The sequence below is a fragment of the Falco rusticolus genome, chromosome 2 (genome assembly GCF_015220075.1).
Source record: "Falco rusticolus isolate bFalRus1 chromosome 2, bFalRus1.pri, whole genome shotgun sequence".
NCBI lineage: Eukaryota > Metazoa > Chordata > Aves > Falconiformes > Falconidae > Falco > Falco rusticolus.
The window spans coordinates 27,383,141-27,671,498 of NC_051188.1; the positions used below are offsets into that span (position 1 = coordinate 27,383,141).

The 288,358-nt window shown below is 39.2% G+C and overlaps 1 protein-coding gene across 1 annotated transcript; it reads right to left on the reverse strand.

Annotated features, from left to right (window-relative positions):
• Positions 1-10,996: 10,996 nt before the first annotated feature.
• Positions 10,997-173,100, reverse strand: TRPC4 (transient receptor potential cation channel subfamily C member 4). The gene is made up of 11 exons (XM_037378463.1): positions 172,603-173,100; positions 111,686-112,090; positions 86,846-87,364; positions 53,009-53,345; positions 36,975-37,114; positions 28,244-28,557; positions 26,223-26,418; positions 24,329-24,523; positions 16,351-16,392; positions 14,462-14,551; positions 10,997-13,588 (listed from the first exon to the last, which is right to left on the reverse strand). Exons 2-11 carry the CDS (start codon positions 112,061-112,063, stop codon positions 12,872-12,874), a joined length of 2,928 nt encoding a protein of 975 aa, XP_037234360.1. The 5' UTR covers positions 112,064-112,090; positions 172,603-173,100; the 3' UTR covers positions 10,997-12,871.
• Positions 173,101-288,358: the final 115,258 nt, after the last annotated feature.

The window sequence follows — 288,358 nt, forward strand, 5'->3', positions numbered from 1 at the left end:
GAAATACTTATTCCAGAAGAAGTAGATGCTGAGCTCAAATCTATAGTCATCTTTACTATTGTCTCACCACTGGTGTCTCAGATAATCTGTTTGTAAGCTGAAAGTAAAGTATAAACAGAGAAGAAGGAAATGGGCAAAAAAATTAGTGTTTCTAAAAGCTGAAATATTGGTTCTGTGCATTTGCAGAACAGAGCAGTACAGGGCATTCACACTGTTGATATTATTTTTGATGCACAGCATATTGGATCTAAAGATGAAATCCAAGCAGGGTCTGTGCATGTATCTTGGTTTACTTTAATAGCTACCTAAAAGTAGGCCCTGAGGAAGGAGCAGAATTCTGTGCAATGCAACATAAACTAAAAACAGCCCCAATCACCGTCATTACAGACTCCTATATGTCCTTAGGGATGTGAGATGTAATACATTGCAAAGAATTTCATTATAAAGGTAGAATTAAGTCCTGTTAGTCAGAAAGTACAAATAGAACAATATTTAGAAATTTCTAGAGCCTATTCTGTAAAGACAGACTATATTTCACATTTCTGGCTTTCCCCAGAGGCCTAGGGAGCTCTTTGTGCTAAAGGAAAAAAACCACAGAAACATCACAACAAACTATTTAGCACAAGTCCATGAGAGCCTCTGAGTGTCAGAGCTGAAGCCTGCAGCTTTCTACCAAAACTGGACAATTTTTGAGTTTCATAACGAAAATTATTTTTGAGATTTAAATTGTACTGTGATGATTACAGGAGGCTAAATTATGTTGGTCATTTGACATGAAGAGAAAGTAATAATAATGTACTGCTCTTTCCCTGAAGTTTCTAGTATTTTTCAACCCCATCAGCTGTGCAGTTGATAGCACCTTGCATTACAGTGCAGAGAGACTGCTGTGGCTTTGTTGACTGATTAGTGTCAACATAGCAATACAAAACTGAAAGGCAGTCATTTTGCCAGGGGAAGCTGCATGTGTACGTTCAATCCAGCTGCAGTTGCAGCGGGAGTAGTTGTATGTGCAAACCTAAGCAAATGGTGTTGTAGATTAAGGACTGTTTGCTCTTGGTAAAAGTAAGTTCCTTTCAAGAGGTGAAAAATATTTTTTTTCCAATAGTTTTCTGAAACAACAGAGTTCTCCAAAATAAATACAAGTCAGTAAGAGTAGAATTTACAAATCATAATTATTATTTTTTTAAAAAAGGGATAAAACATGTTTTCCAGGTTAACTTATTTCACGTATGGAAAGTCAAGCTCACTCATCTGTTTGTGTCCTAAAACCATTTTGGAAATAGGTCTTCCAGGTGTTTTGGCCTCAAACCTATAAAGCTACTCCAATGTTTCAGTTTTTGTTTTTTTTGGTTGTTTTTTTCCCCTGGAATCTGCCACTGTAGTCTTGTATAAAAAGTCTATTTTATTTTACAATCTTTTTGTCCTATCTAATTTTAAAAAAAATATTATATTGTGGACATATTCAGGATTGTTAGACGTTCTGAAAGGTTTCCTTAATATCATAATGTTACCTGGGATCTGTACATTCTCTGTAAAGGTCTGAAAATTCAGTTTCAGTTTTTACAACACAGAAGTGATAAAAATAGGTAAGAAGTAGTTCTAGATAAGCATCAAGGCTAAGCCATCAAAAACTAATGGACAATTTGAAAATGAATGCAGCAATAGGTAGTCACCAAAATCTCTTCCTAGATTCGTTTTTTTCAAAGGCAAGGTCAAACCAATAATACAATGCTGCAAACACCAGCTCCTTGTATCTCACTGAATATTAGACATCAATCTCCTGGATTTGTTCAAGACAGAAACAAGGACAAGGGAGAAATTATTTTAAGCCACCTCTCAGCTTTTTTTGTTGTTATGGGATTCAAATGAATGTGTAACATTCGATGTATTTGTGTTCCCAGGGATTTAGTGGGTGGGGTGGGATGCTTCCAGAAATACTTGTGGGCTCAAGTTTATGGTGGAGGTCCTGCTGACAAAGTCACAGCAGCTGCTTGGTGGGCTGCTTTTCTTTGCAAATGAAGTACCCTCTGCAGCCTGGGCTAAGGTGCAGCTTCTAGTTCATTGTGGCAGAGGGATACAAACTCTTGGCAAGCCAAGCATTTTCCAGCTAAGATTGAGTTGTGCTTAGCTTTTCATACCAGAATAGGCTAATGCTGAGAAAATTCCAGTAGTCATGGGGGAAGACCTAGCTACTTGCTGATGATGATACCATGATAAAGTCCCATCAGAGACAGTGCGCTGTAGCCAGGATGAATGCCAAATCCACCAGATTATTCTATATTAATAAGTATCTTAGTTTTTCCTGTTAGATTTGCTCTATTTTTTATTTTTTTTTTTAATATAAGAAATGCAGAAGCTGTTCAGGGTGCTTAGCTGGGGTTTGGAACTTCTAGACTTCCTTGACAGTATATGTTTCACATAAGAGTGGGAAGCTTCCTCCAGGCTACCCAAGATCCTTGAGCTATGGACAAACTTTTTGGAGATATGCACCTCAGAGAGAGAAAGAATTGGAACCTGTTCTTCTGAGCCAAGTGTACTTCACAACAGGTCTAACAATATTCTGGAAAGAGGACCAGTCCTCACCTGGGAGTCTAAGCCAGAGGGAAACATCTCCTTTCCCTTTGCCTCTTCAGGTTTTTCCCAGAGTAACTGAAATAACTTGATAGTCAGGGTGTTTGTTTTTTCTAATCCTCAAAAGCTCTGAAGGAAGCTTAGGTGCTAAACAAAGAGATAGCAAAGGACCTTTTTTTTGACAAGGTACACATTATTCTTTAATAGCTTAGGTTTTTAATAGAAATGCCTAAGTCTGCTTCTGGGTAGATCAGTGAAGTATTTCATTTTCAATGTTTAGTTAAAAAAGTCATACTGCAATAAAGCAAACATCAGCTTCTCTCCTGTTGTCATCATTTAAACATATCATGTGAAAAGAGATGATCTAGGCGTTAGAAAGCATGCCTGGATATTAAAAAATATATGCTTGTTCACTGCCTTGATGCCAAATCAAAAGAGCATCCTAAAAGTGTCCAAGTCATTTACTGGAAAAATACAAAGATTGCAAGGTTGCTATTAGCAAACAAAATATGATTAAGAGCAGAAAATACACTATTAAAATACAAGATATTCCCAAGGAGTAGAAGGATAGAACATTTCTGGGAAAGAACTGAAAAGCAAAAGCGTTGTTTCATAGCCAATAAACAAAGTATGAAACTAAAAATAAATAAAAGAATAATAGGTTATTTCAATTAATTTAAAAAAAATCATTTATATTTAAAAAGGTTGAAAAAGGAACAAAGATCAGTTAGTAAATTTTCCTGCAAATGGTAGGAATGCTTTAGTCGTCTTCATGTTCACTTCCCTCTTCCATTAACTGAAATGGTTCTGTCTGAAAGCATCAGTATGAACCTCAGATGGGAAGGTGTAAAACACAAAATAGGCCAAGCTGGAAATTAGAATGAGGAAATATAATCTTAAATCCTCACTGCTTGTCACCATTAAAAGCCAGATGTCCCTATTACGCGAGTAGGTGTATTAGGCTAAATGTCTTCACCAAACTGTATTTGAGCTAAATTCCAACTGTAATTTCAGCTGGATATAATTTTTTTCACTCTCAGTGTAAGCTTTTAGAGTACTCTTCAGTATTTGTAGTGTCTGTTTATTGCATCATGACCCAAAGTCAGGTGAAGAAAGGTCATGTAGTATGATGACTCCCTGACACAGAAAGTGTTCTTTGGTGTTCTGCCTTTTGCTTAGTATTGACAAATGTTTAAAAATATTTTTTTGGAGTCACACAACACATAAGATGAAGAAAAGATTGATCAGACTGAAAGACTGATTGCATTCTTTTGTAATATATGAAGAGTGAATATACTAGTGCAGAAGTTGTCTTTGAGTGAATGACATAACTGAGTGAACATTGAGGGCAGAGATGGGAAAGGAAGTATGCAAAAAGACAAGGAGATGTGAGAACAGGGAAAAGAATGGTGGAAGAAGAAGAGATGAATTTAGAAGTCAATAGTAAAAACAGATAGAAACAGAAGGGAGAAGAATTTGGAATACCAGGGCGAAGCCTGGAAAAGAAAGAACCGAAGTGAACACAGAGGTGTGTATGTTTTTCATCTATGTCACTTACTAATTGAATTGATTTCAAAGAACCATTGATTGAATGATTTGGTGTGGTTCCTGAAGCAGGTGCTGAGGGCATGACTTGGCATGCTGCGTTTTCCTAACAGACTCTGTTCGCTATGGCTATTCCCACTCAGTTGGCATGGGAAAGGAGGCATAGCCCTCCTGTTCATACCATGCAGCTCAGCCTTGAGTCAACCTGCAGCAGCTGCAGGTATAAATATTTCCAATAGGCAGCAGTCTTGGCCTGGAGATGCAGCAATTATACACTGTAATATTGTTATAATTTACTTCTAAAGTTCTAGCACATCTATTACCTTACACCTATATCTACCAGATGTAGAATGAGGAGTTATTCCATCTTGCTCTGCAATGCACCTATGCCTGGGATGAATCGTTATGTCTGTTTAATAGGATAGTTATTCTCGTCTGAAGTATAAGGGTATCAACTAAATAAAGCCTGTCTTCCAGTTCTATTCCTTCTCTGGTTTTCAAACTGAGAAATAAACAGGCGAGGAAAATAAGTCAAAATAAAGCCTGGAATGTTGCTCCTAGTTCGAAGAATCACTTTGACACAGTCAGAAGATAACGTAAGTCAATGTCATCATGCTTCCTTTAACACTGATGACAGTGTCATAGATAAGTAAGCAAATCTCAGGTGATTTCAGAAGTTAATGTGAATCCTTCAAATGAGATTTTCATATGTCTTTATGTGGAAAATTTAATTCCCAGGGAAATCATGTTTTTCCTAGTTTCTTATAAAAACTTTTGTATTTTGCAGTACTAACAGCCAGTTTCAGGTTTATAATTGCTTTCACTTGGTCTTTCATCACTTGTTTATCCTGACCATGCTGGATAAATCTTGGCTCAGTATCATACATCTGGTTCTCTCTTCATCAGCTCCAGGGTGTGAGTCTGTGGGAATATTTCAGGTTTCAGAGGTTATTTGTGTTCAGCAAATAGAAAACAAACCAACAAACAAAGAAGTAGCTCCCAAAATGAAGTGCTCTTTCCCCACCATACATGGTCCTTAGTGAATAAACTTTTTCAGTATTCATTTCTCTGGGGAACTTTGGGCCAGATTTGGGGTTGAGTGTGACCTTCTAAAGGTCTGGATGTTTGGACTTATGTTTTGGGTTGGCATGTTTTAGATAGAAGTCTGTTACTTAAATACTGAAATATGGATTATCCTCTCTGTTTTTCCAACATACAATGTGCATTTCTGTTTTTTGTATTATTAATATTATTATTATTCTTTAGACATGACTGGTAAATGACTATAAATCATACCCATACCCCCTCTCCTAAGAGAAAATTGTTGTAGACTCTTAAAATGAGCAGAGCACATTTCTCCGAGGCTGAAATCCTGATGTTTCTTCCATATGGATCTGATTTCAGATCAGAGCCACATAATTCAAGGACTGTAAATTAATCTTGGAAATGGTCAGGGAGTTTTATTTCTTGGGAAATTACAATCCTGCAAAAAAAAAAAAAAAAAGAAAAGAAAAAGAGAACCAGTTCTCAGATGAGGTCTCCCTTAATGGTCTCCTGGTTTACAATCTCTCAGTTAATGACATTCTTATTAATTATTGAATACAAAGTCTGGGTGTCTTGCAAAGCAAACCAAAGAAGCAACTCTGTCATTTTAAAAATTAATGTTGAAAAAGCAAACCCTTTAATTTTACTTAATAAAAGTGAAGGGAACTAAGGATAGTAATAAACACTAAACTAAGTTTAATTTCATAAAAAAGTATCTCTTTCAATTTTCTTTTTTTTGCTTACTTCTTTTTCTTGGCATAGAACTGGATTCAGTTAAATTAGTCACAGAGAAAGAATAATTCCATGCTTTGGTAGCTGGATATCGGTACTCATGTTTGTAATATGGCTGAATGATATCCCTCAATACCACATGTAATTAATCCAAACAAAACAATTGCCTAGTAAACAATCCTGTGATCCTATGGACACAAGGTCTCAGGTTATACTCCAGGTGATGCAACATAAAATATTGCATTATTAGGTCTTACTGTCTACTTTTAGAAACATGTAGTGGGAAAGTGTAAGATATCTATCTTTTTTAGGGAAGCAACACATTCTCTGTAAAAAAAAATAATCATCAGGCAAGTAAGATGAGAGGAAGAAAAAGGAATAAAAATGATTGCAGAAATGAGCATTTGTGTAGAACTTACTGAATTTCTCTGTTTGTGTATGAATACTTACTGCATTTATTTTAAAACATACTTGACACTTTCAGAAAATGGTGATGTATGCATCTCCCATCTTGTTAATTGCATTTTGCATACTAAAAACATTAGTCATTAACTAGAATGGGTTAATTTGCAGTTACTGTCCTCACTTGGCCACATTTAAGGAGCATTCTATGCTGTCCATTAAATTTATGAAAGGTTAGCTCAATGTTTTAAGATGTTCTTACTAAGGAAACCCATGAATCTCTGAAGTCTGAGAAATCTGTGTATTTTTGTTTGGGGTTTGGGGTTTGGGATTTTTTTTTTTGTTTGTTTGTTTGTTTTTAATGGGCACTGGAGTTTTGGGATACAGTATTTCAATCTGTAAAGATTTTCTATTACAGGAAAAAAGTCTTTTCATTAACCTGCTAAATTGAAACACATGGATTTCTAGAAGGTTATTTTATTTTAACTTATTATTACTAACCATGGACTTATTGCCTGTTTAAACATTCATGGAATAATTTTATTGTGAAAGCCTTGGGTTTTTTTAAAGTTGAGCATACAAAACAAATATAGACTGGGTTATTCTTGCTTTTGCAGTTCCATTGAATAAAAAGTATGCAAGCTCTTATGAATTAACTCTTGATTCTATGCAGTGGAAGAATTTCCCATGAGTTCTGCATGTGTGAGCTTCCATTATTAATTTCCAGACTAGGAAGCATTAGTAATGGTAATTAGCAATTAGAATGCATTAGCGTTTTTTAGAGGCTCAGTCTTTCTGGAAGCTCCTATTTTACATCTTGGATACTTCCTTTGTCCCTATTCCAGCACAGCTGTGATACTTTTAAAATGCAATAATGAGTATGTTGCCTTAAAGAGACTGCATTATCAACAAGGTCATCATCAATTGCACTGTCAAAGAAGAGAGGTAAGAGAAAAGATACTGAAGAACCATGTGGAACTGGTATTCATTTCACTTATCAGCTATTGGAAAGCTATGTTACTAGACATAGATAGCTATCTAAATTCCTTCTAAATGGTACAAATAAGGCAAAGATCTCTGTCAAAGACAATTAATCTGTTGCTAAGGACAGTGTTTGAAACGGAAAGGTGTCTTTGCCTGTGAATGTACTAATTTAGTTCCACAGTAGATGTGTATTGGATTATGAAGAACTAAAGGCCAGGCTGAAAAGGCCACAGCAGTACTTACTAAGGATGAGTAGCACTTGACTGTAATTCTGACAGTCAACTAAAGAGAGCAGGAAGTTTTAGTTAAAATGAAAATAGCATAACTGATTTAGACTACACTCAAGGAAACCCAAGACTGAAAGGTAAAGAGTACAGCGAGAACATACATTAGTCAGAGAAAAGCTATAGAGTTAAAAGATAGTGATCGGCCAAAGGGTACAAATATAAACATTGAAATGATTCATGTGTATAAACATTTCACAACTATATTTAACAACAGCAGAGGATTTGACTGATTTAGGAAGAGAATTACATGATGGACAGACCTGTAATAAAATCAACTGAGTTCTCTCACAGTCTTATGTTTATGAAAGTTGAAGGCTGCAACTTTTTTTTGGTTGTTTTAATCATAACAAGGAGCCATCACTGCTCCATTCTTTTACACTTAAACAAATAAAGCAACTTCTCAAGTACTACATCGGTGGTTAGTGAACTTTATTTGATCTAGTTCAATGGATTCAATTCTTCTTCATATCTGGAGGGTTCAAACTCATCATTAACCACAGCAGTTTATTTTGGAGCATGTCCAGCTACTTAACCATAAACTTTCTCAAAGGCTTGCTAATCTGTTCCTGCTGTAGTGAATGTAGGGTCCATAACTAAAGCTTCAACTAGGTAAAGAGATGAAACACAGATAAGTAAGATTATTAGTTTTGGGATTAGAGTACTTATGTTGGAGGACATCTGTCCTCAAGGACAGCTTACTGGTGTTACCAAATGGTTGCTTGACAAGGAAAACAGGCAAACCTTAGAGCAGGAATTAGAACTGAGGAGTTCTATTTCCCAGGCGTGATTGCATAGGTTTGCTATTATTACACTGATATGTACTACTACTATTATCATTACTACTATTACTACTGCAATCACTAACACTACCATTACTATTTCCAGTACTTTTTTTTTTTTTTGAGGCTGTGCTACTCACTAAAGCTGTTAGTATCTTTTAAGAGACTTCAAATTGAAGATGGATTGTGCTGTCGTCCAACTTGTACCTCTACATTTCCAGGAGAAAACATGATAGCAAATGTTTTGAACTGTATTCAAAGTTCATTGCCTCATCACAATCTTTAAGCATGATCTGCTTCTTCTCTTGTTCATGCTGTTTCCCAGAATATGATTAAATATCCATCTGAAGTTTAGAGAGGAAATGGGATGTTATAGCCTGCAATACATATATAGTAAAATTTGAGATTGTCGTATAATAATTTATGTCTTTTGTCTATGGTGTATTCTGGTGCAAAATTCTAAAAAAAATAAATAAAAATAAAAATAATAATAATAATAAAAAAAGCTATGCAAAAATTCTCCTGAAAGACTGGTCCAAGGATGTTGTTAAGGAACACATTCTTCTTTCAAACATGCTGTTGAAGAACTTTTGGGTCCAAAAATACCAGAAATGTCCTCACATTTTATAGCTCTCAACAGTTACAGCTATGATAAACATTCTCCTGGAACTAGATACTACTTATTCACAGGAAAAACTCAGATTAGGAAAGTTGTAGAATTTCTAATTAAATCCCAACCTATTAAAAAAAAAAAAAAAGTAAAAAACTCCTGTGTGTCAAGTGCCTCATACAAACACAACATGTGAAGTGTTTGGCCCACACCAGTCAAAATATAATGGTCTCAATCTGTGGATCAAGAAAACAAGAATAAAACCAGCCACTGAGCCATGGTTCCTCCCTGAAAGGCATCTACCTGGCTAGCTCTCCGATGATATTGTACAATATACAGGTAGCGCAGTGGCCTCTGGCAGCTCACAGGGACTCTCATTCTGAACCCTCTGATGCATGGCACTCACTTCTGCAGTGCCCTTGAGATCCAGCAAAGCACGCAGAGTCAGAAGCAGCTTTTGCAACTCTGTTTTGAAGGTATAGCATGCAGTCCTTGCATCACTGACCTCTGACTGTGACTCAAGGTGTGCTCTGGGGAGAGTGGAAGTCAAAACAACCTTGATAAAGACACCCACTACCCGGTCTGGTTTGACTCAGACCTGCTGTGCTTGTAAGGGCTGGGTTGCAAGAATTCAAACTAACTCCTGCCCAGCTATGCCAGGGTACAAGAGCTCTGTGGTGCTGTCTGTGCACTCTCTCTTTCTCCAGAAGCTGATGAAAATGCAAAGTACAGTTAGATTTTGTCCTTACAAAAAATAAAAATAAATAAATAAATATAATAATAATAAAAAAATTAACCATTCTGAACAGCCTAATATTGGGATTAAACCCCTTTGTATCCAGTCAGTTTTCTAACTCCTCAAAACATTTCATTATTTTCAGCTCTGCTTCAAAAGGCAGTCTTTTATAGGGGTTTATATCCTGTTTTTATTGATTTCCTCTCATATTGATGCTAATGGAAGCTGCAGGCAGGGATGGGTGGGTTTGAACTTTTTATTTCTCTTGAGGAGAAAGTATGCTTAGCTTTGCAAAGCTTAATAATGCCTCTGCTGCAGCACTACAAACCTTGCTTTGTGCACCTCTAAAACTTTCTTGGCACAGATGTCCTCTTGGTGGCATCCAATAAGAAAGGTGGTTTTTTTTATTTTATTTTTGGGCTGTCTGCAAAGCAATAAAAGTCCACCACCGTGTTAAATTTGGACATATTTTGGGCCCTTATCTGTTCTCACAGAATGAGGTACTTATTTGCCATCAAATTTGAATGGAATGGGATCAGATCCTTATTGGTGTCAGGCTTCGATACCTAAGAATCACATAAAAATAGAGTAAATGTTGATTTGAAGTATGCTTTTTTTTTTTTAATAGACCTTCATTTCAATATCTGGCTGTAAAAGAAAGAAAAGACAGTGAAAGACTGACCACCTAATGATATGCAATGTAATGTCACGGCCCTGTTCCTAATTATCTTGCTCACCTGTGCTGTATTTGCTGTTCTGTCTTGTACCTACTCCAAGACTTGGACCAACTCCATGCACAGTGGAGTTGTGATGACATGGCTGATGTTTGAGGTTAACTGTCCTGTGGTTTTGCCCTGTTGGGAACTTTATGTGCTGGAGAAACTGCATCTTACTAAGGCATAATAATATGCAGAGCTCTTAGGCCTGTGGTAGTTAACTTGTTCCGATAAGGGTGCTGGTGGCATTATAAATACCCCACTCTGGAACATTTTGTCTGGAATGAAACCATGTGGCTGGAATGCCTTGAAAGCTCTTTGGAGCAAGGACTATTTTGAATTCGGCTAGTGAAAGAAAAGTAAGCTTAGGACTCCGAGGTGTTGCCAACCACGACGAAGAATGAGAAAGTAGAATCAGTGGTGGAGAAGGACTGTTAACTGGAATATAGAGAACTTTGTGACCACACTGAAACATTGGCTTCATGTCATTCTTAGCACAGATTCTACAGTAGAAAAGAGAACTCTCTAAAAGAGTTGACCTAGTAAAAATGATATGAAGGTATTCCACCATTATTATTATTATTTATTTCTTGTTATGCTTGTAATAATTCAGGTGCTTTCCAAACAGAAAAGCTACAGGCCCTGCCCCAAGGAGCTCACAATCTAAAGGTGGACAAGGAGAGAGACGTGAAAGAGCGGAGGTCCACAAAGTCAAGCGGCCAAGACGGAAATCAACCATACCTTAGCAATCAAATGTGGTTTGAATGCATTGTTGCAAAGCTATACAAAACTATTTTCCCATTACTGCTCATATTTTCCATTTTGGTTCAACTGATCCACTCTTAGGTGCCATGGCACAGATAGAAGTGTGGGAAGGAAGCTTTCAGTATGTGAGCTCAGGGAGAGTAGCATGTGTAAACTAGTGCTGGAAAACACACCTAAACGTGTAGAGGGGTTTGAAACTGAACTGAGTTTCAAAATTCAGTTCAGTACCAGGGTAGTTTAGACCCAGAATGGTATAGCTTTAGGTCAGGTCCTACCAGGTGGGAGTTACATGTGATGGATTCCATCTGGAATGTAAGTGTACTCTATGCACCTGGAGGTTCCTCAACACAAGCTAATATGAACTACAAAATCTATCATGGCAGTGCTAGCAAAGTTAAGAATGAAATGACCCCACTGACATGGTATAATCATTCATGTGTTTCCAAGGTTAGAGAAGGATGGTGCTGATCATTAGAGGGTGGTCATTCTTAGGTCAGTTGTAAAATTATTTTTTTAATAATGTAGGACACCAGTCACTGCTTAAAAAGAAACAGACTGTTTAATTTTAAAAATACTGGTTTTGACTAAGACAGTAAGTCACTCATCAGTTATGAAAAATACTATTACGTTTTCTTTATACATTAAAATGTCTATGTATTTTTTATAAAACCTCCAATCAGGTTCCCCCAAACTCTGAAATTGTCAAAGAACCTCTCTTAAGGCTTGCCTTTAAAAAAATCTTTGACAAACTGCCTTATTTTTCCAAGAACTCAGGGGATCATTGTATGTTTATTCCTGAAGTATCTTTCCCTTAGCAAATATGAGTGTATTGTGAAGGCAAAAGCTAATAAGCAGCTGAATATTAAAGTGCATAGGTTGTCCACATTTGAAAACATAAATGGTTGAAGAAGCAGTAGCTGTTATGATTACAGATTTCTGGGGAACAATCCGTCATCAGTTTTTAGCAAGCCACAGATATTTCTTTTACTATAAGAAACATTTTTTTATAGTCTTCAAGTCCTGCAAATGCATTTCTAACAATGGTATCAGGACAGTGATAATCCTCTTGCTGGGAAGGAAAAGCTGTAATTAAATAATCAAATAAACTGATCTTTCATAATTTACAGCTTTCCTTCAATAAATAAAATAATATACTTTATCTTTGATTCTGTATAGCTTTTGAAACAAATCAGGTTTCTAGCAATTTAAATAATGATTCTAAAAACTTGACATGAATTATGCTGACAGGAGCCGCTTATGATTATCAGGGTGCCCAGAATATTTTTAAGAACCTGCAAAGTTAAATAAAGGCTTACAAGTCTCTTAAGCTACTTTTTATTTGCATAGAAAAATATTTATCATAGGAGTCAACTATCATATGAGAGAAATTGCATTTGTTGTAATTGAAAAAGATAGCTAAAAAGTTTCTGTGGGTTATTGCAACAGTACAAGAATACAAGATGCTTCCATTTATTAAAAAATGTAAAACGAATTGTGAAAGCTAAAGCAGGCTACAAAACAGAAGGTCCCCATATTATCTTTCTCTTGACTACTATGTTACAAGATCATGTGCCACAGTTGAGTACTATAAAGTGTAACTCTGCATTTGCTAATATAATTCTTAAAACATCCCCCTCCCCCCCCCCGAAAAAAGCACTATGCAAAATATATATATTTCTAAATGCTTCCTCCTGTAAGCATCACAACCTTGTTATCACATAATCACCCTGATCAATTGTTTCTTGTTTCCCATCACAGTCAATGCTAATGTCCAACTCCTTGTCCAGCTGTTCCTGTGGTGTGGCTGGTTCTGAGTTCTGCAACTCCATTTTCTCTGCTTCTGAAGCACAAATACTTCCCTCTTCCAGTGAATCTGGAGAGTCACTACCATTTTGTGACTCAGTTAACACGCATTTTTTGTCAGGACTTTGGATGTTTAATTCACAGTTCATGGTCAGTTCTCCCTCTTCCAGTTCAGCAGTTTTCTCACATTGTTCTTCTGCCTGTTGACGGGAAACTTCTTCAGAAACAGTGTATATTTTATTTGTATTCTGCTCCACAGAGTTTGTTTTTGATCGTCTGTGAAATAACCCAAAATTTTTTATGTCTGTTACAAAATTTACACGCTTCTGTTTTTCCTTAGTGGACTCTGAAACCATCATTGCTGAGCCATTGCTTACGCTATGTGCTTCAGAAGCAATAGTGGCTGATCTTGGGTGAATCATCGTTGTTATGTCAAAAAGGCTGAAGGTCTTTTTCTTTCCTTTCTTGTTTCCATCACTCTCACTAGTTTCTTCATTTTCTGACAGAGAGGCAGTGTCTTTGTTCATCTTTACAGTCTGCAAATTAGACAGCTTGCTTCCTTTTAACAAACCCAGAACTTCAAAACGAAAGCTTGAAATATCTTGTTTTAACTCCTGAAAATTAGGAAGATGAAACATCAGAGCATGAAATCTAATTTGACTTTTTCTCTTGTAATTAAAAAAAACCAACCAAACAAAAAAAACCCAAAAAAGGCTTATTCTATGTATCAGTAATAAACTACCATCTGAATAATACCTGGCATCTTCAAGGTGCTTTGCAGACTGTCTAATCCATCTTCCAGGTGAGACAGAAAAGTGATCAGCAGTTTTATTAGAGAAAACTTGAGAAGAAATGTGTCTTAGCCTAGACTACTCATAGAAATCGCTGACAGTGGTGAAGGAAGGAGCATGGACAACTTGAAGACCTACAGCCAACCTGCTAGACAGTGTTATCCCATCATAATAACAGCATTTTGATCAGCTCTTAACGCCACCCCTTTACAAACACACACACACGGGGACACACGCATGCATAAGCGTTTCCCTGTGAGCAGCAGTGCAGGCAGGGCTTCGTGCATTTCCACTACGTTTGGCAGCAAGTAGCTAAGTCAGAGCTAATCACTGCAGGCTACTTTCAGCCACCGCAACTCCTGTCTTTTAAAAATTTTATTTGATAAGGTGCTGAAACTATTTGAATCTTGTTTCAGCAAATAGGTTGTTACACACACTTAGTCCCACTTTGGTGCCCCTCTCACATGGGCACAATTCAAATTAGCTGATAAAACTGATTATTGCTCCGGCTAAAGCAAGGAGACGACTTGCTGGCATCCATGTACAATATTATCTGTGTGTGGTCCATCAGGACACCGACACTACTCTAGGAATGAAGTTATATGCTACCTGAACAACTGAGGAGTGTAAGAAATATACTTCACATTCTTATAATATCTTATTAAACCACCTATAAACATATAAATAAATGCATACCTTAAAATTTTCCTCTGTCAGTCCTTCCTCAGTTTTGGCATCTCTTATCATTGCTGCAACATATCTCTTAACCAGATTTCTCATAACTTCCTAAAAATATAAAATATTGTGTTAGCTTTCTTGGTATTAGTTACTAAACCTACATTCACTGGGCCTGCTTGGACTTCTTTGTGCTTCAGGTACATGACAAAAAATATACAAACTTTAGGTCTGCTTGAAAATTTGTTCTGCTTTTCAATGGGAAGTGCTGATATTTACTGTCCTGAGAAGGGCTGTATTGGGTCTGACCAAAGGTATGTCTCATGCCAGTAACATGCAGTCTGACAGTGAGCAGCTGCTGATGCCTCATGAGGGGCGTAAGTCTAGTGCAGTTGTCTAATGTTATTTCCAGCTACACTCTCCCAAGCCTCCCGTGATGTGAGATTCAAAGACTTTCTGAATCAGAAATGATAGCTCTAGGTTTAATGGGCTGTGACAGGTTTTCCTATGTGTTTTGGAACTCTGTAAACTTTCAGCATCCACAAATCCTCTGCCAACAAATTCCACAGTATAGCTGGAATAAAAGTCCATTGGGGTTTTATTTTTAACCTGCTCTCTTATAGTTTCCATTGTTATCTTCTACTTCTAAGAATTCTAAAATTATTTAGTTTGAAAGAGATGCCTGGACACATGCTCAGGGCCATGTGCAGTCCAGTGCTGAATATCTCCGAGGGTGAAGATGCTGCAGCCTCTCTGAGCAACTTCTTCCAATTCTTTACTACCCTCACTGTGATGACAATTTTCCTAACAGAATTTCCCTTTCTGCAAATTGTGTCCATTGACTCCTGTTCTTTTGCTGTGCACCTCCAAGAAAAATCTGGCTCCTTCTTATTAACCACACACTATGTTATTGAAGACAGCAATTAGATCCCCTTAACCTACTCCAAGCTGAAATCTGAGCTTCTAATTTTATATCAGCCCTCTAACCATCTTGGTGGCCCTTTTCTGGATTCCTTCCAGGTTGTTAACATCTTCCTTGTAGTGGGGGGCCCAAAACAGGACACGCTGCTCCAGATACAGTCTTACAAGTGTGGGCTGGAGGAGAATAATCACTTCCTTCAAAGTGCTGCCTACAGCCTTATTAATGCAGTGTAGTACGTGTATCGTATTCAGTTTGTGGATAGATGGTAAACAGCTGCTCTGTGTTCACCTTCTCCATGATTTTATAGATCCCTGTTGTACTTCCCACAGCTGTCTCCTTTTCTAGTTGGAAAAGTCCTAGTTTACCTAGTCATTTCCAATATGGAATCCATTAATTACCAAACCTACAAGTGTACACCCATCTTGTTTAAGTAACAGCCCTTTTAACACGACAAAAATTCAAAATAAATCTGAAAATTATTCCTTGTGCTAGAATAATCTCAATAAATCAGAGGCCGACACAGGATAGATGGAGAAGAACAGCTTACAGGGGATCTGGGCAGAGGAGTTGTTAAGGGATGGGAAGTTCTCATTGGGAGACCAGAGCTGGAGGTATGGAGAGCAGGTTCTGATGGAGCATGTCAGTGACCTGCACATATGATCCTGATGAATCCCAGCAGGGAGCTGGGACTATGTGTTTGCCTTTTTATAGGCAATCCATGTATACAGTGGGCAAAATACTGGTTAGTATATTATTGCTGTTGGAAATATCCTTTTGTACCCCAAAAGCAGACAACTCTACTTCTCAAATGCTGTTTTTTGAACACCAAAAATACTACGCTCACTTGCTGATAATGAAATAAGTATGTATTTTGTGTGTGTGTTCCATTTTTTTTTCTTTCTCATTAAATCCTTTTTTTTTTCCCCTCATGAAGACCTTTTAGAGGTATAGAAAAATAATTACCCAAAAAATAAACACGGGCCTGTACCTGGTATTGATGATGTCTTCTGAGATTGTCAGCTGCTCTCCTCTGAAAAAAAGAAAAGAACAAAAATAATGCATCCCTGTCTGGTAGTAAAATACAGCACGGCAAAACAGCAGGTCTGTGCAATATGTGGTATCTAGCAAGCTAAAAGAGATGGTTCAAAGTCCCTTGAAAAATGGCACTGTTGGAGCAAAGCCTGTCATTAACTTTATAGAAGGGAGAATGCTGTTACTGCAAAGGCAAAATGGATTTTCTAGATTTCGTCAATGTGCTGCTATTGCAGCATTGGCATGGCTGTGGTGGCGCAGTCAGGTCTCTGCTTGCAGAACCCCAAAGTCACTGATCTAAAAAAGAAGGTGAATGTGATGATGTCACTCACTTGCACAGGCTGAACCGTATTTTACTGAATTGAGAAAAGCTTGGCATAAGTATGGTGTAAGCAAGACACTTGCTATGGCTCCTTATGTCTCGTTTAAAACAGAGCTAACCAAAACCTGCGCTATAAAACCATACTGAAGAGAAAATTTCCTTCTTACAGTATGGAAGAAAGAAACTTAGCTTGCAATACAGAGTTTGGCGTTGATAAGGAGAGAGGGTAAGAAGGCTAGTAACTGAAGAACAGCAAAAAGAAATGTGGTAGGACAAAAGCATGGTACAGGCTTTAAGCAAGTGTTGCATTAGCTCATACTGCCAGTCTAAGGGCTCTCCAGAAGATGATGGGGGGAAAAAAGACCTGACTTAGTCCTCAGATTACTGTTGTCCTCAATAGCATACCGAGTTACATCTCCCTATTCTCTACCTTAAGTATCCCTGACTGGTGGAAGAAACAGAAATACTTAACAGTTTAACTTGGCTTCTTATGTCTGCTGTTGTCGAGAAAAGGTGTCTGACCACTGATTGTATTTATACAAAACGGAACACTTACAGCATCTTAAAACAGCATAAAAGCACATCCAAGGGACTTGTTAAAATTGACCTCCGTTGCGTAATGAGGCAGGCACAGTAGGGTATTCTGTCATCTTTTACTTGAAACTGATTGGCAATTTATGATTATCGATTTCCCTGTACTCGGAATCGGTTTACACTTTAGGGTTGATTTCTTATTTGTAATTAACTTGAGGGATGTGGTAGCTGTGTGGTTGGGCTGGGTAAAAAATAACAGAAAGGGGAAAGTCACTCATTCCTAGTCACTCTGAACAGCCACTGTGGGGTAGGGCTTTATACATAAGCATCTTATCTGCAGGATTTCTCCAGATTGTGTTTCTGTAGCTATGCCTCATCCAAAGGGAAGATGGAAATTCCTGGTGTTTAAGGGTGGAGGGCCTGGGAAGGCTGATACCCTCCCACCACCGTCTTTAGCCGGTTTCTAGGAGAAAAGGAAAAATAAAAAAATCTGATTTTTCACAACTGACCGCACGATGGAGATGTTTCATTCCCGCTGAGAGAGCACTGGGGGAGCCCGTGGCTAAAAGAGCTCTCAACAACAGATCTGACTCACAGGTAAAGGGAAAAACACTTAAAGAGGTAATTGAAATGCAATTCAGTACAGCTAAAGCAAATAACACCTATAAATAAAACAAATGCTGGTTCTTGTCTAGCAGAATACTTTCTGCTGTTGCTGTCTGCTTTATTTTACAGTGAAACACAAAATAAATGCCTAGGTTTAATTCTGTACTCATAACAAGAAATGGCTGGCGGGTTTTTTTGCAACCGATTCTGAAACTCCTAGAAATGGAGGCTGTGGCTTTTCCAGTGCAATGTCAACAAGTGCAATCTGGGATGACTATACATTTCTTTGTGTAGTAATGTGTCCAGAACAGTTCTACTGCACTTAACTATTTTCAATCCATACCACTGAGAAGCTGAAAGAGAATGCATTTAATGGTGTGTTTTCATACACAGAAACACACATACTGCACAGGGAATTATGTGTACACATAACCTATCAAAGTTATTGCCCCCAGAAGTTCTCTATCTCCTGTTCAGATTTAGTCTCCAGTTCGTAATTGCATTTTGATTCCTTCTGAAAGCAGAATGAATTTTTTTCTTAAATACAACTGAAAATCAAGTTATTCACTATAAATAAAATCACATTAACACTCATATCATCCTTATTTAGTTCTCAGCCAGCCTGTTTTTCTTTACCTGTTCAACCTAATTTGTGCTTGTTCAAAATTTGTTTCAAGTAACCACAGTGTTACGTGCATGAACAAGTGTTGAATGCTATGGCTGACAAAGGGATAAAAGTAAAATCTGACTAAAATTAGCAACAGGGGAAGAAACACTCATCTGATGACAACATTGTATGAGATCATGAAATTGGAAAGGGATACTTTTATTGCTTTCCAAAGGGGGCACTAATACCCTTTAGGAAGCTTTAATAGTACTTCTGCTAGTAGTGATAATTACTTTGGTTTTTCTGCTTATGCCATGCCTAGTAATTTGCATTGCTTGGAAGAAAAATCTCTTTAGCAGTCAGAAATTTGAGAGTTCCTTTTGAAATGTTTTATCAAATTATATATTTTATAAAGCAGGAATTCAAATTTAATGTCTGCATTTGACCCCAAACTGCTTAGTGATAAAGGTCCAGAAAATGTAAAGATTGTTTGAAGTCATGGGATATACTCCTCGTCTTGAATAAAAGCATCCCATAAAAAGGGTAAGACCTCATGTGTGTTGACAAAGAGGTTTCCCCATGAGATGGTCCTTGGCTATACAACAAACACTTCAGATTAGTGTTTTCCATTCCAGATTAAAAGTTTATTTCTTTGCTCAACTTTCAATAACACACATTACAGAGAAAATACAAGACTTATACTGACTTAGGAGTTGCATCATTTTCCACTTGGAGAGCAAAGAATAGGAGAAGGCGAACGGAGGCTTGCTTTGCAAATGGTAATAATTATCATTCACGTTGCTTGGAAAAATGGCATAAAAATCTGAATGTCTAAAAAAGAGTTAACTGTTTATCTAGACATCAGAAGCACACACATGAAAAAAAAATTACTGAAGATATCCTTGACAATCCTTTCCATTTTCTTCTCTGAAATACTTAAAATTACAAGTAAAACACTTTTTGGTGACTGATCAGACACAAAGTAGAATGTAATTTTAGGAAATTAGTACAATTGGGGTTTCTTTTCTTACATCCCTTCTTTTTTGAAATAGCAATGGATTTCAGGTGGCTCACAGGAGTAGCTTTAAAACACCCAATGGCAAACTTCAGATTAATCAACAGAATTACACCACTAATCTGGCTTTTGCAAAAGTGAGCTGACAAAATTAACAGAACTGCTATACATATATATATATAAAGAGCAGCACACGCTGTTATTTCAGGGTTTTAAGTGTAGGAGATACTTTGTGATAATAGTTAACGAGCATGCTGCATACCTGGGATCTGTCAAAATGACAGAAAATAAAAATGTGCTGAAATCTGAAAGGTAGAAGATTTCTGTCTGATTAATAGTAGAGCTGAACTACTAGCAGATCACATGCAAGCATCACGCCCTTCCTTCAGCTGTAGCTGTGGCGAGAGAAGCTGCCACCAGCACGGCTGGGCAGCACGTTGCTTTGGATTAAAAACCTGTCCCTTGAAAAATTGCTCCTTGATTCCACCACACACTGCTTCAGCTGTCCCACTATAACAAAGGATAGCGGAACCACAGAACTGACTTCCAAGAAGTGAATTAATCAGCTGTCTGCAGAGGCACCTCACTTCCCTGCAGACACTGTTCTTTCCCATGGTAGCTTTGTTATAAGAAGCACTGTAGATGGTCCTCCCAAGTACCCATGCCACACTTCTTTCTACTGACATTTTTCTTCTTTATGTGAGCCAGATAAATCCTTTCACTAGCATGTCTGATGTAAACTACCCTGACCCTGACCCTTGCTTTACAAGTTCTGCCTGCATACAGTGAACTTTCAAGTGTACACTATTTATATTTTTACAGTGGATTGTTGGTGACATGTTTAAAACATCCTTGATTCATTCTTAGCTTATGATTCCTGGCTTTTTGGTACTAAGGTTTCTTACGCAGATATCATCCCTGATCCTTGAAAAATGCTGGCTTTAACAAGTCAGCTCCATTCTGTCTATCGTCTGTTCTGCATCCTCCAGCACTGACTCAGCCTTTGGATGCACACTATTGCTTTTTCTACTGGAAAACACCATAGTACGTCACCACTGATTAGAGCTTCCTAACATGAAAGATAGCATTTAGAGGTTTCAGAACAAAATGTTTTGAAATCTGAGTTCTGCCTTACAGAAAACACGGCATCCATACATCCATATAGCCAATGTCAGAAAATGAGCCTGAAACTGAGTCTACAGTGTTTTTTCCCCAGTACTGGTCACAGGGAATTATCAGAGTTTATAATGCAGGACTCAATGGAAAGAAGTAAGTCTCCCCAAAGCTTATCTTTGCTGTAGCTCTGAGGCCAGAGTTATTACAGGGGAGATTCCAGTGAGCTGGAATCAGGGAGCTGTCTTCTAAGATCCCCAAACAAAAGACAGAGAAAACTCTTCATTTCCCTTTGATTGACAGGGCACAGAGGTTCTAAATTTAATTTGTGATGTAATTGGCTGGGACAGTTGAAAAAGTTCTGGGAAGCCAAGGCTGAGCTGTGGGTGATGTGAATAAGTCTTTCAAAACCAGAAAGCAGCACACTCCCCCAGAACAAACTGTGAGATCACCATGGTGTGCCCATTGGTTCTCCAACCACTTAACCTCTTCAGGAAAATCCAGTTAACAGTGTCTGGTTTACATCTACCCAAACTGTGTGTAGAACTGACCACCAGAGCAAACAGAGGCTCTCACACTCTGATGTGTGATTGGGTATGGACAGGTTTTACCAATGTGGAAACAAGAGCACATAGGGCATACCCACACCTTAATCCATGTTGGAGCTTGGGTGCATTACTGGGCCTGGATATTGCACAATGTTCCAAATTCAGATAGCCCTAATGGGGCTGCTGTTATAGCTGAGGAACTAGCTGAAGAACTTTGTAGCTTTATGAGATGCCCAGATGTGTGGACTGAATATGCCTGGTCAGCCACAGCCACTCATTTTTTCCAGGCAGCTGGAAGTCTTGTTGCCATGATAGCTGCTGGATGGATCCCTCACAGGGGTTCCAGCTGCACTTGCAGCTAAGTACCTACTCTGCAGTGGAAACTAGCAATGGATATGGCACTATTGTCTCACAGTTGTTTTGGATTTCCAGTGTCTCTCATCAAACTCTTTTTTTTTTTTTTTTTTTAAATTTATTCTACAGAAATTAACCAAAACCATCCTACATCTCTCACTCACCTGTGTCCTCCGCTGCCAAATAGTTCTGTAATTAGTGGTTCACACTCAAATCGTAAGGAAGTCAGGTTCAGCTACTTCTCTTATGTTGTCCCAAGAGAGTACCTTTCCCCCCCAGGGTCTTAATGATTTTGAGATGGAAATCTCTCCTGTCAGAGCTGTTCTGCTTGGGGTAAATAATTAAATATCCACTGGAGAATAGAAATGAACCTGGGTCTCCCTTAGCCCAAGCTATTTTCTTTACTTGGTACCTGCTTCTTCTCTTTCCAAACAGAAATTCCATCCTGAAGCTGAAGAGTCTTGAAAAAGGTTTTTGTATTTCTTCCATTAAAAAAAAAATAATTAAAAAAATCTATTTGGAAATATTCCTAACCAGCTCAGTGAGAGAGACTCCCTGCCCTTTGACCCTTTGCTGCACCAGTTTTTCAAAACCCAAGATGCTCATATCTAGATGGTGGTATTTATGTACCCCATCAAGATGTAGCCACAGGACCTGGGGGGTGATCTTTCTGAACCAGCTTCCTCATCATGCCATTCAGCATAGGGCTGAGAGCACCCTGTCTCTTCCTTTATTATTCCACAAAGCCAAGAATGAGTTTAGTCCCAGAGCTGCAGTTTGAAAGAAAAAAAAAAAAAAAAAAAGAAGAAAAAGAAAAAAAATCCCTTACCGTGGATGGGAAGTCTGATAGAAAATATTGTCCAGAATTTTTTCTGGAATGTATAAGGGTATTCTGGATCTGATTCAGTCAAACAGGGCTATTGTGTTAACCAGCCCTAGATCCTCAGCTCTACATTGGCATCATACCATTAATTTTAATATCACTCTATCAGTTTACACTAGCTAATCATCCCTACTAAATGTTTAACAAATGCCATGAAGCATTGCCTACTTTCCTCCCCACACACATACATCACTCTCTTGATTTTTCTCTTCTAACAAAATCTCAGTTTTCCTTCTGTTGGTCTCTGCATTTTCTTCTTTCCCTTGCTAGGTTACACAGGGATGTTTGAGTCTTGAACTTCTTCACCATTCATGCTAGTTCATGTCTTTTGTTTTTATTTCTATCTAAATCACTGTCTCTCTTCACTTCTTTTCTAATATTAATTCCAATGGGTTTTTTTCAGTGTTTCTTCCTTCTTTGCATTACTGGTTTGTTTCTATGCCATCCTTATGCTTATAAGCTTTCTTTTCTGTCTGTTTCTTTCCTGTCTACAAGTATGACAGTTAAGTGAAGCATATTTTGCTTTCACAATATAGATACTGGCCAACAAGATCAGAATACTGCAATAAGCCCGATTAGAAGCTTTCCACAAAGAGGACAAAATCCACTCATCAGCTTAGGAACTGTGTATTAGTTTTATATGTCACTTGTCCTCTTTATCATATATCTGTACACCCATGTGAACTTGTTCCTCCAAGTATATCTGGTGATTAAACCAAATGCCAGGATACGACAGGAGAAAATGTAGGAAAAGCCTATCCTTACTACTCGCTTCCCAAGAAACTGGGGAGAAATGCAAAGAAAAGGTTGATAGAATAATGAATCAGCAAAGAATTGTATCATATCCCCTGGCTTCTTTGAAATGAATGGAAGTTTTGCTACCAGGGTCAACAGCATGAGAACTATAAGGCTTTCCTCTTCCCCTTCCCCACGACACTCCCACACTCTCACTTAATGCTTTGCTACCTGCATTCCTAAAAGGCTTGAAAACATTTATATTCACCAAATCCCTAAGGTATAGGGAAAGCGCCATTATACACATTTTACCCTCAATAGTTTTCTTTATGTTGGAGTTGGCTAATTGCAGTCTAGTTACTGAGGTACTGCTTTGCTCACTATGAGAAATGCATAAATCATAACTAGAGAGATTTCGTTGTTGGTGAGTTAGCTTGTTGCCCAGGTATTTGCTCTGACAATGCAGAAAAACTGCTGCTGACAGGTATGTCAACTGGATAAAGCTAGGTGGGACAAATTCAAATCTGCTTTACCCACTGCAGCTACCAGAGAAAGTCTATGGCCGAGGTATTACACAGGCATCTGCTGAAGCCAGGTGCAGGACTATTCTTGCTCCCCTTGGGTGTCTTATCCCCTCTTTTTTCCTAGAAATTTCTCTGCTAATCAACACTGTTAGAACAGGGTACCGATGTGATTCTGAAATGACTTGTAAGCAATTCCAAGTAAATGCTGTTACCTTTCAACAGGTTTTCTTTAATGGGAACAGCTTTTGGTAAGAATGCTTTTAGGGTAAACCCATTTCATTACATGTAGAGAGAGAGACAGAGAGACAGAATATCTCATGATGAATGCTTTATACACAAGCTTGTGGTTCACGATATGTCATTGTGACACTTGAGCTAGAGATCATCAACCACACCTCTGGGACTGGTAGACAAGTATACACATTTGATCTCTTGTATTTGTAATGCTTTTAATCTTTCTTGCATTACTAGTAGATGAAGCACAGTCACAGTGTATATTTTCATTGCACAGGAGTACAATGATGCCTTCTCTTCAGTCAAATACATTGAAAGGAAAGTAAAAAATAAACACTGCTAGAATTATTCTCTAATTCACGTGCACATTATTTGCCACTTCAGATGCTCTGTAAGGCTGAGAGATTCATCTGTTTAGCGAAGTGGAGGACTACAGGCAGAGCAAAACACAGGACTTACCCCTATTGTTCCAAAGCTCTCAGGCTTTCTTCTAATTTTTTTCTTGCAAAGGTGTCTCCATAACCATCTGATCAGATACCACAGAGATTTTGGGCTTGGTATGACATTAAAAGGAGTGGGCAGAGTTCCTCCTTCTTCAAAGTAACTCATCCAAAGTTTTGTTCGAGCAAACTTCCACTCAATGTCTGCATGATCCTGCACACAAGAAACAACATCAGCACAGATGTTGCTGTAATTAAGAAGGTGAAACAAAACTCTACAAAAATCTGAAAACCTAAAACTAGAACAAGCTTGAAATACTAATGAATTTTCTTGTTAAAATACTGGCATCTTCTTTTGACAGAAGGTCTGTATGTAACAAAACAAACCAAAGCAAAGCTGCTTTACTTAGTAAAGAGATGTTAGATACGTACTGTATATATCTACTTTCAACCTTTCTTTCCTTGCTACAGGTTTTTAAATAATTAAAAGTATCTCAAACAACAAAGGATAATTACAAGCAGAAAAATGCTACTGTTCTGGAAGAGTTGTTTTGTTATAATAGCAGCTCATCATTATTCCACACAGATCACATTAATTACTCTGCTCTGTCGCAGCTTCAACAAGTCTGTAGGTCTCATGCACTCTCTCAGTAATTGCCATCCCCAAAAACTCACAGACAGTTTATCCAACAAATCATGAGGCTACTTAAAATTGTTGAGTCAAGTATCTTGTTTTTCCTACTACTTCAGAATTATGTATTTGGAATAGGTTGTAGTGGGTTTTGTGTGGGCTATTTTGTTTGTTTGGTTGGGGGGTTTTTATTTATTTCTTTTGGATTCTATATAATATTGTATAAATTTGAAAAGTTTTGGGGAAAAAAATCAAAACTAAAGTCCATGGAAAGATTGCTGAATCCTAGCAGTTGAAAAGTTTAAATCACTAATATTAGATTTGGACAACAAATATAGTAGCCAAGAATTTAAACTACAGGTCTAGCCCTAGCCTTTAATATTCAGTCAGATATACAGTAATCGAACCAGTTATTTAGAAGTTGTAGTAGGAAAAGTATTCTACCTGCAGTATTTTTGATGAATGCTAGTATGTTGTGATATTTGTGTACTAGACTTGGCCAGCTAGCGTTGTCATGTAGTCAGTATTTCTTTTGTGGGAAAACTTGTAACTTCTAGATTAGAAAAAAGGTACATTTTAAAGTCTTAAGGCTGTGACGCTTTCTTTGGTTTGTTTGCTTTCTGCATGATCATATTTGAATTATCATATGATGAATCAGTGTTTATTTTCATTAGCCTCCTTAATAGACAGATGAGAAATAAAAATAACCCAATAGCTCTTATAAGGATAAAGACAGTTTTCATTAAAGGAGAAAACACTACACTGCTGAATGAGAAGCCATAACCTTTTGTTGGAACTGCTAATGAGTCCAAAATTGTCCATGAAACATGGGCATCCAATTTCTATTAACTGTATATTCACACTACACAAAAATCTAAAAGTAACAGCCTTTTGAAGGTTAATAATTATAATTATTAAAAATAAAGCAGAGGCAGAACAATCTTTGGCAGAGTCTCTTTCTCAGAAGAGGTCCTGGAACAGTGCAGCTTGGGAAGGACTGTGGCCCATACCACTTTCCAGCAGCTTCAGGACACCCTTCCCAACCCACAAGCCGGCTTCTGCAGCAGAGTCCTCATTCAAAGCTGTGGGGAAATTCCCCTTTGCCCAGTACAGCTGGGCCTGATTTCTGGGTCCTTCCAGAAAAGTGCAAAAAAATTAGAACGAATCACAGAATTTGTCCCAATATCCTGTCTGTAAAAAATATTTACTGCCAGAAAAATGGGATATAGGAACAGACAGAACGTATGTATAATAAATTATTTAAGGATAAGCAACAACTTACAGCAATGAGTTGGTAAGAATTATTCATCATGGCTATTAGCATGTTGAGTAGAACAACCAGAGATATTACATTATAGGTACCAAACATGGTGGCCCCAACAAATTCAGTAAATTCATGCCTTGCTTTCACATTGGTCACATAGAGATTGATGAGTCCAAATATAGACCAGAATAATGATTGCAGCGTTTCAAATAATCTGAAAGACAGAACCCAAAGGGAATAGCTGTATAATAACAATACATGTACTTTTCAGATTGTTGGTTTTTTTCCCCAAACACACAAAAGCGCTTGACTTGATTGAGATGAATGATACTTACCACAATATAGGCAACAAATATGGAATATATTTCTAGGGAAACAGTAGCTTAATGTTTCAGATCTGAGGCTCTAGATATAGAATACTGAATCTATAAATAAGCCTGAGAATAAAAGGCCAGTTTTGTTTAAACTTCTGCAGCATAAATATAGTTTTAGAGATTTTATTTCAGACACCTTCCTTTGAAGTATTTTGACCCTTTGTCTTGACTGTAGAAGGTAGAATAAGGATCCAAATGTAACTCAGTGATGGTGTTTCAACCGAAGAGTTTCTTGACAATAATTGCAGTGAGTTTCCTCCATGGCCTCTCTCCTACTCCTTCACCCTGACACCAGAAACAGGTTACCCCGACAAGATGAGTGGGCCACCAGTGCTGTCCCCCCTGCACCTGGAGCAGGGAAGCTGCTGAACTGTGGGGACTTGTACCACTATGGGCAGTCCTGCACTCTGGGGCCTGTTGTTCAGAACTGGACCAAACTTAACCCTTCAGACCCTTTCCTACCATGCAGCATCACCTGTGAAACAGAACTGTGACACAGAATCCAGTACAGTGCTGTCCTGCAGAGATACCTGGGAGGGCAGTGTGTTTGGACTTATGGAAATTCTAGATCCTGAATCCCTGCTTCCGTAATAGAGTGTATACGAGTGGTAAAGGGTCTGGAGTCTCTTGCATGGTTTACACTTGTCTGAGCAAAAATTGAACAACCACTATTCTCCCCTGCTCACAGTTGCAGAACAAACTCACAAGGCACCACAGTTTGCCTTGACACCATCTTCTGGCACTAGTACTAGTAGACGAATAACATCGCTTCCCTCGATGTTCCACTCAGAAAAATTTCCCTATGCTTTTCTGTTCAGATCACACAAAGTTTAGACCTGCATAAGATGCCATTAATATGCAAGATAAATATGCTGTGTCTGAGCAAAGTTACTTGATTAAGATGATATAAAAGGTGTTGTTTATTTACGTTAAGAAGGAAGCCATTGGTAATAAATGTGTTTTAAAAACAGCCTAGATACGATTCATAGAAGGTAATATGGAACAGGTATTTATAGCAGACGTTTGGTTCAGAATGCAAGTTGAAAGATGAAAGAATTAGTATTCCTTTGGTAGTGTTTTGGTACGATAGAGGAACTACAGAACAGAGTGAAGTAAAACTGATTTTTAAGTGAAAGAAAAAAAAAACAACTTTAAAACAGAAATTAGAATATATTCTTTGATTGTGTAAAGTAGACTCAGGGTCAGTAGAAGCTTGGACTGAATGTTTTTTCCTGCCTCAGCTATCACATTTACAAGGATTCTTCATGCTTTAGAACATCAAACTTAATGCCCACAAGTAGACATGGAAGAAATGCAGAGCAACAGCTGCCTGCATAAGCAAGCTCTGATCTGGTGACCTTTTTCCCCTTAATTCTAAATATGTACTTTCTAATGTCGTACTATCTCCCCCTCCTCTTTATCTTTTGATCTTTTGAGTTATCTTGAATTGTACAGACTTCACTGTGGCATGGGTTGAACATTATTACAGAGTGATGTAATGGTGGGGGGGTTTGTTTTTTTCTTATTAGGGTAACTTTAGATGTGTCTGTCAGGACACCACCATAATACCAATAGAAAATAGGCAGTCTTTCCCCTGTAAACAACATCTAAGTGATTAAAATACTGTGGGCAGAAGGGGAAGATAGAAATAGATCAGCCACTTACGTTGAAAATGCATTATTCTGCTTTTCACATCGTATTCCTTTGCAGTTGCCGGGTTCGTTTGTCTCATAGTAGAAGTACAGCTGGTTCAATCCATTTGCAAAAGCTAGCAGCACAAGGCAGTATATGAAGAGAAACTTCAAAATATCCAGCAACATTCTTCCTAGAGATATCTGCAGAGGTCCCAGGTGAGAATTTGCAGTGAATAATGAGATCAAGCGTAGGGAGCTAAAGATGTTTGCAATTGCAAACAGGGCCTCAGCCACCAGGGTTGGATGCCACATGTCCCAGCTCTCCCGTGGAACTAACCCACTATACTGAAAACAAGCAGAAGGGAAGAAATTACTTCTCTATCTTTATGCACAAAAAAGTATGTCAGTTTTTTATAAGCTGTTCAATTAATTTTCTGATAATACAATGAAACTAAATACCTTTCAGAAAGCAACATGTCTTCAAAAGAGCTTCTTATTTTAGGAAAACAAAAAATGACCAACACCCATGTACTTGTCCTTCATTTTTATCTGCAGGATGGTCTACACTTTCCAGGTTTTCGCCTGTTTTTTTTATTTGCCTTTAATTTTCACAGTAGCAAAAGCAAGTCTAAAAATTCTGACAGAGGAAAAGGAACAGTTTTGAACACCTGGGTTCTTAGAATTATAGAAACTTTCAGCTGTAAAATCAGGTAAGTTATTTCTTTGGAGAACAGTGTGGATATGACAATGATGGACAGAAACACACAAGAACTTTGGCAAGTTGGAAGAAAACATTTAATTAACGAATAAGTATATTACTTAATCACTAACATAGGACCAATGATGAAAAAGCTGTTTATGAATGAACCATGGCAAACTGCTTGTGTGTCTCATTATTAAAGTCTGATCCATGGAACTGTGACTCTCCACTGTTTCAGCTCTACCAAAAAATTCCTTGAAGATGAAAGATGTTACTTTGAACTAAGGTTTAACTACCGTGGCAGACTCTACTATTTCTTTGGTCTCATTTATCTGTTTTACAGAATTTATTAGAGGACAGAATGTATGCTATGAGGCACTCTAAAATGATGGGGTAATATAATATGAAGCAGATTTCAAAGAGGGACTATGGTGCAGTCTGTATTTACCTACTGTGGGACACCCAGATGCATCCTTCAGAGCTGCTGATCACACCCTCAATAGTCAGGAAAGGGGCTTTTCTGTGTTGCTGGGGCCAGATGAAACACCATAGCCAGGCACCACAACATTTCCACATGACTCTCATGCTCAAAAGATGACTGCTCTCAGAGTGGCTTGAGACCACCTGAGGAATCTGAATTGACACAAGCCTATGGGACCCAATGAGCTATTCCCAGAGTTGTGAGGGAAATGGCTGATGTAGTTGCCAAGCCAGTCTCCATGCTAATTGAAAAGTCATGGCAGTCAGGTGAAGTCCCCAGTGAGTGGAAAAAGGGAAACACTGCACCCATTTGTAAAAAGGGTAGAAGGGAGGAACCTGGGAATTGCCAACCTGTCAGCCTCACCCCTGTGCCTGGGAAGCTCATGGAACAGCTCCTCCTAGAAGCTATTCTAAGGCACATGGAGGACAAGGAGGTGATTTGAGACAATCAATATGGTTCCACCAAGGGCAATTCCTGCGTGACCCAACGTAGTGGCCTTCTATGATAGAGTGACTACACCAGTGGAACAGGGAAGAGCTATAGATGTCATCTATCTGGACTTCTGTAAGGCCTATGACATGGCCCCCCACAAATGGAATTGGCTGGATGGTTGAATCCAGAGTAGTGGTCCCCAGCTCAATGTCTGGATGAAGATCAGTGACAAGCGGTGTCCCTCAGTGTAGAGGAATGAAGGCAGTGGAATGATTGGCATTGATGGTATACAGCTGTGGCCTTGCTGTGGAGGCAGTGGGTTGATTGACATGGACAATGTGCAGCTGTAGCTCATTCCCACTAAGTAGTTAAATAGCCCTAAGGATTGTTGGAGGGGGGAGGAGCAGTGTGATGTGACCTCTGGAGGAAGGAGATGCAGATGGGCAGTAGGCTCTCACTGATGGTAAAGGCCTTGTTACAGCCTAGTAGTTTGTTTGTGTGTGCTGCAACACCTCAGGGGTCTACATTGGGGCCAGTACTGTTTAATATCTTCATCAATGACATAGACAGTGGGATCAAGTTTACCTTTAGCAAGTTTGTAGATGGCACCGAGCTGACTGGTGTGGTTGACACATCTGAGGAATGAGATGCCATACAGAGGGACCTGGACAACCTTGAGAAGTGTGTCCATGTGACCTTCAACAAGGCCAAGCACCTGGGTCAGGGCAACCCCCAATATCAGTACAGGTTGGGGCGTGAAGGGATTGACAGAAGTCTTGCTGAGGAGGACTTGGGGATGTTGGTGGATCAAAAGCTGGACGTGACCTGGCAATGTGCGCTTGTAGCCCAGAAGGCCAACTGTATCCTGGGCTGCATCAAAAGAAGCATGGCCAGCAGGCCCAAGGATGTGATTCTGCACCTCTACTCCACTCCAGTGAGACCCCACCCGGAGTACTGCTTTTGGCTTTGGAGTCCTCAGCACAGGAAAGACATGGACCTGAGGGCCACAAAAATCATCAGAGAGATGGAAGACTTCTCCTGTGAAGAAAGGCTGAGAGGGTTGAAGTTCTTCAGCCTGAAGAAGAGAAAGCTCTGGGGAGACTTTATTACAGCCTTTCAGTACCTAAAGGGGGCTTATAAGAAAGATGAGGATAGACTTTCAAATAGAGCTTGCTGCAATAGGACAGGGTGTGATGGCTCTAAACTAAAAGAGAGTTGATTTAGACTAGCTATAAGGAAGAAATTTTTTTATGATGAGGGTGGTGAAAAACTAGCACAGGTTGCCCAGAGAGGTGGTAGATGCCCCATCCCTGGAAACACTTAAGGTCAGGTTGGACAGGGCTCTGAGCAACCTGATCTAGTTGGAGATGTCCTTTCTTGTTGCAGGGGGGTTGGAATAGATGAGAATTAAAGGTCCCTTCCAACCCAAATCATTCTATGATTCAAATTGCAGATGGGAACTGAGTATTGTCTTGGACAGTGCTAGTTGGCACAGGACCCCACAATCCTACAGCTGCTCTAACTGACTGGTAGTGTAAGTCAGACAGTCCCAGTGCCTGACTGCCATCCCTGCCACAGTTTTATTTACTTATGTACAAGCAACAATAGCATCTGACAGTCTTGTGGATTTGGGGATGAGAACTGCAAAACTGGAGAGCAGTAGTCCGTTGCAGAGTTAAGAATTACTCAGCCTTACATTTCAACCACCACTGATATTTGCTGTTTAGAGTAGGGACCTGAATCCAGACCTGCTGGAGTCATAGCTCAGTACTCTTTTCATTAGACTATCCTCTCCCTAATGATCATGCTGTAAAATCAAGTCTTACTGCATTTGACATTGTAGCTCCAAGATAGTTGCTATTCTGCTTCATCCACTACTACCCTTCAGTCCAGTTCTGACTGATTCAAGATCGGTGATGAAGTAACAGGCAGTAGAAAACAGAACTGAGTTACTAGAGGCATCAGCTAAGAGATAAAAGCAAGAAGAAAATGAAGCAGAATTTTCAATTTTTATTGAGAAAAGAGAGATGAGAACTCAGCATGTTTTCTATAATGCCTCTCTTTGAATAATATGACACAGGATTTGACTGAATTCTGATGGAACTGTAAAACCCTGGTATGTAAAAACTTGCACCTGTTAAATAACTAGGGACAATTGTCAGTACAAGCAAAGACTAGGTGCTGAACAGTGCACTAGATGCTCAGATTACAGAAAAATACACAAGGTGTGTTGGAGGAATAAGGGAAAAATATTAATGAAAAAAATTTAAAGAAGATATTTGAAACCAGGAATAGATTGAGTTTTTGTTAGAGAATCAAAAGCATCCAACTGCAGATATATTTTAGATGAACCAAGTAGTGGCAGATTCCAAGGAAGTTAAACAAGCAGGAGAGGAAAACACGGAACTAGAGGACACTGAATAAGGATAGCAAATGATAAAGTAAAAGAGCAAGAATAAAGTTAAACCAGCCAGGTGTGGACAGCCACATCTGTGCTCTGTCCCCTCCTCTCACAGTCCACAAAGAAAAATGGGCATTTCTAGTGTATTAGGGAAGCAGATATCCCAAACAGGTCAGATGAGTTGCTCTTTAACTTTCTCTGTTTCTTCTCATTGATTACTGGGGTAGGGAAGAGGCTATCTTATAGTTGTAGTCTGACAAGATGTATACAATGTCACCTTTTCTAGAAGAGATGAGGTTAAGGAGAAAGGTGAGAAGAAAGGAATTTATCTATGATGTTCTGGACTGAGACACAAAACTGGTGCATTAAAACAGTCAGAAAAGATAAATGACCCCTTATTTATAAAAGGGAAATCAAAGGCACACGGTATTTCAGCTTAACTGACTGTGCCTTTCTGGGGCCCAAGTGCTTGCTGCATGTTTAGATACAATGCAAAAAAAAGTCATGACTGTAAGTAGAAATTGATTGCTGTTATTTCAGTTTTGAAGAGATGTGATTTAAGAGACTGGAAATACTTGGCTTAAAAATTGTGAGAAAGGTGAAGGCCAGAGAAGCAATTTTGGAAATTATCTGTGAAACATAATAGCTGAAAGAAGGCAGCAAGTTATATATATATATATATATATAATATATATATATATATATATAAGAGTTTAAGAGGGTTCTGACAACAAAACTGCTTCCACTAACTAGAGGATGCTGAAAAAGAAATCTAGAAATATTGAAGAACAACCAGCAGAACAAAGAAGCTTACGTGTTAGAAGGAGAAGAAAGCAGAGGCACAAAAAGACTAAGCATATTAAAAACAGAAACATTGAGAATATGAAAAAAAGAAAAACTGTATTTTAGGACAAAACAACCCCAAACATGCAGAACTGAAGCATTTGTTCTCTCACTCATTCTTGTTGATGTTCTTACGTTCTATACAGAATAAATAAATGGTTATTGTTCTAGGGAATGGAAAACGGTAAGAGCAAATATAGCAACACTGAGCTTTTTGTAAACCATGATGTTGATACTTAGTACTTCTTTTATTATTTTGTGACCCTGAGGAATTTCTCTCCCCACTTCAAATGCAAACACAACCTCTTGACTTGTAACAAGCCAGCCATCACTCAACATGATTAAATGATACCTATCATTGGCTTGTCAGTTGAATGAAATGTACATGGCACATCAATGGGAAGTTAAGAAGATCAGAAAACAAACTGAGCAGCATATAAACAGTAGAGTTTCAAGGCAAATATATGATGATTGTGTGATATCACCCAGGGAATACAAGATAATAATTCTTGATCCTTACTCAAAGGAATTAAAATGCAAATCTAGTATCAGAACCATTTGTGAGGAAAAAAGCTGAGCGATCAGTTTTCCCATGAAAACAAAAGTCACTAACTGTAGAACTCATGAAAGCAACAAGAAAGATCAAACAGACATGTAGATCAGGCTACCTGAATGTTCAATGGACTGCTGGACCTTGGTCAAATGTGACCCTCTTTTTTTCTGATAACAAAAGAAAGGTTAAATAATACCCATTTCAGCAAAAGTACTTTAAATCCTTTCCTGAAAGGTCATATGCAAATGTGAACTCCTCCTATTTTAAAATGTATGTCCCAATCTTTGCATACATTATGCTGAATTTCGGAACAGCAGTAGGAAAAGGGTGGGGGGCTGATCTAGCAAAGAGCTTTAAAACAGTAATTACACTTAGGAATTGAGTCCATAATTTTGGGGGGAGGGTTGTGCATTAATACTCCTACGTAAATGGACATTTTGTCTGTAAATCTGGTGAAACATTAATCAAAAACACTTTACAATGTACAAAGTCAATGTTTGCTCCTGCAGAATTGGTGCCAGAAGAGAAATATAAACTTATTTACTACTGAACAGAGTAGATCTGACACAGTGATCACTAAGGCAGTAAATATTGAGACAAACAATGTATTTTTAGTTATTTTTCAGAGTTCTTGCCTTGAATAGGAACCTTTTTACTAGCTTTTCATGTCAGTGGCTGAGACACATAATCAGTAATATGAACTTCCATGCAGTTTCTAGCAGAACTGGGAACAAGCTGCACTAGGTCAAATGCTCAGGTTTAAGAAATATTTAAGATAAAGCAAGCAGGGTCTGCATATAAGTTGGCACTTCACCTAACTTTATGCAATAGTACAAATTAAATTATCTTCCAAAACCATAAAAAGAACCATTTCTCTTAGAGCACGAGATGTCTATCTATATCTACAACCCTCCATCAAAACAGATGTGTTGCTTAAAATCTGTTATCTTGTACTCTCATTAAACGTGTCAATGCACTATTTATAATATTATTTATTGGGGAGAAAGTATTTTCAGTGGATATACTGGATAATTTAAAAAGACCTCACAAGTTGATATAAAATCAGAGACAAAAAGCATAGCCCTTTGAAAAACACGAGATGTACTCATTTTGTTTGAATACTGGCAATGAAACAGGTAACTGAATTATCTTAGCAGTTCTCGCATCCTGAAATTACACTTTTTTGGTGTATTTTACATTATTCCACCAGCTGCTGCAAATAATATCCATCTGCTCAACCACTGTGTCAGTCGGAGAGCCTTGAATGGGCAATATACACTATGTTTTTCTCTGGGAACATTTATCACACAAGAGAGTAGTATGAGGGCACTCTCATAATTTTATTCAAGGGAGTTGGTAAAAATGTTTAATTAGGTAGATTTAGCTGTTTTATAGGAGGTAGAATACCTCTAAGAAGTGCATTTATATATTTGAATTAATAAATAACAGAAAAGCTCTTTCAGAAAAAAATCGTCTTGCAAGGTTTAGAAAACAAAAATAAAAGCTTTACATCAAAACACTGGTTACATTTGGCATTCTCTCAATCTCCTCTGGGATAGAGGTGGGGAATTCTGTTGTAGGTATTTGAAGAAAATGTGGCTGGATATTAAATGACACTTGTATTAGTCTCTTTATTACCTCATCATGTGTTTCAATTGACTACCAGAACTGAGGCTCTTTTAAGGAACAAAAAGGTATTTGGGTGCAACATTGCACACACAGTAAAAATATAATATCTGCAGAACCAAAGATAGTGCTTTATGCACTGTGTTGATTATGATTGGCATGCAAGCACTAATTCAGAGAGTAATGGATGCATATTATCCCAGATACTGTCACCTTGGAATCTAATTACCATAAGCAGAAGCTGTCTGGGAGATGAAATGTCTTCTAACAAATATTATTCTAAAGTGAATAATTGGCCATCACAAATGCTTTGGAAACATGCCTTTTCCATGAACTGTTTGCTTTGATACATGGGATGCTGAAATGACAATTTTCTGGTCACTTTATGATAAGGCGCCCTTGTGTGTAAAAAGGCATTTCATCAGCTTTAAATGACAGCTCTCCTCACGCTTGTGAGCAGCTTGCTCTTTCAGGCAACAGCTTCTAATTTCTTTGAGTGAGAACACTTCCAAAGGATTGCAGCCAGAGAACCAGCACGCCAGAAAACTTTTGTCACAGGAGGACGCTGATGTCAACAGATCACAGGTCTTTGGTCACCCCTGCCCCTGACTGGCTGACATGTAGGCACTTGTGAAGAGACACAAGATGATATAAATCAGAGATTCCTATGTTCCTCTATGCTTATGGCAGGGCTGCAGCAGGAACAGCTGCTGTTTGAGGGTAAGGGAGCTGTAACCAGCTACTTGATGGCTGTATCCTCTTCTTTCTCCAGCCAAAAGATCCTTGGCTGGGGAGAGACTTCTTCCATACACGCAGAGTAGCTGGTGGCAGGGAATTTGAAACAGCTGAAATACAGTGCTGATCACAATGGCCAGTAAAAATGGGCTTGTTAACTTTACTTGGATGTGATAAGATCCATGACAGATGCTAAGATGCTTTAGTTTCCTTTCAGATGTGGTTTCCTTGTCCTTGAGACCATTGTTATGATTAAAATCTTTCATTTTATAAGGAATTTCTATCATGTTATGGATTGATGTTGAATACATACAAAAATGCAATATGTTCCATAGCTTTGGAAAGGAGGGCTATTTTTCTGGAAGATACTTCAAACAGTGAGAATATAAAATCATTCATAAGAAGTCCATGAAAAGGATGAGAAAATGAACATAACCAGCCTCAAGTGACTATCTTATTCCTTCCAGCTTTACTTGTTCATGTTGCACTTATCAGAAATTTTCAACACAAATTAAAACTTTGCTCTTTACACACATACACCACCACCACCACCACCACTACCACCCCCAATTTTAAGTATATGTATTTTTTTGTAGTCCTGTCTGGAAGTTTTGCATGGTGTGTAAACTTGTCTTAGAGGTAATAATTTCTTACTGATAAATACACAAAGACTAATTCAAAACATAATTTTGTGCAAACATTATTAAATATTACAAGTGATCTCCCTTTTCCAAGAAAATGACATTATGACTATTCATGATCAAATAACAAAAGATTGTGTAGTCCCAGAACAAAAAAAAAAATTATAAATCACAATGTTTTGTTCATTCTTATCCTGGTCTAGTTTCTTGTCATATCTGGAGAAGATTCAATGAGCACATCATACATCTCTTGCATTGCTAAGCCTGAGAACCTCCAAATACAGAAGAAAGTTTGAAGAAGCCTGATTTGTCTTAAATATTCTACTGATTTTTTTTTTTTTAAAGTTTACCTTTGAAAATGCAACAATTTTCAAAGAGATTGTTGCTAAGTACAAGGAGTTCATTACAAAATCCATGAGGTTCCACCAATCATGAATGTAGTCCTGTAGTCCACCATCCCACATCTGTTTAATTTCACCCCAGATAAAACCTGTAAATAGAACATAATTCATTAAGCATGTATATTAAATAAAAAAGGCTGTGAGTATTCTAGACACTTATCTCACAACAGATTGATTCTCCTGACATTAATTATAAAGGGAAGGTGGGTAAGTGCTCGAAATTACACATCTAGTTAGGTGAAATTCTATCTTCCCATTAATGTTTCCAGAATTAATTTGTCAGGCAAAACAAAACAAAAAAATCATCTGCTTGTACAAGGGCAATTTCTTGCGCTTTCTCCAATCTCTTTCCCCATTGTATTCTAATAAGTACAAAAAGGGTCCTAAACCCAGTCACCACTGCCAGCTCTGTCCTTGGTATCTGCTGCAATATAATTAAAACTGGAAAATCTATGACAGCAGGAGTCAATCCAACACATTAATTTATTTCAGTTGGAACCCATACAATACGGAAGAGAATTTCTATTGTTATTGTCCATGCTGAACTGAAGTGTCCCTTTTCCATCAGAAAGAGTAGTGTCTCCAGCAGAATATTTTCCTTTGGGACATGAAGGAATGAAAACTATTTTCAAGTGTGCAGAGCACACATTGCACTGGACACAAAGTGTTTACAGAAGTATTCAGTCCCAGTGGGAAATTTTGCAAGTTGTCTGACATGAACTTGGTGCAACAGCTCCAGAGACAACTGTGTGGAGACTGTGATGCTATAAACATTAATAGTTCTCTGAAGAAGATACTCCACACTATTGTATAATATGGTATCATAAAACAATATGGAACACTTAGATGCATATTTCATATTATTCCCTACAGAGCTTTTTTGATCACAATATGAACAGAGCTTTTAATTTTTTACAGTTAATTATTTTCTTAAAGGAATTTTTTACTGTTGTGCTCATTAAAGGGACAAAATTCACCACAACAACCCAGTCTCTCACATAGAGTTGTTGAGATACATTTAATTCAACATTGCTTTTCTCCACCTGCTTATCACATGCTCCTTTAGAAAATGTTGAACAGATTTTGTGCAGGGGTCTATAGAGGGTCCCTATAGGGACCTGCATTACTCTAGTCAGGGCTAAATTCACCTTGAACCTTAACATTTTGTCTCAATGGTCTTCTAGTTGACTGCAGGAAAACCTGTGTCTTCTCTCAAACATGATCCCTGAAAAGTGATTCCTGGTCTATTTTTGTTCAAGCCAGGTAGGTTTTTGAGTTATTTGGAAGGCAGGAGGGGTATAGATGGGAGGAGTACAATTTCATTTTGTAGTGGTTTGGCTTGAGTCTTTCTGTCTCCTGATTGCTTTCAAAAGGAAAGGTTCCCTTTCTCACTACCTTCTCCCCATCAAATCTCAGCCACAAGTTCCTGTCTTGTTTCTGTGTGTCATCATCAGTAATCACAAGCCTTAGGAGTACCTGAATCATCTGATCGGTCCAGCAACTTATTTTCATAGGGTTCATTTTCAACTATGCCCCCATCACTATTTCAGCATTCTGCAGAGCTCGGGGAACACATTCTGAGAAAGGACCATGATGCGAACATGTAGACAGGAAAGTGATATACACCCATTTTAGTATCTACAATAGCCTAGACAGGCTGACTGCAACTCTGTGTTTAGGTTATCAGATGAAACTAATACACAAAATATAGCACTGTTAAGAAACTAACATGTATTTTCAAGCTGCAATCAATTCTGATGAGAAACAGTAAGAAAATCGTGGAACATTATTGCGTGGCAGGGGTCAATATCCACTAACAGCACCCACTGCTGCTGCTAACTGCCCAAGCACCACCACAAAGGGAACACAGCTTCACAGGGCTACTAGGCAAGCTCCTAAAAGCCTGCCCATTTCAGCCTGTGAAATGACTCATCTACTTACTCTTCAAGAGCTGGTTGCTCCTAACACACAGTATGAACATGATGACAGCAGTCTGGCTCCCACTTCCCACCACAGTCCCATCCAACCTTCAACACACAGCCCGTGTACTTGCAAATATCCCTGCTTGCTCTTCCGCTATGTTTTAGGCATAACATGTTAAACATCACCAGGTTATAAAAGCAGCTGGTTTGGGGGCTGCAATATACCCCTCACGTTTCAGACACTGCTCTGAGTCACCCTTGCTCCACTTGCAGAACAGCACACACAAATCACTATTGTGCTGCAGGAGCCTGAGGAGACATGGCTCCAGGCTCAGAGGAGACCTGGAGCCAACGGCTGTGTAATATGGATATGGCCCCTAAGCCTCAGTGTTAGAGAACAATTCCTTGTTGGTTTTTTTTTTGTTTATTTAATAATACAGATGTAGCCCCAGGATCCTGACATTGGGAATGCTGCTGTGGCACAGAAAGCAGGCAGTTGCATTGATGGAAGATGCTCGAAGAAAAAGGCTTAAATATAAATTATTTTGTAATTCACCAAGTTAAGCATTTGCTTTAAAATATGCTTTAAAAACAGAGCAGAAATAGGTTGGGATGATTATTAAGATGAAGGTTTAAGTGAGAGCGTGCAGGTTCAGTAAAGTCTTCTGCTGAGATATTCTCCATGATTCACAACCAGGCAAAGATGTGAACTGACACAAACACAACAGGGCTGTTCTCTGTAAGACTGTTCCTCAGCATCATATGCTTTGATAGCATTACCTAAAATACAATAGAACTATGCACAGATTTAAAAAGAAATGCTGACTAATGCTGCTGCATTTGATCTGTTTTGTGACTGAAAAGCTAGACTGTTTTTCCAAGTATTTCCTGGGCTTTAGAAGATGAAGTGTGATTGTAAAGTTGACACTAACAGAAATACCGACCTATTATAGAATAGTGGAAAAGAGTATATAGCCTTTGTAAATTTGATCATTTTGAATTAGAAACACAACTAATCCAAACTACCAACAAAGTTGAAGTCATTTGGCTGCTGAAAGTTCTGAGTATACTTTGACGTCATAACGATGGTGTTTCTAAATTTTTTCTTGGTTCAAGACAACTTTTATGTTCAGCCTGATGCAGGACTTAATCTTTTCGAGCAAATGATAATGGAAAACTGGAAGTACTACATGTTTTTTTGGCTGGAGATGTGACAGTTCAATCTTTTTTTGCCAGCCAAAGAATCTAAGTGCTAACTCTCTATACAAATACAGTTACTGAGATCTGATGGGGCTCCAGGAAACTTGAAACTAGGCTGACTGATGGATGCTATGTTTATGACAGACACAGAGTCCATGTATGCTACACAGGCTTTCCAGACATGTCTTTTTGAAGGCAGATCTTTGAAGGTACAAAGTCCTAATGTTGATAGCTATAAACCACAACTTCAGGGCAATCTCACCATGAAAGCTGAGATCAGAGTCTTTGCAGGCACCAGATCTCTATGGCTAGGTTTACTGAGGGGTGCTCAATTGGAGCAGCGAATGCTGGAAGAACAGGGATCTCTGGAGTTCTGTAAATCCTCCCAAGTGTGCCTGAAGGGTTATCCTATAAAAGTGTACTCTGAATCCCAGAGCCTTTCTGCAAAGCTGAAGACTCCTCTAAGGCCTGGTCAGTTTACTTGATGGAGCTATTCTGAGCCATGAGAGATTCCCAGTTGTTCTGTTTAGAATTAACTTATGGTCACTCATCCAGAGGTCTTAAAATCTTGTTGTAGATCATAATTATATCTTTTTGCAAGAAGGAAGGGTCAGGGGGGGAAGAAGTCAGTCAGCTTTTATCTTCACAGGGTCTGGTACCATATGCCAATTTTGTTCTGTTACATTCACTGGGAGAATGAGGAAAAGACTAAGAAAATCTCTTTATATGCATACTTTTTTAAAAACATTTTCTCTGTGACCTTGCACACTTCCCTGTTCTATTTAGAAGATTTATGGATAGCTGGACACAACCTGGCTTTATTGTCTAAGGAGACTTTTGGGCAATTCCAAAACAGAACCTGACATAGAAGACATGCAGCAATAAGACCGTCTAATAGTTGCGTTATTACAGGTAGGAAAGAGATCTAGAGTCCAGGTATTGCGTGTTATTAATGTGCCAAAGCAGTAACGTTATCACATGGTGACAGAGCTCATGTCAGAGCTATGTGCTCAGCAGCAAGAAAGATGATGTCTCAGCAAAGCAGAAGGGACACCACCAGCCTGCACACAGGTGCTAGGGAAAAACTGCTAAGAGGAGCCAGCTAAATAGAAAGAGTAGATCTAAAAGCAAGAGTAGACAGTCAGATTGCAGATAATTGTCTAAAGCTCTCTTTTAACTTCCAGAGAGACAACAAGCATCTCCAAGGCAATAATCCTGTCATCTGCAGGTGGGTCAATCTTCCCATTGACTGCAAAGTGAGCCATGGAGGATTAGGCTGATTTAAAACAGATCTCTAATTTCCAGGTGCCTGTATTTAGCTGAAATAGTTCCACCCAGAGCAGATGTCACTGTTTTACCTGGATAATCTTTGTTATATTCTGGTTGTCTGTTTGTTCCAACTGTGTCTTTCCTATCTCTCCACACCAGTTAGATTTTTATACCTGCCTCTTATACCTGTTCCTCATCAACCTGCTTTTATGATTTATTGCCACTTACAAGGAGATTATCAACGTTATGCAGCTTTTCCATCTCATTAATCAAGGACTTAAATTGGAAAGTTGAAGGTAAGACTTTCAAGCATTTGTTGCATTGTTTATAACTAGATACTGGAGCAGTAAAAGAAAATAGCACGGATATTTTTAAACAGGCTGAGATGATAGAAACAAATTTCATTAAACACCCTGTGGTTTTAATGGAATGAAACAAGATGTAAATTCAGGGCAGGAATCCCACAGACCACATGAGGCCCTGGGAATAACAGACACCATGGAGAGGTTTCACACAGCACTGTGAAGTATTATACATGCAAGCTGATCAATGCAACCATTTGACTGAAGTCAAGTTTGCCTGATGGAAAAAAGGGACTAAAATATATCAGATAAATATGGGGGGTGGGGGGGGTGGGGGTGGGGGGGTGGAATAATCTGTATGGTAAATATATTTTCTTTCTTGCAGTAAACAGTTCTGAACATTGATGAAAAAAGTTCTTTCTTCTAAAATAAACCCTACATATTGTAACAATAAATTTTACCCAAGCAAGAAAACAGACAGAAACTAAAATGCTTCTTATTGAAGAACAAAAGGTGCTGAAATAAAATAAGAATTTTCTTAGAAAAAAAACATCTTTCATTAAAGTTACCTCATAACACTTTTAAAAAATCCTTAAGAACTGAGTAATGGGTATCACATACTACATATGATCAATGTGTAGATTTTTATATCTGTAGATAAATCAATACATATGCACTGATAGGACTAGCTTTTATTTTATGTACTTACCTATAGACTTAGATTTTGAAGCTGTACTTCTAGTCTTGAAATCTTTGGATATTAGACATTGAGATACTGTTTAAAAAATGTGGACATACTTATTCTGTTCATAAAGACTCCACTGGCAAACATTGGAAACATTGGGACTTTGACAAGGTCCAGCAGCTCAATACTCTTATGAGTTTTCTGTCCCTTTGGATAAAGCCTTGGGATAGATACAGTATCTTTTTGTGCAGGTTGGCAGGTAACTTTAAGATGTAAAAATCTTGGACTGACCCTTTACCAATTTGCAGCTACCTAGATCTGTAATTTTATTCCTAAGCAACGTCTCTCATTTCCATGCAAAAGAAACAAACAATAAATAAATAAATCCCTTATAAATTCCATTTAAAGGTGTATAAATCTTTCAGAGAAAAAAAAAAAAAGAGACACATCTTGCCTAAATTTGGATGTTGTACTGAATCTTGAGCAACCACAAAAATAATTTTCCAGAAACTTTGGAACTTCACAAAAACATTATGCCATCTCCACAACACTGCCTTTTGTTGTTTATAATTATGGTTAAAGTCTCACTGTAAATAATAATTTTGAGATTTGTCAAAGAAAGATATGAAAGTCAGTACCCTGAGCTATTTTTGTTTTTTAAAAGATTTGTGGATCCCTAGCTAATTTTGGCCTTACCTTTCCCACAAAAGGTTAGTTCCCCTGTGCTATTTTTGTTCCTTACCACTAAGTGATGGGAAGCAAGAGGTTCCTCAGGGCAAATCTCTGCATGCCAAGTTAAACAACAACCTTTTAGTATGTTTCTTGGAGAACATATTTTCACTGGACTGTGAAACCATTTAACTGACAAACTCAGCTTTGCTCTACTATGCTATCTAGAGTTCTTCACAGATCCAACAAGAAGTGAGACAAGCTGCTAATACAGCTCTCTGAGGCAAAGTTAAGTCATTCCAGGGAATTCAGTAAGCATTGATAAAGCCTGAAATATCTCTTTTGTTTTACACCTGGGCTGATGAACTGATCTCTGCTGAAGGTATATGAAGGTAACAAGAAGAACAAAGAGGCATCCTGGCATAAATCAGGGGCTCCGAATCTCTGGGGCATATTTTGTTAACAGAAGACAGCCATTTCAAAGGAACATGGACAAAACCAAACACACGCCTTCTGCTTTCCCATGGAGACAGGGAAATATCTGTTTGGGAAAGGAACTGTGCACAGTGTCCGCGTCCTGTGTCAGGTCAGGCAAAGAGTTGGGAATGACATGGCCAAGGGCACAATCTATGTCCCAGCTCTCTTCCCAATATGGTTATACTCAAGCAAGCTGAGTCTGGGAATTGCTGGTTTGAATTATCTGTGCACACAACTTAACACTGAGACTACTTAGTATTTAACCTCAATTCACTCTTTATCTTCACTTTCTTATCTGTACAATTGAACTTAACTCCTTCCCTCACAGAAGCAGTGAAGATGAGTTTAGTAATGCCTCTGAAGTGCAGTGAAAAGGTAATGAACAATGCAAGGATTATAGAGCATGTGAGTCTTTTGGATGAACTATACTCTATCAGAACTCAGAGTATTCAGGACCAGAAGTGAATTCACTCTTGTGTTCAAGGAAAAGCATAATTTCTAAGAAACAGTGACCATCAGCAATGAAACTGGTCTAGGCGTAGCATTATGAACTATGGCGTTATATATGTATTTCACCCGCTGTGGAATGTCAGGTGCAAACAGTTTGGACAGTCAGCATTGAATAGTCCCTCAAATATTTATGGCTTAGTTTCATCACCTAGTCCAATAGCATCAGATTGTTCAGTTCCTTCAGAATTTATGCAGTAAGGCATCCACGTAAGTGGGATAGCTGTTCCCTTAACCCAGTATCTTTAGAAGGGACAGTAGCCAGTATTCTTAGACCACACACTTTCTTTCATAACTTGAACAGCAAGAAGTCTGACTTGCATAGTACTCCTATAAATGCTAAAAGCTAATATATTTAAATAGTAGTTAATTATATTTTTTTTTAAGCACTCTTTTGAATTTCCTTTGGAAAATGTCCTGAAATGCAAATGAATTGCAGTTCATTGTCATAGTGGAAGATTAAAGGAGACTTAATTTACTACATCTATATTAACATTATGGGCCCTTTTTCTTCTATTTTATTGCCTCTGTAAAATAGGGTTTGGGTAATGAATAGGAGTATAAGCCAAGAAAAAATGTTTACTGTCCTGGAGTGTATGCAAAAATAAATTGTAACCCTGGATTGACTGTTATATTCAATATGAGTTGGCTAGTAGGGTTGATAAAGTTCAAATTAATCAAAGATGCTCATCCAAACCATTTCAGGTTTGTGCATTTAAGTCTTCCACACCAATGGACTGTAGACAGCGATGTGTAGTTGTCATGATCTAGAGAAACAAGAAAGATATTGTATTTTTTTAATGTATCATGTGCTTAAACAGAAGTTTCTAGCATCATTTTAGACACCCTATGTATCCAAGCTGGCCACCTCATGCATTGCCAAAAGAGGTACAGGTTTCCTTTAGAGTATTTATCATAGGAAAACAACCTCTCTGTAAGTATATACTACTTAAAAAATAGGACAAGGTGTCTCTTTGTAGGCACCTGAGTTGCTTTCGTTATGTTTACTTTGATTTAACCTCCTAATTCATAAAACCAAACCTGCTAAATGCCTGAGTTTTGTGTAAGGAGCTATGTACAGGTACCTATATATTGGAGGCAGAGTACAGAAATTCTGCACATTTCTGCTTTTGAACTCTGCTCTACAGTAATGACAATGCACTAAAGTAGACAGAAATTTAGCCAGCCAAAAGTATTGGTCTATTCTCTCAGGTACTTTTGCATAAGAGCCTATAAATCTTTTTAAAGAAAAAGTATATCCTCATGTACTGCTTGTAAATCCCTATTAAGCTCAAGAGGTTAACATGAGGAGTGGAGCATACATAATTTTACTCATTATCCTTTAATCCCCACAGCTTCATTGGAACTCTTTGTGGCATATATTTATCAAAATTGATCTAATACATAAAACAGTTTCTTGCTTTCACAAAAATATTGTGGAGAGGGTAAGGAGCAAGGCTTATACCCTATCTATTACCACAGTCAGTCTTAATTTATAAAGTAATATGTATCCAACATGTACGGGACTGCAATCTAATATTAAAGTGTTGTATCTCCAAACATCTGCATGGCCCTTATCTTTGCCAGCACTTACAATATTGTCTCAGTGTTGCTAGAATAATATAGTGAAGACAGTCTTACCAGGTAGTTAATAGTATAAAATACAGTTTTCAAGCATGCACGGCTTAGATCCATAAAGGGATACAAGACTTGCAGGCACAATAAATTAATGTAGAGCTTGTCTATGAAACACAGAAAGGTCTTTACAGCATTGCTCAAAAGCTCCAAGTCCTGCACAGACCAGCTTGGCACCATACATACAGCAATAGGCAAGGGCAGAAGTGGATATTTAGGGATGTAGAAAACTGCTCATCCCCTTCTCTCCTATTAACATAAGGAGTTGAGCATCTTAATACTGAGGATTTAAACTTCATATTTGGGAGCCCAGTCCTGTAAAGGGGTTTAGTCATTGAAATATTCAGTGACTCAATGTCTAAATTAAGTATGCAGTACTGAAAGTAAAATTCACCATGCAAGAGACCTGAATACCCCATAAATTGTATTTTATGCTCACTTTGAGTTTCAAGTGCCTAGCTGAGGTGCACAGCCTATGAATACTGAGTACTAAGACCACCCAGACAAGAGGAACTGCAGGAACTGGAAAGAGGAACGAGTCTCAAACACCGCGTATCACCAGCACTAAGATGCGTATCTCAGGGCTTCAGTTAGCTATGAAACTGAGTTTCAGTGTCCAAAACACCTTCCTTTCCTGAAATGCTTAAACTATACCCCCTAAGAGTAGTGTGAATGTTTGGCACTGCAGCTTTACGGATAGAATTCTTGCACAGGGAACAGGAAACCTGCCTTTTATCATCCTGAGGGAAGACTGAACCTCTGTCCCAGGTCAGTACTAGGGTAGGGACAACAGTGTGGGGGTGAAACATTCACCACTCCTGCTAAAAACGGAAGAAAGGGAAACTTAAGGAGGGAGAATTAAAGAAGACAAAAAACCCAACAGGTATCTTTAGCCTCCTTAATCAGGGTGCCTGCCAGGAAGCTAGGCTTTGCACGCCCACTGCAGTCCTTTTCTCTATCCTCAAGCTATATGATTGTAAAATTAAAATTTTACATTTTATTTGAAACGTTTGTTTATGTGAAATATTTGAAAGCTGGAGGAGCAAGCACAATGGTACTCAACTAAAAACAGAACCGAAGTCCAAAGAGTCAGGATCCTGCCAAAACCTGCTTCCATCAGCAAACTATTGTGACTGCAGGAAAACATCTAATTGCATTGGATACTTGTCTATATATATGATTATTTTATATTATCTTGTAAAAGCAGAGTCCTTGTTTGCAGTTTTAAGGCATTGCCTGTGGGAGGGAAGTTTTCCATACCTAATGTAAGTGTAAGTAAAATGAACATTCAGGCAGTCATTGTTAAGGAAGAGAACTCCCTTTATTTTCTGTACTCTATTTAAACACTGTAAAAGGCCAGTAAGGATAGGCAGAGCACTGCTCCACCTAGTCTAAACTGCATCTCATCCTGAATGACTAAGGAAAGGATTTGAAGACAAGATAAATCAAAAGCTTCTAGGTTTGCTAAATTCAAGGGTATCCTTGTCCAGGGTTCACACCTCTGCCCCTGTGACTAGGAGCCACTCGTTAAGGCTGATTGTGACACTGGATGGGATTTAGGAACCAAAGCACAGTCTGTAGCTCCATTTTTGATGGAGACACATTTACAGATTTTTTTTTCAAATTTAGTATAGATTTTTACTAGAATACCCAATAATACATATGGCTACTCATATTTAACTGGAGATTGTGGCACCATTTAAAATGTTTTCACAAAGGAAAAGTCTACTGACTTTTTTATCATACTGACAATAAGATATTTTTCATCTGCTCAGTTTTGCAAATGGCAAGACGATTCTATATTAAATCTTACATTAAAAAAAAGCCACATATCAGCCAACACCACAAATAAGCAAAGAATAAAATACAATCATCTACACAGAAAATGTTCATCTTAAAATATGTAAAACCTGGTAAACCTACAAGTAACTGAGTAAAAGGTCCTATTGCGTCAAGATTCATGCAGTCCTGACAAGAAGTGGCTCTTCTGATGTTTAGATAAATAATTTCATTAATGGGTCCAGTTTTGGGATCCCCAACAGAAAATAGATATTAGCTGACTGAAGTGAAACCGGTGGAAGGCCATCAAGCTGACTGGGGGCTGGACCACATGACGTACAAGAAGAGGCTGAGGGAGCTGAATCTGTTCAGCCTCGAAAAGAGAACATTAATGGGGGGATATTACTGCTGTAATTCACTAACAAAATCGTTGCTGACAAATAATTGGAGTCAGACTTGTCCTAGAGGTGCACATTGGAAGGACAAGAGGTAATGTTGTGGCATGGGATATTACAGCTTATACCAGGAAAAATGTTTACCAGTTGCTAGACACAGGCACAGGTTGATGAGAGGTGGTGGAATATTGGTCCCTGGAGAAAATTCAAGATTTGACTGGACAAGAATCTTAGCAATCTGATCTGTCTTTGCAGTTAGCCCATGTAGAGAAGTTGTTTGGACTAGATGGCGTTGACTGGTCATGATGTGCACTATCCTTCTTTATGACTGAAGTTGTGTTCCAGCTTTGTCTGGGATAATTTTTCTCTTCCGCACTTTATTTGTCACTACTGGTTATGTACTGGTTCAGCTCAATGGCCATAATATCCTTTATATCTGCTCCCTGGAACATGTTGATTTGTACCAACTGTTTCGTATTTTACACAACGCTTTCTTGACCAAATTTAGAAGATGATGCACAGTGTACTTGCCACCTCTAAGTTCACTTCATCTGAAGTGTCATGCTGTACCATTGGTTTGGATATACATTGTGCTAAGTACCGACAAGACTGTACACTCCCATACCTCCCACCAGCAGTTTGCTGACCACAAATGCCTGCAGTTTGCACAGTTCCCAAACACCCACATTCTCTATAGATTCACGTACTCCAATAGCATAAACCACCCTGACAGAAAGGATGAGGAACACATTGTTAAAGAGATCCAGTAAGGCTGCATTCCTGCTCCAGGCAGTATTCTGAACAACATAATTACGATGAACATTTAAAGATGTCCATAAAAGAGCAAAAAACTCATCAAAACAAATTTGCCTAAAAATGTTATTTTTGCTGCAGCCACCCTGAAAAACTGGCAGGGAGCTTTTTAACAACATCTACTAAGCACTAAGTTTGTCTGGTTGTTGGCTTTCTACTCTGAATTTCATAGCGTTCCTGGTGAGCCAAATGCCCACCATGAGGACAGTTATCATGGTCGCTGCTAGGTTTTAAGCTAGGGTTTAGGGCAGAACAGGTATGACAAGTCTGTAGGGATCAATATGATCCTTAGGTGAGCTGCAGCCAAAACACACAGAGGGTGAGGCTGGGTCTGATCTGATTTCCCCTTTGCATCACTGTTATGCTCAGAGGGAGGCCACTCAGCAGCTGGATGGGGAATTTGATGATGGAAAATATTGTTCTTCCTCACTTTTTTCCACAAGATGGGATTCTTGTTTTTCCTGTCCTTTTTTTCAGTGGTGATGGATTCTCAAGTTTAGGAAACAGGCCTGTTTCTGCAGTGTGAAGTATCTGGCATGCCTGGGAGACCTGAATCAATAGCTAACAAGAACAAAATTAATTTTTCCTACCAGTAAAAGCTTGTTCTTATTTGCTTAAATGAAAAGAAAGGAGGTTCTGACTCTTCTTACCAAAAGATTTCTCCACAATTGCTTCTTAAAGCTGTAACATTAGCCTTGTTATACTGACTTCTTGTTCCACAGATAATCACCGCATACTGTAACACCACTTGTGTAATCATCTAATCATGTAAAAGACAAAATTAATACAGAAGTTTCCTTAAGAGACTTTTTAAATGTAAAATCGATAGTCTCCATGGAAATGTAGCCCAATACAGTTTTTTCCTCTGAGCCTCCTACTCTAGTGACACTTTTAATATGTTCTAATTATGCACATTCAGCCTTCTATTACGTAGTAGTAGGCAAATGCTAATTACTATTTGATCGTTGGAGCACCTAGATTGTTACAGACCATGTTGAAACTTTTAAAGTTTTATGAAATTCATGTTGATGAGAAGCCTGGAAAGGAAAGCTGCTCTTCCTGCCTTCATTTTAAGGGAGATAACTCTTAAATTGAAAACCGACTGCAGAGCTATTTGAATTAAGAGGATGACAAATAATAAATTCTATTGTTTAAAATGTTAATAGTTTTGACATGCTCCTCCAGGATAACCTTTGCTCTGGGGAAAGGGTTTACTTGGTCATGTTTCCAATTTCAGAGAAAAATTACAACACTAAAGCCACAGTAGTTTTGTCTCAGATATCCATGTTTTTCATCGACATCCAGAAAATGCAAAGATATACCTATGTACTTCAGATTTAGGCTCACCTGTGTAATTCAAGAGTGAAGCATTTACTCTTTTTAAGGATACTGCATAAGTGTATAGTTTGAAGAGATGAGATGACAGACTAAATTGTCACCTGGAAACTAACTTTCCTTATAGACAAGGACTAAATAAAATTGTTTAGTTTATTAAAAGATTACTAGGCCACAGTTTGTATGTATATGAATATGAAAACTAGGTTCTGCCTTGGAATAACTTCATTTTAGAAAAAAAAAAAAGTGGGAATAGACGTGTTCATCATATGCTGTGAGGCGTTATGTCCTGTGGAGATGTGTGTCTGTATCCTTCAATGACAGGCAGAACTTGGGTCCCTAATGAATTGCTTGAGATTACGATGAGTGAATCTGGGGCCTTACTATTTGGATGGGCTAAGGCACTGCAGCAACCACAGTCCTGAAAGCTGAATCCAGCAAGCCTGAAACTGGAACTAGAGGAAACCACTAGTTACGAACTACTTAGACATTAGTGTATAAAATACATAGGTTTAGATGCAAGAGATTTTGGAAGGCACAGTTTCTCTGAAGATTACAGTCTAGATTAACCATAACCTATTTGACCACATGGTGTCTAACTACTGATCTCTATTCATGCTCATGAATACCTGTTTATGCAAGCAGTTCCCTTGACTTAAGCTGTACTGCTTGCAGAAGTAGGGTTTATTCAGCACAGACAGTACTGGCATTATCTGGCCATATACTTCAAATATTAATGCTGCTTTTAAAAATTATAGTCATCTTGACAGTCATAATTATCAGGGTCAATGGCTTCTTCAAACAAGTATTTTGGGATGATGAGTTACTTAACCCCTTTCCTAAGTAAACAACAGTGTCAGAGGTTGAGGGAAATGGAGATTCTTCCTCTTCCCACTGCATGTTTTCTGGAGAGGAGTTAGTCACCACAATTTTAGAACTGCCTTTAGCTGAAACTGTTATCTCTTGCCCCTCTCAAATTGTGCCTTTTTCTCTGGGCTTTAATTTCTTTCTTCAAAAAGACAGGTTAATAATAAACCCCACTTTGGCATGTCAAGGTCTATGTGACAGCTATGCATTTGTTCTTGGCATCCTTCAGCCTCATGATACTGTGAAAACTGGACAGACACTGAACACCTGCTATTTTGGAAGGCCAGACAGAAAATGTACTAATATCTCCTTTGGGCATGGGACAGCACAGAAGAGCCCCTTGCTTCCCTTCAGCATTGCAGCATTTATTTCTAAGGAACTAATGTATCAAAGTAATCAGTTTTATATTGGTTTCTGATTTCTTGAGGGTACAAAACTGGGAAAATTTACTGGAGGAAATTTTTTTAAATATTTATATGTGAATCTCACCCACTGAAGTTAGTCTGACTCGTCTGTAGGAAATGTCGTTTTAAGCAGCCCACCAGATTGATTACTTCCTTTGCAATAACACTAGGTATTGGCTTTTTCATAACAGTAGCAATATCTACCCAGCAAAGGATAGCACATCTTACAGTGAAGGCTGATGATGAGGTCTCTTTTATGCTGTGCTATCATGGGGGAAATCTCAGAAAGCAGTTAATCTGTGGAAGCCAGGTCCTTCTGAGAGGTTCCCAACAAGTGAGTGTACACAGGGTTTTCAGTCACGCATGCTTGTTTTCTTAAGTGAAAGGCAGATGTAACCATGCCTCCTGCTTCCCCCAGTGCTCTACCAAGGAACATACAGAGGAAAAGCCACTGACTCATTCTTCTCTGGAGTATTAGGCACTGCTAATTAGTGTACTATAAATTCAACACTGCATTGTAAATTGTACACGATCGATTATACCAAAAGCCTTGTTAGTTTGGTTGCTCTAAAAAAAGCCAGGTGTTTGGGAAAAGTTGAAAAAGCAAAGAGAAACAGAATCTTAACAGAGAAGTAACAGTATCAAAGCCTGACCAAAACATTTCAGAAAAGTTTGTGCATTAACTTGTCTAGGTGGTGACAATTTAAATTATCAAACTTAAATTCTTGCAGTTAAGGCTACTAAGTCCCTCCTCCTACAATTTCATTTCAGTCAAGACCAAGTATATTTGGCTTGACTTGGTCCAACTTGTATTGGTTCCTAAAACAGGAGACAGGAAAGAGACCATGGCACACCAAGAGACACACCATCTAGCAGGGTAGATGTGCAAAGGCAGGGAGCACCTAGGATGGTCCACTATGACCAGCCTGAGCAATCACACAGGAAGACATTCAAGGCCAACATGGCCCACACAAAGTAGGCTTTCAGTAATCCCAGACTGAAATTTTTGTTAACTATCAGGACAGAATGTTAATCTTTTCTTCCATTTTAAAAGTGCTGGGGGATTTTCCTGCATCCGTACTTACATCCATATTCTGATGTAAAATATTTTGTTTGAAGTTGACTGAAAAGTTCACATCAATGGTTTTGCATCGAAAAAATACTCTGCGTGTGTATTTTAATGAAAATACTCAAAAATCCTGGTCAGCTCTATTTGCAATAGGTGGATCTGTCATATTAGAAAGAAGCATACTTTAGGTAACTAAGGTTAGTGATAACGCTCCAGAAATGACACTTTGTTTCATTCTAATACATGAAAAATCATTATTGTGGCAAAGGGACCCTTTTTTAGAAGTAGACTAACAAACAGAAAAAATGGACTCTTAGAAGAACCAGAACAATTTCTGGCCTGGAGAAAATAGATATCAAAAAGAATATCAACATATATGTTTCAAGGCACTGCTTACTCAAAGGAAGGAACCCCCAATTGCTTTTTTTTTTGGCTCACTGTAATACAACAGGTGGTGACACTTTGGATTTTTAAACTCTTCCCAAGTTGTGTACTACTCTTGCTAGGTATTGCAGAAGATGGACTATTTGCCTGTTTTGGTAGGTCAGTGACTCATGACAGAACTCTCTACTGTATCTTCCTGATCCAGGAATGCTTGGCAAAACTGCAGGGGTCAAAACACTTTTGACTGTATTTTCTTTAGTAATACATTTACCCAGGACCCACGGTAATATCATCCACTCGACGATGGTTGGTGGTGGTCCCTGCATGCTCAAGTCTGACCTGTCAATGTGCTGAGAGGCAAGCAACAGCAGGAACAGAAAAGTCAAGTAGGATGCAGTGTGGCAGATAAATTTGATAAATGGCTTTCTGATGAACAGCCCTAATGGGCTTTTGGGAGCTATCAGGTAGCACACAGAGAACACCGGGAAAAGGAGTCCTATCACAACACATGTCAACATTTTCACAGCCCAGTGTCGCCTTCTCCATCCAGGGAACTCGTCGTACCAGCGGGATGCGAGCAGCTGCTGGCAGTTGGGCTGAGCAACAAACTACAGAGAGAAGAAGAAAGGAAGACAGTTAGTTTCTTGTTATCTCTGTAAAGTCATTTCCATGCTATTTAAGTTATGGTAAGTAACTTTTGGCTAGAAATTAAAAAGAAAAATCCACAGCCTGTGCAAGCCCACTCATACTGATAATACCAGTAAGACAGGGCTGGGTCAGCCTGCCCTTCCTTCAATGCAAAAAGTATAGCACAAAGCCATCAAAATTCTCTTTTCACAATAAAGACTGACTTCCCTGTTGGTCGAGTAAACAAGGAGCCAACAGACTGTAAAACACATGCACCTCAAAAGCTGATTTCAAACTGAAAAACAAGTTCACAAATACTTCCATTATTCAACCAGCAACATTTGTGGGGAATTCACAGAACAAGAGATGGAAGTAACTATGAAAAGGAGAAGCATGACTGAGCTCTGTAAACAATGAAAGAACTCCACAGCCATGAAAAGCTATTCTCAGTATGTTCCCTGCTAATTCCCTAAAAATCAGGCTCACGTGCTTTTATACTGACAAAACTCTTACAGATACATTACATAATGCTTGCACAATATGAGCTATGCACGAGCATTCTCCAGTGTTTCACTAATCCTTGTTGGGATATATTCCTATACCGTGCAATATTTTATGGTCTGTCTGTTCTCCATGCTGGTATTTGAGTTTTTAAAATATTATTCTAAATATTGAATTGGCACAGCCCCCCCCCCCAATCCAGTAAAATTTAATATTTTTCAGATAGCTTTCTAAAGAAGCTTTAAGTATATTCCAGGGGTTTATGTCCTATTTTTATTTGATCACTTCCCAATGTTTTCTTTTATAAAGGGGACACAGATTAGCAACATGCTAGAATTGATGTAAGAGATAAGGAATAGAAGCAACATATGCATCAAAGAGAACCAGAATTGTTGCATTTTGTTTTAAAAAAAAAAAAAAAAAGAAAAAGAAAAAAATAGAGGAGCATTTTCCTTATGTTGTTGTGGTGGGTTGACCTTGGCGTGCCAGGTGCCCATCAAGCCACTTTATCACTCCCTGACATCAGATGGACAGTGGAAAGATAATATAACAAAAGGCTCATGGACTGAGATAAGGATGGGGAGATTACTCGGCTATTACTGTTATAGGCAAAAGATACAAGACTTGGAAAAAAATTATTACCAGAGTAGGCTAATGAGAAATAAAAGCAAATATTAAAATGCCTTCCCCCCCACCCTTCCCTTCTTCTCAGGCTTAACCTCACTCCTCGATTTCTCTATCTCCTTCCCCTTAGTGGTGCAGGGGACAGGCAATGGGCCTGCAGTCAGTCCATCACACACTATCTCTGCTGCTCCTTCCTCCTCAGGGGGAGGCTCCTCACATTCCCCCGCTGCCCCAGCGTAGGATCCCTCCCACAGGAGAAGTCCTCCTCAAACTTCTCCAACATGGGTCCTTCCCATGGGCTGCAGTTCTTCATGAGCTGCTCTGGTGTGGTCCCCAGCCCCACCAACAAACCTGCCCCAGCCCGGGCTCCTCTCCCCGCGGGGCCACAGGCCCTGCCAGGAGTTGCTCCAGCGAGGGCTGCCCACGGGTCACAGCCTCCTTGGGGCATCTGCCTGCTCCAGTGCTGGGTCCTCCATGGGCTACAGTGCACAGCCTGCCTGCCGTGGGCTTCACCATGGGCTGCCAGTGAACCTCTGCTGTGGTGCCTGGAGTGCCCCTGCCCCTGCTGTACTAGCCTGGGGGGCTGCAGCGATGTTGCTCTCACGTATTCTCACTCCTCTGTTCTGGCTGAAGATGTTGGGGTTCTTCCCCCCCCCCCCCTTCTTAAATACACTATCCCAGAGGCACTACCACCACCACAGATGGGCTCAGTCTTGGCCAGCGGTGGGTCTGTCTTGGAGCTGGCAGGCATTGGCTCTGTGGGACATGGGGGAAGCTTCTAGCAGCTTCTCACAGAAGCTACCTCCACCAAAACATCGCCAGGCAAACCAAATACAGGTACACATATGCATATATAAATACATTGGATTAAATCATTAGCTGAAGACTTAAGAAAGCTATGCAGAAACTTCTTTACTTATTAAATAATAACATTTTTAATTTACACCAAGTAATTTCAGATTTGAACTGTAATCACATGCACCTAGTTTGAGATTTTACTTTAGTTTGATAATACTTATAAATACAGGTGCCAAGTTCCCTTGGGGATGAATAATATGTACCTTCTCAAATAGTTTCCTAAATCATAGGGATTACTACTGGTAAAAAAAAAGAAATACTTAGTTTGGAATGAAACAAGAGTCAGTACACATCTTTCTATATATGTCTGGATCTTGTCAGAAATGTTAACCTGAGCCAACTTCAAACCTGGTGTTTGTTAATGAAATGCCAATGTCCTTAGCAGAGACGTATTTGCTACCATACACCAGTGCTGAAGCTGTCTCTGACTGTTGTGAAAGACAAGAAAATTTACTCATACCATAAGCATCTTGAAAATAGCCTTCAAGAAGAGTAACAGACTGTTCTCTTCCGTTAGGAAAAATGCATTTGCAAGGTTTCAGGGTGTTTGTTTCAAGATAGAAATGTCTGGAATAATACTGTATGCGGTCAGAGCAGATGGTTTCAAAGTTATGTTTTTGCCAGGTTTTTAACAGGGGTCTTCCCACAAAATTTTTCACCTCAGTTTGCTTGGGTAGGCACAGATTAGTGCTTTACTTGACTAGTGAAAAAGTATAACTCATGGACTAATTCCTGAATAAAATATTTTCCTTTCTTTGCCCCAGAGTGTGCCAGATCCATGTTTGTTTCCTCTTCTTCACAATATCTTCCCATTACATACCCTCTCACTTAAAAGTAATCGGTTCCCAAGTCTTTCCTGTGTCCTGTTTCTCAAGACCTTTGGGCTGCTCGCACGGTGTGGAGGACCCAGGTGAAGGAACAATTTCCAGCGGCTAGCAAAGGCTGGGGGTAGATGTAGGGGGCCTACTCCTTGCCAAGCATGGATAAAAAAGAATGAATTTCCCTTGCTGTAATGTGGAGGAAATTAGGTAAAAAAAAGGGGTTTTTTTCCAATGTCCATCACATACTGGGCTGTCCTGGGGCTAGGCAGACCAGAACTAACACAGAGTTACCTCATGCCATGAGCTGATGCTTGTTGACTGCACAATGTGGAGGATGCTCCACAACGGGTGGGCAGTAGCTGCTCAGTTCTAAACCTTAAACAGATAAATATGCAAAACTTTCAGTGTTAATACAGAAAGCGTTTCTGAGCAGGCTTGAAAAATTGTTTCTTGTCTCCTAATACCCATGTAGATTTTGTTGTGTTGTAACTGCATCGCTACGGTACGATGTGTTAAAAGATAAGGATTGCTTTCTGAGGCACAGGAAGTTTTTCAGTAAGTGCAGAAAATCTTCAAATCCCAGGCACCAAAGAGTCAATTTTATAAATTATAATTTTTGAAGAAATTACCTAATACTTTTCTTCAAATTATGACTGTGACAGAACAGTTTTAGCACTGATTAGATCCTCTGACTATAGGAGAAAGCTAATATAGACTATACATTTGATGTGGTTAGAGTTAGGGGGAGCGTGATCAGTAATGTACTTTCAATTACTTACTAGACATAAAACATAAGCAGCAACTAATAGTATAGTATGGAGCAAGCATATAAATACTACGTCTGCATTTTAAGAGCTGCATGCATAATGAAGCAGTTCTAGCACTGCAGGCAAAGGTCTAACAGAAACCACAGCACAGTGTCTACAGATGATATAATGCACTTCTGAGAGGTCCAGATACCCAGTTTCATGATGCCATTTTTATCTAACACCACTGTTGGTAGGGTTATTTAACAATGTCCTGAAGCAACAAAAATATCCATCTCTACTCCAGCCTTTTTTTTTTTTTTTTCAAATGTTCTGAGCTCCATTGGCCATATAACATACAATATGAACCACTCCCTAGTGTCTTCTTCAGACAGCTGTAAAACTACCCTAAATCTCTTGCTGACACTTCTGTTACAGTTACACTTCTCTGCTTCGTTTATCAAGGAATTGTATGACTATTAAAAATGTCCAAATTAGTTTTCACAAATTTGACTACTTGCTCCATTTTTGTGGCTGAGAGATTGTCATCATATGCTGCAAAATACGTTCAGTAATGATACCTACTTTTATTACATTACCTGAATAATGAAGGAATTTCTTGAATGGGGAACAGTTGGGGTACCCTGATGGAAGAATAGTATACTCATTGATGAACATCACAGTCTTGTTCCTTAGTTACCTAGAGAACGGGAGCTTGTTACTACACACTGCATCTCCCTTCTTGTCCTTGTGGACCCATGTCCTCCAGAGGAAATGAGGGGAAGATGTTGTGTACCCACACATCTTGTCTTCACATGGAATAAGTATTTGAGTGCATACAGGAACCGTGAGCAAGGAAATCTTCCTGGGATGCACAGTGTAAATGCCACCTGTGTAGGCTGTCTCAGAGACACTACTCATATGACACATATGGTTACACAGGTCAGGTAAGTTTCATTAATATATTTTATTACTGATCTTGAATTATTACACTTCTTTTTGATTTATCCACTAAAATGTCCTTTGCTCCAGAAAATAAATAAATAAATATCTGGTCATAAGAGATTTATACTCTGTTATAAACCCTTCTATTAGAAAGGAACAGTAGAGGTGGATGGAAAAAAGACATGCATAAAGCCCCAAGAGACTTCCTGTATAAAAAGATGGGATCACATCTGGGATGATCACATAGTAAAGCTAAGTAGACTTACAAGTCCTCTGCTGAACTGGGAGCTAAAAAACATTTTTTAAAAATATATTTTTCACAAATATTTTATGACTATCAGAAATAGAAATACTCTGTGACATTAATTCACTAGTTTTGTATTGTCTATGCCAACATATTTTCACTGCAGTATATTTTTTCTTCCATATTTGGAGATACTACATTCTGAGGTATTCAAAGTATCTTTTTTACTGTCAGTATTATGTTGTATGTTATTTGACTTTGACATTGTCTTCATATAATTAGCAATCAGCAAGTTTATATTTTCACATTACAATGGCTTCCAATAGCTTCCAGCAGTTTGTAATTATGTGAGGGATTTTGCTGTAATGATTATTCATGGTTGCACATCTTTAGCTCCTTCATAGTCTGCCCATCTGAAAATGTTTTGGTATTCATTCTCTTAGCTGTCATGCTGGGAATTGGCTCTTCCCTGAGACTGGTGAAAATCAGAAATTATTCATAGTGCCAGCAAAAATAATCTGGTGTAAGTAATAGCAGAGCCTGATTCTAGTGATATCCAAACATATACATAGCCAGATTTTTGTTTTTACTGCTGATCAAATCTGGTCTTTAGTTTTTCTGTAATACATATCCTTCAGTCAATGGAAACGATGAAGAAATAACACAAGTGATTCTATTGACTATATAAGGTCTTTATAGAAATAATACTTTTATAAAAATAATTCTTTTTATAAATAGTATATCTTCACAATAAGTCAATAGCACAATATTACCTTGAAGTATTTATTTCATTGTATTAGGAAATATGCAGATATCAAAAAAAAGAAACCCCAACCCACTTGTAATAGAGTGCTGTTTTTTATACTCAAAGTAGTTTAACAAAATCTGAGAACCAAATTAAATTCTCATTCTGAGATCAGTGGGTGGTTTAGTCTATGTTACATAGGAAAATAACGTGATTTGTCATCTAGAAAAGAAAGCTGTCAAAGGAAAGTGAATTCCTTTTAGACTTGTGTAGAAGTGTGTTATGCTGTAACACAAAGAACTACCCCTAATACCATTGTCTAACAGATGAATATAAAAGATCTTGGGGGGGGGTGGGTGGGGAGGAAATGTTTATCATCATCTTTCCTGGTAATACTTTTTTAAAGTCATGGCCAGATTCTCTGTTGTGCCACTTTGTACTGCCATTACAGCCAAGCTGGTAGGAAATGTTAGCTCTGAGGTCTGCTGCTTTGTCACACACATTTTCCAATGATCATGTTCCAATTCAATGAGAATTAAACCCAATTACTTTTTCTTTCTCTAGAACATTTTACTTCTTGTATTCAAAGTATTTTCCCAGATATTTAATGAAACCCCAAGCTCTTCTAGTTATTTTAACTTCAAATTTAGATGTCAAAATTCTCTATCTACTGGTTGTGAAAAGTATATTTGCTTGGCACTAATGACAGATTCAAGTCCCAACCTCATTAAGTAGACTCCTAAATTTGGTAGATTGTTTCTCCCTCTGGAGACATCACTGCATATTCTTTTCTCTATCTTCCCCCAAAGATTATATATGTGGATTATGGCACTTACTTTGTGAGGACTGATTTGTTAAGACAAATAACATTTAATTGCAATTTAAATGCCTTAATGTTATTGACTGGATCAGCACTACATTTTCCTTTCTAAAAACTAGGGACTATGTTCTGGACTCCATTGGGTATGGTTATACTATCTGTTTTCTACCTCGGGCCTGAAGCCCTGATTCCTGTGCCAATTCCTGCAAATCTTCTCATAGAATCATTTAGGATGGAAAAGACCTTTAAGATCATCAAGTCCAACCATTAACCCATGTCCACCCAGTCTAAGCCTAGTGCCAACTGGAGCAGACTATCACCATAATCATGATTCTTGCTGGACCTAAACCACTGAGCCTACTTTTCCTCTGCTTTGTCTGCAGCTGCGTCATTAAAGGAACTAGCCAGCTCACTCAGGATCAGAGCACACAGCTTGTGTAACACCAGGGCAGCTTGCTTCAGCTCAGTCCTGTAGCAAAACAAATAAGTAGCATAGAAGCCTTCACCATGAACTCCAGAGTTTACACTGCTCTCACCCAGAACAGACGAGAATGCCAGGCTTTTTTTATTGTAATTATTCTATTGTTAAACTTCAAATATGAGGAGGAAGAAGACAAAAGAAAAGGAAAACATAAAAGTGAAGACTGAAATGTTTCACTAAAAGGATTAATGAACATTATTATACAAACAATGACACTGCATTTTTAAAATTTCAAATTTCTTTTTTTGCTGCATCAACACAAGCTGAAGCTCATTTGTTTCATTGCTCCTTCTCAGTAAAATGAATACACACAGAGAAAACTATTACATATCTATTTAATAAGTCAAGACTTATCTATAATTGCAGTGATTCTGATTAATTGCTTAGAAAAGGCAAGGGCAAGTGAAACTAGAATGTAGTCCTTGGGAACCAGCTATGCATGAATAGCCTTGTTAGACTTCCCAGTTGTAAAGAAAAGGGAACCAGTTTTGGGGCTTTGGGATGAGTGTGTAAAATAGCTCCAAATATCAGAGCTGGGATGCTGGTACAATACTTCTGGTTCCCATTCTGGGCAAGTGTTTGACTCACTTTAATTCAAAACATTTTTGTAGGGAAAAACAATTAAAGAACCCCTGTAAGTTTCTGCAGATAGAATGCAATATGAACTTGCTTCTGTTAGACTGAATCCCTGTTTTTACACACCTAGCTGGTGTATTTTGATGCACAGCAAACACAAAATAAGACCGGTATTTATATGCAAAGTCCTACACTTGGGAGAGAATAACCTGTGCAACAGCACAGGTTGGAATTCACTGTCTAGGGAGTAGCTTTGCAGACAAGACCTGTGGACGCCGTTAAGCAAGAAGCTGAATATGACTGGGCCCACGCAGTGCAAAAAGTATATCCTGAGCTTCAGTAGCTGAAGTATAGCCAGCATGTGAACAAGGGTGGTAATTCTCAACTCTTTGGCACTCGTGAGACTACACGTGGAGCACTGTGTCCTGTTTTCGGTCCCTCACTACAACAGAGACATGAGCAAACTGAAGCGACTCCAACAGGACACCTCAAAGAGGCTATGGGGCTGGCTCCCATAACGTACAGGGACAGACGGAAGGACCTGGGTGTGCTCAGCCTCAAAAAGAGATTAATGGTGGGAACTCACTTGCTGTCTTACAAAATAAAAGGGAGGTTATGGATAGAAGCATGCTTTTCTCAGGAGCACAATGAAAGGATGACGATGATCATAAGCTGCACCAAAGGAAATTCTAGTTTGATCTAAGGAAAATATTTTGCCCTATGACAGTAGTTAAGCACTGGCACAGGTTGTCCAGGAAAGATGCAGAATCTCCATCCTTATAAATATTCAAAACTTGTAGAGCAAGTTCCTTAGCAACCTGATTAACCTTCAGCGTTAGCCTGGTTTTGATCAGGAGGTTGGACCACACGATCCTGAGAGATATCTTTCAGCCAAGTATGTTTTATAATCCTACAAACTTAGTATATTAAGCCAAGCAGTGTTTTCTACGGCAACAAAATTCTTAGTAAGAGCCATAGTAATTGCATTTACAGATTTGAATTTATTTATTTAGGTTTTAATTACTTTTCTAGGAATAGAAAGTGTTACTAAGATCTTTTTCACCATTGGTATTCCCTTTGAAAAGAAGCAGAGCCTGTCTCACATATCATTGAACCATATTATTGCAAAAAATATATGTAAAACCATTTCAGCTGTTCCAAACACTCGTGGTATAATAATCTGTGCATCATGTGTGGGGGGAAAAAAGACATAATAGTATAAGTATTTGCTTAGGTCTCTGTCACTTCAATCCTATTATTTCCAAAGCAGTCTTCAGATACCTCTCACACCAAGTTTCTTGTCTGTACCAATAGTTTCTATCAAATAAATTAACTGATAAAAGAATAGAGATTAGTGGCTGATCATTCTTACAGTATTCATTCTAACGCTGAATAAACTGAAACTACAAACACATTTTGTTTATCAGCACAAAAGTCCAAGGTCATTTTAGGTGACCAAAATCAATACATATTTGTTGCAGCACTCTCCAAACTATCAAGCTGCAACAAGGTCTTTTACCATCTCATACCAACATACTCTTCATGCCAGTCCCTCTGCTGCCTTCTCGTCTCATCTCACCTAATCCAGGGCCTGCTCTCCCTTCTCTTGCTTCTTCCTCTCTCCCTTCCTCAGCTGCTCTCCCTTCCTTTCTTGGCTGCCCAACCCCTTAACGGAACCAGCCACAGCTGCACCTTATCCACATCAGCCAACCCACCGCCCCTGAAGCCAGCCCACAGCTGTATATTAATCAGTGACAATTAACCCAGCTTCATCCCTCTACACATATTCTAAGCAACTTCATATATTAACACAGGTAGAAATCACACGCACTGTTCATAGCATACAGTTCATGTAAGTCATGCTATCAACTGAAACTGGAAACAAATAGCCACTTGTATAAAGAACAGTCTGTTTACCCCAGGTTCACTGGGCTCTGGACCAACGAGCAAACACTATAGCAAGTTTCTTACATCCAATTTGGTTTTGTGTCCTGTATTGGTAAAGCTTCTAAGCATTAACTGATCAACCAGAAGGGCTTAGAATTTAAGTTAGTTATACTCCTGTTCTATGACAGAATCAACAAGTTTCCGCACATCCAGTTTATTGTACCACTTTGTCTACTTTTGTAGTTGCCATGTCACCAGAAGGAAAAGTTACAAATTAATAAACCAACCTTTCAAAATTCATGAGGGATCTGCAAATATGTTGAAAGCAACTGAAGCACAGAACACAGTGTGAGTTTAATTGGAGAAAAATTAGCCGGGAAAAGCTCTGAGTGAGGGAAGGGTAGGAAAGTGACTAGAAAAGCTAGATTCTTCCTCTGGGCATTACTTGCTCATCTGAAAATTTCTATTGGCATCGTTGGAGACCACCCTGTTCTTCATTTGTGCAGTTTTTTGCAGAGGCCGAGGCAAGGCAGAGGGACATTCTTAGTGCCATTTTCTCTTTTTGAATGTCCTTTCAAATTTGGGCAGGGTATTGAGCTATTTGGAAAAAAAACTGACTACAAAATTTTCTTCTTCCTTCTTTTCTCCATTTTCAGGCTTTTTGCCTGTTTCTGTGAGAGAAACTTTCTTGGATTAGTGATATTTTAACACATTATTTGATTTTTTTCTGTAAAAACAATGGTAATCATCAACCATTAGCACCAGGCAAATTTAGGTTTCACTCTGTTAGCTCAGCTTTATGAGGTGCTATCCTGTACCCTCATGTGAAATATGAATATAAGCGTAACTGTTCTTGACTCCAAAATTATGCTGTTCTAGCCAAGTGATAAGAGAGCAAACAACAGAGTCATGCTGAACTCCAAGGTTTCCCACTTTCTTTAGAAGTGATTTTTTATTATGTGAAACTTGTGTGAAACTGAAGATGCCAAAGTTCCCCAAGACCAGTATGAATCCATTTTCTGGAAAGCATAACACTCATTTGAAGGCTGACTGAATACAAAATTAGAGGGCTGAGGGGAAATAAAAACACAGACTGATTACAAAGGCACTCAAACTGAATAAAACAATATACTGCATATTTTTCTCTTGAAAGTTTTGTATTAACATATTGTAGGGAGGTCTGGCTTTGTAGTTTCATTAATACTTAGGAACAGAATGTATATAGTCACTCAATCTGCTTCTCTTTCTTTTCAAGTATTTTAATGTTTTTCATCTTTAAGTTCCTCTTGTTTAACTTGGCTGTGTGTTTATCTGAGAATGTTAAATGCTGAGAAATCAGATTAATCACCCAGTTCCTGCATAAAGACTAAGCTGAAATGATAGGTCTTTGGCAATGATGCTCAGTGAGCATTATTCTGAGACCATCTGCAGGAGAAATGCGCTTGAGTCTGTAGCAGATACATCAATTAGATCAGTCAAGTGTGGCCTTCATGAATGATACTTCTGGCCTTCAGAGATTATGTTTTCCAATTTTTTCATTATCTGTACAATTCACCTTTCTTCCCGGTTTTGCCTTAGATGATTTCAGAGGCACTGCTCTTGAACGGCTGGTTGACAGCCACCATGTGCAGCTTCTGTGGTTTAAACACAGAACACGAATCTTGGAAAGAATAGCACTGAGCAGAATTTCTTGTTCAAAAGCCTTGCTCTCCAAAATCTCCAGTACACTTAAGAATAGGTTGTGGTTGGAGAAAATGACCTCTCATGAACTGACCAAAGAAATATTGTGCTTTCCCATAATGTGAAGATACCTACAACAGCTGTTAATGAAATTCTGTGTACCGAGCATCTGCCAGCCTGCAGACAATCCTTGGGTAGGGTTTTTTCCTCCTTATGAAGCTCTGCTGTTTGTGGCAAAACATTTGAGTTTGGGATCTCTAATGAAAACCTGAAGCTACTCTCACTGCTCTTGTACAGACAGATGTCTGAACACTTGGTTTCTTTCATGGTGAAGAACCAGAGCAAGGAAGCAATCAACAAAGATCCAGGTTTACTTGAGTTTTACATATGTGTCACTTTTAGGGATGTTCAGGCTACACCTAGTCTGAAGAAATCAAACAGTGACTGAGTTTGAGCACTGGACCTCAGTCACATCCACTACCTATCTGCTCTTGCCTGGCTGAAGTTTTGACCTCTCCAGCCAGCTCTGTGCAAGGCAAATCTGCAACTTGCTGTAGCCTGTTGGCATAGAAATCCCTTAGTATCACTTGGTCATAGGGTCAGGCTATGGTCTACTTTCATTTAGCAGTATGGACAACATCCCAAAGACCAGTTCCTTACACATTTTAGTGATTTACATCATATGTTTCTGTGTGAGACTGGTGTTTCTAAAATTCATTGCATGCTCCTAGAAACTAATTAAATCGGGACATGTTTTTGTTTGCCCAACTTCCGTAGCTATTTCTTATGGAGATGGAATAGAAAACATTGGCTTATAGTTCCAGGTAAAGGAATATATTTAATTTTAAAATGTGGAGGAAAATGATAATTTGCAAAAAGCTAAAGGTGGAACTGACATATGTGTAATAACATATGCAAAGGTTGTGTTTCAGTCCTTGAAACATTCTTCCTCAACAAATAACAGAGATTTTTTTCCCTGACAGAAATACACTCCACAGGCTGTTGTCCCTGCCTGCATGACATGAATGCTCTAGCTTCTGCTCCAACAAGTCAGAAAGGGTACACTTCTTAGAAAGCTGCTCTTTAATCCTTGTGAAAGATAACTCACTGGTACTCTGAAGGAGTATTTTTTTTTGCTTTCTTTACACTCTTCTGTGATATTAAACAGATGTATCCTGATCATATGCATGAAATCATGATTCCCTAAACTGAAATTGATTCACGAATCAGACACATGTTATAATTAAGAATAAAGCTTATAGTATAGTAAGAGTTAAGCGAATACAGAAAATATCCCAGACAATTCTAAAAAAACACTGAAGTTCCTATGTGATATGCAATTTAAATTTAGATTGCACATGTACCTTTCCCCCCCCCCCCCCCCCCCCCCCGCACTTATACATAACATACAGGCTTTAATGAAATCAGCCAGCTGGAGGACTTCTGCCTTGACCCACAGGCAGGCTGGGTGATGCCTCCTGCACTACAGTCATGTTCAGTATCTATTTTTCTCCACAACATCCAGCCTGCAGCTGTAAATGTCTCACGCTAATACTATCAAATATTGTAACTGGGGAAGCAAGGCCTCTTCTTTACCAAATAACCTTCTCAAATTTACTACTGAAATTCCCCCTTGCTGAGGTGATGGTGGCAAGACTCCTTATTCCTCTCTGTTACTTACTGCTGCCTAATCTAGTGCATGTCTAATAATTTCCACCTAAATGTTTTGAGAGTTTATCATATTTGTTGAAATATTAGTACAGGAAGAATTATATACAATTGTTAAATAGTACACTGTTCAATTTTTTTTTTGTTGTTGTTGCTTTTACTACTAATACCAAGTTAAGTTTCCTTCCTGGGGAAAAAAAAAAGAAAAAGCTGTAAACTGAACACTTTCATGTTCTATCTTCTGAAGTAATAAATAATATTATACTGATCCACCCTTTTCCTTCCTTAATCATTTGAAAAGTCATATTACTTGGTTATTTCAAACTCATTAAAGTTAAATATCCCTGGAATACTGTTATAATCTTAGTAACAGTGGCAATATTCTTTCTGTACCCTTAAAAGGTGTCAAGGGTTAAGAGGATAAAACAAAAATATAGAATCAAAGAATGGTTTGGGTTGGAAGGGACCTTAAAGATCATCTAGTTCCAACACCCTGCCATGGGCAGGGACACCTTCCACTAGACCAGGCTGCTCAAAGCCCCATCCAGCCTGGCCTTGAGCACTGCCAGGGATGGGGCAGCCACAGCTTCTCTGGGCAGCCTGTGCCAGTGCCTCACCACCCTCACAGGAAAGACTTTCTTCCTAACATCTAATCTAAATCCACCCTTTCCAGTTTAAAGCCATTCCCCCTTGTCGTGTCCCTACATGCCCTTGTAAAAAGCCCCTCTCCAGCTTTCCTGTAGGCCCCCTTTAGGCACTGGAAGGCTGCTATAAGGTCTCACCAGTGGTTTCTCTTCTCTAGGCTGAACAACCCCAACTCTCTCAGCCTGACTTCATAGGACATTCATCTCTTTACATTTTCAGCTGAAATTCCAGGCCTATACCAGCAAACACAAACAAGAAAGACTAATGTGGCCAGATTTCTTAATACCACAGAAGAGAGAGGCAAGTATCTGTCATCCACTGTACACCTGATGACAGCTTCATGGAGACTTCCCAGCACACTGGCTACAATGCATATGGCTCCTCAGCTCCTGTCATCAGATCACAGATACTTCAAGCTAGAAGGAACCTGAGGAGGTCTTTTGTCCAACCTCCTGCTCAAACCAGGATCACGTATGAGATCAGATTAGGCTGCTCAGGGCTTTATCCAATTAAATCTTGAAAATCTCCAAGAAAAGAGACAGCATCACCTGTCTGGGAAACCTGTTCCACTGCCTGACTGTCTTCATGGGGAAAGCTTTTTTTTCCCCTCATATTCAGTCAGAAATTTTCTTCTTGCAATGGATGCTCATTCTTTATAGTGCTTCCAATGTGAACCGCTGCAAAAAGCCTTGCTCCATATCCTCCGATGACGTCCCCGTAGTCATTGAGGGGCAATGTTCATCTCCCCTAAAGCCATCCCTGCTTCAGGCTAAACAGGCCCTGCTCCTTCGGTTCATCCTTGGTGGGCAAGTGCTCCAGCCCCCACCATCTCAGTGGCCCTTCACTGAACTTGCCCCAGTTTATTGATGTATCTTCTGTATTGAGGGACCCAAAGTTGAATGTAGTATCAAGATGTGATTGAATGAGTGCTGATTAGAGTGGGACAATTGCTTACATCAATACACTACTTATGTTCCTCTTAACACAGCCCAAGATATTGTTAATCTTCTTTGCTGCTGGCCCTTGTTCAGCCAGAGGTGTTCACACCTCCAGCTCCTTTTCTGCATTGCAGCTGGGCAGTCAGCCCCCAACCTGTGTCACTGCAGGGGCTTCTACTTTCCCAGGTTCAGGACTTAGTATTTGTCCTTTTTGAATTTCACTAGGGTCCTGTTAGCCTGTCTTGGTCTCTCTAAAAGGTAGCTCTGCCTTGAGCATATCAGCTGGTTTCTCTCACTTGGTATCATCTGCAAACTTTTCAAGAATGAATCTTCTCCTGGTTACTGATAAATACGGGCCAGTACATATCCTTCCAGCACTGCAGAGTTTTTACTTATCTTTAAGTAGAGTATGACCCAATAAACACTACCCTTTGAGTTTGACCATCCAACCAGTTTTTGACCCATCTTCCTCTTCTATCCAGACTATAACATTCTAACTTGGATAGAATCATAGAATCATTTAGGTTGGAAAAGTCCTTTAAGATCAAGTCCAACCGTTAAGCAAGGAGTACCAAGTCCATCACTAAATAATCAATGCATCTACACATCTGTAAAAGACGTGTACAAATGGTGATATCACCACCTCCTTGGGCAGTCAGCTTCTATACTTGACCATCCTTTCAGTGAAGAATGTTTTCCTAACAGTCAATCTAAACCTCCCATGGCACAACTTGAGACCATTTCCTCTCATCCTAATCCTTGTTATCTGGGAAAAGAGACCACCCACCCTGTCTACATCTCCTTTCAAATAGTTGCAATGAGCCATAAAGTCCCCCCTGAGTCTCCTACTCTCCAGCCTAGACCATCCCAGTTCCCTCAGCCACTCCTCATCAGACTTGTGCTCCAGACCCTTCACCAGCTTTGATGCTCTTCTCTGGACAGGCTCCAGCACCTCTACATCTTTCTGGTAATGAGGGGTCCAAAGCTGAACACAGGATTCGAGGTGCAGCCTCACCAGTGTCAATACAGGGGACGATCACTTCCTTAGTCCTGCTGACCACACTGTTTCTGATACAAGCCAGGATGCTGTTGGCCTTCTTGGCCACCTGGGCACACTGCTGGCTCCTGTCCAGTGTCTGTCAACCAGCACCCCCAGGTCCTTTCCCACCGGGCAGCTTCCCAGCCACTCTGCCAAAGCCTGTAGCACTGTGTGGGGTTGTTGTGACCCAGGTGTAGGACCCGGCACTGAGCCTTGTGGAACCTCATACAATTGGTCTTGGTCCATCGGTCCAGCAGGTCCAGATCCATCTTCAGAGCCTTCATGCCCACAAGCACATCAACATTCCCCGTCGTCATCGTCCCCCCTGCAACTTGGTATCATCTGCCAACTTACTCAGGGTATGCTCAATTCCCCTGTCCAGGTCATCAATAAAGACATTAGCAAAACTGGCCCCAGTACTGAGCCCTGGGGAAAACCATTTGTAACTGGTCACTAGTGGGACGTAACTCCATTCACCACCACTCTCTGGGCTTGGCTGTCCAGCCAGCTTTTACCCAGTGCAGGGTACACCCATCCAAGCCACGAGTATCCAGTTTCCCCAGGAGAATGCTGTGGCAGACAGTGTCAAAGGCTTTACTAAGGTCCAGGCAGACAACATCCACAGCCTTCCCCTCACCCACTACATGCAGGTCACCTTGTCACAGAAGGAGGTCACGTTCATCAGGCAAGACCTGCCTTTCATAAACACATGGTAGCTGGGCCTGATCTCCTGGTTGTCCTGCATGTGCCACGTGATGGCACTCACTTCCCTGGCACCAAAATCAGGCTGACAGGCCTGACCGTTTTCCAGATCATCCTTCCTGCCTTTCTTGTAGATGGGCATCACACTGGCTAACCTCCAGCCTTCTGGGACCTCCCCAGTTAGCCAGGACCACTAATAAATGATGGAGAGTGGCCCGTAGAGCTCCTCTGCCAGCTCCTTAGTACCCTTGGGTGGGTCCCATGCAGTCCCATAAACTTGTATGTGTCTAAGCGGAGCAGCAGATCACTAATTGTTTCCTCCCAGGCTGTAGGGACTTCATACTGCTCCTCATCCCTGTCTTCCAGCTCAGGGCACTCAATACTCTAAGGATAACTGGTAATAACAATATAGTGAGAAATGGTGTGAAAGGTCTTGCTAAATTCAAGGTAAATGACATCTCTTTGGCAACAAATCTAGTTAGTGTCCAAGCAGTGTTTCTCTGGTCAGGTATGTATACTCTTAACTGAAAACGTTGCAACAAAAAAGCAAGCCAATTTCAAACCAATATAGTCCTAAGTATTAACAAGGTTTTGTTTAACCATCATTTATACACCATAATTTGCAATGATTATACCTGGAAGTATCTGTCACTGAAAACAAAAAGTGCTCCTACTGCCACACTACTTTTGCCAAGGTTAGGTATAGAGTAAAGGACAATTTTTCATAGCCAGGTTAGGAAAACCTAACCTTAATTTATGGTAATGAAAATTATGAACGTTCTTCATTCAAATGTGATTGTGGTATTCACCTTTAATGTGATTTGATTAATGTATTTGTATGAGAATGCAGTGAAAGAAAGCTTTTTTTCAGTGCATATAGCAGCTTTGTCTTACATGTGAAGATTTTGATTGATTTTGAGTTCACTACAGGTTTCCAGCTTTGGAAATAATGATGAAAAAATGACTAAGCACAGCTGGACTCTTACAGGCTGTCATAGGTCTAACAACAGTTCTCTTGCATAACTTTTCTTGAGATTCTTTGTGTAAAATTGAGGATTTTTCTCTCAGACCAAATCTCTGAAATGCAGATTTGCATGATGCTTAGTCCTCCAGGTGAAATCTGAAATCATCACTCAGTCTCTGTATGTTGGTGAAAAAAGTCCCAGCACGACATGATGGCAGCTCCCAAATACTTGGTTTTACTTGGAGGAAGCTGCTGCCGGGGGAAACAGTACAAGTTCGATAAAACTATTATCTAGGGACACATTTCCAGCTCTTCTGTAAGGTGATACATGGATAATGATGGTCAAAGAGAAGTTATATTTCATTGAAAGGTGAAGAGCAGGTTCAAGAACATTAGTTCTTGACGTTAGTCCAGTGAACTCGGAGGCTAGTGTACTTCTGTTCAAATTGCTGGCTCTTAATTTTAACCAGCTCAGGTCTGGAAAGATTAAACTGCTTAGGAAGAGCTGATCTGAGACTGTTTGACCATTTCTATAACTCAAACATGACCTCTCCAGATTGCACAAGTGAGGCTTTGTCCCTAAACCAAGACAGACTTTTAGTATAGAATGGTTTGTGTTGAAAGGGAACTTAAAGATCCTCTGTTTAGGCTTTTCCCCCTCTAATGAACTCTAGAGTGAGTCTAAGCCCAATAACCCTAAATATATAACCGCATATTAACAATATAGATAAGTCTTTGTGGGAAATGCGGTTTCTCTCTGAATTTACCTGCTAAGGCAGACCCTTAAATCACGTAATGCATTATAATGGATTCCTGTAAACAGGTTCATCTATTTCAGCTTAGCAGGCATTTCTAGTTCTCAGAGCAACAGAATATGAAGACTTCAAAAAATTAGCTTTTTCCCACTGTTACCTACCTTCCAGAAATTACATGCTATTCTTCTCAAAGACTTTTACCTTCTTTTTAGTCTGTACAACAAATCTAGTTATCCCGTGTCACCTCTGCAATAAGTGTAAGTAACATAGGTAGTGACGAAAATTATTTAGTTCTTAGACTGTCTGAGCTGCTGTCTGGAGACATGTCTCTTCCCATCAACTATGAATGGACCCCAGCCCAGACTGCTGGCATAGGTACCTTAGTTAAATACCTGAGGTTATGCAGAATGAGTCAGGGACTCACAGCACAAACACACTACAGGAATGGCTATTTCTAGTTACTTTCTGCATGCCGTTAAGAAGACAGAAGAAAAAAAAAAAAGTCTAAGCTTTGAATTAATTGTATTAATAATATATCAAACCTTTCTTTACTTCCTGTGACACCTTCAACTTGTCTTAATGTCAAATACTGCATCACTGAGTCATGTCTTTTTGTGAACCAAAACAGGGCTGCTAACGAAGCCCTTAAGGTCAGCTATTTAGAACAACCTCTAATTTAAATGACTACATTACCCTGCTAATTAAATATTATTATCTTTTCTGCTCAGCAGGCAGAGTAAAACATTTTCTTTTCCTGTTCATCCACCTAAAAAATAATGAGCCAGGTCCTGTACTTGAGCAACAGAGCACAGGTATGTTGTACTTTGTAGACCTTCAGCAATTTCTACTTGCTGAAGATCTGCATTGGTCTTTCTCTCCCACAAATGTTAGGGACCCTCACATTTCTCCAATATTATTCAGGAATTAAACACAGTCAAAGCATAAAAGCCATGATTTGATGTAACAAAGCATATGCCAGAGGATGTTTAGCTCTGGATTTCTTTCTTTCTTCTTCATATGCATTCCCATTTGACTTTCCCCTGTTCTTCAAAACATTCTGTAAAATCCTTCCTTATCAAGTCCTTGCTTGTTTGCAAGTGCCCACCAGCAACTGAGCCTATTCTCTCCCTAGCAAGTTTTCACTTTCTTAAGTGAAAACATTTCCTCAAAATGTCTTATTTTTGCAAAATACCTCAACAACTATTTCTTTAGCTTTTTGCCTTGCTAAAACTTTGCATCTTTTGCTAGAGGAGTATTTGGTATGAGCACAATAATGGAAACAGTAAATATCAAATTAGAATGGCAGGACTTGAATTAAAGCAGAAAGATTAAAAAGAATAATTATGAAACACCTATTTGGGGATGCCATAGAGATCACAGGATTCAAGCAAAGAATGAATCTAAAAGTTCAGTGGAAATACTGATGGATTCATTGTATCAGGGGAGAATAAAGATGAAGTAAAGAAACACAGCAACCTATCTAATTGGTCAAGATGCTGTTCACTCACATATGCAGAGGACAGGCAAATCCACCCCTCCAGAATGGACACATAGCTGTATGGAACTGGTTAAGGATAGCAATAAATCACTGGGCAGTAAAGAAAAGAAACAGTCCTTAGCAAACCACAGCTGTGTGATCTATGTTCTCTAAGAAACACTGCCAGTTGCTGTTGTACATGGTGTTGAGGGGCAAGTGACAGTATAAAATAGTGATATCAGAAAGCATTTTCCTTCCTGTGCTATGACTAGTAGATGACAGCATTCCAAAGAAACTCTGAATATTGCAAAACTGGACACCCAAGTTGAAATAAATTCCACTATAACTTTAGCTATAGAAAATAGAGCTCTCAGTTATCAGAACCCCTCTTCACCATCCAAAGGTAGCTGCAAAGGGTAAATAATCTCATTTTAGATTAGAGAGGAATAGACACTTCCACAATATTATTTTATTCATCTATGAATGCCTACTACAGGTTAGGGATCCAGTGTGAGTTTGAAACACCTAAATTTAGGCATATGTAAGCAGCGTGCCTTAGTCACTGATGATGGGAGCTTATCTAGTTAATACAGTCAATGGATCCTAGGAGAGAATCTGCCTTACATCTGGAGATCCAAAGTTACCTGCATACAAACTTCTCGTGCTCTTTCAGATGTCTTGAAGTATTCTGGCCTGTGGTTCCTGGTCTGAAAGGGCACATAACCCCTGTAGGCATTGTGCCATATCTACCAGCTCTGTTTATTCACCATTGATAACTTGGGTTATCTCAAATAACACTAGACAGCTGTGCTTAGGAAATTAAGTTGATTGTTAGTACCTGTTAAGCTGAATCATGCTCTAAGACCCACTGACTGTAAATTAGTGAATTTAACAGGCATTTACCCACTTAGCTCATCTGTAAACAACAGGTAGGTCCTAACAAGGTTTCAGTTCCTACATATCTCCCACCATTTGACGTGCACAAGTATATCCAAGGCATCTGCACAAGACTGAGACACATGACACAGGAAATATGGGTTATTGTAAAAAGGAAAACTGTTGAACTGTGGAATCCCTGAAACACCTTCTAATGTGGAGTGTACAGCATGCGATGTGCACAGGAAAAGCCTGCAATCTCCAGTCTCTGGGACTTGCTAAGCATTTGCCTAAGCAGGAAAAAAAAAAAAAAACCAAAAAAAAAAAAAACTGAAAGCAGTTACATATCAGATAAGCAGACCAGTCCGCAAAGCATGAAATGCAGCACATACAACCTACTTAATGGTCTACTTCCATTATTGAGAGACCAAATTTGATAAAAATACCATTGAAAAAAACCCATGTGCTTTCAGTTCATTCCTCTGTTTACTGTGTTTCAGTGTGCCTTTAGACTGGTTTTAAGTTGTGTCAGGTCCTGTAAATTTAGCACCATATAAATAAATGTAAGTGAAATTACCAGGACAGTTAACCAACACAGAAGTAGAAAAAAAGACTGGTTATATTCTACATTCATTAATGATACTGATGAAATAAAACTGATTTCTTTAAGCAACAGAACTAGCAAGCTTTTCACAGTCTTTCAGTAAAAACTCAACATTTTTTCCCCCCCAGTCCTTCCTTCAATCCCCACAACAGTACTTAGCAGATATTTATGTGTTGTTTTCCAGGCAACTGAAGCTGTAACTAACAATAACAATTTCTTTTGGAGTTTTGCCTATGTTCTGTTGCAATGTTTTAAAAGAAAGAAGAATTTATTTTAAGTTGACAAAATGGATGATACTGTATTCACAGAAGCAAACAAAGAAAAAATTCCTTTCTTATCCCAAGAAGACATTCTCTTAGGTAGATACAAACTTTAAAAAACCCTCAAAATTTAATTGAAGGGTAAGAAACAGAGCAGTTCTGTGGCAGGTCTAAGCAGGAACTTTATCAAGTAATACAAAAGCAGAAGCTGTCAATGAGTACCATGGGCTGCTCTAGCCATACCCTCTTTCTGCTGAGATAGGTTAAATTAGTTTAATTCATTAAGCAGAAATGAAGCATTAGATTATTTGTTTTGTGATTGTCATAAGTGAGTGCACTATCCACAAAACAAGTAACATACAAGCCTTAAGAAATGAAAAAAAACCAAAAAACAACTTCACTTTCATCATCAGGAGCTGCAACCAGCCTTACAATGTAACTATTGCTCTGAAGGTATTACAATGGCACAAAGGGGCCCTTATCTATAACTATGGCCTGATTGTGCTGAGCATAACACAAACCACATCAACAACAGGCAAAACTTATCCACAATCCCAGTTCATGATAGATAGTGGTAAGTGGCTGAAAGCACACTGCTCCGTACAGATCAAAGCACTAAGTTCTTGTGGAAAGAAAAGTGACTGAAGATTTGCTCAGTGGGACAGATATGGAAACTGATGTTGAAGGTGTATGTATAGACTGTGAGGTAGCTGTGCCCCAAAGTCCACCTTGCAATCTGATCTGAAGCACACTTGTCAGCTTCATCAGAAAGGGCTGAGACAATCTCAAGGCAGGGCAGCCTGGGGGAACTCTCCATGGTTATGGCATTCTCAAGGAGCACACATTCAGACTTAGGAAGCCTGGGGTATGAATAATGCACCAGGAAAACTCAACACACAATACTCAAAATCCAGTGACTGGATGAATAGCCAAGAGGCACAGGTTGTGACCCAAGTGATTATTCCATAAATCTTTAGGTGATTAGGGAGTTTACATACTTACAAAGTTAGACAGACACTGCTGATAACTATATTTGATTTGTGAATCTAACAAACAATCAGCTTCCCAAAATTACTGAGCAAGCTGGTGACAAAAGGACTAAAAGTAACTGTTCTGTCTACTTAACCATACTGTTTCTTGTGTAACTGAGTATGTGAAATAAGTTTCCTTTCATGACTGACCCGTGTGTATTTACAAGAGGTTTCAGTCCTACGATTCCTGTTTGATCTGCCCTGTGTCCCAGGATGGAGTCATCAAGTTAGGCAAAACAAGGTTCAACAGAAATGCATGAGGCTGCATGGGTGTGAGACGCTGTTCTCCGGGTGTTCTGCCTAGGGAATGTTTGTATCTTAATCTCAGGTTCTTTCTACCTCCTGCTGTCTGTAGCTTCCCTCTTTGGGAGGCAAAAGCAGCAGCAGCAGTGGATGGGACCCAGGAGTATTTGCAGTAGTATCGGCCCTGTGGGTAGGGCAATAGAGCACAGCCAAGGGATAATGGTGTCTGTAACTCAGTAACAAAAGAGGAGTGTTAGGGGAAAAAAAGGAGACAAAGACTGACAAAGAAATAAACATGGATCTTGAGATTCCTAGGGTGTGCCAATAAAAAGGAGAAAGTATGTTTAAACGTATCACAAAGGAAAGCTATTGAGACAGTAAAATAAGAATACAGAGTCTCCTGTGTCCAAATAACCACCAGGGAAGTTCCCAGTTTTCCCAGCTGTCTCATTCAATCCAAATTATTAACTGAAAGCTATTCTAGTATTTGGACTAACCATGAAATGACAGATTGTGAAAACTCAAAGTTCAAATGAACTTTATCAGATTGCTGGCAATGAAACCTCCACTGTGCATCAGATTTTATCAAGTCTTGGGCTAGAAGGAAGGGGGACAAAGGAGAGTGGGAGACACTGCTAGACCATGCCAAAGGAGATGCCTTGATGATGATCTGATAAAGAGGGAATGGAGTGGGGAAGAATGTCATCCTATTATTTACAGAAGAAAGCCAAGTGTCTCTGTAAGGAGGACTTTTGAGTAGTCTAGTATGAATATTTTCTTTTCAGTATTAAAAACTACCCTAGAAGTTCAAATGCCAACAGTGAAACTTGAGAGCTATATGACTTCCACAAACAGAAGCTCCTGTTCATCATACCAGCACTATACTCAACACCTCTCTTTATTTTTCTACTTTAACTCCTGGAATTTTAAGTTTAGAAAATTTTATTCTTTATTCAAAAATTTGAATAAAGATCTGATCTCTTTGGAGGCACAAGAGTGAGTTCATATAACAAGAGTTTGTTTTTCTCATAATTTTTTTTTTACATAACGGATGTACATATTGATGGAGGCAATGGATGAAGAAATCCTTTATTATATTCATCTTGATAACTAAGACCTGCAGAAAAAACATGGGGTAAGGAGGGAAGAGAAGAATGGTCTGTGGAGATCTGGTGGAACAAAGAGGAGGTAGGTTGAAAGTACTAGCAGACAGGCCTAAAACAAATTTAATTTAGCTGTCTTCTTTTATTGTTCAATAAACATCATCTTGATGGAGAGAGTCCTGCCAAGCAGGGGAAAAATTCGCACTGCAACACCATGCAAAAGTTTCAGCCAGCATGTTCAAATGTGCCTTGGTTAAGCAGTCACTCTACCTTAGGCCAACTGCACCTAGCACAGGCATGGAAAGGTTAGATCTTGGACAGGAAAACAGATGGCTTTGTGTAAGAGATGCCTACAAGATGCGTGAGGAAGGAGGGGTTGCTTAAGAGTGTCCTAGGAGCTTAGAAACAAAAAATAGAAAGGAGTCAAATACTCTTCTATGAAGTCAGGTGCCTGTATGAGGTCTTCATGCTACAAGGGCATTTACTAGAGCTGAAATAATACAAATTATTTGAAGCCTTTGGGCTTTGCCAAAATGACTTGCCATGAGTAGTGAAGCATAGCTGCTGGTGCAGCTGTGGCAGGAGGCGTGGGGAGCACAAAGGAGGAGCTGCACAAGGGAGGGGGTGGCAGCAGTTAGGAATGGCTGATGGAGGCCATGGGAGGAATGGAGGCAGCTGGCAGATGTAAATCCCTCCACAGCTCAGTCTGGGGCTCATCATCCAGCAAAACCATGTAACCTGAGCAGTGGGTTAGGCGCTGTTGCAGTGGTGGGAGGAAGAACAGCCAGATCCCCAACAAGTATATGGAGGGAGAAAAGAGGTCTGTAAATTCCTACAGTTATAGGTTTACATTCAAAATTAAATCCTGTGCACTATCTTATTTATTCACCTTGTTCAAGATTGTTTTTCTCTAAAATTTGGTTTGTTAAGCAATTTTATTTTTGTTATTGTAAGTAAACAAAAAAATACCTCATGGTGCTAAATTACCCCAGGTTTGTAGGGAAGTTGTATGTGCATTATTAGTGACTCCTTCCAACCAAAAGCCAACTTCTGTTGCTGCCAGTCATATCGTAACAGAAGGGTGTGCACTGCTGATTAGGGATATGCACTACTGGTTGATCCTGCTCGAGGCAGACATCACAGCAACATTTCTTTTAAGGAAGATGCAGAAAAGGAACTGAAATGAAAGATTTTCACTGTACTTCATTAACAGCAAGTCTCCTCCTCTTTGAGTTAATTACTTCTAGCAAGTGTTCAAAATAAAAAAGATGTTGGTGCCAGTTCATGAATAGTTTAACTAGAACTGTGATGACAGGACTGCAACTTGTGTGCAGCACATAGCATTCAAAGTTATCAGTGCCTTCTGAGACATCATTAAAAAGTTAGTGATGAGATTCATTTCCCCTTATGTGGGCTCTTGAGCCTTCAGAATCTGGTATCTCTGTTACCACAGGGTAGAAATTGCAGCTGACGCAGTAAGTTGTCAAACTTGCATCTACATTTTCTATGCCTAGTGAAGTAATTCGTCTAATTGAAGCACTCTCTTTCCTTACCCAGCCAAGGGAGCAGAGACAGATGTCTCTGGAGTTAACTTATATGTCTTATCTTGAGCAGACAGGACCTCCCTCAGTGCATACCTCTGTCTTTTGACTGTATAAGGACTTCGCTTACATACTGTAGGAGGATTGCTTCACCACAATTAAATGCTGTATTAAGCAGATGTGCTTAATGTGCTAACCACCCTGTAATTAAAGCACATTTTTCTCTAGCAGCAGTAAGTACAGCTTCTGCAAGGACACTTACACTTCATTCTGTTTTGAGGTCCCACTTGACAAACGTGATCTCCTTCTATGACAAGGTGACCCACGTGTAGTGGATGAGAGAAAAGCTGTGGATATTGTCTGCCTAGACTTTACTAAAGCCTTTGACACTGTTTCTCACAGCATTCTCGGGGAGAGACTGCAGGCTTATTGCTTGGGCAGGCATACAGTTTGCTAGGTAAAAAAACTAGCTGGATGGCTGAGCCCAAAGAGCTGTGGTGAATGCAGTTACATCCAGCTGGTGAACAGTCACAAGTGGTGTTCCCCAGGGCTCAGTATTGGGGCCAGTTCTGTTTAATGTCTTTATCAATGATCTGGATAAGGGGATTGAGTGCATCCTCAGTAAGCTGGCAGATGATACAAGTTGGGCAGGACTCTTGAGGGCAGGAAGGCTCTGTAGAGGGGTCTGGACAGGCTAGATCAATGGGCTGAGGCCAGTTGGATGAGGTTCCACAAGGCTCAATGCCAGGTCCTGCACTTGGGTCACAACAGCCCCACGCAGCGCTACAGGCTTGGGGCAGGGTGGCTGGGAAGCTGCCTGGTGGGAAAGGACCTGGGGGTGCTGGTTGACAGACACTGAACAGGAGCCAGCAGTGTGCCCAGGTGGCCAAGAAGGCCAACAGCATCCTGGCTTGTATCAGGAACAGTGTGGCCAGCAGGACAAGGGCAGTGATTGTCCCTTGTGCTTGGCACTGGTGAGGACGCACCTCAAATCCTGTGTTCAGCTTTGGTCCCCTCACTACCAGAAAGACGTGTCCAGAGAAGGGAATCGAAGCTGGTGAAGGGTCTGGAGCACAAGTCTGATGAGGAGCAGCTGAGGGAACTGATGTTTAGCCTGGACAGGAGAAGATTCAGGGAAGACCTTATGGTTCTCTCCAGCTACCTGAAAGGAGGTTGTAGCAAGGTGGGTGTCAGTCTCTTCTCCAAAGTAACAGCGACAGGACAAGAGGAAATGGCCTCAAGTTGTGCCACAGAAGGTTTAGATTGGATATTAGGAAAATTATTTTCACGAAAGGGTGGTCAAGCACTGGAACAGCCTGCCCAGGGTTGTGGTTGAGTCACCATCCCTGGAGGTATGTGGCACTTAGGGTTTAGTGGTGGACTTGGCAGCGCTGGGTTGGTATTAGACTTGATGACCTTAAAGGTCTTTTCCAAACTTAAGGATTCTATGATTGTGCAAATCTGTAACCAAGTACAGTATAACTTTAAGTATGTATAACAAAGAAGCTACTTCTATGATTTATGCTATTTAGCAATCTGTGGAGACTTTAGCTATAAACACAGAGACTTTTACACAATTTATGAAGCAAATATATTACCTGTTTTAAAGTACCTCGCTCTTGCCTGGAAAAATGTTTATCAAACTTTTTGAATACTATGGCTGAGAGTCTGCAGAAATGGGTCTTTTGCAGACGTGCACCCAAACGTGCATCCATCACTCCTCTCAGTTATGCAATTCATAGACTAAACACATCTTCCTTTGGTGTTAAAAATGTCTAAATATTATCAGAGCCAGTTTTTGTGGGGTTTTGTTATTTTTTACATGAAGACTTTTGACTGCACCTTTCCAGTCTTTTGAGAAATATTCACACATGGTGACTTGCTAACACATGGCTGCTGTGGTTTTGTTTATCTTTCAGGTGTGTTTTATTGTGTTGTTTTTTGGTTTTTTAAAAAAAGTCATTCCTGCTTGCAGAGTCAATAATTCAGGTTTATGCATTTGAAAGACTTTAATGATAATGGCTACTAAAATTACTCAAAATCAATCTATTATTCCAAAGGAAAATTCTACTCTCTTTCAGAGTCACAAAGCTTGACTTAGACTCTTGAACTATATTGCCGTCAGAGGAGCTATACAAACATCTCCAGCATATTTCATATACCATATCTGAACAAAAAGCCAACATTCCCAACAGAACGGCAGTTTAAACTTTAAAAAACATTACTAAGAACATGGCAACTTTTCATTTCAGTACTTTAAAATTATTTTCTCTAGGCATTATTGACATATTTAATTTTGATAATGAATAATTTTTGCTTTCTACCATGTTTATCCTGCTTTGTATAATATGATATGGATGATACTAGGTATAAGCATCGCATTGTCAAAAATGTTAATGTCTGAGTGAAGTAAGAAGAAACTGCAAACAAAATGTTTTACTTCATTGGAATGAAGTGTTTAGCATGGACGTGAAATGACAAATTTGAAATGATTTGACATGTTTTCACCGAAAATTTCACTGAATTTGTGACATTATTATGAAACATTTCCATTTCACTGAGGCTGTATTTTGCAAAGAAAACTAGTGAAGAACTGATGATTCCATTTGGAAAAGTTGTCTTTTGAGCAGAAGCAAACAGATGGCTTTTATTATCAATAACAAACAACTTTTTTTTTTTTTTTTATCCTGCAGCACCATTTTCCTAGAACACAGGAAATTATCTATGAAATGTGAGTATCATACTATTGTATTTAAGATTTAATTAATCAATTAATAATTTAGTGATATTGCTTGTATCAGTAATGATTGCTGTGTGTTTTACAGGAACATACAGGTTTATTTTAAAAACAGTTGATCCATGATGTGTGTTTCATATGTAGGGGAGCCCTATCTCACTTCCTTTCTGCCTGCAAATATGTGAGCAAGCTAATACGAAACTGATTTCCCTGAAATAATTTCCTTGAGATTCTTATTAATAAAGCCTGTACTCTTGTTAAAGCCAAGCATGTTTAACTGTGTTAAACTGTTAAATCCACTCCCTCTCTCGCACTTTCTCTGCCCCTTGGCCAGTTCAGGCTCTGCAGGTGCTAACATCTCAGAAACCCAGCGCCTGCTGCTAGAAGACCAACTAGAGGTATTTGGGAGATTTTTAGTAATTAAGCAGCTGAATTTTTGGTAAACATTGATTATTCAGCTCTACAGAAATTTACTGAAAAGAGAAATGAACATGTAGAAATGGTTCTATGATTTAAATCAAACCTCTAAAGTTAATTCAGGATCAGGAAAAGTGTCCTTCTTGAATGTACCTTTTAGCAAATTTAGTTCTTGCTTCTTTATCCACACCTCAACTTAATACATAATCATGCATGAATGATAGATGAACGATTTATTTACTTCAGTTTTTAAAGACAGAGGCAGATAAAAGCTTATTAAAACGTTTCCAGAGTGACAAACTGAAATGTGCAGAATGTAACCCACTTAACATTCAGCTAATATCAAGTATTCCAATTTTTCCAATAATCTTGTATTTACAGAGGAAGGGAAAGATGAAAATAAAAATAAATTAAAAAAACCCCAAACAACTACACCAAACCAAACCAAACCAAAAGCAGCTAGTCTTTATTTACTTGAAAAGTGAAAGAAAATCTTAACAAATACTTAAAAATTCATGTTTCTTCTGTGTTGATATCCCAGTATCTTATATCAAAGCAAAATGAGATAGTACTGCCAATAATTATAACCTCATCCTGCTCCTATGCTTCAGTTTATACAGCTACAGCTTAAATGACATGGGCCAGTTAGTATGAGGCAAAATGAACCAGAGATATAAACTTCTAGTATGAGGCAAAATGAGACAGAGATATAAACTTCTAGTATAAGTATTTAAATTGCAGTGATTAAACTTACTGAGAAACCAGAGGATATTGGTTCAGTCTATTAATCTTCCCTCTTTCTTTATTTCACTAAAATTAGTAAGCATTTCAGTAAGCACTTTTTCACATACGTGCAGATACGTGCATAATGCCTAAACAGAACCAAAGCTAAACCACAGCTAACTGAAGAGTGAGACAATGGGGTTTTGATGTGATTTTTCTATTAAAAATTCTCTCTATATATGGCACAGAGCATGCATTTTGCAATTAGTGGCAAAGACGACTGTCTACTAATTATCAGTTGTGCATTGTTCAACCAGGGGTTTGTAATTTTCTTGAACTCAGAATGCCACATTATTATTATTATTACAGGTAGGATAATTTTTGCTTGTGAATCATATACAGAATTGGGGATTTCCCTTCTATATCCTTGAATGAAAGTGCAGTTGAATCAGGTAACATCTTTATTTGGTTCAGGAAAACAGGAAACTATTTCCCCATGATCACTGCATGCTTAGAGTCTAGCACAATAAAATTGTAAGTAACAGCCTTCATAAAACCAGTCTCCCTTAGCTGAGATAATATTATACAGTAGATAATTAGACAACAAAATGTTTGTGCCCAATGCAGAGTGGCTGCACGACTTCAAGGAACCTGTCTGCTGTTAGTTGCAGCCCACGCAATGGTAGGTGTCAGAAACAGGCACCTGAAGCATCAGCAATGTGTGTTTGCTTATAATCAAACATCATCAGTGGTACAAAAGGATCAGAAAAAAACGGTACCCTGAGTGTTCTGTCCCATATGCTATGCTAAAGAAATTGTGGGCAAGAACACAAAACATTAATGCTTGCCCATACCCTCTGGTTCTGCCACTTGACTCGGAACAGATATTACCCACAGTCTTGCCAGACATTACTCTGCAGCGTAAACTTGAAACTATAAACCTCTTTTAACCTCACTAGTTAGTAATGAAAGAAGGTGGATGGGTTTATTAGTGAAGTTTCTTCCTTGGTAATACATCGTAGACTCCCTCTGACGTGAATTCACGGACTAAGAATCGACACCACTGAGATGCCTTTACACAGTACAGGAACGAGGATCACAGTTTTATGGCAAGTGCGAAAGGAATCGAAATGCAGAAGATAAACATCTTTCACTGTGGAGAACCTCCAATCCAATTGGCATAAACTATCTGGGGTTTTGGAGAAGGTCCAATTCAGGGGCAATCAGGTGACCATGAACAATCCAGACAGCTCTGAGAATGAATGTGCTTTCTTCATTTCCAGAGACGATGATAATACAGAGGTGGTACCAGGGCCTGGCAGACCCCTATACCAAGCATGGCTTAATCACTTCACTTCTAAGAGCCTTTCTCTGTTATAAGGTATTTCTACATATACATTGGATCAAACACTATGTAATTTTAGAAGCTCCTCAACAACTTCCAGCTTGTTTAATTATCTTTTTTCATGTCTGTCCATTTTCCTTTATTCACACAAAGAAAATACTTAACCATCCACTTGTCTGCTTCTACAAGTACCCTCAACTGCTGTTCCTACCCATTCTTGTGTCTGAGATTTAACCAAATTATCTAAAGCCTACTCTGATCCTTTACAAGGTTTAGTTTTAATGTGTTTCATACCTGCTTATCAATGCCAAGAGGAATTACTGCTAATAACATTCAGTGTTATTTTCAACTTGAAATAATAATAATAATAATAAAGTAATCTTTAACTCCTGAGCAATTAATTGTAGAAGCAATGTAAAAGGATATATGTTCCTATTTTACTTGTCCTCATTCTTCATTATTTTGTTACTTTAGCTGTGATTTCTGGACTTAGACTGGATGTTCTGAACAACCAGACCTCATTGCTTACTCATGGAGCTCTGACCTCAGCTCCAATATATTATTGCAACGTCCTTTGGTAATAGTGTGGATAAAGGTTGAAATGTTAGGGATGGGAGCTAAGGAGGGAAGACAATGCATTGCTATCTGTTTTGCTGATTTGTTGGGGGGGTTGGGTTGTGGTTGTTTTACTATTATTGTTTTGCAGGATACCAGGCAAGTTACAAGGAAGACAAACAATAACTAGAACTGAATAGCATCAAAAAACCTTGCAAATCCATGTTTGCTCCTGTCATAATAGAATAGTCTTTGGTAGAGAACTGGCTCTTGGTGATTGAGACACATAGGGTAAAGGAAGCAGACGTATCACCCTAAACCAGTATTTTTAAATAGGTTAATTTCAAAATAATATATTCATGGGCTAGTTAAAATCCAGTCCACATTTTTTCCCTGACATTTTTAAAATGAAATTTGTAAGCTGTTTCTGCTGCTTGCCATCAAGCTTACCTTGGATAGTTGTAGTGTAAGGGTATATGAAATGTGAGAGCATCTGGTTCATTAAATTATTTGTTCATTTATTTATCTGGTTAATGTTTACTTGTGTAACAGAAATAGAAAATATCAAGAAAAGTGTTACATTCTACACAGAAGCCAGGGTATAACAGAGACAATGATGAAGACCAAGACTCTTCATGCTCTGATGAACAGGCCACTGAAACACTGGCTGCAACTGCCTGAAGGAGGGCCAACCTCAACTTTGTATCTGATCATAAGGAGGGGGAAACATCTTTACTGCAAGTGTTATGGATTGTTTGAGGTTGTTCATGAGACTCATGGGAAATTCAAAGTAATTATCAGAGGGGTCTTGTGGGACTATGTAAAATTTATTATGGTATGATTAGGGGAAAGGTAAAGGGTGGGGAAGGATTAGGAAGGAATAAGCATGGCAAAATGGAGAGGAGAAGGCAGTCAAGGGGCTGGATATGTGTAAGCAGGGCCAGTCAGTATGCTTGTGCCTGGGATGGAGAACCTGCTCTTGGCTGGGCTCCAGTGACCGGGCTGAAAGAATCCCTTGGAGGCTGCTGGATTCAGTGGCTCCTGCAACATCCTTATCACAAGAAACAGAAAGATCCATCTGATCTATTTTCATCATGATCCATGTGCACCAGGACAGGCAGAATCCAAGCATTTATTATGCTTGAGGTAAGTGTCTTGACCTTGGACCTGTACCTACCAGAACACTGTTATAATAATCAGAAATAAAATGACTGATCAGTTACAGTGGCTACTATTTGCTCCAGCATCTAGTAGGGACTACATTTAGGAACACAGCAAAAGTATTTAATAAAGCTTGATTTTACTTCAGGGAGACTCAAATGGTAGGGGTAGTGGGAAATATTTATAGAAATGAAAAATATATGTAAACTATAAAAGATGCACTGATTTGGAATTGTTGTGCTAAGTAAGTATTGCTTTAATGTTTGCTATTACAAAGAATCAATGAAGTGTAATCAGCTGTATTACTGCAGTTTAATGAGGTACAGGAATCAGATGCAACTATAAAAAACATTGCATCCTACAGAAGTCTTTCACTGTCTTTATCTCAAGTTAAGAAAATTCAAGCTTTGTATTTACATTTTAAAAAAACAAACAAGAAGTTAGAATTTCATTTTAATGCATGAATCCTTTGGAAAACAGAAGTCCAAGCTAGAATCTCTTAAATGTCTGTAGGACAGGACTGGCAATTCAATAAATAGAAATAGTAGTTGTTAAGTCTGGAATAGTACCATCTGAAAATAATTTAAGGCAGTGAATATGTTGCCTAAAACATTATACTATCACATATAAAATTATTCAATACATTTCCTGACGGAAAAAATGCTTATTAGAGACTTATGAAATCAGAGACTAATTGAGATATTTTCCCAGCAGTACTTCACGATAACTTCCTAGCGTTACTAAATTGTATTTCAAATGGACAACAGAATCATTACATGTTTGGTTATTGTTCCTGCAAACCTTTCTAACATACTTAATATATTAATCCATTTAATATTATATTTTGCAGAAAAGAGATTTAGCAGTGATAGATAGACTGGTTCAATGTAACACATAATTTTCTTGAGAATTTGCTGTATTTTGTATGAACAAATAACATTAAATTACTAACAGCACCTGTCTTGCCTACACGCTTCCACAGTTCAGATGATTTTGGATGTACACGTTCCAAATGAGATGATAAAACACCTTCTGACATGATGATGAGCAGGGATCAAGTGAAGTTTTGTAAATATCAGGGGAACTGTCTTCCTAACTCATTTTACTGTCTTGATTTCTTTGCCTTTGCATGCACATAAGAACTTCAGTATTTTTAAAAGAAATGCAGACTTCTTCTAACTCCCATTGAATATTTGTATCAGTGAAGCAAACTCATGAATTTTTAACTGTCATGGAAACCAATACCCAGGTATCTCTACTTTGGGTTCTTTATGAAAAAGAATCTGAATGTCAAAATTTTGAGGAGTCATGCATTGCTATTAATCTTATGTTTCAGTATCTATTCATAATAGCTAGTTTTTAAAGAAACCTCTCTATAGAGGTACCTGTAGTAATTTATAGGTATTTAAACACATAGTCTCTTTTTTCTGTCAGACACAATTAAAGCTAATTTGAAGTATGCTATATATATTTCTCATCCTATTATTGAAGAGCTCTTCAAAACACAACTACCAGAGACTATGTCTATTCAGGTGCAAAAGGAGAAGAGTTTCTTTGGTTCTGTGCTATAACAGAAGATTTTAAGTTCTAGTAATATCAAATTATAACAGCTCCTCAAATCCATCTAATTAAAACTATAAAAAAGAAGAAACCTTGTAAAACAAAAAAAGATAAGCATCAATTTGTCTCAGTTAAAAGGATGTATTTCAGGCTATTATCTACCACATTACTACTACTAAATATGCTTGATTATTCTCCAGCACACTCACCTCTTTTTGACGGTACTTAATTGCCAGTTTCAATCTTGCAAGATCATTACCACTTTGTTCTTCTATCAAGCTATTATCATCTCTGTAATTAAGAATAATTTCCAATTCCCTGGAACTCCGTGTCTGATCCAGGAGATCTTTTGCAAATTGCTTGCATTGCCGTGACAGTTCCTCATACTCCGACTTAAATTCATTTTCAACTTTACTTAGTTCCTGCAGCTCCCAGCTCAGCTGAAAAGCAGTAAGGAAAGGATCCTCACTGGACAAAGCAATCAAGGATGGGCTTGCCAGAGCCTTGTAGATATTGAGTCTGGATCGAGAGTGGCGGAGGCTGTCCACGTCTGAACTTGAGACACACTCGACGCAGTTACAGCGGACCTCGTGTGGCCTGGGCACGGAGACCCCCTTCTGCACAAGGAGCTTTATGATTTCGTAATTGTTGGTGTGGGCTGCCAGAATAATGGGTGTGATATCTGGCGTAAATTCTGAAAACTGCTTGTCCAGAAGCACTGGTGGCACCTGTGAAAAAAGTCAAAAACAATTACAGGCCTCTTAATTGAACAAGAGCCATAGAAAATTAAGCTATGAATAGTTCACCAGGTAGTACACTTATTGACAGGTCTTTGCTTCTGGCCAGAGTTGAAGGAAACGCTTTAAACATAACAATTCAATTAGCTAAAATAGGCTCTTTCCAGTTAATAAATTGCTATAAACAGGGTGTGATTTTTCATAAAACCTGTTTGTATGTAAACAGCTCATGGGCAATGACTCATCGGAGCAAATGATTAGATAAACAAGGAAGAGTCAGACACAAATCCTCCTGTTGTGTCCCTTGAAGTGCCAGCTGTGAGCAAGGTGGAAAAGCTTGTCCATCTCTCACGGGTTAATCTCAGTTTTATAAGGAAGAGAATCAGGGTGGCATAATTGTGATTCTCTGAAGGACTCGGACAAGTTAGTTATAAAATGCAAGTAAATGAGAAAGTTTTCTGACAGAGAAGTTTGGAAATATGACAGTGTAGAGCAACAAAGATACCTGCTGCAAAGAGTGTGACCTCTTAAGGCTCAGTTCTAAACTCACGTGCACAAACATACTCTCTGTTGGAAAATGGGGGAGTTGGTAGAACAAGGGCCCCAAGAAAGCATTTTTAAAGCCTCTTCTGGTGTGCATTTCTGTATTTTCAGTCCTTTTTATCAGAAGACTGTAAGGTCTTTCATTTTAAGCTTGTTTGTTTATTTTACAATACCAGACTCTAAAGTCTTTCCCAGATCAAGACAGCTGATTAGACTAGTATAATGAAACTATATAAGTGTAATTAGCCAATGTCTATCAAAAATGTTATTGGCATCATCATTACGGACTGCCTTTGGTCCATAGTTCAATAACTAAGTATAAACTCAGTCCACATCAGTGAGGTGCTATGAGTGATGCTCCTTTAGGAGGAAGAAAACCAGAAAACTTTTGACTCAAGTTGTCTGGAAGCTAGGGAAATAGATGGCCATTGCAGGGAGGAAAAAATGTTTGATAGAAGTATTATGACGGCAGAATGACCTTGTTGTTGCCAGGTGGAAAAAACACAGATAACTAAGAGGATAAGTTAATAGGAAACACATAAAGCATGTGAGAACAGTGTTTATATTTAGAGCTATGTTTAGAGCCTTGGGAGGGAAAGAAGTAGAAATGCACAAAATCAGACAGAAACTCAGCAGAAAAGAGAACTAGAATGAAATTAAGCTGAAAAGAAATGTTGGTCCATGGATCTAAATCCATAAATAAAATACATAGATCATGGATATTTTTTTCCCTCTTTCTAATGAAGACACTGTGTATTTTGTACATTTTTTTAGCTGTTCTGTGTGTAAAACAGCTCATGTTTGTTCAGTGGAACTGTGTCCATGCATAAGAGCTGCTATGTGTGTGGGCTGTAAAACAGAGGCCTGAAGCACTAATTAGCTGCATGAGAGAATTACTTTGGGAGGTGGCCACTTACTCATGTAAAATGGGGTGGAAAGTCAAGACTAGAGATCTGGCATTCAGGACTGTAATCGCACATCCCTAGGGAAACAATCCCCACCTGGCCATAATGAATTGCTGACCTCGAGTAGCTGTGCTGGATTCTGAGAAGGTATGTGGAGGCAAGGGGCAGAAATCCCTTTTCTCCCTTCCCACACACTCAAACACGCACACTTGGCTTGGCACTGGGTAAGGCTGGCTCAGAGTCTGTTCTAGAGCAGGACTGTGGGATGCCTGAGCTAGCCCACCCACCCCCACGACACCATGCAAAGGGAGCAGCTGTTGTCACAGTCCTCCCCGCAGGCTTACAGGAGATGTTTACAACCAGTAGTTGTGAGCCGAGCAGCTCCTGAGCAAGTTCTCTTCTGCTTTCTTTATTCTGAGGTGCAAACAAAACAGTGCAGTGTGTGCAGGCATACAGAAAAATACGGGTTTAAAATTACTCGGGAGGTAAAGAATCCAGTTGAGAATATTCTGAAGGTAAGGATGGATGGGGGAGACACTTGGGTACAAGAATAAGCAGAAGGTCTGTGTGCTGTGCCCAGTCTCAGGGCAGGACAAGAAACACGATTTGGGCATATGTTTTCTCAGAGGACTCTGGCTATGTCCACACTGCTCTGTCAGGTCTCTTCCAGAGCACCTCTGGGTCATGTCACAGCCAGCCTGAACACTGCGCAGAGCCCCTCTGGGGATGCCCACATGCCCGGATCGCTTCATTCTTCCTGTCCAGTTAGTTAAGCCGGGGCTCGGAATCCGTATCTGTTTCTACACCTGTCTGTGGTGTCAGTGGGGAAAATGAGACCCATTTCCAACCCCAAACCTCACTGATTATTTCAGTCTTAGATTTATCTTCTCTTTTACTTACATATCATATAGGGAAAAAAGAGACCATATGCATACACACACTATTCCTGCTCTCTCCAATTGCAACTGTGGCCAACGTTTCTGAGGCTAGAAAGAGATGTAAATGGCAGAAGAGTCCCAAACTGTGCATTAGCAGAAGCATTTTGGGCTATCAGGTCTAAAAAGGGTTTACAGGGAGGGATATGCTGTGCTCTGACAGCATCCACCACCACTAATGAGACTCCGTCTTGGCCCCAGGGTCAGGCGACCAGGGAGCAGAGGAGAGAGTTGCAAGGGCAGAAAACTGAAGGATACAAAGCTGTAACTCCAAACTCACCAACTGCTCAGAGTATTCTTCTGTCACTTAGCATGTCATTATCTTTGTAGTTTGTGTCAGGACTAAACTAATACTTGCTTCAAGCCCTGACAGAACTGAAGGCTATCTTAACATGTCATTAACTGCAATCTTCTCTAAAAATTTAACAGAGACAGCTTCAAACAACATGGCATTACAATGATTGACTTATACATGGGGTCCATTAACTCAAAAGCTGTTTGTTTTTCTCATAGTTTATCAAAACCTTTCATCTTAAGCTATAAGGCTAATGCACACCTTTTGGAATTCATACCATCATAATTGACCCAAATATAGAAGTGTGTATTAAATCATTTCAGCCTTAACTTACAGAAACATTTAAACTAAGGGCAAACCCTAAGACTGCAACTTTAATTACATCATGAATTTAACCTCTGACCCTCTACCTTCTATTTTAAGACTTCCTACTCATTTAAACCAAAGATATACAGAATGCCAAAGCAATAAGGTCAAATTATTCCCTCATCTGGAGCATAATGAAGTACTTCTCCTTTGAAATTCTGAGTGGTCTCATGGCACTCAATATTTCAGCGTTTAACTGATGACCCAGAGTACTTGCTCTGAAGTCACCAGACTTATGATGAATTTTACTTTCAAACTGCTGAAAAATAATTCTCTTTAGAGAAGCCAAAACAAATAACCAGTACACATTGATATTAGCCACACAATCTAAAGCTTTGACAGAACATTCACAGGCAGCATATGATCCTTAAATCCTGGGAGAACAGGAAGCTAACTAGGTCTTAGAGTGACTGACTGTGACTTTCCAAGGCTTAGCAGTGGTGTAACTGTATCATACACTTTGGAGTTAGTATGTCAAGTGTGAGGCTGCTTAAACTTAGAAAGGCCAAGTGATTTTTGCCTTCTTATATTTTGCTGATAATTTTCTACTTCAGCACTATTTATAGGGCTGAGGCAAAGCAGTCTGATGATTGTGTGTAATTGTGCGCGTATCTGTATGGGAATGAGTAGGCAAAAAGAAAAAAAAAAACGAAAAGAAAGTGTAGCTGAAAGTCTGTACACTTCAGTGCTCAAGGACATTGGATTTTCTTTGTTGCGTTCATTTTCTCTGCACTTATTTTAAGTGGGAATGAGTGAGTCCAACTTAGATATCTAACAATTCTTTTTAGATTTTAAGTGGAACAGCCCTCTTCAATATGTGTTTAACTTCCGTGTACAGTCGGTGTGAAGAGAAGCCCCTTTGCTATGACAAGAAAGAGAAATCCAGTCTAAATTAATGCCAGTTAGATCTGGCATTTCTGTCCCTATAACATCAAAGTAGAGTCTTTGATTTTCTGACTTTTCTGACTATTGATTGCTGACGATCTCTGAGATATCCAGGAAATAGGAAAAGGTAATAGTCAGTTTGGAAGAGGAAAAATGGAAACCCTAGGTGTGTCCATTTCTCCACCCAGATTTCTCATAATGGTTCTCATTCCTGCAGTATCTTAACAGAGAGATTCTGAGCTCTTGCACTTAAAAAGTAGGTCCTACTTTTTAAGTGCAAGAGCTCAAAATCTATGTAAAGCAACCTATTTCCTTGGGCAAACAGATAGCTTTTCTGGTTCTTGTCTTGGTTTATTTATTTACTATTATTTTGCCTTTTGCTTGTAAAAGAGAGGAAATCTGCAATGGCTGAAAGTAGTTAGGTAAATAAATTTCTGAGTCACATCAATCATGACAGCATGATTGAAGGAAAAGTCCGAAGCAAAATAAAAAATGTATATATAACAGGTAACAAGATGAATACATATGTCATCTCTTGCAGCACCACATTATATAAGAAAATTGATATTATAAAGCTGTGTCATCAAGCTCACCAGTTGCTTCAGCGCTACTGCTCTATAGCTGTCATCAGCCAAACACCTTGAAAATGCTGAACTCTACATTTCAGTACAGCCCACTGCACACAAGTTACCCTTATGCATATATAGTTTTCTGACTTACATTCTGGTTTGTTCAATTCTTCTCTTTGTTTTCATATTATTATATCAGCTGCAATACATCCCGGTTATGATGATGGAAGTATCTCCAACCAGGAAGGACTCAAAATTTCCTCCTACCCCAACTCCTTTCACACGCACTGTCACTGATAAACTATCAGACAATTTGAAGATAGAACTTCAAGATAACTTGAATTCACTTGTCACACCACTGAAGGGGTCTGTACACAGTCTATCCTGAAAGCTGTGCTGAAACTATCCTCACAAGACTGCAGAAACTGCAGGCTTGCAACCACGGCCCCAGATTTGGCGGAAAGTCGTTTTCCTCGTCCCCGGTGCTTGCTGTGCATTGCACAGCTGGTATGTTGTTGGGCCATGGAGCATGTAAGGCAGGCAAGTGGATGGAAGTTGCCAAGCTGAGCTCAGGGACAGCATCATTTCTGAGCAGCGTGTGTGATCCTAAGCCATGCAACACCCATCTGGTATGCTATCATCTTCTGCTTTCCATAGGCAGCTTCCCTGGCCTCCCTGGAAAAGGTTCAACTTTTTTATTGTCCTTGGCCTCACTACATTTCCTAACGGTAAAGTGCCACACTTCTAATGTGCTACTTAAAGTATTTTCTTTCCTTTTATAACATTCTGCCTCCATGTCTGTTTTTTTTTTTAGGAAGCAGATGTACCCCGCCAAACCTCACCCTTGCTTTAAGGCACTGAAAGTTAATCGACAATAGTCTGAGGACTAAATGTGCATGAAATAAACATTTCATTTCATGTATGAATGTGCAATTAAATTTTTTAGATATTGTAACTTCTTAAGAATGCATACTTTGAATACTTATTAAACATCTGAAATGGAGCCTGTTTAAGTTCAGCAGATAAGATTTCATTACAAATTGTGTCTTTTAACATTTCCATGCCCACAGTTCAGCTCAATGCTGTCAAGGTGTTTAATGCTCATCTTCCAGATTTCTTTCCTCTGGAGTCTAACCACAAGCAAGAGAGATGACAAAAATGGGGCAGTACATATTTTGAGGTTAAGTGATGCGCACCCTGTTGGGTCTTAAATAAAATATTGTGTCTTAAATTGTGCTTAAAAAATTAAAATATTGGTTCTTATATAAAACATATTAAGACCTCCAATTAAAATTCTGAATGCCAGATGCATAAGGCCATAAAACCTCACTCTTGTGCTAATTATAGGTTGTGGTTCATAGCAAAATGAAAGGGCTGACTAGCCAAAATGAAATCCTAACCACAAGTTGAGACTTTATGGTGGGAAGGTTTCTTTGGGCTGCAGCTTTGAGATGGAAGTATCTTTTGTCAGCTTCCAAATGATGTTATGAATGAGAAAAGTGGAGGATTCCTGGAGACAAAGAAAAAACATAAATCTGACTCAAGGCAATAACAGCTGGACAACCTATCTGGACCTCAGGACATGGGTTTTGTTAAAAGTTCTGCCAGTAACTCCAGGTTGCCAAGGCAGACCAACTCTTTCTGCTTCTTTTCCCAGTTGGATACACTTTTTTGAGCACATGTTTTATCAACCCAGGATGTAAATCCAGTTATGAATTGATGCCAGGAAGATATAGGGAAAAATCAATAATTAAAAAATAAAATATTTTTTGCGTGGACATTTTTAATGGAAGATTCTGGATTACTTTATTTATTTTGAAACCTTACTTTGCTCCAAAATTTGCCTATAATTTAACAATAAGAAGGTTATTTTATTTCAGATTTGCTTATTGTGATTATAATATTTTCTTATGACAATTCTAACCCTTAATTTTAAAAAATGTCCCAAATATTTTCTTACAAAGATATTATATTTCAAGTCAGCCAAGAAAGGTGTCTAGGAGAGAGAATTTTTGAAAAGCAACCCAAAACAGAGATCTAATTTTAGATAGCTAAAGTTGGGTAAGGTAAACACTCCCCTTAGCATACAGCCCCCAAAAAATTTATTCAGCAGACACAAACCGTATGCTGAACTAGCTCAAAACTTGATGGGCTATGCTATCTCATCCTAATACTAACCCACAGCTAACCACAGCTCATGCTTCCTAACTTGCACTACTGGGATACAAGACACGTATTTTTCAAAAGTACTGGATTCATCATTCTGGCCATTCTTCCAGGGTTTTTAAGAGGAAGGTATGAACAGCTAATGCAGATTGTGTTACCTTTAGGAGCTGCTTTTGTCTGTCTCCTATTGGCAGGGTAGAGAGCTGCCATTTTTGCTTCCTTGCAAGCCCTTCTCAGTGTATATATCCCATGTGTGATAAAATATTTCCAAGGATCAGGACTAATTGTCCTAATATGCATTATTGTTAGCAAAGGATAACTTCCCCCCAGTTAGAATATCATGTCTATTTATTTTGCTGAAAATTTATTTTCAGCTTTGCTGGGACATGACTGGCAACAGGGATGTTGCCACAGCTAATACAAAATCCCTGTCACATTTAAGGAGGCTTCAGTGCTTGCCTTTTTGTGTATATGGGAATTTTGCACAGTTAAATTTACAAGGTTGAGTTATTTTCATTCTATTTTTTTCCAAGTACAAGCTGAGTTTTCAAAACCTCAAAGTTTTTTGGTTTTTTTGTTTTTATTTTTGGGTTGGGTTTTTTTTTCAGTTACACTTAACCTACCTGATGTCAGCCTATAGTTTTCTAATGTTTTTTCATGCTCATCCTATTACAGCTGAATCAATTTGTGTGTCACAATAGTCACAGCATGGACTGATGACTTCTAGTCTGTGCCAGCCACATTGCACAAAAGGCATTAATGTCACATATTAAGAAAAAGAATTACAATAGCATTTAGTAACCCACTGAAACCAACATCACTTTTGGAAACAACGAGGATGACATGCATAACCACATTATACAAACAACAGTATATACTTAACACATCTGCAGAACATTTGAGCCAAACAGTGTAAGAAGAATTCAGCAATAGGAGCACTGGGCAGTAGGAAGGAACTTGTCAGAAGGTCTTGTTTGCTCCCTTGAACCAAATGTATGGTATCTATACCTAGATCAAACCCCACAGGTATTTGACCAATGTATTCTTAAAGCCCTGCAGTCCTGGGTTAATACGTTGCACCATTTCCTGACAATGTTTCTGACTTTGTTTTACCTTTGTCCAGTTTGAGCCTATAATGTCTTGCTCTACAAAACGTGGATACAGAAGACACGTTATTTCTTTACTATAGTTTCAGTTTTTTCTTCTAAACACTCATTCCTTCAGACTCTCCTTATGGGGAAGACTTTCTAATTTTCTGAACCTTCTTAATTCTTTCTGCATGTTCCTTACCACTTCTGAGTATAACAGAGGACAAATTCATGTATAGCTTACAATCTGTGCCCATTCTGATGTGACCAAATACGATGTTGACTTTTGCACAGTAATATTATATTGTCCAGTCTTTTCCTGTTAGTCTTATTTTAAGCCCCCTCGCAGAACTGTTATCTTAATCATTTTCAATTCCAATATATACTTGATTACTTCTTCTCTACTTAGAAGCTTACACATTTTCTTACTGAACTGTTTTATTTATTACAGAAATAATTTTTCTTTTTTTGCCAAAACCATCCCTAATTGTGCCCTGCAACAGCCTTGTGATCCCCCCCAGCTTTGTGATGTCTACAGATTTAAGATGACCTCTATTTCATCCTAAATGCCAGGAATTAATATATTGATTGAGACAGACCCCTGCAGAACTGCTCATTTCACCCCTCCGTTTGAGTCACTCAGCCTGTGTCACCAGGTACTACTGGCAACTGTTCTACAAGTGGTTTTCGTAGACTGTGTTTTGAGTGACAGTTTATGAAATCTTACAAAACTCAAGCTATATATGATATGTACTGCTTTTCCCCAACATCCAGAGCTTGCTATCTGGTGATGAAAGAAAACTATACTGTTATGAAAAGATTTCTTCTTGATAAATCCTGGTAGGCTGCTATTCATGTCCATGTTTTCTTTTAGGTGCTTACAAGTAGAATGTTGGATTATTTTCTTCAGGAAACTCCCTGGTGTGTAAAAGTATAGATTTTTTTTTTTTACTTGAAAAAGGAGAATAAAGAATGGAGAGGAAATGCAGCAAAATGAATTGGTGACAATTTCCAGATAGAATCAGAGGAAAAAATAATTGATTTCAAAGATGTGGGACATGCATTTGTTAGGTGTGACTGATGACACAAGACTTCAGTACTTAAATTCTCTTTTTTATCCTCCTCCTTGTATCTCTGGCAGCTAATCCAAAATACAGCCCCTACATAAGAGCGGTCATTTTCAATTAATGTTTTCCTATGAGCATTATTAGTGGATGGATATACCCTTCCTTCAATGTCAGTAGCGTGAGCAAGGATGGGAAATGACTTAAAAGTAGATACTCAGTAAAAGGCTGTCAGGATATTCTGAATTTATTTCCAGCTCTGAAACTCATACTTGCTCTCTCAGCGCGTATCTTTTTGAAACTAGGTGGAGGAGTTTTTCAAGGAAGAATTCGGGGCATTGCTCAAGTGCTCATAATGAAAAATGACAGGCAAACTGTGTTTTTACTCAGGGACAGTGCAAGAAGAAACTGGAAATGGTTTGGAAAAACATGACAACTAAGAAAGCAAAATAATCTTATTATGGAAATGATTAAAGGGGAACTCAAGTTATTTCTGCTGCTTCATAATAAAGGTCATATATGCCTTTCTCAAAGTTTGCATGATGAGTGAAGCCAATATTGCAACTTCCTGAATGATTAAAGTAGACCTAGTGTGGTCCTTCACCAAGTCATGGTTTTAAATGCATGCACAGATACTTTTCTCAAACACAGAATGTTTCATAAAGGCAAAATAATTTTAGTGAAGTTTATGTCTGACCTTCCATTTCCTGACACCCCATGTTTTCAGTCTGATCAGGAAAATGTGGAAGAGCTCTGGCTTATCCCTGTTTTTTGCTTTCTCCCAAAATGGCTCAAATATTCAACTGGGGAGGCAGGAGAAAATTAGCTTGCTTATCCAGTGAGGTCTTGAGAGAAATGTTAGAAAAAATGAGTTCTTAGAATCTGAGATGGATCCTTTGTTTTGTCCTGAGCTTCATGAATTAGAAACAAGAAAAGACGTCCCACTGGCTAACAAAGACTGTTCTTGAAGAAGAGCTTTTGCAGCAAGAACAATAACAGATTAGTAGCCTCTCTAGGTATCAATAAACTGTTTAGGAGATAGGAGTGTCTCAGAGGGAAGGTTGGGAATTAGCTAAACTTCTTTACAGCTGATTGCAATTATTTAGCATTGCAAAGTAATTTGAGATAGCTTCATGGCTGGAAAGTAAATTTTGTGTCTGAGAAAATTAAAAGGGTTATATTCTTAAAGAAAAAAGTAGGAATCAGGCAAATTTGCAAAACACTAAGTAAAATGTTCCATATTTTTTCAAAATAGTATGAGGAAGGAATACAAAAGAGTATGGCAGGGACACAGAAACTCCATAAACCCGCAGAGGATGCAGAAAAATGACATAGAAATCTGTTACATAAGTATATTATTCCTGGTATGTTATTCAGTGGTTTGTTATTTAGCAGCAGTTCTAGTTTTTAATCATACTATAAGTTTTCTATGTTTCATAGATACAAACAGAACTTTTTTCTGAAGTAAAAAGAGGAGACCAAGGCTCAGGCAACTAAGCTAGGAATGAAAAATGAAAGTTTTTTTGACAGGCAAAGGTTTGGCAATTGATTTTTATTACAGGTTAATGATATTCTCAGCTGTGTTCAATTCCTTAATGACAGATGCTTTAAGATCCTCCCTGCATGCAAGAATCAATTGAACAATCCTACTGCTTATGAGGTTTCAGAAAAAATAGAAAAGCGCCAGAAATAAAAAAAAAAAAATCCTTTTGAATTTTCACTGCAAAGAGATCAAAGAGGAAGTGGGAGAGGCGTGCATTATTATAACCTGCCCTATGTGGTGAGAGACCAGGGGCAGAATAAGTAGTTAGAGTTATTTAAGGGTAGATTTCTAGAAAGAAGCCTTTGAAACTGGCGCCAAGGGGAATGGATTGGCGCAAACTCTTCAATACTGTGACTTCCCCTTGTTTCAAGTTAGTCTTAGTGTTGTGTTTGAGTTTACTCACTGACTGTGGATCTTGATCTGTACATTATCTCATACACATGCATCCTAGTAATCAAATGGGTAAAGAGGTATTCCTAATGTGCTTTACGATAGGGAAATTGTTTTTCTTTGAGCTTATGTAAGTACACTTTTACTCAATTGAGTGCATGGTAGTAACAGAGGATTAAATGATCAGGGAAGAGAAATTCCATCTTGTCAGCCAGCTTGTTTGTACTTACAGTTGATGTCATAAAGCTGGTTGGTAGCACATAAAATGGTGGCAGAATTCTTTGTATTTTATGCACATATTCAGCTGCATCTCAGCAGTATGTAATATGAAATATAAGGCTCTGAGGGTAGATATTTCAGGTTTCCTTTTTTTCTGCCAGAAGGCCTCACATATTGTGACAAGCCTGCAAACTTTGATAATATTTTATTACTAATCATCAGCAATATTTTAGTAGCTGAATTAAAAGGGGAAATAACTTTGCCTCCTGCCATTCTGGGGTGAAGACGTGGAAGAAATAGATCCTGGCACTGCCTTAAAGGACAATTAGAACACTTCTGTCAGCACAGTATGTGACATGTATCCTCTATCCAGAAAACAGTTGGTAAATTGACAGGCTAAATTGGCAGTCTCTTAGGAAGAGTAAGCCTCTGCAATCATGTTAATGGACTCTATCAGTCACTTCATTGTGACTTTAGAATTTGTTGGGCTGTTTCAGCTGGATGTTAACAGGAAGGAATATTAGAATAGAATCATTTATGTTGGAAAAGACATTTAAGATCATTAAGCCCAACTGTAAACCTAACACTCCCATGTCCACCAGTAAACCATGTCCCGAGGCACCACATCTACGCATTTTTTTGAAATACTTCCAGGGATGGTGATTCAACCACATCCCTGAGCAGTCTCTTCCTATGTCCAACAACCCTTTCAGTGAAATTTTTTTCCTAATATCCAATCTAAACCTCCCACAGCACAACTTGAGGCCATTTCCTCTCATCCTAATCCTTGTTATCTGGGAAAAGAGACCTACCCTCACTTGCCTACAACCTCCTTTCAGGTGGTTTTAGGGAGCAATGAGGTCTCCCCTCAGCTTCCTCTTCTCCAGGCTAAACAACCCCAGTTCCCTCAGCCACTCCTCATCAGACTTGTGCTCCAGACCCTTCACCAGCTTCGATGCTCTTCTCTGGACAGGCTCCAGCACCTCTACATCTTTCTGGTAATGAGGGGTCCAAAGCTGAACACAGGATTCGAGGTGCAGCCTCACCAGTGTCAATACAGGGGGACGATCACTTCCTTAGTCCTGCTGACCACACTGTTCCTGATACAAGCCAGGATGCTGTTGGCCTTCTTGGCCACCTGGGCACACTGCTGGCTCCTGTCCAGTGTCTGTCAACCAGCACCCCCAGGTCCTTTCCCACCGGGCAGCTTCCCAGCCACTCTGCCCCAAGCCTGTAGCGCTGCGTGGGGCTGTTGTGACCCAAGTGCAGGACCCGGCACTGAGCCTTGTGGAACCTCATACAATTGGTCTTGGTCCATTGGTCCAGCAGGTCCAGATCCATCTTCAGAGCCTTCATGCCCACAAGCACATCAACACTCTTTCCCAGCTTGGTGTCATCTGCAAACTGACTGAGGATGCACTCAGTCCTCTTGTCCAGATCAATGACAAAGACATTAAACAGAACTGGCCCCAGTACTGAGCCCTGGGGAAAACCATTTGTAACTGGTCACTAGTGGGACGTAACTCCATTCACCACCACTCTCTGGGCTTGGCTGTCCAGCCAGCTTTTACCCAGTGCAGGGTACACCCATCCAAGCCACGAGTATCCAGTTTCCCCAGGAGAATGCTGTGGCAGACAGTGTCAAAGGCTTTACTAAGGTCCAGGCAGACAACATCCACAGCCTTCCCCTCACCCACTACATGCAGGTCACCTTGTCACAGAAGGAGGTCACGTTCGTCAGGCAGGACCTGCCTTTCATAAACGCATGGTAGCTGGGCCTGATTGTCCTGCATGTGCCACGTGATGGCACTCACTTCCCCAGCACCAAAGTCAGGCTGACAGGCCTGACCGTTTTCCAGATCATCCTTCCTGCCTTTCTGGTAGATGGGCATCACACAGGCTAACCTCCAGCCTTCTGGGACCTCCCCAGTTAGCCAGGACTGTTGACAAATGATGACAATTTGACAATGGATGGACTATGACAAAAGCAAAGTTGATGATGGAGGGCCATAAATAAGCAAGTTTCTTGATAGTGGCATGTTTCTGTTTTGTGAATTTTCATATGGTTTTCCAATGGCTGAATGTTTGGAAAGTGATTAATTTTAAAGATCATTAGGTATGATTGCATGTTTGATTCTCAAAGACTAATGTTCACTTTGAACAGTCTTTTGAGTTCTACTCTTTGTTGAATACAACTTGTTTAAGAGGTATCTCCACAGGCAAATTCGAGGTGACTCCATTTCAGCACAGTGGTTCACAGACAAGGAAGAAGTCTGGAATGGCTCCGAAAATATTTTTCAGTGGACCATTTTGCAGCATTGGGATTACCTGGAAGTTTATGTCCATCAGAAAGTGCTGTGCCTTTGAAATAGTTTCTTTCAACAATAGGACTTCAGTGGTCTTGTTCCTAAAGTCTTTCCTGGGTTTCTGCATTGGACACTGTCAGAGAGGAGGTCTGTTGTAGCTGAACCCACAGGATAGCATTTATCCCTAGATTTAAACACCTAATTATAGACTTGTTATGTGAATTAGATTTTTAAGCTCCTGTGATAGTGAGCGCAAATCTGAGGCTCATCTCAATTGCCCCCATGTAGGTGTCTAGTGCTATTTCAAATACATCCAGGTGTCCTGTATGACCTCCATCCAGTTCACCACAAAGGCACAGGTCTTGTACAGGTCCTGTGTCATAACTGCCAGGCCCATACACATCTCAGACATACTAGGATGCCTCACATTACACTTATCCACTACAGGTGATCCTTCCAGCTGGTCCCCTGGCTGATGTAGTCAGCAGCATCCAGAGAACTGTTTTTCTTAGCCTACAGTAGACACGTGCATTTCATCAGCAGACCATCGAGCTCTTCACTGACCTTACTGGGAGCTCAGATACCTGACTTATATGCAAGCACTAAAGGAGTGATTCAGGTATCTAGACACACCATGTAGAATGTAGAACCATTTAAAATACCCTGGAGAATCAGAGCTCTACGTAGACATGACACAAGACCTACTGGAGGGTCCCACCCCTTTGCAGCACAGGTGGAGGGCAGACGGCTACCCTGATGCAGGGGACATCTCTGCATAGACCCCTGGCTCTACTGCTACTATCTATCTATCGCATTCAGCTTCAGATACCTGAATCAGGAGCTGACTTCCACCCCTTACATACAACTGTATACTTCTATTTATATATAGTGCAGATCTTCTCAATCTGTTTTATCAAGGGCAAAGTCATTAACTGTCCCCTGAGAGGCTGCTCCAGGCATAGAAGATACTGGTTTGTTTATATTACTGCTTTAATGTTTATAAATTTGTTAACTTCATAAGTTACATTGCACAGCCAAATGTAAAGATAATTGACTCTATGGGGATTTCTAGACCTTAGACGACAAGACTACCTCAAAGTTTCTACTTGTTGAACCTCTTGGTCTTAATAGATTTGTACTATACTACTGGCCTCAGAGCTGATACTTAACCTGTTTTCAAGCACTGAAAGGCTGTTAAAATCTTTAGTTGAAACTATCTTTGCAGTTGTTGAGTTGTCAGGTAGTAAAAGCAGGTAGGTTTGGCAAAAATTATTCCAGGCAGGGAGGCTTATAAAGAGGACAGTAGAGCACTGCTAATTGTAGAAGGCAGAGATTTTTGACATTTTCTTTTGTTAATTGTATGCTGTCCTTATTCTGATTGCAAACTTGGGTGAGTGCTGTAAAGTGAGACTCAACAAATATAAAAAGAAGGGAAAATGTGGAGGAGAATTCTTGAGGAGAAATCTGACTTTCCCACAGAACTATTTTTTGCATTAAGCTTCTAAAGATTTTTATTTCTTTTAGATTTTCAAATGTGTATTGCTTATCTGCACTCATCTTCTTGTGGTAGAAAACTGTTTTCATTTCCAGCATGAGCTGAAAACAAGAAGTATGAAAAAAACAGCAAATAATGACAGAAAAGCACTTAATCTTTCTGAATCTGCAACACTTAAACTTTAGGTATAGGTTTGGTTCACTAGTCTTTGAACTAAATCTGTATTCGTCATCATCATTATCTTCTGAACTTCAGCAAACTGCTAAAATGGAGGATTATATTCACAGCATGTGCAAGCCATCATCAAGAATATACACCTGCCAGGATTTATCTGTAAGGATCCTGCTAGTAAGTTGTTTTTTTTTGGTTTGGGTTTGTTTTATTTTTTATGTTGCCAACAAAAAAATGGTTCATTTTTTACAGGTCAAGAAACTATCACTTTTCTCCATATTTTGCCATAGTTCTTTTGCCACTGCTTCAATTTTGGAATATTATGATTTACCATTCATTACAAGGTGATGGGGGCATATTGTGGAACACATTGCCTACCTCAGTATCGAACCTGCTAGCAGCCCTATTGGATGGCACCAGCATACCAGCTTCTGGAATCTTTCTTCAGTAATTGTGACAGGTTTTTCTACACAGCCACCCACCCTACCTCTGATGCATATAAACACAGACAGCTTGAGTTTATTGCCAACACGTAATGACACCTAAGCACAGCATTTTTTGAACTTGAAAACAGCCAGCATCCCTCTAAAAAATCAAAGAACAATACTTTTGTAAATCCGTATCTCCACCTCATATGCAATTACTCATCTCCACCTTTACAGTACACCTCTCCTTAAAAGCTACCTGTTTTTTTCATGTGCTTTTCATGTGTGGTTTTTTTTTTCACGATTATATGAAAGAATGAACATGTGGATAGGCTACTACATCTATTTCATCAGTAAACTGAAACATCTCCCTACACAGCTTCTCCCATTCATTTCTGTCTATCAATATGTTAAAACCTGTCAGAAAATTCTAATTAATCACATGCCACTGGGAAAAAAAAATATCCAGCTACCCACTCAGGCAGCTAGGAGTGGGAAGAACCAACTTTGTGCCCTCACATTGCACTTCAAGACTGTGTACTTCAAGCCCGACAAAATAGCTTTGCATTGCCTCCTCCATACTCATTACTAGCTAGACTGTCATTAATCAGAACACTCAAAAAAGGCACTTAGTTCATGAACTTCTGTGGGAGACATTTTCAAAACATTAATGATGCTTTAATCTCAACAGATGAAGAACATTACACAAGTGATTGCAACTGATATTTTCCAAAGTTACTGTAGAAAGGGTTTAGATAAGAAAAACCACAAGGCATCATGCGGTGCTCATAAAATCTTTCTCCTTCTTCCTGCCCCTGCCTCACCAATATAAGTCCCAGTTCAGTAAATAGGTGAAAATTCAAAATAACATCTTAAAATAACAGGTCCAACACCTTTGCAGTTAAAGCCTGGTGTGTAGGTGTGCTGGACCTACAGCTTGTATGTATTCCCTGGTCGTCTCTGTGACGACCCACACTGTTACCGGGGAAGGTACAACTCTGACATAGCAACTTCCCCATGTATGCCACTGGGTTGTGGAGCAGTGCAGGGCTGGGAAAACAGTACCATCCCACAGGGCTTGGGAGGAAAATAATGGGCCAAAGCTCTGCACATGCTAAGAGGAGCCTGAGCCTGAGACTGTAGCTGGGCTATGAGCAGCTTGAGAAGAGCACTGGCTTCATCAGAGGACCCTGGGACTCCTCAAAGGGCAGTTTCAAGTCCAAAGATACTAAGAGACATGAAAGGAACAGAGTGGGTAATGAAGCACATACGGGGAATTTCCTAGGAGATAGGAACTCTGTCAGAAGAGCAGAATCTACACTGCCAGCATTTCAGGAATGGAAGATGACCCTTCAGGCTCTGTACTGCTTTCATGCTGGTTCCTGACTTTTCACCTTTAGAATTCTTATATTTCTGGGAATACTGCCAGACTGAAGACACATTGCCTGCAAAGCTATCTGGCCTTGCTTCTGTAACCCCTTTCAGATAGTTTAGGTGAGTGCCTGAACATCCACGTAGCAGCCTGCCCCAGTGGTCTGGAAACTATACTGTACAACATCCTTGACACATCCTCACACAGGACCCTCCCCTCCTCCTGGCTGTTCTCTTACGCCCTTTTATTCTCTCCAAAAGTACATGGCAACACTGCTAAAAATAAAGAGACACATTTTGACATAAGATCAATCATTGTTTATTCTGATAACTACACGCAGTAGATCCAAGTGAAAGACAACTTGTATTGTCAACACCTCCTCTTATACCTTCCCACACTCCAAATAATTATCAATCAGCTAAATGCATCAAGATTTATAAAATATAACTTTAGCCTGTAACAGTAAAATAATGCCCCTTCTTTCCCCACTTCTCAAAAAGTCCCAGGATAGCAAGCTTTCCTACTGGTCCACCTGGATAACGCTTCCTAACATTCTGGATCCTCTTGTTCACACATGGCTAAAATGTCCCTGGCAGGCACTGTGCATGTGGCATACACCAGAATTAGGTTGTGTTTGCCTCAGATTCCTGGATTCACATCTGGTTTGCAAAGTATCAGAGCTGCTATCTTCTTACATATGACTTCTCACCTCACCCATCTCTCCCAGATGCCATTTTCCTTGGAAAATAAAAGCATATAATCACAGCTTGCTGTCCTTACCCTCTACACAAAAGTTTTGTCTCTTTCATTTCAGTCCTTTCCCTCAGAGATAAAGGCTGGAACATGCCATACCTTTCACCCAGCTGCTCAGGAATATCCCAGTTGTAAAGCCTACCATGACCAGAAAGACTACTGAAGAGGTCCTTAAATGTGATGAAGAAGGATTGCTCACGGTCTGAGAGAGTCTCTCTGGAGAGAAAATGGTAACTATCCTTATGCTCTTCCTGAGGGAGACTCAGAATGTGGTAGTGAAATCAGAAACTTGAATCCATAGTTCTGAGTGCAACCCGAACAGTAGCTAACCATGTTTGTAGAATGCATGGGAACCATGGGAAGAATTGGGATGGTGGAAGAGGATTTTTCAGAGTGACTACATGTTACTTCAGGGTAGATGGACATTTCCAGGTCCACTGTAACCAGGTGGCATTGACAATCCCTGCTGTGGTCACCTCTGTCTTAACTACTAGCATTGGAAAGGCAATAAGAGCGCAGGAAGGTGCTGAGACGCTAATTCAGGTATCAGTATCTTCTACCACTTCCTAACCACATGCCAGACTCTTGCACCCTGTCTCTGGTACCCGTATGCAATACACTCTTCACCAAGGAATACGCTGCATCTTTCAGTCCTTCAGAAATGCCTGTCTGTAAATTTTAAGTTTTGGCGGCTTAGGTTTTGCCTCTTTGAATAATTTTTTTTTTTCCTCCCCATACTTAGATAACACATTGAACTTATACTTTTGGCCCTTTGGGACACTTCCAGGAAAATCCATGAAATCCAATGAAAACACGTCTATACCATGGACTTGCATTTTTAGAGGCCAGTCCATTGAAGCAGCTGATGCCTGGCTCCCTGGTTCAACTTTGACTGGTAGGAACCATGACTGATTCTGCGGGAGTGAGCAAGCAGCAGAAACACAGGTTGCAAGTATGAGATGGAGAAATTCAACATGTATAACATTTCTTAGCACAGTAAGTAGAAGGCAGCAATTTTGCATAAAGCAGTTTACGATGTGATTTTACTGCTGTCCCAGGAAAGCAAAAAGGCCATGAAAGTTGTAGGAGGTGGATATAGTCTCTTTTCAGCTTCCTACTTCCAGCATTATGCCAGCAATTTCTTCTTTTCTCTGCACATAGTGTAAGAACACAGCACACAGAAGGAGAGAGGAGTCAAGCTGATCCAAAAGACCTTCAGGAAATGAAATGCACATTTCACAGCATTCTTGCAGAGCGAGAGTTAATTGAAGCAATTCTTACAAAGGTTTCCTAAGCTAGTGCATCTGAAAGTATGCACTGACTGTTACACATTGACTGTTCTGTTAATGTTGACCAAACAAGAGATGGAAATTTTAGATATTGTGTCCCTTGCTGGGACAACCTGGAAATGCAGAGGTGATGTACAAGGAGCTGATGCACTACAGGCAGAAAGATCTTCCTGTTAATAGAGAAACCTGTCTGGCCAGTGGACAGGAGACCGGGACAGAAGTCTCACTAAGGACACCAGCAGCTCTGGGAAAGACTGTGTGTGACCTTTCTTCTGTACATCCAAAGCACCCACAGAGTAATCTGCTATATAGGAGATTTACCTCCCAAACTGCCTTGATGACTAAAAAATTTGCAGTTCCAAACTAACTGGAAGAAAGCTGCAGGGGCTGGAGTTGGCCAGCTTCCACTTTCTTACCACAACCCTCCCTTTGTGCCCAACAGTGTTTTCACATTAATTGACTTCCACACCAGAGGAGTGAACCAAGGACATATCAGCACAATCAGCTCCCTCCCTGTCCTAAAGTTCTCCCTCCTCTACCAATTCCCTTATGTCTGTAAACGCTAGTCTGCCATTAGCATGGTATTTTTTTCACACATCTGCAGAAAGCTGTCCCCAGGGTATCCACCTATAAAAATACCCACAGTATCATGAGACTGACATCTAACAGTGAACAGGAAGGCATAAAAGCACCACCGTGTGCTTTTGCTAGCCAGGCAATGCCTGCAAACATTGCCGTCAGGTTCCCATGCCCTAAATCTAGACTGTTAGCAAATACATAGATTCAAGTTTAATAACCGACTCTTCAGCTTCATTTACGTGCTTTGTAGCATCCTTAGAAGACAGCCACACCTCTGCTTCAGTCTTCGCTGAGTATACATGCATACCTAGGTGGTCAGCACCCAGTCAGATATCGATGCCTGGGTTCCTCAAGCAGTAGAGCACACTGCGATTTAAATAAAGGTATTCTACGCATTTTTTTATTCTACCTATCCCCCATCCCATATGTGGATGCTGCATGCAATTTAACACGATAAAAACATTTTCTGCAGATACCAAATTTTAAAGAACAGCTTTTTTTCCCCTCTTAATTCGGCATTCAACTATCCATCCGGGTAAGCAACAAGTGACTTGGCAGATAAATAAGGACATATGGCTTTGAGGAACTGGTAATTTAAAAGTACTTGGACAAGTTTCCTCAACTCATTCACCTTAATTTGTGTTATTCTCTTTCACGTGTACTTTAGCAACTGCTACAGCTAAAGAAGTGTAGAAAATATAATGCAAACAACATGATTTTCCTGAGTTCCATAAATGTGTACCACAAAATACTCACAAACTGCCTAACAGGGGTCAGATACAATTCAAAGCTGTTAAAGGTACATGCCCCATCTGTAGTCACCAGGTGGCACCAGATGTACCCATATATTGATAATCAGCTCAAGGCCACTGTAACCGATAAGGACTTTGAAATGCAAAGCACAAAACATATAGGTATTAGCTAGAGCCAAACAGCTGAGTGGTTAGTAGACTAGAGACTTTAGATATACCTTTAATGAGATCTGACTTTTGCTTGTTGTTGTTTGGGTTTTGGTGGTGGTTTGGTTTGGGGTTTTTGTTTTGGTTTGGTTTTTTGAGGAAGAAGTATTAAAGAGTAAGATTCAGTGGCATCTCCTAATTTTGAAGATATTGATTGAAAAACTTCTCAAAAAATGCAAAAATATATTATTTTAACTAAATGCACTGATTCTTGGTCAGAATTAACATCTTTCATTTTTCCTCCTTTTCTATTTAGACATTTAATTGTTTAAAGAATTAAATTTTGGAGAAAAATCACTTATTTCAAAAGATACATTTCAGAAGTCCTGCAGAATTGTACCTTTCTGCTGATACAAGAAGATACATTTTCTGGCTTTCTGACATTGTCAATGAGGTCTTGAATTATGTAGGAAAACCTATGCGTAAAAATTATTTTGGTTTACAAATACAATTACATTATTGTATGAAGGTGAAATTAGCTATGCATCATACATAGTATATTAACTCATGATTGTAAAGAAATAGTGAGAACTAATTCATTGACTTGTAAATCATGAGTCATATTGGGGTTTTTCTGCATTTGAATGTTCATAACTTTCATCAGTAATTTAATATTTGGGAATCTAAACTGTTTCTTGAACTTGGCAGTATTTAGCACACGTATCTTTCTTACTATTATCTGTCTCCTCCGTGAATAACTCCATCAGGGGCAAAAAAACCCCAGCAAAATGATGAAATCTTGACCTCACTGAATCAATGGCAAAACTCCCACTAACTTCAAAGGGCCACGACTTTACCACACATGACTAGCTTTATACAACAAAGGAAAACCAAACAGGCAAAGATATCATGTCATTAAAAGTACAGAGTCTGAAAATGAATCATCATCTAAACAATATGTCAGATGTTTACAAATAAAAGTAAACAAAAAGTCAAGTTGCAATTTGAAATAGTTTCACAAGAATTTGATTCTCCAGGGAAAAAAGACATATCTCATATCTCTGTCTAAACAGCGAAAATGTAAATTTTAGTATAAAATTATAAGCATCCAGATTTTATATCTTTAGCCTACTGTAATGATTTTTCAGCCAGCAGGTACTTTTGATTATTAAATAATATATTAAATATGCACACTTTTATCTGCTTCATTGCAGCATTACTGTAAAAATGTAATCCACTTTTACATTCTTCATACATACTTCAGCATGTCCTGTTTCTAGAAAAGAACCAACATGACTATCTACACAGATGGCATCCACAGATGCTTAATGGTTGTTGGGGTCTCCAGTGCAAACAACACCATGAGCATGCAAATAATCTATTTGTTTAGAGAACATTTTTTTTTAAAGCACTGGCTTGCAAGCAATATTAGCATTTGCAATGGGCAAGCGTAGCCTGGTACAGACGCAAAAGATGTCTCTGTTCAAATAATTCATGATTATTTGTCATGCTTTATAGTAATGGGAAGACCCTCAGCAAGTACAACCAGGGAAAAAAGGACGAGAAGGAGAAGCAGCACTCTCACCAGCCAGCAGTGCAGTCCAGCACTGAAACTATGCACTTAAACTCCGGCCCAGAGAGCTAACCTCTAGTTTGGAGCAAAGCAGTTTGTGGCTAATTTAACACTGTAGAATGCACCCAAACAGTACACCTATCTTTCGTCTGCTACAGCATGAAGCTCACCTAAACCAAGGTTTTGTATTCAAGCGTTTCCATTACAGTAGCTGCGGCACATACCAAAAAGTCTAAACAACAGCCTGAAATGTAGGAAACTAGTGTAAGGAAGTTTGTAGACTCTCTCTCCAGCTAGTCCAAAAAGTGTTTTATGCCATCTTAAGTAACTGACAAAGACAGCAAGAGCTGCTTTCCAGGGATCTCCCCTTTCGTCCATTGGTAAGGGAAGCCCAGGCAGCCAGGTCAGAGATGAGACACAGCCTTAGATGGCTAACATCAACTGAGATGAACTCCACTCTGCACATGGCAACTTCCACTATCGAGGCTGGAGAATGGAGACACAGGTGGTTTAACTGTTTTGACACAGGGCTGTGCACTGATCCTTCCAGGTCCTGGTCCACTGCATTGAGAAATTCCTGTAAGTTGTATTCTCATCTGCACTATCAGTTGAGAAATAATCTAATGTGAATCTAGTTTTCTTCCCTTTCTGTGATGTAAACCTGTTGCCATTACAAAGGAGCTCTGCTTTTACTGTCTAGAAGACAAAGCAGACACACATTTGTACAAAGACCGACTTACTGTATTTCTTTCTTTCCATAAGAAAAAAAGCATAGAATTCATGTTATTTTATCAGCAAAAATTACACTCTTTACCTATTATCTGCAATTCTATCCATAGTGAGTGCATTATACTGTAATTAAAGTATATTGCATGTATTATCTGTGAAAGGGCTGTAATCATCTCAACATACTATTCATTGAAATACATTAATACAGTACCTGTAATACATGAAAATTGAAATAGATGAAAATATAATACAATATTGTAACTATTTTCAAGTTTTTTCTTCCTGCAAGAATCCTAGGAATATCAGAATTTATGGGCTATGTTATCCTGTCCCCAGTATTTTCTTAAAATGAGAAGGATACGCAAGAGTCTAGCTCCCTCCTAGAGATGTCTCAAAGCAGTGCAAGGGGAAGCAGAGCAGGCATTGAATTTATCATGAATGAGACTGTATATAATGATTTTTTCCTTTGAGAGAAGACAGGGAGAAAGGGAGAGGAGTTTGTACCTTTCTAGCTGTACTTGATAGGATGGATGACTACTGGAGGAGACAGGGCTGAAAGACCGATCAATTGGGTCATGTCTCCCAGTGTTGCCTTGCTGAGTTAAGAGACAGGGACCTCCACACGGAGGGGTTGAAACCTTCATCAGCTTTAAAGGGAATTTAATAATTAATTTAAATGGACCACATCTTACCACTAATATTCTCTTTGGAATTATTATGATCTTTGAATCATTAAAGATTTCCCACAATATCTGCAGGAATAATGTTACCATGTCAGAGGTGTCATGGGCAAAACCTGTTTATCAACTTCAAGATTCTTCTGAGTGAGTTTATAATGGGTGCAAAGCTCTGGCTTGAAAAAGCTTGACTTTTCTTACTGCACAGTCTTCCAGGAAGGAAGTTTTGTGCATGATCAGTTAAATGTAAGCCCGATTCTGGCTTTATATAGAAGGCAGTTAACAATTCACTCAGCTCTAAGTGGAAAACCTTATTCAGGCTGCAGGTAGGAAGGATGCAGGACATGTTTGCCCTTTCTCACTGGAACCTAGATCTCATGTGACTTAACTACATTAAACTGATAAGCCTTGTGGATCTGTGCAGATTTGATTCCATGTCAAGAGATGACCTTGAGAGTCTTGAGAAGTGGGCACCACATGAACCTCATGAAGACCACCAAGGCCCAGTGAAAGGCCCTGCACCTGCATTGGGGATATCCCCAATATCAATACAGACTGGGGGATGAAGGGCTTGAGCACAGTCCTGCTGAGAAGGACTTGAACATACTGGTGGATGAAAAACTGAGCATAAGCAAGCAACGTGCACTCACAGCCCAGAATGCCAACCATATCCTGGGCTGAACAAGCAACATGGCCAGCAGGTTGAGGCAGGTGAGTCTCCCCCTCTGCTCTGCTCTGGTGAGACCCCACCTGCAGTACTGCTTCCAGATCTGGGGGCCCCAGCACAAGACAGACATGGACCTGTTGAAATGGGTCCAGAAGAGGGCTACAAAAATGGTCAGAGGGCTGGAACAGCTCTCCTATGAGGAAAGGCTGGGAGACTTGGGGTAAAGGCTCTAGAGACACCTTATGGTATGAGTAAAATGCACACAGTATCAGTCATTAATTTTCTGATTTTAAATACTTGTGTGCAAGGATGATGGTTAGGTTTGGTTTTCTTTTTGCTTACTCCCTTTGCACAATTATTCTCTTTTCATTAGAGTAGATTACAGACCTAGAGAAAATCCTGCACATACCTGTTTCTCCCCACTGGGCTTCTTGTGATTTAACAGCAGCTCCACAGCACCAACTACCTCCTTCCGTATGGCATGTAACAGAGCGTCTCCCACATAAACATTAAAACTTAAGAGCAGCTCAATGAGCTCAAGGTTCTCATTTTCAATTGCAATAAGGAGTGCAGTTCTTCCAAGGGGATCAATGCAATTAATATTGATCTTGAAATAAATTTCTGCTTCCTCCAAAGCTTTCTTTACACTGGCATAATCTCCTTTCTCCACGGCGTTCAGATAGGCTTTCTCTGCATTAGACAGTTCAGATTCTGCCCGTACAATACGAAGAGGGATACGATCTCTGTAAGGAGCATTGACACTTCTTTTGTAGTAGAACTGGGCCATATTTTATGCCATTCTAATACTTTGTCTCTGCAATATAAAAAGAAAGGTTAAATTAATAATATGTTTTGGGGGTACACCGCACCAAAATAATATTTGCAATATATAAGCATTTAAAACTCATAGTAAAAACCTGATGCTGAAACAAGTACAAATGGCCTCTATCAACAGAACTTGTAAGATCACCAGCAAAATGTGGAAACCAAAACATACAACCAAGTGGTTGCAACTTACCAAGTCAAAGCGTATCTGCCAGCACACCGTTTGCTCATATGTATTCCCTAAAACTGTAGCAAGCATGAGGTGATACAATACAATGTAGTTTGCACCAAATGTGTAGCTCCACTTCCTCCTTAATTTCTTCATTAAGTGCCACTACCTCATGTTGCCAACAGTTTGAGAGCATGCTTATACCCAGTTGCTGCTGCCCAGTAGACTACAGGGCACTACACCTTTTAAGCTTGACTGTGGTAGTGGTTTTGTCATTTGGAGATTGGTTTAGTTGCCCATCTAAGGTACCTAGACTTCTTTGAGATGAACTAGTTATCTCATCTGCACTCCACCATGGCTTGGGTCTTTCATAAGGCCAGTGGCACATATGGTACCTCCATACAAATGTCTCTGATATCCTACACAATCCAGATGTCATTGATGCTTGTGTGTGGACAACTAAATACAGCCCTTCTTATCTGTTTCTTTAGCCTAGGCAGAAAGAACATGTTAGTGTTGGAATAGTTACCAGTATTTACGTCTTCCTAGTACTGTTGAAATACTCTGACTTATGTGTGGCAGGCACAATTCAGCAGTGAGCTCTTGTATTAAGATTTTGATTCAATCTCATAAGCTATCAGAAAAAACATTCCTATAAAATACTTTTCCAACCAGCACTTACTATCGTATAAATTAGAATTCAGAACCTAAAAGGACAAACAAAATCCATATGAGATAAATTCCCAAGGACTGATAGATAGTAATCATGGTTGTGATTCTGAACTACTTATTTCTAAACTAGAACTAATACTGAAACACTACAACTATAAAACAACTCTAAAGGCTTACATATAATAAAGCATCTAATGTTTCTGCTTTTACTCTTCATACTTTGTTCAAAGACTTTGCAAAAATAACTCCCTCTAACAAGATTATTTTCTCCTGGCTCTATCTTCTACCTGACAAAAGAGGGAAGAGAAAAATTTTACTTCAAAGAACAAAGTACACAATAAATATTTTCTTCAGCTGTTCAATTAGATACTGAACAACATACTAGTCAACTCGAGTTTCTTGTCATTCCCTCAACTGACAATGCAAGTTACAGTAACCCACTGCCTTGTCCTCCATTTCCTTCAGGCATTAAAAACCAAAATACCTCTATTGAGATCCTAGTTTAGAAAAGATAATATGTATTTTTATTATTGTGAAGTTTTGATTCATCAAAAATTTCACTAAACACTGTGAGGAACGTAGTAATCCATAGGTTTCAGTCTCCTTATGCAGTGTATTGAGAGGTAAGCACAAAAGCTTTTACTGTTTCCTTTGTTTTTCAGAGCATATCAACAGAGCTTGAGGCAGGCAGGAGACAGCAAAGGAGACACATCAGAAAGAATCTCCCTCTAGATCCATATATAGGGGCTAAGCAAATTGCAATCCTTTTCAAGATGTTTCCCAATTATCCCTCCAAGATGGTATTAGTCTGCAGTGGGCTGCTAGAGGTTGCACAGTTTGTGGATCATATTCTTTTAATCTCAAAGTAAAATCAAGTACATATACATTGCACAGTTTTGTACCCCTGGAACAGAGGTATCACATTCTTACTGTTAGTGTACTGTATTTTACCAGTTTGCTTTTCATTCCTGCTTTTCAAAATTGCAAGTTGGATTCAAGAAGAAAAAAAGTATTGTATATCTTCAGCTCCAAATTAAAAGACTTAAACGTAGATGTTCAACAGGTATCTACAAGAAAGGTGGGTTGCTGTATTCCTGTTACAGCCATGGAGATCTAGGGCTTCATTCCACTGCTCACAAATTGTCATCTGGTGCTGGATGCTAAAGGGCATCCTGCCTGCCTCCAGCTGCCACCTCAGAATGACTTGGGTTTCATAGGCGGTCTATTTCACATCTGTCAGGCAGATGTTGTGTTAACCCACAATGCACAAACATGTTAACCCACAACAATGCACAAACATTATTCAGTTTTTTTAATATCTACAAAGTGTTCCTCAAGACCCCTGGAAAAAAATGAATGACTGCAACTGGAAAGTTATTGCTAAAAGCTCCGCTCTCTTGAAAGCACAGTTAACAAATAAATGGATCATTTCCTAATAGGGAGTTAAAGCAGCAATTAAATTGTATTAGTCAAATTTGGCATCATAAAGATGCTTATGGTAGAAGAAGAGTACAGCAATTTACAGACAGGATTTATGATGATATCATGAGGATGATTTTAGAGGGTTTTATTTCTTTGTTTTTATGGTAAGTCTGAGGACTTATTTTTATTGCTTTCCTATAAGCCCTAAGGAAAATACTTGCTGGAACCTCATGTGTTTACCTTTTTGTGATTCTTGAATGGGGAAAATTAGATCTAAGCTTAGTTTGTCTCTTTCAGAAGAGACACATTAAACACACATTGTTATTCTTCTAAATAACTGTCCTCAGCTAGTCTTTCTCTTTTGCCTGTACCATTTCCTGAAAACAATCAGCCATAAATTAAGTTTTATCATAACCAGAAATATGTTTACATGCAGTTAGAAAGTAGAGATTGATTGCTGATACAGTACACTCCTGGAAGATGATATATACATCAAAGATAACAGTTCAGGGGTTCATGGTGTTTACAAAAATAAAACATTTATTTTTTGTATTATCTACTGCTAGATAGTGTTATGCAACGACTGATACTGTGCTGTCACATGTAAATATGCGCGTATGACAGATTTACATGGGCACACCATGAGAGCTGTAAGAGCTAGGAGTAGCCAGCAACAGTAAGGACGCCTCCATTTGCTTTGAGTTCCTCTGCAGGAACAAGAGTCTACGGAAAAAAAGAGGTCCAGTACACTAGACCAGTATGAGAGGAACGAAGGAAAATAAACAATTTACGGTACAAAACTTAGTAAAAGTGGAATTACAGTTTGCACAGAGTCCATACACCTGACACACAACAAAAATACTTCAGAGGAGAGATAAAGACAAAATAACTTGCCCTGAAAACAGGAATGTAATCACCTATCAGACTCTCATTATAACCAGAAGCCAATAAACACCATGTGATACATTGTACCTGAGTCATCCAAATATTCAGACTCATGGGGCTCAAATTCATATCCTGGAGGAATTATTTTTGTCTCTTTGTTGAAGTTGGTGAGGAGAATTAGGGACTGGGAAAGAAGTTCGAGACAAAGGGAAGAACTGATCTTCAGCATTGTTCTGCTCTTGCCTGTCATCCCAATAATCCTAACTGGGTGTATTTAAAACATAACATATCTAATACAATTTATTCAATTTGGAGGAACCTTCTCTGACTTGAGGAAGAACATATAATGGACTTGGTAAAGCAAAACAAATACTTTGATCAGTTTGGAGAAGTATTACAATATCCTTTCTCTACATAAGCTGTGGATTGGTTTGTACTTTTGAAAGGAAAACAAACCATCACACCTGGCTTTGCAAGACATTTGGTGATTCCTCTGACTCAACTGATAGCACTGAAAAATACTACTGCTTTAGGAAGTGACAGAACATTGATCAGTATTCTGATCTACTAATCCATGCTCTACTAATCCAGATAAGGAACTTAGGTAAAGCACTTATAATAAAAGAGCAAAAACTTAATAATATCAAGCCGTGCAAGGATGAACCTTACTCTTTAAGGCACTTTACATGAAGATATTACACAACATACTGTGTCTCTGGAATACCTGAGTAACTAGACCACTATATGCACAGAATATTTTGAAATTGTGGTGACTAACTCTAAACCCAGCTGTGAAATGTTTTAGGATTAAAATTTGTGCTAGAAACAAAGCCTCACTATATCAAAACAAAGAGGTATTAATTTCAAAAGAATATTTACTAGATAATTATGTCATAGCTGCAAATGTATCTGTTATGAAAGTGCATGTTTCTCTAAATACAGGTAAAACCCAATAAAACACCTGCCTAAACTTTCCCACAACTAGAAAAACAAGCCAGCATCAAACAGGGTCAGAGAGTTGGGCTATGAATGGATTGAGAGCAGCCCTGTGGAGGACCTGGGGATGCTGGTGAATGAAAAGCTGGACATGACCCAGCAATGTGTGCCCGCAGCCCTGAAATCCAGCTGTATCTTGGGCTGCATAAACAGAAGCATGACTGGCAGGTTGAGGGAGGTGAGTCTCCTCCCTTACTCTGCTCTGGTGAGACCCCACCTGCAGTACTGCATCCAGCTCTGGGGTCCCCAGCACAAGACAGACATCAACCTGGTGAAGCAAGTCCAGAGGAGGGCCATGAAAATGGTCAGAGGGCTGGAATACCTCTCCTATGAGGAAGGGCTGAGAGACTTGGGATTGTTCAGCATGGAGAAAAGAAGGTGCTGGGGAGACCTTAGGGCAGCCCCATTATATAGAGGGGGCTTATGAGAAAGATGAAGAGAGACCAGAGGCTGTAGTGACAGGAGAAGGGGCAAGAGTTTTAAACTGGAAGAGAGCACGTCTAGATCAGACACAAGGAAGAAAGTTTTTACAATGAAGGTACTGGCACAGGCTGCCCAGAGAAGCTGTGGATGCCCCATCCCTGGCAGTGCTCAAGGCCAGGCTGGATGGGGCTTTGAGCAACCTGGTGTGGTGGAAGGTGTCCCTGCCCATGGCAGGGGGGCTGGAGCTAGGTGATCTTTAAGGTCCTTTCCAACCCAAATCGTTCCATGATTCTGTGTTTTCTTTATGATTTTCTTTATCAGTATTTGCAAATATGCTATTCATCACCAAGCCAGCCGTAGAAATCGTGGAACAAATATTAACAAAAATATTGAATAATGTTATATACATTATTATTAAAAATATTCAATTAATTTCATGCCATTAGTCTGACCATGTTATATACTATATACTTTAAGAACTTAAGGGAAGGTTTTGGAAATACAATACTAAATCTAAAATACAATGCAACTTGGCATTGGTAAAGCTTTTAGCTATTAGGTAAGTAATTATAACACATGAAATATAATGGATCTATTGACCCCTAGAGTCAAGCCATCTGCAATGACAGAAAACCAGGCAGAATGTTTTAGTGCTTCTCTAATGGCATGAGATGTGTCCAAATGGGGTACGCAAGGAAAATTCATCTCACTTAATTTTAGGAGCATAGTTGATTTATTTTAATGTTGACATCTATTATCATATATTCACATTGCCTATGGTATCTCAACCTACCTTCCACTGTTTCTACAGAAGGGCACGGGTTTCCTTGGCAGGTCCCTTGTCATACCTGCTACCCCTGGGACAATGCAAGCCCTGTGCTCATACCCTGGACATCTCAAATGGCCCAAACACACAGATTCTGCTTTAGCAACTGACTCCCGCCCTTATTGTTTACAGCTGAGAGCAAGGCACTTTCCAAGTGTAATTTGCCTGGCTTGTTTTAGACAGCTACACTATGATGAGAAAAGCCATACACGTCTATTAACATGGTTAAAAACTAATTTGGTTTTAATTTTCCTTTCAAGGGCCTCCTCAGCTTGATTTATGGCTACTCTCACATTACCGGACTTTGTGACCTCTAAAACCTAGCTTACTGTATTGATCAGTCCTTTCTCCCTTGTTTGTAGGCTCCTGGTTACTCTAATTTCCTTTCTAAACTCAAGACTCAGTCAATTAGGTTTAGAATCCTTTCCCCTACGCTTTTTTTTTTTTAAAATCTTTGTGGCAGCAAAAGTCACAATTACATTTTGTGCTAAAAAAAAGTCTAAGACACACCTGCATTAATCTTTATTCCAAATTAAATGTGGGGTGGATTTTAGATGAAAGTAAGCAAACCAGTATCAGAGAGCATACTGAGATTCTGAAAGCTTGTATTTTCATTTACACTGGTAACTATAAATAGTGAATAGACTCAAAAACAGAGCCAGTTTTTCAGCAGTTCTTTCATCAGAAAATTTCCACAGACCTGGGACAGCCAGTAACTTAGAGTTCAGAACAGTTGCTTAAAATGAGGGGAAATCTTAGTTAAATCTTTTCTCAGGAGGGTCTGGTAATTACGAAGTTACTGGATTTTCTAGCATCTCTCCCTCTCTGATATACGGAATTAAAAGAAAGAAAAAGAAATAGCTATGATAGTTGAAGATAGTCAGCTATCATCAGCCTACAGCAGCTGCACCCATCAAAATGCACACACACACTCACACTCTCTATACAGTGCTTCCTGCCTGCTGCAGATGTCAGGGAAACATCATCAGCACCTGAGCAGGAGAAAAAAAGAAGAAAACCGTCATACTTTGACAGAAAATAGATCCTTATGAGGTTAAGATTCCTTTCTTAACAGGCAGCTTAACTTACAGTGGCCACAGACCACTATTTCAAATGATATAGGACTGTATTTTCCATATTTTTTTTTCAGGGACGAATGGCAATATTCCACCTTCTTTGCAAACCTTTGACATTTCCACTCTATTTATCATTATTTGATAATTTGGTATTTCTTAAGAAAAGCCGATACAATTAATTTTACTGATGGTAAAATAAATTATCTTCTGCTGCTACTCATGTATATATATGCACATATTATAACCACAGGTACACAGTTGTTTCCCCATCAAAGTCAAAGCTCAAAAAAAATGCAATCAGAATTCCTTGGCTTTTATTTAACCTCTGCTTCTGCCTTATTTGCTTCTCCTACATGTACGATCATATCCTCACTATTTTTCTGGAGGACCCTGACTCACATTTCCCTTGCCTGCTTTTCCTTATCCCAAAACATTATCATAGCCAGGTGAAAGAGGAGTATCAGAGTGACCCACCAACAAGCACCAAGGGCCTCTGTGACAAGACACTTCTATTGCCAGCCACAGTACCTGTGCTTATTCATCACAACCCTTTCAGAGACAGGAAAAGACACCCAATGACCACATACCTCCTTCAGCAGATGGGCAGCTGGATGGACACAGATGCACTCCATAGTATCCACACATGCAAATTCTGAAATCCTCCTCATTGACATTACCTTTCTAAAGAGACTTTATTTCCATTGCTGATCACTAAGCTAGGCTTATTATAGCATTATTATACTATATAGCTTCTTCTGATGTCATCCAAAGTAAACTTTGATTTTGCTCATGAGTTTGCTTTTCAGGCTATTTGCATAAAAAAAAAAAAAAAAAAAAAGTGAAACTTCCTAAGAAGTAACTATGGAATCATCCTGCGCAGGAAACAGGAACATTTATGACAAGTGAGTAGCATGCAGATTTCTCTGTGATCTGAAACTATTTTATACACACTTTTAATGGTAAAGGAAAGTTTCTGACGTTTGTTATATTCATGAAAGTATTAAATTTTCTTTCTAAAATAGAACTGTGACATACCAGCTTTGATCTGACAGATAATACTATTTGATACACAGTAACAATTATGTTCAAAGGGAATTTTTGAAAGCAAGATTCTAGCTCTGATAAATCACTCACTGAAAGAAGTATGAAGTTCTTTCACTTTCAGTCACCAGGACAGACTGTTTCATTTGAACAAGAACAAAAGAAATGCACATAAACCTTTGATTTTCGAACCCAGCATCAGTCCAGATACTGCTGTATAACCAAATATCTAGACAAGTAATTTAAACATGCCTCTAGCACTGAGGTTGACTGGGTAGGCTGTGCCCGTACTGTTAAACTCTCTTGGTCCCAAAATAAGACAGCTGGATGAGAACTGCCTATTGGGAATAACTTGGGGTCCATGCTAACTTCTAAAATGTGCCTGCAAATTGTGTAGGAAGATGTTGGCTTCTAACAACTTCAGCTGCAGGTGATGGAGTTCCACTACCCATGTGTGCCTGCTAGCACTGTGTAATTTACAATTGTTATAGCTGGCAATACAGTATATGGGGTCCTCACCCGAAAGTAATTTTTCACTGTTAGGACTATGATCCGCTTCAGACTTAAAAGCTAACAATAGCACAAGTCCAAAACACTGAGTCATGCAAGCAGAATAGTGCAATAAGGTGTAAGTTCTCTATGAGGCTGTTGATTAATTTGAAATAGAGGTAAATGTCTTGTTTGTGCTTGGGTTTAAAGTACCCCATAATCCAAGCTGCAGTAAAGCAAAAAAAGTGACATAGTATATTGCTGTCAGTGGATGATGAGAGGCAGGCTGTCATGTTGCTTGCTTATATGTGTTCTGGCTCCACAATCAACAAGGCAGGACATCAGCTAGAAAGAATAACTTAGGGGCCAAGACACAATGGATGTATGACAGCTTAAACTCTCCCACTGTCTTACACTAGCAGTTTAAGAGATCAAGTCCCAGAAGAGTGTAAATGCTGACACTGAATGCGATAAACCTTCAGTGCAGTGACACAGACTAGATGGGTTTTTGTCAGTTTTAAGACAGGATGCAATTTCATAGCAATTTTGGGGGTTTATAGCATAGTGCTATGTATATAGTGTAAGGATGTTCTGTGAGTTCACTTAGGCTACACGGAATGGGAGGAAAATTTCATCTTCTAGGGCTGACATCACATCAGATGTTAGTTGAGAATGACAGGTTCTTATAACAGTGACCTTTAAGGTCAGGACTGGTATCAGTTTGAGGTTTGAGAAATATAAAAAGATCTGTTTTAGAACATTATGGAAAAATCATCGTTGAGAGATATAATAAATTAACAGATCATATAGGGCTAGGATGATTTGGGGCCAGGCATACATTTTATGCATTGTTAATGTAAACAAATATTAAAGAACTTGCTTCTTCAAAATACAGCCAAAACTGAGCCTAATTTGACTTACCTTATGGGCCAAAAATCAGATAGCTCCACACATGAAAAAAAATGAGCACCACAAGCTCACAGAAGTATCTGATAATAGCTCTCTAGCACATGCTAAATTAGTTCATCTTCCCAGTTTTATTTAAACTAGACAGAAGCATCCTTTGAAAAAATCAGGATGTATGGTTACCTCTTGCTGATGGGTAGCAGTATGCAAATATCCTTGGGAAAGTGGGGGAATGACCCTGAAGCCTGAACCACTTGTTCTTGCTCAGAGGGGAACACTGAAGCATTTAAGCTTGATACCAGAGCAAAGGAAGGACTGCTTTCCACTCGCTGAGGTGAACTTGCTCTTTGAAATGAGGGAGCTTGAATGACAACGTCAGCCCAGCCTATATGCAGTAGGCAGCCAGTTTGGGGTGGGAATGACAGAGAAGGCAATGACACAGGTAATGATCTTAATGAGTGACTGCACCATCCAGCTGAGCTGACCTCCCTGTCTCCTTGGCTGGTGTTATTCTCCTGGGTAAATTCAAGCAGCTCTCCAATAATTTTCAAGAGAAAGTACTTCAGTGTCATCTGGCTACACAGGAGGCCTTCTTCCAGCATTTCCAACAGTAGTGCTGACCTTATGCTATGTGGATGTAATCCTGCAGCATTCATACAGCACCGCAACACTTCTCAGGAGACGTGGGGATCGGGCTGCCCCCTGCTCACGGAGAGGGCGGGCAGCCTTCCTACAAATGAGGAAAGCATGGGAAAAGAAAAAGTACACAATTTTGAGAAATCAAACTATGGTTGGGCAGAAATGGTCTGACTGTACAAGTTCACTTGAGGAGGAATGGGGAGAGGAGGCAGGGTAGTTTGAGAAATAGAAGACAGGAGCATTACTTGCTGGAGTTATGCTACAAGTGGCAGTGACTTTTTGAAGCTTCAGTATATGTTTATGTGCAGATCCACATGTCTATCCATGCTTCGTAGGATGAAGGTCCAGCCAGCATGCAGTTTGGCCCAAAAAAGGAGGTTTTAGGCAGATTGCCCAATTACCTTTATTAGCAAGTCTTCAATAAAAACACTCAATGTGTGTCCCTTTTCAGATATACCAGCTAAGCCACCCTGAGGGTACGTTAAAACACTTTCTAGCATTTAGGACAAATGGAGAGCCAGCTGTGAAGAGCTCTGTGTACAAATATATATGCTCATGTAAACATTTATTACTGGCTGCTGCTCTCAGGGTGGTATGTGTATTTTGTGGGGAGCCTCGAAAGAGGCTGAACTAAAATAAAAAATACAGCTGGCAAGAAATAAAGACTAGTTAGGGAAAATTGTTCGGTCTTTGGAATTTATTGGCCTGTTTCCACCCAGATCTTTAATGATCCTGCCCTCACACTGCTTAGAGACACGTGAGTCAGTGCATTTTAATATATTTCATTAAAAGACCTCGTAAGACAATAAAATCAAGAAAACTTATTACCTAAGTTCAGCTACCAATAACAACACACTAACTCAAGTAAAAAGAATTATAATGATCAGTCAAATAAAAATCAAATTGACAGCAAAGCAAAAGAATTAGACTCAATAGTAGACAATATTCCACAATCTAATTAGGTAACATAAAATGTAGTTATAGAAGTCTGGAAAAGATGGTTGCCCATTGGCTATAAACCTCAACAAAAGAATTTGATTGAAATCAATCAAATATGGAATTCAGTTAGTTAACTAGCTTAATACCAAAACCTAATAAATATCTGAACCAAAGTCTGACAATAATAATTTTTTTTTTCAATAAATTCTATTCTTATGTGATGACTAACCCCTTCCTGCCCTTGTAGCAATAGACTTCAAAGAACAGAAGAGAAAGCCAGAAGCCTGACAACTCCTATTTAACATAACTCATTAAATGCCAGCTTCATGTCATTCAGGACCTTTAAATGTATAGCACAGAACATACACTAATGAATAGCTTGATGAGGTATTACATAAGGCTGCTTAAATCCAGGGGAACATTGCTTCCCACAAATTTCCCTGCATGGCCAAATTGTTATTGATGCATATGCCCAAATCACAATTCAAGATTAAAAGTCTCCTGCAATATGAGAACAGGAATGAAAATTAAAAATAGTTACAATAAGAGAATTCTCATTGCTAGGAAGTGGTGAAACCAGAAAGCTGTCATGTGGACTCCCTGGCTTACAAAGGCATGTCTACCATAGGGCTCTATAATCCCTGACCCAGCAGTAATTATGTGAGCTTGGTTATAGCTGCAAAAATTTGAGCACCCTTCATGAAGTTTGTATTTTCTTCCTTGGGTAGAAAAAGGTCAAAAGAACGTACATCACCATATTACAACACATAACCTATAAAAACAGATCATCTGAAAATCCTAACAACAAATCTAGCTCAACACTCATTTATGAGCTCCTTTATTAAGTATTATGTAAAGACTTTTCACCTAAATAATGACTCCTCTCCCAAACATACAATTAATCCAGCATGTTATTCACAGGAAAAATATATTTGATAGAGATAAAAGTAGGAAATAATTGATATAGAAAACTTTCACTGTGGAAAATGGATCTTGTCATGATTTCCAACTAGCAGAGGATTAATTCTGCACTCTTTTAGGCCAGGTTTTCACTCATCTAGCTTAAAAAGTAAACATTCAATTCCCTCTAGAACTAGAAAGTAAGCAACGCTTCTGTGTTATGTTTCCTGCACCAGAGGGGACAAGTTCATCTAAAGACAAACTTGCCTAACTCAGAGCTGCAACCAGTTCTCAGTTTGAGCATACCTGCTTAGCAAGACAATCAAATAAAAGCTGAAGAGAACAGGGAATGCTATTAAAATTTCAGCAAAATGCAATTTGGTTACCAGAATCTCTGTGAAACATTACTTTAGCTATCAAGAAACTTAGATGTTATGAGAGATTCACAGATTGCAAGATTACTACAAACACCTCATCTGAACTCTGTCATAAGGCAAGTCAAGAGAAAATCAGCGCTGCTTCCTGATCCTGAGAAGCCAGAACTGGAAGATGCTTCCTGGGTCATCAAACCCAGCCTCTTTATCACGGGAAGCTCTCCCAGAAAATCTTCCCTTGAACAGATCAGACTCCCTGTTAGAAGCTGTTAGGATCCCCCTGCTTGACCTACCTTCCCCTCGGCTGCTTCTGTGAGTAGCGGTGGACAAAGCCTCATTTCTCTGGCAAGATAATTTCCTCAATCCTAAATTAGGTTCAGCTGTTGAGGACTCCTGACAGGATTATCCTTCCTTCAGAATATTTGGAGAAAACACCGTCCTTCCTTTAGACTTCACTTTGCCAGTCTGCACAAACCTGGGTCCTTTTGAGCTCCAGCCTATTCCTTGCACATTGATGCCACCTGAAATGCCCCACGGTGCCCTACCTGTCACCCAGCTGCTGCCCTGAAAGGTCAAGGGTCCCCTCCAGCTCTTGTGTCACACCCCAAACCCCTGGTACCCTCAGGCACTCAACCGGTAACAGGTGCCTACAAGCAGGCAGCTGAATTGAATCTTCAGTCTCCTTCCATGTTTGCACTATTTCTTTGCCATATCATTTTCTCTGAGTGATCTGAAGTGTACATGTTATTCCAAGACACACTTCTCTGCCTTCTTGTTCAATTATTTTAATATGTCCCTATCTGATGCTTAGATATTTTGCTTGATCAGGTTCTAGACCTACAATCACCTTGTTCAAGGCTGTATCATAGTCATCAACCTTTAATCTGCTCCATGTTCTTTTCTTCCTCAGATGTTTTCCATGAATAAGCTTTCAGCAGTATGCAAAAAAATCAAATTAAAAAAATCATGGTTTTTATTATTCTATAAATGCTTAATATTGTAATTTGCACTCCTGGACAGATTAGACTAATGTTTCATACTCTGCTTCCTGCAATAGTGAAGTAACTGGTCTCAAAGGCAAAGCAAAAGAAACCTCATGATGCATGTACTTAATTCTGCAATGATGCATATATATCAGAATTCTTTTCTTCCAGCCTTGCAGCAATCGGCTTCCTCCCCAGTGTTTGAGTTCTAGTAATTTTTCTCTTTATTTACATATATCTCTGCCTCTGTTAGTAATCAGTAAGTCTTTGACCCTGCGACCTCTTGTAGTTATGAATGTCAAAGGATCCTTGTGAACTGCCTGAACTTTGTTCCTGAAAACTTTGTTCTAACTATATCTGCCACCATTTTATTTTATTGGTATGATAGGTGGAACATAAATATGAGCCATTATTTTGTTCTTTCTTCATTTTATTTCATTTATCAGATTTGCCAGTAAGGCAAAACAAAGGCCATCATCAAGTGGCTAAAAAGGTAAGTTTAAAGTGTTTACTGGTAGAGTTTTTTTCCAAGTAAATAGCATGACATCCGTATTATATCAGTGAATGCAAGAGGGAAATACTGTAGACATTAACCACATTCAGTGGTGCTGTACCTAGATTCAAGCTACCTAAATTTAGACAGCTTGCTAAGGTTTCTAAGTTGGAATATATTTGTCTTGGAATCTTTCTACAGTTATTAGAGAAAGAGAAGTTAAGTCCTGCTGCAAGCAATTCAGTCAAATCTCCATTTCTTTCTTTTTACTGGCATAGGTGGATATAAATCTAGGCCTAAACGTCTATCTGCAGTTGAATAAGCTTCTGAACCAAAGATGTTCAAAAAGTTCATTTTGAAATGAATGGCAAATACGAAATTGCATTTGGTCAAAACCAAAGGAAGACAAATATATAAAGGAAGACATGCCCCTACCTTGATTAGGAATACCTCCTGATATGCGGGATATGCAGGTTCCTGTCACTATTGTAAATCAGATAATGCAATAGCATAACTGCAGGCTATAGACCAATCTTGTTTTGAAAGATTTTCCTTCTCAGGAAACCTGTATTTCTTACTCTAACTCCCTTCTAAATATGAATACTTATAGCAGCAGGTGATGGACTGCACCATGAGTTGTGGCACATGTCCTCTTTCAGATACTGTGCTAAACCAACATACCAAACCATTGGTGACTACTACAAATCTCATTAAATGTCCTCAAAGATAAAAGAAGCTCACCCATATTCAAGGGATATATATGTGCAATCCACTATACCTGGTAAGGGAAGTAATAGCTACTTTTCCTTTAAATTAGTTTTCTAAAAGGTGAAATTGACCCTAAGCTACTTAAAGAAGATGGTCTTCAAATACACATGTGCAAGCTATTGCAATTAATCATCGTTGTGAATGTATCCTACATTCTCCATAGTCCCTTTCTTGATAATGTTGCACAGCTATGTACTGAGTGTATGAATTTCTTTCAAACTCAGCTGCTAGTGATGGAGATTCCATTTGCAAATTTATTTTTTCTAAAGATAAGAGCTTAATATATGAGGCTGAGCACAACCCACATAAACCAAAAGTAAACCCAGCTATTAGTAACACTGGTAGATACTTCTACTAAGTAATCTTCATAATGTCTTGAAAATAATTTGTTTCTTGACTCCATGCACCTACTAGAATATCATTGCAAAATACCCTTTTTTTAAATCCTGATTTTCAATCTGAAGTTACTCATAGACAATGCATACTTATTTTTTGTAGTTCTAGCACCTGCTCACAGAATAACTTTTCAAACTCCCCAACATATGCCTTCATATTACATTTGTAGAATACAGTCACACTGGGATTCACCTTAAATGGATTAAAGGTATCTTTAGTGGAAATAGATAGACTACCTGCACTTTCGTTTTCCCTTTAAGAAGGAATTCAGCTTTCTTTCTGAACTTCAGGGAACAGGAAGAAATTGAAAATAATGTACTTTGATACCAAACTTCTGAAATAAAATTTTTCCTGGGAGCAAGGAATAAAGTAACATTACTGATATGAATGAGAACAGTTTGGTGTAGCTATAAAAACCAATGAGTTTGTAAAGACAATGTAAGTCTACATATTAATAGCTGCAGCATTCTGTATTTCATCTTCTCGCTTATTACACTGCCATGTTCTGAGATCAGGCCAGTGTTTTGATTTATCAGCAAATTTTTCTAAAGCATCACAGTTCTAAACATGATTTTAAAAAAATACTATCAGGTTCCATCCGAGTCGGTGCAGGTTCTCAGAAGATTGTATTTCATAAAATCAGAACAAATGTTGAAGTGTTTACACATAGATTTTGGAACATAGGAGATCGACACCAAATAAACTGGTTTAAGACTCCAAGTAAGTGCAAGATGGAAGACAAAGATCCAGGCCAAGATGAATTCTAGCTGCCAGGGAAACTTGCTGGAGTAAAAGAGTGAGGCAAAGCAAGAGATAAAATTGTCTATGAAGTAGATAAGAGTGGACATATTAAGAAGTGATGAAAGAAAAACAAGTATCCGAGGCAGATATATAGGGAGAACAGCAGGTCACAAATGAAATGGCAAAGAAAATGCTGGAAAACTAACAATGACTCTGTTAGGAATTCGATGTGCAGGACGTGCATTAACTAAGTAAGAAACAAATTATTTTGGCCTGACAGTAACATCTTCACTGAAAGCACATCTCATTATAGCAACATGCCCTCCAGCCATTGCTTCCCTACAACCAAACTGGTATCCTTGGCAGGAGTCTCCATCAGACCCTGCTGGGCTGTGCTGCCCCACATGACATACATCACCACCCATCCAGCCACAACCAGCTATAGTGAACACTGCACACTGATGATGTTCTGGCCAACACCAGTCGTTTCTATTCAAGGAAATCTAAAATTACATAATAACATTCTTTCCATCAAGAGCTACAGCTCTAGACATGCAACAGCCCTTAACAAATAATCAGGAACTGTTAACATCACATCATCCACCATAAAAACAGTTGGTACTATTTTACCAGAGCTTTGAGGAGAAAAGCAGACAAACAAATTAAAATCATGCCATTTAAAGTTAAGGCTTATGAATAGAACGAAGATTCCCTTTGGGAAACATGAAGAGTCAAAATATTCAAAGTAATATTTTTACAGCAGCAAAAAATTAAGACTATCAGATGCCTGGGACAGCATGTTACTGAAGCACACATCCCTCAGCCCTCTGCACTCACTGCTTGGAACAAGGGGGGAAATGAAATTGCAATTGGTAGGTGTTCTACTTGAATGCTTACTCAACTCTGGTTGAGTAAGGACACACTGGAAGAGGTTTTAATGTCATTTGCAGTAACCATTCTCATGGTAAAAAAAGAGCAACTTTGTTTTTCAGAGGTCAAACTGTTTCTACACTAATCACACTTATCAGCTTAGTGAAACAAGTGGGACTAATTAAAGGTAGTATAATTCAGACATCACCTTTGCAGAGTCATTCCACTGCTCATTGCACAGTAGCATGGTCAGGAAGAACTTCATCAAGCTAATTGTCTGAAAGCATGAGGCCAACCTCAAGATAAAAAAAAAAACCCACCTGGTAATAAAACCCTCTCCTCGGAAACAATTACCCAGTTTGACTGAATGAGGGTATCTTGATCTTGAATATTGTGGATATCAGTAAGAGCACAAAATGTTCACCATTTTTAGCAGTGGCTTAGCAACTGACAGGACTGGACCAGAAAAGAAACTAACAAAACAACAACAAACAACAACAAAAGGGGCAGTGGATGAAGTAACAGAATGTGTCCATCTGAATTTAGTAAATTACACAGAACTGAGAATCATACTAGTGGCAGGGGACCCTGAAATTATACTCATATTTTTTTCTGAAAAGCAAGCAACTGTTTGGATGAGACCTGTGTCAAGGTGCTGCATATATTTGATGACCATTTACTGGCAAGTTCTTGGCATTTTGCTTCAGGCAATCTCAAGCCCTTAGGACTACTTCTTTTTGGAGGATAAAACTGTGGGCAGGATTCAGTTAAGGGTTAAGACACCAACATTAAATGTCTAAATGTAGACATCAACATTTGAAGTCAGTCCCTAAAATCCCTCTGTTGTCTGTGGGTAGCCTGGATAGGATTAGATTTTTTTAAACCATGACTTTTAAGATATCTTACACAGCTGAGAAATTCCTGGGGACTGGCCCAAAAGGGTATATTATATCCTTCTTTCCCCACAGGTAGAAGGCTAACAGGATGCCATCTCAAATGTCACTAGATACCTGCCTTTAGGCAACATTATCACAACTTTAGTCAGTGAAACAGAGCAAAGTCTTAAAAAGATTAGCCGGGATGAGTTTGGTACAATGCTCTGGGTGATGCTCTGTTTGTGTTGAGAAAGGAATGTACTCTGAACAATAAGAAAAGTACTCTGAATAAGAAAAAGTTTCACTGAGGATGTTAAAGTAAAGCAATGTACCACTGACAATGTTAAAGGAACATACTCTGAATAATTAGAAAAGATAAGGTGAACATCTGGAGGAGATAAGGAGACCATGAGTCAGGAAATCGTTGAACAAAGAAAGTTGAAAGGTTTACTCCACCTAGATCCCACCTGTTATGAATAGAATTATTAGGTGTCGAAATCAAATGAGTATGTATGTAAAGATGTTGTAACCTCTCAGGAAAACTGTATAAATTACCTGACTTTTCACTGAAAACTTGGGAGCTAGTTTGTCAGGTCCGAATCGGCTAGCTCCCCAGCGTTGCACAAAATAAAGACCTTTGCTGCTTAAAGACAAAATTCATCTCTGAGCAGTTACTCCGTGCCGTTTTGGCATCATCAGTAGAATTAGCAGCACTTACAAAGTGATTTAACTCACCCCTTAGGTACCTACATGCCAGTCAGCTGCAAGGCTTTCCAGGCTACACACTACCTAGCATACTTACAGACACCTGCATGTAGATCCTATGCGGGTCTGGAGGCAAATCCCACATGCTGAGAAGAAATCAGTTGCCTGAACACTGGTGTGTAGAGAGGTATGAGATGATACCTCAGGATATCAAAGATGTCCACAGGGAACTAATGGTTATGACACAAACCCAGTGGAAGACCCATGCCCTTCTGGAGTGACAGGCAAGGCATGTTTTGCCCCACACACCCCGAGTGTCACTCTGCCCAAGAACCAATGATGGAGGTAAACCATCTGGTGTCTCTGATCAGCAGGAAAAGCTCCAGCTCACAGACTCCCTGTGGCTGCCCGCAATCACCTGTAATTAATTGTAGCAGGACAATAAGTGTCAGTAGGGAAAGAAGAGTCAGTTTACCTGAACTGGGTCAGTGAAATTCACGACAAGGCAGGAAACTGGCTGTCTCTACAGCCGACATCCTCTGCCAGGTTACTCCTTAGGAAGAGCCAAGGAGCACGCTGCATTTAGATGTCTGCTGGGGAAGGAAGAATGCATACAATGTGCAGCAAGGCAGCTGCAACACCAGGGGTGTTACTGTCAAACTGTGCAGTCTCTAAGAAGCCACACACTGAGTCAGAGGGATGCAAAGCAGCATGTCTCTTCTCCCCCTGGTGTCAGGAGGTCAGCAAAGACTGAGACTTCAAAGATGCTGGCAGCATACTGGGGTGGACAGGAGATGCCTGTGGAGTTGCATCTCACTGCACAATCTAGAGTCTGACATGCACTTGCTGCTACCAGTAGTGAAGTCAAGAATGTCTCCCATTAAATCCATATCTGATGAGAAAATGAAGAGATAAAACATTAGCAGCTATTGTCACATATGATGCTGTTGCAGGCACTGCTCCACTTTTGGGGCAACTGAAGTTTTTGCCTTGACACAGAGTGCTAGCAGGCAACCGGGTGTCATCATCCCACAGTTTGGTACCCTGTTACTCCACATTTGAGCAGACGTCAGAGCCCTTCTGGGCTGCCATCTGGTTATTTCTGATCTATGATATTTGGCTTGCTACTTGCCCCACTAGAGATATATAATATACTGCTAGGATTAAATCAGAGGTGCCAAGATTTCCCAATAATTTTCATAGATACATGATTATCATATCACATTAGAAAGGCAAAAAAGCACAGAATATAAATGATGAATACATATGCAAGTATGTCAACACTAGGAGAGAAAAATTCACAGCCCAACACACTTCACTAATCAAAATGCTTACCAGATATTCAGCTAATATTTTACTTTGCTAACTTTCACCCCATTATTTCTAATGATACTTACACCAACCTACTTAAGTAAATGTTGTGAACAGCCTGCTTATTGACAGCCATTCATCCCAGTTGTTCTCATCTATGACATCTATTAAGCAGAAAGATTTGGGGTATACTGGCTATATGTCTGCGCTTTGCTAGGGAAAAATGGGCAAAGCTTTCTAGTGCATTCACAACTTGTTGCTGCCACATTTTCAGGGGTGACAGCATAAGACAGCTTCAGTAACATGTGCCATCTCTGAAGCAATAGCCTTTATCCTTACCTTTACTTTCACACTTCTTCAATCAACTTTTCATTTCATCCACGCCTCTCCTCTAAAAAAAACCCAAACCAGAGTAAACCAAAAATAGCGAGTATAAAGGAAAACAAACCAGCCTTCTTGAAAAAACTGTTAGCAGCCTATGTGCCAAACTTCAGTTTGTGTCAGGTGAGAAGGTAGAAGTGAAGAACTGAATTGGCTGGTAACCAGCTCTCCTTCTACTCTACAAGTCCAGTCTGATTTGATGAGAGCACCTGAGTGACTGCTGAAATAACTAAACACTGCAACACTGCTTTTAACTCTGCAAACCAAGCCCGATCAAGAGCAACCACCAAAGAGGAAGCAGGAGCAGGCGTACCTGTACCTGTGTCTGCTGTGGCAAAAGCCCCGCTGCTTTGGCTCTATTCAGAAACCACCTGCTTCTGCAGATCTGCATGTGACAGAACCAAGCCACACAGAACCACACAAGGCAGGCACCCATTTGCTTAGACCTGCTTTGTGCTCCTTAAAAGCATCTGCAAGCCTTAAGTGGGTCACAATAGTGTGCCGGAACTTGAGCATTATTTTTTCTTGCTGTGATGCTGAGAGGAATAGAGACTCTAAGACCGCATCTGCCTCAGCAAATAATGCAGTGCAATAGAAGCAGACCTCTGGAGTGAAACAAAAATTGCTGAGAGCCCTGTATTTCAGATTTACGTCAGGTGAGCTCTGTCGTGGTCCTGTGAGCTGTGTATTAGCAGCTGCAGTGTGGTAGGCATGCTCTGGTTTTAGGTCCCATGGAGGAATCTGGTCCACATGATTCAGGCTGCTCTGCAGTGCCAAACAAAGCATGAAAGGAGGAGGAAAATCAGCAGATTCACTTACAGGGTACTCTGCTGATACGATACCAGGCTACAGATGCAACTATAGCTGAACCTGTTGTTTTCAGAGTTCAAACTCTAGTGCTGACATAAATTGCTCTGAACATTAAATAACTAAGAACGTTCCTCCTGGCACATTGTTACTTGAGAGTATTGAGGTTGTTTTCATGGGTTCTGGTGCTTGGTACATGGAGTCAGTTGGGGTTTTTTTTAAGATGCACTTGTTTGATCAAAGGAAGGGTTCAGTTATCTATACGACAGCATGGTCTTCAGTGCATGAATAGGTTCTTACTCTAGTGTTGAAACACTTAAATCCTTCAGGATGGGGTCTCAAAATGAGAGCATTTAAAAAAAATATAACCAAGGAGATCACATGCACAGAGGGACATGCAGGAAGGGCATTGTCACCCTACCAGCTCAAAAGGTGAGTTCAGCTGGTCGTCATGACCCTCCCAGAAAGAGGTTAGATACGGTATTCACCAAGCAGAAAGCTATGTCCTCACCAGAACTGATGTGGCAATCCCAGCAGAGCTCCCGTAAGAACATGCAGCCACCCAGATCTCAGGCTCTAGAGTGTGCCATAGCCTTTCACTGCTAACAGATGGCAGCAGGGAGGACAGCTGTGTGAGATGTCACCAGGTGGGTGATCTGCTCAGCTGGGTGGCAGAGCTACAAGAAGTAGGAAGGTTAAGCAGCTTCAGGGAGTCCAAGAAAGAGACAGACTGCTGGAACCATGGTCTGCCTTCCCTCAGGCCGAAACATGAACTGCCACTGGAAAAAAAAAGAACAAAATCAAGGGGACCCTGTATCTCCCCTTGCCAAGCAGAAAGCAGTAACTTAAAGGAAAGGTGTGAAAGGAGGCAAGCCCACACTTTGGACAGCAGGTGAACCCCCTCCTTGACTACCCTGCCTTCCCAGGTGCCTCTACACAACAGGCATGAGGCTTTGGATTTGGAAGATCAGTGAATGGATTATGTGGATGATGGTCCATTTACACTAGAGGTGTTGCTGAGGTCAGAAAGACCTACCCTCCATATCACATTCACCTCCACAAGGAAGAAAAGATGGGTTATAGTGGTACGAGACTCCCTTCTGAGGGGAACAGAGGGTCCAAAACATGCCAGACAGACCCTCCCCTTAGGGAAATCTGCTGCCTCACTGGAGCCTGAGTTAAGGACATCACCAGCAAAATTCCTAGCCTGGTACAGCCCTTGGACTATCACCCATCTCCGCTCTTCCATGCAGGTGGCAATTAAGATGCAACAAAGTCCAAAGGCAATCAAAAGACTTCAGGGCCTTGGGATGGTCTGTAAGGGAATCCAAAGAATAGGTTTATTTTTTCCTTTGTCCTTCCATTTGTGGACAGCAACATTGGAAGAAACAGACCCCTCGAATGGATGGACCTCAAGGCAGGGACTGGGGGAGCAAGTCTCTCCCACTGTAAGAAAAGATTAGGTTCAAGACCACCTGAGGAACCTAAATGTGCATAAATCTATGGGACCTGATGAGATGCATCCCAGAGTCCTGAGGGAATTGGCTGATATAGTTGCCAAGCGACTCTCCACAACATTTGAAAAGTCATGGGAGTCAGGTGAAGTCCCCAGTGAGTGGAAAAAGGGAAACGCTGCACCCATTTGTAAAAAGGGTAGAAGGGAGGAACCTGGGAACTGCCGACCTGTCAGCCTCACCCCTGTGCCTGGGAAGCTCATGGAACAGGTCCTCCTAGAAGCTATTCTAAGGCACATGGAGGACTGGGAGGTGAGGTGATTCAAGACAGTCAGCATGGCTTCACTAAGGGCAAATCTTGCCTGACCAGCCTAGTGGCCTTCTATGATGGAGTGACTACACCAACGGAACAGGGAAGAGCTACAGATGTCATCTATCTGGACTTCTGTAAGCCTTTGACACAGTCCCCAGTGACATCCTTCTCTCTGAAGTGGAGAGATATGGATTTGATGGGTGGACTATTCAGTGCAAACATTCAAGGTCAGGTTGGACAGGGCTCTGAGCAACCTAACCTAGTTGAAGATGTTCCTGCTTACTGCAGGGCAGGTTGGACAATAGGACCTTTAAAGGTCCCTTCCAACCCAAAACATTCTATAATTCCGTGTTTCAAACCCCACCTCTTTGTGGGAAGAGAGTTGTGTCTGCTCTCCCCGTCTCCATTCACAGATCTATAGGAAGTTATTCCTCTTCAGGTAAGACTCACAGTCTTCATCTTGAAGGTAATGCATTATAACCTGTTTTTCAGGAAAATGAGCTGGCCTCACTGCTTTCAAACCAGAAAGGCATGTGATTCTTGCATTTCAGAAAATGGCTCAGTGCTCAGAGTACCGGGCCAAACCTTGAAAGCATTATCCTGAGATGGTTTATATCCATATCTCCTAATCACAATGTTATTCTGAAGGATCATATTTTTGAGTATTCCTTCTGAATTCTGCCACTAAAGAAGAGATTCAAAATCACCTAGAGTAGGCAGAAGGGGTGAGAGCGTGATGCCAATGCCTAGTGCTTATAGCACTTGGCTGGAAGAGTCAGTGTTCAGTTCTGCATCCAGGACTGGCTAGTACTAAAGGGTAAGGAGATAAAACAGAAACCTTCAGGGAGGAGAGGATTTCAAGACATGCCTTTTACCAAGCATGATGTTAGAATTACAGCAGGACTGTAATCACAATATGTTCAGATTTATGATATGGTCTACAAATAGAGAAAATGAACAGAAAATTATAATTCTTGCCCTATAAACTCTTCAGTTATAACTGGCCATAGAAAAACGTTGCTCTGCTGGTGTGTAATCTGGATTCTAAACATGCATTGGAAAGTAGTTGGATTAATGTTTTCTATGCATTCTACTGTACAGATCAAGTACGCAGAGTATAATCATTAAACAGGGAATCATTAAACAAGGAAAAGTCATTTAATTTTGGATGGCACTACAGACTTAAAATTATAGTTCTCAAACTCTAACCATGATTTGTACTGACTCCAGAAAAAGTCAAGAGTGATTTGTCTCTAGCTACCTCTACTGTTTTATCCCCTTGACTGAAGAAAAACCTCTGCAGCTGTTTTTGTGATTTTGTAATATCATTATATATAATGGACCAACATAGGCAGAATGATATGAAAGATTCATTGGCTTTTTTAACTATTCTTCAGAAATTCTGCAAATCAATCATGGTAGTGAAATATTGCTTCAGTCGTAAGACAAGGCAAAACTATTTTATGATTAAAACTATCTCCGGTAAGGTCTCCAAGGAACAATAACTGAGGGATTTCCAATTGCTTATGTTCATTTACAGATCAGAACCAACTCTGTCATCTAGAAAACCATTAGAGTTGCTGAATTAATTATCATGTGGCCGTTTTAGAAGCAAATCTGCTTAATTCTTACTGCCACATTAAGTCTGAATAAAGATGCTTTGTATATTCTTTTTTCTTAAGATAATGTTCTCCACACACCACCTACAAATGCCTAAATGGAGACACATTGTATTGTGATACTATTTCTGATCTTTACTAAAAAAAAATTTAAAAAAAGTTCCTCACATGAGAAATCTTTGTTCTTTTTTTAATGTTTGCTTCAGTTAGACGTGGCAATATTCTAAATTACAGGGATCATATGGTCAAATACATCTTCAGCACACATTTCCTCTGAAAATACATTTGCATGACTTGAATCTTCTACTTGTACAGTTTGCAAAATGCTGTTGGAGGATGGAGACAGAGATGTCAAGCAGTCTGGTAGGTTGCCAGGTAAAGGGGATATGAGATGTTTCCTGCTACTTAAACCACCTTTAAAGTGGATCCAGTTACGACTTTTTTTAATAGTTGGACATTTGCAGAATAATGAAACTCCAAGGACTATTCCATCAAATTTGCAGTATTGTGTTAAAGGGAAAAAGGCTGTCATCTTGCATCCAGTTAATGCACCACAAATAGTTACCGCTCCTGTAAGACCATCACTCTCCACCTCAAAGAGAGCAGTTGCAAAGTGCAAAATCAAAGATTCTGTCAGTCAGCTGGTGAATATTTCTAATTCCTCCATCCTGAGCTTGTAAATAATAATAATATTTAAAAAGTAGCTAAAATAAGATGCTCTGAACTATACCTTCCACAGTGGTCTAGTTGATAAATAAAAAATACCTCATTACTTACCTAAATATATGATTTGTCTTATTGGAATACCTAAAAGCTAATACCAGAAATACAAAGCCATCATGGTAGTTATTGCAAAAGTTACTGTGGAATGTAATAGATGATGTATGAAAAATGAAACAGTGCTATAAATGCCCAGTATCACATACTATGCCAGAAACAGACTTGGAAAAAAAGAACTGAGATTTTTCTGTACTTTTCTGGATCCCTGGTCATTAATTCACATTGCAAGTGTACCCAAGGCTGTGCAGTTTAAGAATGTAACAAACTATTTCACCCTGACTGAGAGGATGCAGGCAAAGAAAATCATCTAACTGTGACAAGACAATGACTTGAAATGAAATGACTATCAATCAGTTTTAAAGTTAATTGCTTGAAGAACATACTGGAGTGACTAATGCCTGTCTCCAGTAGCTTCTCAAAACAGACACAGAATGGGGCAATCGTGAAAGCTTCCCCATGTCCTTGTACTATGCCTTCACTCTCACCAAGACAAACAACCAGTTTCATCTTTGCCCACGACAATGAGATCATCATTTCTAACTGGCATGTAAACTGTTGTGGAGGAATTCCTCCCACCTAAGCTTACTTGTCTAAATTTAGTTGTCTACAGTAAGCATAGTTAAATTTAGTTGATTAACTAAGGGGAGTCCTCCTTGACAGTTAGTGTAGTGAAACAGGCCACTGCAGAGGGAGATTCCTCGTAAATACCTTAAGATATTTCCTTTAGGATCAGATTAATTCCTCTTGGAGATCTCGGGGACTACAAGGGAGGCTGACATGGATTTGCTTAGATTTAGACATGCCTAAATGAAGTAGCAAGACTCTTAGGATGTGACCCAGGAAATGGATTTAACCCACAAACTCTTCCCATGTGGGACACAGAAGAGTAATGAAAGGCAGCAGGAGAAAGCTTAATAATATATTAATATGTGCTTTGGATAGATAGTTCTTTAGATCTGTACTACACATTTTTATAGATTTAGAGTTGTTTTGCATAGTAGAATTAATATTCACCTTTGTAACTATTTCAACAATCATTTTTGTAAAAAAAAAAAAAGGTGTGACATATAATTTTAACACTTAATAAAGTATGTGTATTAAACCTTAATGAAACTAGGTCTTAGTTTAGTTCATGTTTCAAAGTAGCTGCTCTGAAGCTTGACAAGTTTTATCAGTTTTGGGAGACTATACTATAGTATCCTTAAGGAAACCTTCTTTTTATTTTCATCTATTATGAAATGAATTTATACGAACTTCTTTGACCCAAGCCCCTGTAGCCATTTACATACTTGCTATATAAAAAAAATGATGAACCACTGGAAAACTTATTTTTCCCTTTCTTGTTAGGTGAACACAATGTCTCTGGTACAACTTGTATCTAAAAATTACGGAGTCACAGTATGGCAATGCCAGGCACATTGGACAACTCAGATCTAAAATGGTACAATTCTTGGATTTTAAATTTTTCATTCATGCCACTGTGTGAAGGTCAGATGTTGATGTTTGAGTTGGTTAAGGACCGTGGAATGTTTTGCTTCTCAGCTGAGAATATTCTTCCCAAGCAGCCACAGGGCTTGTTCCTGGTCCTAAATCAAGACTCAAAACATTCCACGACCCTTCACCTTGTAAACTGAAACATCAACATCTGCCCCACATACCACCCCTTCCAGAAAGAGGACACATGGGCTGAAACGTCATCAGACGTATTCTTACATGTTATTTAGGAGAAGCCACCTTCAAGCCACAACAGTGGTTGTAAATAATTAATGGCACTAAAACTCCCATATGTTTATCAACAGGGTTTTCAGCTGCTATAGCTTTGAAAGACCAAATTCCAGGAGATGTCAGCTTCTGCAAATTTTGCTTTTATTTATGTAAATAATTTCATCATGAGAGCAGCCAGAAGGAAGGGTTCTCCAGACTTTCTGCTGCAAAGGAGTGCACACTACAGCTTTTAAAACCTGGCATTGTGAAACTTTGATTTACTACCTTCAATTTCACATCCTTCCATAGAGTTTCTCCAGGACACTTATCTTACTGGAGACAGAACAAATAAGTTGTTACTAGAAATGAATACTTCAGTAGCATTTCTACCACCATTTCCTATTTTTAATAATGATATTCATCATTAGGGTTTGTACTTCACATGATTGTTTATGTTCAGAACTACTTCTTTTCTATTTTTGGATCCGATCCTTCAGCACTAAACATTTCATTCCCACACAACAGTCTTAAAGAGACACTAAGGCTACATAGGAAACTAAAAAATAAAACAACAAACACAAAAAAACCCCAATATGTTTAGAAACAACTATCCCTGCAGCATGTACACAAAGTGTAGCTGCCATGGAACAGAAGCTCAACATCTCTAATATCACAGTTTGTTCCTTGTGGGTCCAAAAAAAGATCATGGTCCACCAGATGACATGTGAACCCTGACAGAGAGCTGTGGAAATGCTTGCTTATTGCTTAATCCACTGCATATTGCCTGTTTGTTTATAAGCGCAGAAAGCTCTTCCACAAAGGCAGCCACTTTTTTGTGACAAGCATCTACCTCTATTTAATCAGAAGGCAACAACACCTTTGGCTTTATGATTAAATTCTACGGGACAGCTACTTTAAATCACAATATATTCAGTAAGGGATTGGGATCAGGCAACAAACAGGATGAGTCCCACCTGAGACCCAGGAACCGTGCTCATGTGGGAAGCTGCCGCTAATTTGGTCTGCAGGTGCTCAGGGAGCAATCCAGGAGACCTGCAGAAAGGGAAGCAGGTGATCCAGAACAACAGCTTGGGAATTTCAGATGCCAGCACCCAGGAAAACCAGCTGCAGAAAGCTGGCAGAAAAAGGGTGCAATCCACTGCAGACTGAAGGAAGTGTGAAGAAAGAAAACCTTCATTACTGGGAAGGAAGAAGATGGTGGTTTAGGAGGAGAGCACCAGAGCCATCATCAGCTTCCCTCAGCAGACTGCACTCTGGATAGAAACATGCTATGTGAGGACTGGAATGTGGGATAAGTCTCATGTTTCAAGGGACTCTTCCCCGAAATAATTCCAGTACCACCCTAAGTGACATCACCTATGCCAACAAAAGCACTGTCCATTGCCATAGCATTTTTGCAAGTATTGCTGTGTTTCTGGTGAGTGTGGCCCTTCTCATCCACCAAAATGACATGCGGAAAATATTTTAAAAGACATCTCTCCAAAATTAAGCAAGAAGTCTGTGGAATAACTGAAGGTTTCGAGTCTTCTAATTAATTAAACATTTTCTTTCCTCTCTGTGGACCATGTCAAAATTCTTCTCATCTGTGTTAGAGACTATATTTAAGAAACTGCTCTGAGATTGTAATTATTTTTTTTTAATGGATCAGTGACGTTTACTCACTAAGTGGATGTAGTACATCGTCTCCAAATGAACGCTTCTGAAGGCAGACTTGAAAATAGGATCTTAAACTATAACCACTGACTGACTGTTACTGACACCACCTGAATTATTAAATGTAATAGGACACAAGGCTGAAATGATTATCAAATTGATTAATAAATGATTATTAATTTTTTTGGTAAGTAGTCAAAATATATTAACACAGAACACCAAAAGTGGTATCATTACATACAGTTCCAATAATTGTTCTTCGGTGCAATTCCTAATTTAAAAGTAAAACATATTAATCTTTGCCTTAAATTAAGGATTGTAAACTTTTGTCTTAAAAGGTGGGAATCAACTGGTGCTTCTTTTTTGCTACAGTATCTTCTAAATAAGGTGTGGAAGACATTGATTCAGGAAGTACTCTGAAAGGGAAACACAACTCAGTTGGAAATAAGTGCCTTTTCAGCTTATTTTCAGGGTTTTTTTTTTGTTTTGCGTCAGACATGGGAAAACATCCCCATTTTCTTAAGTCCCACCAGAACTGTCCAAAGCAAATAATACACATAGCTGAGATTAGGATATTGTAGAACCATCTTTTACGGTATTTCTTGCTAGAGAAAGATAAGAGTCCAGTTATTTATTTTCTTTTCTATTTAAGCCTCTGTGTTAGGAAATGTAAACCAGATTATATACTGCTCACAAATTTTCTCAAATCAAGTATGACCTTTTGAGGTGTGTCTATTCTTCTGGTTTGATCAAATTCAGATTTGAGATCAGTAGCTTTACTGAAAATCAGGTGAATTACTGCATCATCTTCCACTGCTATGAGCAAGAACGTATTTCTGCTTGCAGAAATAGCTTATGACAATTTTTTTTTGACAAAGAAATTATTTTCTACTTATAAGTTGTTTGATTCATACAATTTTAATTCTATACAAAATACCCAAATTTGAAAAAAAAAACCAAACAGTTTTTTCACATAGAACTAAGAGTAAAAACTACTAGTAGCAAGTACTGCTAGTTTAGATGAGAATTTTTTAAAGAGCTGCTGTAGTAGCTCTTACAGACTACATCTGTTCCAACAGAAGAGCAACAGAGGTTGAGAAAGTTACTGGGAAAAAACAATAACCTGAAAGCTAGAGGGTGTGGAAATATCTAATTAAAGTTGGAGTAATAATGTCTGCTTTGTTGATTTCCTTTGTATGGAAGAAGAGAAAGCCAGCAATTATCATCTAAAATAAATTACACTCCCCATAGCCTTTTCAAATGAAAACAGTCTGCTGTGCTGATACACACACGCATAACCTCCACCCACCCGTCCTTCGGACACGCTCGGAAGGTGTTACTAAAGGCAGTGCAGATGGGCTTAGGGTGAGTTTAGTCCTTAACACCAGGAGGCATCTAGTGCCCCCGTGCTGGGTGGTGTGAATGCCAGCACATGGCTCTACAGCCCTTGCCCAGGGATGCTATCAGTGCCTATGTAGTACACGTACATGTCATATGAACAGTGCGCAGACACACACCTTCCCTCCTCTGTACTTTGATCAGAGCTATGTTTGCTGCTGGATTTATTTGGTGTTAGTGAATTAAACATGGAGCTCCAGCCTGTGATGTGAATATGTCGCTCCTTATGGTGTGGTGCAGGAACCTGCTGAGCTTGAACAGAAATGGCAAAAACAAAGGTTGGTTATCAATGCAATTCTGGCTTGTGGAGACTGTAGCTGAGACACTGTGTTGACAAATCTGCCAACAAAACCAAACTGCCTTCTTGGTATTTCTTTTTTTCCTTCTCCTTCTTCCTATAACTTAAAAGTTAAATTTTCATTAATTTGTTCTTACATTTCCCAGTGTAGCTACTTGTTCCACCTTGGTGTAGCTCCAGGCAGGGAATATTGCTACAGACAGAGCTCCAGGAACCACTGAATTTAATGCCACTCAGAGCAGAGAGAGGGCATAACAGTTAAATTGTACTAGGTAATCTCTACTCTCTTCCCCAGCACAGAAACAACCCAAGGAAACGTTCAGGAAAATAAAGCTGATGTGAACAGACTGCCTGCGTACTTTCTCCTCTCCTTTGCTCTGCCTACAGAAGACCTTCAGCTCAGAGGCACAGAGCCCTGGGTGTTGCATTTCTTTGGAAACTCATGCAAATTCAGAGCAACGTGCATTCAGTTTGTCCCTCACAACTCTGCTTATCTTTTCCATTACTTATCACAAAGTAATTTTTCAGGAAAATTTAATAACATGGAAAGGCCCTGCCAGAGGTGGTAGCTTTGCCCCAGCTGCCCAGAAAGCTGGCATGAAACGCATGATACTTGTAATAATAGCTAGTTAGTCTGAGTGTATTATCTGGGCCTTCTCTTCTCTGCAGACTTCCATACTTAACATGTTTTATGTCAATAATTCATAAATCAAATCACATTAAAACTCTGTCATCATATCAACAGTCCAAACAGCTAATGAATGTGCTAATCAACTCTTACAATTTACAGAGTATTTATTACACAATGTGCTGCCAAACAATAGGATGAAATCTGCATGCTGAAATACTGACAAAGTCTTTTAGTTTGGGGTCATTACTTAATGACAGACTAACACTCTGCAGAGGATCAAGATGCCTTTTTACAGTGGATTTCAAAGTTTCAAAATTGTGCTTTGTTCCAAATTAGACTATTTCAATATTCCTCAAGAAGATGAAATGCTGAGAGATGGAAGTGTGGGGAGAAAATATACTGATGAATCAAAAGTACAAAAAAAAGTTACAACTTTGACATTAATAGTGCATTTACATTATTTAAAAATTAAATACAAAATAACTAAAACTTTTTGAAACATCGTTCCAAATATATCAAATCTGATTATTTCAACATTCTGAAAATATTAATCTCCCCCTGCAGTTTTCATCTAAAATATAATTCTGATCTCAACTATGCTCCTAAATGTCAGACTCAATTTTAATCTGTTTGATTCTTACTATCTTGATGTTTTACTGACTTTGATTGGCACTGAATGGCAATTCATGAATCTCATTAGTGGAATGTATTACGTTCTTTACTTTCTACTTCAGATTTCAGATGCAGTGATGTACATTTTTTTAAGTCTTAATTTGTTAAGTGCACATTACCAAATGAGTGGACACAGAACAAACTGTAATATGAACTATTTGAAAAAATATTATTACTGCAGATGCTCGTACCATATAACAGGTCTGCATTCCTACTGGGATATTTATGTTTTTGTATTCATATTTGAATACTTAAACATTATGCTATTAAAAGTGATGACATTTCTGTTATGGATTACATATTTAAAGACAAAAATCAATTGCAGTTATGTTATACAAGACTGAAATAGATCCAAATCTCTGTAACACTAAACAGATTTTTGGATCAAAATGTAAGGTTACAAAATACGGCATATATAACATTTTAGGTGACTTCATTAAAAATGCTCACACAATCTTTAAGTCACATAAATACCAAATTATATTAAAAGAAATTTCTGTTCTTCACATAACAGGAAAGCAATCCGGCTAGCTATTCCTATAGAAATATTCCATTATAAATCTAATTTAATTAATAAAAACCTCTGGTTTGTGTGTGTGTGTCTGTGTGGGGAAATTCACTTGTTCTTGCAAGCAAGTTGGTGCCTCCCTCTTATTATCTTCATATTTGTTTGATAAAGTTAGAGGGATGCCACACTGAGATTCAGGGTTCTTTATATAAAATATGCAAATAGCAGCTATAAAAGATTCAGGTGATCTGTATAAAGCACCCTCAGGCAAGGTTCATTACACCTTAATGGAACTAGAAATTTGAAAAAAATGTCCCATGTGCCCATGTTTAACTGCCTGAAATAAACCAAGAGCTGAACCGTGCAACGCTGATTCATTTCCTCAGTAGGTGTTTTGCTCTCATGTAAAGACCCTCATAAAGAAGAGAATTAGCAAGCACCTAGGATACGGTGCAAGAGGCACCACAGCAGTATTGCTAAAGAATCTCCACAGAGCAAAAAATGTCGGTTCAAGCCTTATTTCGGAGTTTACTGATCCTTAACGCGCCTTAACTACGCTGGTCTGCCAGCACCCCTGATGTCTGTGAAGATCTGCCAACAGTCCTGCGTTCCTCACTACAAAATGCTATCACAGGTTATGTACCACCCTGTTACAGAAAACAGAAGCCTCCAACCCACTAAGGCCAGAGGGGAGATGTCCCCATACTCAGGGGATTCAGCTGCTGCTGGACTGTCCCACTCAAACATGCTGAGAGACTTGGGTCAACCCATTTGCAACCTTCTCTGGAATCCTGGGCTCCAAGCACAGGGGCAGGACAAGGATGGAGCTGAGGACCACATTGCCCACCTTTGGCCAGACACGCTGGCGTCACACTGCATTTCTGCCTGCCAGGCACATCTAGTCAGATGAATTGCATGTCTCTTCCACCTGGGCATCTTGACCTCTACAATATGAATGAGGCCTTGATCTTCCTTGGTGTTTTGTGACTTGTCTACAGACGTGGGTAAAAGAATAGGCTTCAGCCATATACAGCCTTGTACTGAGGTAACAGAGACACACACAATTTATATATTACTTTGTTTTCTCTGTTCTTCCCTTTGGGCAAAGAGATGCAACCAACCTGCCTGGGATAGGTCTTTAGAATAGACTGGGCTAGAATAGAATAGAATATTTCAGTTGGAAGGGACATACAACGATCATCTAGTCCAACTGCCTGACCACTTCAGGGCTGAACAAAAGTTGAAGTGAATTATTAAGGGCACTGTCCAAATGCCTCTTAAACATTCCCCATGAGAAGTAATGCACACCCTGCTGCTCCATGAGAGACTTCTCCTCATCAGGTGAGGGAGTGCTCAGGTGCCACCCACCCAATACTAATTTGCAAATGAGTTTTGCTATCCACAAAGTGCCGAGCAGCTTGAGTTGAGATAGTGTCTTCACACTCTGTTTGCTGACAGCCTGGTTGTGAAGATCATTTTTACTTTGGCTGTGTGGTTTTGATTTGCTTGGTAAAAATTTACCTTGGTTGTACTTTGGTTTTCAGTGCCTGAAGGATAAACGAGGCTGCATGATGATGCAAATCACAAATCAGCTAAATGAAAGCAGGAATAATGAACAGTCTCAGTAAATTTAGAAGTCTTTTGACAGGGAAAATGTCAGCAAAAGACAGAGGTTTTCTCTCCCAGTTAGGGTGAAGAATGTAACAGTTAAATATTATGTAACTGTAAAAGTTAATTAGGAATGACATATTTTTATATTACATATTGAGGAATAATCACAGAGAAAAGCAAATAAAGAAATATTGAATAAAACCTGCTACATTTTCCTTAATTTAATATTGCAGCTCAAATAAAGGTAAGATTTTGTAATATTTTGAAATTATTGATACACTTATGGGAACACTTTGCTTTAATTAATGATATATTAGAAGAGGCGCAAGCTAGATGCTTGACAGGGAAAGCCTGTAGCTTTCATTTTAACTTCATTTCTATTCTTTTAATTATTTTCACAGGAAGTTACTTTCCTATTTGTGATAGATGGCACTGACATTCAAACACAGCACACTGACGTAACACGACAGCAATGACTTTGAAACACAGTCCTTGCAAGACATACGTTCAGGGAGGTTCTACAGCTTGTGCTGTTATTATTCAAGAAAACATGATAAATAACAGAAGAATTATACTGCGTTGTCTAGAAGGTACAATTCTGAACTTCACAGTCCCTGCGAGAAGCCTTAGTTCAGAAAGAGCTAGAAATACAAATGAAAAGAATGCGTTTATTGTCAGTTCTGTCTTCAAGTGCTTGATACCGTGTCCCTGCTCCGGCCACGCTGACAGGACGCCCCTGCCGAGAGGGGCACAGTGCTGGTCTCACTGCCAGCTAATTGTATTCTGGTGTCCATAAACCAGCAAACCCCAGCTGAAATTGTTCCCTGAACGAGAGATTATCTCTCTTTTACAGGCAAAGTCTGAGGCTGAATTTGTATTGACTGGCACTGCTGCACAAAGGCAGCTGATGGCCTGGGGGGAGGCAAAGTCCTCTCTCTAATGTCTTAGTCCAAACGCAAAAGAGAAGACTATATTTCATTTGACTGAAAGTCATTCTGATGAAGAGTCAGTCATGGATTTGCTTACATGGAGAAGGGGAGGGCAAGGAGAGCTGTCGGGTTACAGAGCGGCCCATCACCACCACCCTCTGGGCCCCACGCTTCCTGTTACACCACAGAAGAGGCTATGTCCTTCTCTGCCCTTCCTCCTCCACCCATCCCCAACCTCACCAACTGCATCTCCACAAGGAGCTGCAGTCCTTCTGGCTTACCTTACACTCAAAGCCTACAAGACACTGATGAGGGTATTTCACTGTATTTGGCTGAATTTAAGATCCACAGAAACCTTTGGGTATGCAGTGCTGAGGAAAACAATACAGCAGTAGTAGCAGCAACAGCAAAGGAAAATAGCTATTACCTGAGATCTGTTCCTCCAATTGTAAATTAGTCCAGAAAACAAAATAACATTTTTATTACAAGGTTGGACCAGCCATACTAGATAAAATCTGCCAAACACGCTGTCATCTTACAAAGAGGCAACAATGCAATTGCTATCACTAAACACGGCAATGCAGTCCAGACAGAGCTAAAGCAGCTTCAGAACATAGAACATAAAAGCATAAAAGGTTAATACTCCAGACTCACCGGTTTATGGAAGACCCTAAAATTGCATATTTAAGACCTGTACTTAGAATAAAATTCCACCCCTCTGGTATTTTAGGTGGAAAATGACTTTATGAATCTTCATTATGTCTGTGGTGATCTGTCAGCATAACTTGGGACCCTCCCAGTGAGGGAACCCCAGGCTGGCTCAAGAGGGGACACAGACTCACTGTGACAGACAGGAGGAAACCGTCCTCATGACTGTGTGTGCTGCACAGCTGAGAATACACGCTTGGGAGATAAGGTCAGTGTGGGTCACTAGGCATGGACTAATGTAAAGTTTTTTCCTGATAAAGGAACACTGGTGATTACCAACTCAGGTGGTAAAAGCTTTTACCCATCGTACTCAGTAAGGCTGCCAGGTCCTCAAGTTCCCATGACCACAACACCCATGGCAATTTAGAAAACACTCACAGCACTGCCCAGAGACAAACTCTGCAAATGATCTCTAGTCAAGGAGCCGGGTTTCACATAGCTGGATCATGAAGCACTGAACCAGTGAAAGACTGAAGAAATCATGAAAAGCTGTCCAAACATGGACTTCCCTAAAACTCCTCCAAAATATAGTGCTGCTATGCCAACAACATTTGATCCCAGCCTAACAAGAATTTCATCCATAAAAGCCAAATGGCACCCTAGGAGATTGTCAAGAGATGCTCAGATACTAAGAACGCTGGAAAAAGCAACAAAAGGAAATCCCATCCCAGCAGGAAGATGTTCCTTCCCCCACCTCCCCCAAAAAGAAAAAAAAACAGGTCCTTTTTCAGGCCAGTAAGCTCAATGTTTGCTTGAGTGAGTGTTTCCATGTTTCCATAATCTAAACTAGGTCTGTAAAAGTAGGACAGTGATTGTCAGGTTTTGAATAGGAGCGTGGCAGGAACAGCATAAGCCTTCGACTGTCTGTATCCTCAAGGTATGGATGGTACACATCTCTCAGTTGCCTTTCCAATACTTACGCACAAGCAGGAGATACGTTGTCTGACTGGGTTCTGTCAGTGCAACCTTGCAGGGCAGTGTATCAGCACTGAGACACAGGGCACAAGGGCAAAGGGGCAGTGGAACCGAAGCATCACAGGGGATGCTGCATAAAATGAACACTCACCCTCAACTCTTCTCTACCATCTCTTGTAACACATCACTGCTATGGGTAGGGCCATTGTTTGGTTTGTTGTTTGTTTGTTTTTTTTTTCTAAAATGGCATCTGTGATGGATTTAAATTTAGAGGTGGGACATGAACATAAATTGTAAATGCATTTTTATTAAAACCACCCTACAGAGCTAGCAGAAGACTATCCTTGATTCAGAAAGCACTCTGGCACTTACTTAAATCTCAGTGGGGTTTAACGTGGTTTAAAGGTACTCTGAAGGCTTTGCCCTACACGGCCATTACAAGTGATGTTATGAATGCACAGGGGCACAGAGCATATAAAAAATTGAATGTATTCAGCTTATGAAAACCTTCTCATCTTGCCTTGAGTTGTACCATTTTACATGCAGCAAACCTCTAAGGAGACCATTACTTCAGGTCATTTTGTTGCCTACATTTACTTACAAGTTTTTGGGTTTACTGTTTTACATCACTCCCTGTCCACCATATCCTGAAAAGCAAAAATCCAAGACAGAAAGGAAACTACACAAAGATCTGGTTTAGACTGAGTAATACATGCCAGAATTTCGCTACAAAATTATGTATAGGAATTCAAGAAATGTGCCATACTTTCAGATCCTTAAATGCCAAGTGACATAAAGTATTCAGAGAATTTCTTCCTGCACATGCAGAGATTTCTTTTTTTACAGAGCCACTGCATAAAAGCAACTTTTAATATAAATGAAAAGCAAATTTAATTTGAAATGCAAGCAGTGTGGCCAATTAAAGGCATTAAATGTGTAGTTAGTGGATCTAACTTTGGCCTCTAACAAAATTTTTATGGAATTGTTCCACTTACAGATTATGTTCCTACATTTAATTATTTTGTTTTCCTCCTCCCTCAGATATTCATCCTGCACTATTAAAAGTAAAGTAGCCTCTGAGTTCACTGTGTGCTTAAATTCTAAGCGCCTGTTTAAGAATTACATATATGTTTTTTTTCCAGAAGAACGGCGCATACCCCATTTACCACCATTTAAAGGGATAAAAAGACAAATATTGCAAGACTGAGTAAAAGAACCCATGCATGCAGCTCCACCTTGCAGAACTATACATACACTCATATATAGTCACAATTACTGTACCAGCGAGAAGTCTGATCACGCTTGTATAATGTGCTTAGGACAGAATTTTAGGAAGGGGAACAAAAGCTTTCAGAATAGCTGCGCTTCTGCTCAGTTACCTGGTGAGCAAAGAGCATCAGGCTGGAATTCAAGATACTGTTGGGTGAGTCATGTTGCCCAGTGAATCACAGAATTAGGATTGTAAAACTGATTTTACCTGGGGCATGCACAACTGCATACAGAAGAGCTCTTTTTCTTATTCCTGCCAGGGGAAGAACGTCTAATACTGCCCTTACTGAACTTAATGAAGATCTTGCAGATTGACATGACTCAAAACTCAAAATTAAGTCAACATTTATGAGTTAGAATGGATCTGGAATGAAGTTATTTGGCCTACTCATACATTCATCTAAAATGTACATAGGCATACTGGACTGGCTCTAAAACACTGTATTTATCCATTTAAAAAAAAAAAAAACAAAACACACCAAAAAAACACACATAAAAAAATAACCAAAATGAAGTTAGGAGCTCTAGAAATCATATATATTAAATGAATATATTTTTAAATTCCTATTAGACTTATACAGGGAAAAACCTCCACAATGACAGACACCATATCCTCATTACAGCACAAGAGAGTTTCCAAGAGTCTCCATTTGCTGCTCAGCCTGCTTGCAAAAGATTTATGTACAGGGTAGCAGTTACTTTAACTAGACTTTTTTTTATTAAAACCTACTTTCATGCATTTTCTTCACTTGTACTGTGTTTTGTATTTATTCATTTCAACTTATCTGTGACATCAATAGAAAACTTCTTAATTGTAAGCACAGTGAAGAAAAGGTTATGGAATCACCATAATGAAGAGTATTTTAAGAATGTTTTAGGTAAACAACTGTCATTAGCAGCACAGGTATAACAGGAGGTGTGCTTTTTGTAAATCTACTTCTTGTGGTCAGTTGACACCATCTCTGTTCCTTGCTTAAGTAAGTCTAGCTCATGTAGTCAGGAGTGTCTGTGAGGAACTAGTTCTGACATGCAAAATTTTCACGGAAACTGAACCAAGCCAAGATCATAATTTGAACAAATAGTAGTGAGAAAACATTCTTCTGAGAATATAAAAATCATCAGATTAAAACAATTTCCTCTTATTAAAGGCAATCATAATAGCACTAGCAGTCTTGACTGGTATTATATCAGCCTGGAAGTATCCATCACATGATTACATCTAATGTGATTAATCTATGTGATGGTTAGGAAGCTAGAAATAAATAATTTTTTTGTCACAGCACTCTCCAAACTATCAAGCTGCAACAAGGTCTTTTACCATCTCACACCAACATACTCTTCACACCAGTCCCTCTGCTGCCTTCTCCTGGTCTCTCCTCACCCCATGCGCTTCTTCCTCCTCTCCCTTCCTCGGCTACTCTCCCTTCCTCGGCTGCCCAACCCCTTAACAGAACCAGCCACAGCTGCACCTTATCTACATCAGCCAACCCACCGCCCCTGAAGCCAGCCCACAGCTCTATATTATTAATGATAATTAACCCAGCTTCATCCCTCTACAGTTTTTTCTTCTTTCTTTTGTATCATAGAGCAATTCGCAAATATTCACCCTCCACTATTGACTAATCATTGCAGCATGTGGGGAACCTTCATGTGGCACAGACTCCTACTGACAATAAACCACTGGCTTGTCTGAGACAGAAGAAATCTTTGGATCAATACCACAGGAAGAACTTTGGAGATTATCTGGCATTCACTGTGCCATAATCAGACACTTGAATACATAGCTAGATGTCCATACCATTGCAGGCATTTAAATGTCTCTGTTTGCTCTGTTTACCGCAATGCTTTCCCCTCATCTTTAGCATGTAGCAGATGAGATTCTTCCTTGTTTTCACTGCAAAGATCAGCCTGAAATGAATTTATCAAACTTTGAAGCTTCTGTTCAGTTATGAATGTTTGTGCTCATGAGTTCACCCACAGTGACTGAGAAAAAATGAGAGGGGCACCCACCTTTTAAGACAATATTCTGCCCTGAAGTGACTAAGCTATTGAGACACTGTGTACATGTGTGTATATTATGCGGTATTTGTACATGCCTCACTGCTTTGGAATAATTAAACAAACAAAAAAATCTTAAAATTTATGTGGTTTCTTCATTTTTGCTCTGCCTAACACATAGAAATCTTCAAAATTACAGAACAGCTGCCCTTGTCTTATGAAACATTTGAAACAACTTCTAAAGATTAAAATGTTCACAGATAAACACAATTATTGAAAGGTGACTCTATGCAAGAAAAATGCTGGTTTGCTGTTACAATTGTTAATAAAAAGAAGCTCTACATAAAATTAATATCTTCTTCCAAACTATTTGGATGCTATCGAGTTCAGGGTTAGCACTTTCCTTTGGCAGTTATTTATGAAACATTTCACTGGCATATGCAGGTGTGTTCAGGTACTTAGTATCACCTGTGTGAACCATATAGATGTGATTATTTTCAAATAAAGCTGAGTATCTTTTTAAGCTCTTTCTCACTGCATATAATTTTTTTCTGCAAATTTAAATATCTCTTAGGCTGAAATGTCTAGAAATTTTGTACCTAAAAAGTAATCTTTTAATGTTAGTTTCTCTAGCTATGGACAAGCAATATAGTACCATTTCTAAATGTTAACTACTTGATTACACTATGACATTTATTTTGCAATTTTAAGTATTCTTTCTCAAGCAAAAGTGAAATGGTATTTACTGTATATGAACAGCAGAAGTAGCACCACCCACATACTACAGTGTTTACTGTGGAGTTCACTGCTCTAAGTCTAGTACAGTTTTTGTTTTGCAAGTACCTGTTGGCAGTATTTTTAATATACATTGTCTTTTAGTTCTTAGCTTTTCATATGGTGCACTAAAAGTACTATGAAAAATCAAAATCATACTTTTTCTTGAAGTATTTTCTCTTGTTACAGTCAGCTAAGTGAAATGTACAGTCCAACCATACTCATCTAGAATTTTTAGGTCCTTTTATGAACTATGATAATTTTTCCAAGGCAGTAGTTATTATTTACAGCTTGCAAACACAAAGCCCAGTGATTAGAATGAAATATGGCCTCATCTCCTGTAACATAACCAGTCCATTCCAGGAAGGATGACTTACTACCATGTTCTGCTACTGCTGCGACTTGCTCTTTTGTCCTGCCTTCTTCTTCCTTTTTCTCTTCTAGTCATAGCATTAACATTTACGATGAGTATAAACAGACCATACTTGGCAACTGCAAGATCCAGATGCCTTGCTTGGGAATATATTTCTAATGTCTGCCTTTGTGGTTTGTTCCTTCATTAGCTACACTTCTAGCAATGCTGATGGAGCAGAGAGGTCTAAGCTGGCTGACAGGACTTCTCTCTTCCCCTGTTTCTCTATGACTCACTTGTGATTCTCATGATGACAAAATTATCTTAATTCTCATGAACAGATAATAATTTCTGTGGATAATTACCTCCAAAATGTATGTGTAAATACTTTTCATCCCAATTGGCCTTAAAATGGAAATATGCTTAGTTATTATTTTACACCAATGAATAATGAAAACTTTGGATGTCTGTTTCTTTATTCATCTTTGTAAAACTAGATAAAATGTAACCGTAACATTGTAAAAAAATAGATAAAATAATCACTGACCAATCCCTGTCTTATAATGTGCTATTGTTAATAGTAAGTGTGCCATTAGGAAATGTGATTCTTCAGGGTAAACAATATCTGTTTTGCACAGTTACAGATAAGTACAATAACATCAAGAAGAAAAGGGAGAAATTAATTAATGAGAAGTGAGACCTGTTAATTGTAAAGAAATTAAGATGTAATGTGAAGAGTGCTGTTTTTGAACTGGTATTGTGAATTTAGTGGGTCAAGCATTAGGTTAGTCTGGGGCTGTATCAGGTTTGCGTGGCAGGTTCTGGTAAGGGGGGGCTACGGGGGTGGCTTCTGTTCTGTCAGAAGCTGCCCTGTGTCCCACAGAGCCAGTGCCAGCCGGCTCCCAGAGGGACCCACCGCTGGCCAAGGCCGAGCCCATCAGCAATGGTGGTAGCACCTCTGGGATAGCGTATTTAGGAAAAGGGGGAAAAACCCCAACAACTTCAGCCAGAGAAGAGCGAGAACGCACGAGAGGCACATCCCCGCAGCCGCCATGGCAGGCAGGAGGGGCAGGGGGCTCCAGGCCCGGAGCAGAGGTTCCCCCCAGCCCGCGGTGAAGCCCACGCTGAGGCAGGCTGTCCCCCTCAGCCCGGGGAGGCCCACGGAGGAGCAGATCCCCACCGGCAGCCCCTGGAGGCCCCACGCCGGAGCAGGTGGGTGCCCGCGGGAGGCTGTGACCCGTGGGCAGCCCACGCTGGAGCAGCTCCTGGCAGGGCCTGTGGCCCCGCGGGGAGAGGAGCCCGGGCTGGGGCAGGTTTGCTGGCGGGGCTGGGGACCCCGGGGGGACCCAGGCTGGAGCCGGCTGTGCCTGAAGGACGGCACCCGTGGGGGGACCCGGCTGGGGCAGGGTGTGAGGACTGCAGCCCGTGGGAAGGACCCACGCTGGAGAAGTTTGAGGAGGACTGTCTCCTGTGGGAGGGACCCCACGCTGGGGCAGCGGAGGAGTGTGAGGAGTTCTCCTCTGAGGAGGAAGGAGCAGCAGAGACAACTGTGATGAACTGACCACAACCCCATTCCCTGTCCCCTGCGCCACCGGTGGTGAGGAGGGAGAGAAAATCAGGAGTAAAGGTAAGGCTGAGAAGAAGGAGGGGTGGGGGGAAAGGTGTTTTAAGATTTGCTTTTATTTCTCATAAGCCTACTCTGATTTGATTGGTAATAAATTGAAATAATTTCCCAAAGCCGAGTCTGTTTGTCCCATGACAACTGGTGAGTGATCTCTCCCTGTCTTATGATAACCCATGTGCTTTTTTGTGCTATTTTCTCTCCCCTGCGCAGCTGAGGAGGGGAGTGACAGAGCAGCTTTGGTGGGCACGTGGCATCCAGCCAGGGTCAACCCACCACAGGGTCTCAGCAGAGTCCTAGCTGGAGCGTGTAATTGTCATCACAGTAGGAACAATGAATTTTAATGAAAGATCACAGAGATTTTAAACAATGAAGCAGCAATGCTTTTCAAGCAACTTACATTCACTAGAGAAGAAAGCAAAAATCTGGCATCTAATAGACTCCTCCAGGTAAACCAGGATTTTATAAAATATGAAACAGTCTTGGATGCATCGGTGGCACAGAGACAGTTTAAATTGTCTGACTGGATCAGGGAAGATAACATATTAAGCTACAAAGGAGTTCATCTAGAGTATGAATGATGCACTTGTTATCTTCTGTCCAGGAAGCTGAAGAGCACAGTATTAGCTTTTACTATAATGTGCACTGAAAGGAAACAGGATCACTTCTGCGCTGAGCTACAGTACAGAGCTACTACTTTGCCCACCCTAAAACTGCTGAGAAAGAGCTAAGTATGTTCTACCGGCACTTTGCTTCATGACACAGTGAAGAAAGCAAAGGAGTACCATGTGTGTAACTAGCATCATCAGAAGTCCAGCAGCATCAACTAAAAAGGGCAAAATCTTTTCTCTGCTTTGCATTCTTTCAGTTTGCCTTTCCCTAAATGAAGATTTGCTGTTACATTGTCCAGTTTTATTTGGAGTTGACTTTATTCAAATACGGTACAAATTACAGTGGCCATTCAGGACTTTTCACAGAGATAACTAAAAAGGTGAAATGAGCCACAAAGATGACTCCTGGCAAATCCGCTCATTCAGTCATTTAACCACAAAGACAGTATATGTTACATTATCTGACTAAAGGCTAACTGCAGTAAAGATGGTGACCCCTGAGGACCAGAGGAGCTGCGTCAGGTGGAGGAACCCCAATAGCCCACCTATGCAAAGGGAGCACCTGGACCTGGCTGCTCTCTGAGATCCTTGCAGGCAAATGATTCAATCACTCTGCAGTGTGAAACACACCCAGAAGAGCCAAGGCAGTACAGCTTCCCTGGAAAGCCATGCTAGCAGCTAGATGGGGTTACTGCCTACAGGGTAAAGGACTTCATGTGAGACACAGGGGGAAGATATTTTGGGGATTGTGGAAAAATTATTATGGGATGTTTTAGGGTGGGCTAGGGAATGCGCAAAACTTACTAAGGGATGTTTAGACTAACGATCAAAAGCAGGGAAAAGAAGGGATTGTCATAGATTAGGAAGAAACAAATACAGGAAACTAAAGAGACAACAGGATAAAAGGAGCTGGTCAAGTTTAGGCAGGTTGCTGGTCAGTTCACTTGTCTGACTGAGCCCTGCACTTGATCACCGCAGTCTGACCCTTCTTCTCATTAAATCTTAATTCTAACCATCTTCTGTGCAGGTGTGCTCTCTACTCTGAGTGGCTTGGATTGAATATTAGCAAACTTAAAACTGGGTAGCATGAAACCAGGGTAAGGGGTCTGAGTGCCAGCATTTGGAGTGGAACAGTGAGCTTAAGGAACTCATAGGTGCAGGTGCCAGCAACCACGGGAGATCAGGGGACCTGGGACCAGCTCCAGGCTACACTGCGCGCTTAAGGCCAGCAGCCAGAGGGGCTTCCATACAAAGAAGGACAGGACCAGACCTTCTCTGGTGTTCACCTTTATTTGAGTACTGGGTGCAGAAGCTGGTAAAGGCATCGTGTTCTGCTTGTGCTGATTTATGTGGCCAGCCACGCTATGTATGTGTGCGTGCCCACATGCACATCTGTCCTTTGGGAATACATGATCAGCACGGTGGCAGGTTGGACCTGGGGACATGTAACTGCAGCCTCCCATCCATTGGGCTGGGACAGGAGGAAACCCCCTGGGTCCCATAAGCAGAATAGGCCACCTATAACAATAAGTATTATTCATCATTGATGCCCAAGAGAGAAAACTGAGGGACCTCAAGGATGCTTGTATGTGTCACCACTTAATTTATATTTTCACCTTTTTTTTTTCTTTAGTCAAATATGACTAAAGCTTATCTGCGGTGTTCTGTAACTCTGTCAAGATTTTCAGCAGAAGTCAAACTGAGTCACCACAGGCTGAGCCTTTTTCCTTCTGAACAAGTAATGCAAATGTGTGATGTCTCAAGGGTTTGCAAGGAGAAATGTTGTCAAACAGTGTGATCTATGTCAATAAGATCAAGATGCTTGGCACTGCTGAAATCAAGTGAATATTTGAATCCCAGATCAAAACACGTCAAAAGCAGAACAAGCTTTGTGATGCAGTTGCTGAGGAAAGAACCCAGCAACACAACAAAATGAAAAGCACAAAGGGTGTTTTATTCACATTATGTAGCACTGACTTAAGTTTTAGACTTTGTGGCATTTCTGAACTATAAGATTATCTTCCCTAATGCTCTGCCACAGATATGCATGATAGAATCATATCACTTTTGTATTGCTTGTAATTAAAAATTGATTATAAGACAGGATGGGTATGTAGACAGTAAAACACTTCCAAGGTTAATGTTTCCTCAAAGTTTGGAAGCAGTTCAGCCATGGGCTTTCTGTGTGGCTTTCACATACTCAGCCCTCCCTCTGCTTCAGCTGTTCATACACAGTAACAAAGACAACACCTTGTGGTATTAGGGAACTGACATCACCCTTTGGCATGTGCGAAGTTTCAAAACATGATTGATGAAAATCAGCATCGCTGTAGCCCGTGGCTGGGTTATGTTGCTGTCAATGCCAACTGAGTGGGAACTTGACTATGAATGCATCTCAACACTACTATAACATCAATTCTAAACCTTCCTGATAGATGTGAGAGAAATGAGGTTGAATCATGACTCCTTTCCCTTCAATGGGCAAATTGGAAAAAACAAATGAACTGTTAACTTTTTGCTAAAGGATCTCCGCTTTATTTTCCTTTGATGCCTTGAAGAGAAGCACATACACTGAAACTCTACACAAGTCTGAAGAAAAAGAGGAACTGCAACTTTGTGGCACATATAATTAGAGTGCAACAGACAGAAAAGAACAGTAGATTCTGAACGGCTCTATGTGTAGTCTCCCTGCTCTTATTTTCAGTATTGAATACTCAGCAAATTCCTATTCTCTTAAATTCCAAGTTCAACAGCCTGCCTGAGATACGTTTTTGACAAACTGAAATGACAAGTTCAGCTGGGTAGAGAATCATTAGAGGGCAAAAGCAGTGAAAATTGAAGTGAGTAATGAAAGTTCATGTACAATTTGCATTAGATCCATATGCTACAGTAAGCAATAAGCAGAATTTTAACACATGTGCAGGAATTAAAAGGACTGATTACTACTCTTAGCAAGCACTTCCACAAGATAATGATTCAGGTTTTACAGAGCTGTGTGATCTTTATTTCAAAGAGAAGAACAGAAGTTAAGCTCCCAGCATTGAAATACACTTCCGTAAACAAAATAGAAGATATTTTATAAATCTTCCTTTCTTGTCTAAGCCTAAATGAGTCATGACCAGTTATATTCCCACGTGTCTCAGCTACCTCTGCCAAGTTGGCTTCAGGAAAAAGGAAAGTATTCTGTAACTCTTCTTTTATAACAAGAGGCAAGACAAAGAATTTGGAGTCATGGCTGCCAAAAGATAAGATTAATTTTATCTAATTAATATGCCCATTTCCTGTCAAACAGAATTTCCTTCATCCATACTAATGGAAATATATATGTCTTTAGTTTCAGAGTGGCACAAAGGACTGAAAATGCATTTCTAGGCTCCTTATCTCAAAAAAAAAAAGGAGCCAGAAGCACCGGAAAACATTCAGAGAAGGGCACTAGAACGATTAAACTTACAGAAGAGCTTCCAGAAGTGGAACGACAAAGTCTTTTACAATTTTTCACTCTGTAAAAGAATGACAGATGGAAGGTCTAATATAGGTCTGTGTAATTATGGGTGTCAAGAAGACGACAGACATGGATTAATTGTTCACTGGCTTTTCAGGTATGAGATCCAGGAGCAATCAAGTGAAGGCAGTAGGAGTCAGGTTCAAGAAAAAACAAGAGCTGATGAGTCTTCAGTCAGTTACTTGAGGAATTCATTGCTGAAGAATTGTGAAGATGCTAGAAGTATATATGGGTTACACAGAAGACTGGTTGAGTTCATGAAACACAAACCTGCAGAGGATTACAAAACACAGAGAAACTGTATCTGGCAAAGAAATAACGTGCACTGAAGTGGTTGGAGTCTGGGAGAGTACAACAAATACAACAAATGATGATATATGCTTCCTGTTACTGTACTCCTATCTAGAAATATGGTTTTTGCCACTGTCAAACACAAGCTATTAGGCTTAAAGAATTTAGATGGAAGCAGTAAAGCTGTGACTGTATTAAAATTACTTGAAAAACTTCCATTAACTTCAACACAGGTTATTTTCTTCATTTCAGTTATCTTCTAGGTTTTAATCCACCTCAGTTTACCAGTTCACTGTGTTACTATGCACAAGTAATGAGATTTACATACCCTGTACTTAGGAAATTAACACTTATTTCTAGAGAAAGTTACACCATTTTTACAGCGCTCTGAAAAACACAAATTATCAAGATAAGCTGACACCTGAAATGGCAGTCTCACACTTTCAATTGATTTTATTTGAAAAAAGGACTGTTTCCATTGCCCAGCTTCATCTATCTATTACATTATATTAATTTTAAGAGATGTTACAACTTTTTCCTTTGTTTGGAGTCTTTCCTACTTGACTGCCAAGACCTGATGTAGATCTTGGTCTGGGTTGCTTCTTATTCAACAGCTAGAGAATATTTTGAGAATTAAATATGAAAAGAATTTTGTATCACCCAAATACATGATTCATTTGATTCTCAAAAGCTGCCAGGACTGCTAAAGTTCAGCAATTACATCCATGATACTACATAGCTGACTTCTGGTGTCACTCAGATAATGTTATTTAAGGCTCCAGTGGTATTATCATGTTTTGTTTTCTTTGTGCTTTCCCAGGCAATTTTAAGCACATTCTCATGTACCCTTTGATTTCTTTCATGTGAAATCTCCAAGATGGTATACGGTAAAATGTTCCACGCTCTACTGCCAACACTCCAGTAAGCCAGTTTGTCCCACCACTCACAGTGTCTTTCAATCCTGAATGCTGCTAAAATACTAAAGGCATTATGACTATTCAGTAATGGAAGTAATACCGCAGCTGAAGTCAGTGGCAAAGCAAACTGACTTAACTGGGTAGGCAATCACTCACAGTGCATAAAACAAATCTTTGCAGGGCTGGAGCTTAGGAAATGATAAATTATTTCATAAATTCATTAAGCTAAGATTTCTATTTAAATGTGCCAGACACTATAGGTCAGAAAGCAATGAAGACATACCTGTGTATGAGGACAACAGCACTGTTACACTACAAATGCAGTTCAATAGCTCTGGTTATTGTATGCCCTAAAAACTATTATTTGTCAAATTACTAGTACCCATTTCAGTCATCTACACTAGCAAGTGGCAAAGCAAGTGATTTTCTTGGCTTTCTGGCTCACTGTAATCTGGCTTCACTGGGCCCCTCAATCTCTTCTTTTTTAAAGTCATCTCTTCCCTCTTCAACAAGCCATGGTTTTATCTACCCTTAAAACCTCTTTGAAATCTCTTTAGTATTTTCTATTCCCTGGTGTGCTTCTTCCTATTCTGTGTGTTTTATTTAAACATTCTCTTAATCTTTTGGAATTGAACAGCTGTTAAATCTTCTTTTGAATTGGTCTTAATTACTATTGTTTTCTGTTCTCATCTCTAATCCATTTTACACCTGTAATCCTGTAGCAACCTTTTTTTTTCTTTTTCTTTTCCTTTTTTTTAAATAAAACTTGATATAGATATTTTGGAAATGTCCTCTTCTTGGTTTTAATGTTATAGGAAATTTGGCGGTGCCTGTACTTAGCTATTTTAGGTCAGTCATGTTTCTAATCACTACTGAAACCCAGAAAGGCAGCAAAGGGAAAAAGGGAGAGATGAGGCTAGCAGCTGTCACTCTTCTTGCAACATCACCACTCTGATCAAGAACAGATTCTTTGTCAGCAGTCTAGAGATATTAAGCTATAATTACTTGGGATCTCTTACTCAAAAAAGAACTTTCAGAGGTTGATTCAGTTTCTAGTATACTTGAAGACAATGATTTGCCCCTGAGGAGGGCTATTCAGTTTCTTTGCATTGGCATCCAAGGTTTAGACAGCTGGAGGAGGAATCCCAATGCCCTCAGGTCTGTCTGTGTTCCAACCTTGTGTATTTATTTTTTTTTTATGCCACAGTACTATAATTATAATGATTATAAAGGGAATATATTATTATAAACAACAAGGAGCTAAGCAGTAGACTATTAAAGGAAAGAACTGTGAAAACATTTATTTGAAAACCTATCACCAAATCAATAAAGAGCCTGCTTTATGGACCTCAGCAAAAACGAGTCTCTGTTTTATCTGCATTCTTCAGACAGCTGCTACTTACTTCACTTGAACTACCAAATCTATTTTGTGTACAGCTGTTGGCTATCATTTTAATTTCTGACCTGGCAATCCAAGCCAAATCCTTATATTAATTTTGTCCTGGTATTAGCACTTACCCTTATTTGATCTGGGAATTTACCAGTTCCACTGTATAAGTTATTAGCTAGCAGTCAAAGGAACTGGATAAATTATCTGCAGATGATAGATATTAAAGATTAATGAGGCAGAAGTGATTTAACTTTTCTGTGCCACAATTCTAAAAAAAATTAAATATTTTTTTTTAAGCGTGTGCAATGAAGATTAGAAAAGTAATTTCTAAGGAGCAGTTTGTGAGAAACTCAAACATCGTTATCTGGAGAAGTCAAAGGGATTAGCTGTCTTTGCCCCTCTGACTTTTACACTCAGTCACCCTGTGCAGCTGCTTCACAAGTTCAAGAAAAAAAGGGGCTGCTTGCTCAGTGTGTCGTAGACAGGTGAGCACAGAGATGATGAAGAGTTTAAGTATGGTGGTTATGTGTTTCCTGTTTCTGCCAACAAAGGTGATTTGGCAGAGGTTTCAAGTAACTGCTTTTTTGAACCAATCACCCAGGAACGTTTCCAGGTGCATGTCACAGGGGGACTGAAACTGTCAGGCCAGGATGATGTTTTTAGATTGGCTTAGATAATATACACCGCTTACTCTAAAATCCCTTTTTCATTGTACCTGTACCCTCCTCCTCTATTTTCCTACCAGTTCTTGCACCCGAGTGCAGGAGATCGCAAAACGCTGTCAGCTCCCACGCTTCTGCTGCTGCAATGGCTCTGTGAAACCACCAGCAGGATGCTGAAGGATCAACTACCTTTTCTTTCTATAGCATGCACGCTGTGGTCTCCGCACTCAGAAGCGGGTTTCTGAGGAAGTTCTGAAGCAGGAGAGCACAAGAGTATCCTGCCTCCTCTCAAAAGCTTTCCCTGCACAGCTGCCATGTGCAGTTCATCTAAGGATCAAACAGTTAAAAATGCTATCATTAGACTTACGTGAAGCTGCTTAATAGGCTGCTGTGTTTTCAAAATGGATGAGTTATTATTTCTGCGTAAATATTTACCAAAAAACTACCTTCTGGATAATAAGTAAAGTGAAAGATACTAGCTCAGTCCTAGTCAAGCTGTATTTGCTACCTGGCTTAAGAAAAAAATTCTTTAGTAGAAGCTGCCTGTAAGTTTGCACAGCGTCAGGGCTGTCAGCTCCATGCCCAGAAGTTGCTGGCTATTAAGAAGCCTCCACCTCCTGCAAGACTCTTGTGAGGAAAGGAACTGCCTCTGGATGGCTACAAATTTTCTGTGTCTTGGAGGCTTGCCATCACACTCCAATTCACAGCTCTTGCTTGGGGTGGCAAAGAAGCCATACTTGGCCAAGGACTGGACTCAAACACTTAGCATTTAAATCACATAAGCAAGTGCAGAGAGAGGTAAATATTCCCAGACGAGATACAGATAACTCTGTGTGTACACACACAAGATGGACACTTCAATGGGCTATATTCCTGACTTCTGGATAGCTCTTCTCTTTTACTCACCAGAGCAAAAATTAACCTTTAATATGTCTCAGTCACATAGTGCACATAAATATCTCTATCTGTAAGCATACATATGTGTTCTTCTGTTACGTGTGTATATAAAGGTATCTGCGTTAATGTAAATACACATAAAACTATAAGTATCTATAAACATATTTTTGCACAGAATGCAATCTGGGCATCCATAAATCTGTAAACCTTTCAGATTATGGGTATAGACACTACTATTTCCTTCAAAATTATCAAAATATAAACAGAACTATTTACCTTTCCTAAAAAAAACTGGCTAGTGGAATGCCTGCATTGGAAATTAGCTCTGCTGCAGTGTTTTGAGCTCTTACTCAGAAGAATTATTGAGCTATTACAAGACATTAAGCAAGAGTGAGGAAATTGAACAAAAATTTTGATGATTCCTGCATAACAACACCTGGTTTCACAGGTGACATAAGTAGGTAAAACATTAAAACTGTGTTACTTCACGTTCAATGAAATATATGTGATCTACTGGAATGATGAACAACAGCCTGAAGATACTGAATATGTAATAATACTCTAGAGTTTTGCTTATAACAGAGACTTACAAGACTGTTTTGGGGTGTTTTTTTTTGCTTTAATGTGCTATAATCTTGAAATGGCAATCAGTTTTCTAGCAATTCTATAAAAAATCTGTTCAGAATGGCTGCTGAATGTTTTACAAACTATTTAAAAAGAGGTTTGTGTAAAAATTACATGTGTCATTGCCTACTTAATTTTTCATTCTTAAAATCAATTTCCCAGCAACAGAAAGATGCAGGAATTCTTATAATCAGATACAGTGTGATTTTAGTCCTTGTCAACTATAGCAGTGTACTTAAAGCAAAGATTCACTGCTTCCCTCCATGAAAAGATTCACTATATCAGTCTGTGAACTGCAACAGAAAGAAATACTTAAATAAAGAATGGAGAAAATGATTGAAAGCCATCTCAACATTACACAGGGCAGATGCAGGGTGCAACCATGGCAATGACGGCAAATAGATTAACGTTTTAGGCCTACACATTTTTCTAAAATACTCAACAGCAGCAAGATTTTGGACTAGATTCTCCACAACTTGTAATTGCATTGACTGCATTGGAGTGGAGGAGACACAATACATTTTTCATAAACTGCTAAATTATTGAGAAGAAACAAGAAGCTGCCAGAGCATTATAATTCTCTTGGAACCAAGGGGGCAAATTTCCAAAATTACATCTTCCATCTGAACCAATGCATGTATGATTGATGAGAAGGCACAATTGTTTCATTTTGTATTTTGTAAAATTTCACATTAGGGTGCTAGAATTTCAAATTACTTTGACATCACCATCATTTTAAATTCACCTGTGATCTTCATATTTCTCTAAGCTCAAAGAGCACACACAGTTACAATCTGAAACAAGTAAGTATGCAAATAAACTGAAAGGCAGGCAACTTGTGGGATTTTAGGAAGCTTTACAATATGCAAAAGCTGCTAAAAGAGTTTTTGCGTATGTCATCTTTGGCTATAAAATAGGCTTGTTTAGTGACAGCTACCTATGTAATAAAAGCACGTAATAAAAGGAGTTTTCTCAGACAGCTATGATAAAGGAATGGAAAAAAATCAAGTAATAGGCTGCATCTCTGTGAACCAAAGCAACACTTCCAAAGGAAAATGCAAACATGCATGGCAGAAACATTTTTAATATAGTTCTAGCATGTGTGATGCTGGATTCTCTATACACATTTGTGTAATATTGATGTTTTTCTTTGTTTTCGTATGTAAAACATTCACCTTATACTCCCTAAACTGGGATTCAGGCAAACGTCTTGTACTAAGAAGAATAAAGTCAATGCTTAACAAGAAGCATGCTCTGAAGCATTGCTTTTAGTAGAACACCAAGATTTTACATTTTAATACTTTCTTGAATTAAGGTTAAATTACAAAACCCAGGTAGCATTTTATTTCTTCAAAATTAATTCCATCACATGCTGACCATAAATCTTTGCCAGTATGAGCTGTTGATTGTTCTAGATACTTTTATTGTAGGCTTTGCTTTGTAGCAAAGGGTTTATGTAAAGAGTGTTAAAATATCAGTAAATAGACAATTAGGCAAGAAAGCACTAATGGAATGACTAAAGTGTCATTTTGCCCAGCATACTTCTCTGCCAAACCACTATGTTTCCAGAAGGAAATCAAGCCTTGAAAGATACCTATTATCTAACTGTCAACGGGAATATTATGGAGAATATGAGCACAAGCTGACCTATCTGAATGTGCTAGTGTCTCTCAACAGTCATGGTCTTTATCGCCTTTTATTTATATGACTGCTTTGAAATGAAAACACCTACTGTTTTGTCCATTTTTGTTTTGAAACGTCAACTTATTTCTTTCCTCTTCAAAGTCCTACTCATGCCCTTGCTCAAAAGGCTTGCCCAAAGTCAGCAAAACCTTGGTTTTAAGAGAAGCCTGGTGGTATATTATCACTGAGAAGCATAATTAATCAGCAATGATTTTTCCTGAAAGTAAGGACTCTATCACGTGGGCTTTGGGTAGTGCAAAACATGCTGTGCTAAGTTACACATTTCTCAGGTGTTATGAGCAGTGCCCTGAAGAACTACAGAAGTTTGAGGACTGACCAGCTAACGAGCTCCTTGAACGCCATCTCATCAGAGAGAACTGCAGACCCACACATGGGCACTGCTCCTCAGGGTGAGGTGGCTGGCTCTTCCCCAGAGATTCTGGTGCTTCGTAACACTGAAGACAAATAAAATCCTCTTCAGTGTCACCAAGAGCTCAACTACTATTTCTGGACTTGACATGCTGAGCAAGCGGCAAATCCAACCTTAATAGCTGACAAGGGTGAATGCACAAGAGCACATCAGTAAGAAGACATTGGTAAACCAGTGTGGTGCTTCACTGAAGGTGCTAAGCAAGGAAATAGCTTATTATGAGAGTAATGTTCTTTTAAGAAAACAAAATGACAGAATGGATTGAAGGCATATATCCAGATCCCATCTTATGCACTGGATCATTTTTTTAGTTATAAAGATCTAAAAAGCCGGATCCTGTCTGCAGTTAACCCAAAGGTTATTTTTCAGAAAGGAATACTTCAGATGGAAGGAAGCTCCTACCTGGTCAAAAGCCAGCAGAAGCGGTAGCAAAATGAGGGTGGGTTCTAAGAAGTGAGTGAAGAGGAAGCACTCTGGGGATGAGCGAGAAATCCTTCTTTTATCCCAACCCATCCCTACAAAACCCAGTGTGTGCTGTCAGTTCAGTAAGTCAGCGCAGCTCTGAGGCTGGACTAGTGCCTGACCACTGAAAGGCAACCCAGCTCACTGAGCATGCCCTGCTTCCCTCCCCTGTGAACAAATTCACACTCAAAAGAAGAGATAATCGAACTCATGCTCAGTGTGCTTGTTTTAGGTATTGTAGAAGAAGCAAATCCTAAAAAAAAAATAAAAAAAAAATAATTGTGGAAGTTTAGTTCTACGTAAAGACACGGCAGCAGTAAATGAAATCATCTCAGATCACGCCAGTATTTGATATAACTGGCCTCTGCATAAATATGCTCAAAGTTAATATCACTAAGTTAAAACAATCATGAACAAAAATATTTTTATTAAGTGGGCAGACCAAAATATTATTTTGCAATTGCTCTGTACTAAGCCCAATGCCTTTTACAAGAAAATACAAGAATAGTTATAGCACGGGATTTAGTACAAATACCTACCATCTATTATATATAATGTTATATAATAGTGTATGATATACATGGCGTATATATAGTGTGTACATATACACACTATGTATTTTATACATAGTATATAATAGTATAATATATATAATATTATGCCATCAATTTGCAATCTGTGATCTCTGTGCCGTAGGTGCCAGGTTTCCGATTAGTTTTAAAAAAATTAGTATAGCATATACTTCATATTAGTCTTAGGAGGCTTTATTAATCATTATGTGGCGTGATGAAGTACTTTGAGTTAAAACACTTGAAAAATAAAGGCGTAGTTCATATTTGCTAACCTAGGAATCCAAAACACTGGCATCCAAGGCTGGTTTGTCACCCCAATCTTTCTTTATTAGAAATGGGAAGAAATGCACGCTCTGCAGAGGGCAATTAATTTCCTTCAAGATAGGTCACATGAATCACTCTCTGAAGTTACTAGGTTCCTTCTAAAAGCTATAAAGACTAGCTTTGACTCACAGGTCTGATGTTAAGGTGTCGAGATGAATTCAAAGACAAGCAATTACTGCCTGTTGAATGACGGGTTTGTAGCTAAGAGGCTTAGGGCAAACTAGACAACTGTTTGGCAGGCAACTTGGTTTTGGTTTTATTCATGGCCAGAATTCCTTCTGCAGGGTATCTGCTAGGCGGTTAAATAAAGCCACCACAGGGAAAGCATGCGTTTTTTAAATTGACAGTGTTGCAGGTACAAGTGTACTAAAGAACACACCAAATGTGAAAATCAAACTCACCAAGTAGCATGAACAAGTTCAAGGGACTGACAGCAGTACTAATCGCTTTAAGTGATTACCAGCAAAAATTAAAGGGAAGCATCTCTCCCAAACTAAAACAAAATGTTGCCAGTATGAGCGAAACACAAATGGGATATTTTAGTTATTTTCCAGTGGAAGATAGGCAGTTTGTATGTAGCAGTCAACGCTGAAGCATAGCGAAAGGATTTATTTTGAAGTGTTTTGGTAATAATGAACATTTCCACAGGAACAGAGATTAAAACCACTCCGTCATCACTGAAAGATGATTTCTGTTGTAATTAGGTATTCAGTAGGCTAACGTACACTGTGGAGATGTCAATGTTGAGAGCATCGGAAGAGAATCTGTGCCTCCTTTCCCTGGCTCCACAGATGCAGCATGTTCTCTCCAGAAGAGACACCTTGCACTCGCAGGAGGCAGGATGAGAGTGCCCAGGACAGTGCGTTCTTCTTTTACAAGGGTCCAGCTGACACTCCCATTCCCATTGCCACAGCTACAAGCCGTATTTCAGCTACCCAATCCAATCACAAATTCCTAAAAATTCTGAAAGCAGACAACAGGATATTTGAATTACGTTGTAGTCATCTAGTTATTGTTACGAAGTGACATCATCGTCTGCATCAGTACCATGAAGGTCTATAGGACCCTGAGAGACCCTAGAAGAAAACAGACATCTCTATTCTGTCCCCTCTGAATATGTTTTTTTAATTATTTTTTCGATACCAGTAAGGTGAGATTCACCTTGCCTTACTTTACCTGTGTGAAATCCAACAATCATCAACAAGAAATACCCGATTCCCCCCACTCTCTGTCAGGTGTATGAATCAGATGGATTAATTTGTCCACTGGAGGTTTCCGTTTCTCTCCAGTGACTATACAAGGAACATCTATGGTTGGTTTATGACTGGCAATCAGATTTGTGGTGGCTACATGAAAAAACCCTGAGCTTTGGTACAAAAATCCCTTTTTATAGCTTTTCAAGATTTGTCAGCAATCATGGTTTTGATATAAATTACTATATAAAAATGTACTGGGGTTAATTTTAAATCAGAGACAATACGACCCTGTGTCTTCTCTGATAAACCTACTGTTCATTCCTCTACTCAAAAAGTAAATTGACCTGTTCTACTTTTTAGAATGGAAATGATAGTAGCAATCAATGCATGAAATAAATTTTTTATTGGCAAATACAAACTAAATTTAAAATATATCAATTCTTAGAATCAAAACCCATATAAATACAGAGGACAATGGAATTTTCATTGGGAGCAAATTTGTTGCTCCCTCTTAGTCCAGTACTCTCAAGTCTGATACCAAACTGCTAATCTGCTAAACTATTAGAGATTTTATCTTCAAAATAGAATCCTTTAGTATTCTTCCCCTGATTTAGGGTAACACAGAAGGAACACAGGCAAAACCGTGTCCATTCATCTAATGGACACAGGACTGCATTGATTTTCCTAGGACTGCTGTCCTCCTCTGATGTGAATGGGTACTTTGGTTAAATGATGGTTAAAATGAGAAATTTGAATTCTCAGTCGATCCTATACGGAGCCTCCTGCAGGAAGGTCTTTACCCACAGAATGCCTCTATCTCTCTCACAAGGAGCAGCAAAGCTCTCGGGTCAGGCCAACTTGTCACCACACATTTTGGGGCAGATAAGACAGTTGTACTAATGCTCCTCCCTCTCATTCTCTATGACCTAGTTTAATAATCACCCCTGCTGCTTGGCCTTCACTGAGAAAAATGTCATCTCTTTAGCAGCTGCTGCCTCTCGCTGACTGGCATGAGAACCAGACACCTGAGCTGAAAAGTGACAAATGTTTTAGGTAATTGACAGTTTGCAAAAGACTATATATATTTTGAAGAATCTTGTGTGAGGAAACTGGATTGCAGAGGTGGCAGCTGGCATACTCCCAGAAGTGTGCATTCAAGGGGCAGTTGTGAGTTCATGCCATTTACGGAGCGTTTTAAAGTTAGCACAGCAGCTTGGAGCATGTGCATGTGTATGCATGTTTTGATTTGGTTTTTTGGTTTGGGGTTTTTTTTTGTTTTGTTTTTGGGTGTTGGTTTTTTTAATATGCATTTTAGTCTGATTATAGCAACCATTTGTCCTGGATCTACTGACCTCTGTGCTTATTTAACCTTTATGCTGTACAGCCTGATCTGCACAAGCTAGGTTAGCTGAATCCAAGCTAAGAAGGAAGGTTCCTTGTCTTGGGTCTTACTGCACAGTTAGCAAAGAGAGACAGGCATCTCTGGAGGATGCTTGCTCTGCTATAAAGGAGATGACAAAATACAGAGGATGGCTCACTTTCTGCATCTGCCTTTCTCTTTCCGGGAAAGGAAGAGAGACACTACATACAGGTTCACCTCAATAGCTGACGAACAGGTATTTCATGTCAGTTCAGGGTATCAGGCATAGCTACAAAAGGCTTGTCTGTATGCTACAAGACCTGCAGGAGACCAGCATCCATCTAGAGTGGCAGTTGCAAGTCAACTGAACTGTGCTTCACATGACTAGCTGCCACCAGGACATGAGGACCCTGGTATCTATTTTTCAAGTCTTTTCTTAGATGTGAATGCAGGTAGCATAAACTTTACAATTCTCTGAGCCAAGGAAGGCTGTATTTTTAGTCCTTAAAACTGATAAAAGTAATCACTTAATAATAATAAAAATAATAATTTGTGTGTCATGGAAAACCAGCATGTGTTGACCTAGGACTGGAAGACCTTAGGGGCACCACCACAAGACCTGGCTGCTCAATGACTGTCCACGCACCAGTGGTGGCATGGGGGCCTTTGCCTCTTGGGGAAAGGTTGCTTGCTCCTCAGAAGTTGTCAGTAATATGTGGAAAGTATCTCCAGAATAATCCCACAACCTCTGTCTCAGGAAAGCCCAGTGAAAAATCTTTCTCTAGCCACTGTTCCTGTCTCTACCCATTGCATAATATAACAGGTAATGCTATTGTCATAGCATTCAGATGGTTCACCTGACATGCACAGGTACGTGAGAAGCTTTTCTGATGAGTGTATTAGCAGAGGCTCAGCAACCAAGCAATTGCAGAAGCTCTCATAGACTTCAGAGGTTAGGTTTGTTCGGGTTCATACTCTTAGACATATGTAAAATTCACTCAAATTTAAGGAAGTTTTCCTGTCCCACTTCAGCCCACAGTCTCTGAAAAACAGCTTAGCTGTAAAAAAAAAAAAAAAAGTAATTTTTACCCAAGGTTCCTTTCAGTTTTTGTTTCACACCAGTCACTTTCTAAATTATAAGTGGTTGTAAAACAGTGGAAGAAGTACTTTGAGAATTTAAACCAAAACAGAAGTTTGAAGGGAGCAAAAACCCAAACCTAGCCACAACTCTAAGAAAAACCTGTTACAACAAATAATTTTCATTTATTTGTTGCTTTTGCCTGTGTGGCACACCAAAAAACCCTTTTAACGTCTTTAAAACCTTCACTGTGCAAAAGAATTGTGTCTTATTTCCAGGTGTTCCTCTTTTAGCAGTTTCAAATTCTAGTTGACTGAAAGCTAATGCACCTATGAAGGATTTCTGCATGGATATCTGTTACAAAAAGATTTAATTTGCTCAGCCTTCCTCTGTGTTCACTATTTAAAACTGTATTAATTAATATGTATTTAATCAGGTGAATTTGTTTTGCAGGAACAAACCACAGTGGACATGAGGATCCTGGCACCGTTGTTGCTAGTGTTATACTAATGCTATATACTACACTACTTAAAAGTAGTGTCAGTGTAGTAAAGTAAGGGCAAGTCTGTCTCATCATCCTCAATGGATTCAGGGCTTCTAAAACAGATGGTTTCTGGGATTTTTTTTGTTGTCACAAAACATGGTGATGGAAGATTGATTTATACGCAAAGTTTTATCTTCAACCTGTTTTCAGTAATTTTAAATATTATATTTGATAAAGCAACCAGAATATAATCCAACACAACTGAAATCTGAACAGAAAAGGTAACAGTAAATTTGACACTCATAGAAACCATTAAGTGTCTGAATAGAACAATGCTTCCTCTATTCTTGTCTGCTTTTTCTTGAAACAGGTTATAAAAAAAGTCTTTTCTTCCAGCTTCTTGCTGCCTTTCCACAAGACAAGCCATGGTGCTTTAGTCATCATTCTCAAAAGGAATTCAGTCCCTTTTAGCACTGATTACCAGAATCACTAGAGGCAGGCAGAGATGCTGCACAGGATTTTCCCTGTTGGTTTTACCACCTCACTCCAATGAATCATGTCCCAGAAAACACTGACAGATTCAATAGTGCAGTGGCATGGAGACGGGTCTCAGGTGTTGGGAAGAGCAGTCATGCTCATTTTTACTTGTCATTTAAGTGAGGCAATATACACACACACACACAAAAAGGTGAAAGCTAACCCCTTAAGTGTTTTCTCTACATGTGTCCCCTGATACATACTTGGCGGGCTTTCCAACGTGGAATAATGGAAATCCACTTTCACCAAGAGTGGAGCCACATTGCTCAGGACCCAGCATTTTCAGCAGGCACATTCAAAATCATACCAGATCTATAGTGACCTCAATCGACTTAAATTCCAACTAGCAGTATTTGGCTCTAAATAAGATGAGATAAAAAGAAATGGAATTTCTTTCTGGAGCTATTTTAAGGGCCATGACTACTATATATAGAGCCAGAATAAGTGGCTGAAGTTGAATTTAAAAGACAGACGTATTTTTGTTTTGCTGTTTCCAAATACAGTCTCATCTGTTCCTAAGTCTGAACAACAGAAGAAAAAGAAAAATTATATTAAAGAACCTGATCCTTCTGCAAGCAAAACCAATGTTTTCCAGTATAGAAGGCAACACCCAAGGAAAGCTAAACTGTGCATGAGAGTTTCAGATCTTTTTTCTATTACAGTACAAAGCCTATTTTGGAGTCTTGCCTGAAAAAGGGGTGTAAACTCAGGTCTTCTGTAAGTCCAGAATTTCTGCTATTCTAAGACAGTTCTAAAGCAGTCTTACTCAGGTGCCTGGCTTCGCTGACTGTACAGAAAACTCTTGCTTATGAGAATGAGGTTAAACGATCGGAAAAAAACCTGTAAGTTTGCGTAGATAACCTTACAAAGGTATCCAGGCCTCGGCTTTGGAGAAAGTAATGTAAACACTGAAACATGCTATGTCACTGCAGTACAATTAAATTTGAAATTTCAAGTAGACTGGATTTAAAGGTGCTGCAATATTGGCATTTAATTCAGTGTGTAGGACTTAGAATAAACTATTTCCTGTTCTGTCTGTACTGTAGGAAAACACAATTCTTACAAAAAGAAGTATTTCTTTCTTGGACAAAACTGAGGTGCAATCTCAGTTTTATTATTTTTCATTCATTTTTTGGAGTAGTAACCATTCTCTGGAAGAAAAAGACAGACTGGAAAGCGGGTTTAGTTTCTTCCACCTCAAAGGTGTTTTAGCATTGCAACATCCATCTCACGAGGCACGCTTTGAGAAATCTAAATTTTGGTTGCCATGCTAACAGGAACGGAGTCCAGTGAAACAAAAGTGCATGAACGACATTTTCTTGTAAAAACAGGGAAATACTAGATGAACGAGGCTGCAGGTTTTACCAGCTGCAGTGCATCCCACAGCAGTGCCCCTCCGCAGAGCGCAATTTTCTGTCCGCATTCGAGACCCCGGAGCATCAGCTGCTTTTCCAACAGGACCGGGCGGCTGGTGCCCGCCCGCCGCCGGGCTGCTGCCAGCGTGAACCCGAGGGGGGACGAGCCCCACCGGGCACCACACGCACCCAGCAGCCGTCCCACGGCCCGCTCCGCCGCGCTCCCTGCCCACCTGCCCGCCGCTCCACCGGCTCCCCTCGGGGGCTCCCGGCAGGACCTGAACCTTCCCAGGGGGTCCCTGCGGACCGCACCGCCGGGGAGCCGGGTCCCTCTCCAGGGGGACAGCGGGGACGCGCCAGCTGCGCCCCGGCTCCCCGCCAGCACCCAGCGGCGCGGGTCCCTCAGCCCACCCAAGTGCGTGGGGCCGCGCTGCCCCCCACCCGCGGCCGCCCTCGCTGCTGCCCGGCGCGGGGGGCGGCCGCGGAGCGCCCCACCGTGTCGCCGTGCCCGGCCGGCTGCTGCCCTGCAGGTGTCACGCTGCGCCCAGCCACCGAGGGATGCCGCGTCCCACGGCAGCGGCTGCGAGCGAACAGCACACGCTTACTACGCGCAAGAGAAAAGAAGGGATCGCAATGCTCCTCCGGACTGTGACCGAAGAGGTGCACAATGTGGCTTTACGCTTGCGTCGGCGCAAAAGTTACCCCAGACCGCCCTAGGGACTTTTTTTTTTTTTTTTTTTTTTTTGGTAGAGGGGCAAGAAGGGAGTCAAAGATTCAGAAAGAGAATATATCAAAGTTGGTGACAACTTACTTGGTTTAGGTGCATGCGTTGACTGCCGGCATCTTCCTCCAACAGTTTTAGAGGTTACATTTCCCCTTGGAATAAGTACCCTTTTGTAAATGAAATCCCGTTAAAAGGTGTTTGTTTTATTTCACTGGCTCTCATCCATCTCAGCCACTTTTCCCCATTTTTATTTTCTTCATGTTTGCCACACATGCAGGCACTCTCGGATACACGCCCACGAGTTAGCGGGTGTCCATCACCTCCAGCTGCGGGGATCGCGCCTGCAGCCGGGCTCCGGTGCAACAGATGACAGGCAGGTCCTTCCCCGGCTGCTTAGTGCGGCACCTCCTTATTCCCTCGGGGAGCCTCATGCCGGCTGTAAAAAGTAACAGCTCCTTCCGATGCGACGGTTCCCACCGAAGCGCAGGCTGCGCAGCATGGGGAGGGAGGAAAGACACGGAAATAAAGGCAAAAAGAGCGCAGAGGGGCAAGCGCTGGGGTTTCCCGTCCTCGCCGATGCTCTCCCTCCCCGGCCGGCGGCGAGGTCTGCCTCGGCGGGCCCCCTCCCGCCGCCCCCGCCGCGCTGCCCCCGCCGGCCCCCCGCGGCCGCGCCGCTCTCCTCGCCCGGCGCCCCCCGCGGCCGCGCCCGCACCGCCGCTGCCCGCCTGCGCCCCCCCGCGGCCGCGCCGCGCACCGCGGCTCCGCGCCGGGCTGCGCCGGGCTCCGCGCACCGCCCTGCCTCTGCGCGGATGCTCCGCGGCCGGGTGCGCACCCAGGTGTGTCCCCCGGGCAGAGACGCGGGGGAAGGCGCAGGCGGGCGCGCACCTGGAGCGGGAGCCCGGCTGTAGGTGAGCCGAGACCACGCACCGCGCGGGATCGCTCGCAGGCGAACGCACCGGCGAGCGGCGGCCCGCGCCGCAGAAAGTTTGCCGTTACGTCTCTCTGCAGCCGGGAAAGACCTAAGCCGCTACCTGCAGTCGCAGCGGGGTACTGTGCGTGCCCCTGCCCGGAGGCCGCTCCCGGTGCGCCTCGAGCGCGGGGCGGCTGGGCGGTCCCGGTACCGGCCGCGCTGCGCCTTCCTGAGGCGCCGCGAAGCCTCCGGCCGCGCCGCCCAGCGGGGGCTCGGGCCAGGCTGCGCCCGGGTACGCCCTGCCGTGCGCCGGCCGCCCTGCAGCGTCCGTGCCCTGCGCTGCCCCAGCCTGGCCCGCTGCAGCCAGGGCAGGCCGGCCTGGGCGCTAACGGGGTGCGGGGCCGAGCCGAGCCAGGATGCGTAGTAGAGGATCGGGCGGAATAAGGCTAGACAGCGTTTCCTCCCTTTGCTCTTTCTTTCCCTAAAAATCTGGGAATTTACATGCACGAGCTTAGAAATGGTAGGAAAAAGACGCAACGTGCGGAGACAAAGATGCACGACAAGATAGTCCGGTCTTTTTTTTTTTTTCTTTTTTTAGAAGCGTTTGGACTCGGCTCCGCGTTGTGCTCTGGACACGGTGCAGACACGGAGCTTGGGGGGGAACCTGCCATCGTACGCGAAGCCTGCGGTGGCTCGGCTGCGCGGCGGGCGCTGCCCCCAGCCCGGGCGAGACCCCCTGCCACCCCCGGCCCCGCCGCGGGGCTGACTGCCGCCCGACACCGCTGCGCGCCGGCCGGGCTCGTCCGGTGGGTGAACAGCGCCCAAGTCCGCGTTCCCGCGGGGACGGGGGTTGAAATTAGCCCGGGGCAGCGCAGGGCAGGAGCCGCCAGCGCGGCCGAGCCCCGGCGGGGCGCGCAGCGGGGCGCGGGCAGCGCGGCCACCGGCAGCCTCCGCGCTGCCCGCCGAGCAGCGCCCTCACAGGGCCCGGCTGCCCGGGCCGCGGGGTGTGGGGTGTGTCTGTGTGTTTGTGCAAGAAATGCAAAGAGCGAGAGTGTCCGTCGTGCTGCGCTTCATTCCTGTCTCTGTCGCAGGCGTCAGCGCACTGAGCCGTGAAGCGCCTGAGCAGGCAGGCGAACCTGAAAACGCCGCTACAGCCAACGTTAGGGAGCTGGCAGCCACAGCGGGCTGGGTGGCAGCTGCGCGCACGGGCAGCACGGCTCCGGGGGCAGCACGGCTCCGGGGGGAGCAGAGCACAGCGAAGCTGTGATGCAGCTACTCCGCCTGAAGTGCGGCCGGAGCTGAGCGGTGAGGATGCCGATCGCAGGTTGATTCTGCTCTGGGACTTCCACGGTTGCAGCATCAAGCCTCTGCATCGGGCTGCTCTGGGGAACCACCGGCATGCATATTTGAGATGTGCCCCAAATCTGTTAGGATTTCGGCAGAAACATCGTGCCTTTGGGGAGCTGCTCGGGAGGCAGGCTAGTGTGCTGAGCGGCATGTGATGCAGGCTCGCTGAAGCAGGCCTCTGCATGGCTCCCCTGAGAGATGTTAATTGAACTCATGAGATCAACTCGTGTTGATTCAAATACAGATCAAATGCCAAAAGCAGCTGTTATGGGAAGCTGAGCCAGTTGTTCTAGTACACACGCATACGTGTGTGCAATGCATGTATATACATAGACCCATACGTGCACATCCACACAAAAGCAAGGGGAGAGAATTGGGTAAGTGGAGGCTCCCTAGTGCACAGAGAGCCTGAAAGCCTGCAATGAAGTGTGGGAAAGGCTACACCATTAGATTGCATTGAAATTGTTAGTGTGAGCTGATCTGCCTGTTACTGTAGCGTTTGTACCCCTTGTGCATGCTATGCCCACTACTGAGACCACACTGTGTTACTACAGGTTGGAAGTGTAGACAAGAGTTACTTTCAGAGGTATTTGATGTTCACTTTCCCAGAGCAGCGTGCTTTTCCCCCCGTACATTTCCTTACTGGGTCTTGAGAAGCCAAGTTCTGAGTGTAATGTTTAATTTTCCACAAGCAAATACCTCTAATAGTATTTCCTTTGTCTTTTTATGTGTCGCTTGTGACCTTTCTCCTTTTCAGCGGTGAATGCAACATGGCACTATCAATGTGCTTTACACTTTCTGGCATTTTACACACGATAACCTGTTTGCAGCCTCCTGTGGGTCTTGAGCAATGCTTATAATTCCCGATTAAACTAACATTCAGATAAAATCTCTGTGGTATTACTCAGATGAAAATGAAGTAAATACAATTTTATCTCTGGTTCAGGACAGTGGGGTCTGGATCTTTGCAACGTTCTGAGTTTATGCTAGTATATTTTATTCCTAGCAGGCAGCTAGCTGCCAACTGTTTCTCAGCAGTAAGTATTGTGGCAGGGAGAGAGAGGTATAGGGGGAAAATTAAACATTCTGTGAAACCCATATCACATATTGAGGTTTTAGAGGATATGTGGTAACTGGGCCTTCCTTTAATGTGCTCACAGTGTCACACTAAATTACGTTGCCCTTGGGATCTTCTCTGTTTCTATCCCCATGTTACACCATTCTCCTCAGAACACCTGACGCACGCCTGGCAGCTGACCATTTGCAATTCAGCTAAATCTTATATATCCAAAATACCAAGCAGACTGGGATTTTTCCCTCTGCAGTTTGTGCAAATATCACTGGGGCATATCTCTTGTTTTATGTCATGAACCACTACGAAGAGAAAACCAAAGATTAAAAGCAGCTTGAAAAATATGACCAAGTTGGAGCATTTATAAAATACGAATTGATTTTGCCTTCTGATATCAATGGGTACCAGTAAAAACATCTGCAGCAGATGCAAATCAATGTAACTTTACCCAAATCAGTGAAGCTGAACTGGCTTACCTGAAGAGATGGCTCATTATCTTTAGAGAGGAAAGAAAAAGCAATGCAGAAGGTTTAACCAGATTTGCGCTGGTGCCATAATATTCCTACGTCTCAGCATCTTTTCTTTTTGTATTAATGAAAGCTTTTCTTACTAGTAGCACGAAAGTTTAAAGGATTATGAAATTTTCACTAAGATGGAGATTTACATATATAAGAAAGAAATTCAGAGCAGTTCTTTAAAATAATCTTAGCCAATTAATTAAAACATGAATTGTATTAATTTTTATTAATTTAGGATACATGGAGGAAGATTTTCTCAGGTTTCTGTTTTGCATGTAGTTTTAAATATGCTTCCACTGGTCTATTACTCATTAGCAATGGTGTAAAATGTGAAATCACACAGTACAATAATACCTTGTTGCAGTTTAAAATTTTATCTATGTTTGTTTTGGAGACTACATTGTTGCAAAGAATAAGGATTACATTTTTTTTCTCTGTATTATTCTGATTTATGAAATCTGTAACAAGTTAATTCTGTTAGTTCTATTGTTACAAGCCATGTACTTCTCCCAGCCAGAACTTTTTGCAAGCGCTAAATTGTTCTGTGTGCCAGCCCACACCAGGCATTCCATACTGTTAAGCTTCCCTTCCACATAACTCAGCGTATTGCCATTTATGTGCTTAAATACCATTAGTCAAAACTCAAGTTTTCAAGACTTGAGAAAAAAGAGATTCTTTTTATTGAATTATTGAAGAACATGAGGAATTTGTGAAAGAAGGGGGGGGGGGAGACACAATGATGGGGAACAGACAGCGGAAATATTTGATCTTTATGAAACATTTATTGGTGAAGAAATTGCTCTTGTGAAGGTTTAGTGGGGGAAAAGGGTCAGAGTGAAGAGAGAGACAAGAACATACAAGGGAAAAGAGAAGCAAAGGACATTGATCCAAGGAAGTGAATAAACAGTAACACTTTCCTTAAAGCAAGTACTGACCTCAGCTGTGGGGCCCTTACACTCAGGCTCTTTTTCTATGCCAGGTCAACCAGATTCTTGAATCATATTGCTTTGTTTCTTTTTTAGTTTGTTTTCATTAAAAGGGGGGTGGGGATTGGGGGTGAAGACAGGGCGAAACACAAGTAAACTACTGAAAAATTTCCAATACCAAATTTTGGTATTTTCTTTATCTTAATTTTAGGTCATGACAAGCAGATTCTTGTCTGACTTTCTCAAGACTTCCAAGTTATTCAGGTGAGAAGATACTTGGGTTTGTATTTTAAAAGAGGAAATCAGGTCCCTTAGCTTATTGGCAATTAAATTGCTATTTAATTTTATTTTTGCAGATTACATTAGAAGCATGCAGAATCCTAAGTAGGCTTCCCATTTAGTTACTATTTAAATCCCAACAATTCATATTTTTAGTGGACAGCAAGCAATTAAACTTCCTTTACCTAGCTACATTTGTCAGTTCTCCAGAGTTCACGTTATTCTTACTGAAATGCTACAAACACTTTCTCCTTTCCTCTCCTACCCAGAGTTTTTGAATGATTTAAGCTTATTTTTCTGACATCAGAGGGTGGAAACTGGTGCACTACAGTTCACTGCTGTCTGTTCCATTTTTTTAACTAATAGCAGAATGACATCCTTTAAAATTTTGGTGTTTTTCAAAGCCATTTAGGTTTTGTCATCCATGATTTTCAAATGTCTGTGCTTCCAAGTAAGCACTTAAATTCTTTCAGAATACCCAGCTGTCACATTTTTGAGATTTTTCTGACACAGTCTTTCAGTGTAGAGGTTTTAGGAAGGCACAGGTCTAACAGATCAAACCCAGTGCAGAAATACGATTCAGCTCCAGATTTAAGGCATCTAAATTTAGGTGTACACATCTGAACTGCTGAGTGTCTTAAGCTCACTTTAGAGTCCGTGGAAATCTATTCAATACAGTCATGGGATCTTAGAGAAAAGTTCAGCTTTGAATGTGAGTTTTGATTTCCAGATGAGCTAAATAGTCACTAAGCACTCTGCTGAAGGGGGCAAACACTGGAGCAGAGGTACTTCATGCTGTTTGAGGTTCTCAAGGCTATCCAAGGCACCTGCAGAAGGCAAACAGATAGGTTTGTCTTGCCTTGCCAAGGAACTGGTCTTATAGGCGACCTGTACCTTTCTGGAGGTTAGTTCAGATACTCCAGCATCTCACAGGGCACTGGACACACGTGCACCGGCACCTGAATCCACTAGATCCCTTTTGGCTCCTGTAGGAGATTGGACTCCTGTGTCACATGTAAACCCCAGCACTACAGACACACAACATTAGGTGTTTGAATCATGATCCTTACAGTTACATGGCAAAAGCATTCAGCAACATTGGCAAAGCACAGTTTGTTTAAGAAGAGTAAATGTAAACCTAAGCAATGATCACTTTCTCATTTTCTGAGAGAGTTGAAACCTTTACCTGTGTTTATAAGGGTGTTAACCTGGTAAAAGACCTGAAATCTTGGAAACAAGTGGGATATTTCAGTCAGGAGATAAAAAGAAACAAGAGACAGGGTTCCAGGGCAGCTAGCCAGACATTTTAGGCATCTCTAACAGTATGAGGAATAAACAGAAAGAACGAGATGTCTTGCTACACAAACAAAGCTATAACTTAATTGGCAAGACAGAGACTTTGTAGGATAAATCAAAGGATTGTAGTGTTGATGTCGAAGGGTACAGGCTGTTCAGGAAAGAAAGGCTGGGAAAAGAAGGCAACATTATATTACCAAGAATGTGTTCATGATCTTGTAAGAGAAGGCAGATACCTCAGAGGTCTGTAAGGGAAGAAAAAACAGGGTTTCAATAAAGAGGTCTACCTCAAAACAATTTGGGAGAGGAGGTAGTTGAACATCTTTAACACAAGCTAAAACATTACCCGCCCACTCCCACCCCACGCCACCCCCCCCCCCCAAAAAAAAAAAAAAAAAAAGAAAAAATAAGAAAAAAAAAGGAGACTTCTCTTGGAATTGTCAAGATGTGTGTTTACATCCTCAGCAGGTAGAGTGTAAAGATTTTTTTTTTTCTGTTTTATTGGGGCAGAACAGCTGAAAATGTAAAGATGAAGGCCTCTCGGATCTGGTAAAAGTGAGTTTGAAATAACAGGAATGGGAACACCAGAGAACAGCACTTGAAAAGAAAGAAGGTGGTGACATACTTAGAAAGCTGGTAGGAAAAGTTGTGAGGTTCTAATGGCACATGCGCTCGGAGAGTCAGCCATGAGAAGCTGCTGCAAAACCAGCAGTATTGACAAGAAAGCAGTAGTTGTTCAGAATGTAGTAGTGGGAGTGTAACACATGAGAAATCATGATTTTGCTCTAGCCAAGCAACACTTTACATCAACCTCAGACCTCATGTTTGGCAGTGGTGTAAAAAAAACACCTTCAGGGAGCCTAGAGGTCAGCATCATGGATGATAAGGTAATGTCATCTTCCAGAAATATTTCAACTGGGCTTGTTCTGCCTAAGAAAAGATACCTTTAAGCTGTATTATATAGTTTATAGTTGTCTAAAAGACAGTTGTAAAGAGACTGCTAACATATTCATGAGAAGTAGGAGTAACTGATTTTTTGTCTTAGCAAGGAAAACCTGAACTGTACATAAGTAGGTTGTTTCTAACTAAAAAAAGAGTTAAATACTGGAAGATTTCACATGTGAAAGTTGCGGATTCCATATCTTTGAAACATGTGAACTTTTTTCTAAGAGTAGCTTTTTTTCCTATTTTAGGATTCTCTGAGTGCCTGTAATGAGACATTTTTTGTCCAAAACTTAGTGTACCCCTTTTTACAGACGATATTTTGGGAAACTAAGTTTTCATGCTTTTAAGAAAGACATGCAGCCAATCTGTTTGCACTCTCAGATGCCATTTGAACAGCGTGATTCAACTTTGGAAGCATATGTAGCTTAAGAGAGCAAATATCTGTCCTGGCCCTTACATCTGAAAACGGGCAATTCTTCCCCTTGGGCAGAGTCCCATAAAAGCCAGCAGGGCACTAGTGGCTTCGAGCACAGGAATTTGGCTTGTGCCCATTATGGTTTAAGACAATAGGACTGTAAATGAGGAATTCCATTGCCCAACCATCAGCACCATTTTAGGTTCCTTAGGGTATCCCAAAGGTCCATGTAAGGCTGGCAGGTGTAACCCCAGCCTGACAGCAGATCCACAGCTGGCCAAAGGAGCAGACGGGATATCCTGCCAGCCAAGAGCTCTGCAGTGCCTAAAATGACATCAGGCAACTGAATCCTGTCCTTAAAGGTGCTTTTTGGCAGTTTTATCACTTCCATGTTTTTTTCAACTCACACTTTGATAAAGCATACATATTTTTTTCCTCAAACTCTGTTTGGAACTCTGTTGTAAATGAAAATCACAGACTAATTACCCAAGCCTTTAAAAAACCCCATAATTTTCCTTCTCCACCAGACAAATACATCAGTGATGCTTTTAAATTGTGTGATAAAGTGAGATGTTTTTAAAACTTTGGCTTTTACGGTATATTAATGATTTGTTTCCTACAATCTGCAGGATAACAGTTCATCTTGGTGGTGGGTTGTGTTGAGACTGTGTAGAACCTCAGACAGCGTATAAAATTCACCCATTTTGCAGACAGACACTAGAATGAGTAGGAGATGGAAGATATTCAGGCTTGAGACATCGATTCTCTTCCTACATTGTAAATACGTCTTTTGTCCTGTTTCTGAGACTTGGTTTTCTTCCTTACAATATCGCAATCACCTCTTTTTATAACACCGTTATGACTGTGCACTCAGTACCTAGGAAGAAATCATAAATACTTTTAAAACCATCAAATGCCCTGTAAGTAGTAACAATAAGAGATTTGCCTAGAATGAGTTCTGCACTGATTCTGCATTTTAGATAAAAAGTTAATTTTTTTTTTTTTTTTTTTAAATGTTTTCATGAATGTAAAGTGCTGGAAAAGGATTATTTCTGTTTATGAAGGATTGCTTATAACCAGTCTTGCTATGCATACTGAGACTCACTAACAGTTAAGCATAATGGTCATATGTAATTTTCTATGGCAGGTCATATTGATGACATTGAGCCACAGGATATCAAGATGATATTGAAGGATGTTTCAAGATTGAAGTTGCTTTCCTTTAACAATTAGAAAAAAAATCCTTTGCCAGATCTTTTATGCTTGTATATAGCTAGGCAGAAAGAAATTAAAAGAAAATTGACTAAAGGTTTTATTGTTACCATTTTAGAGTGCTTTCATAGCTTTCTGGGTTGGTTTTGTTGTTTTGTTTTTTTTTTTTTTTGTATGTGTGTGTGTAATAGAACAGTATGAAATTGGTTTCCTGGATTTCAAAGAGCTTAATGCAGTCCTTAACTACATTTTTGGTATTATTTTCTCCTAGTGATGTTAAATTCTGACAGAAATTTACTTCACATTTGATTATGTGAAACAGAAAAGCAGGATAATTTGTTGCGTAGATTTTTAGAACATTGATTAATGAGTAATTCTGAGAGAGCAAGCTCCTATTTATCTTAAAATAAATGGATGCCATTGTATTCCCCAGTTCCTCCAGTGTGCTGTGTCCATACCTGTTAGCTGAAGAGAAGTGACAGAAGCTGGACAGGCCAGTGGGAAGAACAAGCGTGGTGTGTAGCTCCCAGGTGTGTATTTTCAGCAGCACGTTTCATGGCCAAGGAAATACCGATAGATGGTGCTGTGGAGACAATTTGCGGTCCCTGCACAGCTGTGTAAGGTGCTCATCTATGTAAGGCATGAAATAGGCTCACATAAAGAATAAATTTTACCCTTCTCTTTCTTTTATTTCTTATCTCACACACTTTATAGAATTTCATGCTCAATTCTAAACCAATGAATAAAAACCATGTACGATCTTATTGAAAAATGTGTGTCATGTATGTGTGTAGCTATTTTTTATTGAAGGAGAGAAGCTGGTCAGTATTTTATGGCACCATACTCACCATAATATAGTCACACAGCCATTCGATTTGTTTGATGAAGGTGTAGTACAGCATGTTCTCTCTGGGTGTTTTGTGCAGGTATGTCTTAGTGCACAGAGCTTTAGACTCATCGCTTGATGACTGACTGTGTGGGAGTAAGGGGCAACAGCTTTGCTGCATCTGTTCCCTGACTCTGGTCACTGCTGCCCTTGCTGCGGGAAGGGTGATTGATTTACACAAGAGTATGTTTTCCATCAATGCTATGGTGGGACCACTAGCTGGGATCAAGAAAATAGAGATCTATCATAGCCATACTGTCATCTCCTCAAGAACCTGAAGCCTCCATATCTCAGGATAGCTTAGCATGTAATATGGTGCTCAGATCCTGCTTCCATGGGTGTCTCATTTCTATGCAGGTCCTAAGAACTCCAGTGAGATCCACCTCACCAGATGTTAAAAAAACTGCAGTATAGATGTTTGTATGAGATACTTTCTTGTATATAAGCTGCACTGCAATCAATGTAGACAAAATGCTTAGGCAAAATATTTTTATGGATGAGATACATCTTGCCACAGGAATGCCACGTTCTCCTCAAGACAGAACATGGCACTTAGCCTTCATATAAATATCTGCAACGGATCTCAGCCTTGTAGCCCACAGAAACACAACCGAGCATAGCCTTCTGGGAAGGACATGTAAGCAATATTGCAACTTGGAATAAGGAATTTACAAATGTCATGTCCGTAAGTGTATGGAGTAAAATGAGTTACATCGTCTCGACTGCATTCTTTTAAGTCAAGATCCAGATTGCTTGATAATCTATGAGTCCTTTCATTTTCTAGGCACCACATGGTCTATAAAGTGCCATAACTGGAAGTGAGGGTTAGTGAGGACTTGGGCAGGCAGCTATGGTTTGTGCCTTCTGGGCCCTCAACCTAGACATGGTCTGATGCTGAAGGGGTACTACATTTTCCAGTAAGAAAATTTAGACCTGTCAGACATTGAGATGGGATAAACAACTGAGAGACACAATAAAAGAGTAACTGTATTTCATGGCACTATTTTTCAACTGAAAATTTCTATGAAGCAACAGAGTATGATGTGAACATAATTTGGACCTGTACTGTCTTATTCTACACACTCTCTGTGGAGCCTAGTGGAGTTACTGAATTGCCTTTTTCAGGGTCTGTAAAGACTCTACAATCACAATTACTCAGACATCAGAGGCAGAACTGAGAAAAATATTGAAACAACTGTTTCATCGCTTTGAAATAAATCAGTTTGTTCATAATCAGTTCCTTAACGTTTCCTTACATTTACTTCAACTTGTTCCAGATCAGTCTTGAGTATCTACATTTTGTAAATGCTCTGATGCATTCTCTTAAATTTACTAAAATTCTGAAAATTCCTGACTATGAATACAATAACTAGAATGATCATGCAGATAAGAATGCAAAAGGAGAAGATACAGTTAATCTAAATATACTTTAAATGTCAGAATGAGAGATAATGAAGATGTGTTTCTAACAGTCATCCGCTTTATTCATGACACTTCTCTAGGGGAGAAAAATATTTGAAGCAGCTGTTTAGATAATTTGAGGTAGAGATTAAAGACTTTGGAATGCTACTGAAGTAATACATGTTGTTGCTGTAAAAGAATGGTAATAAATAAGTGTACAAAAAGTGCAAAAAAGATGTTTAGTGCAATAGAGTAGCCTGTGCTTGTGTAAACTAGAACAGCACTGTTGGTAATAATGACTTATAAAAAGCTAATGCTGATTTTGCCGAGTAAGACTTTATGGAAAAAGAATTAGATACATTGCAAAAAAGACCTGAATACGGAAATCCAAAAGCTTTATCAATAACTGCCTTCTGGAGTTTGGTTAAAATCATATCCATTGTAAAACAATGTAATGCTGGCACTTTCACTGAGATTATACACTTTCCATCGTTGCTACCCAAAGACTTTGCCTAAATACATAATGTAGTATTTCATGACTTGCTAGAAATCTTCCCCCCACGCCCCACCCCCACCCCCCTCAATAATTTTGTGGGTGGAAATACTCCTTCGTGTAGTTGTGTAACATTTATGCAAGCAACTGTCAAGGTTTTCAAGAATTTTTAGTTTTAGTATGCACGTTAAAATCTATGAATAGTTTCCCAAAACTAAAGAGATTGCTTGACCTATGGGAAAATCAAATATTCTAATCACTGAGGTCCTGTGACTGTTAAATCATTTTCTTTCTGGATGTGACTTCTGTAACAGTTTTATGTCTATAGAGACCTTTCCCTCTGCTAAAATATTTGTATTTGTCATCATTTGGTTTTAACATTAAATCACTTCATAATGTTAGAACCATTTCATCTGTCACCCTAGAAAAAAATTCCTGTGCGCTAGCTGCTTTCATACCTTACACATGAATAAAGAACTTCTTCATGCTTTGTCTCCTAAACAACAGTTTCCAAAACAGGCAATATCGACCATCAAAAATGCTAAATTTGAAGAAGGTAATTTAAAAAAAATAATAATAATGACACTTTTCCATCTTGTTTCTATCTGGGAAAACTGCTGAAGTCTGATGGCTCATTAAATTAATATAATTAATTTAGAGACAATAAATCTTTTAAAATTAACCTTCTGCATTAGTGTTAATAGGTTACTGTTAGTGAAAAGAAATAACCCACGTAAACAGTAAGACATAACACCATTATGTGTTAATAAACAAAACATATGTTGGAAAGAATTTCAGTTAGGTTATTTTTGGTCTTTGGAGAAATCCTACAGGAGGGGAATGGGGTAGAAATCCTCTTCATGGAGCACAGCCTTACGTTTCCCAGTTCTTGGTTCTGCTGTCTCTGCCCCATGAGAGGATAGCACTGGTGCCAGATAGCCCTGGGTCTGATCTGTCCTGTTAGACAGAAAACAGGACCGCGATCATGGTGCAAAAGTGTCCTTAATTATTGTCCTGATATGGGAGACATCTCTCACTTCATCACTGTTCCAGCCACAGGGGAGGGCTGCTGGAGCCAGGAATGCAGCAGCCCCAAGAGATGCAGTGATGCTGCGGGAGCTGAGAGATGCACTCAGATCTGTTTTCCACTTCACCAAGCTGGGTCTCCAAAATCAAAACACAAAACACAGCTACTGAGTAATTGAACTATTAGAGGAAAAGACACACAAAAAAGGCAGGATACTCAGTCTCAGACTCTGCATTAGGACCTCTGTAAGTCCTGAAGCACGTCAGGGGTGGTGGCTGCAGTGTCTCACTGGAGAGTAGCTTTCTGGAGCTGCTAGGAGTGCTGTGGTGGAGAAATTAAAACATCCTAAAGCAGAACTGGCCACCACGGAACGCTGCCTGACAGATCCTTGTACAGCTCTATACTATTTTTAAGTTGGAAATACCATAGTCCTGCCACCTAAACCAGTCTAGCGCACAATTCCCAGTGTTGGTAGAAAGCTTCTCCTCACGTCTAGACTAACGCCTCCTTTTGTAATTGTGCAAACTGTTATATAAACTTAATTGGACTGTTAATAAACTGATTTTTGTGGGAGTCATGACCCTAAGGAGCAAGGAAGGAACAAAGGAGATCTCATATGTGTGACAAAAGCTTGAGGAGAGGTTAGGAGTTAGTTGCAGGTAGGAGTTAGAAAGGACTCAGTATCATGATGTGTCATCTTACCCAACCATGACAATTTACCAGCCTTAGGTGGATGGGCCATCTTACTTAACCCTGATAAGGAACACATAAATTATATGTGTTCAATAAATAAGCTATGTCATCCAGGTCCTGTGGAAAGAGCTTTTTAAATTCACTTTTGCAACCCTCATGCGCATACTTAAAATACTGCTTTCATATTTCTTCTCAGTTTTATTCCCTTTAAAACACCCAGGACAAATGCTTTTCATCATTGATCTCTATTACTGACCACTTCTATGCAAATAAATATTCTTTGTTGTTGCCTGACCAAGCTGTACACTTCTATTAATATTCTTGTCAGCTTCTGATAAGCCAATTAAAGTATTGACTTCTATCTTCTTAAGGATTTTTTTCTTTTTAATGTATGTTTCTTGCACTGATATGCAGGCAATTTGAGATATTCAGGAGACTTCTCTTTTATCTCCTTTTTGACTGTTTTTCAGAGTGACACTGCATCAGCCTAATTACACAAATAGTCGTAGCTCTACTGCCTTGGTAACCTTGCTGAAACATCGCCAGTTGTCATTCAAGCGTGAGGCAGTGACAGTCAAACAGCTGGATGGGTATGAGACATTTTTCAGACCCCTTTGGATTCCCCTTAAGTCAGCACGTGCCATGCCAGCTTGATGGGGTGGGCTTCTCCACCCGCAGGCACCAGCGTAGCTGGTTGCAGCCCCCCAGTCCTTTGGGATCCCCGAGGGCAGGCATGGGCATGGGGACCTACAGCTTGGGTTGCTCCTTCCCACCCCAGCATCCACAGCCAGCTCTCAACAGCTGGCTCAGCATGCCTCTCCCCCGACCCAGACCACCACCCCAGCTATACTGTCCTACCAACTACAGCGGAGAAAATATCCTCTTTGTATAGAAATAATCCAAATTTCCCTCTTTTTCATTATTCTAAAAAAACCCCACACTGAGAGCAGTGCGTGCTGTGTTGTAGTTGTTTCTTTATCACAAGATGATAGAGAAAATTATTTTAGAAGCCCAAAATGCTTTATTAATAACCCTGTTAGAAGCACTAAATCACACACAGACATGCTTGAACTTCCCTGGCTTTTTACTTCTGGATTCAGACATTATATAGAGAACTACTTTCTTTTAAGGAATCAGATATGGTTTTTTTGCAGTGGTATTCTCTCTCACAACTTAACTGGCTTGTACTAAAAGATCAAAAGCAGTTTAGATGAGGAAATTTTTCACCAGGAGCATAACCAGTAATTCTGAAAGTCAAGCTCAGCTGACCTTCCTAGCTATGCTCCAAAAATGCTCTTTAATTTTGCTATTTTGTTTGACATGTTTCTCTGAAGTATTATTTTCAGATGTATTTTCAGAAATGTTTTTCAAAGCTACTGAAGCTCATGGGAAGGTTTGGAGGAAGTCAGCTTAATCCAGAATTACCTCACATGGAAAGTTAACTCTGTATTTTGCATGGATTTGTAAAATATTTTATTTCTTGGCAACAAATGGTCTCAGTCACCATCTGCTGCACCTTGCCAGTTTCATCTGAAGAAATAAATCTTCTCTGATAGCAGGACATGACCCAAACTGAACATTGGCTATTTTCTGTCTATCGCCTGTAAAAGCATGTGTCTAATAAAAAATAAATCCATCTTAGAAAATGACAGAGAAGCTGAAGGAAAATATATACAGTCTTCCTTCCTGTGATTAAAGTCTCTTTACGTAATACAGAGGCAGTGTTCCAGTTCTAGCATTTAGTCCTATGTCTTGGTGTCCCACCTGGAATATTCTAGGTAACGATATGAATGGAAATGCTTGTTGTTTTTCTACTTTCTGTTTTTCTTTATTAATCTTCATTAGGCAACCTCCAACCTATGATCTAGAAGGACCCAGACATTAATGAATGTGTTTCTCAGGCTGCTACCCAATCTGCCTGAAGATGTGGGTGACATGAAACTATTCATAACTGTCTTGTTCAACAAGCAGCCCTTTGTTTATAATGGAGCTTGGTAAGGTTTCATCTTATGTCATTAATGATACACAGAGAACATCTGTATTTTTAAACAGAGGACATACATGATCACAGAATCTGCGCATGTACTGGCAAACCTAAACTGTAGTGATCAGATTTTACTTGCTTGGGGTCTCTTGTAGTTGTGAGGTTTGGGGGATATTTTTGTTTATTTACTTTTTGTGCCCCCACCCCCACCCTGTTCAAAGCATCCAAAACAGTCTGAGGACTGTACTACAGTGCTATTTTTTTATGGCAAGAAACAAAGCTGTAAGTTGAATGTCCAGGGGTGTGACGTGAAGTCATGGGTGGGTGCTCGGAGGTGCAGACTTTGCTGGGATAGTGTTGGCAAGGAGGGGAGGGGGGCAGAGCATGTGCTCCACACCTATCCTGCCATGCTGAGCTTTTTTTTGGGAGAGGAACACTCAGAAAAGAAACTCCAGTATAAAATAACTGTATTGCTATATGGACAAAGGCCCAGGAGTGCAATGAAGAGCCAAGTTTTTTGACAGTGCAAAAATACCCAGAGCTTCACAAAGAAAAGCTACCATGTCTTTTCCTATTTCTTGTTTTAAAATTGTCGTATATACCGTAGCACAATGAATATAACCATGGTGAAAAATGTACTAAATAAAAGTCAGGGAATGAGCTTGAACATTGGGCTTCAACTATCCATACAGTTTAGGGGGTTTTTTTGGACCCCTCTAACTAGCTGTTAAACAAATGTCACCAAACGCTGCTGAGTATTTACCCACCCTCTCACAATTTAATTTTGTCATCTATTTGCAGGGAAGTGCCTATTGTAAAGAGACTATATATATGTTGATTGATTACATCAATCTGATATGAGTAAATGAAGTTACTGTGCATGAATGAGCATAGTTTGGCTATAATAATAATGTTTATGTGCTCTACAGTGCACATTTGCTGATACTAATTTTCTCAAATGCAATTGCACTGTTCTTTTTTTGGACCTGAATATTGCTGAGATTCCTTGAAGCAAGGTATGTTTGTCTGTTGTGCTCATTTATTGAAATTCAGAGCAACTATATTGGTTGTTCATTTCTTCATAGACTTTTTTTACTGTTATTATTTATGTGTGGATAATTCTATTACTCACTTGGCAAATATACTCATAAATGTATATTTACATACGTGTATTTCCATGACATAAAAGTCATGGAAATGCCATATTATCCTAAGAATAAATGTTATAACAATTCAGAAAGCCAACAATTAACTATTTATTTCATGTTTAAGTCACCAATATCCATTTGAAGATACTTGTGTAGATCTATTTTTGCATAAATAGTCTTTATTCACATGAAAGTAATTACAAAAATTTGAAAGCACATTTTGAGCTATCATTTACTGCACTTTTATATCCCACTTTGTATAGCTTAATATTCAAATTTTATACATTTAAAATCTTTGGTTTATTTTTTAATTATTTTGACATTAAAGTAACTCAGAGTCAGACTTTATATGGCATGTTCATACATTATTAAGTGTGTGATTGCACATATTTAAACAAAATAAACAAAATTAAAACAAAAATATAATTCATTAATTCATCATAAAGCTATCAAATTCATTTTAGCTTTGTAAGAGAGGAAGTGTGTTTTTTTCTAATTCTTTTACATTCTTACATACATTTTTTCCCATTCTTTCCTTATTATTACTGTCTCACTTAGACATTTGGTTTGAGAAACAATAAGTACACGGAAAACCACACACACAAATGCCAGTTACCAACCTTCCCATTGCTTTATTTAAATAGACACTAAGGCAATATCCCCACTTAAGAGAATTTTGATATCTCTCTCTCAGGGAAAAATTTCATTTTTTTAATTTATGTTTTTTTAACTGAGAATGGTTATGATGACTAGATAAGCATATGTGTAGGAGAGTGTGCACTTGTGTGCAGGCATGCAAGCATCAGAATGAATTGAGAATTATCAGTACGCTGTGACAGCACTGCCTGAGACTACAGAGCTACGGTATATGCGCTTTATGTTAAAAGCATCCATCACAGCATGGGTGGTGTCAAGTGGTGATGAGGTGCCATTTGTTCCCTATAGTGATACCACTGTCATCATCCCTGCCTTTAATGAAGAAGAGTAACTATTTATCAGAGGGTGCTTAAACCACTAAACATGAAAACTGAGGACTTGTGTTTCTGGCAATCACTATCTAGTTGGGTACAGAGGTGTCTTGGGTGGCTCCGTGGAGCTCACGACATGGGTAAGCAGTGTGGCCAGGAAACAGGGATCAGGCTGGTGCTCCTGCCGCAGGCACACAGCCTCCACAGGGCCACCACGGAAGCCCTGTGCTGCCCTGCAGGACTTTTGGCCTCATCTTCTGTGAATTTAGGTAGTAATGGCAGTTTGAGAATAGCAATGAAAGACAGGAGGATAAAATCAAACAGAAAGACTGTGCAGGGACTTTGACAAGTCAGCAACTGGGTGAAGTAACAGCCTTACTGAGGACAGTGAAGAAGTTGATGCCAGATCTCCTAACCACAAATATATACTTAATTATGAAAACCACACTGCATAATCATTTGCAATGCCTCCTGTTCTAAAGATAGCTAAAACCTGTAAGTGTGTTTCTGGCAAAATGTAATTATCTGAAGTACTCTGCTCTACATAGAGGTAAGTGAAGGTCTTTCACTCAAGTGTTGTAGAGAACATAATCCAGTAGCTCTTAATAATTTATTTATTTCAGCACAATGAGCGGACAAACATTGTGACAGAAATTTGGAAAGAATCAGTGATCATCATATGGCCCCAGGCAAAATGTATGGAACAAACCAGGGCTGTCTGGCAGACAATATCAATCCATAGCCTGTCTCAGGGAAATGGTTTAAACTATGGTAAATAACATACTGAGAAAGAAAAAAAGGAAAAAAAAAGAAATAAAAACAAACAAAAAAGCAAACCAAAAGCCAGTGATAGCATACAAAAATAAGAATGGATAAAAATTTTACAGTTCTTAGTCAATGTATAATTAAATGGCATTCTATACCAAAATAATGAAATTTATTTTTTTTTCTTTTAAAGGTTGTATTTTCAAATGAAATGAAAAGAAGTTCTTTCTTAGATGGACAGTCAGGCAGCCTGCTCAAAGATAAAACAAGTTATTGGCACTATGAGAAAGACTTTAAATGTTATAGCTGTGATGGTATCAGGAATGACATTTATTTTGTTTTCTAGTGATTTTTTTGAAGTGAATTAGTTTGTAGTTTTGTAGAATTGCCAAGGACAGTTCTATTTCCTTCTAAAGCTTAGCTTTTCAAATTTTTCTAGAGATAAAAATATGGACCACTGGTAGCAATAATAATAGAGGTCTCTGGGTGTGAAACATTGTTAACTACAGGAGCTGTGATGAGGATGCTGTTTTTTAAGAACCCCATTCACAGAAAGGAATTGTCTTGTTCAAAGTTTTGTACGTGCAAATGATCATCCAAAAATATGAACTATAAGCCCATGTACAGATGTGAGACAGCATCATGTATTATAAAAACACAGCTGGGTCCAAAATATTAACAATGAACACCAAACAAGTACCCTATACATATTTAGAATAAAACTTCTGAAGGCAACGAACCAAACCTGAAGGGAACATCAGAGTGAATGTGGCGTCTCTCTAGATAACTTATGCCCAAATTTTAAGTGTTCTTCCACAGTCACTTGTGCAACACTAGGTATATTTGATTGACCTGCTCTTTGGGCACCAGGTTGTTTTCTAATGGATGTATTTTTGCAATTGACCCAAGCACAGGTTACACCAGCATGTTAAACTCTCTTTCTAGGCTGTTGACTGATGAAACACAATGGTTTTCATTCTGGTACAGGTAGAGTGCTGCAATGAAAAAAAGAAAAAGCATAGCCCTGGATAATGCTGATGAATATCATATTTAAATAGTCCCCATGGCCATTTTACTAAAGAATTGTGGAAATGCATTGCATCTTGAAAAATACTAGGTCTACATGTTTTGCTACTGCTGATGGCAAGTATTGCTGTCGAAATTGTTTTCTGGTTCAGTAGCTCTTTGAAGGGAGAAAAGTAAAAAATCCTTACCACATCTATGACTGTAGCTGGTTTTTTGGCCCTCTTCCCCTTTGCAGCTAAAAGAAATATGGAAATAATGAGTGAAGGAAAACACATTAATTTCTTAAGTATGATTTGCATCTTTCCTTTTGAAAGCAGTTGCTTATCTCCTTTCCTTTTATTGATTTAAATTATAAACATTACTGAACACAGATATTCTTTTTATTTTTATTTTATATTTGGCAAAAAATCTATAATAAAACACAATTATAATTAACAAATAAGAACTTCTCCATCTACCTGGAAAAAACCTCAAAACAACACAATGCTAGATTTCAACTTTCATTGAAAATTTACTGCTTTCACATGTTAACAAAATTCATGCTTCTGGACAAGAATTCACTGACAAAGAACATTTCTTACCGACGAAATACAGATGCCTGTATTGAAAACAGGAGACAGAGGTAGTCATTAAACAAAATGTAACAGCAATACACAACTGAGTAAGGCAAAAGAATCTCACATTCAACTGAACCGCATTTTGTGCAAAATGCAATTACCCAATGCAATTCCCCACCAAAAATCAGGTCTATGATCCCATCAGTACAAACAATTCCACTGATGGGTGTTTTTATAACAGTGGTTCCGGCTGCTGGTTTTGTTTTTGTTTTTGTTTTTGTTTTTGTTTTTGTTTTTGTTTTTGTTTTTGTTTTTGTTTTTGTTTTTGTTTTTGTTTTTGTTTTTGTTTTAAAATAATGGTGTCTTCTTTCCACAGAACAGCAGGAATCAATCCTCACATTAATGTGTGATCAATTACAGACTTGAGGGTCCTTTCCCTTTCTCTGATACTCTAAAGCAGTTGGTGAGCTTTTGGAGGGACCTGTTGCAAGATGAAGTAAATTGTGTGGCCATAGTAGAAAAGCCTAAATCTGTACTTATGAAGGTAATTATGAATTGCCCAGAAAAAAATTGCAATGACCCAGGAACTACTGATGATGCTCCCCAGCAAAGATAATGGTGAAGGCAGAGGCTGCTTTATTCACCACACTGAGGTTTTCCTAAGTTGCAGTATAGTCTCACAGTCCCAAAGACAAAGAGAATGCGTATGATGGTCAGAGATGAGGGTATTCAAATTTTCGCAATGCAGGTTCTTTGCTAGTAGGCGGGAAACACATAAGTCAATGAATCAAGATTCCTTGGCAATAAAAAATGTCTCCAAATTTGCTTGGCTGAGTTTCTGAAGGACAGGTAGGACCACGTCCAAAGGAAAAAAAAAAAAAAAAACAACAAAACACAGACCACACATGCAATCCCAAATACGCTAACTGGAATTCCACCCTCCTCTTTCCAGCACTAATGAAGCCAATAGAAATTACATGCAGACTGGCAGAAATTAGTTCAGACCCAAGGTTTTGAAAACTTCAGTGGTCATTAACAGAGTTGTGTGAAAATCATCAAGTGGCTTCCTGAACTCCTTGTAAGCTTTTTCTTTTGTTCCTCAGGCTTGACTCTGGGACTTCTGGCTTCATAAAACTCTTAACACTCAAAGCAAAACATAGGCTAATATGTTATGTTCCCATGTAAAAGCTTTGTAAGGTTTCCAATGGAAACCACACTGCCTCCCTGGCATATCCTACCCTGGCATCAGCAGGTGTCATATTTTGTGAATTATTTAAATCACATTGGAAGGTTATAGTTAGGAGCCAGCATGAATATGGAGAAAAGGAACAAAAGAGTTTAAGAAACTTATCAAAACTGCAATTTCAACTTATGCACAGAAAAGAAAGAAAAAAACCCCACAAACCCACCTGAAGTCTCTCAGTAACTGTTGGCAAGTCAATGAGCTTAATATAGATCAACAAAGCATACCTTGTTATATCCTGTCACTTACTATCAGAAACGTTCTTACTATGCTGGTAATAATTATGATGACTTCATCTTACTGACTGTGGTGGATGACGTTAGATATTCTATTCCTATCTTTACATCAAATGATAGAAACATAACTGTGAATTGGTGATAAAATTATATCTCGATATCGTAGATAATTCCTTAGAAATCTAATGCTTTTCTAAATGTCATTATTTAAAAAAAACAGTTTAATTCAGGACTTTATTTAGAAGTCTGCAGTGCTGAAGAAACTGTCAGTTGGAAATACAGACTGCAAACCTGAGCTCTCAAATGCTAAGAAAATATTTGATAAAGATTATAGAAAAGACAGGGACATACAGCTCCATCCATAGAAACCTGGTGACATAAGGACATACTGTGTTAGCCCACAAAAATGGCATCTGCAGGTTCTAGTAACCACTGGAAAGAAAGAGGGAGTTACCTATAGTATTAATGAAACAATTTGTCAGCACTTGAGAGGTCTATTAGCCTGCTGGCACATCACTTCGAAGAAGTACTGGGAAGGAAAGTTCTGGATCCGAGGGTAGATGTGATGATGATGGTAGCCATGAGACACCCCACAAGAGATCAAGAAAAAGGAGGGTGAGTATAAGAATTGTGATTTTAATGTGTTTGCTGTGGGTAGCAGACCATCTCAAGAGGTACTGTTCATTGAGGGTGTTTATTTAAGTTTAAACTTAAATAAAGTCATGTTATTATGACAGATACTATTGAGAGCCTGGGCTGGCTCAGCGTGCAAAAAGATACATCAAAAACCCCAGAGGCAAGTTACATGGCATATCAACAAAAGACTGTCATTCAGACCAAAGATTTTCTTTGGTCACTCTGAAAGGCCTGAAGGTGGAAGAGCGGTGAGTGTCAAATTGTTCATTGCCCCTGTATTCCTCTCTGCTATTGTCAAACAGCTTTTGTGAATGGCTTTGCCAAATCCCGCACTGTTGGGTAAAATGGGAAGTCCAATACAGGCCAACAGATACCTGAAGACCTTGTGTTCCCTCACTGAAAAACACCATGTGGCAAGCTGTTAGACATAGAAAACAAAGAAAGGTTATTTAATACTTTAAGAAATAGAGTAAGATTACGTGATCCATCATTATACAGTAAATATTTCTCAGCTGAAGCAGGGAGGAAAAGGCCAACAAAAGAGCAAATCCTAAACCACTGCCATAGTTATTTTATTTCTTATGATGAAATCAGGTGTGATCCTGTTTGTACTCTGAGTACTGTGAGTAAGGAATACAAATGTCCCTCAGATCTCCATGAATATGAATGTTTACCTACTAGGAGAGAACCAGAATAATCATAATACTGGGAATAAGTATATCTCTTTTGCATTTAATTAGGATCGAACCCATGTAAAATTTATTTTCTTTTTCATGCCCATGTTATGTTTTATCAGTAGAAACACCAGTTACCTAGCTGATTACATTAGCATGAATCAGCATAAGCAAATTTGACATTCAGGTCATCATTTCCTAGACTGTGAAAACAATTTGATGTTGAAGCTCGTTATATACATAATAATAAAAATGTAGGTCTAGGGAGAGCTGCAAGGCACCCTGCAATTCATCCTATATTGTAAAGCAGAATTAAGTGTATCCTACACTTGGTGTCCTTCCAAATATTTGCTTAATTAGTTCCTGAAAATCCTGTTTGATAGGAATTTGCTGACCTTGTGATGCAGTTTGCTGAAGTCATTTAACAAACCTCAAGTTAGAAAAATTTTTTACTAATATTATTAATATTTCTTCTAAATCAGATTTTCTGCAGAATAAGTTGGTACAGCTCCTCCTGCCCATAAGGAACACAGATGGAACAATCAATCAGCAGCTTCTTTTCAAAAACATGTTCATGTCACCTTTTCTGGTTGTTTTTCCAGGTCACACAAAAATGTAATTTACATATGCTTTGTTCAGATATCTTATTTTCTTATGCCTTATACTTTTCTCTTTCCAACTCCTAGCTTGTTTGCAGTTTGGAAGGTGTGGATTCCAACAGTGGACATAGGTACTCCCATCAAAGCATAACTAGTTCTGAGGACTTTTCATGTCTCACATGTAAGATGCTTGTCAGTTTTGAATAACTGCATTTCACCGATGACTTGTTTTCCCCCTATGATTCAGTTGAAGCTGAGATGCATTGTTGTGGTAGTTGTCTCTACCCAGTTTTCCCTCTTTCATATTCTTGCCTTTCAATTTTTTTTCTCCTTGACTTCTGTGAAAACAGTATCAGGCAAGATCTGAGGGAAGAGGAGGCTCACAATGTGCTCTAGCCAACTCCTGTCCTGGTGGCTTGGAGGACCCAAATCCCGGACATCAGCACAACATTTCCCCAGTGTGCTCTCCAGAGGTTGCCTATGAGACTTCATTGATAGGGTCCTTCAGTTCAACTGAAGTCTTTGACTGGTCTTTCAGTTAGTCTGAATGTTGTCTTTCAGTTAGTACCTACCTTACAAAATCACTGAATCCAGACCATGGTTCTCTATTTTGCTTACAATAATGTAATTTGGGATACCATAAAGCCTTACATAAGGCAACAACTATGGAGTAATCTACTTGTCTCTTACCAGGTGGTCTAAAAGGTTAAAGAAGAAAAATGCATATAATTGGCATAATAATTATTGTTAATTCACACTCACTATCATCTTCTCTTATCATCAAGAATATTTCAACACTTACAAATTTAATGCTGCATTTTTTTTTGTTGGATCCCTTTTGATATTGAAGCAAGTCTGCCTGATCTATAAATTCCTAGACTACTCATTTTATACCTTTTGAAAAATAGCTATGGTGTTTGCCCATTAAAGATCTTTGAGGTCTTGTGTTTCCTCCAGGAAATCCTGCAGTATACTTCTTGTCTTGCTGACAACTCCAAATACCATTTTTTCTGGTTTGACCTGTGCTTCTGTTGGTAATTGTGCTGAATGTATAGCTATTGTTAACCTTTTTACAGAATCTTGAAACAAGTTAGATAAATAACATTAACATGAATATTAATATAAATGTCAATAATAATAATAACAACAACAATAATAATAATAATAAAGAAAAAACACAAATTCATTCTTTTCCATGTCAAAAACCTATTGTCTTCCTTACAGAGGCCTATACTGCTCTACTTTTTCTAATGTACCTTTTGTGCCTTTTCAGTTTTATGTGTTTCTTTGTATATTCCATTAAGTGATTTATTTTTCCTTGAAGTACAAGCTTGTACTATACTTTTCTATGTATCCTTGTTACTTTCTCTGTGAGCCTCTTTTTTATATGACTGTTAATGTTATGGTCATTACAAGCCTTTTGATACTGCAATGGTAACGTATAACAAAAGGGCAGTTTTTTCCTTCACATTTAATATTGCCTCCCTTTAAAAACTGCTTGCTCATCTGAACCATGTTATCCTTTGGAGAACCATCTCAGAAGCTCTCACTGTTTTCTTGAGTTTGTGGAAAACTGCCACATGGGAATTTCTTTCTCCTTGTTTACAATCACAAACACCTGTGTTGGAACTGCTTTCATCCAAATTGCTTTCCATCTTCATGTTCTTAGTCACCTACTGTGAATCAGATCTAAACCAGCAAAAGCCTGATTCCTTTTCCCAACTACTGGATGAAGGATGGGTTTTACCTTTCCCTGAAGTTTTTGGCTCATTCTATCATCACAGATACTGATGGTCATAAGTATTTTAGTTCTCTCATCATATCGTACATAAAAGTGTGGCAAGAAAGTGATAGATGAAATGATTTAAAGATAGTGTAGTACAGTGTCTCATTGAACGCTAACATTTTAAATCTAAATGTTAATATGTCATTGGGATACAAGACACTGTACAGCAGACTGCTTGACTAAAAATGGGTTAAAGCAGGCCACTCCAGGTGTTGAAGAAAACGTGTTTTGAAATCTGTAGGATTCACAAGGATTACAGAAAACATTTGAAAACATAAGCGTAAATCCCTTCTGAGATATGATAAAAATATTATAGACATGTCCAAAAAAGAGTGGGAAGGAGAGATGTGGTAGACCTCCAAGACTAGAAAGTTTTGGAAGTAAAATAATTATTATTTTAAATATATTTGAAGGAACTAAAACACCAGCAGGAAATGCAGTGGGGGAAGGGGGTGGGGGTGGGAAATCACTTTGAAGTCTTTGGGTTTCCAGTCTGTAGAGGAAAATATTTTTGAAAGATTTTACATTTTCAGATACAATCGACTACCATCCTATCCTGAAATAGAAATAACATATTTACAATGCTTTTGATTACAAGAATTTTATTAAAATAAGCTTTTTTCTGTTACTTCTGTGCTAAGGAAATCTGCAATACCACACTTTCTGCGGAGCCTGATAAAAGATCACTGAGATTAATAGACCCTTTTACTGACACCAGTGCTCTTGGAGTAGATCCAGGAATACACTACAGGCCAGCTTTTGCACTACTCTGTAAAAATGCTTGTATTTTACTAACTTCTCCAGAAAAGAATTGTTGAATTCAATATACTAACAGTCGGAAACGTTAGGAATGAAGTGGTAAGAGCTGTAGTTAGAAGAGCAAGGGAATAATATATTTTTTTTGCATTCATCACTTAAACAAGTGTGAATTCCATAATATTGGCTTATAATTAGTGATTTGATATTTTCAGATTATATCAAAGTTAATAAAAAAATAGTGTGAAAATATGTCCTTAATAATTGTCATAAATAAATGGATTTTTTTCAGTATGATTTTAAGAATACCTTCCTTAAATTAAAATTCTTTAAAGTTCATATTATAATGTCTTCAATATTTTTTTGTGAAAATAGAAAACATTGATATGGAAAGTCTTTTGCAGGCATTTTAAAATAATATTTTTTTATTTAATCTATTTATTTATTTATTTTGTTAATTCCTATCACAGGAAAACAGTGACCATATACAAGTACAAGGTCCTCTCCCTCACAGAATAGTGGAGCACCTAAAGAAGGTATTTCATACCCTTTAGGATTTGTGGGAGCACAGCTGAGGATGTAGAAAGTGTTGGAAATATGTTGCCGTGGGTGGAGGATTCAGGTAAGTGCAAAAAGAACAAGTGTATGCTTGTTCTACCTCTGTAAAACTACACTGTAGAGTTCAGCAGCTTTCAGTCCAATTCTGCCATGTTTTACCTTTGAATGCTACACCTACACTTCATAGTGAAAAACAAAGCAAAACAACAGAACCCCAAATTTTCCTAGTGGAAATTGAGTTTTGATTAAAGATATTTTTCTTCAAAGCAGACCAGATCACATGAAAATTTTTAATTAAAACAATGGAGCACTGCACATAGGAATCTAATGTAATTCACTGAAAATATATTTTTCTGTTTAGAAATGCCTGTGTCATAGAAGTTATAGTGTAATTTCCTGCTGTTGCCACTTTCTCCTTCTGGTCACCTTCCCCAGTCAGGCTCAGCCTTCAATGATTCCCTAAAGATAGAAGTCCCAGGAGCGGGAGGCAGTAATGCATTACAGAAAAATGTATTCCAGACAGGAAATCTGTCATATGGAAGAGAGTAATAACAGAAAACATGTGAACTACTTTTACTATCAGGCTGGGGTAAAAGCTGTTACAGTTTTTCTGTATAAAAATGTCTGTTTTCAAATTTTCAAATATTTTCATCACTTGATTTTCCAATGAAATATAAACAGCTATTATGAGAGGGGGAAAAAAGCTTTTGTCCTCATCTACTTAAACAAAATATCTACATTTTAATGTTTCATCCATACAGGAATGAGTGAAATGTAAATAGATAGCAGCTATGCTAAATCAGGTTTAATGATATTTCTTAGAAACCATGAGGATACTTTTTAGATAGTATGTCATTGTCATCAAAGTTGAAATCTAGCCATTACAAAGAAGAACGGGGAGGCACACATTTCTGTAGGTAGCAGAGAGCTGATTTTTCTGTTTTAATTAGCTCATTATATTGATAGCCATAGAAGTCAGGAGCAGAAGTGTGATGTTTAACTTGCCAAACTGAACAGCTCTCGTAAACCAAAATTGGAGCCAAAGAGGCAACACAAAGAGTTTCTGATTCTATGAAGCCAGCGTGTTTGCCTGTTTATAACAACAGTGAGAAATATGAGCCTAATTTTGAGCCTGCACAAAATGGGATGAAAAACATGGTAAAACTCCATTACAGTTAGAGGGGGGCTGTGGATGTGCTGTAACTGAGGAGTTGCCTTTAAGCTTGATTTTACAAACTTCATGAAAACAGGTCATGGCAAAATTATTGGTGGGAAAGACAGTCAAGATACAAAGGCTGTCTTGGACTCACAATGTGAAACAGGAGTGTCATGGTCCAGCTTTCTCTACTTTCATGGGGAATATTCTGAGTTTCTACTACATTAAGTACCACTTCAGCACTTCAGTTATAAACCAAATATCTGTTCTATTTGTTGAACTCCACTAAAGAGGATAATAATGATGAGGAACATCTTCCAGCAAAAGAATAGCCTTATAATTTAAAATGGATGCAACAGGATCTGTAACAGCATATCTGCAAAGTTTAAGCAGCATGCAGGCAGATAAGGGCAGATTTGTCTGTATCTGCTTTGCTTTTTTATATGTCTGCAAACTATGTAAATTGTATGTTATCAAGGCTATTGTTAGAATAGCAGTAAAAACAAATAACTTTTTATTTTCAATATTGCTTTAACAGATGCCATTCAGAAAATTCCCTGTCAGAGACAACTCCAGGGGTTTCTGAAAGTTGCTGACAGGAGACTATAACACATCCAATAAAATGAAAAGCTGTACTGATAATTTCCATCTGGTCTGACAGTACTGCCCTGGTGCCCTCAGAGTTGATTTACATTATTTCCTTTCTTGTTTCCTTGTTAGATTGTGGTTTTGAAATTTTAAACTTCCTCATGTTCTTAGTAGTAGCAGTAGCACTAGAAGTAGTATGATGATTCCTAGAGGTCCAAGCTAGGTTGTCTACTAATATTTAAGGAAGAGATTATCTCTGTATTGAAGGCTGAGATTTTATTCACAGTGGAGTAAAACTTGTATTTCATCTTGTCATAACAATGCCATCCTAAATACAACTAGCACACAAAACAATAGCAATAGTGAGGTTCGCTATTGATTTCAGCATACACTAGCAGCCTAGGCACATATCCAGGATCCTTGCTGTGCTTCTGGAGATTTCACTGAAGCCTTATGCCATCATGCCTGTATTACAGTTATGTGTATATAAAGGAATATCCCTTCTCGTCCACAGGTGGATAAATCAAATGGATGTGGAGAATACAAGGATAAATATTAACTCATCAGCATGGGGAAAGTGATTATAGAAAACCTGCTAACTAGATTTTCTTATTTTGGTAGACAACTTGGCAGAAGAGTATTTCAGGGAGGGGTGTAGAAAGGATAAAAAAGCAGTGTGATTGCATGCAGCTGGATTTGTCATTCAGACAGTCTTTTTTTTGGACTGTGGCTCTCTATAGGAGCTCTGTGTACAACAATATATAAAAAATGAAAGATTAAAAAAACCCAAACTTAAGTGTGGGAAAACTAATGTTTTTAAAAGTGATGTTTCAAATTATATCTAAAGCAAAATACATTTTTCTGCCTATTAATGGCATAAGGAGTCAGTCCTCTCAGTGTGACACTCATTCTTGCATGGAGAACGTGAAGAAAACATACGCAATGCTTTAAAATCTTATTCTGGGCATACAATAGAACTAAATGTACATTTCATTGCCAGAAGAGAAATGTCATGATTCACTGGCCCTCATCCTTTCTGAGAAGTACAAATATAAGTCTGATCTCATCAGCTACATCTCTGAATCAAACGTTGCCACAGCCTCTGATTATTTCCTTCTCTGTATTCAGTTTCTTCTGAAATAGATTTATGCAGTTTACTTCTATGTTTTAACCAGTTGGGGTATAAAGAAATAAAATCTCAAAATGCTTACAAATTTGGGCTGTCCCTTAGTGATAATCCTTTGAAACAATTACTTTTCCCTTATCATGATACTTTATGCTCCTAGTACTGTTGCTTATGTGTGTTTTCCCCCAGAAACTTTTGAGCAGCCTCTTGGAGATTTACCTCATCTCCCATATGCACTGAAAAATAAATTTGGAGCATGAAGTTGGGCCTATCTTTTATTCGTAGCAGGTGTTGGCTCACTAGCGGTTTTAAATTTAGTCCCTCCTGAGTATGAGAACAAAATGTTTCAAACTGGCCTGGTTCTGGCTCTAAAAGCACTGTTTACATTAGAGATGGGAGATAAAACCAAGGGATTTTATGACTTTAAAATAAAATGAATGGCTTTAAAAGGTTTCAGGATGATATCTCCTAAGACAATGCTCATATGTCAATGGTACAGTGATGGGATAATTATTGAATGCAGACAGTCATATTTCTTACCCCTTTAAAATTTCAAGTCTTCAAAAACATTTCTATTACTCATCCAGTTAGAAAAAAAACAAACAACCAACAAACTTATCTCCAAGTTTTCCACAAAGCAGTAGGTACAAACTGAATCCTAAATGGTCAAACCTCTACAGTCATATGGCATTCTGCATCCCACTTAATTGCTTTTATAGTTAGATAAGTTGGTCTTCAGAGCCTGGTTTTATTTCCTTTCTTCTGTCTATCCCCCTACAGCTTTAAACTTTTCCAGTGAAAGCTCCCTTCACCCAGACATGACTGGTTCAGTTTTTGTTCCGTCAGTATTTTATCACCAGAAAACCTCAAACAGAAAACACCAAAGGAAATTCCTGAGCGTATGCACGTGGTGAAGGCAGCAGGGCTGGGCTGTGGGTCTGTGCTTTGGCCATAGGTCACCCTACTTGGGCAGGACTCAGCCTGCTGCCTGGTGTGACGGCAGCCCCTAACAGCCAGCACTGTCTCAGTCTCACAAGTTTTCCCTGACATCCCTGGACAACAATGGTTTAGTCAGGGCAGACTCCTGCTGACTGGGCTCACGTGGGACCCAAATGAAAGCAAAGCTAAAAGTCTCATCAAAACAGCCAGCCTGGGGGGAAATGTTATAAGGAATTGTCCTGCAAAAGCAGGACAGCTATTCCACATGGATGCACTCTTACTTCTACAGAGATGAATTTAGGTCACACAGATTGTCATGCCTTTTTCACAACATATAGGTTTATCTTTTTGAATGTCAGTCTAATTAGAAAGTTAATCAATTATGTCACCTTAACTTTCTCCCAGTTTCTTGGTTGCCTACCTATCTGTTAACAGCATCCGCTTTGGGGAAGAAAGGAAGGAAGGAAGGAAGGAAGGAAGGAAGGAAGGAAGGAAGGAAGGAAGGAAGGAAGGAAGGAAGGAAGGTAGGTTTAGGGATGCTCTTACCCAGCATGTGTATTGCTATCTACCTGTTTCAAGGAGGACCCACTGAGGGAAATTCCTCTCAGATGAGGGGCTGGGATCTGCGAGTATGGTAGCATAGTGCTGTCTCCTTTCAGTCTCTGGCTGGAAAACCTTTGAAGAAAGTTAATTAAATAAAAGAAAGAAACTGCTGAAGAGGCACTTGGGGGATGAAATGGGCATAATACCAGAAATAAGCACTTCTGATAGCTTCCAGGAATGGGTTGAATCTGTGCCTTTCTCTTTCTTCCTCTGTGCATCCCCACTTCTCCATATTCCTGCCATCATCTTGTAAAGAATGGCAGTCATGCTCCTAAAAAAACAGGAGAAATGTTTTAGTTAGAACTCAGAAGGGCAAAAGCTCAACAGCTGGTCCGTAGGCTGGAAAGGTGCCTGTAAAAACAAGCTGTGATATAGGCTAAACATTTTTAGTTCTTTCTGGGTACTTTGGAATATTTTTTTCAGTGATTTAAAGGAGTTTATAGTCTTGTTTAGATCCATTCTCCAAACAGTGTAATGTATTGTGATACTATACTGCAATATAATAATACTATGATATAGTTTGATACTATAAACTATAGTGTATAGTATGATAGCTCTGAATTCAGTCTTGATTTTAAATTTCACTGATTTATGTGGTTTTCTATGACCTGTGGGAAGTTAATGTGATCTAGATCCAATGCTGAATTTATCCTGAAAGCTGGTTTTTGTTCAAACATAAAGTTCTCCCACAAGGAAAATTAATAGCTGCTGCCAGTTATATAGATTGCATTTAGACTTACTGACTAATGCATATTGTAACGTACCCTGGAATCATAGTTCCTGACTACAGTAAAAAATATGATGGCTCCTCGTTGAACAGCAAGATGTTACCAGGGTATACAGATCAAGACGTTAACTAGGAGAGGCTCTCACATCTGTAATACAACCATGATTTAAAACCCCAGTATTTGCATGCTCCTGCATAGCTTGAACATAGCTTCTAACTGGATTTATCTGGATTTTTATTTGCAGTTAATTTACTTTTCAGATAGCTATAATGTTCTTATTTATAAGTTAAACAAGGTATCAAAATGATGACTACAAATATAGTATAGGATCAAAAATGTCAAAAACAAATATATGCATAGAAAAATGTATTGTTTTCATATTAAGCAGTAATACAGACACATACTCAATTAGATAATAATGTTCTACAAAATGAAGGCTAATGCTTTCAGCCTGGCTGAAGGTTTAGCCCTGGAAGAGTCCCTTACAATAAATGGATTAAGATGAGGAAGGCTAGCAGAATGGAGTCCATGATCAAATTAGACAGCGCTAGACTTAATAATGCTTGAAAAACCTTTTGAACACATGTGCTTTCTTCTCCTTTATGGACATTTGAAAGAAGCCAGCAGTTTAACGCTATAACTATAGCATGTAGCTATTTTGTTTCCAAATGGAATACTTAACCCCCAAACCTGATTTTTACATATCTGTAATGTCATACAATCTGATTTTAGAGGTTGGCCTATTTTTATACCACAGTTACATGTCTAATTAAAGCATTATGACTTCTTATATTTTATGATACAGGAACTTTAGAAATATTTTTTTCTCAAAATGAGTCTGATAACTTTTTAGAAATTTTTTAATGGTAAACACTTATGTACTAGAAGTATGTGCCATACTTCTAAAAGGAATACAAATACAACTTCCTTTGAATTGTGCAAATAAATCAATTTCCCTAAGGTTAATAGTCTTCCAAACATGCAAATAAGTTTCATGGTTATATCAGATTTATTTACTCACATCCTGACAGAACAAAGAAGCAGAACAATGAGTTATCATTATAAATAAATATACCATCAGAATATTTAGTATCAGTTTGTTTAAGCTGCAATTATACATGAAGGATTAAAAAAGACTAATTCAGAATACAGTTTGTTGTTATAAACAACATAAAACCAAAGATCGCTATTCAGATATATAGCAGATTGTCTTCATGTCTGAAAAAGAGGAATATGGCAACAATTATTTCTTGGAAAATTAGAATTGATATCAGATCTAGTTAGTAATTAACATTTTGAATGCACTGTAGAACTGAATATTTAAAATTATAGGTACAAAATTTAGTAAATAGTACTGTATCAACTTTGCTCAGTCAGTGTATTGGTTGATTATTGACTTGCATAAATGTAGGTTTGATGCATGTATCAGCATCCGTCAGTATGTATATGCACCAAAACAGGACTTTAAGAGAGGGGATTTTTTTTTTTTATGTTGGACAAACTGATGCAGCTGGGAAAACAAGCAAGAATTTTTTGCACAAAACTCCTTCTTTGCATTTTAAATGGAAAAAAAAAAAGTAAAAGTTCTTAAATCAATGAAACATTGTCTCTTGTTTAGAACAGATGCACTGCAATCAGAAGACCTTCATGTCTATCACAACTTTCTACAATGCATTTTCAGAAGTAATCTTTGAAGGTAGGCATGTTATGTTCCATGAGCTTTATTCACATGGTAGCGTAATGTTCATAATGTTACATGATTTCCTACCATATGTTTTCGAAAGCAAAAGCACTTCTACCAATATTGTACCATTCTGATTCACCTCTCAGGCTCCTTTTACTATAAACTGTATGATATTATTCCTGAAAAAGAAAAGGGGAAAATTAGAGGTTATTAACTTTTGATATAAAAATAAAACTCTTCCCTGATGGCTCCACAGCAGCCCAAGTGCATTTAATCTCTGATTTTAATCTCCTTCCTTCACATTCAGACAGTTGAGAGAAAAGATTTGGGTGCAAGCTAATTCGCTGAATTTAGGAAAAATTCCTTTTCAGACGGAAAAAAAATCCTTTCTCACATTATGGTGAATGTCATCAGGTCATGGAGGGGTCTAGTGATTTTCAGACCTGCTTTCAGGTGAAGAATGAAGGTGTTAATCCTGGAGATCAGGCATGGGGAGATCAGAGGAAGTTCACCATCTCCCATAAAACAATGTGCTAAGTCAGAGCCATAATGAGCCTTGAAATAATCACACATGCTAATAGCCAACCATCAGTTTAGCCAAGCCATGAATCTATGAGCAAAACATTGTGGGAACAGTTGTAGATATGTAAAAACTAGATTAGCTCTTTAAGCAAAACAGAATGAACATAAAAATCTTTTTATTTTTTGGATTTTTTTTTTAATTGAAAAAGCCCAAAGATTGAGGTTTGTTTTAAGTTGTGACATTCTCCTCAATGCCAAAAAAGTGGTGGTTTCCTTCCAGCAGCAATCTTCTAGTGGATAGTCCTTCACATTTTGTTTGCCTGAAGACATTTCCCCACCTCCCAAAATCAGTGAATAGAATGCAGAAAACAGAACAAATTATTACATTTGCTTACATGTCTTCACATAACTTGTCTTTTGACAAATAGGCTGCCAAATTGCCTTCCCCCATGATTTATTGAGGTGAGTAAGGTCTACTTCATGATCAAAGACTTAATTTAGTTTGTAGCTTTCTGTGAGAGTAGAAGAGCTGCATTTACTCATAGGAGCTCGTAAAATTTAGGATTACTGATCTGAGTCTGGTGTTAAAATCATATCTTCTGAGACTGGATTTGTTTTTTCTCATACAAAATCTGTCAGTCCTTTGCATCTGTAGGATTTAGTTTTAACCAGAGACAAAACAGAAAGGGGGTAACAAAATAACCCTTGTAAAGGGTATCTTGAAAGAGGGAGCATAGTGAAAGTATCTTTTGTAGCATGAATTATCAGTGTCAAAATGGTAACTAAAAAAATGGTTCTGCAGCAAGCCATACTTCCTAAACCCATGAGGGCTTAGAGAGGTTGATGGGAATTCCTACAGCCATAATTAATATGCATTAAGCTGACAGTACTGTGTAAATTATGGCTACTTATTTTTAGCTAAGGAAAAAGCAAAGAAATTAATGGTGTATTTATTGAAGGGATGTCACAGCAGAATATATTAGTCACACTATCTGGAACTTCCTCAGGTCTACAAATAAAAATCTTGAATAATCTCATTACCAGCACCAACCTAGAGTTACACTACTGAAGTAATAGTCAGTCTATTAAAATACAAACAGAATAATTAGGAAAGAGATCAAGCTCAAAGTATGCCCAATAGATCTGCTTTTCCTGTTCCATTTACATGCCCAATGGCTTTTGACTGTCTTACTGATTTCCACTGTAAGAAAATTTAACTTATTCACCATTTGCAATTGGACCAGTTTTCCTTAATTACTGGTGGTATCTTTTGTCTCATAGGCCTATAGAATAAATGCTGCACTCTGCATCTGGCATCCACCAGTGCACTGTGTCCCTTGCAGACCCATATCAGCATTCTGTAGCCTTTTTGTTTCTCTTTAAATTGTGATTAAAGGAAGAAACATCATTGGGTTTTGTCTTAATTTACTATTGTCTGCTGATTAAGGAGAGTATGATGGCTTTTTCATTGAATAACAGGCTGTTCAGGATTCATCTTGACAAGGGGAATGCCATTTTTTTCTCCGACACTAATAAATTGCTATTGGCTGTGATAGATGGTGACTCAAGGGTAATGGATTATAGCCTGTAATTCTTATTCTTTTGATATATGCAGCGATTTTATTCACATACTCAAGAAACAAGCATTTTAAACTATAGGCTTGCTGTAAGCTTTAAACCCTGTATATTTTGGAAGTAACAAAACTCAGAACATAGGGTCCGATAGTCTTCTCCATAAAAGAAAAATAACAGTCCATTCAGGTAGGCATGGAAATCCAGGGATGAGCTGAATTCACTGTTCCTGTCTTGCAGATGTCTGTTAGCTAAGAGAGATTCTTTGACTTTTAATGTCATCTGAGACTGTTTCAGCAGAAGGCAAAGCAGCAGACAGCTTCATACACAGCTCCATATAACCATATATTTTGCTTATTTTTTTCAGGATGTATCATTCTGCAGCAGGTAACATTTAGGGGCAGGGCAAAAGGACATTTTTCAAGGGTTCATGTAGTGGCCTGCCCCAGTATGAATATTACAACCGATAGATGCTATTCTGACAACACCCATGTCTTCTTGTCATATTAACGTTACTGTTTATACCAGTAAGTACATTTCTTACTTCTTTATTGGGATATGGACCTGGTGTTTCACTCAAAAAAAATTTGTTTTGGTAAAAAAGAAAACACATCTTCTGTATAAACTCAAGCGTTTATTAGTATAATTAAAATCTTAACAGTCTAATTGAAGAATCGTTGCTAATCCAAGAGTAATTATTGCAGAAAGGGAAAGAATACATCTATGCAGAAAATTTTCCAGTAATGATAACAATGCAGTTAAACTCGTTATACATGCTTCTCTTGTTTTCTACCCCTTTTCCTGGTTTTATGTTCATCTTCCTCTGCTCCTCAGGGTCATAAATTCACTGGTTTCATCCTGGTGTTGGCACTGGGGCTATTACATGAAGCTGTCAGTGTCTGGAGTCCTTTGATGGGACAATTAGTATGCCCGTGTTGGTGGTTTCTTCTTACTCGCTCTAGGATTCATTCAGGGTCATTCAACCCCCAAAATGTGTTTTGTTGAAGTCCAGTCCAATGTCTCTGCAATTGACCACTAGTGAGTTGTTTATAGCCATAAGGTCTCCAGTGCCAGCCTCTGCCCCATCTCTTACCATCCCATCCCTGTACTCCCCTACACCACATCCTGCATCTCCACTTCTCAAGGCCTCTGCTGTTGTATCAGCCTGTCTTCCTCTGCACTATGTGAAAACCCTGATCTATAGAAGATCTGGGAAAACCTCAATTATCAATGACCACTGATGCACTGCTGAGTTGTAGCTTCACGTCAAATATCCACCTTGGAACAACCCCGAGTCTCCAGTGACAAGAGGCAGTAGCTGTACTTGTACATACATACCTACGCAACTTATATGTCCCCAGGTGTTTCTTCTGTTAAAGGAAAGGGATGGGGAGGAGAGGGACTCTGTCATCAGAAATCAGAAATACAAGCAGCAACCCATGTGTCCTCTTTGCCAGCACACACTGATACCGTGGGCCAGGATGCCCATGTTGGCAAAGCATGGAGCTGAGGACTGGGGCAAAACACACAAAAGGGAGATGGTTGCAAAACAGCCAGGCACAGAAACAGCAGAATGCCTTGGACTGAGATTTTACTGTTTCCACACCCTGGAATTCAGCAGAAAAAGCTCCACAGAGCTTAAAGAACAGGCAGAGATCCTAAAGGATCTTGGTTTTGCATGTCTCTGTTCCTTGTAGATTGCAGGAGAGATGAAGGAAGATACGGAGTGCTGAGATATGAAAATGATGATACCCCTTTTTTCTGGAAAAAATCACAGTGTCAGTTATTGCGTACAGGGGACACAACACACTGTAAGCTACTGAGAAGCATGTGAACCTTATTCATGGAAGGTCTTGTATTTCAAAGAATAAAAATCAGCACAGCAAGCACACAAATATTCAGAGTACTTCAGTGAAGAAACACTTTGTTAGGATGTGTTAAAGGTGGTTAAATAGTGGTGAAAGATTCCTAGGAATAGCACTGGTTTCATGTTGAGGGGTTTGGGGAGATTAATATAAAATGAGAATTTGAAACCACCTTTTTCTTGATTTCAGTTCATTCTGCAGAAATCCAAGCAGCTTTGAGAAAGGTGAAGAACTTTGATTTGCACCACCAGGTACAGTGTCAAAAATAAAGACTGGGTGTAGCTGAATCTTCTGGAAAGAGTTGCTGGAAATTTATGTTTATTGTTTGTCCTTCCCTTTTGCTCTTCTCTTCTCTGCCTTCTTCCCATCCTTGCTCCCAAACGATCTTTCTTCTCTGTCAGCAATTTGAAGAAAGCAGCATTCACCTTGAATCACTGGATGGTGGAAGCCAAGCATTATGAAAGATTCAGACCAGGACAGGGTTTCTAAAAATTTAATTTGAAGTGAGAAATTTAAGTGAGAAAAAAATGCTCATTAGCCTGAAGTGGGGACTTTCATGTTTTCCATAAGAATTTTGTTTCATAAGACATACTGACTTTTTTGGCCTTGTTCTAGTGTAGAAGTAAAAATAAATAAATCTGAGTAATTTCCCATTAAGCCAGGAATCCAGTTCTCTCCCACTTTTCACTTAGGTTCAATTTATATTGGTCTAAAACCTAGCACATCATCAGATTGGAGGAAGTAGCATTTTTGTTCAAGAAGTCTCTTTTTCAACACACCAAGAAATATGGTAGCTATTTTGTTCGTGACACTCTCACTCCTTCTTGTTTCATTATTTGTATTGTATAAATTTGAGGTTTTTTTAAGTTAATTAAATTTCTAAAAGCATCTGAGCAAAACCAGAGAGATCTGTATTGCAGCCTAAAAAAAATTTTGAGTCCACAGGAATATCATTTTTGAAAATAATTTTATTCGAAATTGCATTATAAATACTTCCATGATTCCCACACCTTCTCAACTCTGTTGCTTTTCAAAGTTTGCATTCTTCAAGACTAATTTAAAATGGATATCTTAAAGGTTACAATCCAGGCTGTTTCTAGAGACTACAGGAGAACTGCACATAATATGTGCATTTTATTTTTAAGAATTCAAATTCTTCTTTTTTGATTTAGGTTGTCTGGTAGTCTTAACAGTGCAGTGAGGAAGTTCTAAGCACGGTATATTTCTCATTACAATCTATATGAATGCTGCCTACTAAAACAGCATTTTTGGGGTAAAAATTCCCCAAAATTTGTGGAAATGTCTTCAACTTTTTCTATAAATGTATTTAAGCTAAAAAAATGTGTTGTTTTTTCCAGGTTTTTTAGCAAAAATAAATGTTTAATCTTTATAGTCAAAGAGTTTCAGATTCTTGTTTCAAAATTACACATTATTTTAGAGATTTACTTATATATAGTATAGAAAATGTAAAGAAAAATATTGTAAAACACACCTGGATGTCTAAGTTTTGTTTCTTAACAGAAAAAAAAACTGTTTTACTGGGGGATACTGAAAATGTGGCCAACAAGTTGAAACATCACTTACTTGAATCTGTCTCTTGGTGTGTGTGTGCACATTACAGACTTTAGGTAGGTGGAGTATATAAGGATTGCCTCCTTGGCCAGTCCATAGGGGCTTGGCAGCCTCTACAGCAGTTCCTATATGAGGAAAAGTCTTGAAAGCGTGCCTCCAAATTTGATCACCATGTGCATATTACCCTGTCCAAAGGGTCACTCTTTATTGGCATGCCAAGTGTTGGAAAAATAATGTGTGCTTTATGGAACGATCAGCAGCCAAATGATACTGGCACAGCATTTGCACTGCCCACCTTTGCAGAATAGCTATCAAATGGAAAAGGGATGCCCAGGCCATGGAGGAAAAACACTCTGAAGACCAAGTACCAGCCCTGCGCCTGGAGCACAGGACCTGTCCGGCCTGGTGGGCTGGCTGCCTCCTGCAACCACCAACATGGGCAGCCAGCTGAGAGGGTTTCCAGGAGGCCCAAGGGACACCCACCAGGGCAGTCCATGCCAGGCTTAGTGGTGTTAGCCAAGAAGCTAAGAACAATACTTAGCAGAAAATCAGGGAAGATTTACCAAAAGCCACATATTCACAGAAACTTTGCTTTTGAAAAAACAGCATTTTCTGGAGGAAAAACAGCACATTGTAAAGTTTATGCTCCTTTGTAATGATAAATACCTTTGTGGTGGTCCTTGGCATGGCGTGTCAGAAATTGAAGCTTTCTTTGAAACGTTTGTTTCCATTTGCATTTATTCTTAGATTCATTAGCAGAGTTCAGCTGTCATCCACTGCATCAGGAATAGCAGAATTCAAACTTACAAATCTTCCTAGACCCAATTTTAAACAATTAGAACTTACAAAATTTTTGTTAAATTATCTATTAATTATAAATTAATGTTTCTTAAAGAACAAAAAATACCAAGCCCTAGAAAATTACCCTTTGTGTGCAGCAATAATTAAAAAAAAAAAAAAAAAAAAAAAAGAAGGGAAAAAAAAAAAAAGAAGGAATTAAAATCCACAGGGAGTACCAGTCTGGGGGTGCAAACATCATAATAACGTATTTTCTATCTTACGTATCTTCATTTTTCTTAGTATTCCAGCCAACATGACCCATTGTTCTGAAAGCCAGTGATAAAGATCAGTGTGCTAATGAATATGAAAAATAACTTTGAAAAGAAAAACTTGCAGATATTGAGCCTAGGTTTTAGGGAAGGGGTCACCATCATCAAAATTACCTGCTAGTCTTTTCTTGTCCAACTGTTTAAATTCCTAACACCTTTTTTTCTTTTGTACTCATAGGAAACTTCTGTTATGCCCTCAGGTACAAAAACTTTCCCTAAAAACTTTTTCTCAAAAAGCGACTTATTTTGTAGATGAGAACAATTTGTAATGATAGAGCATCTTAAGGATACTTTGATCATTTGAGCCTGTTCTGAGACATGAATGCATAAACTTTTGGCATCTAACAGTCTACACATTCCATTTTTTGAAGTTCATTCCTTAAGGTGTTGGATTTTTATAAGGAATTGAGTTAACCATTCTGACTGAGTGTCAGGTATGTCAGCTAACAATTATAACCGATAAATCTCTGCTGGTTATACTATTTCCAGACCAAATAAAAATCTCAAATGCTGACATAAAAATGATCACTGAGACACAGGAGGACATGAGTCATAGTGGAAAGGAGACCATTGCCAGGCAGAGGCTTCATCAGCTTAAAATAAAAAGAAGACCCAAGTCCTGACTGCATTACTTTGCAATGGGATTGTACTAAGGCAAATGGTACATTCAGACTATTGTAGCTGTTAAAATAATCTGGGAATAAATACCTGCACTTGAGTAATATAAAGATAAGGCAGAGATTCAATGTGGTGTGTTCTTAGCCTGAATATGCCAGTACAGAGGCACAGTGATCTCACTAAGACCACTCAAGGTCTGGCTTTGGAGGAGCAGGTATTGCTGACAGTGGGACAGCTGAACGGCTTCGCGCCCCAGGTCCCTGTTGCTGCCTCAGCTATGCAGGTTGACTCTTGTGGACTGGCTCCTCCAATGCCACAATTTGGAGGGTGGTGTTTCAAAATCTGTGCTGATTAGCTTTAAAAATGGATGGTAAAATTCCACAGAAGAACAGTTTCAGTAACAATTGAACTGTCTTCGCTAGGGTGGCAGAAGGTCAGGGTACAAACCCTGAGTCAGTCCTGGTTCCTGATATGTCAGAACTATTCTCAAGGATCTTATGAGTTCGGGATTTGACATTTTGCACTTCTATTTTTATATGTAACATGTTATATGGCTGGCTTTCTTCTCACCTTCAGAAAGCGCATGCAGGGCTTTGGATCATGTACAATATACAGTAAGATGAAAAATGGTGTTCATTAGGAGATTTGGCACACAGTGAGGCTGCTTTGAAGTCTGATTCCATAATAAATCTTACATAAACTCTCTTGTTCAGATGTTGATTACTTATTAGAGGTCCTTTCCCTGCAACAGAGATGCACAATATTCCAGTTTGGATGATATCTTACCATAAGAAAGATATTTAAACAACAAATACTTTTAGCCACAGGGTTTTCAGACATAGCAGGGAAAACAAAGATTCAAGGGAAACAAATACATGACAAAAGTTAAGAATGTAAAACATGAGCAATGTATAGAGAAAATAAAACATAGTGATTTATTGCCTCAGCTATTAAAATCTTATTCCAAAGATCTAACTTACATGGTATGTGTTGTCCACTTGGACAGACACCTCAAGAAATTGATTGCCCTGCAGAAATGCCCCTAGCTGACTGTATCAGTGTAGTGACTTCATTCAATGTTTATGACTTACAAAGTTAGACATAGTAGGGAAAAATCCAACTAAAACTATTTTGGCAGAAAATTCTATTTCATTGAGCTTGAAATGTTTACTTTCTAACATGTCAGATTGGAAGTATTTTTGTCTGGATGCTTGATGAACTGCCCTACAAAGAAGTTTGTGTTTTCAGTGTTCCTAGATCTGTGTTAAGGAATCTGGCACGTTTACTTTGGAAATGAAAATGAATTGCTTTAAGACCCTGGAAGCAGTGTGTTCCTAAACCTACAAAATTCTGCCTGACAGAATGACAGGGTGTGTAACAGTGGGATAGCTACGGATTATTCCAGGACTGACAGTTTTAGGCATGAAGTTGCTCACCTGCAAAACATAGCTGAGTGGGGGCTGAGCTCCAGCCTCACATAAAGTCAGAGCCTTCAGGCACTAGGGATCCTGGAATTGCTTCAAACTTGGCTTCCCAGGGAAAATTACACTTACTTTTTCTTTTTTTTCTTCTTTTTTTCCTGTTTTATTGCTGCTGTTCTTGGCTGTTAAAGGTGTTCAGTGGATATGGGCTGTGCAATGAGTTGTGCATTATGAGCAGACGCAAAGGCATGTGCTATATGGTATTTCTGCTGTTCTTTTTCTTACCTGGTAAGATAAGGCAATATCAAAAATAAGGTAACACCTTCCAGGACAGCAATCTTTGATCTCCTTATTCGGTGCTGCTTCTTAGGATAAAAATGTCTGTGAAAGGACAAAATAGCTACCATTTCCCATGGCATGCCACGCTCCCTGGAATGTGGTTACAAAGAGGTCCTGGTGCTCCAGTGAGGGGCTGACACACTCCTCAGGTAATACAACTTGTAGAATGTTAAAGGTAACTGTTCTGGATGCAAAGCCTTGGCCCCTAGTTGAACTAAGTATTTTTCGATCATTTGAAAGCATTCCTTTTGACTAATGTGCTTAAGAAGAAACACCCCTAACAAGCAATATGGACAGATAGAAAGTCTGTTATGGGATGTTCACAGTCTGCCTCCTGCACTGTAAATAATGATCCTAGATCCCAAAACATTTGATATCTTCTGTAATGGTTTTGTAATATAACAGCATAGATTGAAGATAAAATAAACAAAGCCAGTAACTTTTGATTATACTGTGCTAGATTGAAATACCAAAGTTTGAGCCCTATATTATGAAAGCCCTCCTGACCACAATAAAAAAATTGTTCGGTGAACTGGATATGAGACAGAGAAAACCTTTAGTAACCTTTCTTTTGCGTATTGCCTAGCCTGATGAGCCAGACTTGGTTCGCAGGCTGGCTGACACATGAATTCTCATGTCTCCAGCTTCCTTGTCGGGAAGCCTGTGGGTGAATGGTTCTTATTTGAGCCCACTTTTATGGGGGAAGAAACACCCATGCTAACAAATATTTGGGATCCTTTGAGGTAATGTTTTAATGTAATGAGCAATTATGTTGACACTACATGAAGAAAGAAACTGAGTAACCCCTTTCTTGCTAGGTTACTACATACCTAACAGATTTCAGCCACCTACACCTTTACCGATGCACAGATGAGAATTTTTAATGTGCCTGTAAAATACATTGCTCTCCCACTTCTCTCTTTTTCCACTGTCTGTTTTTCTTAACTAGCTGTTGTTAAGTAGTTAGAAAAAAAAACCTCAAATACCTAGAATAGGTGACTTAAATTACCTTTCTAGTTTTCATGCACACTAAGTTAGGGGAAATGGCTCATTTTTAAACAAAAGAAAAAAGAATAAAGCTGAAGTAAAAAAAAAATGTGCCACAAAGATCCTTTGAAATGCGTAATTTTATCTGGGCAGATAGATAATTAGGTTATATGAGACCTAATTCTTTTTAACATCTGAAGTGTAGGTGGACTTGAGGAAACAAAGCATTAAAGCTCAATTATATATTTTTTTAATTGTCTTTGCACACTTGTCTCTGTTTCCTGTGATGCCAGCCATCTGTCCAAGCCCATGTGCCTCATAGGACATGTTTTGGTATAATACCACAAGAGTCTTGGGCACCACTGTGTTTAGTCCAAATCTCAGACTCTGAGTTCTGCATGCACATCTCTTACTTTTAAATTTGTCTTATGCTTGGGTGTGAGTTCCAGTCAAATGTAAAACATGAAGGATCAATATCCTTTAAGGAATGTCAATCCTTTATATTTAAAGGTAAAAAAGATAGTACCATGATGCCAAGCATTCAGCTAAACAAAGTAAGTACGTATAAAAAGTAGACTGCTTCTCATGAGGTTTCGTTGGCCATTTTGGAGACTTAGATGGTGGCTGTTGGTGTAGTAGAGAATTTTTTGTATGACAAGCATTAGGTAGAGGCTGTACTGCACAAAACAGGATGGCCTGCGTGACAAGATGGCTTAGCAAATCTGTAACAAAAATTGGAGCTAAAAAGCATGCAAACTAAAGATTTTGAAGTTAGGTGTAAATAATTCATTTGAAGTAATAACATTCCTACCACCACCCTGAGTTAACCATGCATAGCATCCAGTGTGGGTTGAATTGTGCTTTATCAGCTTAGAAGTGATTTGAAAATTAATGAGAAACAAAAGCTTTTGCAACTGCATTTGTTTCTGTTGCTTATTTTCAACACTCAAGATTTTCAGAATGGGGACACTGCTGGGTCTGAATGGTCCTCAAATGGTGAGAAAGAAGGGTATATTGAAAGAAGAGTACTGGAGATCATGGCTTAGTGTCTGATTCTGCTGCACACATTCTGCATGACCTTGAGCAAGTGACTGAACTTTGGATGCTAAGAGCTTCTAAACATTTTCAAAAATAAATGTATCTGCGTCTATTAGGTCAACTTCATTGATTCACTGTTGTTTAAAAACCTCAACTGAGACTTCCTGGAAGAAAACAGTCTGGCTGGTTCTAACATCAGCCATGTCATTTTACCATATTTTTAGTTGAATCAGACTTTTAAAAATGACTAATGTATCCTAGTTTTAAATGTTCAATGTCAGGAATATGCCCTGGGAACTATTGTAAATTTTCTTAGTGAGTAATTAGGCTGAAACTGTAAAAAATACATCTTTAATTTAACCTTAATTTGCCTAATCCGACTTCCAGTATGGATTGTATCTTGTTATATCTTTGGCAGCTGGACTGAAGTACCTGTTATCCAGTTATCACAGTATAGGTACTGAAGGGAAGTCTTTATCACTCTAGAATTTTTGATAAACAAAATAGCTTCCTCTCCCAGGATGCCATTATAAGGCAAGATTTTTGATTTCTCAGTTTCCAGGCTATCAACAACCCTCACAAATTGTGACCAGCATATGTGGATAAGATGACAGTCACAGCTCTATCAGTATAAAGGAAATGTAGCCACCCAAGTCCTGCTTGGGTCTGTATACTGTATACTGGTCTTACAGACATTCTGTAAGAGTTCAGCTGTTGCTCCTCCATCAACCCAGAGTCCTTTCCAGAAGCACCGCCAACCAGCAGAAGTTCTCCTGTTCTCTCAATAACACCTATTTTCCAGATGTTTAACTTCCACTGACAGTACAAAAAAGCATCTTATCTGCTTCCATTTAGCAGACAAGGCAATCCATTTGCTCAGCCCTGGGGAATTCACCTTCTCCCTTCATACTTACTATTTTGCAAAAATACGTGCCATCAACAATATTTGTCAGTGGTTTTGCTTTATTCTAAGTTATTGAAAAGAACTGCATGTTTCAAAAAGAACTCACTCTTGCAGTTCCTTCTGCTCTCTCAGAAACACACTGGCTGATTCTCTAATTATCTTTGAGATCTGTCATGGCTATTTTTAATGCATGCACTTGGTGCATCATGTTAATTTCAGATCATTTTAGTTCTTAATCAAAATGTCAAACAATATTGAGTCATTATCATTACAGAAGTGAAGGTATGCTACACCAGCATCCATTACCTTTAATACCCAAACTGAGATCATTAAAAGAGCAAACTACGTGGAAAATATCTAATGGTTTTCCATAAATCATTAATCATTCTCTTAATTGTTCATTTAACAGTGTGTCAGCCATTCCCGTATTTACTGATGCTGGTCAGATTGGTCTATTTTTAAATACTTTGAGCAACATTGTAAGCGCAACATTAGCCTTTTCCAGTCTTCAGGAACCTTCCCAATATTGCAAGAATTATTGAAAATCAGTATTCAGTAACTAGAGAACTCCTTAGTCAACTCTTTAAAAATTTGCAGGTAGATGTTTATAAAGTTTTTACTAGTTGCTGCCTTATATTGTATTCAGTCACAGTTGGCATTTCTAGAAAAACTCTGGAAATGTAGAACTTTTTATTAATTTCCTATTTTTTAATTACTGGACAATTAGTCCTTTATCAGCTTTAGAAAAGGCCAGAGAGAATGAACAAAGCACAAAGGAAATGGAAACAAATTTTCCCCTAGAAAGGAAGAAGACAATGAATGATGCTCTTATATGAACAATAGAATTGATGTCAGTGGCACTGCCCTGTAAGTAAAGATGTATGTAGTCAAAGTATATTTAGAACTTCTTGTGGATTAAAGTTAAAACCTACCAGCACTGTGATGGGTTGCCACTGGCTGGACACCAGGTGCCCACCAAAGCCGCTCTATTGCTCCCCCCTCAGCTGCACGGGGGAGAGAAAAGACAAAGAAAGGTTCATGGGCAGAGAAAAGGCCAGGGAGAGATCACTCATCCGGTACCGTCACAGGTAAAACAGACTCGACTTTGTGAAATTAGTTAATTAATTACCAATCAAATCAGAGTAGAATGACGAGACAATAAAAACCAAACCTTAAAAACGCATTCCTCCCACCCCTCCCTTGTTCCCAGGCTTAACTTTACTCCTGATTTTCACAGCCTTCTCCCTACAGCCAGTGCAGGGGATGAGGAATGGGGCTACGGTCGGTTCACTAGGCATTGTTTCTGCTGCTCCTTCTTCCTCAAAGGAGAACTCCTCACACTCTTCCCTGCTCCAGCGTGGGGTCCCTCCCACAGGAGACAGTCCTCCTCAAACTTCTCCAGCGTGGGTCCTTCCCACGGGCTGCAGTCCTCACACCCTGCCCCAGCCGGGTCCCCCCACGGGTGCCGTCCCTCAGGCACAGCCGGCTCCAGCCTGGGTCCCCCCGGGGTCCCCAGCCCCGCCAGCAAACCTGCCCCAGCCCGGGCTCCTCTCCCCGCGGGGCCACAGGCCCTGCCAGGAGCTGCTCCAGCGTGGGCTGCCCACGGGTCACAGCCTCCCTCGGGCACCCACCTGCTCCGGCGTGGGGCCTCCAGGGGCTGCCGGTGGGGATCTGCTCCTCCGTGGGCCTCCCCGGGCTGAGGGGGACAGCCTGCCTCAGCGTGGGCTTCACCGCGGGCTGGGGGGAACCTCTGCTCCGGGCCTGGAGCCCCCTGCCCCTCCTGCCTGCCATGGCGGCTGCGGGGATGTGCCTCTCGTGCGTTCTCGCTCTTCTCTGGCTGAAGTTGTTGGGGTTTTTTCCCCCTTTTCCTAAATATGCTATCCCAGAGGTGCTACCACCATTGCTGATGGGCTCGGCCTTGGCCAGCGGTGGGTCCCTCTGGGAGCCGGCTGGCACTGGCTCTGTGGGACACAGGGGAAGCTTCTAGCAGCTTCTCACAGAAGCCATCCCTGCAGCCCGTCCTCCACTACCAAAGCCTTGCTGCACGAACCCAATACAAGCATTAATTTAATGATGAAATTGCATTACTATGAAGAACTGAGTCACACTGAGACAAAGACTCGGGGTTCATGTAGCATAGCTTCAGCTATTGAAAATTTAGGTATCTGTTCTAAACTAGCCATTTATGCCCTCTTTTTAATTACTGGGAAGACATAAGATGATCTGGAGTACAATTCATCCATCCCATAGATGCAGAACAGCTGAGGGTGGCTCAGCTGTCTTGTGTGGGTGCCCATCTGTCTCCATGCAGTCCAGGAAAATTAGATTAAACTAGATGACTAACATATATTTGTCTAAAGACAGGTGAAATGAATTCCATCCAACATGACTGATCCAAGGACATCTATAGCGGACAATATCCCACACCACTCCTCCCATCTTGTACAAAAATATAATTGTTACACAGTTCTTTCCAACTGAGATCAGAGTTTACTGAAATAGAATAAAAGTGTTGGTTTAAATGCAATTTGCATTTCAGAATTAAGGTTTTTTATTGCCTTTTCATAGAAAGCAGCCCTTAGAGATATGCCAATTATTGTACAGTAATCCTCTCTAATTGGAACAAAACATCTCTCCTAAATAAAATATGGATACATTTATAATCATTGTATGACTGTTCGATTGTATGAAGGTGTGTCAGCCCTTTTATTGAAAGCAAAGCAATGCTCATTTGAAATTATTAACTGAATATATTGGATAGATGTAACTTGTGTCTGCTGCATTGCTCATACAGAATACAACAATTTCCAGTTTAGATTTCAGTCTGTATGTACTCAGTCAGGGGGGAAACTGTTCCTCAGAAAAGAACCCCCATCTTTGAAAAGCAGTCTTGACTTTGATTCTTCCTTGTTCTATGGCAAAACATAAAGTGCAGTCCTGCTTCCCAGGATGACTTGCTTTCTTCCTCCTCTCACCAAATCAAACACACTGTCTAGCACTCTGAGACAGGAGAAAAGAGCAAGACTGTGCCCAATTCACACGCAGTAAAGAGAAGAAGGGAGGCGATATGCTTGATTAACCATTACCTTCTCTGTATTGCTATCAACAATACAGAGCACCTGTGGAGAAAGCCTGAGTACCCCTTTATGCCTCACTTGATGCACAGATTCACTTGATTCACAGATTGAGAATATGGTCTGTGATGAGTAGTGAGTAATGTTCAGTAATGAGGAGTAAATTTCTTCTTAGCCAAATGTTGTCTGCTGACAAAATAATGAAAAAAATAAAAATTAGTGAAAAAAAAAAAAAGTCTTTTTGGCAGAGAAGAAACTGGAACTTTAAAAACCCCAGTATTATTAAAAATCTTAGACCTTAGCAAATGATTGACAATATTTCAACAACAGGGAAATGGTGACTGGGAATTTGTCTGTGAAAGCAGATGGTGCTTAACTCTTCTCTGGAAGAACCCATCAGCCCCATTAGAAGACCAGGTCATCTAGATTAAAGGGAAAAAAAAGAGAATATGCTTGTACTAAAATGATCACTACATAACTTTAAAAAAATAACGTTACCTGGAGAGCAGGTAATGTCGTGCATTAATTGCATAGTGAACACTGCAGAGCTGGTTGAGGTGACATGGCCTGTCAGAAGGTGTATGTGGTGCAGCAGTCTGTAAAAAGCCTTGTTCTGGATGCAGAGGATGGATGTGTTTGTGTAAGGGAAATTGCACACACATACATAAATATAGATGGTTATCTCCTTTGACTGTGGGTGGCATACATGCATGTGTATGTGTATAGATAGACAGAGACACCAACACGTATATACTTCAGCAAAGAAGGTAAGAACTGGCCTGAGTTGTCCTACAGACATTTAGTGCTGTTTTAAAAATCCTGTTTTATCTCAGATACCTACTTGATGGCATGTTTACAGGCAACTTACAACTTTCTGGAGCTCCAGCTAGAAGCTTGCAGGCTACCCCCACAGTGCCTAATGTGACAGTAGACACATATGTTTGTGTGGCTGAATCCACCCCACATACTGCAAAGAGGAATGTAGACTGTCACCTACTGCTTTATGTGTTCACCTTATGACGTATGTCACAATGACCAAAAAAACCCCCAAAACCCCAAAACCCAGTGCTTTGTCTGTTACAAGCAGTCTTATTTTATTATTGAGAGAAGGTTCTCTCTCACTAATTTAATCTGGTCAAAGTGTGCTGCAGTTTGTTACTTTCATTTGTGAGTCACCCTGTTTCCCCCTGTGGCTTGCTCACTCAATGAAATGTGTGAAGAGACATGGCACATGCAGCAAATCAGCTGGCTTCATACACCAGCTTTGGTGTTTGAGGCTGTGAGTGAAAGAGCCTCAAGTTTATTTTTACTTCTACTTTGCACTTGGGAAGTGACTGACAAGTTCTTCTTAATAAAAGCCACTGTAGAAAACCAAACCTGACATCCTCTAAGGAAAAAAAAATACACTTCCTCTATTAAAAATATATATACACCTTACTAAACACAGAAAATAAATAACTCAAGGAGCATTCAATGCTATGCTATGGTACTACAGCTGTGTTATTTGCTATCACAGTCTTTTATTCAACAGTAGAGAGAGAATCATCTGGTACGCTTTCTTCATTGAAACACTACTGCTTTTCCCTATATTTTACCAATAAAAAAGGAACAATGTTATTACAAATTTCCAAAACAGTAGTATTCCAAATTATTTTATTTGTACATTTAAAATGCCCAGTGACATTTATCTGACAGTTTGATCTAATGTATCCTTGTAAGTATGTTCTTTATGCTTTGAAAGCTAGCTATTTTTGTGTAGCGTTTCACACTGATTTGCAGAGGCAAGCACACATTGTGTCCCTGTCTACAAGTCTTCTTTTACTTTCCTACAAAAGCATAATAGACAATCTTGCCATGGAAGTTTTCTTAATTTTTATATATATATATATATATATATATATATATATATATATATAATAGTAAGTATTAATCTGCAGTTTTAGGAGTAACTAATTGTTTACGAGTATCCCAGACAGTCTACAGCTCAACAATGAAAGACTGGGACATGGGAATATTCCTAGAACTCAGAGACAGGTGTGATCCGTTTTGTGACTTAAAAACTGGGATGAGAACCAGGTGTGGACTGTATGCTTCCTATGCCTTGCTTTCCATGAGTTGTGAACTCTGATGGTATTATTTGAAATTTCAGTTGACCCACTTCAACTTTTGATCTAACATTTGATCTAGCTTTTGTCTTGACTATCTTGAGAAAAACATTTCCACATTTGCCACTTTCAGAGTTCAGTATTCTCTGACCAGGAGAGAACCATCAAATTTACTTATTTGGTATATTTGGGATTTTGATTTAGCAGAGTAATGCAGCAATGTACTGAAATCACAACAGAAAAATAATATACCACTTGCAGTGTACTGGGTGAATCGTAGTAAAAACATGTTTCTGGTTACCAGTTTCTGTATGCTCATTGTCACGATGCTGGGTGTCCCCAGTCTCTAGGAAGGCACGCCTGAGTTGAAGCCTGATCAAGGTCTCTTCCGAATCTGTTCTAGTAGTTGACCAGCTTTTGTAATTTCTGTTGGGCCGAGCCATGTGTATGCCCTCCCACCCCTGGCATGCTTATCTGGGTAGCTTAGGAAGACATTATTCTGTATTATCTCAGGGAACCTGATGATTCAATGGTGCGGCTGTCTTATCTAAAACTAACATTACCCTCCAGCCTCCCTGGTGCTGAGACAAGTTTAGTTTTCTTTATGGTACATTCTTCCCTGAGCTCATTGATTTTTTTGCCCTTCTCTGAACTCTCCTCTGCTGTGGAGGTGTGCTGGTTGGTCACAGCCACATGACAGCTGCTTTCACCCATGTATAAACTCACAATATATTTTCCCAACAAATGCACTACATGTAGTGGGAACATTACACCTCAGGGTTTTCTTCTGGAACAAAGTATACAGGAGATGGGAACAGTCTAGCACAATGCAAACCGCGGAACGCAGCACCTAGTCTTACCTGCTGGCCTCTTTTAATGGAGTATGACTGTAGCAAGTTATTAGTTATAATTTACCTTCTGGAAAATCTTCCGTTATATTATTTTTTTTTAATTTATTGAGGATTATATTCTACTTTGAAACACAACAACCTAAATACTATGAGAAGGTAGAAGATATGAGAAGAATTCATCATCCCTATGATGCTTAGATTAATATTGAGAGAAGACAGGGAGTCAATGCAGATATTCTGCTTGGAAACATCCTGCAAGAATTAATGCTTTCCCATAGCTGAGTCATGTAGTGTAGAAAATCATGCAGAGAGGTCATTGCTCAGGTTAATCAAAGGGCATAAAAATTACGACTCTTCTCTTTTGCCCCTCAGATAAGAATTTTTCTTTCTTTTTAAAGTAGTGGATGTGGAGAATACAGAAAATGTTGTTTTTCTAGTATATTTTCTCAAGAAATCCTTTCTAAATAAAGCATGCAATATGAGAATGCAGCACTCTAAATGGGCTACTTCTACTACTTTTTTTTTTTTTTTAACTCATTCACATAACACCCAAAGTATGTATCCAGGTTTGCTTTTCTGTGTAAGGCAGTATCACTGCAGTTTCTGCATAAAGCATCAACATACAAAAAAATTAAGTAAAGAGGAGTTAAGGGACTCACCCAAATACAGTCACAGGTGGTGTCTATATAAGTATACTGAATATGCCTCAGAATATTTCCAGGCAAACCAGTGTTTATTAGCATTGATTCAGTCACAGCTTGGACAATACGGTTAGATGTGTAACACAGATTTCTTTAGACTCACAGTTGTTTGGGATCCTAATCTGGATTTGTACATCACATTGCTGAACCTCTGTTTTGACTCTAGGACTAAACTCCATGGCTGTCCACCTCGTCCAGCTCTTGGAATGTTTTGAAAAAGTCCCTTCATGAATGAGTAAGGTGGGTATCTTGCACGTATCTGTCCTCTCTGATTCCTTTTGGGCAGTTTTCAGATAGTTCAGAGGAAACAGGATCATTATATGTAGGAACTGAGTCTGAACCACAAAATCATCTTCCACCTGCTCACTGCCTGCTGAGTGCCTGCTAATGGCATGATGCTTATTTTGGTTCTGGGTCATTACTGGTGTATCTTTCAAAGCCATTAAATTGAACTTCTGTTGCCACCAGAAAGTAAGAATTGGACTATAATATCAACAAAGAATATTTTCTGAAGACTTCCTTTCCTTTTACTAACTAGAGAAATGAGGTTAACCATCACACTTTTAAATTATTCAAACTTCATGTTTGTATATTAATTTTCTTAATTTGCAGCCTAAAAGGGAGGCAGTGTGATGTTTGTATGTGAGAAATGAAAATGATTGATACGTCTCAGGGAGAGCTGTAACTTTCCAACGATTCTCTGATCTTTCCTTAATTTCCATAATTTACTTAAATGTAAGAAAAAAGGTCTATCCTGATTGGCTGCTCTCATTATGGTTTATTTTCTCCTTCTAAATTAGGGAATATGTTGACCTACTTCTCTGACTAGATAACCTAAATTCTTTGCCTCTCCTTTCTTTTTGGATAACCAGTGAATCCCTTAGATTTTTCAATTAGTTAAACTAGGGAGGTAGAGTGTTTTATACATCTGCTCTGATGATGATAGTGGAGGTGTCTTCAGGTAGTATTTTCTGTCTATACTATATGTAACATGCCAACTTGGATTGTTAGGCTTCAGAGAAGTACCTATAACTGTGTGACTATGGTATACAAAAGTGTGTGAAAACTGGAATTTATTTCTCCTGTTTTAGTTGCAAAGATCTACAGCTGGGCTAATCCTCTTATCAAATATCCCATACTTGAGAAAAATGGGCACTTCTATGTGATTCATCTGACATATTGTAAACATCTGACATTTATTGTAAACATAAAAAGACTAAGCAGTTTATCAAAGAATATCCTTTAGGTCCTAACATTTTGCTTTACTGGATTTTAAGAAATCTCAGGAATTCATCTGCAGTTGCTGGTTCACCCAGGACTCTCTAATTTCATGGTCATGCAAAGGAGATGTACACCAAGAGCAGCAGGATCCTTTTTGGTTTCAAAAGTAGCAACTGAATTTACTGCCGACCTACATAACGGTAGTGTCACTCCTCTGTTTACAAGATGAACGTCTTTAACTGTGGCCAGTATCCCCAAAACACCATCAGAAAACTTGTCTTTTTAGTTCCTTCAAACCATATACTAGCTGAAAAGGTTTAATTGAGACAAGAGAAAGTTCCAATTTATTTCACGCTTCCCGACTTGATCAGTAAAGGTTGGTGGCCTTTCTTGAAGTGGGAACTAAATACCTAATATAAAAATGTAATTTAATTGCCTGTAGCAAGAAAGCAAATCTGTTCCTGAAAAACAGTTCATTTCAGCAGCACAGAGGCAGCATACTATGCTGTATTCAGACCAGCTACTGTCATTGCCACGCTGATGTTGGTAGCATCTTTATGATAACACATTTAAGAAAGGGTAAAAAAATGGTGGGAAAGAGGGGTTAGAAAATGTAAGACAAAGAACTCTGCAGACACCTGGGTCAGTGAAGAGGGAGGGGCAGGAGATGCTCCAGGCACCAGAGCAGAGATCACCCTGTAGCCTGTGGTGAAGACCATGGTGGGGCAGGTTGTTCCCCTGAAGCCCATGGAGGACCACAGTGGAGCAGATATCCACACTGCAGCCTGTGTAGACCCCACACAGATGAAGGTGGATGTGCCCTGAAGGAAGCTGCAGCCCATGGGAAGCCCATGCTGGAGCAGGCTTCTGGCAGGATTGTGGACCCCATGGGGGACCCACGCTGGAGCAGCCTGTTCTTGAAGGACTGTACCCTGTGGAAAGTATCCATGCTGGAGCAGTTCTTGAAGAACTGCAGCCTGTGGGAAAGACCCACATTGGAGCAGTTCATAAAAGATTGTCTCCCATGGGAGGCTGTGGTGGGTTGACCTTGACTGGACACCAGGTGCCCACCAAGCCGCTCTATCACTCTCCTCCTCAGCAAAACAGGGGGTAAGAAAATAAGATGAAAAAAAGTGTGGGTCAAGATAAAGACAGTTCAATGAACCAACAGCAAAAGTCACACATGTGGAAGTGAAGGAAAACAAAACATGTTATTCTCTACTTCCCATCAGCAAGTGACATTCAGCTGCTTCCTGGGAAGCAGGGCTTCAGTATGTGTAGCAGTTGCCTCAGAAGACAAACACTGTAAATAATGAATGCCCCCCCGTGTTTCTCCTACTTTCTTTTAGCTTTTATATCTGAGCAGACATAATATGGTATGGAATATCCCATCCCACTGGTCACTTTGGGTCAGCTGTGCTGGCTATGTCTTTTCCCAAGATCTTGCCCACCCCCAGCCTGCTGGTGAGAGGAGGGTGGAGGCTGGACAGGCAGCCTTCATGCTGTGTGAGCACTGCTCAGCAGTAGTCAAAACACTGGCGTGTCATCACCACCTTTCTAGTCACCAGTACTATCAGCACAGCGCTATGAGGGCTGATGTGGGGCTCAGCCAGATCCAGTACAGGGGCACCCCCACACTGGAGCAGTTGAGGAGTGTGAGGAGGAAGGAGCAGCAGAGACAAAGTGTTAAGAACTGACCACAACCCCCATTCCCCATTCCCCATACCCTTGTACTGCTCACAGGGAGAGGCTAGAAGAGTTGGGGATGAAGTTGAGCTCAGGAAAAAGGGAGGGGTGTGGGGAAGGTGTTTTACCTTTGTTTGTGTTTCTCATTATCCTGCTGTTTGACTGGCAATAAATTAAATTAATTTCCCCAAGTCGAGTCTATTTGGCCTGTGATGGTAACTGCTGAGTGACCTCCCCATCCCTACCTTGACTCAGAGCTTTTTATCTTATTTTCTTTCTTGTTCGCTTGGTGGAAGGAGAGCGATAGAGTCACTTGATAGGTGAAAATGTTAGAAAGCCGAATAATTGTGGGGAATTTTTGTGGTAATTGTGGTGAAGGGATGGGAGGTGGCGTCTGTGTAAATAGTACACATTTGTTGGTGTTATGATGATGTTATTTTGATTTTTGCTGTTTTTGTAAGAAATTGAGGTCTTTTAAGGATGAATAGTTTAATCTAAATTTAATTAATTTATACTATTGGACAGCCAGCAGCCACTGAAACACCTTTGCTAGTCCAGGAAGAAAGTCAAGTGGTTCCAAAGCATCATCCTGTTTTGGATACCTTCTTTTTTTAGGCACCTAACCTAGTGTAATTTTCCTTGGAGGCATTTTGTTACAATTCTTTTAGGCTTTTTTTTTTTTTTTTTTTTAATTACTTTTGTAGCCTTTTTTAAGATACTAACATATACAGGATCTGGAGTCCTTCTCTGCAATATATATATATTTCCCTTAATTTCTCTGGAGTCAGATTCAAATGGAAGCAGCATTATAAAAGCTATATTGTTGTATGCAAATTATATCTTTGTTATAAATAAAATAAATATTTCATACCTTAAAAAAATATTTCTAGATCCACAAGTCACTGTAGTACTAATCTCTATTAATGAAAATTGCATTTCTTCTTGAGACAGTTTTGGGTTTCTGACTGTGAAAAGACAGAATTTTTTACTAAAGCGAATTTATTTTAAAAACAGAAGCTACATTAATCAGCTTCTGATCAGCTCTAATTAATGGTCACTTCAAAATCTATTATTTCTCCATCGCATCTTTTTTCCTCCCATGAATTACTTGTTAATCGCAGACATGACTGGAAAACAGAGTGCATTAAAAAATTCAACCCACAGGTAATATTTTGGTGCTCCTAAGACATTAAATTTAGGCCAAGGTCTCTGCAACACTGTGTACATACTGCAAAAGAGTAAAATAGTTAAAAAGCCAACAAAGTATTTTCCCATAGTCAAGTTAAAAGACTAGAAGCAATATTTTTCCTATTGCTCTTTTTTTTTTTTTATGTTACTAAAGTTACAGATGCTGATTGGAATCTTGTCCACAACAAAATCCTGCTGAAACCACTCTTTTACAAGTGCCTTTAGTAGGGCTGACCTACTTTTTTTTTTTTCTCATGGCTAATGACTATGTATTCCAATTTTTTTCTCACCTGTCACTGACATTTTATCTTTCCTCTCAACTTGGTCCCAGCACTCCCATTGCACCTGCAGTGTTAGGACTTTGTTATCATGCAGAATTCCAGCTAAATTACTGGAGTCCTGCATGGAAGCAAAGGCCTGTTCGTATAAGCCAGTTGTAAAACAGAGTCCTAGTGTAGTCAAAAATTAAATGGTGCCAGGCAACATCACTTGTACTGTAGAAATCAATTCACTCTAGGTTGTTAGAAAAGTCTGAGCCATAAATTTCACCTCTGCGAGCTAGCCAGCTCTCTCAGACAATAGCAGGGAATGGCCTGGGAGCTACAGCAGGCCAGGGACAATTTCTGAAAGGCATTTGCCTATTTTTGGAGCGTAGGGAAGTTTGAGAATATGGAGACAGCTGTTGCATACCAATTGTTCTTAGTACTGGAGACTGTTTTGACTATATTTAATTTATTGTATAGACATATCCTTAATGTCTCATGGCATGGTCTCCACTGGTGAAGTACCCAAAAGTTAAGTGCTGCTTTACCATCAGTAGCAATCTAAGGGCTTATGGAGCAGTAAGCATAACACGAATCTCATGCTAGCCTCAGCACTGAACCAGGGTGTGGGTAGGAGCTGTGCAAACTGGATGTTACTGGCCTTGTCTTCACTGCTGTAGGTGCCTTATCTTACAGAGACATTCATGGCACAGCACTCTAGACACAGCGCAGAAATAGTTCAGTGCTTCCATCTCAGCAAGCTCTTTTGGTACTGAGATAAGCAAAATGTAGGCGATGTAATCCTATTGCACATAGAGCAGCAACGGTAAATAAAACCTTCTTTTGCCTTTTTCTCACAAAAGTGTGAATGCAGTACTGCAAAGAAAACCTTTCTGATATCAATACCTAAGGTCAAATCTATATGTTCATCCATGCTGCATATCATGTCCGTCATGCCTCCTTTCCACTCTGTGTGTCTTTTATCATCATCAGCTCCGACCATCACTTTTTCTAGTTTCTAGACCATCCTTTTCTAGTTTCCCTGGGAGGAGAACCTCCCAACAGCCATCCTCTGCCTCGATTCCCCTGTAACATCATGTGATAACTCCACCAGAAAGCAAAATATGGATTGTTTCGATCAGCCTGTAAAGACCATCTTGGATGATGAAAAGGTGCATTTGAGGAAATGCAAAAAACTTTATGAAGCTATGTTATAATGCTAAGTGAGGTGAACAGGATGTGAGAATAAAGACCCAGAGGAAATGTGGTGCTATAATCTACTGTGCTATATTTGTGGTAGCATTGTACTCACTGTGCACTCAGAAAAGAAAAGGCTTTTCTTCTTAATGTATCTAGAGAAATGATGTTGTGATAATGAAAATCTAGATAAAGACAGACAGAGATGTTTAATTCCAGCTTCTGCTTCAGTGGTAATACTAGCCTGGCTATTAGTGAAATTGTTAACTGAAAAGGACACTGTTTTTTTAGTGTAGTGTATCTTATAAATATACTGCATTAAAAATGGAAAGGAAAATCCATGAAAGCATATTTTCAGCATCTGGTTGTACCAGTTAGGAACAGTATTTAGTTCTGTGGCTATAATTTTACAGGTGAGATTAACTGCTGCTATGTACTCACTTCCAATATAAGCTGACAGACTGGACAAGCAGGTGCCTGTCATTTCGGTGGTTGTGTTGTGGTTCAACCCCAGCTGGTAACTAAGCACCACGCAGCTGCTTGCTCCCCCCGCCAGAGGGATGGGGAGGAGAATTGGAAAGGAATGTAAAATTTGAAGGCTGAGATAAGAACAATTTAATAATTGAATTTAAACAACAATAATAATAACAACTGCCATTATAATGAAAAGAAGGAAGGGGAGAGGAATGAAATCCAAAGGGAAGAGAGGAAAGAAAACAGGTGATGCACAATACAGCTGCTCACCACCCCCACCCTCCCACCCCCACCCCGACTGATGCCCAGCAAGTCCCCCAGCAGAGATCGGCAGCCCTGGCCACCACCCCCAGTTTATATACTGAGCATGACATCACATGGTATAGAATATCCCTTTGGCTAGTTCAGGTCAGCTGTCCTGGCTGTGTCCCCTCCAAGTTTCTTGTGCCCCTCCAGCCCTCTGCCTGGCAAGGCCTGAGAAACTGAAAAGTCCTTGACTTTGTATAAACATTACCTGGAAACAACTGAAAAAAAATCAGCACGTTATCAACATTGTTCTCAAACCAAATCCAAATCACAGCGCTGCACCAGCTACTAAGAATAAAATTAACTCTATCCCAGTTGAAACCAGGACAGGTTGGTTTGTTCTTCATGAATAACTTCTTCCTAAGTTTTGCATAAAGATAAACAAACATTAAAAGAGGGAAAACAAGTTTCAGAGATTATTTTAAACAGAATTCAAAACATATTCAACTAAATCCCATATTTTGAATGAGATCACTGTGTGAAATTTTGTTTTATTTGTAACAACACAAGAAAAATAATTAGAATTTTATCATCTTAATTTTATCATCTGATGTTAAAATATACTGAGCTTCTACATGCTGGATTTTTTTGGTGCTTAAAACAACTCAATCATTTCTAATTTTCACAGTCCAAACTATACATTACATTTAGGAAGTTTATCTACTGTACATTTTATGAATTTAAATAAGGACTGGATACCCAACATCAATATGTACAACATAATTTAAAAGAAGAAAATCTTTAAAAAAAATGAAGGGAAAAAATATATGATACGGATGGTGACCCTATTGCCAAACCTGCATTTTTTTCAATGAGTACATGCAATTATTTTTCACCACGTTTGCCTTTTTAAAACAGAATTTCATTCTCATATCTTTAGAGCTGCTAAAAGGTAACACAATGGCAAGAAATTTTGATTGAATGTTTTTAAGTGAGGCAAATCAAATAATAAAAAAAAAAAGCAGGTGCCATGTAAAGTGCCTGATTTGAGAGGAGAATGCAGAGCAGGACATGATCCATGAGTTTAAGCAAAGAGGGAGAAAGAGGTTCAGGATGCTTCATGGGAGCATGGAGGAAAATCTTGGGATTCTGCTCTCTCACTGCAATATTTCTGGTTGTCCAGTGTATAACATGTCCATCTTCTGTTTTCATTCTAGGAAGGTGTTGGTGGCAAGGTTTTGCTAACAGGTGGAGAAGCTGCACCTGCAAGGGGAGGCCAGGGTCTGCTGCTTGCTGGATAAAGCCAACTCCAGATAGCTCCCAAAGAGACCCACTGTAGGACACAGCTCAGCCTGTCAGCCAAGCTGGAAATATCAAAAATTTATTTAAGAAAAGACAAAACACCAAACAGCACTTATTTTGGAACTGTGCTTCTGTTTCAATTTATGTCATAGATTAACCTATACCTAACAGATTGCTGATGGTTTTTCAATGCAAAGCTATTTAAAAGACTGTAAAACATTAAAAAAAAACCCCAAACAACCCAACCCAACCCAACCCAACCCATTATATTATATCCTAGAAAAATTTTGAGAAGTAGTAGTATGGGTTGTGCACTGAGATCCCTTCATCCTAAACCTCCCTTCCTGCAGAAGCAATAGCCTTTCCTTATTTAAAATTGGATCTGGCAGAAGAACCTATTCATGGGTGTGGAGAAAGGCCAGACTAAAACACATCGTTGTTCCAGAGGCTTCAAATGCCCTAGAGACAAAAAAGGCTGAAGTTGAACACAAGCTTTGATATAAATCTGAATCTGTTGAGGTGTAAAAAGTTGAAACTTGTTCCCCTTGACCTCCGTGGCTGGACATCTGGTGTACGGGATGGTCACTGAGGTCTATAAGTCCCGATTCATCGCTGTGAGACTCAGATCCAAAGAAGCCCAGTTTCCTACAAATTTTTTATGCAGGGTTGAGTTCCTCTGCCTGTGTGACCTCTGATGCCAGGCTTCCATAATGGAGGCAACAGCAGAAACTCCCTTCTTCCTCCAGCCTGTTTCCACAAAACTGGTATCTTTGAAAGCTCTGTCTGTCATACCTGGTTGAAACATAGGTAGCCTTTGGCTGAAAAGGGCCTGGTTTCTAGAAAAAGTAAGAATGTGAAACTTGGATCTAAGAATCACAGAACCCTGATCATAGAGAAAACCAGCTAGCCCTGGGGCCACTGGACCTAATGGAGCTTGGGCTCTGGTGGGTTTGTAACTTAAATTACCTCATATCTGCTAAGGTGTGAACTTGGATCAAAGCTTTCTCTGTAGCTGGAGTCATTACAACTTCTTGTTTCCAAGCATAATATTGATTGCATAACATACATCAGATGAGCTGTTACCCCTGCTTTAACTGGGGAGACTAACCTCTTCTTCTACCCAGCTTTCCATTGCTGTAAAAGCTGAGGAAGCCTAACTTTCCTTTCCTCTGTGAAACCCAGTTGCAAGTGACAAGACTCAGCCATTAAGGTGGAAGGGCAAAGGACTTTTGAATAGACTGATACACCCTTGCACACTTAAACAGCATGTCCTTGGGACGCTTGACTAAAAGGCGTTGACACATACACAGAGTCACCGGACCTACACCAACCAGTCCTACTGCTATATTTAGCAGACAGCTTCCAACAGCACGATATCTCTGTAGTGTGAGCACGCTTGTCCCCTGTGTCTGAGGCCATGTACAGGATGTGCTGTTTTGATGTCAGTAAAAGGTCTGATGTAGTGGACATCACAGCGTTCGCCTTGCAGTTGTTCAGAGCCCCAGAGATAGCATATAAGAGAAAACATAAACTCTTCCCTCTGGTTTTGAGTATTTGAATTCTTTTTTTTTTTTTAATTTATTGCATAACTTTGCTGCTTGCCGGTCTTGCATCACCTGCTTTCTTATCCAAACTGTGGATGATAAACAGGCAGAAATCTCACATTGTGACAGACAAGGATTTTGATTCTGCTCTGTCAGCCATGCTTCTGATATCAAGTGGAACATCTTCCACTGCTGAAAGTGAGAACACTTAGAAAATATGGGGGTACTGAACAGTTCCTGAAATTACAGAGAAATCTCCCTAAAACATTTTCATAAAGATATTTAGTAAACTTATGAAATGAGCCAGACATGCTTCACTGTAGTGTGGGAGCTTCCAGCAGAATGGCTTTGGTATCTGTGTGTGTGTGTGTCACTGTTTGTGAAAATCCCTAAAACATTGTCATAAAGATATTTAGTAAAATTATGACATGAGCCAGACATGCTTCACTGTAGTGTGGGAGCTTCCAGCAGAATGGCTTTGGTATCTCTGTGTGTGTGTCACAGTTTGTGAAAGTGGGATGTGAAATGAAGGCTTAAGCCAGGTGACATGAAGGATGAACATGCTTGCAATAGCAGAGAGACTATCACAGTGTATTGTGTTTCTGTGGCAAAGTTTTGGCAGCAGGGGGATTGCAGGGGTGGTGCCTGTGGGAAGAGACCAGGGTCTGCCCATGTTGGTCACAGCCAGTGCCAGCCCACCCAGTCTGACCCACCACAGGACACAGCTGATCCTGTCAGTGATGCTGGTGACACTTCTGTGATAACATAGTTAAGAAAGGGTAAAAATGGTGTGCAGCACCTGTGAGAAAGCAGTAAGAAAAATATGAGACGAACAACCCTGCAGACACCAAGGTCAGGGAATAAGGAGGGTGTGGAGGTGCCCCAGGAGCTGGAGCAGGGATTTCTCTGCGGCCTGTGGAGAATAACATCAGAGGAGACATCAACAATGCAGTCCACGGAGGACTCCATGCTGCAGCAGGTGGATATGCCCTGAAAAATGGTGCATCCCATGGAGGGTACATGCAGGAGCAGGGTCCTGGCAGGAGCTGCCACCTATGGAGAGGAGCCCACTGAGGAGCAAGTTTTCTGCAGGAACTGTGGCCCATGGGGAAACCACACTGGAGCAGTTTGTGAAGGACTGTCTCCTGTGGGAAGGACCCCACACTGGAGCAGGGGAAAAGTGTGAGGAGGAAAGAACAGCGGAGAGGAGCCTCTGGGACCACAACCCTTATTCCTCATCCCGCTGTGCCACTCTGGGTGGAGGGTGGAAGAGTTGGCAATAAAGGAGTAAAGCTAAGCCTGGGAAAAAGCAGGTGGTAGGGGGAAGCTTTTTCAGTTTTGTCTTTGCTGCTCAACATCCTACACTATTTTTAATTGGCAATAAAGTAAATGAATCTTCACAAAGTTGAGTCTGTTTTTCCCATTATGGTAATTAGTAAGTGATCTCTCTGTCTTTATCTCAGCCCACAAGCTTTTCTTCATCTCATTTTCTCCCCCCATTCCTGTTGAGGAGGGGGAGTGATAAAGTAGCTGGGTGGGCGTCTGGCAGTAAGTCAAGGTCAAAGCCAGCACACAGAGCAAATTACGAGTTAGTGGAATAAATAAGGTTTGATCACTTCCTCCTTTTCAGGAAACATTGCTACAGTTTGGTTGTCATCATCCCACTGCTCAGACCTGTGCGTTTACAGAGACAGGGAATGTAGGGCGTTTAGCAAATGCTGATGGTTTCCAAAGAGAAAGCTTCCTGTCACTGTGATCCTTCAAAGACAGGTGTCTCAACTGTGACCTCTGTCAAGGATGCTTGGATTACTGCTTAAGGATGATTTATAATGGTACAGAAAATAGGGTAGCTGCATAGTCATTATATCTGAATTGGTGGTTATACGCCACTGGGAGGGAAGTCAAATCCTCCGAGTTAAAACAGCTGGGTGTAGTTTTGAAATGTGATCTCAGACAGAATTGCTAACGTAAGGCAAATTTTGCAAGTAGAACTGTAGGACTAACTCACTCATGGTGAATGTAAACTCCAAGCAAAGAAAAGTAAAGAAATAAATAGAAATGTAGGCAGAAATCAAGACAAAAATCTTTTATTCTATAGCTTTTGTCATTATTGTCCCTGAAAAGATATAAGAAAACTTACCACTGACGCACCTTTAGGAATCTTGCTGGGAAGACACGTCTGTTCCTAAAGCTGGGATCCTGCTTACCACTTCATTCCCAGATGGGCTTATCTCCTGCCTAGCCTGACTGCAGCAGTCCTTATGGCTCCATCACAAGAAGAGTCCTACTTCCCTTTGTTTGATAAGGGTGGGCAAAAGCTCATCATAAAAACTAAACAAAACTAGGTCAAACATTTTCACTAACTTTTCTACAGTTTTTGAACATATTTAAATGTTTCCAAAAGCAAAAGTAAATGAGAATGAAAAAAAAATAAATCTGACTGTTTGCAGCACTTGGGATTTTATTTCTGTTGGGTTGCAGCAAAAATGAGTCCTTTGCTTTGATTCAAGTGTCTGGCAAGGTCTTGCCCTCCAAAGTTGCTTCTCATCAGATAGACCCCAGCCTGCTTTGTTGCATGGAGTTATTACAAAAGGTACTTCATTGACAAAGCTCTGTCTATTGCTGGACATTTCCATAATATAACTCTTGTAGCTTTCAATTTCTTATATAAAAAAATTACATTTTTTAAATTTCTTTCTCATGAATAAGTCTCAATATACTTCACACATGGGAAATACTGATACCTATTTTTTCAGGAAAAGCTACATAGAGGTCTGATAGTTTGCCCAAGTTTATTCACCACATTTAGGAAATCTGGAAGGAGAACTGAATCTTTGTGATCCCTCATCCACAACTTCTTCACTGTGAAAGGAATTAAACAAATAACCAGAAAGACACTATGTTAATAGCTGGCTTCTGCCCAAATGTTAGTGAGACACCTGCCATTAATGGAAGAACTACTGTCCTTGCAGCAAAGAAGGCTAACGATATCCTGGATTGCATTAGGCACACCATTGCCAGCAGGTCAAGGGAGGGGATCTTTCCCTCTACTCAGTCCTGGTGAGGCCACACCTGGACTGCTTTGTCCAGTTCTGGGCTCCTCAGCACAAGAGAGAGATGGAGTTACTGGAGAGAGCCCAGCAGAGGGCCATTAAGATGATGGAAGGACTGTAACATTTTTCATATGAGGACAGGCTGAAAGAGCTTGGACTGCTCAGCCGAAGGAAGAGAAGGCTTAGGGCAGGGACCTCATCAATATGTATAAATACCTGATGAAAGGCTGTAATGAAGAGGGAGCCAGGCTCTTTTCAGTGATGCCCACTGACAGCCCCAGAGGCAATGGGCACAAACTGAAACACAGGAGGTTCCTTCTGAACATCAAAACCCACCATTTTACTGTGAGGATGACCAAGTATTGGCACAGGTCACCCAGAGAGGCTGTGGAGTCTCCATCCTTGGGGATATTTAAAAGCCATCTGGACACAGTCCTGGGCCAAGTGCTTGAGCAGGTGGGTTGGACCAGAGGACCTCCCAGAGCTCTTCCAACCTCAACCATTCTGTGATTCTGTGAACTGCTCAGAGCTTGAGAGGTGTTGATCTCCTGGATACACACTGTTACTATACCAGTGGTATGTGATTATTGAAAAAATGTAAGTAAGTGGTAACTAAGGTGTGGTAATACTATGTTAAGAGAAAGAAGAGAATCCTGGATCATGGAGCTCTGAGTAGTGTGCTTCTACCTGTATCTTTCACTCCGCTAATGTGTTTAATCTACATTTTCCAGATGTTTTTCAAGATGGGTGAACTGGTATTTTTATAATAACAGCTTCACATTTACCAGTGTTTCAATGTGAATAATCTTTAGGTCCCTGAAAATTCAAATCTTCAGTGAGTTGAAAATCATGTAAGGAAAATCATCATGAGCTAGGCAAACATTTTGCTCATTTTTTCTCCTATTCCAGCCATAGTAACAGCTTTTTCTTTCCCAGTCAGAATCGTAGTTCTGCTTCATTAGAGAAAACCATTTCCCTATTGCCATTACAGGATCTGTTCTCATTGCCTGCTAATAGGTTTCTAACATAAACTGTGCACAAGTAATCATAATTGTAGCCATAACTATTGCTTACCTCTAACCAGGGGCTTCTGAACCACCTGCTTTAATATTCCCAATTCATAATTTTGTTTTTCTCTACAGCTGTTGAAGTCACTCATCTCAGTTTTATAGTTTTGTGGAAATGGAGTTTTATTTCAGATGTGTTCAGGAAAACTAAACATCATTTTTTATAGGTAAGTAAAATGACCATTTCTGTAAACTCATGAAAATAAGAAATCTAGGGGTAAACCATTAAAGAAATACTGGGGAATTTATCCATGTGTTAGAAATTATTGTACCCTTGGGAAAAGAGCATTTACTTTCATTGGGTAAAAATGCCAGTCAGCTCCCAATCACAGATCACCAGGGTTAGAAAGAGTGGCATTGCAGTGAATTCACAGTGCTGACTAACTAGAAATCAATGACTAACTGAATAACAGGCTCCCCATCAGACTCAACCTGAGTTTGGTTGTTCAAGTGATTTCTGAAAAACACAAAGATGGACCAACAACAGATTCCCCAGGGGTCTTCCTGGGATTTCTGGTAGGTATACAGCACCTAAACCTTGCTGACCGTTGCTTGCTAGACTGTCACTTCTCCACAGGATTGCTCTGAGTACCCTGGTCATACATGTTCTTTTATCTTTTTCGGGAAAGCATCTTTCAGCAGGATCAGAGGATTCTTTGTACGAAGTGTGGAGTTTAACACTGAACTCAGTTATTTTTATTGGAATAGTGGAAAACAGCAGCAAAAAAAAAATCTTTTAGCACAGCTTTACATGACACTTAGATATGATTTTAACTGCATCTAGCCCTTTGTTTCCTGAAGGTAACATCTCAGTGCAAGGCAATGTGAGTCATGATTCCCTATTTATCAATATCTAAAGAAGCTGGATTCCAGAGCTGGGCTTTGCTTTCAACAAACCATTTCTTAATTTCTTCTTGAAATATTGGATTTATTTCTGTGACGGATTTTTACTATAATGTACCAGTTCTACTTAATATCTTGTCATGAAACTTTATAGTTTAGGGTCATACAGCAAAATAGTGAACCTGACCCTGCCCTCTCATTAGTTCACCTGTACAGGTTATGGAAGACCAAGGCTTTTTAAACTGCATAGTCAGACTGATCTAGACCAAGAGTTTGACCTTGTAGTGTGTTATTCTTCAAGCTAGCACTCTGCTCAAGAGGTATAGTGAAATAATAAGCTGCTACTTCTCTCAGTTTTCATGATTCTCTGAAAGAGACTTCTCTTGTTACAGTAAAAAATGTGATTTTATGTTTCTTAATTTGATGTCTTTGCAAGAAAAGAAACATTTTTTCTTCTTACTTCTCCTGGACTCTTCTGTCTCAGAAAGCCTGTCTGAGGAAAGAAGTCAGCTGTTCCCACCACGGATCTCATTTTGATACAAGTGCCTAACTTGCAAAGGTATCCTCTCAAAACCCTCTCAAATGTCTAAATTTTTTTCTGACTCTTCACAGCCCCCATGCACTACAGTGTGGTAACAGGGTAACACACTGGCAAGGTTTTGGAAGGACAGTTATGGAAAAGAGCAATATAGTGTTTCAAAGATGTGTCCAAAACTACTAAGGATGAGTCAGATTCACAAATTAACTGCTCACAATGAACACAAAGATAAAGTGTGACTAGCTTCTTAGTTTTGTGGCTGGCAGACAGAGAGATGCTGAACGTGCAGCTGAACTATATTCTTTTCACCATGATATGGTCAGTATTTTGGTGTCTGGAGACATGCTAAAGAAAAACAGCGTTCTACTGTTGCAACCTCAACTACATTTTTAATACAAAAGGTAAAAGCTGGGCTTTCAGTTCATTTCCAGCTGTTGCTTCCTATTCTGCTGCTAGTATAAACCCAAAGGTCTTGCAGCTTTCCATATGAGTCATTAATTTATGCAGCTGCTTTTTATTTGGCCAGTTCCACAAGATGCAGAGCATAATGGCTTGTGTACCTGTTAGCATTTTTACTGAGGGCCTCAAACACTGAGGCAGAGAAAGGGCTATAACAATCTATATACCCAGAGTTCACATACTGCAAATGATGTACAGGAATGGCTTAAAAATTACCTGTTAGAAGAGAAACACTCAGTATGTGCACTGAACACACTGGACTGACATATAAAATCTTATTTATTTCACATCTTGAATTGTTACTTGCCTTCTGTGTTCAGTTTATTTCTGGTCAATAATTCATTCAGCAATTAGTTTTGAATCTTTATTATTATAAGACCATTGGTTAAGCTACAAGGCAAACAATTTGTGTCGTGTGAGCTGAAATTAGTAAGAGAAGTACTATTATAGTAAAAAAGCTGAACAAGCCTATGCATATCTGATAAGAAGCCCATGAAGGTCAACTAATGAGCAGCCAAGTGTAAGTCCTTGAGGGAGACTAGAAATGTCATCGGATTTGCTACATGAATTTGCATACATAAACTCATCACAAAATAGACACTTTTGAAATATCACTGGGACTCTCAAGAATTAATCTAATACCCTTCCAGCATGTGATTTACCAATACATATAATTTCTACTGCTCTTAGAAGGTTGCTGCTGGTTTTGTATACTAACTAGACAGATGTACAAAAAACTTTTGAAGAGTCATCATTTGCATTTCCAAACAGATCACATCTGTCTATGTCTCTTTCCTGTCTATCTCTTTGGAATAACTCAACATGAGACTGAGGGGAATTGGATAGGGCAGTTACAGATGTTGCTTGATTATTTGCTCTGTACACAAATGATTGCAAGTACAGGCAGGCAATAGTGCTAAGGGAATACGGGAGATACTCTCACTGCTATGGTTTTGGAAGATCCATCTCAGACACTAAATGCTAAAGACCTTCATGATATCAAACAAAATGAAAAATAGCAATTCTGTTTTCTCCATAGCCTTTTCATCCACATGGAACTCAGCCCTCCAAGTGCACAGCTGTACTTAAGAGCTCTGCACAGAGGTCTGCAGGCATCCTTGGTCGTTTCCTTAGCAACAGGAGCCATCTGAACTGCTCTTCCTACGCCAGGTTTCCTTGGCAGCAAGGAAAATGTTTAGAAGTATAAAAAAAACCAAGGAGGCAGACCAATTCCAAGACAGGAGTGAATTTCCACGGTTCACCTATGCAGCCCAGGCTGCAGAAAAAAATATTGCACTTGCTGAAATCAATATTTTTAAGCATCTGTATGGACCTGGGCTTTCTTTTGCTAAGACTGTCAGAGAAAATGCAGGGATGACTGTGTGTGTCTGGCCCATCATGCTATCATGGCTGTCTGCACACCAGAGCCTGGTCCCAAGAGATTTGCATACCTGCAGTAGCAGTATCTTCCCCTGTAGGTGAGGTGGACGTGGTGGCCCTGGGGAAGCACCTTGCACATCAGCTGAGGAGTTGTCACCCAGAGCTGGGTGCTGCCAGTGAGCTCAGGAGGACAGCCCAGCAATTTGTGGAAGATATTGCTTAACTTAGCCAAATTTCTCTAGCAGGAGATGACCTTCACTACCAACAACATGAATCATTTCGTCACAAACCAACCTGTGCTCACCATTGCTTATAAGATTAGGAAGGAAAAAGTACACACACTGGCTGTGGCTGCTCACTGGTTATAAGCTTATCCACCGTGCAGGCTGCAGGCTAGGATACATCCATCCATCATGTAAATAACCAGGTAAATCCAGCTCCTTGCCATGGCAGATTAACCCTTGGATTGTTGTATAGTACAGAGACTCAGGAATAGATGTACCAAGACAGCTAGCCTAAAATGTTTAAATATTTCTATGCAAGACTGCATCTGAACTGTAAACTGCTTCAGTAAGTAGTTTTCTTTTTGTGATTTCAGGCACATTAAACTTTAAGATTAGTTAAAATCTAAAATACACACATTGAATCATCTAGCTACCCGATAATGAGATTTTACATTTTATTTCTCAAATAAAACACAAAATAAAAAAATTATTCTTTGTGTTATGACTTAGGGCAACAATACTGCCTGAAACGTCAGCTGATGAGGTACTCTGGCAGAAAGAATAATGGACAAAAGCTTGATGACTAAGGACTTAAAGGAGTTTTCTGGCAGCAGTTTCTTACATCTCTGTACAGAATTTCAGTGGTTTTAGGGGCACATTCTGAGTCACCCATTTTTATAAATGAAAGAAAATGGTTTATATATATATATACATAATGCATATTTATATACATACAAACACACAGTGCTCAAATGATCCATTACTTATATTAGAAAGAGAATAGTAACTTGAAAAGAAATTGAGTTCAGAAAATTATGTAAACAAATGCATAAATTACAAAAATCATGAGAACATTCTAACTGATTTTTTTAGAATTCACAGAAGTTTTTTAGGAGTTCTTACCACTCTTTTTTTATGAACTTGAATCAATTCCTACTGAATTCAGTGGACATGGGTGAGATCATTACTTTCCTCAGACTTACACTGAAGACTTCTGCGATAGCCATTCTAGATTTTCCATTTGCCCCTTCATAATGAATTTCTGTCCTAGACTATTGCTACCCTCCCCCCTCATCATTTAAACTTGCTCAAATCTCCAGGAATATTTCCGACATTTGAAAAGATGCCTGGGGCAAGCAGCTGCAGAAGCAGCATTGCTAATCGGAGATGGCAGCACTTAGCTGCTACAACTGAGGTCCTGGTTCAGCTGCCTGAACAAGCTGGGTGCCGCAGTCCTAAAAAAGGCATGGTCTTCATTACATGCATTCATAAATTTGCTTTTAAAACAATTTCTTGTAAGTGCATGTACTGTCTGTTTAAATATACCTTTTTGTCTCAGATTTTTGTTGGCCCAAATTGTTGCACAATACTAATACTGATTTCTGTATGCCTCTGCAGTGGCTGATGCATTTTGGGGTCCTGTCAAAATCCTGGAGCTATTAGACAGCTATATCGGGAAGCCTATTTACAGCAAAGCTTTTACAATCCGTTCACAGCCTCTCATGAAAATGTACTAAGGAAAAAAAATGACTGTATTTCCTTATTATACTGTCCCCTGCTTAGCTGTCTCTAGAATTATTTGTTTTAATGTTTTACTTTTTTGAAAATGAATAAGAAGGCAGTGCTAGAGGCACATATAGCTATTTGTCTTCAGGGTTCTATGATCACAGGAGCTTATTTTATAGGCACCCTGATGTGTAAGGACTATTTCAATCACCAAGAGAACTAATGAGTGGGACTTTGAACATACTGTCACTCAGACTGAATTATAAAATTGGAAATTAGTGACAGAATTTCTGTGGCACATAAGAACGGTAAAGAGGAACTGAAGGGCAATACTTCTGCAGTAGAGTTACGATCTCTGAAAACATCCCTTCAGTCAAGAACATTTTTGATTACCATGAAGAATCAGCTAGCTACCTCTTGAAGACTATTTTAAACTACTGCAAAAACTATCTGCACACCCTTGGACTAATGGTGAAAGAGGCATGTGATGCTTAAGCCCACAGAGTACAATTTGTACATATATGCTAGTGCTCCTTCATACAAAAATGGCATGCTGGAGAGGATGAGTAAAGAACAAAATCCTTTCAACATAGCATATTGTTAAAGTAGATGTACACAGTCAGCAGTGAAATTTTATTCATATTTTGAGTATAAAAAGTTTATTGAAGTGCCATATTTTTGTTCTTCATTTGTTTCAGTTCACAAGGTTTGGGGTGAAATCAGGAGTATCACCACAATGAGCAACTCGGAGACCTGACCAGTTGCAGTCCTTTGGAAGCCAAGTGTTACAGAGCTAATCATGATCACTGACCTTTTCATCTTTCCAGGACAATAAATTCATGATGGTGTATCTAGCAGCTGACTTTGTTGAACAAGCTTCCTTTCCTAGTGTGGTAAGGCTTTCCCAGTAAACCTCAAAGCTTTTAATGACTTTGCTGGAATCTTCTACTCCCAGTATTACAACGTTACATGCTGGCTAGCAGCTTTGCAATATGGTTTTATTCCAGGCAGTGACAGTAAAATAAACAAGGATTTACAGAAGAACTGAGGTAACGATCTATGGCACTTCAGTTTAAGATTTATTACTGTTCCTGTAGTCCTACTCAAATGCCTTGGTTAGTGGGGGCCTTTGGCCGGTACGCTGCTACGGAAATGGAAACAATATGACACTAAGGACAGTGTTTCTGAGCAGACTCCTCTCCTTGAGTTTTTTTGGTGAGAAGAGCACCCCACTAGGAGGGCATGTTTTTAAAGACAGCATTTTCTGCATTAACTTATTCCTAAAAGCAACATACCCAGCATCAAGAAACCTGGTTCATGTTTTCTCCTTCAGTATGTGCCTGCTCCAGCAGGTCCAGTGGAAAGCTATCTATCTGATTTACTAGGGGCCAGGTATCTCTGGGTACCTTTGCTACACACAGAGAGCAGTCTTTTTTATCTATTTATCTTTTTATTAGTGTTAGTTATCAAGCAATTCTTAAGACTTAATGCAGCCCTTATGCATAAAAGACACGTGCTTTCCCACATTCACCAGTCTTCTGAGATGCTTCATCAAATTCAAGGCAGGCAAATCCTTAATCAGGCAGAGAAGAGCCACTGGCCTCTGCCCTTCGTGCAGATTAGGATGAGTCTCACTGGCAACAACCAGCCACTCTCAAAACTGCTGTTTCTATTTGTTATCAGCTGAATTGCCTGGTCTTCACTCTTAGGAAAATAATTGTTTCTTCATTCTTCATAGACACAGAATCATCTACTTGTCTTCAGTATATTATTCTGACGGACTAAAGACGAGCACGTGCTTCTTCCCTTAATAGATGCTGCTGCTGACTGAAGGCTATCAGTGAGACAGCAGAGGTAACATTAAACAAGCTGGTCAGGGTGTGGGTAGAAGTTTAGGGGCAATATAATAAACTTATTTATCTTGTTTATTGCACATGGGAACAATTGAGAAGGGCTATGGGTTGCAATACAGGAATTTGCTAGTCATCTTCCATCTATAAACCATATTGACAGCTGGTAAAGACATAATGCTAGGTTCTTTCATGGGTTGTCTCTGCACTTCTCTTTTCTCCCCCATTGCACCTCTTAAATATAAAAGTAATGCTTAGCTGGAATTTGTGGTGATCTACCCTTTTCAGTCATAGCTAAAGTGCCAATAGTAGCACCATCTAGATTTAGCAAATAAATTGGATCTTTCCAAAGTAGTTTTAGTATGTCTGCACCACACTAATATCATAGTAACACCAGGTCTTAATTTTTGCTGGTGTTAGACTCCCTTGTTATTTCTGCTCCTATAGGGGAGAAGACAAAAAAAAATAAAAATCAGTGCTTCTCTAGAGGCACTGGAATAGGCTTCACAATCCTATCTGATCACCTTAACAATCAACTAACATCACCTCCACATGTACATCAAAAAAATAAGAGGGTCACTTAGTAGAAATACCTGTGTATTTACAGCAGTGCACTTACAGAGCAGAATTTGATCTGTAAGCTATATGGAGATATAAGAGTTGGGAGCCTAGAACTGTGTCTGAGAGGAACTGTGGTTGCTATTTAATTATTTTTCATTTACAGAATCCTAAATCTTGAGTCATTTATTTTAAGGAAAACCTGTGTATGCCACACTTACTGATAGTGTGGGGGAGATTTGTAGTACCGCTCATTAATAAGACTCAGATGCCTACTGCTGGCAATTTCCTACTGCAAGTAAGAATAAACCATTTGGATTGATATATGCAAGATGAGTATTTCTGCACTGTGCTGATATTTTCAGCCAGATGTCTCAATCATTCTGAAGATAAACACATTAAATACAGGAACACTATACAGGAGGGAACCTCTTAGATACTTGTCTTTGACCTTGCTATCTCAGGCAAATATGTCACAGAATCCTAATTTTTTTTCAGTTTTTTCTTTCTCATCCCCTCACTTACTAACTGGAAAACCATTCAGATTCTTGCAGCTGTAAACCTGGTATTCACAATCAGGTTTTTTTTTCTGTCTATGCCAATATTCTCCTTAGCTTAAACATCTCTTCTTCTCCTCTGATATTTACTTTCCTGGTATATTTATAGAGAGCAATCATACCGTTTTGAGATTCCATTTCACTAGGCTAAACAAGCTAAGCTTTTCCTGTCTTCTCTGAAACTGTACACTTGTAACAAACAAAAAAAAAATCTATGGATTAACAACCCAAAATAATTCATAATGAAATTAATCATTCATTTTAAAGTGCTGATTAGTGGAAATAAATAAAAAACTTCTTATTGACTTTATAATGCTAAGTCTAATCTTGCATATGTGGGAATACTTCCAAGTTCCAGATCTGGGTGTACAGCACAACAGTATGTTAGATTGATACTGGGGACAAACCATGGTACCACTAGCCACAGAAGAAAAAAGCATTGATCAAATCCTACATGTGCTGATGGAAAGACACATATTAACTATCTTGTGGAAATGAAGCCTGAATCAGCCAGAGATAGCTTACAAAAGACTGTGCAAAATTACAAAATAAAATATTGCATCAAAATTGTCACTGGGCATACAAGAAGTTTTGTAAGAGCATCCCTGTTTGCTGAGCCTCGGATATTTCTCTCGAAACATGCCTGGCTCATTAAGCTTTACCCAAAGATCTCCAACGAAAATAGACAATAATGTCAGTTTCTCATTTCTGCTTGCTATAAAAATTAAGAAAAAACATTTTGGTCAGATTTGAATCAGAACTACGTTTCAGAAGACAACATCTCCTGTATACCAGAAATGCAGCTCTAATTACAGAGCATACAAACACAAGATAGAACTGATTCCAGACCCCAGAAACTATTCTACTTTGCTCTTTTAATTTCTAATGTTCAATTTTCAGTGTTCTTTTATCGCAGCTATAAGCATGCATGTACAGGTGAATTTATCTCATTGTTCTGGCAAACAAGATGAGTGCTCCATGGTTCTCAGTTGTATACAGATAAGGCAGTGGAAGAATTTCAGATTCCAATAAGGCAAGGAAAGGAGGAACAAACAAACAGAAGTATTCAGGTAGAGGGCTGTACTTCCACCACCTCTTCCAGTTTCTACAATACAATACAATAAAGGGTCTATGTGGACTCAGCAAAGCAAAGACATAGAGCCCCATGCCTTCCAATCCTGCACTTTTCATGCCATCAGTGAATTCAAATAGCACCTATATACTGATCACCAACTGAAAAAAACTGGACATTTCCTAGTAGGCAGTCTGACTATGATCTTAGTGTAATTCTTAACAGCTGTGCCTCACAAGAACTGCTGTTTTCACAGTGGGTTCAGGTAGAGTCCCACTTTGACTTCTTTTTCCAGCCCAATCTTTTTCTTGTAACTGGAAACACAGACAGAAGAGGTGTCAAGAGACAGTTGGTGATGGAAGTGGGAATGCTTTTCAGTTGCGCTTCTCAGGGCTCCAAGACCACTCCCTGATGTGTCAGCCACTGAAGGAAAGGCAGAAGGTTACCTACCCACACTTTCTTTTTTAATGGAGAGTGTCTGGGGAGCTGCCCCAATCAAAGATGCTTTAAACCAGGTACACTAGTGTGATTTCAAAATTGGATCTGTAAGGTGTCTTTTCAGTAAAACCACGGTGTTCCTCCCTCCTGCCTCAGCATTTTTCTCATTCTTAGGCTAGTTCCCTTTAACAATTCAAGGGTGTCAAAGTCTCAGAAACATTAAATAAAAGATTGGAAGAGTAATAATCATGATGGAAGTGAAAAGAAGCCTCTATTGCCTAAACCACACCTAACAATAAAAGTTCCCAGCTACCCTAGAATATCTTCTTGCTAGCTCACAGTCTGGTGGATTTGTGGGACTTCAGCAGGTCTGTAGAAGAGTCATCGTGATGGGGGTGGGAAGATGTAGTCTTAGTAGATCTTAGTAGATGCATGGTATGTTGCTGTTGGTTTGCTATTTGTTTTCAAGCAAACAGATGAGTGACAGGAAAAATATGAACTTCTCTCTCTGCTCATTTCTGGTAGTTATGTTGCTGCATTTTAGCCTACCTCAGGTTGTCTCCAGAGAGACTGTTCTACCAAAGCTTGACCTTCAGTCTGGACCACTGCTGTGGTACTGGGTTCAGTTGTGCAAGGCAGAGAGAACAGTGGTCCAGCTCCAGCACAGGGAACTTTCTGAGGGACAAAGCAATAAATGAAGGATGTTTTAGTTAGACTGAAATGCATCACAGCATCTATTGTCTGCTTCAAAAGAAATAATTAGTGTAAGAATATCTGATTGCCAGGGCTTACGAAGTTGTGAGTACTGAGGGAGAAGGTGAGGTACAGAATGAGCTAAAAGACCTACTGGTGGCTCTAAAGACAATACAGGCCCTGCACAGACCCTTAAGCATGTGTAACAAAGCAGTTTAAGATTTCTTGTGCTGAGGTGCCTAAACAAAAACCTTATGTAAAAAAAAAAAAAAAAATCACCAGAAAAAATGATTTTCAATAAGGCTCAAAGTCTTTCTAGGCAGTACAGGAGAGTGACAGGAGAGCAACAAGAGACTGCAGCAGGAGAAGTAGACAGTATTTGTATTTCAAATATTTGTTCTAATTATAGTATAAAGTAGGGAATGTGGGAGGCGTTTGCAGCTCCTGGTAGAAGCAAGTGGGCAGAGAAGGAGGGTTTTTCATTTTCATGAGTCTGTGAAATGATGGCTTAGAACAGGAACTGGGGTGGGCAAGCACTGCTGGAGAGGACAGAAAAAGGAGCAGTTATTAGAGGGCAGCTTTAAAACATGATCACTATCTTCAAGGTATATTGGAGTGGGAAGCTCATCAAGAGACAACAGATGAGGACTCTAACTGCCTGTGTTATTTTGAATGCAAAGATTCATTTTAAGGTAAAGTGACAGATTAGTGGAGCTGCCTCAGACTGCTGAGCACTGCCTGTTAATTGCACTAATTAACCAAACTCACAATTGTTATGTAATGCAGTAGAGATTATAAAGAAGGGACTTTCTTCCCCAAAGTTTCTTGAGCATTATCCTAGAATTCATCTTACAGAAATGGATTCTTTAGGGCATACTGAATGCCAAAGAGCCACAAAAAGAATGGTTACTGATAATACACATTTAGTTTTGCTGATTATCTTTTTGTTGTTGTTGTTATTAAGAGCTGTTTGATCCCTCCAAACTCTCCATCTATTGGTTTTGGTACGAGTCCTCATGCAATAACAGCATAATTGTACATGGTAATATAGAACTCAGAGGTGTGAGGAATTTCAAGAACTCTCAGAAGATGTTTCTCTTTAGTTAAGAAAAGGTTTCTTAAAGAAAACTGAAGACAAAGGTTTCTGTTTAGGGAAGTAAGAATCTCTCTCACAGTGAGCCTTTCACTGCATTGTGCTCTTCACCTGTGAGTGAGTAGAAGCAGGAACTGATGCATGTGAAGGAGACCTTTGAAGGAAGAATGGGGGAAACAGCCAGTGCAAATGCTGGTTACAGTTATACTTCTCTCTCCAGTGCTCTTAATCAGTTTTTTTCATAAAGAAGTGCTCATCTTTACAGTCTTGACTCTTTCCATACTTCTTGGAAGTCAGTATGTGGTATAACCAAAGAATTCTAGAGTGTGTGGGAACAAAGGACCGAGAAATGATTCACTTGATTTGGGGCCGGGGGGGGGGGGGGGGGGGGGGGGGGGGGGAAGTGACATCAGGGAAGACTGGTATTCTGAAAAGATTCATTCATTCTGATGTATTAAATCAATGTGTGGATAATTAGCTGATGTTGTCTTCAATAAATTTCTATGTAATTTCTCTTGCAGCATGACCATACTTAAAACTGTACTTGTATAAGGGAAGTTTTGCATTCCACTTTAAATTCTGAGAACATTTTCTTCCTAGTATAAGGTTAACTCCAAGAAAAAATGGTGTATAATGTTAAAGAAAATGTATTTTGAATTAAGAAATGTAAAGTGCTGAAGCTGCTAAATGGCAGAACCAGGCCTTGTCCCTTGTATAGCTCTAATCCAAGACGGGTTTAAAACTTAGTCAAGTTAATCAGTGGGAGAATAGAGAAACAATAGGTCATCAATTTAATATTTGTTTTTTTTAAAAAAAAATGTGCTGTAGAAGAGGTTGCCCAGCAAGGTTGCTGAGTCTCCATCCTTGCAGGGTATTCAGAACCTGGCTGAACATGGCTCCAGGCAACTAGCATTAGGTGTCCCTGTCTGAGAGAGGACTCAATCGTGAAGCTTTCCAGCCTCAACTATCTTGTGATTCTGTGACTCTGTGTGCAAACTTATGGTCTTTCCCCAATATAATAATGTTGCAATTTTTAATAGTTTAATAAGTTTGGAACTTTGACATTTTTAAGATTAGTTTTTAGATTGCAAATGGGATCTATTTATATTGTTTTAGTTTAAGACGTCCCAGTGTTGAAGCTGATTTCTGAGTAGTAATACATCCTGTACTGATGGATAAGCATAACTATATTACTGTTTTCATCATTCTGCTCTTGAGACCTTGTGAATATGTCAGGCTAACATGAGTTTGACATGTGGGTTAATGGTACTGTTTGCATTACTCACATACAAAGTTTATAACTCTGGTTTTGTTTTTTTTTTACATCAGAAGTGCTAACTTAAAAATTTCATTAATATAGCTTTACTAGAGATATTAAATTTAATAAAATTTCCAGGGAGTACTGGTGGATGTTTATTTACCAATAATTAGCAGAACAAACAGAATCCAGACAATTTTAACACTTTTACACATGTATGCACAAGCACACATATCATTCATGACCCCCTTATTAAGGCAGGAAAAAAGTCATAAAAGTAAACCTTAATTTCAGGTCTTTTAATTATCTTTTAAGATATTTCTTCTATGTTTGAAAGGCAGCTTGTGCTACTATCAGAAAAGGTTATTTAGGTAACCAGCTGATATTAACTAAGATAATAACTTTTACATTCCTAACTCTAGACCTTAAACATCCACATATTTTCTGCTGTGATATTTTATATCTTTCATTAATCAACATATGAAATAAAAAAAACCCACAAGCTAATTAATAAAAACTCCACCAAAATACTGATTTCAGTGTTTTTGTTTTCCCATGAAAGATGTGTTTGGTTTGATAGACCATATCCATTCAACCTCCTAAAACCAGATTTGTAAGATGTTCTCAGGGAAATAAAATACAGCCACCTGTTATTTTAAATCTGTTCTACGACTATGATGAAGTGTAAATCTACTGATTTCCCTAAAAGAAGGCCTTGGAAATACTGATCATTTCTGAAAGGCCCATTTTAGGTTGTTTTTCTTTGCTTGTTTGTTTGTTTTCTGATTTTCTTTCTTTTTTTTTGGGGGGGGGGGGGGGTAACTTCCTCACAATGTTTTATCATGTTTTGCATTTTGACTTAGAGAAATTGTTTTAGAACATGGCAAACGCATGGTTCTTTCCTTACATCTCTAATGCCCTCTTAGATTGCTAGCAGAAAAGCTTGTATAAAATACCAAATGCATCTGTGAAAAATGGACTCTAGAGTCTTTAATATCTTACCTGATTGAATCTGATCACAAATTATATGTGTATATTATACTTCTTCAAACTCTAGATATTTATTAAAGTCCAAACATCTTAGCATTCCTACAGTCAAGAGAAAATGGAAGGCATAAGTAAATACTTTATCAGAATCAAATTTTTTGTGGGAAAAATTATCTGGGGATTTGAGATAAAATGGTTGAACAAGGATGGGTCATGGGTCAAGACTAAGACTGTGAGATGCAGATTAATTTCTCTTTTTGTTAGACACTGTACAGAGATGTCTGCTTGCTGTTTGGACTCTAAATAGCGAATAGTGAATATGAAAAAATATGAAAAATAAAAAGATCTAGTAAGCTATCCAGAACTTTTCTATGTGAATGTCTATGTATCAATAAGATTAAATCAGAAGTAAAACCAGGGGAAATAGCTGCCAGATATTGGGAGAGGACCCTGAAATAATTGATAGTGCTTAGATATATTTGTGAAAATATGCAGAATTTAATAGTGTTGGTCCTGGCATGACCAGTGTTTTCTGTTGGAAAAGGTTCTTCAGAATATTGTGTGACTGTTATGCTTCCTGGTCTGTGCTGTGAAGATAATTACTTTTTCAGTTCAGTGGCCTGTATGGTGTCAGGTCTCTTTCAGTCCCTCAGCTGAAGCAATCACCCACACCTCATTTAATTACAAGAGGTTAACTATCATGTCAAGTCATCCCCTGCTGCCAGCCTCCGTTGCCTATTACATTTTGCAGACCCAGCTCATACTCTTTTGCTACTTCTTGTCCTCACTTCCCATGTTAATATCTGCAAATTTATCTCAGTCATCTGAAGAAGTTATAAGGCCTATAAAAGACTAAAAGAAAATGATACATAGAAAAGTCTGGTTCCAAAAAGATATACAGATATATTACCATTTTGGTTATTCAGGTGCTTGTATCTTCTGAGTATCTCAGACCAATATTAATTTAATACATGGGCTAATAATACCGTTGACATTACTCAGACATGAAGTCTTTGTTTCTGTAATTTTTTTACAAATCAGAAGTGTTAACTTTAAAATTGTCTTTCAGATCAATTGCTGAAGTTCTCGTTTACTGTGAGAAAACTTAACCAAGTGGTTAGGTTTAATACAGTGGCCAGAACATTTTTACAGCTGCCTGTTACGCTGATCATAAAGCTTATCAGTTCTTTGTTCTCCTTGATTTCCAGAGTTTGCACAGGTCTCTTATTCCCTGTAATGTAGTATATAAGGCACTGAGAGCTGCTGACCTGAAGACCTGCATTAAAGTGGTCTAAGTATCCGAGTGTTATGCTTATTCCTTATGTTGGCGTCATGGAACCTGAGGTCTTATAGAGTTAGGACAAGTACCACAGACTTTCTATGATCTTTTTTTTTATGAAATGGAATGAGAATTTCTCAGCAGTAAGACAATAGTCTTTACTGCTCGGTGCCTATTCACATTCAATATCTGCAATGTTGTAGGATAAGTTATTTTTGGTCCACATCATAGCCAGACGTCATTCAGAAAAAAAGATAGAAAATACTACATTCTAAGTACAGGAGGTATAAAATAAAACAGAATGAAGAGGACAATCGAAATGGAACAATGTGCCTGAAATGTTCTTACTGAAGCCAAGGCTCAAGGTAATGCCTGTGTGTTTTTCTAGGACATGTATCAAAACATTCATTTAAAGAGACTATAAGGACAATACATGACTAAGAGAAACTTATAGCAAAAAATAGATGCTTTGGGATAGAAAAGTCTGATTCCAAAATAATATAGAGTATGGAATAAGGAAATGGCTAGTGTGGTGGCTTGACCCCTGCCAGCTGCCATATGCCTACCCAGCCACTCTGTCTCACACCCCTCTCCTCAAGCAAGGCCAGAGGGGAAAGAAGGTGAGATAGTCCATGGGTTGGGATAACGGGAAGGAGATCATTTACAAATTACCAGCACAGGCAAAAAAGACTTGGCTTGGGGGAAAATTAATTTATCACCAAATGAAATAGATTTGGATAGTGAGAATTGATTAATTAAAATTGCACTTTCTCCCCTGCCCTTTTTCCTAGGCTCAACTTCACTGCTTCATTCCCAACTCCTCCACCTTGTCATAGCCTTTCTAAATTTTAGTTTAAACTCTAGTCCAATTAGTTTGCTCAAAGTGGAAATACTAATAATAACATAAAATACCACTTCTTTTGATTGGGTGTTTTCTCTGGTCATTAGCAAACACTGTCTTATAAAGAACACCAAGACATTATCAGGATTGGTAGTAGATGCTACAGTGAAAGATTCCTTAAACTGTATGGTAATCAAGGGCATCAGAATGAACACAAAATAGAACACAAAGAGATTTAAGAATGAATGTCCAGACTGAGTAGCAGGAGAATTCTCCATTCTTGAATTTATCAGTTAACTTACTTGTCTTATAATCAAAACACAAAGGGCATTTCTCTAGATGTGTTCAGAGATCATCACTGTAACATTACAAATCTTGTTTTTCTCCTGTATTTTTGCATAAATACTGTGTTATTTACCTGTAAAGTGAGCAGTGTTGAAGTCTGTGTTGACAACTTTTAGAACGACACTTGAAGGATTGCACTTTTGTATGTGGTAATGGCCATACTGAGTGGCCAGGAAAGGTTTATTTCCTGGCACCTGACATATGTGTGGATGGGTATGTGTGTGCATATGAAGCATTGGTGTATGTATGTGTGCACACTTGAATACATCCGTATTCTCACAGTGAGAAATGTCTTTGCCTTTTGATCAGCAGGGTGTCCTTCTGAGGTATGAGAATCCTGTAGCAAGAGCTTCTGGTCAGAAGCTGGTAGACTACCCACTGCTTCAAATGAGCTGGCAAGACTTCAGATACCTTACTTCTTTACTTTTTTACAATTGCCTGTGAGAAATGAGGGGTTCGCTGTCTTTCCTGAAACAACAGTTTCATTTTGGCTAAACTTCAGTCTGTGGCATGCTTCAAGGAGAACATTCTTGCTTTGCTGGAGGAAAGCTGAGGCCTGATTATCATGATTCGCTGACCAGCTCTGACACACATATTAGACCAGTCTGGGCTGTTTAACTGACAACTCTCTACTACCCCAAACTGGCCAGAACTCCTGGCTCTCTGAACATTGTTTCTTTCCACTCCTTATAAAGAGGAAGGGGGTTTTGTGGGATGATGCAAAATCTGTACCAAGTGTCAGAGAGATTATGTAAAAGCTTGTTCTTCCACCACAAATGATATGTGTCATAACATCTCTTTGGCCTGTGCAGACTCGTGCTACTTTAAAGTTGTGGTTGGTTTGAAACTTCTGCAGAGGGCTTACCTAAGTATAAATAGTGTGAAGAAAAATCTCTCTGAGGGTGCATTTTCAGTATGATAGGAGAGGTAATCATTCTGATCCTATTAACACCTAACAGGATTGTTTATAAAACCTTTCCCGTACCTACCACTTGCTTTAAAACTGCCTAGAGGGCTGCCCTTAAAAAATCATGGGACTTAATCCTACTCCCAGACAAAAGAAGCAGGATCCCAGCCACAGTTTGTAAGCAGAACTGAGTGTAGCTCATGGAGGTGAGATATCTGCAAACATGAGGAAATATTTTGCTGTCAAAATTTTGCTGTCAAAATTAATCTAAATGTGGAAATCCTTAATATTTCTATCACTTGAACTCACATGGCGAATTTTGTGCCTGATAAATAGAACCAGTCAGTGGAGTGCCACCAGGACTAAAGTCAGAGAAAGAATTTGTTTAAGGATTAGTAAATACATCTTTTTTAATTTACCCTGTCTATGAATTAAGAGTAGATGCAGCCATCAAGCCAGGTTGTTGCAGTTGAGCACCCTTGATGGCATACATTTCAGAGCTTACTGAGTGTTGTACTCATGTTACTCTCTACTTTTGCTCATTTTTTCTTTGTTTGGCTGGGTTTTTTGCATTCTGTTGCACATGTTTACACAAAATAGTTCAAGATAAAATTTCAATCATTTGATGTTTAGACAACTTTGAAACACAGTAAGATGAGACTAATTTGCCCCCTTCTGTTGCATACTACATCAGTACCTTGTGTAATTTTTTGAAGCAATTCTTTTGGACAGAAGGTTTTAAGAAGTTTTTTATCTGATGAATACTTTATAAATTTTAACTCCACTCAACCTGTTTCATAGTGAACATGTAATAGATCTGATGCCCTCAGTTCACCAGACCATTTGATTCTAGGTTCTCCTGGTTTCAAATTGTAAAAGGGCATTACATGATGGGTTAAAAAAAGCCACAAAAATTATGTTAAGGCTGGAAAATTACATTGGGACTTTTAAAGAGCTTAAGCTATTTAGCTTAGAGGACCAAGAAGTTACTTGATTACAGCATGTAGATGTTTTAAAAGATGAAATTACCTTTGGCTCAGCTCCTTTATCCATAAGGGAAAGACATATGACATAAAAACATAGAACCAGGCAAATGCCAAGTAGAAATTAAGTGTGAGTGGTTTTTTATAGCATTGTATTAATCATAGGAAACAAAAATATTTATCACAAGAAAAAAAAAAAGTAGATTCCCCATACCTCATGTCTTGAAACCAAAGCTATATGGCTTTTCAGAAGTTATGCTTCAGTCAGTTGCAGTACAGAGGTTCCATAGAGGGGTACCTGGAATGGAGCAGTCTCTGCTCTGCAAACAACTACCATCTATTCTGTTACAAAATCTCTCATCTGAAATTAATCACAGCAAATATACATGGTAATATGGATTATACAGAAAATATCTACATCTGTGTTAGTTTTCCATTACCTTTTTCATTATAGCTACTGGAAAGAAAAAACACTTCTATGGTGGAGTCTTCTGTTCCTGAGGATATTTGTCTTTGGTCATAGGAATGACATTCTAAAACAGCTTAGTTCTCTCCAGTAACTATAAAGAGAAGCTTGACTGACTGGTGTAGTCTAAAGTTAGGTGGTATAATTTCCATTTCTACCTTCAGTGGTAATAATTGTGATAGTGGTTAGCAGCTCCAGGAATGCCAGAAATGTCATTCAGGGGATTTCCTATCTCATTCATACAAAACACAAACCAATTCTGCACCTGCAAGAAGTTGAATCTGATCAAAGTAAGCCTATAATTCTATACTCTTTGCTTTTCTGGGGATCTTTCAGACTGTAAAGTGTTCTCTGAATTTATATATCATGAATCCAGGTATGGTGCATGTTAGGAATGCCAATGGACAATTATAGTTGTGTAAATCAAATATATCTTAAAACTTTTCCCATTGCCTTTGTTATGCCTAGGTTTCTCTCTTAGCATTGGGGAAAGTTGTAACCATGTCTTCATTGCTATTGACTACAGCTGCCCTCGTAACTACACGGCATTTTGGAAAAGTGCACAGTATTTCTGACATTACCTCAGTGTTGAGTAGTTGCTGGAACAACATTAATTCTGTAACTGTTCGTTGTGAGCACCACATGAGGTTTTCTGACTCTTGACTCCCTACTGTCTAAAAGCGTTAACAACTACTAGGTACGTTTGGAGCTGATCTTTGAAGTGAATATAAATTTCTCTTCCTTTGATAAGCCAAAGGTTTGGGCCAGCTCCTCAGCTTGTATAGGTGTAACCGTTTTCCAACAGGTCACTCAAGGTCATATGATCTGAGGAAAGATTCTATAATCCTTGCTCTGAATTTTAATGATTTATGCACAACTACTTTTATGAGTAGTCTCAAAGACTTCAACAGATGGACGTGTTTGAGTTAAATGGTGTAAGGGATTGAATAATTTGGATGAAAATCTGTTTTCTTACACATATATTTGAAAGTTATTTGGTAATAACATCATTGTCTCTGAAATGTTTATATTCAACCTTTATTCTATATTTAACAAATTCTAAAAGTTTACATGGTATTTTTCATCCCACTCTGAGATTAGCAGGTTGCCTTCTTGTATCATGACCTAATTACTTCCTCCATATCTCAAGTTCATATCCCCACTGACTGTGATGGGAGCTGCTTAGGAATGACAGCAACTTCTTCCTCCAACCCCAGCTAAAGCCATGTTTAAGTTCAGGCTACTCAGCACTGCTCAGAATTGAGACCATACATAAATTTAAATTGTTAGTCCTTTGGTTCAATGACAAACACCTTCTTCAACACAGTTTAAAAATAAGGTGATGAAAAGAACAAAATCTGTTGCTTACAAAATTAGATCACTTAGAGTGTTCACAAGCACCCAGAATCCTTTTCAAAGCCTCAGGGCACTTTTTGCTTTCTAATATATATAACCTTTAAGAAATACTGACATCTGCTGTCAATATGGGACTGCAATGAGCCTGGTGTAAGCTTTTGGTTAAGGTACTACATTTTCCACCTTAGATGACCCCAAGACTTTCTCTGTGCTTCAGGGTATCATATTATTTCTTCTTGAAATAAAACATGAAAGGTATTAGTAGAAGTGAGTGTGATTTTGGGAACTATTTGGAACATTTTCCTTTGTTGTCATTGGCTTAGGCCTAGCTGAGAGTTGGCAACAATCAGACATGATTCTGTTGTAAGTATTAGTTAATGGCTCATATAAAGAGATTCTGACATTTGGATTTTGCAGTCTCTTTCTAGTCTGAAGTAAGTGTCCACGCCATCACATCCATAACAGGAAGTTATCACTAAGAAACAAGGACAAAATCAACAAAAACAACAAAACATCTAGGTTTTATAAGTTAAAATAAATAAATGAATGAATAAATACATAAATAAATAAAGGAAATAATGACAAAAAATAAAATAGAAGTTGAGGATATTGACAGAACTCTGCTTTGAAAGCCTCCATTGCTGTTGAACAAAAATGTGTACTTCATGTATACTTCAAATTACTTGCATATAAGTAAGAAACACTTTGCATGTTGTGCAGTATAACTGCTCTGATTTGCTCACTAAGCTTCATGTAGGATTCGTCTTTGGGCAGTTTGGTTAAGCATCTAGCCAAAGGCTATCTACAATTTCCTGATAGTGGGCTGATAGTAGGTTAAGATAGGCTGCCTTAGCAGGCATCTTAAAGCATCCATGATAGAGCTGAGAATCTCTTGCTGGATATGCCATGGGTTTTTTCATTTGCTCTATGCTGTCAATGCCTAAAACTAAGTGAAATGAGTTTTGAATGAAAACTGTCATTGTAGCTTGACAAACTGAACATGTAACACTACTCAGAGGTTGAAAGTGGCTTGCTCATTAGGGCTTGATGGCTAAGTGTCTCATGAAGAAAAATACTGGTCAGTTACTGCTTTGCTTATCATTTAGACGTTATACCTTCATTTACTAAAACTATTCCTGAAAAAGTTTAGTTTTCTAAAAGATAAATATTTGCAAGTTACTTTTCAGCTTTTCATGTTCTCCTGTCAAATGTAACTGTAGCCTTGACACATGTCATAAGTGCAACATATTTCACTCTAGAAAGACCACCACATAAGAGCAGATTCAGATGCATTGGCAGTGGGGAGGCCAACAATTCCTATTATACTGTAAATATTCCAGATAATTTTGATAAGATCATAGAAGGGCAGCACAGATGTCAAATACATATGCAACATTTGTGGGGATTTTTAAGGATCATGAAATTAAAAACACCTATCTGATTGGCTTTTATTTTGTCTACTGTTTGAAAAATACCATGTCTTACAACTTTAACATGGTTTTCAGTTAAAGGAATTCCAGGTCCATCCTAGATTTAAGAAAAAAAAAAAAAGGCACAAATAAGGCAAGATATGAAGATACAGAACAAAAGTATACAGCCACTGAGTTATTCATCCCTCAGTTCATTCTTTCAATAATAATTAGAATAAATCTTCTTTTTAAATGTATTTGAATTTTACTTTGATGTATGCTGCTAATATATGTGACATAATTTATATTATACTTTTTCTAGACAGAAGAAGAATTGACTATACTGACAAATATATAAATCAATAAATCAGAGGTGACTGCGGCATTTTGTGACATGTAGAATGGAGCGAAAATCATGTCGCACAATCATTTTTAGAAAAAGGTGACATATCATAGCTTAAAAAGCCAGCTTGTGATCTGCCTTTATTATTCCTGAAATAGGGATGCCACATGCCACAAAATACTGCCTCTCAAATAAAAACTTGATTGGTGTTGGCAGAACACCAAAGAGACAAAAAAATTAGCGCGAGTGTGCTGGAAACCTCTACTACTTCCCTACTGACAGTATGACACTGGAAAAATTCCTCTTTCTGAATTTCTGTGTCCCATGCTCTGCTTATTGTATGCCTCCATGTACAAAGTTCAGTTCTGGCTTGTAAACTTCCACCTGAAGACAAAGATCTCTACGTGCACTTGCAGCTCAGAAAGCCAGTCTTATCCTGGGCTGCATCAAGAGCAGCATGACCAGCATGTCAAGGGAGGTGATTCTGCCCCTCTGTTCTGCTCTGGTGATACCCCACCTGCAGTGCTGTGTCTGTATCTGGGTTTCTCAGTACAAGAAGGACATGGACCTGTTTGTGCGGGTCCAGAGGAGGTCCACAAAAACAGTCAAAAGGCTGGACCAGGACAAAGGTCAAAGGTTTTAAACTGGAAGAGGGCAGGTTTCTCTTGGACATAAGGAAGAAATTTTTTACATTGAAGATGGTGAGACACTGGAACAAGTTGTCTAGAGAAGCTGTGGATGCCCCATCCCTTGGAAGTATTCAAAGTGAGGTTGGATGGGGTTTTGCGCAGCCTGGTCTAGTGCAAGATGTCTGTGCCCATGGCAGGGGATTGGGCTAGATAATCTTTAAAGGTCCCTTCAAACCCAAACCATTACATGATTCTTTGAATATATTAGTGGGAAGATGGAGGAAAATTAGACTGGATAGATAGTTTGATTATTGTGAAAAGAACCATGACAATGTTACCTGGAGTGGTGGGCAGAACTCTACACAGCTGTTAGCACCGTAAGAAAATCCCACTGCTGTGGAATCTTTGGCATTAGCTCACTGAGCAAAAATGAGATTTTTCCATAATAGACTTGTTTTACTGTCTCAGAAAGGTGTTTTCCATTAGATTTTTCTCCATTTCGTATGAAGTCTTTGTCTTCTATGACATAGGCAGCAAGGATAATTCTATAAAATCTCCTTCAATTATGCATCTCAGTCACTGAACAATAATATAAATGTCCAGCAATGTCAAAGGTAAGTATGGAGAGGATGAAAATGGAGGAACAGCCTCTTCCTTCTAGGCTGGGGAGGAAAAAGATAGAGGTGAGGGAAAGAATCATATGTATGTGGGAGTACAGTAAAAGTGTTGCCTATGAAAAGAGTGAACTCACAAGAAAAGTGAGAAGAGATAAAGAATTATACTAAGAGCACTACAGGGGGTAAAATATTAGTATTAGAGGGTAGAGGAGACAAAGCGTTGAATATTAGTGGAAGAACAGAAAGAAGCAGATTGGCATTTACATAGAAACATTGAGGATAAAAAGAGGAAAATACAGGCTGCAAATGAGTAGTTGTTGCAGCCAGACAATCCCCAGGTCCTCTGTGGTTACACCTCTACTAGTAAATTAAACAGTGTCTAGAAACTTTCCTGGGTGCTAACAATAATGGAATATACTTTAAAATTATTTGAATGATCCTTGAAATGGCTTTCATGCATTTCCAAGTTCAGCAGCTTAGCAAGCAGCAAGCACTGTTCCCAGTAGGCTGTTTTCATGCACATGCCCTATTTTGGAGATAAAAATATTTCATTGGGTGTGTATGAACTGCTTTGTTTCAGACTTTTCCTCGAACACATTTCTTTCACTAGTATAGATATAAACGATCCATCTTGTTCCAAAGAGCAGCAGTGGCTAAAAGTGATTGCATTTCTTCCAAAGCCTGAAACATTTTTATCAGCCACAGGTAGACATGAAATAAATGGTCCAACAGACAGGTTCCCTGAGAAGCAACCAAATAGTCACTGCATGCACACAGCAATCTGCTTTGCCAAACAGCATTAAAAAGAGTTGCAGCTTCCCACAAGTCAGAGGGAAATGATGTAACTGCTCTGAAGTAAAGGCTATGCTGCTGTTTGGGCAATTGGACAATATAACTGTTGCAGGTCCCTTCCAACTGAACTCCATTCTATTCTATTCTATTCTATTCTATTCTATTCTATTCTATTCTATTCTATTCTATTCTATTCTATTCTATTCTATTCTATTCTATTCTATTCTATTCTATTCTATTCTACTCTATTCTATTCTACTCTACTCTACTCTACTCTACTCTACTCTGCTCTACTCTACTCTACTCTACTCTACTCTACTCTACTCTATTCTATCCTATTCTATTCTAACAAACACTGAAGAGGTAGTCCTAGAGTCACGCAAAGAGCCTCTCCCATCCTAAACAAATAAAATGTGGTTATCTTTCTTTCTTATCATTCCAGAACTGAATTTCTTTCTAACCCTCGATTTTATCACTGTAGGTAATCTCCCATGCTGTGTGTACACTTGCAACAGCCCTAGGAATACAGGAACATGCGTGAGAGCACTTTCTCCTTTATTCTTTCCTACTAAACTTCACCTGCAGTTTTCACCAGCTCTTTCATGCAGTCATAAAGGGAGGCTGAGTCAAAGAATTAAATACATTTCATTCTTCACAGCATGCAAAGCATGAGATTAGAAATAAAATGGCCTATTGGAGGTCACAGATTACAGAGGAAAAGAGCATTTACTCTCAGCCCACAGAAGGTCTTGATTTCTATTGACTTAATTTGAACCCCTAAGGTTCTGGGGGAGAAGGAGATTTCAGTTTGTTTTGTTTTGGGGTTTTTTAAAGAGCTAGTTCCCACAGAGTAATTTTGAACATTACAGAGAAAAAGTTAAAAAGCCTTTTCAAAGGCTCTATTTATTCCATAATGAAAACATGTTAGCATTCAAAGTTCAATCGGCTCTACACATTAAAAGTATTTTCTAAAGGGAATATTTACAAGAACTAAAGAAGCATACTTCTCTTCCTATTTACACCAGGATTATCCTATTCACTTCAGGGAATTTAGTCCCTAGCTACACAGGGATAAATGAGAGAAGAATTTGAATTTAGCTGTTTACCTTAGATTACAGAATCCTGTGTTGCACAGATTCCTAGATCTAAAGGATAAGTAGGCAAATGCTTAAAATGTGCCATAGTGCTCAAAAGAAAGTTAGGCAAGAACCTTCATACACTTAGAATCATGGAATCTTAGAATGATAGAACTTTTTAGGTTGGAAAAGACCTTTTAGGTCATCGAGTCCAACTGTAAACCTAACACTGTCAAGTCCACCACTAAACCATGTCCCGAAGTGCCACATCTACATCTCTTTTAGATACCTCCAGGGATGGTGACTCAAGCACTTCCCTGGGCAGCCTGTTCCAATGCTTGATCACACTTTTAGTGAATATATTTTTTCCTAATATCCAATCGAAACCTCCCCTGGCACAACTTGAGGCTGTTTCCTCTTGTTCTATTGTAACCTGGGGAAGAGACCAACACTTAAACAGTCCCAGTTCCCTCAGCTGCTCCTCACCAGACTTGTGCTCCAGACCCTTCACCAGCTCCGCTGCCCGTCTCTGGACACGCTCCAGCACCTCAGTGTCTGTCTTGCAGCGAGGGGCCCAACACTGAACACAGGGTTCAAGGTGCGGCCTCACCAGTGCCCAGCACTTGCCCTGCTGGCCACACTGTTTCAGATACAAGCCAGGATGCTGTTGGCCTTCTTGGCCACCTGGGCACACTGCTGGCTCATATTAAGCTGGCTGTCGGTCAGCACCCCCAGGTCCTTTTCTGTGAGGCAGCTTTCCAACCACTCTTCACCAAGCCCGTACTGTTACATGGGGTTGTTGTGACCCAATATACTTGTTATTTTATATGTGCAGTATTAGACAGATCAACTCAGAACAGTTAAATATGTGTTAGACAAGTCTGGTGGGGAGCAAATGAAGAAAAAACAAACCTCAAGACTTTACAGTCATCTTCTCCCCAAGGGTCGTATTTCCCATCATTCAGGAACATAGGCCCTTAGGACACGTGTTCAATTTATCAGTTGTTACCTTATTTAGGCAATATTGTGATAGTAAATGCTGGAACATTACAGATCAGATGATAATATGCACTGGAGCACGTCCTCCCTTCAGGATCTCACTCCCTTTTAATACACAGTCACCCTGTACAAACAGCATCACAACCTTGCCTTCCACATCTGTACTTGCTGCATCTTGGAGTAGCTAGCTGGTTTGTTAGTTTATTCCTGTGTTCAATCAAGCCTCTCTGCAGGCTCAATAGTTCATTTACAAACTGGGATTACAAAGTCAGGTTGTACATCTTCTTCTTTTATCAAGGTCTCCCTAATCAACCTTGCACCTCCAGTCAGCTGGGTTCGGGCATACACCCTGCACGGTGAGACACAATTCATGGTAAATTTTTCTGTTCAGTCTGTCAGATTCCTGCTAAGCTGTGTATTAAGATTTCTTTTAGCATTTATTACATTCTCGAAATATTGAATGCTGTAATGAAACAGAGGAGATGAGGTCTTTAGAAGACATAATTTTAGATAAGAAGCAAAACAGCCGGTGAGATTGAATTATTGTATCTTTTATAGTATGCCATTGGTAGTTTTCTTCATAAAACAAAGTCAATTTATCTGAATATGAAGAATAGATTTTTTTAGGTAAATTTGTCTCATTTTGAACTGTTGCATTCATGGGAACCATGTTCTGTCATTCATGCCTTCCAGTGCCTGGAACAGTGCTAAGAACAAATTGTAATGAGAGATTTCATGCTACAGCTTCTCCATAGGTGTCAGTAAGCAGACCAAGGGCTTCTATGTTGTGACTAAATGAATTTCTAGTCAAAGGATTTTAAAAGAATGAGGGTAGCTGAGTGCTGAATCAATTTGCATTTGACAATGTATTCACTTATCTTCTTCCTTCAGTTCTTCAAATACAATGAGCCAGGCCAAATCCTGATATAAATGAAGTCCAGGCTGTGCTACTTGATTCAGAACATCCCACAGCTGATGACTGTGCTGAGCTATCAGTGCTGGGAGGTTAATTAGAAGCTGAATCAAGCAAATAGTCATAATTTCTCCATAAGAATCATGGGCCGGAGGGTTCAAAATAGCATGGATAGATGCTGTCTTCTGGATCAAGCAGTGAGATTTTTACCTATCCCAAGTGCTCATTTATCACCCTTTGGAGATTTCCAGCTCTATAGCTTTGCTGATATCAAGGACTGTATAGAAATATTTTCTAATACTCACCAGACATGCTCAAAACAGCTTCCCTTTTTTTGCCTAATTATATGTTTCCCTAGCAGAGCTGTAGCAACAGCTGTACCTAGGGAAGGGAAAATGAAAAATAGTGTGAGGTGGCAATATTTTAAGCTGGCACAGATTTTTGGAAATAAACACCTACTGACCACTCAGTAGGAGTAGAGAGGGAACCATGAGGTACAATCTGACTTAATCTTTCTTAGGAACCGGAATATTGCATTAGGTCTGTGCCCATATCAATAAACAGCATTGGATTTGCATTTTTAGGAAAAGCAATAATCAATGAAATATGCCTTATTTGTTTGCTTGGAGCCACTAAGAAGACAGTCCTGGGAGGTATACATCATATTAAATCTGGAAGCAAAATAATGTAAAACTCTCTCAAAATGGCACTGAAGCCAAAGGTTTGATTTCTGTCTCTAGGTCTGCCAGGTAACTCACACATTATCAAAAATGCATATATATATAAAAAATTATTTTCAATTGTGCAAGGCAGCCAAATGATGAGGGCAATCATGGGGTAGTTTGGAATCATGCTTTTAAAAATACAGCTTTCTCATACATGTGTTCTCTGAGGTATAGTATTTGGAAAGTACTGAGACAACAGGGGGAGGAAGCAAGTATCTGAACATTATTATTAGTATGGAGAAGACAAGCTGCTTGATGCTGGAGAGCAACAAAATGCTGATTTGTTTTCATTTTTAATTTTTATTTTAATTTTTATTTATTTTTAATTTATTTATATTATAAATAAATAAAATATATTTAATTTTCATTTTTAAATTTTCCTTTTGGGAAAGGAAAAAAAATCACTTAATTCACTTGAAAGAAATTATATATTTTTTTTTAAATTTTAAATAATGAATGTTTAAATCTAACTATACATCCTGAAAAGGAAAATACCAGTTTAGGTCAGCTCCTCTGTGAGAAACACAGTACACTCACTGAAAATGCACTTATATGTAAATTTGGCAATTTAAAAAGATCCTTTTGAAGAGGCTGGAGCTAAGATGATTGCTTAGTGATGTCCTAGAGTTAGAATATGACTAATATATTTAATTGAAAATCAATTTTCAGTGTCTTGTGTCCATATTACCTTAATACAGACATAACTTTGTGTAAAACAGCGTGGAAATTGTGGTGATACTGCTGTGTTATATCTTAGAAGAAGGATTATTTTTCTTCGTAATGCAAAACACACTACTTTGTAAGCATCAGTTATTGGGATACTTGAATAATATGCAGTGTGTGAGAGAGAAACATTCCGTTAATTTACAAAAACACAGATCATTCATAGAACTTGTACACAATTTCTTGTATACATACAATATTCTTACATTAGGGTAGGAGGAGAAGAAATAAAAGATTACCAAATTGCTAAGGAGTTTTAAAACATATAATTTTAGGACATCAGCTAATGGTCTGACTCACAGAAAATAATATCTGTCACAGTAACTTGCTTATCCATTAATAAGTAAACACAGAATAATAATTTTAATTTTAGATCAAGGCTCAGAAGGGTGTGCACAGTATTGTATTCTCCAGGTGAAATTCTGGCTTTGCTGGAGCCATTACAGCCCATGTGTAGGTTTTCCAGGCTGGAATCAAAGCGTATGAGTAGTGCAGTACAAGTACAGCCTTTCTCCTGTGCTGTGTCTGCTTCAAGCATAAATGTTGGCCATCAGTGCCACTGCATTTCTGAAACTTGCTCCAAGACCCCATTTATACATCGAGACTTGCCGTGTATGTGTATTTACATCCTATTGCCATCAACAGAACTGAAACAGACACATAAATAATGCTTTAGTATGAGTCCACTCAGAATTTCTCCATGTCTCTGAAAAGATGTTTATAGCAAGTTCATAAGCACACTGCTGTCAGATGTCGAGCTAAACAACTTTTCATTTGTTTGTTTGTGTTTTAAACTAACATTTCATTTAGAGAAAAATGCTTGTTTTTTCAACATAAACTATTCAAAAGTAATTTCAGGACTCACATAATCACAGACCTAAACAGCCATTGCAGCTAACATTTGCATAAATTGCCAATACCTCACTGAAAGTGAGTGAGCAGCCCCTTCACTGAACAACCTATGCTAGGCTTTGGGCAGCTCCTAGGGCAGGGAAGACTTTGACTAACATCAGTGCTCTGAAGAAGGGGGAAAAACACTTAAATCCTTGTTTCTCAATGTTCTATCATGATGGAGAAGCCAGAATAGAAAAGGAATGATGAATCACTTCCCACACACTTCGGGTAGAGTCCCTTAGTTTTGTTCCAATATGTGTGATCAAATGCTTACTGGAATTTATACATGTGCTAATACTTTGAAAGACAATTCTGTGTGCAAGCTAGGTGCTGTTATCAACAAGATTCACCAGACAATCTGAATGGAAACACAACATAAAATTGAGACTATCATAAGAGCTTTTTTGCCAGTGTACATGCCAAAAAGCTGGTGGTACAATAGCAAACATATTATTTAGCACTTGAGGGTTTCTAAATAATTCAAAGTATGCTAATTTAGTTTTTTAAATGTCAATTATTCAAAGAAATATTTCCAAAAAATAGGTTGAGCAATACCTATATCAGATATCCTGGTTATCACCAACTTTTGTACTATCCAATAACTTCCTAGGAGTAAAAAGACAACATTAATAAGATACGTGTCTCAGTCAACATTTTCAAAACTGAGTGTTTATGGATCTCTTTCAAAATTTCAGTACCTTAGTAGAGGTGGCTTACTTTTAGATATGTTCAGTGATTTGTTAATCCTAATAAAGTCAAAATCCAAAGCACTTATTTGGTTGATTACAAATGGTTACTGAAACCTATGTCACCCAAGCTTGAACACAAGATGGGTTGATTTTAAGACATGTTCAGCATCTGATGTTCTTTGGTGCCTACAAGAAGACCTGCATTTGTGATAGCTGCCTACTCAGACAAATGCTGGAGGAATGTGAACTCTTACATATATTTAGATTTCAGCAGAAAAATGTGGGTGATACAAAGGAAAAGTTGTCCTAAAGGCACCACAGTAAGAGTATAGATTGCCTGGTAAATTTAGGTAATCTCTATCACTGAGTGTTAGACAGATTTCTGTCACAAATGGTTTAGCTGTATCCTGATGGGTTGGACTGGATTACCTGGAGTACCTGTATTCCCAGCAGCTTTATAATTCTACAGATAGGAAAATCAATATCTGAAATTGTCATAAGAGTAGAATCTTCCAGCTTCCTTGGCAAGATCAGATAAAGGACCACAGCTAGAATAGTTTTCTAAAAGTTACTGGGGGTATACAAAATAATTACAAATAAAGATTTCATACACCTCATGGTATTTTTGTGGTTTTAGACAAAGGTAATTCTTGCAAAAGAGATTGGTAGAAGTGAAGTTTTGCCCAAAAAGGGAAATAAATGAATCTACTGCTCGTTCTGTATAAAAGGAGAAAAAAAATATTAAAAAAAATAATAAATGGGAAAACAAATAGGAATAGTTTCTGAGAGAATATTCTGTTGGTCAGTTTTGGCATACACAGTGAGAAGTGATTCTCACCTGAACTTGTAAGTATCTCCATCTCCACCAACCCAATTTGAAAAGATGTAAATTATGTGGATGGTCCCGGCCACACTTGCCTTGTTTGTGGCCCCCTCAGCAAGCTGTTGTGCTAGGAATGTCTTTTCTCTAAAGTTTCCAGCATCTGCCTGTAGAAGAGACAGAAATGAGAACTTCCCAGCAGAGCAGCTTCTACTCTGTGAGGAGAGGGGATGAAGAAGAAAACAATAACAAATCCTTGGTGGGTTTGGTTGTTGGTTTTGTGGTTGGTTTTTGGTTGGTTGTTTTTGGGTTTTTTTTCCAGAACAATTAAAAGTCTCTAATCGTCATTTCTTTGCATCCTGCAGCTCTCTTCCCTCCCTTTCAAATGAAATACTTCCTTTTCCTCTTCCAAAGGAACAGCCTGGGACAATGGCTACATGAGCTGTGGATGATGGCTCTGAGAGCCTGAGTGATGCCCCATGTTCTGTGCATGAGTCATGACCTGCAGATAGCTAAGGGCATACTCCCAGTCATTTTATCTTGTCATTTTGGATTAGCTGATCAGTGAAAACTGATAACTCACTCCTACCCAAGGTAACGAAAATTAATCTGCCTGAGACCACTGTGCCATGAATTCCTTTCTACTGGTTTCACAGAAAGAACAAGAAAATCCAGAAGAAAGCACATGACCTGGGACATTTGCCTGTGTGAGCTTTTCCTCCTTCAGTTAACTTGCAATTGCAAAGCTGTGAGGAATTTTTAATTGGTTTTCACAAAAGATGAACCTTTATCTTGAATTTTCTAGCCTGGCACCCTACAGATTTCAAGCTCCCCTACACTGCTGTGCTCTGGATGTCTCATCATTAATGACAAACAATTACAAAAGGTTCATTTAAGAAAAGTTAGATTAATTTTATGTTGTTGAATAGAGTTGTATTGTTAAGAGCCACCTCTGTCATGCCTCCAGTTTCTTCTTGTCTCCTAAGCATCACCAGATTCAGGGTATAAGCAAAAGATGAGTGAGGTAGTAGGAATAACTTCAACTGACAGAAAGAAATACCCTATCAAAAAAAATTTTAAAAATTACCATGATTACTCAGTTGAAGTGCAGGTCTCACAGGGCCATACTGTCAGCATGCACTGGGAGGGATGATCCTTGTCTTTCCAATTTCATCAAGTGAAGAAGAAAAGGAGGGTTAGGGGAAACTGAGACACAGACCAGGAACGTTACTTACCCCAGTCATTACAGGCAGTAGCAAGAGCTCATTGGTGTGCAAGTAGTATACATTTTAAGACCTTAAAAAGCTCAAATTACCTGCATCTAGTATTGCCAGCTTTTTACTCACAACTTTTCTCAATGTTTGTTTGATATAACGAGGAATTTGCTGCTGCAACTGAATACACATAAGTCTATGAGATTCATCCCAGGGTACTGAAAGAGTTTGAAGATGCTATTGCAAGACATCTCTTAGTTATTTATTAATGGTCTTGGAAATCTGGGGAGGTCCCGGTTGACTGGAAGCTAGGAAATGTTATTCCAGTCTTCAAGAAGGCAAGAAAGAAGACTCTGGTAATTATAAGCATCGGTCTTACTTTGGTACCCGGTAAAACTATGGAGAAGATTACTCTGGGAGTTATTGAAAAACACTTGAAAGACCGTGCAGTCATCAGTCAAAGCCCACATGGGTTTATGAGGGGAAAATCAGGCTTTACTAACTTAATTTCCTTTTATGACAAGGTTACCTGTCTAATGCATGAAGGGGAGGCACTGAATATGGGGGGGGGGGGGGGGGGGGGGGGGGCGGGGCGGGGTGTGTGTGCTAAAATTTATTTTAGAGAGGTTTCTGATACTGTCTCTCACAGCATCCTTCTGGACAAAATGTCCAGCACATATCTAGACAGGTATACAATATGATGTGTGAACAATTGGCTAAGGGTCAGGCTCAAAAAGTTGTACTATATGGGGTAACATTTAGTTGGTGTCCAGTCACTAGTGGTGTTCCCCAGGGCTCAATGTTATGCACAGTTCTCTTCAATGCTTTTATCAATGACCTGGACACAAAAGTTGAATGCACACTATGTTTGTCAACTATACTAAACTAGGAGGAGCAATTGACTCCCTCAAGGATAAAGAGGCCTTACAGAGAAACCTTGACAGATTAGAGAGCTGGGCAACCACTAGCAAAGTGAAATTTAACATGGACAAATGTCAGATTCTGTACCTGGGATGGTGTCATTTTCTGGACATGTGTATTCATTGGGAGACAAAAGGCTGGAGTGCAACTCTACAGAAAGAGAGGATGAGGTTGATGGTAAGCTTGATATGAGCCAACAATGTGCCTGCTGGCCAAGAGGGCCATCTGTACCCTGGGGTGCATTAGGCCCAGTATAGCTAACCAGTTGAAAGAAGTGATTGTCCCACTATATTCAGTGTTGGTGCTGCCTCACCTCGAGTACAGTGTTCATTTTGGGATTCACAATATGAGAAGGATATAAAAATACTAGAATGTGTCCAAAGGAGGGTAGCAAAGATGGTGAAAGGACTAGAGGGGAAGCCATACAAGGAACAGCTGAAAATACGTGATTTGTCCAGCTTAGAGAAGACTGAGGGGTGACCCCATTGCCATTTACACCTTCCTCACGAGAGAGCACAGAGGGAGGCGCTGATTTGTTCTCCCTGGTGTCCGATGATAGCACGTGGGGAATGGCTTAAAACTGTGTCAGGGGAAGTTCAGATTGGACATTAGGAAAAAGTTTTGAAAGGGTGGTCAAACACTGGGAAAAGCTCCCCAGGGAAGTGGCATCAGTATTCAAAATGTATTTGGACAATGATCTTAGATGTGTGGTTTAACTTGTCGATTGCCCTGTGTGGAGTTGATCCTCATGGGTCCCTTCCAACTCGGGATATCTTATGATTCTATGAATCCCGGAAACTGGGGTTGGAAAGGAAGCATTTGTCAAGGAACCATGAAAAAAATGAATCTATTTTAAAAGACAAGAAATAATTCCATTTTCAAACAAATGACATGGTTTCTTGCCTGAATTTTTCACTTAACTTTTTTAAGAATTTCAAACATATGTATGTTCAGAAAAATACATTTATCAAATGTTTAAATGTACTAATTAAGCACCTCTTCTAGTCTGACACTGTGAGATTGATATGAAATATTTCTATTTTATGAACACAATGGGAATCTGATTAAAACTAAAAGAAAAAAACCAAAAAAACCTACCAAACTTGGTTTCTATGAATAGTAAGTTAAATATATACCACTGTTTTAGAACAGATTTCACTTTATTTTTCATGGTTTGAATCTTATACAAAGAATTATAACAGATCTTATTCTTCAGCTTACATTTGACAGCATTTATTCTCACAATTCTTTTTATTCTTTTCCCCTAAATGGAATTTAGGATTGTGATTTACTGTCAAATTCATTATTTAGTATTTTGTGCTTGGTAGTGTAATGATGTACAATTTGCAGCAAAACATTTATTTTGTTGACTGCACTGTATGTTCTTCAGTATTATGTATTTCAAACTATTTTTAAGTATGTATGAATGTTATATGTAAAACCTTTAAAAATATTCTTTTGTGCTTTCTTATTTGACAAGTGTTTCTTATGAAATCTTCCATTTAGGTGATTGAAAGTGGTTTTCAGGAGGAAGTGATTTGTTTATACTCATAAAAAAGTAACACTTCACTTTTTTTTTAATTAACTGTATTTTCTAGTCCGCCCACTTTTGGGATGAGAAGAAAGACTTCTGAGCAGTATACTTCTTTTTATTTCTTATTTAGCTTTAGTTTTGGGCTATCCTACTGAGTTCTGGTTATAGTGTAACCTGTATTTTCTAAACCATGTGAATAAACTATACGTCAAACTAAAATGTCATATTTGATTAAAAAAGAACCTATTCAGACATTATGACTTGTACCCCTTAGTGTGCAAGTAAAGGTTGGAACTGCCATTGTGTTTGCTTTTAGCTAAAGATGTAGAATACAGTCTTTGATTAAACTGTGTTAGGATAGGTTTAGCATTAACAACCTATCGAGACAGAGTTACCTAATGATATTTCACAGAGTGACCAAAGATAGTCCCTTATATGAAAAAAGAGGCTCTAGAGAACGTTGCAGTGGGTAAGTCTGATGATTAATGACTGCCATTAAGGTATACCCATCATCTGCATATAGCCCATCGTTATAGCATTCTTCTAGTTGACCTTGAAGGCCTATTCAACTCACCTGAACGTATTCTCAAACAAATCTATTTCTGACATAAAGGTAATAAATTTCCAGACAATAGCAACAGGACAAATTCCCTAGCAGACAGGCAGGAGCGAGCTTGGGCAATAATTCGGCAGCCTCTGTACATCATCATTAATTTATCACATCCTGGTGATCCTTTTTCTTTATAGAAATGAACCAACCTGCCAGCTTAAAAAGTTTATTGCTTTATCTCATTCTTAGAGTTTTTTATTTGTGCTACAGAGTTTATTTGCCCACACTTCAAATCTGACTAGGCTAATGAATACTCCAATCCTCTTACAATATACAAACCCCTTACATTATGTCCCAACTGACTTTATGGACCAAACCCCGCTTAAAACTATATTCATGGATACTTGGATATACAGTAGTCCTATTTGTGAAAATCTCTGATCTATCTCCTCTTTTTCGCAACGGATCTTACCCTTCCAACATTGTGATTCTTAGAAAATTTAAGGTGGAAAGAAAAATAATTCTTTCTCCCACAGAAAATTCACTGTATTACTGCAGTCAGGGAATTCATAAAAACAAGCTGATGAGTTTTTTCCTCCAAAGGAAATACTGTCTAGGTATTGACAACCACTTTAGCCATTTTACCTCTCCCTTGCTACATAGTCTGGGTTGTAAATGGTGCATGAAACTGAGCAAGCAGAGCACAAGACTCACTAAGGATAAGAAAACTCCTTTTACAATAATCGCATAGCTGCAACGGAGGCCTGTTGTTCTCATAAACATACAACAGCACTGTGAAGACTTTAAAATTATCGTCTTTTGAACCCAAAGACAAGCATGCTAATATAACATACCCATACAAGCTAATAAAACCAGTACTGCCATGCTAGCAACAGACCTTTTGCTAATTGTGCTTTATGCTAAGTTAGCAAGACCCCAGTCCTGGACTTTCAGGCTTCTTACCAACTTGGTATAAGAAATTACTGTGGGAGAGAGACCTTGATTCCATGTTTTTCTTGTTAAGATATACAATTTACACCTGGGATAACAACAAAAGCTTTGAAAATATGAGCACAGGTTGCAAGGAGACACCTGAGAATTACAACTTGCTGATGATCAGCTGTTAAACATTGAGAAAGCACAGTCATGAGAGATGGAGGGGAAAAAAATATATCTGTTAAAAAAAACCCCAAAACCGAAACAACACAGCAACAACAAAGCAATGGAAATAAAACAGCCCACATCAGAATGAGGCACCTGTTGTGACCTGTGAAAACTATTCTTCTGCCCCAAGTGTTGTGCAGCACATAGTCCAGGGTGGAGGCCAAAGGCTGGCAATGCTCCAGAAAGTGAAACATCTCACAAAGGGACAAGATCACAAATTTGAGAAGGTGAGTAGAGCTGAGCACCCACCTATGCACTTACTGACTTCAAATCTGGCTTCTTTTACTGACATGCCTGTGAACCTGATAATCTTGACCTCAGTAGCTAAAACCATCAAGGGCTGTTGCCATCAGAGCTAACAATACGGGATTAGCCTCGAGGTGTTGCAGGATTTGGTTGGTAAGGGCTGACTGCTTTGATTACATAGCAATAATGAGTGAAAATGAGTAAGAACCATTAGCTCATAGATGTCCTGGTTTCACCTGGGGTAGAGTTAATTTTCTTAGTAGCTGGTGCAGTGCTGTGCTTTGGCTTTGATGTGAGAACAATGTTGATTACACACTGATGTTTTAGTTGTTGCTGGGTAATGTTTATACTAAGTCAAAGACTTTTCAGTTTCTCAGGCCTTGCCAGTGAGAGGGCTGGAGGGGCACAAGAAACTTGGGGGGGTGACACAGCCAGGGCAGCTGACCTGAACTAGCCAAAGAGGTATTCCATACTATGAGACATCATTCTCATGTACTGGGGGGGGTGGGTGGTGGTGGAGGGTGGTTGGCTGGGGCTGCTGATCATTGCTCGGGGTCTGGTGGGGCATCGGTCAGCAGGGAGTGAGCAGCTGTATTGTGCATCACTTGTTTTCTTTCCTCCCCTCCCTTTGGATTTCATTCCTCTCCCCCTCTCCTTCCTTTTCATTATAAATGTCATTGTTGCTGCTGTTGTTATTATGTTGTTATACTTGAAAGTATAACGTTCCTTTCCAATTCTCTTCCCCATCCCTCGGGGAGGAGTGAGCGACTGGCTGCGTGGCACTTGGTTACTGGCCAGGGTTAAACCACAATAGAGTATATTGTTAAGGATTTTCAGCCTTGCAAAGCTTATTTTAGAGTTCAAAACTATATCTAATCATTCCCATCACAAAGAACTCTAACTCCCTAGCTGACACATATATATACACATATACATACAGAAATATACATATATACATACATATGTATCCAGCTGCAACAGTTTATTTTCCATGGACTAGAGTCAGAATGATATCTTTAAATGTTCTAACTCAATCAGAGTATAGAGAGCTGGGCATATCTGATCACAGAACTGCAAGGCTGTCTTTGAAAATCTGAGCACGGGAAACCTTAATATTTAAATATAACTCTTGGCTTAGCCATTCCCAAGTGTGGCAAACTGGGACTTAATAAGAAACTGCCCAATAAGCTTCTTCTTTTATTTGGGTGTATTTTCATTTTATCTGTCAAGGGATAGTCATTCTGACTTTGTGAAGTAGCACTCTGAATTAATCAATTTCTTTTGTCTGGTTTTGCATGAATTTGCATGGCGTGAACATATACATACATTTGTGTTGTGTATTATGAGACATTCTGTAAATACTTTATTTAATACTGCTTAGATTTGCAGTAAGGATTGATCAGCAGTCAGAAATTCATTCATCTCATTGACTTCACTGCATAGCAGTCCAGCATCAGGGAAAGGCACCTACGCTTTAGAGGGAATTCAAGTATTAGAATTGGATACTTAATACTCGACTCTCACGATCTATTATCACCTCTGTATCTGTAGTGCTTTGTGAAATGCCCCTAGCCATCCAGATATTTGTTAGGCTGAATGTGTAAGAAATAATGGACTCTTTAAAAATACTTTTGAGATTGATTTATTCTAATATTCACATGAAGTAGCAACAGACGAGAGGAAATGAAGTGATTAATTATGTGTACTTCAGAGGTGAAAGATCTTATTTTCATCATCTAGTTGTTGCTTCCCCACAGTTTGAAGACAGCCTTTAAACTGGATTTACACAAAGATACATTTCTGACTAGATAAAGCTTTGGTCTTTCAGGTATTTTATGCTTTTCTATCATACTAAGTAGTCCAGTGTTCATGGGTGTGGTGTGCTCAGGCTGCGATCTGGGCCTCTTTTGTATAGATGAGTGCAGAGCTGCTGAGTTTTAAAGGTCTGTGAAGTAGGTATTTGAATCTCAGTCAGTGTTCCTAAATTTCCTGAATTCCCTTTATAGCCAAAGGAGAGGCAGTGATTTAATTCTAAGTTAAAAGTTTAGAACAGGATCGATGACCAGAATCCTTTATGAGTTTGTTTCTCTGTATTGGAAGCATTATGTTTAAATAGGTAACTGTGTTGCAAGTTATTTTCCTCAAATGTAGGTAACCCCACTGTCAACATAAGCACACCTTACCAATGCAAAGTCCATATATCAAAGTCATATATCTTACACTCTATTTCTTCTGAAACATATTGGACAAATTAAATGGAACTAGTGGTTTGATTCACATCATTTGTGATTTTTCATGAATGAATGAAGCCTCTGGAAACTGATACGGAAGCTGGAGAGAGCTCCATTAATGCAGATGTGCTGGAAAGTAAAGTGGGGAAAAGCACTTGGTAATCCAGCTGATTTTTTCCTGATAAATCTTTTGTTGTGACAAGGGGTCATTTTGAAGTCATCTGGCATGGAGTTCTGATTGCCAAGGACTTTAGATAGACAAACTGCAACAAAAAAATATAACATCTCTTTTTTGCATACTTTTATCTGTGTTTATTTCCTTAGGAAATGGTACAGCCATCTTTTACACATTCACCATTATTTCCAAGGACCATTAGGCACTGGAAAAATGGGAGCCTGAATAAAAGTCCTTTAAAACATGGCATGTCAAATTTCTCATACTTACCTTATGATTAAAATCCAACAGAAACGGGATGTCCTTTGAGGCATCAGTGTGACTAAGGAAGAAAAGATGTCATTGAGAAGAAGGGTTAACATGAAATGGCACATGGCTTTCACAGGTTCTGTTAAAGGACAGACCCTAGGTGAAGCAAGACAAAGCTCTGAATTTTAGCTTGCCATTAGACCCTAGATAAAAAGGGAGTGAAAAAACAAAATATTTATCTTTCCAATGCCAAAAAAAAGAAAGAATGTTCCTAAGTACTAAAGCAGGATCTTGCACCCACGTGGGTGTTTTGGTGCTCCCTATAGTTAATTGGATCTGGCTGCCTTAGATCTGGCTGGGGGGCCACCACTTTTCCTGCCCAATGTGCGGGAATCAGGAGCGTGAGGAACATTTTATTTGTCTTGGTGATTCACCCTTGGATATTTTTTGTGGAGCTTAAAGTGTGCACCCTTCCTTTTCAAATGAATCAAAGGTCGCTCTTTGAAAACCCTCTCTGAAATGTCACAGCCACCTTTTCAGCAGTAGCTCAGGTGTTACAGCCCTCAGACAAGGTGGGCAGAGCAGCACCGATTCCCTCTGCTCCCTGAGATATTTTCAGCTCACTTTTCTTTCCTCCTCACTGACTGATCTCCTCACCGGGCTACCTGGCCCAGGAGCATTTTCCTCACTTTTCTCTGAAACTGAGACACTAGTTAAACACATGGCTTAGGGCAGAGAAGGGAGCAGGAGGGAACATTACCCTCTGTCAGGTGCTTCCCCTTAAAGAGAGGCATGAGTTATTTTCCTAGCTGGAAGGGATTAGGGACAGTTTATGATGCAGACATCATGCACTAAGCATGAGTTAAGTGCTTAAGGGCACAGTCATTAAGTCACACTGGGGCAATTCTGGGCATATACAGAAGCAGGTTATGTTACCTAGGGAAATGTAATGTTCAAAAATAGACAATAATATAGTTTTTAAGCATCTCTAGGGTTAAGCTGATGCAGTTTAGCAGTTCTTCAGATCACTAGGAGCCTAAATACTTCCAAGTCTTTCTTAAGCCACATAAGTCCTTTTTCGGGTCTGGCTCTTAGCTTCATCCAGATTTCCTTCAAAACCAATTTATTTATAGCTGCCCGTTATGACGTATGACACACTACATAAACATCAAGTCACTCGGATGGGCATATGCTGCATGTTTTCCCAATTTGACTTGGGGAGGAGAGGATAACACAAAGTTTACTACAAGTTTGTAAAAGTTGCAGATAAAGTAGAGTTTGTGTGATCTGCAGGCAAAAATCCTGATGGATTTTTCCTTCCGTATACTTTGAAGGTCTAATTTGAGATAATCAATCTGTTGCCTGTTACTAGGAATTTTTTCCTAGGAATTAATTTTTGAATGTTAAAGAAATCAGTTTTATATGAATTTGAAGAATACTGAGCTTAAAATTAATCATATATATTCAGGTCTGTAATGTGGAACAATAGGTTACTGTTGCTTTACTACCTTTAATTATAACGAAGTGGTTTGTTTTACCAGTTCAAATATCCCTTGCAGTATTTGGACCTAGAAAGGTGCAATACTGTAACAGCTCATGGCAGAGAGAATGTTCAAAATTGTAAGTAGTTTATTTTCAGAACCCATACACAACAAGATGTAAGTGTATAGATATCATAAATAATCAACATTATGGGGGTTCCAGATTTTCAGCTTTAAATATATTGGTCTACCTACTGTAAAATCCAGATAGATATTATGGCTATTAGATTTATCATGAGACAAGAGGAATCTCATCTGTAATATGATTCTCTTCCCTCCTTCAAACCCTGGAGGACCACATCCTTTAAGTTAACTGATTTTTAACCTCGGCTTTAAGAAAATGGATTGAAAGTCAAGTTTTAAAATTACAACTTCATTTCACCTTTTTTTAAATGAGATGTTTCTTTCAAGGTAATTGCCAGACCATTTTTATGGCTGCCTCTACATACGGAATATGGTCTTTCTCTTTCACAGGCTGGACTCACAGCCCCTCATTTTCCAAAGCACTCACACAAAACACAGCTGTTCCATGTTCTGAAGTGATCACAGACCGAGGGGTGATCAGGATAATGGCACTATAAAGTTGGGATGCTGTTAAGCTATACAAAGAAGTTAATACCACTTTGAAACAAATATGCAGATTAAATAATGGAATGCATGTAACACTCAGATAAATGATCTGTATAGCAGAAACTACTGAAAATATCACCATGCACTTGAATAAACAGCATATATTTGCCATCTAATTTCTGCCTTATGTGTTGTTTATCTCACAAGTACACAGCAATCCCTTTCAGCTGCGTTACAGTCCATATCCTCCAGTGATCATTCTTATGACACAACAGGAGTTTTTTCAACCTCATAGAAATTCTGTTCTGTGCTTTTTTTTCCACCCACCCTTCCTTGGTAACGAACTGCACAGCAGCCCACTCTCAGCAGCTCTTTTCACAGATGAAATTTAGCTCTTGTAATTGCACTACAGCTCCACTTCCCTTGTACTTCTCATGCATGCATCTGAAAACTTCAATGAAGTAATTATCAAACATCTTCAGTTTTAGATTGAAGAAGGTAAATATCTGTGTTTAGATGGTCAGTTTCTCTTGATTTTGCTGACCCATGCCTTTTCAAGGTAGACCATATTATTTTTATAGGAGTTGTCTGTCCTTTAAGTTTATTTCTAATACGCAGTTACTTAGTACTGTTTTTTTCTTAAATTACCAACGAATCTATATTCAAAAGCACTCACGCGTCATCTGATTAAGCATTCCTTGGGATCAGTGATAAAATGCTTATTTTAGAATACAGAGGGAACAAAGTTTGACCAAAGAAAAAGACCTGTGAAAATGTTAACCTCATTTTTTCAATACACTGTCCTGAAAATACAGGCTATTTCTAAACCCAGGTAAAGTAGGAAAATTCTCTCCTACCCTTTCTTACACACACCACACACCCCAAACCCCAAAATGGTGAGGATAACTACTTCCAGGCAATTTCTGAAGCTTCACAGAACCTTCCATGAGATGCATTATTACAAAATTACTTCCTTGTAATCCCAAAGCATCCACACACACTCTTTCAAATCCTTCATGTGTAAGTTTGAATCACAGCACATAGCAGCAAAATGACCTACCACAATCTAAAAAGATTATCTGTCATGGGATGTTTGGACTATATGTCAAAAATGTTTAATCATATTGTATATCCAGATTAAACAGTGGCCTGTACCTTTGAGATATAAGAAGAGATGAAAGGTCCGCTGTAACCAAATGTACAGTTTAACAACAGCTAATCAGTAAATCATTAAATACAAACATTCATGAGCCATCCAGTGCAATTATTTTTCAAAGAAATATTTGTGTAAAGTATTACATAGGACTTCTATTTATATATATTGATTTTATTCCTACAGGCTATTTACAGATTCTTTTTCTCATGCTGGGGTGTGTTTGTTTAAACATCCATTTCTCACTAAGATGTTTTAAATCAAAGTTTGTGTCAACGCAAGATTCAGATCTCACTATATAGCGTATGTTTTACTACATATTACACTCATTTCCATTTCAGTCAGATTAAGGCAGCCTAAGCACACTATTATTTATAGGTGACATAAGTTCAAGAATCTAAAGACCATATTCAGTTTACTCATGACAGTACCTAAAATAGATTTCTGGGATTTCTGTGATGTTTAAATTCAGACTAGTGATTCAAACCAGATATTGCCAGAGGGTGCACTTTCTGGCTCCATATACATCAATGGATATCTAATAATCTTATTTAGACTTCAGTCACAATATCAACTGGTTTGTTAATAATTCAGTGTTTAAAAGAAAATAAATCTATTCTTAAGCCAAAATATGGGGGAGGGGGAGTGTTACAATTTGCATAATCACTTTGCTTATCTTGTTCCATGAGATTTTATGGGTCAGATGGTCAGCTGATGAAGAAATAGTTCCAGGACACATTCCACATAATTCAAGACACAAACCTTTGTTCTGTGATTCCTATTTCTTGCCAAGCTGTGCAAAACATTTGCTCCCCTGCTCTCTGTCTGTAAACAGAACACATAGCTTTCTGAATCACAGAATTGCCTTCTATTTTCATAACCAAACTGGAAAAATGAAGAAGGTATTTGGGGTTATATTGGATGTTTTCTGTGATTTATGTTTCCATGCACTACCAAGTATTTTAGACTTCTACCTTTTAAAAAACCCACTAAAACATGAAGTAAAATAAGAGCTTGGTCAATCTTCAAATGAAAATGCTGTTTCCAAAAACAAAGGAAAAAAAAGGTTAAAACAAGAATTGCAAAAAGTTTGGACAAGATATTCTAATATTAATTTTTTTTTCAGTTTTTAAATGACTGTGAATTTTTGTGCTTCCCAATACTACAAAGAAAAAAAAAATATGTTTAGCTCTGCTCCCCAGACTTTTAATGTTCCTTATTGAAATGAAAGAGCCTGAGCTCATAATTAGATCTTATATCTCCAGGCCGTGCCGAGATAGCCATATGTATGCAAAAAGAATGGAGGCTGTACACCATGGTCATTTACCTTTGAGAGCATCACACCAGAAGCCATAAAGAAAAGGCAATAACGTTCATTAGCTGACTGCATTGTGTCTGCTCCTGGGTGTGTCGATATTCATTAAAAGACCAGACTGCTAGATTAGGCCCAACTATATAATAATGCAAAATCCTGGAAGATTTTGTGCTATTTTTTTCCTCCCTTTTTAAAAATAATTCCCCACCCCCCTTTTTTTTTCCCCTCTTCTTTTCTTTTCTTAATAGCTTTTCTGGCTTTTTCTAAATCCATCATCCCTACATGCCAGGATTTCTTCTTTCTAATTTCCATCATTGTTCTGATCAAGCATCTTGCAGTCTTTGACAGACAAAAGCAGCAAGACTGTGTTAGAAAATCAGGTGGAATAATAACAGGCATACAGAAAGTATCAAGCCAAAAACTTGAGGATGAAAATCTTGGATATAATGCAAAAAATATGTGATTCATTAAAGCTTTGGAACTTATTCTGGTAGCAGATGCTTGACTAGACAGGAAGGAACAGAAGCACTGGGAGGCCAATGATGAGCAATGAAGGACTTAGAAAATCCACCCCCGTTCACCTCTTGCTTTGACGGTATCAGAAACATTTCACTGTAGGTGATGGAGCGGTCTCACTGAAATCTGTGTGAGATCAATGTGTTCTCTTCCATATTATCTTCTGGGCTTGTAAAACACATGTAAACCACAAGCCTTGAGAAAACAGTACTCCATAAATTCTTTGCAAATAAAATTTTCAGAGAAATCCATTAATTTCTCAGCTACTGAGAATCTACAAATCCAATATGATTTGAGGAAGCCGAGTTCCTTTTAAAAGAATTCATATTCGACCAGGAACTTAAATATTGATTTAAGAATGCAGATTTCATCTTTGAAGGCTGAAAATCCTAGTTTAGAAGGATGAATTATCAAAACACTGGTCTTCAACTAGTGACTAGTGATTTTTAATGGATTGGAAAAACAACTTTTAGAGATTCTCTTTCTTCAGAGCTAAAAGGTTCAAAAATTTAAAAAATAATTATATAATGTTATTTTATTTTTGGCCAAAGATATGACTGTCCTAAGGAGAGAATAATTGTGGGAGTCAGAATGATTACACTCTGGTGTATTTACTGAGATATGTTTTTTTTCTCAAATAATTCTGTATTTTTGAAAAAGTTATACAGTAAGGATTTAATAATTTTTAAGCAATTGGGAGTGTCATTCTTCCAGACAGCAGGCCTGTCTGAGTTGGGGGCATGGCTGTAGAACTGCTGGGGTTTTTTCCTAAAGATGGACAAGTGAAAGAAAGAAAAGAAAACATGGAAATCTGAAATTTCAATGGCCAAATATGCTCACTAAAATTGTGTGGAGTTTTTTTTCCTTTCAGACTTCAAAATGACTATATTCCAGCAGATTAGTGGTCAGTGGGCTTGCTCCCTAGTGACAGGATAGCACAAGGTAATAGACGTATCTTAGAATATGACACCATTTCTGTTCTAGACCTAAAACCAATTTCACCTGGGAAAAAAAGAAAAGAAAAAAAAAAAGATATTTGACTTCAATAGATGTTTTCTAGCTCTAACAATTTTCTTGTGGATACACAATCAACAATCTAATAAACCACACAAGTGCATTACTAGCATCAACTATTTGATGTTTTCCTATTTCAGAGTGGATCTATAATTTATAAAGGGCCTCAGTTAACTACAGACAGTAGGCTCATGTTTCACATATCAGATACCTCATAATTTAAATTAGAGGAAATCAGCAGTGCTGACAACTGGGTAGTCAGGAGAAGGAACTGGGGTGCACAGAACAGGGTGGCAGGAACTAGCAAATGTTCTAGTATTTTTTACTTGTTATATGTTGAAATCTTTTTATAATTTTGCATATCAGATCAGTAATTATGTGTCAGAAAGGAACACAAGACTACTCCTTTTCAGGATATGCACGATCACTGATGATAACGTCTCAGAGAGACAGAATGTGTTATCACATTCAGCATATCCCCAGAAATCTACTATTCAGTCACAATTCATTAAACCACATTCAACAGTTCATTAAATAGAGGCAAACAACTTATAGCTGTTAATAGGAAAGCACGTGTCAGTGTGTACAGAGGCATGTTTTAAAAGCATAAATGTAACTTGAAGAAAAAGATACATGGTTGCAGTTATTGCGTAATATAATGCTTATTTTGAGACAGTTTATTTTAGCAGAAAAACAATTAGAAATGGAATGTTTCATTTATTAGAGATAGACAGCAATAATTACATTCACAATGCAAACATTTCTAGTATGATATGGTATGATGTAATGTGTTCCATTTCAACTGTACTTTAAAAAGGTTTCCTTCAAATTCATGTCATGCTATTACCCAAGACATTTGGTCATTGTGAACCCTTCAGACATTATTTATAAACATTTGTAAGCAAATGTTCATTATAAAGTAGAAAATTTTATATTTCTCTAGTTCTGAGCATGATGTGACATTACTGTTAATGTAAGCGATGATATACTAAGAAAAATGTAGTGCAGGGCAAGTTTGAGAAGCAATATCACAATGCAGCATGTAATGGCACAGCTATTTGTGCATATTTGCTTTATCTAAATTGTTTGCATATGGTATGAACCAGAGCTAAGCTTAATTTAATTATCCTTTAAATTCTCAGGAAGCTCACTGAACACCTAATTTAGCTTACTGACACTCTGCTTCTGCTTCCCATTCTCCACCTACTTCAGATGTAGAAGTAGGTATATCAAAATGGATTCATCTCACTTTTAATTCCAGAAGAAATACAATCTCACCTGGGATTTGTTGTGATGCATACCCCCAAGCTACATGACCGGACTGAAACCCAGCCCTTCAACAAACACAAATTGCAGCATCTCTGTGTCTTTTCCATGACACAAAGCAGGGGCTCTAATCTGGAGAACTCCGTGCTGCCTAGTACTGAAAAGACTGTTTTCTTATTAGCTACCACTCTCTTGCTAACTTAGTAAAAGGGAGGGGAGGACATATGGAAAGCAATGAAAAGCCTTTATTCTTTTGCAATGTGTGAACTCCTGTTGCTCACATAACCTTCTTTGCAGATTAAAGCCTGATGGGGTGTAAAAATGTCATTGGTCTTACCAGTGAATATTTTTTTCTATTAGCAGGTATAAAGTAAGGACACATTCTACTTATATCCTGATATACTGTATTTCCTTAAAATTCTATTCCTTGAAATTTGGTTACATCAGCAAAAGGAGCTGAAAAGGGTTAGGCAGGACACATGAACAAAGCTGTGTCTTCTCGCTGGGGCTGCCAAAACCAACTGCACTTCTTTTGCGTATCTCCACTCTCTCTGGTTTGATGCGAAAGGGAACTCTCAGGAGAGTTTGATGTGACAGTGATGCCATGAATGACACAGAGCATGCATAGAGCATACCTTTGTTTCTTACTGGTTCCTAATGTTGCAGCATCTTCCTTCTAGTGTTCCAGGTTTCACAGTGTTACTGACTGGAAAAGCAGTGCATTAAAAAAAATAATAAATAAAATGCTGACTATGTAATATCTGTCAAAAGAAATGGAAGTCAAAGCAAATAAAATAGAAAAGTGCTTATTACAGCAATTAAAATAAAAATAATAATTAAAAAAATTCCTTACTTAAGAGATAAAGTTTAACGCTTTAAATCCAGGTTGTAGGTATGCTTTGCTCTTCGGATTTAGAGACACAGAGGAATTATTTCATATAATTTCTCTGGTGCATATATGACCTTCAGTTAAACACAGCAAGTTCGCTGAGTTTTGACCTTGTGATATTGATTTAGTTCCTCTGTCCAGATCTGGTCACAGCGAATATGCCCTCTTGCACTGCTTTGTCCCTTAATTAGTAAAGCCCATTTCTGCTTTTTTCATTTACTCCATAGATATGGGATCTGTGTTTTTATGTTAGAGTCTTGCGCTCTGTACCACCTGAGCTGCTAACAGACAATGAGTTTAAGCATCAGCTGGCCGTGCATACATCATGTCCTTGCTTCTAGCTGAGCCATGTTTGTGGGTGTTGATCAGCCATAGATGCAATGGCAGTAACACCAGTGCTGCCAAGACCTGCTTTACATTAAGGCAACATTTTCACTGTCTTCCAGTGAACAATTTTCCACCTCTAGGAGAGGTAGAAAAGGCAAGGTGGTCTTCACCGTCTCCCAGGCATAGAAAACTTCTACTACTGTCATCCAACTAAAAAGACATTCCTAATCTCATCTCTTCCAAAACTCTTGGGTCTCTGGTGTCCTGATTACCTACGTGTCGTGAAACTTGTACAATTGACTGAACAAGTGAGGACATGGGCTGAAGGGGTAGGATTCACAGCAGTAGCCAAAATCCTTAGATCTGGGATAGCCGAAGTGAGAACAATGTTGGGATTCATAGCAGCAGTGAGGATCAGCAGTAGGACAACAGCGGCATGGGAGGGGAGGTGTAGAAGTGTCAAGGGATCCCTTGCAGGGCTGAGGTGCACACCTTGAGGAAACTGTCTTTCTCTGTCAATAATGGTACATTTATTTGTCAGGGGTTTAGTTCCTGACACTCACTCCAAAGTTTATGGCTTTATCCTAAGGCTTCCTATTCAAAAGAGGAAGAGTTGCTGCCTGCTGACTTTTTTTATAAGTCAAGATCATAGTGGTTGTCACTTCCCTATAAATGGGGACCCTGAGACTTATGACCATGTCCATCTGAAAGCATACAATTTACATAGTTCTCATAATGTGGGCAAGTATCTTGGTCACGAGGGAGCAGGGAGATGCAGCAGCAAGGCTGCTGTGCAAGGGAAGGTGAGCCTGGAACCAAGGGGCACCAAGGCAAGCAGGGCAGAGGCCCTTGGACAAAGAACCTGTCACACTTTACTCAAGCAAAAGGAGCACAGTAGGTCTGGTGATGGCAACCAGGAACAGCTAATAGCCCTGACTGCCTGTGGTGGTGGAACAGCAAGTCAGCAACAGGTCAGCATGTCACAAGGCTGGACACAGGCCGTGACGTGGGCAGGGGCTGTGAGCCAGGTCTGAGCCCGAATGCAGCTCCTGAGCCCAGGGGAGGCCCCAGTGAGGCTTCTCCTGGCTCTTTCTCCCGCAGTTCTTTTCCAGCAGCTGGACCCAAGGTTACAGCCACACTGTGCCAGAGATGGTCTGAAACACCCACAGCCAAAGTGCTGGAGTGGGTGCAATAGGTTCTGCAGAACCTGTTGGTGCACTCAGGTTTTTGGGAATGACTTGGTATGAGCTGTTACTACTCATTCTGTTCTGCCCCTCTGCAGCTAAAAGTTAATAAAATAAAAAAGGGACAAGGAGGAAAACAACCTAATCCTGACACCGTAAGCTTGAGGCACTCAGCAAACAATGCCTGGAGGTGCAGTTCCTGTTCCTCTTATGACAAGTTTTTTACGGCTGCTCAGCAGAAAAACCTAAAGTGGGACACCCACTGCCTTCCCTGTCAGAGCTGAGTTCCAGAAAAAAGCCCCATTAAGAGCCCTAACCGCAAAGGTTTGATATGAAAAGTCTAAGTATTGCCATCCCTACCCATGCTGACTTGCCTTCAGGAAAGGAAGAGGTGAGGAACCTTCCTCCATCACTAACAGAGACATCTAGAGAGCCAGTTAACAAAGTGCGGGCTCTGCAAGCATAGACAGTAGCACACCTGAACAGTTCAGTAAGGGTCTTCCTGGACCTTCCTCCTCAACTTAAACAACTGTGTTCTGCCCATGTGACACACAGTAGGGTTGCAGCCCTTCCTGAGAAAACTTACTACGGACTCAGACACACGTGAATCTCTCAGTGTTCTTGATTGTTCAAGACTTGGGACAATTCTGTTTCACTGACTGGGGGGCAGGTCCCCATCTACTCAGCAAGGATGATGTTGGAGTTGACTGATGCTGAACTCTGTTTCTTCTTTCAGACCTTTAACAAGCAATTAAGTAAAACATTTAAGTCTCATGTGTTCATCTGTTTGGTTTTGGCCTGCCTTCCCATTTCATCCCTTTCTTCTAAGTTAATTTGCAAAGTAAAAATTGTGTTTCTGATTTCCAGGTATTGCTTTCTTTTGAGGTCTCACATGACTGTGTGGTGGTGGGCTCCTCACCCCTCATCCTGACCTTTGTTCCTGTGGCAATGCTCCAGTGATCACCACCAGCATCTGACTTAAAGTGGATTTGGAGGAGACAGATAAAGACACAACAGCCAGGGACTGCTGTGAACAATGTGCCCACTTAAAGGTGCTGGTCAAGGTCCCACTCAAGCCAAGCGTGGAAGAACCTAACTTCTGTAGTCAATACTCCCATATGACTGAGTCGATTATCTTACTCCATAAATAGTGGACAGCCCAGAGCCAGTCGAGTGCTCCTGCACGGCAGCGGGCTGCACTCCGGGATCTCCCCTTGAGTAGGGATGCCTCTCAAGGATACACCTTGAGGCTGAGAGATTCCTTGCTGCAACAGATTCTTGGTAAGTGATTAAGAGCATGCTAAACTGAAATCTTAGCTAACTGGTACAAAGGATTGATTGTGCACATATAATCCTTTAGAATAAACCATTGACTAAGTCTGGATCTAGCCACATCTGAGAAGGAGTTTGGAGGGCAAGGGAGTCCTTTCTGAACCTCAATGACTCAATGGGAGGGTCTCCCTGACAGTTTTGTCTGACCCTGTCCTCTGTGCAGTAAACACTCAAGTGAACCTTGCTATCGAATCATGTTAAACCACTGTCACGTTTGCTATCAAACTTTGTTAAAGCTCTGTTTTATACCAATAAACATATTGCTACTTCTCTCTTATGAGGGAATTGCACCACTCCAGCTGCAACAGACTGCTTGTATTTATGTCTTCTGTGTATAACAGCATTGATTCACTGTTTCAGGTCCTATTACAGATCAATATGACAAACCAACTTTCCTTGAAAAACCTGTCTGCAAATTGAAAGACAGGGGGAAAAGGTGAGATGTTTGCAGATTTACTGACATTTAAAACAGCAAACAGCTGCATGTGTAGTTCTGTAGCTAGCGTATCATTACCTAGTCTAAAAATATCTTTCTTAAAGTTCAGTTGTAACAAATATTATAAATTTTAATTAGCATACACTTAGCCAAACCATCAGACTGAAGGCCAAATCAATGCCAAGAAATCACTTTGTTATAGTCACTAAACACATCACAGAGATGCAGTTTTAAATTTAAAACACTTAACCCCAAAGTCAGAGTAATTTTTTTACTAAAGGAAGAATCCATTTTATTTTCAAAATATTAAAAAAAGTTCTTACCTGAGTAACCTTCAATCTTTTTAATATCCAGTAAGTGCAGCATATTTTTCTTCCCTAAATTAAACTCTTTGTTTCAAAAGCCTGTTCAGAACTTCAGCCCCCCCCCTGCTGTTTGACCATGGCTTGCTGGGAAGTCTCTTCTGCATCCTCTGTGTTGCCTGTGTTTGGTGATGTGATTCAAAGTAACTCTGATTCTGGAAAGACAGATTATCTCCATGAAAAGGTTCTGGTGCCTTCATACCATCTTCCAGCAATCATCATTTACCAGTACTGCAAGACAAGGGTGCTTTTTGTTTTACTTCACTGAATGTTAACACTAAATCACTAAACTA

Bases quoted from the DNA above. Each gene is read 5' to 3' on its own strand.
- TRPC4 (XM_037378463.1), bottom strand. From the start codon at position 112,063: ATGGCCCAGTTCTACTACAAAAGAAGTGTCAATGCTCCTTACAGAGAT. The intron at 53,346-86,845 runs GTGAGTGTGCTG...TTCTCTCTGTAG, and splicing joins TTAAGTACCGTCAAAAAGAG to TTTGTTGCTCAGCCCAACTG. The intron at 37,115-53,008 runs GTAAATGTATTA...TTCTATTTACAG, and splicing joins GATATTACCGTGGGTCCTGG to GTTTTATCTGGGGTGAAATT.